The 248,186-nt window shown below is 41.1% G+C and overlaps 12 protein-coding genes, 1 long non-coding RNA gene and 2 other non-coding genes across 20 annotated transcripts in view; 10 read left to right on the forward strand and 5 right to left on the reverse strand.

Annotated features, from left to right (window-relative positions):
- The first annotated feature begins 12,502 nt into the window (after positions 1-12,502).
- Positions 12,503-19,210, forward strand: LOC132980389 (protein NipSnap homolog 2-like). The gene is made up of 10 exons (XM_061046525.1): positions 12,503-12,646; positions 13,271-13,410; positions 13,515-13,560; positions 13,982-14,076; positions 14,572-14,642; positions 14,761-14,901; positions 15,699-15,730; positions 16,908-17,002; positions 17,856-17,939; positions 18,150-19,210. The coding sequence occupies exons 1-10, from the start codon at positions 12,555-12,557 to the stop codon at positions 18,212-18,214; spliced, it is 861 nt and encodes a 286-aa protein (XP_060902508.1). The 5' UTR covers positions 12,503-12,554; the 3' UTR covers positions 18,215-19,210.
- psph (phosphoserine phosphatase) lies at positions 18,649-21,834 on the reverse strand. Of its 2 annotated transcripts, none has more exons than XM_061046526.1 (6): positions 21,668-21,834; positions 20,736-20,879; positions 20,476-20,610; positions 20,141-20,286; positions 19,882-20,030; positions 18,649-19,742 (listed from the first exon to the last, which is right to left on the reverse strand). In XM_061046526.1, the coding sequence occupies exons 1-6, from the start codon at positions 21,817-21,819 to the stop codon at positions 19,632-19,634; spliced, it is 837 nt and encodes a 278-aa protein (XP_060902509.1). In that variant the 5' UTR covers positions 21,820-21,834; the 3' UTR covers positions 18,649-19,631. The 2 variants fall into 2 exon arrangements, with proteins under 2 accessions (XP_060902509.1, XP_060902510.1); XM_061046527.1 differs by lacking the exon at positions 21,668-21,834 and adding an exon at positions 21,506-21,596.
- A 2,064-nt stretch (positions 21,835-23,898) lies between these two features.
- LOC132980391 (uncharacterized) lies at positions 23,899-25,460 on the forward strand. The gene is made up of 3 exons (XR_009674165.1): positions 23,899-24,487; positions 24,961-25,022; positions 25,310-25,460. It is a non-coding gene; the product is annotated as an uncharacterized LOC132980391 (long non-coding RNA).
- On the forward strand, positions 24,586-24,661 carry LOC132981326 (small nucleolar RNA SNORA15). Its single transcript, XR_009674550.1, has one exon. It is a non-coding gene; the product is annotated as a small nucleolar RNA SNORA15 (small nucleolar RNA).
- Positions 25,090-25,226, forward strand: LOC132981325 (small nucleolar RNA SNORA15). The gene has a single exon (XR_009674549.1). It is a non-coding gene; the product is annotated as a small nucleolar RNA SNORA15 (small nucleolar RNA).
- Positions 25,461-25,817: 357 nt separating the features above from the next.
- On the reverse strand, positions 25,818-35,501 carry phkg1a (phosphorylase kinase, gamma 1a (muscle)). Its single transcript, XM_061046528.1, has 10 exons — positions 35,229-35,501; positions 31,313-31,469; positions 29,253-29,431; positions 29,088-29,142; positions 28,942-29,007; positions 28,503-28,666; positions 27,555-27,645; positions 27,262-27,415; positions 26,933-27,058; positions 25,818-26,432 (listed from the first exon to the last, which is right to left on the reverse strand). Exons 2-10 carry the CDS (start codon positions 31,393-31,395, stop codon positions 26,166-26,168), a joined length of 1,185 nt encoding a protein of 394 aa, XP_060902511.1. The 5' UTR covers positions 31,396-31,469; positions 35,229-35,501; the 3' UTR covers positions 25,818-26,165.
- A 187-nt stretch (positions 35,502-35,688) lies between these two features.
- Positions 35,689-39,546, reverse strand: chchd2 (coiled-coil-helix-coiled-coil-helix domain containing 2). Its single transcript, XM_061046529.1, has 4 exons — positions 39,382-39,546; positions 38,039-38,291; positions 36,349-36,559; positions 35,689-36,077 (listed from the first exon to the last, which is right to left on the reverse strand). Exons 1-4 carry the CDS (start codon positions 39,429-39,431, stop codon positions 36,067-36,069), a joined length of 525 nt encoding a protein of 174 aa, XP_060902512.1. The 5' UTR covers positions 39,432-39,546; the 3' UTR covers positions 35,689-36,066.
- Positions 39,547-41,006: 1,460 nt separating this feature from the next.
- Positions 41,007-44,580, reverse strand: im:7138535 (uncharacterized protein LOC797998 homolog). 2 transcript variants are annotated; one of them, XM_061046531.1, is made up of 8 exons: positions 44,416-44,580; positions 44,086-44,192; positions 43,200-43,325; positions 42,829-43,064; positions 42,657-42,737; positions 42,442-42,558; positions 41,532-41,675; positions 41,007-41,430 (listed from the first exon to the last, which is right to left on the reverse strand). In XM_061046531.1, exons 1-8 carry the CDS (start codon positions 44,475-44,477, stop codon positions 41,257-41,259), a joined length of 1,047 nt encoding a protein of 348 aa, XP_060902514.1. In that variant the 5' UTR covers positions 44,478-44,580; the 3' UTR covers positions 41,007-41,256. The 2 variants fall into 2 exon arrangements, with proteins under 2 accessions (XP_060902514.1, XP_060902513.1); XM_061046530.1 differs by having other exon boundaries at positions 41,532-41,678; positions 44,416-44,578.
- A 3,365-nt stretch (positions 44,581-47,945) lies between these two features.
- Positions 47,946-63,257, forward strand: si:ch211-235m3.5 (BICD family-like cargo adapter 1). Its single transcript, XM_061046532.1, has 10 exons — positions 47,946-48,377; positions 49,979-50,194; positions 55,634-55,753; positions 56,661-56,807; positions 57,333-57,515; positions 59,444-59,602; positions 60,476-60,553; positions 61,035-61,147; positions 61,367-61,487; positions 62,386-63,257. Exons 1-10 carry the CDS (start codon positions 48,132-48,134, stop codon positions 62,623-62,625), a joined length of 1,623 nt encoding a protein of 540 aa, XP_060902515.1. The 5' UTR covers positions 47,946-48,131; the 3' UTR covers positions 62,626-63,257.
- A 1,089-nt stretch (positions 63,258-64,346) lies between these two features.
- On the forward strand, positions 64,347-76,428 carry ube4a (ubiquitination factor E4A (UFD2 homolog, yeast)). The gene is made up of 20 exons (XM_061046533.1): positions 64,347-64,369; positions 65,978-66,144; positions 66,364-66,540; positions 67,799-67,911; positions 68,111-68,263; positions 68,386-68,545; positions 68,678-68,880; positions 69,108-69,299; positions 69,431-69,761; positions 69,970-70,096; positions 70,242-70,549; positions 70,880-71,012; positions 72,025-72,215; positions 72,324-72,424; positions 73,046-73,159; positions 73,498-73,672; positions 73,775-73,955; positions 74,057-74,204; positions 74,342-74,499; positions 74,594-76,428. The coding sequence occupies exons 2-20, from the start codon at positions 66,018-66,020 to the stop codon at positions 74,727-74,729; spliced, it is 3,228 nt and encodes a 1,075-aa protein (XP_060902516.1). The 5' UTR covers positions 64,347-64,369; positions 65,978-66,017; the 3' UTR covers positions 74,730-76,428.
- Positions 76,429-79,799: 3,371 nt separating this feature from the next.
- Positions 79,800-120,468, forward strand: kmt2a (lysine (K)-specific methyltransferase 2A). 3 transcript variants are annotated; one of them, XM_061046536.1, is made up of 34 exons: positions 79,800-80,045; positions 90,676-90,748; positions 90,869-94,218; positions 95,198-95,375; positions 96,028-96,256; positions 96,378-97,105; positions 98,081-98,154; positions 98,276-98,512; positions 98,609-98,755; positions 100,352-100,450; positions 100,631-100,751; positions 100,923-101,036; positions 101,276-101,460; positions 101,645-101,821; positions 102,256-102,366; positions 103,248-103,321; positions 105,332-105,546; positions 105,652-105,746; positions 105,829-105,966; positions 106,059-106,217; positions 106,387-106,498; positions 106,596-106,674; positions 106,819-106,976; positions 107,092-107,238; positions 107,379-110,016; positions 110,123-112,756; positions 113,416-113,487; positions 113,564-113,790; positions 114,087-114,161; positions 114,250-114,424; positions 114,891-114,995; positions 115,117-115,197; positions 115,367-115,496; positions 115,784-120,468. In XM_061046536.1, the coding sequence occupies exons 1-34, from the start codon at positions 79,800-79,802 to the stop codon at positions 116,057-116,059; spliced, it is 13,659 nt and encodes a 4,552-aa protein (XP_060902519.1). In that variant the 3' UTR covers positions 116,060-120,468. The 3 variants fall into 3 exon arrangements, with proteins under 3 accessions (XP_060902519.1, XP_060902517.1, XP_060902518.1); XM_061046534.1 differs by having other exon boundaries at positions 113,419-113,487; positions 114,888-114,995; XM_061046535.1 differs by having other exon boundaries at positions 105,335-105,546; positions 114,888-114,995.
- Positions 120,469-121,754: 1,286 nt separating this feature from the next.
- Positions 121,755-130,963, forward strand: rab4b (RAB4B, member RAS oncogene family). The gene is made up of 8 exons (XM_061046537.1): positions 121,755-121,894; positions 124,763-124,843; positions 125,751-125,865; positions 126,620-126,682; positions 128,428-128,582; positions 128,716-128,811; positions 128,931-129,109; positions 129,222-130,963. The coding sequence occupies exons 1-7, from the start codon at positions 121,879-121,881 to the stop codon at positions 129,044-129,046; spliced, it is 642 nt and encodes a 213-aa protein (XP_060902520.1). The 5' UTR covers positions 121,755-121,878; the 3' UTR covers positions 129,047-129,109; positions 129,222-130,963.
- A 1,175-nt stretch (positions 130,964-132,138) lies between these two features.
- On the reverse strand, positions 132,139-140,216 carry ap2s1 (adaptor related protein complex 2 subunit sigma 1). The gene is made up of 5 exons (XM_061046538.1): positions 140,056-140,216; positions 139,465-139,614; positions 138,379-138,492; positions 135,644-135,703; positions 132,139-134,027 (listed from the first exon to the last, which is right to left on the reverse strand). Exons 1-5 carry the CDS (start codon positions 140,056-140,058, stop codon positions 133,926-133,928), a joined length of 429 nt encoding a protein of 142 aa, XP_060902521.1. The 5' UTR covers positions 140,059-140,216; the 3' UTR covers positions 132,139-133,925.
- A 3,820-nt stretch (positions 140,217-144,036) lies between these two features.
- On the forward strand, positions 144,037-202,760 carry arhgap35a (Rho GTPase activating protein 35a). Of its 2 annotated transcripts, none has more exons than XM_061046539.1 (7): positions 144,037-144,351; positions 179,513-183,356; positions 188,161-188,302; positions 194,262-194,339; positions 195,898-196,029; positions 197,700-197,805; positions 198,659-202,760. In XM_061046539.1, exons 2-7 carry the CDS (start codon positions 179,628-179,630, stop codon positions 199,140-199,142), a joined length of 4,671 nt encoding a protein of 1,556 aa, XP_060902522.1. In that variant the 5' UTR covers positions 144,037-144,351; positions 179,513-179,627; the 3' UTR covers positions 199,143-202,760. The 2 variants fall into 2 exon arrangements, with proteins under 2 accessions (XP_060902522.1, XP_060902523.1); XM_061046540.1 differs by having other exon boundaries at positions 144,037-144,228.
- A 27,270-nt stretch (positions 202,761-230,030) lies between these two features.
- npas1 (neuronal PAS domain protein 1) overlaps positions 230,031-248,186 on the forward strand; it is a 39,460-nt gene continuing 21,304 nt past the window's right edge. The window contains exons 1-3 of the mRNA XM_061046541.1: positions 230,031-230,779; positions 240,240-240,401; positions 241,901-242,136. Of these exons, the coding sequence (XP_060902524.1) occupies positions 240,307-240,401; positions 241,901-242,136 (331 nt within the window). The 5' untranslated portion in view covers positions 230,031-230,779; positions 240,240-240,306. The remainder of the gene's footprint in view (positions 230,780-240,239; positions 240,402-241,900; positions 242,137-248,186) is intronic.

The raw sequence follows: 248,186 nt of genomic DNA on the forward strand, positions 1-248,186 counted from the left end.
CATAGATCATGAGGAGCTTCATCAATTCAAAACTCCCCGAACTGCATGAGAAAGGTATCTGAACTCTGTTTAACCTATTTATTTATTTTGTTTACATACAGCAGTTGGAGAGTCCATCTTTAAGTATTTGATAGACTCACCCAAATCCAAAAATGAAATCAAAACGAGTCATGTGAAATGAGTGTAGAATGATGCTTTTTCGCGTGGGCAGAAAATAACTTTCTGTGAGCAATCTTGAAGGTACAATAAAGTAATCAAACTACAGCACTAAATGCAATTCACTGTCTGTGTTTTGACTTTGCTTTGAATACATTTCAACGATGAAAAGGGGCAAAGGTGGATTAAGCACATGAAAAAACTCAAATTAAACAAATTCCTAAATCATCTCTCTGTTTACAGTACACTGATCAGATGAATAAATAGCAGCATGTTTCCTGGACAAAACTAAATGTGATGTTAAATAAATGTTGAAACCAATACCATTACTTGATCTAACCTGAATTGCAGCCACACACACCCCAAAAAAACATTAATCATGTTTATGACAAAACAGACAAACACACTCATGTCAAACCGAGTTTTCTAGTAAATTCTAAAGGCAAAGGTTGCACAGAAATGATTCACATCTGGATAGCAGCAAAATCCAATACTGAATCAATCCTCCCTGATTTCAAGGTCATGTTGGCCCCAAGTGCACCAAACGATTACATCTTTTTGAGTGTTTGGCGCAAGAGATGCTGAAGCTTTCATTGGAGACATCAAAGTCAGGTTGGCAGAGTCTAATGCCCAATGCACGGTCACATAACATCCAGCAACAGTAACGCTAAATGAACGCCCTGTGTTGACAAACCAGACTTCAACATTGGGATCATGATTGCAGCTGTAGAAAGACTTGGTGGGGTTACAGACAGAAAGTATGAATACACCACCACTAATGCCCTTTTGGCTGTTTTGATGACCGCTACGTGATAACAGAATGGTTCAACTAGCTGGTGTCAGTTTCTTGACAACAACTCAGGTCAGAGCAGAGTTTCAAGACATGTAAGGATCAAATGGCTTTAATGTAAAAGAGGAGACAATTTTCACATTTTGAGATTTAAAGACTTACAGAGCCACAGCATTTTAGAGTCACAACAGGTCAAGGTGTCAGTCAAAGTGTTACAAGGACTTAAGTGGATAACTGTAAATGGGAAAAGAGCTTGGTCGGCCAAGCCGCATCACACTTTGGGAATATGAACAACCCATGAAGACAAAACACAGTGCTAACCTTTTGATATAACCTTCCTTCCAACAAATTTGAATTTTGGAAACAAATATTATAAATTACATGCAGCTTCCAGGACTAAGATCTAGAGGGATCTTTTCACTAACTATAGCCATGAAGAGCTTAAATCCCACTTCACTCACCTCTTCCAAGTATTAGCGCTGTTGATTTATGATGCAGGCCAAAAGGTGGAGCAATTTCACACATGCTGCACATCATCACCAATGTTTCAACTTTCCCATAATACACTGAAATTAAACTCTTATTTAGTATTTTTAGAAGAAAAAAAAGAACAACACTGCAATTATTGTGACTGTAGAATTGTAAATTCCCAGACACATTACAGTTTAACCATTATTCTGTTGTAATAACGTAAAATGCAAGGACAGACTAGGGCAGTACCAAAGAGTAAGATAGCCACATGAAACAATTTTCTGTTTCTGACAAAATTTAACAAAATCAGTAGTATGTTTTAAATAGAAATGATGTTCTTTCATAGCGTTTGTCTTTCCTACTTGAAATCTAAGTTTGACATAGATCTGTTAATACAGCCTTGAGAAGTAAAGGACATCACGATTCATTTACTTTTTAGGGTGTTTCTACTTTCTGATGATGTTTACTTTACACATAAGGCAGATAATTACTCTCATGTGGAGGCAATGTTTGCCACATTCTGTCAAATTATCTTTCAATGATCTTGACAACATCATCTCTTTTGGAGAGATTCCTATAATCTTACTCGAACACTCGGCCTTATGGAGATGCGTGTATCTGCATAATCAACAATAGCCACAATGAGAATATTATCGAATAAGCAAAAGCCAAAGCAAAACAAACCCTACAGGATTTCCCTTCAAGTAAAACCATCTGCTGTTGTGTTCTACAATGAATGCAACCTCCGACAACAACCCTTGAATCCAGTGAGTCAGTGGCATGTTTTGCAATTCAACATCATTTGAAAAAAAATAAATTCATGCGCCAATATAACCAAAAGGTTCAGTTATATACATTTGTGATATCTCTTTAATTTTGGTTGTGTGAATCAAATTTTACACTTTAAAACAGCCAATAAACACATCTACCTTGCTTTGGTTATAACTTTAACTTTGCATACACGCTATCCCTATACATCTTAATTTCATTCACGGAAACAGTTTTCCATGATAATACATTTCAGATGTGCAATCTGGCTCAATGTTTTTGAAAAGCCTACTGCATGTGACCTAATACAGCAAACATTTGGCAGAGTTAAAGGTAACGATGTGTCTTATAAATGTTCAAATGGTTATGCCTTGAAAAATAAGGAACCTACAACTAGTTATTATGCATCCCAATGTTTCCTGGCCTTTCTTTATAAACTATCAAATAAAAAGCAGGGCAAAGTATTGGTGCTAAATGTCTACAGTCTACTACAGCTGTAGCTCTAAAGAGCATCTGCATATCACATTACTAGAAAAAAATGTATAACATATTAGGTCATGATATCCTTGACAATTCACATTTATAGTGCAGCAATATTTGCTATGAAGTGGCAAAGTATAACTTCTTTAAGAGACTGATTGATTGTCATGCTGATTTTAAATATCAAGGTAATGCACAGCTGAATTCTACCTCACCAACTGATGCTGGATTGACCAATTGAAAGGGAGGTTCAGGGATAGATGTTAGGTTTCTCCTTTTTATGGCAATCACTTCATGAGCTACCTGTTAATGTCATTCATGACCATATTTGGTAGGTCCTCTCAAGAGACGCTGGTGCAATGCTATGAAGCATGGAATTCTCTGAACTATTCAACGTTTGTGCAGCTGTATTATTACAAATTATTTGAATATTGATTGACCTAATTTCCAGTCCTTAGCTTTAATGTCTCAGATTTAATCAGTGACTTTTAACAGAGGATCGGTCCAGTCAAAACTGAGTGCATTACTAGTAAATTGTTTTCCTTCATGCTTACCATTATCTCCTGCTCCTTCCCGCCCTTGGGATCACTGGAATTTTTTTCGGACATCTGGCAGTTTACATATCTGCAGAAAATTAGAATGGCAACAACACATTGATTATTTTCCCCACTAACAATAAGATTTCAATGTACCTGGGCTTTAATTGCAAAGATGAATAATTGCAACTACAATAATCACATTTTGTGAATATTTTTATGACATCTAATATTTTTTTCCTGGAGGCTTCGTGAAAGGAACAAAATGCAACATGAATAGTAACAGTAGACATACATGGCTTTTCCAAAAGACTGCATCTTTTTGTACCAAACCTCAATTCTATTACATTCACAATGAATTTGTGTCTATTTCTGGAGGACTCTGTGGACGAAAGCAGTTAAAAGTGCATTTCTTTTGCAAGCAAGTTGAAGACAGAAGCCATTTCCTAGACACCTTTTTAAGTTTGCAGTATGCATATGTGATGAGAAAATGTGTATGTATTTGTAGCTATTTAAATTTAATTAATGGAAATACTGAAACTCTCTAAACTTACTTCTAGCATTGTTTGTTCACCATTCAGCACTTCTCAGTTGTGAGTAACAACTGACCTTTCCAATGGATCTGTAAAAGTATTTAGACAGTTACATTATTGGCCAGTCATTTTAAAATTATATTAACAGTGACCTTTATGGTATTTTTAAAATAGCTTTCTTAATAGCCTTATTTTCCAAAAACCTTTCAAACACATAGAATGCTACCTTTTCCTTTACTTTACTTGTAGCACTCTTCCATGCGTCCAACTTGCTCCACTCAGGTTTCTGCTGCTTGCAAGTCTTTAGAGGGCCATGTTTTTTTTTCCTTCGTTGGTAGCCTGACAAGGGAAAAAAACATTCCTTACTTTCCTATGCTGACTCTAATCCAAAACTAAATCCCAGAAATATTGTTAAAGATTGAGTCAGTAGCTTTTTCCTAAAAAATGAAATATAGACTTACACAATGGTAATGTCTCTCAATCCTCACTCATGGGCCTCCTTACATGTGTGGTGGTGAATGTCTGCAGATACCCTATCCTCTGCCATTATTTTGATGTTTTGAATGACTCGGGACATCCGGGGTAGGGAGTTTGTGTGTTTCCCTCAGCAATGAAATCATTGCAGGTAAGTTTGGGGGCTGATACAATACACCATTTGGACTGACAGGATTCAAATCAGTGAATATAGTGGACATGGATATAATGGCAAAGAAAAGAAAATAGAAACAAAGTGAGGCTTAAAGCAACGCTGGTAAACCTTGTTCCAAAACGAGGGTGAACCTTGAGTTGGCTTTTACCTGCGGATGCAGAATTGACCTACATTCTGCTGGACAGCTACATGCCAAACACCGCCAGTTAGCTTGTGCTAGCTTGGTAAATTATCAGGTTTTCCATTACATTAAATGAGATATTCTCAGGGAATTTGCAGTGTAGGGACTAGCAGAAAACGTACTAAACCTGCAGTGGGCACTTCTGGTGTCGATGAGCCCAGGAGGAGGGGTCAAATTTGAATGTTGTGTTCGCAAGCTGCAATGAACATTGCTACTGACTCTTTTAGGACACATAATGTGATATTTTATCTCATAAGTAACTGCCAAAGCCATCCATATGGCGAGCTGATACTTCTTGTCTTTGATGCCATTCTAAATTGTAGTGATGCAATATTTTGGTAGATGACCCAGACAATTATCTACTTTTGAATTCAAGTTTTACCACTGTCTTCACAAAGCCTAATCTTTAGCAATGGATAAAAAGCCAGCCAAATTAACTTTAATTATTGCACCCATGTGTTTTATTATGAAACAACTCACATGTATCTATACTATAGTTAAACAAAATTCCTACAGTTAATATCATATTTACACAGAAACGCAAAAATCACTATACGCATTCAAACATTCAGAACAAAAGGGAGTGCTGGCTACAGTTATAGTCTGTAACGCAATTTTAGATTCAACCTACATTAGACTCAGTAAATTATGAGAAGAGCTTATGAAATGAAACAAAATAAGAAAACTATGACGCACAGTCCTTGTACATTCAACTGTCACAGTGGTAGCCTACATAGCATCATAATTACAGCAAAACTGTGGAAAACAGGCACAGAATAATACAGTTTTATTATCGAACTATGTAAGTTTATAGAGCTTTCTAACCTATCTATTCAGTTATGAAGAGCCAAACAAACATAAAGTAGGGCCTAAATATAATCACTAGCTTCCCTCTACCGTTCACGTTAGCCTGGGGAGGCAAGCATTTCTCGGTATAGCACCGTCATTACATCACATCTGCCAATGTGTCCCCTGGCTCAGTCCTGACTGAGCTGAAATATTTTACACTGCAGGGTTATACATTTTATCACAAAATAACGCGTTAATCAGACAGACAAACTCGTTGCTATTTTGGAGACATTTAAAAATCCTCTGCAGTCCAACTAGTTGCTTTAGATGTCAGCCGCACAAGTTCAACCGCTGAGCCATAATGGCAGCCGGAAGTTATGACTTTCTGTTCTGCTTGTTGAATGACACCCTGTAAAATAAATGTAACTTTTCTTAAGTTAATTTTTTTTGCATGAAAATGATGATAAAGTACTTTGAACTTTCCTACAAAACAAAAAATGGGAGTTTTCTTAGATTGTAAAAATGTTGCAAGAAAATGTGTATAGGCTATATTGAATGTCTTACTGAAAACAGAATTTTCAACACAACTGAATACAAGAGTCTTTGGTGAGGAAGTATTCCATACAACTTCCTTTCATAAAGATAATAACACTTAACACTGGAGAAGACAAATTATTGTTTTTAAATCAGTTTGTCAATAACATCACAGCCTTTAAAAATACGTTTTATCTACATATCGAATATTTCTTTGGCCAAGATTATCCCTGTGAAGACATAGAAACACACAAAATCACTGTAGATGTGACTTAGTCCATCAAATAAAATGTTGGCAGTAGAAGTGGTTGTAAGCAGCAGGATTAAATGATCAAAAGAGCACAATATCACATCATGAGTATAGTCCATATGCATAACCAACCTTTCAGGTAGTTTCTTCTTTCAAGATTAATAGAAAGAATTTCCCTCCAAACAAATATTATGTTATTGCAGTCATAACAGTAAAAGCCCTTAGCCCAATTAAATCCTGAAAAGGAGAAAGTAATATATATAAAATGAATAAATAAAGACAGAAATGACAGCAGGTATATCTGCTAATCAGTAGAAAATGTTTCTGTGAGGTTAGAAATCTGGGATGCTAAACTGAAAACCTTTTTAAAGTATCACTGTAGTTGATTATAGGCAACCATGTCAGACTTGGGGGAAAGGGGGATTGAGTATACACAGGGCCCTTATATGAGAAAGGCCCACAAAGACAATATAATAAATACCCCTAACTCAAGGAGGGGTGCAGTGAGGATAATTATGTGTAAGACCCAGCATTTTGTGCACCCCTGGATATAGTCCATTCATAATCAGGAGTAAAGGCCCCTGCGTGCCTTTATTTTAATGCGCACCATTAAAATATGCCTAAGCAGACACTAGTTCAGTTGTTCCAACTGCAACAGGCCTGATGATATAGTGATTGATTTAATTATGGTAAAATGTCTCCCCATACAAAAAAGATATTTATGAGAAAACATGTGGTTTGAAATACCAGCATCTTTGATCAGAACAAAGAGGTAAATTATGCAGGCCTCCCATTCGTCCATCAAATCTCAAGAGTATAGATTCTCATACATGAGTAGAGGAAAGACAGCCTAAGTTCTTTTTGGCCTTTAAAAAAAATTAAATAAGTAGAGCAACATTTGGGCTTGTGATGAGAAAAAACAACTACTTTAATCTTCAGATACCTCTGTGTGTGTCTAATGAGGTGAGTAAAGGCTAAATTGCTTCCAGACAAATATCACATAGGTGAAAGCAGACCTGGCTCCAGAAGGTTATTTCCACCCTTTCAAAAAATCATATTTTTGGCCTTGAGCACTGGCCACTTAATTTTTCATTCACACCCTTGACCTTGAACTGTATAGAGAAACATTGCAATCGTGAAACACTTGAGACAGAAAGAATAGAAACAGTCCAACATCATGGAATACCAAAGTTAAGTACAAAGGATTCCTTTATTTCCCAGGACTCAAATATGACCATTTCAAAGGCTGACAGAAGGATTATTTAAGGTGGAAAATATCACACAAGCCAGACATTATAATCAAACGAGACCATCCACACAGGGGAGACTTCACTGTCAAATACAAAGGTTAAACCTCAGATGTACCCTTTTATATTGGCCAAGATTAATACATATACAATAAATCTAATTTAAAAAATGGAGAGGTTAAATTAAACAGCAGCATTGTTAACATTACATGGTTCACACTGAAAAAGGCAATTTAGCATAAAATAGTAGCTTTCAACCTCTGAAGCAATTTATCTAATTTTCCACCTCTTTAATATTTCACACTGTAATTTTGTGTGACAGTATTTTACATTTGACTGACCTTAGTTTGCTGTACCCGAGTTTTCACTTGTGTCATCCCCTCTACCTTCATTATTAATGACTCTTTTCTTCATTTAGTAGGTTGTGTAATTGGTCTTTCAGTAAGTTGTGTTGCTGTGAAAACATGTTAAATCTAAGTGTGGGAATGTGTTTAGCTAGCTTACAGAGCAGTAGCACTAAAGCCTAAAAATGCTGCTGGGAATCTAGGTCAACGAGATTTTAAAAAATATAAATAAAACATTAAGTAGAAAGTCACGATATAAAAAGGTAAATAGCTTTATTGTCCAAAATGGGATATACATAATCACGGATTGAGAATCGGATATGTTCCAAACATTACTGCACAAAGCATCAATCTCACATCAGCAGCACAAGGTGTTAAATTACAAAAATCATTTGAAATGTGTTACTAAATTTTGTGCCATTTTAGGTAACCATTCGTCAGTATTTCAAATGATACGACTTTAAAACGTTATTCCTCTAAGATTCTTATAAAAAGAAACAGTCTCACTACTGCGCTGCCTTTGATATAGATAAAGTTAGATTCTGTATAAGACTCCTACTTCTAATGTATTTTACATAATAATATCTATACTGGGGTGCTGGTGGCGCAGTGGTTAGAGCACGCGCCCCATGTATGGAGGCTGTAGTCCTCCAAGTGGGCGGCCCAGGCTCAAATCCGGCCTGTGGCTCCTTTCCCGCATGTCATTACCCACTCTCTCTCTCTCCCTGATTTCTGACTCTATCCACTGTCCTACCTCTCCAATAAAGGCACAAAATGCCCAGAAATAAATCTTTAAAAAAAACAAATGTCTATACTTGTATAAATCTGGTTAAGTTCTCACCATCGTCATAAATGTAATCATTACTAAAGGGAGAGGCATCTTATGTAGAGCTGAGTCCTTGGGGTGTCAAGAGTTCCATTTTCCCTTTCAGTAAGTTTTTATAATGACTCATTGAACAGGGTTTCTTTCAAATTACAGACACTAAAATATACAACTTTGTATGTATGAGTTGCCTGTCCATGTTTGTATAAAGTCTGAGTACCAGTGGTCTGTCAACAACCAATATATCCCTCCGGAATATTGGTAATTCTTGGCAGGTGTCTTTTTCTTATCTATATCGAAGTATTTAAATAAAAACACAGACATATTCCAAGATAGGAATAAGCTCACATTGTACATTATAAATGTTTGAATGCCACTGTGTGTAGTAGTGCTTGAGTCATTCGTTGCTGTGCCCAGATATGATAAGGAGTGATGACTGTAAACAAAATGTCTAAAGTATTTTCTCACAAGTCCAATAGCATTTCTTGGAGAGCTTTTAACAGCAAGCATGTTGGTTTCAAAGCCAAAAATAATAAGAGGAGGGAGAGGCAAAGTGCAAAGACAGCCGGTTAGATAATTTAGCTTTGAGATATTGTATTTGCCAGAGATCCACCAGGACATCTTGTAAACAATAGGTTGCTGAGGGGAATTTAGAAGTGCGGGTTTAAGAGAGCTAAACAGAGACCCTTTTCTAATATTTCTAAACTCTCTGATGAATAGCATCCATGGTTTTCTGGTGCATTAGTGAAGGATTCATATCAGCTGTTTTCACAGCTGTTGTTCTTGAGGCCTTGGTTTAGAGGGTATTATGGAATCTAAAATAAAAAATTGATTATATTAAGATTAAAGCTGCACCAAGCACCAAAACCAGAACCAGCATGACCTTGTACCATAGAAATGAAGTCTTAACAAAGTTCTGTTTAAAATGCACAAGCCACATGATCGGGAAACATGTCATTCCAACATATAAAGATATTTAGATGTTTCTGTTTGTAAGACATTTGTAATCCTATGTGATTTCTTCCAGGCAGGATGTTCCAGAGTCAAAGGATTAAGTGTAGTAATTGTACCTTCATTATTATTGACTCATCTTTATGCAGAGCTTTGAACCATGTGAAAACGCTTAAAGTTGCTTTGTTTCAAAATGTCTGCAAACCTGTTAACAACTTGTAATTGGATCCTGGTTCAAGAGCTGTATCCAAGTCAGGGATATGATACTGAGTTTGCATGTCAAAAGTCCTGCTATAAATGTTAATAAGTTGTTCTATACGTTAATTTTTTTGTGGAAATCGATATAAAAAGATGTTGACTCATGAAGCCAGGATTATTGGGCTTAGTATTTTACTGTTACAGTTTTACCTAGGTGTACTATTTAGAAGGTTGAGATATTTAGTGTGAGAAAGCTGAAGTTAAGAAAGTAAAATAAAAATTACTAGGTTATAATGGTTAGTGGTATTTTACAGTGTAAATGCTAATGCTAAGGAAAGCACAAAAGTAAAAAAGATAAGTTCCTAGAAATGATCCCTGTTGGATCCCTGGCAGGCACATATGACAGAAAATAAAATGTAAAAATCTGATACACTGACTCTAAGACTGTTAATTCCTTAAAATACTACAAAATAATACCAGATCTAGTCAAATTGTTCTCATTTCATTAGGGATTAGAATTTGGAGATTACAAACAGTATCAGAAGCTTTCCCAATGTTGTGGTTAGACCACACAGAATTTATTTGACCATATTATCACTGATGATATCACCTCCTCAATTAATGAATAAATATTCTCTTTCTGAAAGGCCCTATATTCAAAGTCAAACTCAGTTTACTTTAATCAGTTAAATTCACTATAATACTAATCAATTAAAACATCAAAATGTTGGAATTTGGATTAATTCAAAATGAAGCAAATATTTCCACAACCATCTTGAAATATTTCTTACAAAAGAAAGAGCAAAATATTGGTAGATTCAATCATAATTTAAATTCCCAGACATCTCCACATTTTTTCTTTTGTTATTCAAAAATGTTTCACTGGGAAATAACTCCCTTATGATTCATGTTTTTGAACTTAAAACAAATCCTTCCATAGTTTCTGAATTCCATTGGTGGTAAGTAGTCTTTCTCTTAAAGCCAAGCAGGCTTTAGCAATATGGTCCCTGTTAGCATCACAGTCACTCTGTCAGAGAATAAATCAATCACAACTGGTACTGGATTCCTCCATGGCTGCAAACCCATCAGCCTCTCCATCAACTCTGAGCAACTGGATCCTACAATTCTGACATGTTCTTCCGTAACGCCAACAAAAAAATTCTATTCATCCAGGACCTTAATATCCACAGAACATAACAAAAAAAAATCACCATCACTATCTTTTTGTATGAGCCTTACAAAAATATTGAAAAGGTCATAACCATGCAAACCTGAAACAGCAGAAGAGAGGAGACATGTTTGTTAAATGACGATACTTTCATCTATCTGCAGGTCTGGTGCTCAATGAGGTGAGATGAATTGTTATAGAAAAAGCATTTCACAGTGAAGTGCTTTTATTCCATCAAAAAGGGATCATTCTAGAGTTTAAGTCAGGTTTGCGCATGTCCACTATTTTGATGGTGTCCGGACTCTTATTTTAACTAGCAGTTACCTTAGTATTTGAAATAGCTGTTTATAGGTACAGATTGAACTGTAGCGCCCCCACCTGTTCAATTAGCGTAGTTGGTTTTGGGAAGAATTTGACCAACATGTAAAACAAAATTCCGTATTCCGTGCGTATAACAAATAGAAAATGAAACATTTTCTTTTGATATAACCTTTTGTAAGAAAATTATTAAAAAACGACTCTCAATCAAATTTACAACTCCCTTTTTTTGGTGATCATTTATGTATCATGTATGTATTATTTATTCTACTGAGAATAAAACAACAAACTTTTGTTTAGCAAAGCATGAAATATTATTTACTGTTATATTTAACAATAATTTGTTACAAGGGCTACTAAGGAGAGAGATTTCTAGACTCACATTGGTTTCCAGGGGCACCAGGTGAAAATCATTTATTTATACATGAGGTAGAACTAAATTTAGAGTCAACATCATACCCTGTCAACAGTGAGCTTTTCAAGGTTCCTTTGAGTCATCTGTGTGCAGTTTAGTTGTGAATTCAAACGATCTCTGAATGTGATTACATGCACACCTGGTGGCCTTGTATCCATAAACATTCTGCAGGTTTTTATCAACTTGTTATATCTTTATATCTCTTTCACCTTGAACATCTTAGTCACATACTGCGCTGCATGAGTCACCGCAGTTTCTTAAGTATAGACAAGACTAGTTAGATAAACTGCATAAAACAAGGGTTACTTGTCTAATCACTGGAGACGGAACGGTTGTTCACTCTAACCTACAGGTAACTTGATTTGATGACACATGCACACATGCCAGAGAATAATAGTTTTTCCAGGAACATATTAATACACATTAAACTGATATGAAACACAGTTAGGATCTCCAGATTTTCATGTGTAAGACAGAACCAGAACACTTTAAAAACCTGATCAAAACCTGATCAAAACAAGGATATCAGTATGCACAGCCACAACCGTGAGATTTTCACAGTTTACACTTGGACACGTAATTATAATCCAAACACATGTTTGCTTTTGTCAAAGTGCATGTTGTGAAAAGTGCTTTTAAGAAGTAGCCTACAAGGGCCAATTTCCTATTTTTTCCCTTTGTTTTATATAATTTACATTATATCTTCCAAAAAAATATATATTTCTCTCTCTTACAAATATCTACAATATAATATAATATAATATAATATATATAATACTAAAGTAATTCTAAGTGACAGAAAAAGATAGATAGGTTGATAGAAAAAAAACTTCCCTGTTCTCCTTCTTTGGTCCTTTTGCTGACTGTGCGCCCTGATCGCTGTTACAAGTCAGCGCTGCCACCTGCTGGTCACATGCGGTAACAGCGCCTGTTGTCATTTAGCACCATTGAAGATGGCGACTGGAGTCCTTCACAGAGTCAGCGGTGGTCTGGGTCGGGCTAAAAGCAGGGCCCAGTCGGCCGGACAGCTCGTCTTATGGAGCAGGTGGGGCAGACATCACCATGTATGCACTGTGCTCATGTCTGTAGGGTTTGTAGTTTGCTGCTGGTTAATTTGTTTCGCTGTGTTTCTGAAGTGGCGACGATGAGCTCGGGCGAGCTAGCCCGTTCACTGCTAGCCAGTCCTCAGTGGCCTTCAGGTTGTACTCACATTAAAGCAAGCTACACATTAACTCTGTAAATCAAGGAATATAACAGGTTAATGCTGTGTGTATCTAAAGGCGAAGGGGGAGGAATGCAGGTTTCTCTCGTTTTTGTAATTCAGCATCTTAAATGTTCAAGGTCAATTTGATATTTCACTGAGAAATGTGTGAATATCTTCATGACTTCAATAGGAGGTGGTTCTGGTAGATAACCCTGTTGTATTCCATAAGCTTTGTCATGACAATGTGCACATTAAAGGTGCTGACATGTCTAACCCAGTCGGTATTTTGAATCAAGTACTCTTGCAGTCCTCTTCAAAAGAAAAAGCTGCAAACCTGACTGATTATTTTCTCGAATGAAATGTCTTCTCATGTAAAAGATACCTGTCTTATATGAGCGCAATCTTAACATGCATTAGGATATAAGATTAGGACAGGGTTTAATTGAGATTATTCCGTGTTTGCAGGGGGTTTGCCACATCAAGCAGCAACAACAGACAGGACAGCTGGTTCAAGTCACTGTTTGTGAGGAAAGTTGATCCCAGGAAAGATGCACACTCCACTCTACTGACCAAAAATGAGGAAAGCAATCTGTACAAAATTCAGTGTAAGTTTACCTCACAATATTATTGCATTGAATTTAACCATTTGACCTGAAGATATAATGAGATTGTCATTTGTTTAATTTGTTATATCTGCCTTTCCTTTCAGTCCATAATGTCAAGCCAGAGTGCCTGGATGCTTACAACAAACTCAAGTGAGTTACTGTGCGAACTGTTTTAACTTGTATGTATACAGTTATATGTCAGCAGTGGTAGCATGAGGCCAGCACCATATAACATACTTTTGTGCAGTGTTGGATAAAAATAAATCAGTGTAGTCTATTCCTGTGAAGTGATTGATGTGCTGGCATGACTTTGGTCCTTCACGGGGCGAACCTAGCTCATGCCTAAAATGAGTGCTCGTAGTGAGGCGCTAAATTGAGACTTGCGACATTGCAGAGACGACACATGGCCAGAAAACGTAATTGTTATTTACATTTGAAAGACGATCGCTATTTACATTTTGGCATTTGACTGTAAATTTGAGCAGAAGGACATTTGATTGTATCAGATGTGCCAGTAGTGACGCTGTGTTTCAGCATTTGTTTGAGCTTGGTGTTCCTCATTCATTCACAGTGAAGATCTTTTGCCCTCCATCCATGCTGATAAGTACTACCCCTGTGAGCTGGTGGGCACCTGGAATACCTGGTATGGAGAACAAGACCAGGCTGGTAGGGTTACTAAACTAGATTTAAGATGTCTAAATACTGTAGAGAAAACGTGCTATCATGTCATTGTCATTATTGTATCAGTGCTATCATCTTCATATGTGATCATTTCTGTTTGTAAAGGTCTCTTCTTTTTTATTCTTCTTTATTTCACAAATACATTATGTTGCATTTTTTTTGTTGTCCAGTATAGAATTATTGGCTCTAAATTACATCAGCTAATATACTCAACCATTGAGTCTGATATAAACAGTAAATACTTAGGATCAGTTCCTCTGAATTTCACAAGCCTTACCTGCTTACGGTCATCAATAAAAGGGCGGGGCTTGTTAACTTTTTAGTTTTTAAATTGACCTCACTTTGACCAAAGTCCAACCCTCCCTAAAAAGGTGTAAGAGTTGTGTAATGGTTAAATAGTTTGTCTCAACATTTAATTACCCTGATTTCTATTAATTTAGCTTAATGCAGTTTGCCTGATCAACGATATATTCTTCACAGTTCATCTTTGGCGCTACAGAGGTGGATACCCAGCTCTTACAGAAGTGATGAACAAGCTCAAGCAGAACCAGGTAGAGACCATTTCAGATGCGTCGTCTTGTTTGTACAACATCAGTTTAAGTGTGCTAATAACCGAGTTCATCCATCTGTCGAAGCAAAGCGTATCGATTGGTGTCCGTCTGTTGGCAGGAATTCACAGAGTACAGGAAGGAGCGCAGTAAGATGCTGATGTCTCGCAGGAATCAGCTCCTGCTGGAGTTCAGCTTCTGGAACGAGCCCGTACCTCGAGAGGGTCCCAACATCTACGAACTCAGGTCCTACCAGCTCAGGGTGAGTCGTGCAGCAGAGCTTGTAACAATGAGCCATCAGTGCTGCTGTAGATTTCTGAAGGTGTGAAAATGATCGAATCTAATGCCCGACATGGCCTTTACGTTTTCAAACTTAAACAACACTTTTACCAACAATGTAAGCATGTTTTTAACGTCAGCTAAAAATCACTTTTGTATAAACACTAAAATGTATAAATAACTTTATAGTCTGTACAGAATGTAACACGCAACTTGCAGTCACATGTTTTGAATCTGTGACCTTTAAATGACCTCAAAGAGGTTGTCTACATAGACATGTAATGTGATGAGAGTCCTGCTCAGTCATGTTTGTGCTATATTTTCTCATCACTATGCAAACAGTCTGGATCTTTTTTTTTGGACTTAATTGGAAATCCAGGGTTGTCTGATTTCATCAGGATCAGTAGTTAAATTGAAAGCTCTACATCCTCAATACACATCAGCTCCTGCAGGTTAAAGTTGTCTTTCTAATCTGAGAGAGGAAACTGTCTGTGGATCAGTGTTTCCTGTGATGAATGCAGGCTATTATCCTTCACCACAGACTGAGATACAAACAGGAGGCAATTTGTTGTTTTAAGCACCAGAAAATGATAGAAGAAGCTTCGGATGTAGCTCTTATTGCAGCTTATCTCCTTAACGACAGAATACCTGCGCTGCATCTTTACCATTTATTTTGTTTTAAAGTGTTTGCCTTGGATAGAACGTGTGATATAAATCTGTAGTGAAGAATGTTATAGGTGCTTGACTGTAATAAAGGTGTTTCTCTTTTCTTTCTTCTAGCCAGGGACCATGATCGAGTGGGGTAATTACTGGTAAGGCAGCCTGCAGTCATTTGATTCACTGAACAGTACTTACAGAATTGTTGAACTACATGAAACCTCATCGGGCCTTTGTTAATAAGAGCTATTCCTCAGAGAGGCTCTACTTCAGAGCTGCACTGTCACACTCTCAAGTCAAGACTCAAATTCATCAGGAATATTAAGCACACTACAGATGTGTGCACTTAATAGTTGATAGTGAAAAAAGAGGACAGAGCCAACAGGTCAAAGTGTATCAGTTTGTGGAATGCAGTTGATTGCAATTGATTTAAAGGGAAAAGTTTTGTTTTTTTCAATGATCTGTGTCTGTACTTGTCTGACTAGTTTACATTATTTTCTTGTTGCTAAATCCACCAGATTACATTCCACAATAAGTCTTGAACCCTACACTCAGATGAAGGCAGATGAAGAAATGTTGTTACAATGTCTGCTCGTTCAGTCAGTCGTTCCTGCCACTGCTGCATGATTTTATATGTAGATACAACTCAAAACACTTATATTCCATCCACGTCTAATTTGAAGATTTCACAGCGTTCTAATAAAGCCGACTTGACATCTGAAGCCAAAAACACATTGGATTTTAAGTTTGCTCTAGGTCAAAGTAAATATTCCTTTAACTACTCTTCTTTCTTACGTTTCCATCTTATGTTTGCTAAACAGCCTTTGACTGAGCAAAAGTCATCCAGATAATACCAGCCAAGCAATTTTAAGGCGATTTCATACAATTATTGAAGGCCGAAGACAAAAAATATCTTCTTCAAGTAACAAAAACATGAAGAATTGAAACCTTTGAGTTTAGTTTCCATACAGTGAATATGCTCTGGATGGGTTTATGTTTTCTTTTGGGGAAAACGTGACAGATTGAAAGCATTAAACTCACACAAGTCCAATCCTTTCACAATAATGTGGCTAGTGTTAGATGTGATGCTGCAGTAAAGTATTCAGATAGTCATCTACTCTAGACAACATCACAAGAACAGACTGATTCCATCAAAAAAAACAACAGTCAGGATTAAATTACAAATATTCAAATCAAGTCAAAGATTATGTTGAAATCCTTATTTGAACTCTGATCAAGTGTCTTGCCTGTGCATGCCTGGTCTTGTTTTTCCAGATGAAGCCTTGGTGTTCTTTGGCCTGCGTTGTGACTGAAGTTTTTTCTTGTCCACAGGGCTCGGGCCATCGGGTACCGGCAGCACAACAGAGAAGCAGTGGGAGGGTTTTTCTCGCAGATCGGCAACCTCTATATGGTTCATCACCTCTGGGGTACGCTCACATGCTAGGCAAATAACATGCTGACTGTGTCACTATGTAGATAACTGTAATAGTGCACAAATCAGTTGTTCCTCAAAGAAAATCAATCAAAGGCTTGATAATTATTTCTTCAGTCTTTTGCAATGCAAACATTGCTGACTCCACTATCTAAAAACTTGTGGGTTTGTTATCAGAGTGTTCAACTTCTGTTACCTATTAAAGTCTTCCCCTTAATCTAGGCAATTACAACAGGCATATTCCTGTAGTTTTATGGACTGAATGCTGCACTTATTGATATTTGTATACAAATGATCAAGTTGCTCTGTACATCAAAAGTGTACTTTTAACATGGAGCTTTACTTGCAGTAAAGAACCCTGTCAAAGTAATCACCTACATGTTCCTCTTAGCTCTACAGAGCATTTAACTTAGTTTTTTGTTGCCAGTTTCACTGCTCTCATCTACATTTTTAGCAGCTACTACTATAGCTGTAACTGAATACCGTTCCAGTTGACAAAGTTGTTTAGGATGTTGTTTAATGACAAGCCGGTGAACATGAGGAGACTGGGACACAACACATTTCATTTTGGTTCATACCTGCTTCGATTGTTCGTATGTCAGATTGTGCTTTAAAATGAATCATTACCATTTTTCAAAGGTGATCTCACCTCAAATACTCTCCAGGAGCTATCACACACATTGTATGCTGTGGCAGTTCTTAGAACTTCATTATTCTGTTGTTTTTTTTTTTTTTTTAAAGAAACCAGATTAATTCAACATAAAATTTGATAATGACAAGCAGCCACCAGCTCATGGTGCAGTGACTTCATCTTTTAAAAGTAATGCTTTATGTTTGATTACCTGCAGCTTACAAAGACCTTCAGTCTAGAGAAGACACGAGGAACGGAGCCTGGCAGCAGGAAGGCTGGGACGAGGTGGTGTATTACACAGGTAAGCAAAGAGAACGCTTTTGGTCATTAAACTTCTCTGCTCTCAAAAAGGTCAACTTTTTAAAGGCTTTTCTGCCAATGTTATTCCTTTTTTTTTTTTTTTTTTTTTTTTTTTTTTTTTTTAAAGGAATGTTTAGCTTTAAGTCACCTTGGGAGCTCTGTATCAACAGGTGTAAAAGCAGCTCTAAAATTTGTATTCCCTTCTCTACAGTTCCCCTCATTCAGCACATGGACTCTAGGATCATGATCCCCACAAAAGCTTCTCCACTGCAGTAAAAGGAAGAAGTCCGCAGGCATCATAATGGATGTTACATACATCAAGAGCGTCACTATCATGGTTTCAGCCTCCTTTCAGTGCTGACAACAAACATCAGTTCTCTGTTCTTGTTTTTGTTTTATGACTTCAAGATGCCACTAAGACAAGAGGCTTCTATTTCTACCATAAAGATATATATATAAGATTTAAAAAAACTCCACGCAACTGAAGACACAGCTTCTTTTATTATCCTGGTTCTGGAGCAGGATGAGTTAATTTGGCCAAATGAAACCTCCTGATGGTTGTTACTTCTGACGTCTCGTGCCACATTAAAATTTGGCCTTCAAAAGCTCCCCTAAGTTCATAATCAACCAAAGTTACTTGAAAAGACGAGCAGCTGAGTGGCGTGAGGAAAGAATTACTGAGGTTCACTGCACAGTGCATGAGCTATTTATTTATGTCAATTTGGAGGAAAAAAAAGTTAAACGTGTACTGAGTTTCACAACTAAAAGAAAAGCCATGTTAGTTCAGAGTGATGAGAGAAAGCCTCTATATATAATAAAACTATTATTAAGTCTGAAATGGTGTGGAATGTAAATCTCGAAATTTCAGATTTGATTCTGATAGATCTTTCCTTTTTTTGTTGCAAACTACACCTTTCAGTTGTGGGGTTTTTTTTCTGGCTCTTCCTCTGTGTCCTGTTCGATAATGTTGATGTTTCATGGTGCTGTGTTCATGTCTATGGCTTCTACTTTTAGTCTTGTGAAGACGACATGCCTGATTTTAAAGACGGTTTTTATTCAACATGTTTTAAAAGGAGTATGACCATTGCTTCAGAAGCTCTGGAAATGTTGTCTACGAGTGGCTGAGTGAGTCTAGCACCAACTTGTGCTGCTGTATATTGAATAATCAGAGTTGTCAAAAGGAAGCATGTATATCTTTTTTTCCCCTCAGTTCATGGAGTACAGTGAGGGAAGGACAAGAAAGTTACAACCAATTAAAAGAGTTCAAACAGCGACTTGGATAACATGTTATTTTTATTCTGATGTTCTTAACACACTCATTGACATGTCTGGTTACAGCTCTTAGCATTCATACTGAATTAGAACATCTCGATCACTCATTGCACTTGCCGTAACATTAAGGAATCGTGTAAGTTTGTCTAAAGACTTAGAAAGTGCAGAAACATCAAAAATAATATTTCTTAATCCCCACACAGACATTGTGTGTGGTGTTTTGTTTAGTGTCTTCTACTATAAAAATCAACAGTTAACATCCCCATGAAGGTAAAATGTGTCTGGCTAGAGTTGACATTTTGAGTCATTGTAGAAATCTATGCAGAGTGAAAAGGAAAAAAGTGCACCAAGTTAAACCCAGAGGCACACCCTCTGGTGCAATAATAGTAAAAAAGGGTTAGGAAAACACTATTGTAGCATCTTAGATCTTCTCAAGCTCCTTTAGCAGCTCCCCAAAACTTGTGACGTACCACAAAGACCTCTCTTTAACTTGCGGCCTGATGACGTTTCCTCCAAATCCAATGAATGCACTCTGAGGGACGGAAAGATCACACCGTTATCACACTATAGCACCAAATATGAGTGACAGTGTTTTCAATAATCCATTTGAACGAACTTTCCAACAAGCACACATTCAGCTCCATTATAAGACACCTTGTGTTAACACTCACCGCAGGAGGACAGGCCTCTAGATCAGTGGCTCCGTCTCCAATCATCACTACGGTCTTCAAGCCGTATTGCTCCTTCAGCATGCTGATGACCCTCCCTTTTCCGCCACTCTCAGCTGTGGGCTGACTCTCATCAAAACCAGCATACTCTCCTGAAAATAATACACCAATATAAATCTAATTAAAGATTAGGATGAAGGTACGATTTGATGCTCCCGCTTGTGAAAGCAGAGAGAAGTCACAAACGGCCTCCAGCACTTACCGTTGAAGTAGAACTTGAGCCGGTTGGCGTAGACGTGATGTAGAGGAATGTTTAGCTGAGTGGCCACATGTTCAACGATGCAGCGGAAGCCGCCTGAGATGAGAAACACCTTTATGTTGCGCTGGTGTAGACGGTCCACGAGCTCCCTGGATGAAGATAAACACACGTTTAAAACACTTGCTTTTAATGGGTGAAGTTTTTTGTATGTTTATGTTTGTATTCTTAAATGGCTTTAATTCAAAAGCATATATCCGTATCAGATGGCTGTGTACCATTTGCATGCCATTCCTCCCATATTGAGGCTGATTTGGGGACACTTGTTGAACATCACTCACCTAATACCTGGAGTCAGCTGAGGTGGGTGGTCTGTAATAAGTTTGTTCACTTGTTCTCTGGAGCATCGGATGATGGAGAGACGCTCCGTAAGCGCAGTTTTAAACGTCATGGAGCCACCCATGGCTTTGCGTGTCCTGAAATGTGAAAGCAAAACAAATATTTTTGATTGATATTTTATGAAGGACCGAGTATGAATAGTTAAAGTTGACAGATTTATGTGTCTTAATATTTAGACATATTTGTTCTTTAATACACGCACATTTCAGTGACTGCATCCCCCACACCACAAAATTTGGCAAGTTCATCTATGCCTTCTTCTTTGATAACTGTGCTGTCCACATCGAAGCAGACAGCATCTGCTCTCCTGAAGAGTTCCTTTGTCTGTGAAAGTGAAGACATCGTGCTGCAAAGACAAAAAATAAACTTTTTTTATGAGACTGTTAAGAAGTATTTCCCTGTGAATTACAAGTGTGATAGAAAACTTTTTCACTCTCACGGGATTGTAATTTGTTTAGAAAGTCAACCGAGGATAAATCTAATGCTGTATGTGCTGCTTAAATGTGAGGTGTGTGATTTTGCCCAGCAGCTGCATGACACCATTGTGCCACTAAGCCCTGTATGCAGTGGATGTCTTCTATCCAGTGAAGCAGCAAATAGATCCGTTGAATGAAAGACCTATGTGCAAATATTTCTGCATCAACCGGGCGCTTCTCAAATAAACACGTGTCCCCGGGCATAGACTGTCCCGGGCCGCTCGGAAGACACAAAAGCGTTGCGTAAGTCTAACATATAGCCTACTGTAAGAGGCCCATACAGACATGCTCTGCACGTATTGCGTCACCCGGCAGCAGGCACACTACAGAGAGCAGAGGATGGCGAGGAAGAGTGAAAACATACATGAAGACAAACGAGCCGCTTCCCGTTCGCTCTCTGTGTCTCACGATGGCAAGCGACAGTGTAAATAAAAAAATGTTACACCACGTTAGAAATAATCGTCAAAGAGGATGTTATTTTATATTTATTATTTACCTGTCCTTTTCGGTTCAAATTCGCATGAATCAAGCGCTTCTGGAGCCTCTGTTTAACTTCGACCGTGAGGGATTAATTCATCGGCGGAAAGAAACTGAAAAACTAATGCCGTTTGTAAAAAAACAAACAATAAAAAGGTACAAGTTAAGCTTTGGTACTTACTGGTGTGTGCAGCGTTGATAAGGCACTACTAGCAGCTTCAGCATTAGCCGACCACTCAATGGGTTCACTAAAGAGAAGAAGCACTGGGTGATGGACCAATCAGAGCGAAGCAGTTTTGAAGGACCGCCCACTACCCGCTGGCTCGATTCCATGACGACATGAACTGTCAGCGAATGGCTAATAGCGATCTACACTGAGAGCGCTGCAGAGTGTTCATAAGATTCATTTATTTCCTCCTTATGTTTCTGTATAGAAAAAAGGGACATTGAAGGAGAAGTTTAATCTCTAATTAATGGTGTTGACTTTTCATACAGTTGATCCAGACTTGACTTTAAAAGAGTTAGTTGAGACGGACCTCTAAGTTTTTAGAAAGAAAATGTGAAACACTGCAGCTGACTTTGACTTTGCTTTTAGGTTGCAAAATATACCTACATACTGTTGGAAAAAAAGCTATTAAAAAAAGCATATTGTGTGCACACATAGGCCTACATAAATACATCGGCTATTATAACTGCTAGGCCTATATATAGAGAGAGAGGTAGAGAGACATTGATTAAATATTATTCCACAGGGATTGTTTTTCTGACCCTGACAATGGCCCTTTTGGTGAAGTAGTGGGTGTTGGAGGAACTGGCTCATGCTGCTGAGTGGTTTGAATGTCAGCTTACGAAACTATACAGTAATACACATCCAGGGTGAATAAATCTGCAGATTGTTGGGGATGGTTCATTTCAGGTGCTGGTGGTCCTGCAGGCTTTTCCAAAAATGGTTGTTGCTTTTCAGCCTTTATTTGGTGTAGCTTCTTTTGCTTTGCTGGTTCTTGGTTAAGAGAGTGTCTAGCCGAGTTGTACAAGAGTCTGTCCTAAATTCTTTATCTCCTCCTTTCCTCATCAGAGCTGAGGCAGGACATAACAGTGTAAGCGAGTAAATACAGTTCTGTAGCACAATGGTTGGTAGCTGCAGCCTCTAAAACACTTAATCACTTGACCTTTACACGTTGCGATTCTGCAACAGCCCTGTAATGAAGTTCCCCCTTCACTGCACTTACCGTATCGTAAAAACAATCCTGGCTGCTAGCATATCTCCTGAGAATTGAGAATTAGTCGATTTTTCTTTCTAAATGTACATTTTGAGGTTGTCAGAGTTCAAAGGCTGCACAGAAATGGAGAGATGGGTGTTCCGTGTCTAGTTTGTTATTTCCCACGCAATGCAGTTAGTATTTTGGCAGTTGAGGCAACAATGAGCAGGGTGTGTAGGTTTTAGTGCTCTGTGGGAGTTATTTGGTCAGCCAGTCAAAACAGGCCTGATGTTGGATGTAAACAATGACAAGAATGAAGGAAGAAAAGTCACATGATTAATATAATACTTTGCAGTTAATTATAGTTACTAAGTATAAGCATTAGTACTTGGTTTCTTATTTTATGATCCACAAGTAAAGCTTACTCGTGGCACTCCGCTGTTCATCTCCTTACACTGGCTCCCAGTTACTGCTCGCATCTCCTCTGTCGCCCCCCGGTTGTGGAATGAACTTCCAAACTCCATTAGATCTGCAGAGTCCCTCTGCACCTTTAAGAAAAAGCTAAAGACCCAGCTCTTTCATGAATACCTACTAACTTAATGATGATGGTCTCGATATCATTGCTGATGATGATGGTAAAGACGATGGTTTTTGTTTGATAACGATGACTTATAAGATGGTTTCTATACTGATTAGAGCTCTCAAGAACTGCTGTCAATGTTGTGCTTTGCCTCTGGTCACTTCCTGACAGCACCTGTGTGTCCAATCGGACTCAAAGCTGATCGTTTGCTCTTACTGACATTGTTCCCTTTTTTTCTAGATCCTTGCTTGTGTTGTTCTTACTCTCTGATGAACGTCGCTTTGGATAAAAAGCGTCTGCTCAGTGAATTGTAGAATTGTACTCATATGAGTGTAGGGCCAATTGGAGCCCCAGGACTGCCATTTTTTTTTATCCTGTGCATGCAACCGTGGTCACTAATAGTGTATTTTAGATGCAGCATTGCACAGCTTGCTTTTGTAAAAACTCAATAAAAAAATGTTTTATTCGAATGATTCAAATGCCAAAAAATCAAAACTGAAAAAAGGCACCCTACAAAGAATTACACTCTGAATAATTCTTTAAGTCGTGCAGTGTACACTCCAGACCAGAGGGTGGTGGCAATGCACGCAAACCTGAACACAAAAAAGGAGACGGAGAAGAACGCGGAATGCGGAAGTGTTGTAATTAGTTAAAAAAACCCTGCAAATTAGGGTTGCTCCACATTCAAGTCGGCGGAGAGTTTTAACGTTTACATTGACCTTTTTGAAAAGTAAATGTCGTACTTGCTCGTCCAGCTGCAGGCAATGAAGGCAACAACTAATGACAGGTAATAGCTAGCTGGAATGACTCTAACTGTACACACCTTTTGTGGGTCAGGTTTTTTTTTTTTTTTGTAGGCCTGTGAGGATATTGAAGACATGTGCTGCACGTGGAGGAGGCCACGCCTGAAGTCGACGTGTGTTAAAATGAGTTATTTTGGTTTGTAAAATGTACCTGAAATAATTGTTTTTTTTCTTACATTTTGTGATTTGTGCAAGTTGTTTTAGTTTGATATTAAGCTCAAATAGTTAGTAGTTGTATGCTAAGTTGTTGGAAGTGTTGCTCAGGTTGATTTAAAAAGAAATGGATTGTGTTCACAGTGATGTTGACTTGTATTTTCTGTTGTGTTTTGAGATTGTTTTAGTGGATAAATAGCAGGAGAAGAGCTGACTGAATGGAGACTCCGCCACCCTGAAACACATGGGGCTACCATGCGGTGGAGGTAAGGAGAACAGCTTCTCTCATTTTTGCATCGGAAGTCATCGATAACACAAGGGACGTTTTCACATCATGCCCAGTCAGAAATGTATTCTTTTGAATGCATGGCAGAATTCTGTTTTACTCTTGAAGTGGTAAATGCAGTCAGACACCATGCTACATAATAGATAATACACACTGACTCAACAACAGGATGAGAGCGCTAGTGATGTGCCTCATCCTTAAGTCTAAGTGAATACAGAAACATGTCTAACTTTGAATGTGACTGCAGCCCTTTTTTTTTTTTTTTTTTTTTTTTAAAGTAAATCAGCAATTCTGTTCAGGTTTTTTCACATGTGAAGCTTTGCTAAACTTCGATACTACTGATGCTGGTCTGTCCCATTCACAAAATTCTTGAAGTTCCACATCTCAACAACATATTACACCTGTACAATAATTAATCTCATGGCCTCTTTCGTGTTGTTTTTGTTGTTGCAGCATCTGTCATGCTTCCAGCTGCAACAAATCACCTCCAGCATGTGGAGAAAGGCTGATGGATGGTATGTTTGTACACACTCAATAATCTTTTTTTTTTTTTACCTGGCACTAAAATAAATAACCACCAGGGCATGGACGAATTCTGTTCCAGCTGGTCTGTGATGGATACAGTCAGACACCATGCAAAAGCATCGTCTCACTTCTGCTTAATGACTGGATGAGTGCTTCCCTCAGCCTCATCAGACTGTGTAGAAATGAGTACAAAGATACATTTTTAAAATGCTGCTCTTGTGCTCTGCCTCTTTTTGTTCTTTGTATTGATTCCCCTCCTGTTTCTTAAATCCTGCAGGACAACCACAAACATGAGAAAGTGAGTCCTTCATGAGTGGTAAGGTTGACAATAATGCATCTGAAATATATAAGACTGTATCTGTGAAATTTTGCTTAAAAAAACCTGTCTGTTTTTTTTTTTGTTTTGTTTTGTTTTATGGATGATTGTAAAATAAAGTGCAACTTTGTTAACAATGGGTCTTGTGAATTTGTTTCCTATACCAGAATTAAGGTTTTGAACAAAGATGCAAAAGGACACCAAAAGTTGAAACAGTATCATGAGAAGACTTTGATTTTTAACTTAAATGTTTTAATAAATAAACCATGGCCAACATTTTAAAGTGCTATCATCCTAAAATTTTCCCTGGGGTTCAGTTGAGTCCATGCTGCATAATGATCAAAGAGTCACACAGTACACGTGTGTAAATCAATGCAGTTCAAGTACACAGGTTCCATGTCTCACATTCCTGGAATCTAAAATTTGACAAACAAGTTTTGCTTCGGGTGCAAAGCAACTTTAACGACATGCGTTTGGGTCAACATGTTGTTGTTCTATTCAATTGAAATTAAAGACTAAGTGCCCGGGGACATGTGCAAATGTATTCTCTGAAATGTTATTCAACTAGTTATTTAAATCTTCATTTGGCACAGTAAGCCTGTAGTGTAGAACAACAGCAGTATTGCTATCCACACTCCTATAATCTTTAGGACAAATCAATCCCAGTCTAACAGCCAATGCTGCATTTCAACAGTTTTGAGCAACAAATGCTCACACTATTGAACAACAGACTGGAAGGTCTTGTAGCAGTAGGTTATTTTTAACCAGTTCAAAGTCCTGACGCTGCAACAGATGTGTCCTGAGTATTAAATGCTCTTTACCAGATGTGGTGTATGGGTTCATCTGCCTCGGCGGCCATCGACAGCAGGATGGCTTTGGGAGTGTTCTCAAAAAGTGCTGCTCTGTTCTGAGTTTGTCCCTTCTTGACCCAGTGGCCATAGATCTTGAACGCACACGCGTCGATGAGCTTGCGGATGGGCTTGACGGCGTACGGGTCACTCTTGATCACCTCCTTGGTGACGGGCTTCGCTCGACGATAGTTGCAGTAGATTCTCATTGTGGCGAGCACAGTCATGCAGATGACCTGATGGAGGAAAGTTGGGGAAAACGTTACTGGTGTGGCAGAGAAATAAGGGAATATGTGACACTGATGAAAGGCTAGGGCCCAAATGGTCACGTGGTGCTTCCTTGAATTCAATGTGATTTGTAGCAGCTTCGGGTGTGTGGACTCTAACACACGTGTTTTTACTTTAAGTCGTATTTAACAAAGATATAATAACTAAAACTGAGTAATACATAAGTAAATATAATTAAGTTAATATAGGAAAATAAAGTCTAAATATCATGATTTGTACGTCTGGCATGTTGAAGGTTTATAATTTAAGAGAAATTTCCTCCTGACATTTGGGTGCCGTCTCTCAGTAAAATGTAACTTGTATTTATCTGTCCTAATGACATTTTTTAACAGACACATTGAGAGATAGGAATACAAATAAAATATTAATGGTAAGCTGTGTGCATTTCTATATACAGTCACTGAGAATCAAAGGTATTTAGTCTCTGAAAAAGGCTTTAATGTCTCACCTTGAAGCGCCTGTATGGAGTGAACTGTCGCACTTCATCCACCACATACTGCGAGAAGAACGAGTGGTTGAGAACGTCGGTGGCTGTGTATCGCTGCCTCGGGTCCACCTCCAGCATCCGAGAGATCTGAGGAAAAACTCAAGTTTAGTTCATCGTTGTGTAATTAAAACCTGCAACCTCACATGTTGTACTTGTTGATACAAGCGATTTTAAAACTTTATCAATACATTGTTGGCAGGGACAAGCTCTGTGAGCATTCAAATATTTAGATTCCCATAACCCAATCAGATTATTGCTTCAGTTTAAAAAAAAAAAAAAAAAAAGCCCACCAAATCTTTCACAGTGTCCGAGCGGTCCTCCCACTCTGGAGAAGAGAAGTCATACTTCCCGGCCAGGATCATCCGCAGCATCAGCATCTGTTTCCTGTGCCAGAAGGGCGGAGAGCCTGCAAGTAGCGTGTACATGATCACCCCTGAGCTCCATCTGCAGGCACCAAGCAGAAGAAAATAGACTTACCAAGTGTGCCGACAATATCTACACCAACTATCCTGATCATAAACTTTGGAGTATTTAGATAACACATGATTACATGAATTATACATCATTAACTCTGCACACTCACATATCTACAGCAGTGCCGTATCCTTGGTGCCCTCCATCCATGGAGCACTCAATGATCTCAGGAGCGAGGTAACCTGGAGTCCCGCACACTTCTGCATTACACACAACAAACTTATGACTCAAAGTACCCACATTTACAATACTTCATGTTTCACCAATTGTTGTCTAGTAGAAACATGCCGAAATTGTAAAACACAAAGGCTTTCTAATGTTTGTCTAAAGAGGATGAGGCAATCATGAGATATAAATACATAAAAAATTATATTGCATAAGGTAAGGATTTTCTGTCATTCTAATAAAAGCTAAAGTCCTATAGCAAATTATTAAAACCAAAACATGATTTTAAATGGAAGGGTTGGACCAAGTCCATGTTTTTCATAAATTCCAAAAAGTTTTATGAAACATGTCAGCTTGTCAATTATCCTGATTGCAGACAAACCAAGGACGCAGAAAACATGACCTCCTTAACTGAGACAATCAAACATTTATCTCCCTTGAACACTAGAACTGTAGTACTTGTGCAACTTATATCTATATAGAGTGTCAATAATACCATTTACCTAGTGATTTAAATAACCTTGTCAAACAGTATTATGAGTACACATTCTGACAAACATTCGCAGTGCCAGTTCCTTATGCTAATAATATGATGCTTTTTGAGAAGTCTACTTGAAAGGTCAGTGTCCTCCGCGTTTCTGCGACTGCAGCAAATAGATCAGAGTCTCCTGTTGCACCGTAACCTTTCTTAGAAGCCTCTGCTCACCAGCAGCTGCTGTAGCAGCTTCACATCAGGTTGTAAACATAGTTCACGTTTTGAGGACAGGACACTTCATGTTTCCGGTGCATTCATGTCAGTAAATCTCTGGTTAAAATGAACTGCCACGTGGGTCACGTTCAGATCATCATTATATGAAATTCCCTTAAACACTGTAATGATGTTTTCACAGACCTTTCAGCTTCTGTCCTGGCTTGATTTGCACAGCGAAACCAAAGTCGGTGAGTTTAATGTTCATGTCGTCGTCTAAGAGGATGTTCTCAGGCTTCAGGTCCCGATGGACGATGTTCTGGCCGTGAAGAAACTGGACCACCTCCAGCAGTGCTCGCATGATCTTTCTTAAACCAACACAGATATTCAGATACAGATATTCACCTAAAAATTCAGATTATTCAGTCTCTTTTACGTTATAATCTTTTTTCGGGTTCATATATATGTATGGGAGGGGGGCGTCGGTTTTGTGGTTTAATTTGTAACAAATGTTTCATGTCATGTACGTCTTTGTAACCTGCTACTGGATGCTTTGAATTTCCCTCGGGATCAATAAAGTATCTATCTATCTATCTCCATCTTATAGCAAATATTTAAAACGTGAAATAAAACGCTCACTAACCTGGTTTCCTTCTCACTCAGAGTCACTTTCTCTGTGAGATAGTCGAAAAGTTCACCCCTCCTCATCCTGGATGAAGGTAAATGACACAAATATAATTTTTCTATCAACAATATTAAAAACGGAGAAACTTGTGATTTGACACTTACAGGTCGAAAATGAGGAAGTAGAAGGCTTTGGACTCGTAGCAGTCTTTGAGCTGTACTGGAGAAGAGAGAGAAATTTGAGTTTATTTATAATATTATCAGACTTGAAAAGTGGATCACTTGAGAGCAGACACAAACATTTGTCATCAGCCTCTGTCGATTGCTTACTGATGTTGTCCTGTCCACACACTTTCTTTAGGATGTCGATCTCCTTCACCGTCGCCTCTCTGATCTCCTCGATCTCCTGCGACGTCATCTTATCTGACGGGGTGATGTCGATGATCTTCACTGCATACTCCTGAGACGTCTGCTTGTGGACGCAGCGGCGCACCACACTGCTTACTCCCCTTAGGAAGAGAAACACAGCAGATTTGTTATCTACAGCTTTGTCAGTTTACTTATTTCCTCAGGTTTGTGTTTGCATAGCTGGGTTCAAAGAAAACATGTTTGTGTGCGTCGGTCTGGCATTTCAACAACAAGCAGAGTTTGTGATCAACTTTATTGAAAACTACTCAGCAGTTGAAGTTTGTAATCAGTCATCCATTTAAAAGTATGCCACACAGTTTCTCTGTCCACTGTTTGTGAGGCTGGCCACACCATGTACTACATCAGCTAAGCACATTGTCCACATCCGGTGACCTCATGACCTGCATGTGAGAAAGGGAGTGAAGTTACATAATACTAACAGTGTGCCGTCCAATCCCGGGCAGCTCCTAACACTAAACTTTTGTCCAAAACACGCTGGAGTTAATGAGCGTGAACTCTTCGGACACTATGTGCTTACATAACAGCTCCACCATGGGACGCATGGTGGGGAATAATAATGAGAAAATAGTTCTTCTGGGGGCTTTTTGGAAAATTCAGGGAAACCAGTCTGCTTGCTTTTTACAGTATGCACTCAGAATACATTTTTAAAATGATCAAAACTACATCTAATGTGTTCTGCTGTTCAATAAAATCTTGTCTTTCTGGGTCATACATTGAAAAAGATGTGTTTTTTAGTCACCTGGGCAAGAGGTACGGTACATGTACGACTCCTCCTGAGAGGGACAGTGTACTGTCTTGAAGAGAGTTAAGATAATAAAAATGTCTCCTCTGACATGTCTGTCTGTTGAATATGAAGCTGCAGTCTATTGGCTCAGCACAAGCACTGTAGACACTAGACACAGGAGAACTAGCCTGATTTTGTCTAAATGAAACAAATTAACCAACTTTGTTTTAGTTTTATTTTTTACTTTGGGGTTCTATGGCATTATTTGAGAGGACAGTGGAGTAGGGAAGGAAAGATTGCCTTGCTGGTGAGGAGCCAGTGGGTGGAAGACAAACTAGGTGTCCCACATGGGGCGCACAACCTAAAAGGCTAAGCCAACCGATGCCCCAAATTTTTGTCCTCTGATGGACAAGCAAAACCAATCGACTTTGGTCTGAGACTATCCGTTTCCCCTGTTTCCAGTCTTTATGCTATGCTACGCTAAACACTTCCTTACTGTACTATCATATTTGAAGTGAAGAAGAATGACATCACTCTGACATCAAAATCTGAGCAAGAAAGAGAATAAGTGTGTTTTCAAAAAATTTGGAAATACTCCAGAAAAAAAAGCAACAACATTTTCCTCTCATTATTGTGAGCGACACATTTCTACCAGGTGTTTCTACCAAAGCTCTTGTAAGGGTTTTTTTTTTTTTTTTTAATTTAAGATTTATTTTTTGGCTTTTTGTGCCCTTATTCGAGAGACAGGACAGTGGATAGAGTTGGAAATCAGGGAGGGAGAGAGAGAGAGAGAGAGAGAGAGGAGAGAGAGGCTGCCAGCTTGGAGGACTACAGCCTCTATACATGGGGCACACGCACTAACCACTGAGCCACCAGCACCCCCTGTAAGGAGTTTTAAACTGGTTATGAAACAAACTGAAATCAAGTATAAATGAAAAAGACCATCAGCATAAAGATTGATCAATTCTTTGTAGTTATTCTTAATGCCTAACACTGCTGCTGTGGGATAGGTATCACACCAAGTGAACCAAACTGCATCCTGCAGAAACATGTTGGGGTTTTTTTGGTATGTTTCGTTTTTACATTTTCCTATCAGAAAATGAGAAAGACTGATGCATCTGACTGTTTAAAGAAAGCAGGAGGAGTTTTTTTTTTTATTATCAGACAAGATCAATAAATAAATAAGAGCTACAACTTTGTATACATGAACCCCCACTGTAGACCATTTTATACATACCTTCCCAGAATCTCCTTGGGCTCATACTTGTCATAAAATTCCTTGGCTCCCACCCAGTCAGGGATTTCCTCCTCTTTGGTCATGATGGATGGTCGTGATGCTGCTTCACCTCCGAGGCTGCTCAACACTTCTCCGCTCACAGCTCACAACAGAATATCTGACAGGAACAGTTCACCAGTATGTTTATATGATGTGCTTAACCATCATTGCTGCTGCATTCACTTGTAAAGAAGCAACACAATATTGTGGCAGGTGAAGCTCAACTATTGAGATGATATAATATGACCGTTGAGATAAACTAATTCAAGATAATCTGCAACTATGGTGATGAGTGATTAAATCACATTTAATGTTTAATATTTAAAGGCATTCCAAATAAACTCCTCAAAAAAAGTTTGGAAATGTTAATTTGGTCACTTATTTCGCCTCTTTAATAATACTAATTGGTGTTGTATTTTATATCGTTGGAAAGCGCCCAAAAGAAATATGCCGAAACAGGAGTGAATACCAACAGAAGAACTTTGCAGGAGATTTTGGCAAATTTGTTTTGGGCACTACCCACACGTTTAGCTGTGTTGCTCATTCCACAAATGCAAGATCCTTACAAGCTATACCTCCTTATAAAGGTGACTAATCAGGCTTTCCAACCATATAAAATACACGTGAGAAGATATGCTGCTTTTCTCATACTTGTATTATTGTTAATGTTATATTGTTTTGCTTTGTTTTTTTAACTACTGCATGGACAAGTAGTTAAACCTTTGGAAACCTTTGGAATGAACAAATTCATATTCTGTTGATTAATCTATAACAGTACATCAAGTTTTATAAACATAATTTGTCAAACTCAACGCAACAGTTATTTCTTCTAAATTAGATATAAAAATATGTTCAGTAAAAGAACATTATCCTCTGTAATAAGTAGTGAAGTAGACTTATGTAGAAAGACTGCAGTCAAGTGAGCCGTCTTTTGCAAAACCCCAGTCAAGCCAGCCGCCGCTTGAAAAATGATGCATGTCCATACTGGGGGTTTATGGTACAGGTGCTTGGAGTGCCCAAAAAGAATGAATGCGGCCGCTTATTTCAGCAAAGATACCATCAACATACCATGTTAAGACAAGAAACTTTCACTGAATTATTGTTCCTCATGTCCTTTGCTGTGGCCCTAAGATTTTGGCAGATTTTACAGTATAGTTTTTGAGATAATTAAAGGTAAAGTCTGCTCAAATTGCATTGCCGATAACATTTTAAAAACATTTGAAAACATTTTGCAATAACATTCCGAAAACGTTCGGCGATAACGTTCTGAAGACATTTGTCGATAACGTTCTGAAAACATTTGTCAATAACGTTCTTAATACGTTTGCCGATAACGTTCTAAATACGTTTGGCGATAACGTTCTGAAAATGTTTGGCAGTATCCTTCTGAAAACATTCGGCGAAAACGTGCCGAAAACATTTGGGGATAACCTTCTCAAAACGTTTGGGGATAACCTTCTGAAAACGTTTGGGGATAACGTTCTGAAAACGTTTGGCGGTAACCTTCTGAAAACGTTTGGGGATAACGTTCGGAAAACGCTTTGCGATAACATTAAGATTAAGATTAAGATTTACTTTATTGATCCCGCAAGGGGAAATTCTGTTCATACACTCTGTAAGTCATGCAACACACACATAGGCTGAAATATACAAACACATGCACAAACAGGATCCTATGGACATGCACTAATGGAGGGATGTCAGAGTGACGGAGCCCCCCCCCGGCCACTCCTGAGCTGATGGTGGGTGGGGGGTTTGGTGCCTTGCTCAAGGGCACCTCGGCAGTGCTCAGGAAGCGATCTGGCACCTCTCCAGCTACCAGACCAACTTCCATATTTGGTCCGAACCGGGACTTGAACCGGCGACCCTCCGGTTCCCAACCCAAGTCCCTACAGACTACTGCTGCCCCACATTTTGCAATAACGTTCTTAAAACGTTTGGCGATAAAGTTCTGAAAATGTTTGGAGATAACGTTCTGAAAACGTTTGGCAGTAACATTCTGAAAACGTTTGGCAATAAAGTTCTGAAAATGTTTGGAGATAACGTTCTGAAAACGTTTGGCGGTAACATTCTGAAAACGTTTGGCAGTATCCTTCTGAAAACATTTGGCGAAAACGTTCTGAAAACGTTTGGGGATAAAGTTCTGAAAACGTTTGGCGATAACATTCTGAAGACATTAGTTGATAACGTTCTGAAAACATTTGGCGATAATTTTCTTAATATGTTTGGTGATAACGTTCTAAATACGTTTGGCGTTAACGTTCTGAAAACGTTTGGCGATAAAGTTCTGAAAATGTTTGGAGATAACGTTCTGAAAACGTTTGGCGGTAACATTCTGAAAACGTTTAGCGATGAAGTTCTGAAAACGTTTGGAGATAACGTTCTGAAAACGTTTGGCGGTAACATTCTGAAAACGTTTGGCAATAAAGTTCTGAAAATGTTTGGAGATAACGTTCTGAAAACGTTTGGCGGTAACATTCTGAAAACGTTTGGCAGTATCCTTCTGAAAACATTTGGCGAAAACGTTCTGAAAACGTTTGGGGATAAAGTTCTGAAAACGTTTGGCGATAACATTCTGAAGACATTAGTTGATAACGTTCTGAAAACATTTGGCGATAATTTTCTTAATATGTTTGGTGATAACGTTCTAAATACGTTTGGCGTTAACGTTCTGAAAACGTTTGGCGATAAAGTTCTGAAAATGTTTGGAGATAACGTTCTGAAAACGTTTGGCGGTAACATTCTGAAAACGTTTAGCGATGAAGTTCTGAAAACGTTTGGCGATAACATTCTTTAAATGTTAAGTAGCAACATTGTTAGAACATTATGTATGAATGTTCTTTAAACGTTTTTAGCTGGAAGTTTTCCTTAAGTTCCCAGAATGTTCCAGGAAAGGTTCTTTAAAAACATTTTATAAATGTTTGGTGATAACCTTCTTAAAATATTTTTTTATTTTCTCTAGTTAATATTTTATTTTTCCAAATTGTGATAGGTGACAAGAAACTTTCAATGGATTCTTATTCCCCATGTCCCTGTCTGTATTCCTGTGAATTCTCAGCAGATTTTAGCTTATAGTTTTTTAGATAATTAAAGGTAAAGATATTGATATTTTAGTCATTTTGTTTATTTTATTTTGAAAAATCTGTGACAGGTGACAAGAAAAAAACTACACAGTAAAATCTGCTGAACATTCCCAGGACTAGTCAGGGACATGAGGAACAAGAATCTATTGAAAGTTTTTTTTTTTTTTTTTTTTTTTTTAAATAAAATATTACGTGAAACTTAATTTTCAGAGTGTCTCTTTGCAATTTAAGCAGAATTTTATTTTGTCAAAAACTTTTCAGTAAAACCATCTTGAAATGTAGAGGACTATTACAACTTTTGTAATACATTCTTTATTGTATTTTACATTTCATATTCAGTAACAGGCACATAAAGCAGTAAATCATTTTATAGACGTGCATCATTTTTCAAGCGGCGGGTGACTTGACCCGGGGTTTTGCATTTGTAGAAAGACATTTATACTATTTAGTATTTTAAATTATAAAGTGCTTGTTTTGAACGTGTAGCTACTTGAGTAAATACATCTAAACGGGCTGCATTGATAACTGGAGAGCAACTTCAATCGTGTTTAAGGAATTAAATGTATTTTTATGCATGTTTCAGCTTGTACTTCCAAGTAGACATATCCTTTTTATCCTAAATACCTCATTAGCCTGGTGAAAGACGAGTTCAGTCTTTAGTTTATGTAACATTACTGTTTTGACTTTGAATAATTTAATTATCTCGCTTATCGTCCCAAACATGTCAACTGTTTGACCTTCTCGCGTGCTCACATACAGGAAAGCATTAAAGAAAACAGCGCGTGGTCACTCACCTTGTCTCGTGCTGGTCAGGGCCTGATACGAACGGAGTCCATGATTAAATCTCAGCCTGGACACACCGTGTAGAGACGACGAACAAAGAGTTCTGCTTAGACCCCGGCGCTGTGGCGCTTTCCAGGGGCTGCTGCCATTGCAAAGGGTGAGCTTTAATGTCAAACGCCCAAAATAAATTGTTGCCTCCAGACTAGCACACTCTGAACACGTGTCCACACAAAAACTAGTTCCATGAAATGACACCCTGCAGCAGCTCGGGACACCGACATCAGTCCACATGCAGCTTTCAACCCAGTCATTTCCACTGATGCAGGAGTGACATGACAGGTGCTAGTCCTCGGTGGTGTCTCGGCTTTGCAGCTGTTGTTGAGACACGGCATGTTAAAATATTTCTTGAAGATTACAGCAGTGTAAGCATGAAGTCTGTCTCAAAAGGAAATAAATCATCACACCTTACAGTTTATTGTATGATTCAAGTGCTTTATTGTTTTGAAACTAAGATTTGTTACAGACTTTTAAATCCACAATTGTTGAAACAGTTGTTTTTGCAAGTTATCTTGATCTACAAATGCAGCACATAAATTAATGCACTAAAGCTAATGAAAACCAAAACTAGTATCAACTCAAAGCATGCACAACCAAAATATATAAACATTATTTATAAGACATGAATAACAAGCTCTGCTGCACTATCCTGAGAAAAGACTACAAAGATGTCTGATCATAATCAGCTGTCAAGATAAAACATGTTTATTAATCTCTTGTCATTTCGGTTTTCTTTTCCTGTATGATTGCTTAGGTCAGTTTGTGCGTGCTTCTTGTTCTCCAAAGGTTTTCTCAGGACATACCTGTGAAGAAAATAAATGTTTAATTGGACACTTTTATGTTTACTTTTATCTTTTGTATTATTATTATATCACTTGATTTAGCATTATTGTAAAAATTCCTACAGCATTAGGAAAAACGATGGTTTTATGAAACATTGAAAATGCGACAACCCCACCCCATGGCCAACGTAGGGTATTGTAAAACATTACTTCAGAACCATACGAGCATTAGTACTTAGTACTTATGCAAAGTACCCTTATTTGAAATTAAAACAAAATATGTCACACTCACCATTAGCAAACTTGCATTGTTTAAGCACCTCACTGAAGCCCTCACAGAGCTTGAAGTCGCTCTGGGTTTGGGCACAATCGATAAATTGTTTGAGCTCATAGGAGCAGGCCTGCTGTTGCTGGGGGGCCTCCTGCTGGTACATGGACTGTGGCTGGTACATGGACTGTGGCTGCTGCTGGTACATGGGCTGAGCCTGGCCCTGGTATGGCTCCTAAAACAAACAAGGCAGAGGAAGGGATAATTCATGTGTCAACTGTACACAAGGAATTTCAAGATCAAGTTTATGCAAGTGATGAGAAGTTCCTTTATTTCAATTTATATCAAAAATAACCCAAAGAGTGTGAGGAGGCATGGGTAAGCGTTTTATTATGTGCATTATATAAAGGCTCACTGTTAAAAAAAAGAAGAAGATATTTATAAATAAGGATTTAAGGGCTTTTGTGGCCTTACTTTGACAGAACTGATGTAGAGACAGGAAAAGTTGGGAAATATAGTGGGGGAGGACTTACACTAAACAGGGTCAAGATCGGGACGGAACTGTAGGCTCTGCATGAGGTGCCTGCTCTACCAACTGAGCTAAACCAGCACCCCACATACATGTAGATATCACCCCTATAAATGACTCTACAGTCTATTGCTGCCTATGCATGGTTAGGGTTGGGGTTCCATTTTATGGTGCCTGTGCTGCCTTACCAATTGCCATTCGTTTTTCCCCCCTTCCTCTTCTACTCTTCTACAAACACATGATAACTATGTGGTTATTACTACTATTATTATAATTATCACAATTGTTGTTATTGTTATCACTATTGTAACGATCATTATGATATTTTTATTCATTCTTCTATTTGATTTGTTTAGCTCAATATTTTCTTTGCATTTTCACTCATCAAAACTGTACTGGACAACGCAATGACAGACATCACCCCTTCCAACGCCAAATTTATCAGCATTATTACTTATTCCTCCCTCGAGCATCATTCATTACCTTTTTTTTATTCCATCCGCCCAAATCTCCACTCCTACTGTAGATCAATCCATCCACATCCATTAGTCATCGTAACCTTTATTGTTTATGTCTGTACTATGTCTAAGTGTCTCTTTGTCATTGTCTTTAATGTCACATTTTCTCTGTTATAGCATCACCAAAATTAAAAATAAAATAAAGGTTCTAATCATTACTGTTGTATGTTTGTTGACCATTTTTACTTTTATTGTAGCAGAAATGCTTCCCCACCATGTCATTTCCATCAGAACAAATGTCTAATGTTTCCTTAATACTGATCCTTTCATTTCATTTCCTCTGTGACTGCAAATATTTATACAAGAAAACATTTACTAAAAACCAGACCAAAAGCAAACACCAACACAGGTAAGAAAACTTGAGACGCCCAGACTCCAGTTAAAACAAGATATTCTAGCAAAGTCTTTTACGTTATTGTTCAAGTATTCTCAAAATGTATTGATTTCTGTATTCAGAAACTGAATTGCACGTAAATTTGGTCTTGATATGGAATAAAGCAAGTATGCGTTTCATCAACCTTTTCTCCTCCATTAAGTTCCAAACACTCACACACTTGTTTATTTGTTCACTGAAGTCCTCCCTACAGGTTAGGGTTTCAGACAAACTAATCCCCCCCCCCCTGCAGCTATCTCAGTCTTATGACCGGCTAAACCAACCTTTATTTACCTGATATGTGACGTCGGGCTTGGCAGGCTCAGAGCTTCCTCCACCAAAGCCTCCAGTCATGGCGTGGCCAATGGTGTGTCCAACTGCGGAGCCAACTGCAACTCCAGCGGCTGTAGTTGCCATCTGAGCAAACATACCTGGCTGCCTGGGTGCTGCAGCGGGAGCACCTACAGCGGATGGAGGAGCATGGACTGGTGCAGGGGCATAGGAGGGAGGAGGTGCAGCCCTAGCCATAGGCGGAGGTGGAGCCCGGCTGTAAAGACAGTGTAATATAAAATAAGAAGAAGCCCCAATACAATCAACAACTGATACTCCCCATACCTGCTGCTATAAGTTCATTTTTTTATTGGAGCTGTTTATATTATAAGTGTTTACATAAATCACTTTACCAACATACATCTCAATGCACAGAGTTGAAACAGTGGCAAATAAGACTGTTATAATAAGACAAAGTGACCTGTATGTGAACTGAGGCATGGTGTCACTTAAGGTCACTCTTATGAGACTCTCTGCTCCACTACGTCATCGAGCTACCCAAAATAGGACATTACAATAAAGTCTGACTTTAAGAGTCACAATATGGTGATTACATTTTTTTTATCCCAAGTACAAATGATATATGACGTTAAATTAGAGGGATTGGCTGAATATGTAAAAATGAAAAAAGGGATAACACGTGTAATGACACTATAAATTAAACTTATTGTCTTAATTGTGTTACTTGTGCCTTTGTATTTTATTTGTAATTTGTCTTTCTCTTACCTGCCTAGGGACAACAGATGGAAAGTAGCACTTCTGCTATAATCTGGCATTGTTACAGCTGTTCATTAATATGCACTGTCCCTAACAAATAAATAAATAAATAAAATAAATAAACTACATTGGGACATGTTAAATATTTAATTACTTCAAAGAAGAATAACTCTAATAGCATCATATATGAAATGTCTGTGTGGCTTACTAATGCAAACCCATAAAGACAGTCTTCATTAAGTTGCAGTTAAAATGTAAACAGATCGATCATATTAATAAAATATAATTAAAATGTTTATGTTGAGTCTCCACAATCAGACGGTGATGACGCAGATTAGACCCTGTGACCTTCATTACGTCCCTCACAGTATTTTCAGTAAACGTATTTTCCTGTGCAACAAGGACATATTTAGATGTTAACACAAACTGTTTAAAGTAATTATTCCCTGCGAGTATAAATTCACAACCCTTACCTAACATACCCAACACACATGCTACCTCACCTCGCAGCGATAGAAACCTATCAGATACACAAGCACCACATTTACCTCGACTTTGTAAAGAAAAAGGTTGATAAATATTAAATGTACCTGGCTGGAGGGGCCATTCTGGAGGTCCGGCTTCTGCTTCCTCTTGGCATTTTTAAATCTAAAAGTGTATATTTAGCAGACTGATAAAAAAGAAACACAACTATCGCCTCACTCGCTTAGAAAATTGTCGACCTTTGGCTAATCCGGAACTTTCTACGTGTTACATCATTTGTCTCACGGGTAACTTCCGGTATGACGGAAAGAAAAATGCGCTTACATCAGTAACAGATAGTATTTATTAAAAGACCAGACTACAAGCATAGAAAAATTGCTTGCAGCCCAACATCTATCCACGTTTATTTATTTTTTTAAATAATAGTCAAGCCTCTTCTCTTGCTGACAGAATACCGTAAATCAGGTGACTGATGACACTACACTGGAGAGAGAGACCACAGTCCAGCTGCCATCAAACATTTATAAATAAAATAAAAAGACATGTGAGCTATTACCCTTATCTCAGTGTAAACATACAGTCTAATTTGACATCGCTATAAAATCCCATGTAACATATTACAATAATACAAATGAAGATGTTTATTGCAGCTTGAACTTGATAAAGCTAAAAAGATGAATAAAAAAGGTTCAGTCTATAGCTTCAGAGAGATCTGACTTTAGGATAAAGAACTATATTATAACAAAACAGAAGGTCTATTGATAGGATGCTTTATAAATTTGTTTGGAAAAACAAAACTCGCTATATCAAAAATTCTGGGATAATGAACGCTTTTGACTCTGGAGGTTTAGTCTTTAAGTTAAATCTGAAACTTCATTCAAAACTACATTTTCTCTAAACTTGGTGGTCTATCTTTGGTGCTTAAATTAACTTTAGTATGGGGGGGGGGGGGTCTGTTTCCTCTTGTTCATTAACATTCAATGGCACCACTGTAGTACAAATATGTTTCTTATCTAGTCCTTCAACCAGGAATAAGACGGTGAGATCCCTGTTTAAGGAAGACATTGCCACTGTTCCATATGTGAACCACAACTGGAGAAAAGCTTTCCCAAATATGCAATGGGAAAAACAGCTGATACTTACTTTGTTACCTTTTCCTATATTTTACTTTTTTTTTTTTTTAAATCATCCTGTTCAATAACAATCTGAAAATGAAAATAAATTCATCTTCTCTTGGTTACAAACATCTGTCCTTGAAAAGAAAAAATAATGTGTTTGTGGGCATTGTGCAAAAAATATAAAAAGTGCTTTACTTGTAGAAACCTTATTTACAACTAAATATATGTTATTACTTATCCATGTTTTCTTTTCTAGTAATGTGGGGGGTTCCCTGGTTTAAAACTTACAAATTGCTGTTAAGATTGATTCAGTTTTTCACTGTCAAATTTAATTCAAAATAAATTCGGGTTTCCAAATATGATATTGAAGGATGTCATGTGTCCTGTTTGTGCACATGATCCACTTTGACAATACCTGTCTACAGGACAGGAGTACCCAATTATAAACAATACATTGATCCATCAAAAGGGGAAAAAAAGAAATGCCTCTCTTTGCCCCTGCATTACAAGTAACTGCAGCTAAAAACAGCTAATGCCTTTCATAATGGAACCTAACCTAAACGTTCATTGCTGGGCTGTTGAAAGCATAAATGCATGTCAAACAAAACAATATGTTCCCATGATTCAAAGGTTTATTCCTGAGTAAGCAAACTTATATATGAAATAGCAAAACCACCAATTATCTTTCTTTTTACAAATCAACAAAATGTCTCGTCATATACCTTTTAAGTAAATGCACTTTTTTAAGTATAAAATTATATCAAATGCAGCATCCAACTGCAGCATGTTTTATCTCATACAAAGTATTTAAATAAAGGCAAAATATTACTTAATTATTCAAGTAGAGCCAAAGAAAAAGACGTGCTATTCTTTTTTCCCTTTCTTCTTTTTGTCTGTAAATTTGTGTCGTTGATGGTGTCCACCTCCACCTCTTCTTCCTGCTGCGTTTCCTTTTGCTCTTCTACCTTCCCACGCCGGCATTGGTGGCTCAATTTCCCCTGGTCGTCCTCCTCTGTCTGGTACACTGCCCATCAACGTCTGTTGGAAACCATAGCTAAATTAAATACCATGTGCCAACCGTCTGAGCAACAGATATCTTCATTCAGAATAACAGGTGTGATGACAGTAAACGGTTGTACCTTGTAGACAGAGGTGCTTTTTCCAGCCTTGATCGGCTCAATGATAGACTGATCCTCTCGAGCAGCAATCAGAAGAGACAGAGAGACTCTGGAGGAGCCAGTGAGGGAGGAAAGAGGAGGCACTGAGGCCAGAGCTTCACTCCACTGCTGAAACAAAACAAAAAAAACAGATTTATAGATACGTTTATCGACATCAAGACGAACAGTGATGATTTTGATTCCTCTGAGAATCTGCTGCAGCAAGAAATTCATTTTGACGACAGCTGAAGTGAGTATTGAGCTGTACCAGCAGGGTGGCTTTATGGTGGGAGGTTAAATAAAATGATCTAGAGCATAATTAAAACAAAGGGATGGCTTGCTATTCAATTTTGTACGGACGTCACATTTATGGCCCAAACGGGATGAAGATGACTTTGGTGATCGTCTTGTTTTTTTCTCACGCCCCATCATCAGTTTGATATTTGAGGTGATGAGTTAAATGTCTGACAGCGGAGGGGGGAAAAAATCGATACAGGATAGTATCCCAATATTTTGTGCAGCGATATTATATCGCCTAGCTGATGACAATATTGTTTCTTTACTTAAACTCTTTCTGTGTATTTTTCTAAGGTCAATTAACGTATTCGTACTATTGTGGGAAGTTATGGTGGATCTTTCGATGCTTATTTTTTTATGGCAACAGTAACAGTGTAATCAACATGACAGTCACTCTTAACTAGCTTTTAAATGTTAAATCCAGTTTTTTAGTCTCTCAATTGATTTTCCAGTACCTTTTTTTCATATAATCTAAATGTTATCTATATCCAGAATCAACAATGACAGCATTATGCAACTAAAAGAGCCAAACTAACAACCACGTTAGATTTTCCATGACTTCTCTTAAAGTAATTCAGTGATTTAACGTGCTTACTTTTTGTCTTTCTCCCCATGCAAATGATTCCAGTGTCACTTGAAAACGTTTAGTCATCATCTGCCGCCGACACCAATAGTCCTCTGACAGAACTTCATTGATCCTTTTAACTTGAATCTGAGAAACAAGGAAACAAGAAACAAGGTTGAAAAGCTCACGTCACGTTAGAGTAACATCAGATGTATAATAAAATAAATACAGTTCTGGCAACATACCCACTGCTCTGGGCTGAGGCTGGTGGTGAGAAGCGGGTTTGTCATGTCTCCACATGGAAGACGAGCGAGCCGGGACTCTACCTTCATTAAAAGAACATTAAACATGTCTGTCAGTGCTTCTGAGTTTGTGGTCACAACTTCAACTAAGCTCTCTTTCTTGTATCAAACTCACCTCTGTCATCACATCTGAGTGTGGAGAGGAGGCGTCCATGTCAAGTGCACGCAGCAGTAATATCCATTCTGCCTGCATCTCTGCCTTTGTTCTGCCAGAAACCTCATCGTCCTCATATTCTTGGCAAAACTCAACTCGCTGCTCCTTTTCAGACCCCTCTTCTGCTGTCTCTTCCTCAGCATGCAATTCCTTATACTTGATTATACGAGCTGCTTGCAACTCTGATATAAGGAACTCTAAACAATTGAAAAAGACTTTTAAATTGAGACCCAGTGCATTGAAAAAGTCTGGCTGGAAATCTACAAAAACCTATGACGCTACAGTCATATGTTACCTTGAACTAAAAACAGCACACTTCAATTATATCTCACCAGTGACTGTGTTGAGGATGGACGGCCCAAGCACCTCTGAGTCGAGCACAGTGAGAGGAATGAACATGTCTGACAGTAACTTTCTCAGCTCTCCCACCAGTAAAGCACCACCGGTCCTGTTTGAGTCTGCAAAATGGAAAGACAATCTTTTAAAAATATTTTACTGACAAGCAAACTCAATGTTTTCCATTTAAACATAAATATAAAAACATTTTATAGATCTAATGAAATAATATAAGCAGTGGCAGCACCTTTATGCACTGTATATTTTGTCAACCAGAGCTCATTGACCATTTATTTTTTCAACTTTTAAATGTCCCACTTTGTGCATATTTTACTAAGGGCACAATTAGGTTGTTTTTTTTTCTTTTAAAATTGTTTTATCTAAAAGAAAAAACAAAATGTTGGAATCAGTAAGTCATGCTAAAATGCTGTTTGTAAAGCAAATAACATGTTTAACAAACCCGTGCACACGAGTTGTAAGCGTGAGAATGGGTTTGCAAACAGCAATTATTTATTTTTTCTTACCTCTGCCTTCATCATTAATAATTATATAAAATTATTTTAGAATTTATAAAGAGCAATTTTTAGCATATTTTTTTTTATTGGCTATAAAAACATAAATCCCACATCACCACTTAGTCCTCAGAGAAGACAAGCGAAAAATAAGATTTTAATTACAGACACGTAATATAAAATAAAAAAATGTAAAATTATAAACAATAAAAACTATATATTCTTAAAAGTCTGGACATGAGTCTACCGTAGTTAGGCCTAAAAGTTATAAATCCACCACCGATGACTCAAAGGATTTAAGAGGTCTAAAGTTACTACAAAGTAACCACAACCACATACAACACAACAGGTAATCGTTTCTAACACACACCTCGCAGATCTGGACAGACAGCCTTCAGCTCCGCAGCCAGCCAGGTGAGCAGAGGACAGGGAAGTTCATCACACCCACACCGTGTGAGGCAGGAACCACCCGGGTACCTGAGCACAAAGACGGCAGGTGAAAGTACCACCATGAACTAAAAAGGCCACGCTATTGATACAAAGCATACTAATGTTGCACACAGAGAATCAAGACCTAATAAATCAAAGCAACCTAACTTGTTCCAAACATGAGCTTCCTGAAATGTTGCTTCAAAAACAAATTTTGGCATTCTCTGACTACGCAGCACACAAATGTGAAGTGAATCGATGGGCTACTTACCCTAACGCTTTAATTGCTGAAACTATCCCTAAGCCCCTCTCCATTTTTTCCTGTAATGTCATACAAATAATATGAGTATGTTCAGTTACAGTAGTCAGCTTTACCCATAAACTGTGGCTCTACACCGCTTATTAAAGTTCAACTTATAGTCTGCTTCCTTTTTCTATCTTTGTGCCCATGCCACCACCTGCTGGCCGGAGTATGTACTGGCATTTCTTCTCCTGTAAAACCAACTCTCAAAATGTTCACTATTTTATGTCAAATTTGGTAGCTTTGGATCTTTCTCATGGATCTAAAAAAATGAACTTTATTTATTACGTAACTGATCAGTATCTACAACAGGAGAACAAAAGGACAACACACAGGCTCAGACAGCACACACTCACTCTGCCATCTCTACAACCGTCTCCCCTCAGGCCACAGATACAGATCTCTCACTTTCCGGACTAATCGAGCCATGTCAAGCTTTGCTCCCACATCCATCAGGCTCATGAACAAATTATCTATTTCCTATTTTTTTTTTTTAAGACCACTCATTTAACCGCTCATAACAATTATTCATGACCTATTTATCATGCTTTTAACAGAGCCACTTGTATGTGTGTGTTTCTGCTGTTGTTTTTATGTCTAGCTGTATGCGTACTGATGTTCTTTTACACAAATGAAGTTCCTAACGGATAAATAAAGTTATTTGAATTTGAATTTGTAATGTTACAATTGATTTGTTGACTTTTTTTAAATAATATACAACAATAATAACATAAACAATATTTGCCTCTCCATTATAGTTGATAGACATTTAAATTTGCAAAAAGGGAAACACATAAGTTCGAGTAGGTCAAAAGGGTTCCCCTTTGTTCACTACAAGTTTCAGATTCATGACATTATGATTCAATTTGACGTGCTAATAATAATTAATGAATCATTAGCAGTATACAAGTAACATTTTCTTTACTCCAAACTCTTCTTGGGGGGAAATAAAACAGCCCTAAATACAAGAAATCTTGTTGTTACATTTCTGTCCACTAGGAGCCAGCAGAGCTCTGGGATGGAATAAATTAAGCATGCTATTGAGACTTGTGTGTTTTTTAATTTAAAGTATAGTCAGCCTACTCAAGTACTGTGTTTAGTACAAATTAAAGACTACTTTTATTAAATATTTCCATTTTTTTTCCACGTTCTACTTTGCAAGAGTCTTCCTTAAACCCCATCATATCGATCCCATGCAGTGAAAACCTCATATTTACACATTTGGTGATTGCTCAAAAGAACAATTAAATGTATTGACTAGACAGAAATATGAAGAACCTATAGAACACTGTGCCCTTTTTAAAGTAGTTTGAATTAGCTCAACAAAAGTACAATGCAACAAGCACATTAATGCAGAATTTAATCCAAAGAATAGTTGAAGACTTAAAGTTACATTTACTTCCCAATTTGCACTTTAACTTTTCATTCGTTCCAGATGATACCTGCAAAACTGTACCTTAATAAGGTTTGAAAGCAGGACTAGAGGAATCTTTTTTTGTACAAGTAACTATTCATGTTAAGTATCTGAATATTTGTTCCAACACTGCTGGGAGACAAAATAGTAATCCCAGCAATCACCTTTTACAATTCACATTATCAAGTCAAAGCTGTCCAAGTCTAGAGGCTGACCATGAGCACTGGGGGTGTGATTTAAAAACACTGATATTATGTGTCACTGACCAAGTTTTGCGCAGCTACACTATTCATTTCTATGATCAATATCTGTATCAGTATGTGCCCTTTCCTCCGAGCATTATTTGGCTCACTCAGCACTCTCAACGCCATCATCAGCTGTATGATGTTTGCTTCAGAATATAGGACTCCTGGTACACACAGACAGAACGATGTCATGGACAGCATGCTTGCTCTCAGCTCTTGACCTCAAGTGCTCTCAGCACTTCATATAAAACATCGAACAGGCTTTTATGGTTCTAGTTGGGTAGCCTTGATTCAATTTCCTCACAGATTCTTACTAACCTTACAGCAGGAAACCTTCAACTTAAGTGTTGTCATAAAATGCGGAGTGACATCAGGGGTCTGAATCATCAGAGGGGTGTTTCTTTTTTTTTTTCATTTCTGTGAGTCTTTCCAAAGTCTTAATAAAACTGTCCCTCCCTCTTACACATGACTGCTTAAATGAACACATGAGCTTCATTAGAGTCATCTGAATGTGTTGTTGTGGCTGACAGGTGTTATTGGTCACACTTGCGGCAACAAGCCTCTCTCTTAGCGGCATACAAAATGAACAGAAACAATGAAGACAGTGGGTGTGTACAACTCAGCTTGCTTGATGCCTGCTGCCATGTACAGAAGCTGTGCCTGCCCTCTGACAACAAAACCTCACCACGCGTCAGGATGCCGCGTCTTTTATTCCCCCGACACTGCCGACCCGGCTCCGTCAAACCCTGCGGAGGCTGACCTTTAACCTCTGGCAAGCTGCCAGACAATGCCTCCCCTCTGTTGCACCGCCCTGATCAGGACCTGTTGGAACATTTATTGGAGGGACAGATGATTAAGAGATTGATCAGCTGCAAGTAATAGAGACTGTGCCTCTACATATAGAGTAGGCATAAAAACATTTCCTCCTTCATTTCTGGACTTCAAAAACATTTTGGTCTAATATGCACTGCAAAAACCAAAATGTCTTTAAAACAGATTTATAAAAGCAAAACAAATAATCAAGTATCGTCTTGAAACAGTGACTCTCACCCTCTCATCATTACTTTACCAAACATTAATATCAGGTGGTAAGAAAACACGTTTTTGTTTTATATGCGGCTAGAGAGCAAAAAGACAGGACACATATTAATAAGTCACAGTAAAATGAAGATGTAAAATTAGGTTGGGGATATCAAAATGAACACCGAAATAAAAAATTCATTCTATTTTACTGCAGTGAAATTAAAGTTGAAGAAAAAAAGATGCCAGAAAATAAGTGATGTTTTGATGGTGTAGGGCTGATAAAATACATTAAACAGGGAAATGGTCAATGAACACATATGGAGAATGAAATGAATTGTGAATTAGGTTTGTTATTTCAAATATAGGCTTACACAACAAATAAAGAGAGAGATGCCAAACTTACAGATCACAGGGAGAGGCATATAGATAGTTGAAATTATATGAAAATGCTGAATTTTCAATGTATTTTTTTATATTTTATATTAATTATTTTACAGGTTTGTAAAATGGTTGAATAAAACCTTACATTTTATCTTATTCTTGGTAGTCATCTTGTGTAGAATAAGGCCATGACAACCAGCTTCATTTCTTGACTAAAGTGATAATCATTGCATTTATTCACATTTGACAGGTGTTTCTGTGCTTTGTGGAAGTTTTCCAGGATAAACAGTGAGCCTTAGTGAGACAGGTGAGTGTGTGGGGTTGTTTACGGTGGGATGGTAACAGTTGCTCAGGTGATTTAAAGACACTCCCACCTGCATAGAGACAGTCATCTGTTGGTGACAGCCGGAGCAGCTCGTACTCAGAGAGTGGAGCTCAAACCTTCAGCGTCACTTACACACAGAGACAGAGAGAGAGAGAGAGAGAGAGTAGGAACACGGTGCAGGTGTAATGGATGGACAAGTTGCCCACACATTGATGTTTTTTGTGGATTTGCCTTAAAAGATATATTTTTTCCATCCAAGGATTCAGCGTTTACATTTTTAATACAAACCTCAATACAAATGGATCGACTAGATGAATGGAGCTTTAAGTCCAAGAGTCTGAATCTGGAGGAGGATTTCTACTTCCACTACGGAGCGGAGGAAATAACAGATTATCAAGACCCCAGCGAACTCCTGGCTGCTCTGAAACAAAAGGAGGAAGAGGTTATTTTGGCAGCCCAGCTGGGAAACGCATTGCTCCTGGAAAACCGTCAGTTAAAAGAGCAGGGCGACAAACTTCATGATCACTACGCAGACAAGCTGGAGGTGAGAAGAATCTTCTGTTTTTATCATACGGTGTCTGAAAATGAACACGGGTAAATTAGACGACAAAAGTAACAGCCTGTGGTTTGGAGAGTCTGAACGACGCGCCTGCTGCAAATGTTTGAAGCGGACGATTGGAAAGTAAAAGTAGCCTAGTTTCCGATACAGTCAGGCTAAGGCATTAACGTTTGTTCTATGTATAGGTTCAATCCCCATAAGTGGTAGGCTATAAGACTCTCTATCTACTTTGGGAGCAAAGTTAAACTTAAAGAATAGAATAGAAAATAAACTCATTTATTTTGGAATAGCAGCTAACATACCGAGTTGTCATTTTCTTTTCCAGAAAGGCTACTTATGTTATTATAGCCTATGAAAAATACACCCATGTGGCAATTTCTGTCAAAAAGCTAAATTTCATCTTTGTTATTCGAGAACAATGGGGCACAATGTAAAAAAAAAAAAAAACCTACAAAGGAAGGATTTAAATAATCAAATACAATACAACATCATAAACATCCAATTAGAATTCATCTGTAAAAGAACTCACATTAAAGTGGGCCTACTAAAAGTTTGAAATAGTTGGTGCAGGTCAAATTTCCGCTATTATTAATGTTTGTGCTCCTATTGTACTCTCTTCTTTTGTGTTTTTTTTCTTTTGTGACTTCAAAGCATTTCTAGCTTAAGAAACATATTAGGTATGTTCACAGGCTGTGAGAGAAACCACCAAGCCGCTTACATGTTACACAAGGAGAGAACTGCTAAATGTTGTAAGCTTATGAAATGACTTGGTGTTGTTTCAATGTCTACAAAACAATATATACATCCGACAGAACAGCAGTGTGGGGCATATCACACCAAAACAATGTTCTTAGTCTCTTTCAAGGTGAATGTCAGCGTAGAGTCTCTTTCATCTGTTCAGTGTTAGATGTTTATCAGGTTGTGATATCAGCTGAAACCACACAGTCAGAACAAATCTGAGGCACGGTGTTAATGTGTCAAGCACTTTGCAAAGAGCAATAAAGATTTGGCGAGGACTTATCTGCATGAAGACTGATAGAGTGTACGAAACAGAAAAATTGATAAATACAATATAATGATGCAACAATAATCTTCTTTGTTGAATATGCTCAGGACTTACATAATTTGGTCAATAAAGTGTCAGAACATTGTGATGGGGAGGCCCTCAAGGTAAAGGTTGATACACTAAAAGTCCCAGTGTATCACTTTCAAACAGATTAGGCTGATATTTTATAAGAAATATAAAAACATTTCATTGGAAATAAACAGACTACATTTTCAGATTCATATAGCATTTCCCATGATCCTTTGGGGCTCTGAATACGGTGTGCAGGTGCATTTGATCATTCTAATGCCTTCTCTTTGCAACAAGTGTCTGTCTTTATTTGGATCCATTTTCATTATTATTACAAATCCTTTGTATACATTCACACAGTCCTTGTTGAATTAACATAACGTGCAATCTGTCCACCCCCGTGTGTGTGTGTGTGTGTGTGTGTGTGTGTGTGTGTGTGTGTGTGTGGTGTGTGTGGTGTGTGTGGTGTGTGTGGTGTGTGTGGTGTGTGTGGGTGTGTGTGTGTGTGTAGGAGCTGGAGCAGGGCAGACATGAGCTGCGGCTGAAGCTGGACGGTTGCCAGTCCCAGTGGGAGATCCAGGTGGGGGAACTGGAGCGGGATGTGAGGGAGCTCAGTGCCCAGGTGGAGCGGCTCACTCAGGCCCTCGGTGAGGCCGAGAGGGACAAGAGGCGCGCCGGGCAGGAGCACAGCGAGGAGACGCAGCGGCTCAGGGAGCAGCTCCACACGGTGAGTCCCGCGCATCAATATCTGCATCATATTATCGAAGAAACCCCTTTTGGCTTACGAAAAGGTAACTGAACCCCCGTGAAACAAACACCTGAGATACTGTGCATCCAAAACGCGCAGGTCTTCTGGCTAAACCAGATAAGATGGACTGAAACAAGATCCACACACTGAAACTCGATGTTCTCTGTAAAGCTTTGTGTATCAGTGTATCTCAATCAAATCTGCTCCACACAGCAAGGCCAAACTCTCAGACTATTTATAGAGTCAGAGCAAGGCAAGCACCAAGGGCACACTTATACACGTTTTGATTTCAAAGAGACATTTTTCATCTTAACTGGAGCTGCAGATGTGGCTCTGGTCAGACAGAAGATCTTAAATCAAAGTATCAGTATGTTGGTAGCAACAGGCAAATGATCCGTGCCAGCATGAAGCAGAAGGAAAACAATTTGTAAATGAGATGGGGAGTGAGAGTTAATGCTATGACCTGATGTCAGGTCCAGGACAAAGGGAGGAAAGCATAGAATAGATCTGTTTGTGAATGTGATTTACTGTATGATGAAGATTTTCAAATTCTCTTTTTTAAATCACTGTGAACTGAAAATCTTAAAGTATTTCATTGTTTGTGTAACAATGCAAAATAACTAAAGGTTTCTCCTCGGGCTGAAGTAAACTCTATTGTTTTTTCCTTTAACCAAAATATTGAAGGCAAAAGCTTTAATCTATCAATTAACAAAAAGAGGAGACAAATTGATTGGAGAAATGTCACTTTCCGCAGCCCTACATGAGAATATTATAATCTAATATAGGGTTTAATAAGTAACTTGAGGTTAACTGTGCTTAGCTATTTGTATGATGTAATGGACAAAAAAAACCTGGCAGCAAACAACTGAGTCAAACAATTTATGAGACGTCTCAGGTCGCATATATATGATCGTCAGCGTTTTCTATGAAGGAAACACTGGGAGGAAAATCAAGCCGATGACGTACTTTACAGCCTCTAATCAGTAAGCGTGGAGGAGCTGATAGGTTCACACAGCTGGACAACCTTGAGGACTTTTCCAGCCTGAGAGAGTCAGGAATATTTTGGTAAACATTAAAGGGTTATGTTAAACACAGACATGGTGGAGCAGCTTTTAATGAGCTGCAAACTCGGGCTGGCAAAGTTCAAAATGAATCCTAACAAACAGAATACTCTCTCCTCCCATGAGTCAAGGTCCGCAGAATAAGGAACTAGGAACGTCTTTACCCCCCCCCCCCCCCCCCCCCCCCCCCGAAATTTCAGAGGAAAGCAGACAGGCAGGCTAGAGGTTCAGGAAAAAGTCAATTAAGTAAAAAAAAAAAAAAGGTTGTGTCTAAGTTTGGGCTGTTCAAGGAGAAGGAAGTGAAGAAAACGTTTTATCTGGCTGCCGAGTAGAGGAAGCATGCAGGCAACTCTGGACTCTGTGTGGTGGTAAAAAAGCAAAGGAGAGCGAATGTGGAGTGAAGGGAGAAAGAGAGTGTGAAGACGCTCCATGTGTGACCGGTCTTCTGGTGCCTCAGTTGCACAGCTGTCTGCTTCGGGTGAGTTGTGTTTCTTTGTACATGAGCTATCACAGTTTTGAATGAAACAGGTGACTTTGGTCTCAATCTGGCTCAATCTGGCTCTCTACTCAGACAATGAACCATTTGATTTTATATTAGAATAAGGAGGTTAACTTTTGCTGCGTAAAAAGGCTGAAAATAGTTACAAATAACTCTAAAGGTCTGAGAGTCGCATTCTTAAAATGTCAAAAACGTTTCTAAACCAACAGTAAAACAAAAACAAAAAAATGAAAATGACTTTGCTATAACCTAAGACTATGAAAATATTAAAATATTCACATTTGGGACCAAAGGGCAATAAAGGAACCAGTTAATATAGACCGATGATTGATTTACAAAATGTGTGAGATCAGCGGCTTCAGTAAAGTTTTTGGTGTAGTTTTATATTCGAAACACACTCAAGATAAATTCAGTGTGTTTTTGCCTCTGAGTCTACATAAGGAAGCTCTGGCAGCTTTCAAATACCTTAGAACCTTAATTGTGTTGATGTAGAGCCTGACAGGAATCTGGAGGAGGACATTGGCTTAACTACGAAAGTTAAGATAGAATAAGATCCTCATGTTTACCAGAAACAACAAAGGAAAGCTCCGATGCATGAGGAAAGATCCTCCGTGACCCTTCCTCCTGATACATTTAAGGAAGCGGCTGTATGAAAACAGCGTCGATGTTTGCCAGATGGTCACATGGTTCAGCAGCAGCGACTGTTTGGACAGTGTGTTGAGGTTAAAATAGCAGAGAGTGACGAGTGATGTCAGAGTGTTTTTCTTCTGACCATGTCGCAAATGTTTTCATTCCAGAAACTGAGACTGAGAAAAATAAACGAGTCGGATGGATGTCTTTGTCCACGTTTCAAAATTTCAGCTCAGTAATTGATTAACAAGAAAATAGGCGCAGTCTGATTCTGAGGAAACTGGAGGCTATCTCAGGTATTTACACTGAAGGAGTGAAAATAACATTCACACATTTTCCTGGCTTAGTTTTGAATACTTTGTGCAAGAAAATGTTCCAAGCCTTCAAATTATCGGTGAATTAACATCAGGATAGGAACACATCTACTGGATGAGAAATGCCAGACTGGAAAAAGGAGTATGATTTTGTTTGATAAGCTGGAAATGTTTGTATTTTGGGCAGAGTCATTTAAGTGTAACAGATTAAAAACATGTGCAGGACATTTGTTTGGACATGTGTCAAGTTAAATAAAGTATAACAATTAGTCGTTTTACAAGTTTGTTCATTTAGATATTTGCTGCAGTCAACATTGAATCCAAATATCACAGGTTCTTCAGTTTACAAAAAGTGTTTGTTTTTCTTCACTTTCTATTTGGCTATAGCTTGTTTGAGTAATCCAATGGTTACGTTTGATATCTTAACATTTAGAAGCATGAAACAAGAAACATTTATTGTCATGCAAGTCTTTTTTGCAAACAAATATTGGCTAAGCATTTTCAGTAAGTCATCTGCGTAAGTGTTGTGACTATTATTTTTCAAATTTTAGTTCAATGTGGTTCTTTTGGTGTCTGGTTGACAGGTGTGTGTTACACATAATGCTAACACGTTACCTTTTCACCCCCTGCTCTACATCCAGTGTAACAGGATCCCTGGCCTCCCAGGCAGTGTATCGCAGTGTTTTATTGGCCGGCTGTGGCGAATCACTCACAGTAGATTTCCGTTATTGTAAAATGAGATGCCTGAATTGAGGCGAGCCTCCGTGACCTCTGCCCTCTCTACAAGCATCAGGCAGCTCACAGACAAAAGGGAAAGACAATAAAGAGATGGCAGAGATATAAATCTTTCATTTTCCCCTTTGATATTGCCCAAACATCCCATCATCCCGGGGGAACGACATCTTTTCTGCACGCTCCCCGAGGGGACAGGCTGTAGCGTGGGTAGTCAGCTGTTAGATTCCTCAGTGTTTGGCTCGGTGAGGGGCCTGTGTGAGGGGATCCGGGGGATATCATCTTTGTGTCTCTACCAAATGGAGCGTCCTCCTTCCACTCATGTTTTGGGGATTCTCAGTGGGTCGCTGCCTCCATTGTGGAAGGGGGCCCATGTCGATGGCATGAGACAGCGTTAATGAAGACTCACACTTGTTCAACTTTAAGCCCCTCTCCCCTCATTTCTCCTCTTGTTTTGTTTTTCTCCATCAGTGCCTGTTTAACTCTCGTCACAAACACACATTTACACTAATTTTATCCCTCACACAGGCCTCACATCCTCTGTCCCCTCGGCTTCACCCTCATGATGTCCGTGTTTACCCTCCGCACACATTGATGTCTAAGCGCATGATGATGTCACAGAGCAGTCCAAGATGCCCTCTGCTCCATCTGCCTAAGAGTCCGCCCTTTCATCTTGTATTGTGTGGCGGTAATGGGACGTGACAGGGGTCCGCCAAACTGCTGAGTAAGGGGAGCTGAGGGACTCTGATCAGGCAGGTGGGGGTTCTGAGGAGGGCATTTGGAGGGCGACAGGTTGGGGGCGTTCACTTGGGTTGCCACACTACAAAAAACATCCCCAAAGATTCCTTTTCTTTAATGGTCAAAGTTTGAGAGAGAAGTTTTGAGAAAGTGAATTATACGTATTATGTATTTTCTATATATATATATAGAAAATACATAATACATTTATTAGCATAAATATATATTATAAAATATGTTTTGCAAATGACTAATTTCTTAGATGGATGTATAACTATAGGAGTAAAGTTGTTTCCATGCTGTTTACAAAATGTCTTTAGCGGAGTGGTTAGTTTGTGCGCCCCATGTAACGAGGCTGTTGTCATTGAATCAGGCGGCCCAGGTTCAAGTCCAACCATTGTTTCCTTTCCCGCATGTCATTCCCCTCCGTCTCTCCATGATCTCTGCCTCTATCCACTGTCCTTTCTCTCCAATAAAAGTCTAAAAAAAAAAGCCCCACAAAAAATCTTTAAAAAATAAAAGGTTTTGTTGACCATCAGACTTTCTCACCAAAATGCTGAGTATGTATACTTGTTACCTGACTGACATGGTAAATGCATTTTCTTTCTCTTTCTCATACAATATTGTGAAAACATCTTTCATGTTTGTATTTTGACTACTGCTGTTGACTTTCAACGAGTCATGTTTGTGACATAAACAAAACAAGTACATAAAGAAAACACTGCTCCTCAGCGCTACTGGTGTTCAAAAAGTCCAAAAGGCTCCTTTAAATCCATGTGTGTGGACATGATAGTGAGCAGGTCAAAAATAACTTTATCTCCACACTTAGTTTTATTGCAATGATTTTTAATAACCAAATAGGTTACAATATCTATACTTAACAAAAGATGTGAGAGCTGTTGTAGAAAAGAAAACAATTTCCTTCATATCCCTATGATCATCTTGTGACCCCAAGGATTTGATCCCTGCTGGGGAACATATTGAAACCATAAGCAGTACCTCTATATGCAGTAATGAAAACATCTATTTGTCTTGTGATTCTTGGCCTTAGGCAGAAACCATCCCAAACATATGTTTTCTTTAAGTTAAATAATCCCTTCCTTTGAGGCAAATAACATAAAAACCTATTTACAGGATCTTATCTCCTTCTATATATTTGGTTATTTTTAGATTCAAGATTGTGGCCTTCAATCTGTCAAAGCTCATGCCTCAGGGGGTTCAAGAAGACAGATACAAACGTATGCTTCCACTTTTCTTGGTCATAGTTTGAAGTTTGTCTGAGTCTTTAGATGTCTCCCTGTCAACATTCTGCTCATGTCTTACAGAAAACAAAATTCACAGGGAGGATTATCCTACAAATTAAAAAGCCCAATGTGTCTTTTCTGTTGTCCCAAATTGATCAAATCTCATGCTTTTTCTCTTTGGTGTCATCTTGTGTCAGCAGGCGATAGAGGTGGAGAGAGCCATGTCCAGTGAGCTGCAGGCTCTAAAACAGGAGCTCCAACAAAAAGGAAGCCACAACAAGCTGCAGGATGAGGAGCTGATCAGTGCCATGAGGGAGCAGGTAACTAACCACTGCAAACTTTATGTATTATGTGAAGCCAAGCCTAAGGAAGGCTGGTCGAGTACAATGTTTTAGGACTGAGGGCATCATGTTCTCAAATGAACAGAATGACCAGTAAACACTGTACCAGCCTGTCGGTTGTGATTATCTCTGGTTAAAAGTGTTGACAGCTTCTGGCTCATATTACTCAGACTTTTTTTTTATAGTAAAGTGCCCTGTACTGAGGAAGGTTTTGGCTCGGAGTTTTTTTTTTCATTTGAGCTTTTTAAGTTAATATTTTCATAAAATAAAGAAAAACAAACATAAAACAGTTTGTGGAGCACATGCAGAAAGTCAACAGAAAGAAAATAAGTCCAAAATGCTACAAAGAGTGAAAATCCTTTTCAAGAAAAAAAAAATCACTTTTTCTGTTTAGAATTTGAACAAAAATGATCATTAAAAAATATTTTAATTAAAATACTTCATATTTTTAAAATATGTGAAACTGAGTCCAAACTTCAAAGAACTTCCTTCGATAATCACAAGAAAATCATAATAGGGCATTTTCATCATTCTACACATTCAGGCTTTGTCTGGCTTTTCCCTTCGAGCACTAAAAACGCCTGTTAATGTAGGTCATATTCTTGTTTGGCTACTCATTTGATGTAGAAGGGAAATGTCTCCTTAGTAACACAAAGTCAATACATTTGGACTGACTTTCAGAATAGAGACAACAGAAAATCACACTGTTAAAAAGAAAAAAAAGTGCTGTACTTGTGTCATTTCTTAAAGTCAAAGAAAACCTGAAAACATATCCCAAACCTCTTCTAACACTCACTTAACTTTGCTAGGGACTAGTTAGAGTGTGTCAGAGATTAAATCTATTTTCATTCATGTGAAAGATCTGTGTGTTTGTGTGTGTCTACAGGTGCTGCGCCTCACCCAGAAGGAGCAGGTGCTAGAGGAGCGTTTGGAGTCTGTGTGTCGAGAAAACAATGAACTGAGGGCCAGTCTGGCCTCTTTACACACACGCCTGGCTTTTCACGACCAACTGAACCAGCAGCACAGCCAGCAGGTACACACACACACACACACACACACACACACACACACACACACACACACACACACACACTATGGCAGACAAGGCAACACAAAACAGCTCAGTTGGTGTATGAATGAGAGGCTCAATAACAAAGGGATTTTGTGCACCCTGCCTGGCGGTCTGGGTTTCGGCGGGATTGTGGAAAGAATTTATAAACAATCACCTCATCCCCGTCATTGTAACTTTGACCCGAAAATCTGGATTCCTCTTGTGTTCTTTTGGTTTCATGTTGGACTGCAGGTTGGAATCTGGCAAGTCAGGATTTCTCTTACATGACAGCTTTTAAAAAACAAACAAAGATGGTCGTTGGTTAAAATAATTTTGTGTAATCATCACATCTTCCTCTGTTATGAGAATCATATTTGTGTTTAACTTTTATCTCTATCACTTGTTGTACATGTTGGTAACTTCAGAGGCATATCAGTGCATTCAGGTTTAATCTCTTTGTTTATGTCCGTGTTCAAGTATGTGTCTGCACCTCCTCGTGTTTTTCAGCTAGCCGAGGCGTGGCAGAAAGTGGAGGCAGCGAAGGGTCGTTCACACCAGCTGCAGGCACAGGTGGAAGAGCTTCAGGAGGAAGTGTCCCTGCAGGAAGCCAGGAGCCAAGGAGATGCTTCGTTGCTGTCTGAGCTGGAGAGCAGCCTGGAGACTGCATCGCTTGGAGTCAGCAAAGAAGAGGTATCAAAGAATCAGCAGAAGAGATGATTACAGTCAGAATACTTTTTCTTCAATCACTAAGGGAGAAAGAAATCTGATAGCTATCATTGGTCGGCCTACAGAGACAAAATTGGGAGTTAGAAATAAGTAAACCTGCAGGAACTTTCAAGCCTGCTTCTTGTCTCTGCTGGGGGCTAGCAGTTTAAGGCTAAATTAGGCAAAACACAAGTATGTTATTCTGTGCTGATGAGGCCTGAGTGGCATCGTGGGAAATGTTGGTTTGGACAAAGATATAGAATATGTGAGAAAAAGCAAATGTCTCATTGTCTATTTCGTACTTTTAGCTTGTCCAAAGCGAGTCTCTTCATGTTAAAAAGAGTGCTCTTTGTACTTTCGTGCTTCTTTATTAAGATAAAGGTGGAAGATATCACAACACTTAACATCAAGTGACATAACATTTAAGATTAAACCAACATTTCTGTGTTGTTATTCGAACCAAAAACTTTTTCTCAATTGACTTTTAAGAGGTTCTAATATATATATATATAACATATATCATAAACATATCAATATTCTGATGGTGAGAGATGATAAATCTATGTGAAACACTCTTAGCATTCAATGACAGAGCATGATACCATTTTTTAACACAGAAACTGTGAATTCTTCAGATGAATTGTACATAATGAAAGTGCCCAGAAGTAAGAAAAAAAAAAAGATGATTAGGACCACACATGGCCTGTATGGGGGCTATAAATCAAAGCAGTTGTACATTCTGAGCAGTGTAAGTGATCGAAACACCAGCAGGGTTTAGTTTGGGACAGGCTGCACTGACTTTATCTTGACACTGTGGTTGGTAAGTGTTGCTAGTGGGTTTCTTCTTTTGTGGTTCTGCACAGTGTGATGTTTTTTTCCTGTGATAACTGGAAACAAGCAAACGACGCTGAAAGAAACACATCAGTGGCACCAGTGGATAATCATCTGAAAGATAAATTGAAGGAAACATATAACTGTTGTTATAATGAGAGACGCGCAGACAGAACATAGGTTCGTCAAGACACTGTGACTTGTGTTTGACGCAAAAACACGCTCTAAGAGGAGAAGGTGTGAAGGTTCTGATTTCCAGAATAAAGACATCACAAAGAAACATAAAAGAACACTTGTTAAAGAAGACGTCAAATGACGTTTCTGCGAGAGCAGGAAAACTGACTACCAATGCGTCTGATCCCCCTCTCTTCTGGTTTCTTCTATTATTGTTTTGGTCAGGCAGGAAAGTGTGATATATAACTGTTCTCATGAGTCATCGCTACGTTTCCTGTTTGCCATAGCCACAATGTTGAGTTTCCTTGTTTCAAGGATTTTGGTCCATGTTTTAATCTGTTTCTGAAAACTTATCACAAAATCAGCAGTGGTTTCAAAGTATTTAACTTAATAAAATAGATATGACATTTGAGAATGACCCTGTATAGTCAACAAAAGTTGCTAGCTCAAAGCTTTAGAATTCCTAAGACAGCGAATCATCTGCCATCCTCTTGTTGGGAAATATGTAATAGGCCATTACATTTTTCTCCGAGTCATTATTATACGAGATCAGTATCGTCATGTGATATGACCGACTCAAGGGAAGTTAAATAAAGAGATGAGGTCATGCTGGCCCCTCCCAGTGTGTAAATACTTAACAGTAATGATCAGGTGTAAAGAAAAATAAATGAACAGAACATGAAAGATGTGAGAAGTTTTTCCTTGTTTATTACCCATTTTTTGTTGGTAACTTTTCTTTTAAACAGTTGAAACATTAACTCTTATAATATAGGTCAGATATACTGTTGCAGCCTCCAAGCTTTACCAATTGTACTTTGAGAGTAACTCGACACTTCTCAGCTAAACTGACACTTTAAAGCTCAAGGTCATAACTAACATATATCATCCTCTTCTCTTGTTCTACACAGATAAAGCAAGAAATGGGGTCTATCCTTCAGTTACTGCTCCCACTGACCCAGCCGCTGAGCAGCACAGAGATATCCGAGGATCATCAGGACGATCTGCAGGCGATGCTGCTGCGGCTAAAGGAAGTGGCTCAAACTGTGGCTCATGCGCCCGGCCCTGAGGTAAGGCATTGTCATCAATGAATGAGACAGGAGAGGAAATGCAAAACAAACGACTGACCTTGTTGACAACACACTCATTCAATTCTCTTTTATGTCTTTCTGTTCTATTTTTTTTTTTATATTTCCCATTATAGTGCACATAAAAACGTAATATACTATATGTCCTTTGTGCCAGCATTTCTGGGGCTGATGAATAATCATTCAAACAATCACATTTATTGATGTATAAAAAAGGTTGTCTCATGAAACTTTGAATACTTAATGTTTTAGATGGATTAAAGCAAGAAACGCATACATTTAAAAAAAATATTACCTTTTAAAAAATATGTAATTTTATACATTTGTAGGATAGTTCTGCAGACTGGTGCATTTGAAACACAGCTTTAAAATAAGAATATAATTCTTTAACCCCTATGTTAGCATTTTTTGGTGTTTAACTTTTAGTATGATGGATTTTACCATTTGGAAGAGAACAATGGATAAAGAAAATGCATGAAAGACATTAGACAATAACTTAATTCAAAGTAAGCTGAACTATCACCCTGTGGCCGTTGAAGGCACCAGGCTGAGGAACTGAGTGTCCTTGTTTGTGCAGAAGATGTCAATGAATTGTTGTACTCCAGGTTACATACTCCACTAAGCCTCTATCGGCCACAAGCGAGCAGGTACAATTGTTCACTTGTGTCTCCTGACGTTTGTATCCCATCCAGACCAGTAACAGGCATTTACCACTGTAACTCAATATTCTCGCCCGCCTCTTCCTCATTGGAGCGCCGTGCAAATAGGCCAACGCCACAGAAACTCCTTTCTGGTGTAAATATCTGTGAAATGCTCGGCTGACACCTGATCACTGTGTTAATGTGTCTGTCCCAGGAGCTGAATCATGCCTTTGTTGACGGGACGGGTGATCAGTGTGGGAATCTGAGTGCAGCACAGGAGCTGCGAGATCAGGTAACCATAGAGATGAACAGACGAGTGTATCAGGGAGGAGCAGCGAGCCATTATTATAGAGTTTTGACTGCCAGTTCTGACCTCACTTCTTTTATTTTAAACCATGTCAGTGTCACAGATATACAGTGAGATTCTTTATATGGCATAAATTACTTTAAAAAGTGCATGCATGATGGAGGTCTTGTAATTTAATTTGAAAATGTGTACCACGACAAATTTTGCATCCCTCTTATTGAGATAATCTCCAAATCAAAAATAAGATCACAATTAGTATTCAGTTTAAAAATGACATCACTCTCACTGTTTTTGTATTATCATAATGAGAATTTAAACACATAACATTTCAAGTCCTTAACCATTTTGAAAAGGTTCAGCAAAAGTGCTCAATTTTGTGCTTTAAAAAGATACGGAAACTGATTTACAGTTTTTACAGTAAGTTTGACGTGGTGGTCTAAACATAGATCATTTCTTCTTTCTCCAGAATGTCGTGCTGCAGCAGCAGAACACAGAGCTGAGGCAGAAGCTGCAGAGCGTACAGGAGAACAATGAAGCTGTCCAGCAGGCCATCAAGGACCGAGACGAAGCCATAGCCAAGTGAGAAGAAATACTTATTCGCTGCCTGATAGTATCAAATATATCCAGATGCCTTTGACAGACTATTTTGGGTTTAATATTCAGTGAAATATGAATTATTCTCTCAGAAACAGGAGAGACACAGAGCATTTCTTGCGGCATATGTAAAATGTTTTAATATGCCTTTTTTTTTGTATAATATGATTGTGATTCCGTTGACTTATGTTCATATATTTGCAGGAAAAATCTGATGGAGGTCGAGCTGGTGAGAAGTAAAAATGACATGATGTGCCTGAACAACCAGCTATTAGAAGCTATCCAACGGAAACTGGAGCTGTCACAGGAGCTGGAGGCCTGGCAGGTGGGTTCCTTTTTCTCTATTCAGCTTTTTGTCCATTTAGTCAGGTCTGATGTTTCATAAACCAGCCAACTCCATGCCTCATGCTGTGTCTTAGTCACATTGTCAAAAGACTTGGACTCTCTGAGCAAATCCAGAATAAATACTTGTATTTATACCCTAAAGATAAAGCTCAGTATCCCTTTTAAAGCCATGCTGTCAGCAGTTTCAGTGCTAATTTACCAGGACAGGATGGATGTATCTCAGTTTGTGTCCTCAGTAGGAGGTCAGGGACAGATGCTGTAATCTCTCTCTCCCAGTCCTATCAATTTGGAGGACTATGAGAGGCAAGTGTCTCTTTCTGCTGCACAGTCACTATGCCAAGCTGAGCCATCTGCCGGAAATTAGGATCTTTCATGTTCAAATGGAGATAAAAAAAAATAAAAATATTTGGAGCAAATCACTGAGGGAACTTGAGAAATACAGATCAAAAACAGATAAATGCAGTGATCAGTCCACACAAAGAACACTGACGACCGGCAACTACATGGCTTTCTAAACATTTCAAGAGTCCAGATTCGAGACTTACTGAGATAATGCTTTTGCTGTTTTAGCTCAATGTCATTTCAGTCTTCAGTTCTCTGAATCTGCCTTTGAGCATTCCATGAAGTTATTGTCTTTTAAAACAGTCGTTGAATGAAACAAAAATGGACTCTAAGAGCATGTCTAAATCTATATACTTGTCAAATAATCAGACGAAACAATGTTTTTCCATTTCTGAATACTTAATTTGTAGCTGGGTTCTGTACTCGCCTTCAAGACCTGGGTACTGATGTTTACGACAAATGTCACTCAAAAATACTTGAATTGTGAGATTGTTCGAAATCCTGCTCACATTCTCTTCTTCCTCACCTTCTCTCAGGACGACATTCAGGTCATCATCAACCAGCAGCTCAGGTCACAGCAGCAGTCGGAGCTTCCTCAGAAGAAGTCACCATCCAACGGCATGTCCTTCTTCCGCAGGCCAAGCAGTGTGACCTCCACCTGGACACGACAGCCCTCCTCCTCCTCCACCTGGAATTCAGACTCTAATCAGGACAAAACCAAGTCCCCCTGGAGGGACTGGTTAAGACGGGGGAAAGGGGTGCAGTATGGTAAATAGTGGACATTGAGTGAACCAAAGCTCCAGGAGGTAAAAAAGGAAGTCCAACTGCAGCTTTCTGTACATCAAATATGGTGAAAAGAAGCCATAGAGACACTTTGAATTCAGTACTGAAGCACAGAGCCACTACGAACAAAGACTTATCAAGAACCCTCTTACCTAAAAACATTTCACTGAGGCTGAGCCTTCCTATTACTGTGATGACTCCAGCTAATTTCACAGAATTATGTTCAAAGCTTTGCTTTAGGTTGTAAATAATGTGCCTTATTTTGTCATATTGTAAATGTATGTGTATGTCTTTTTACATAAACAGCAGGTGTAAAGAGTATGTGTTCAAATTATTTAACATCACAAAATCGAAGTGAAAGAGAAGACTGGACAGAAGTTTCATGACTGAACTGTAAAACTCTATTCATGCTGAATTTTGTCTCATACCAAGTTGGAAAAAAGAGAAGCCAGTTTTCTAAACAAAGCTAATCATGTTAAAATGTTGATCGTATACGATACTGTGTATGTCTTCACATAAATGATCACGTTTTTTTTTTGTGTTTTATTTTCTCTGGATGATAACTTGGTATGGTATGTGTTTGTTCTGTGACTCAATGCTCAGTATTAAAGCTGTTTAGATCAAACTTGGTTTTATTTCCTGCCTCACTGATCACATCTGGAGTACTTGTCAAATCATTTCATAACACATCTGTTCAGGTGGAGAAGTTTGATATTGGATACATTGAAATGGTGGGAATTGCGCAGCTGACACAACATATAAACAAAAATGTGCTACGTGGTTTACAGGGAAGCTATACTACCGTTGTAAAAAGGGTTTCCCTGAAATGCAGACCCTCATACCCAAATGTAAACTAAGGAACTCAGTTTAATGAGGGGGGGCGCTCTTGAGTTAACATTAAGAATGATCCAGAATGAAGCCTGCTGCTGCCCTCTGCTGACAGCCAGCATACACATCAGTGAAAAATCATTAATAGACAGGCATAGACTGTAAATATAAAGATGAAAACACTCAAAATCTAACTGAATCTGCTCTATTTTCTATATGTATAATATATGCAAATATAGGCCCTCATAAATATGAATAATCATGCACATATCCTTACTGTATGTGCATGATAAGGCATACTTATTAATTATTTATTTAACAAACTAAGTCAAAGTATCTCTTTAAGTACAGTTTAATATGCAATTTCAATGCTCATTTGCCTTCCTTAAAAGTCACAAATATTATGTTATTTGGGGCATAACTTGTTATATTAATGACTATTACGTTTTCTTCTTCTTCCTGCTCCTGTTTGCTCATGAACAGTGTTTCAGCATTATGAGAAAATATTTTATTTTTATTTTGTTGTGTTTTATTGGTGTTGAAACCATACACTGAATTGAGCAAATAAATAAAATATGAATTATGAAAAATAAATAAATAAATAAATCAAATATGAACTATTTTAAATTATTCCCACAAGTATTATGTTTGAATACAGTTTAAGAAAAGATTGAACTTTTAATAAGGGTTGCATACGTGTACTACCTTTTATAGTGTCCAACGAAATGCTTCTTTTAATCCACAGTGTTTTATTGTTTTCTTAAAGTTACTCAGCAGCAGCAGAGAGACCCCTCGTCTCATTTTGATGACGTTTACAATTTCAATTTACTGAGGATCTGCTTCCACTGGTTTCGCAGAAGCAATTTTTTTTTTCAAACCAAAAAACACACACTTCTTCCCGTCAAGCAGGTACGACAGCACCTCTTTATCGTTTGTACATTTCATTTGGACTGATAATACACGAAACCAAATGTGACAGTGTGTTAAATCTACGCCACAGAGAAGAGAGTCGTGGTGACCCAGTGACAGCTTTAGCTTTCGCTACTACACAAGCTAACCAGCTAACTAGCCCTGTTGCAGGCAGGACGGTCACTGCTACTCGCCAACCCTCCCAGCTAGGTCGCTAATGCTACTACATAACTGCTAGGCTGACAGCTGACATGATTTAAATAACGGGTTAAGAGGAAAGGTAGCTCCACAAAGTAAAGGTGTTAAACTAAACTGATGGGTAACCGTGACAACACACGTAACTTTGATCCGCCGACATGGTGCTGTTTGGTTGTTTGCTGCTCCATTTAAGGAGTAATTGTTTTATTGGTTGATCTCTACAACATGCCTAAAGTTTAATAGTACGTCAGAGGTTGAAGAAATGAAAGCAGGCGTAGGATCAGGAGAAAGAGGATGTTAAGAGTACCTTTTACATTAAGGGAAATATTGTGTTCAGTGTGAAGAGAAACAGTCACACACAGAAATATTGAGACAGGAAATTCTTCACATTTCACAAATTATGAATATCTAGGTCTGATCTGATCTTCTACACTACAGTGAAGAGGTCTGGAAACTCACTCCTGGATGTGATCACAAGAAGATTAAGATGTATGAATGAATGAATGAAACCCTTATTGCCCCTATAGGGGAATTTGCCTTGCACAGAGAGCTAAAAAAAAACACAATACAAACAAAAATTTACAGGACAGCACGTAAGAACACATAAAAACACACTAAAGCATCACATAGGATAGGATAGGATAGTACTTTATTGATCCCCAGAGGGGAAATTTGGGCGTTACAGCAGCACAGACAAGAAAGCTCAAAAATACACATTAAACAGAATAGATAAGATAAATAAAAACAAAAACAGGGGGGATATACAGTACAAAATGAATGATGAAGTTAACTGGGGGGAATTGAGAATTGAGACCGTATTTGCAGAGAATGACAAGATAAAGTGACAGGTGATGATTAAAGTGACTTGGTATGATAAAATAGCAGCAAGTAATGTAAACAGCAGAGAAGAGAGGCAGTGTTGTACCACAGTAATGCAGAGATTCAACATTCACATGATTCAATGAGGGATTTCAGCAAGTTAAATAAAGTGCAGAGTGTCGAGTTCGTCCTGTATAATCAGTTCTTATTAAGCAGCTGAATACTGCGCGGTACAAAGGATGTAATGCCTCTTTTAGTCCTCGTCCTGGGCGTTCTGCACCTGCGCCCTGAATTCAAGAGTTCACACTCGGACCAAAGGGGGTGCAGAGGGTCAGCTGTGATCTTGACGGCTAAATTCACTGTGTAACGGTCTGTCAGGAAATAAATGCTGTACATTTGCTTCCCAGTTATCTTGCTGCCTAGTTTAACAACTTTGTCCAGTTTGTTCTTATTACTGACCTTCATGTGTCTGACTGTAACTGTAAGGCTGACATGGTTATGATAATAGTCAGACAATGATAAAAAAGAAAATACTAACCTGTGTGGATATTGTGCTGCGTCTGTGTTGATGTGTCTGCGTTGCCCTTGAAGGCTGGGATCTTGGATGGAGTGAGTGTTGAGCCCCAATGAGATGACTGACCAGGGCAACAACAACCAGAACATCTCCTGCAACCCCTTCGCCGCCCTCTTCAGCTCACTGGCTGATGCCAAGCAGTTCGCATCAGGCCAGAAACCTCAACAGTCTACCGAACCACCACGTGAGTTATCAGAGCTGCTGCAACCCTCTTGAAAGAAATACATTAAAGGGGGATCATAGTTACGAAACGAAGAGCAGAGAAACAAATCAGATACACACATAATGCCCACATAACTTCAGTGTTAGAGGAGCGTCAGGGTTTTCTCTCTCTTGTCATTTGTTCTGGCTTAGATTAATCCATATCATGAAACCATACCAACCTTTTTTTCCTGTGTGACAGTGGAGGACTCAGGAGAGAGCCAGTCAGAGTCAGAAAACTCTGTGTCAGACAGCGTCGATGAAAATGATGACTCTGTGGCAGAGATCAGCCGCTCCTTCCGGTCCCGTCAGGAGCTCTGTGAACAGCTCAATGTCAATCACATGATCCAGCGAATATTTCTCATCACTCTTGACAACAGTAAGTAAAAGGAGATTAAATATGAGCGATTTGTAACGAGTACCGCTTTTTATACAGAATGTATGCCTGCGTCTTAGTTCTATGAAAATAAACACAAACTCCAGCTCAGCAGAGATTCCAGTCTGCAGTTATGTTGCTAGCAAGTTACTTAATAAACAACAGTAGTCCAGTTTCTGATTTATGACCATGTAAATAGACTAAAGGAGTAGAGAGACAACTGTTGAAAAGGTATATTGAATATCCACCTACTGCATGAACCATACATTCTACTGTATGTCTGTTATATCAACATTGAATGACAAATACCTAGTAGTAACATACAACAGGTAAACAATTGTAGATCCATTTGCTAAACTTGGGTTTTCTGTTTGAACATCTGTAGTAACTGAGCCTGTTATGCTGTTGGGAGCATTTTTATGGGCCCACTTCTCCCCTTAGTGGAAAGGGTCACAATACATTTAAATCAAGTTGTTCTGAGTTGTGACATTTATTCTGTGAGGAACCATTCTCTTTCCTCTTGGGAGTGTTCCCTCCAGGATGACAGTACACACTTCCATAGGGCACGAGGAGTCACTGAATGATTTGATGAGTAGGAGCTTCAAATGTATGAATTCAAAGAGACATGAAATGTGGGGAGGAGAGTGGGAGGTGACATTCAACATAGTGCCAAGGTCAGATTCCAATTAATGTAAGGTGCAAAGTCAGGTTTCTTCTTTACGTTACCAACAAAATAGTCTTCTTTTGCTTCTCTTTGAAAGGACATAAGAGAGACAGACAGACAGATGTCTCTATATGTAGCTGGGTTTTAGCCAAAAAAGTACAGCAGTCTGTTCTGCTATTCTTAGTGGTATTATTGTTTGATGTTGCTGGCTCTCTTGAATGTCAAAATTTAGCTTCCAGTAAGTAATGCAACAAATGACTCACCACCCTTAATGACAATACCAAGACCTTGCACATTGTGAATCTTCAATGTGAGAATGCTGCTCAAGGATGAGTCATGGTGTTCAGGAAATGTTGGCAAAAGCCCCCCCCCCCCTTTTCACATGGAGTCCTACAATGATTTCCTCTACCTTGAAAAATATATACACAGGCGCTTCAATTATCCAGTATTATTTATTCTTGATTTTGAAGTCGGTGTTCATTTCTCGGCTACGATAATCCAGCTATGATGTTTTTTTTTTGTTTAAACGTCACAGCTTTTTATGTACTATAATTTGAGATTTTTGTTTTTATGGAACATGGTTTCATTTCCTTGAAGGTGACCCAAGTATGAGAGGAGGCAATGGGATCCCCCCTCGCTGTGTTTACCTGGAGGAGATGGCTGCAGATCTGGATGGACAGGACTGGCTGGACATGGACAACATAGAACAGGTCAAGAGCATGTTTTTTTTTTGTTTTTTTTTGCTGAGGGATGACTTCAACAGAAGCAGGAAAACTAGACATTAGTTAGACATAGTTTTTTTAGGTGTATTATGCAGGGAATTAATTCAGAAATATAAGGAATAATCAGTCATACAAAGATTGTTTTGTGTGTATGGGTGAGTAATCAGATCAGATCTCTGTCTTCCAGGCTCTGTTTAACCGTCTGCTGCTGCTAGAGCCAGGAAACCAGCTCATCTACATGACATCATGCAGCGCTGTTAACCTGTCAGCTGACCGTGACGCCGGAGAGAAGTGCGCCATGCCTTACCTGTTTGCTTGTTACCAGAGGTCTAAAGAAGAGGTGAGAATGCCTGCAGCTGTTTTCTGCATCTGCTCTCAGAGCTTGCCAGACTACTCTCTGTAATTTGAACATTAAAAATGTCCCATGCTCTTTCATAGTGATTTGATTATTTTTTGCACAAGGTGACAAAGGTACCAGAGAAGTTGCTGTCATTTGCTGTACGCTGTAAGAACCTGACAGTTTCTAACACACGGACAGTTCTGCTCACCCCGGAGATTTACGTCAGCCAGAATATCTACGAACAGCTGCTGGACCTGCTGCTGGAAGGCTTCAATGGATCACGTAGGTTCAGTAGGCCTGACCTGCTGCCTTCCTTTTTGTTTTGGTTATGTGCCTTGCTCTCTCTTTTTACTTTGGTTTTCTTATGTAAAGCTTTGTCTTTAACTTTCTCCTCTCACTTTGTTTCTGTTTCAGAGCCAGAGGAGGTGGTTGAGTTTGTAGAGGAGGTCATTGCGGGACTACTCTCTGACCAGGAAGTGCGTACTTTCGAGGAGGTGATAGTACCAGTGTTTGATATCTTCCATGGACGCGTCAAAGACCTGGACCTTTGCCAGCCTGTCCTCTACTCCTACCTGGATGTTTTGCTCTATTTCAGCCACCATAAAGATATTGCAAAGGTCAGGAGACACACTGAGACATTTGCAAAAAGCATTGTGAATTTGCATCGTTACTTCTAACCAGGTGTTTGACATATACAGAAACACAATCATGATCAGATATACTGTATTGGTATTCATTTGTAATGTTCTACCTTTACCCTTTGAGTTTGTGGTTTCACCCCCCTCAACCCCTCAAGCTTTCACAATTGTCCTAATAGTTCTTTTTTTGTTGTTGGTTTCTGTAGATTTTGATGGAGTATATCCAGCCCAAAGATCCAGCTAATGGTTTACAGTACCAGAAGACCCTTTTAGGGGCAGTGTTAAGCATCTCGTGCCTGTTAAAAACCCCAGGTGTGGTGGAAGGACATGGTTACTTCCTGAACCCTTCCCGCTCCAGTGCCCAGGAGACAAAGGTCCAGGAGGCCAACATCCACCAGGTCAGCAGATTCTCCTATTATGACGTTGACTTCTGATAATGATATTTCCTGAAATGAATGATGAAAGCAAACACTGCTTGTCAAACTACAAATGTCTACGGGTTATAATCTTTACTTCCCTTGTGTTGCAGTTCATGGGCCAGTTTCATGAGAAGCTGCACCAAATCTTTAAGAATTTGCTCCAGCGTTCTGGTGAGACGCGCCACTTGCTGCTCTCGTGGCTAGGCAGCTGTTTGCATGCTAACGCCGGTCGAGCAAAGATATGGGCCAATCAGATGCCCGAGATCTTCCAGATGTACGCGTCGGATGCTTTCTTCTTAAACTTAGGTGCAGCGCTTTTGAAGCTGTGCCAGCCCTTCTGCAGGCCTCGCTCGCCCAAACTGCTCACCTTCAACCCCACCTACTGCGCCTTCAAAGAGCTGAGCGAAGAAGAGAGACGCAATCGCAACGTGCACGCAAGAGGTTAATGTATAAGACAATTTGGGGGAATAAGCCTTTTTCTTTTGTCAATACTTCATTCCATATTTGTTATGTAACAGTAGAAACTGTTTTTTTTTTATTTACAAGTGGGTTTATAGTAGTTTTAAACTCTCAGTTTTGAAGGGCTGCATGTTAATGAAGACTAAACCTGATATTTTATGACTGAATAGTGTTTTATTTCTTTTACCAGGCCTCGAAAAAGAAACCTGTCTAATCCCTGTGCCCCCTCAGCAGCTGGTGGAGTCTGCACAGTCTTACAGTCTACTGACTGAAAACCTCATCCTCACACAACTCACCCTGCATCTTGGCTTCCACAGGTACATTCTTTCAAAAAAGTACAGATGTTACAGAAACGTAGTTTACATTATGTTCTATCATGTTGGCACCATACTACTTTATGACGGCATTAATCTGTGTTGTCTTGCACTGTTTGTGTCAATGGACCATAATGTGTCCATGCAGACTCCACGAGCAGATGGTAAAGATGAACCAGTCTCTCCACCGGCTCCAGGTGACATGGCAGGAGGCCCAGCGATCAGGCAGCCCCATGTCAGAGCAGCTCCTGGAGCAGTTTGAGCGTCTGATGATTGTTTATCTGTCAACCAAAGCCGCCACCACGCAGCCTGCCATGCTGCAATGCTGCCTTAACCTCCAAGCCTCCACCGGTGCTCTGCTAGTGCAGCTTGGTTTGGGAAACCAGGGGCCTGAACATGTAGCACTCAGTTTTCCCCTGCCCTCCCTACAGAATACTATGCTTTGCTTTGTTCCAGGTAGGTCACACCTTCTCCTACAATGCAAATAAAGTGGAGCAGAGCTTTTTTATCCTCCCTAAATTGGAGGATTTTGCAAAAAAATCGAATACATAACCAAATAATATACCGTTGAAATAAACATAATATAAATAACTACATTTTTTATGTGAGGTAAAGACACTGATACAAGGTTTGAGTTAAAACCCAACAGGGTTCAGACTGAGGTCAAGTGAAAAATGAAGCTACCTGATCTCTGGGTTTTCAACAGCAGAACCAAAAAAATGTGGAAATTACATTGATTAACATTCCTTCAAATAATAGTAATTCCTTGTGTCTTTCCTTGGACAGAGTTTTTTGCTGAGAACATAGGAGATTTTTTCATCTTCCTGCGTCGATTTGCGGACGATGCTTTGGAGACCTCCACGGATAGTCTGGAGCAGATTCTTAACTTCATCACTGTCTTCATGGGGAATGTAGAGAGGTACATAACATGCTCTACACTCTCAGAAATAAAGTGCTAATTAGAACCAAAAATAAATGTTCTACCTGTCCCCTTTGGAAAACTGTTTTCGGATCCCTGTAGAACCTTTTTTTTTTTTGGTGGTTCCAAGTGGTAGAATTTCAGAGGGTTGTCTCTAAAGCCCAACATATACCGTATGTACAACTATCTCTGAGAGGTTTCCCCTACATCCTTTTTATGGTGTAATGGTTCAACAAAGAACCTGCACAGGAGGATTTAATCCACCGTCTTAACAAGAAACCTACAGAGGGGATTCCACAGGGATCCCTTTTATATTCCAAGGGTTGGATCTAGAACCCACCCAGAAGGGCTTTTAAAATGTTTTTTTTATTATTTTTATCATGGTACGACTAAGAATGAACACCTTGTCTTTTGGCACATTTAAGAAATAATTAAAACAATAATCAATATATTTCAAATGATGGACAAGGAGGGGAGAAACTCTTAGCATGCAACCTTTTGTCTTCTAAGGACACAACTGAAGTCAGATACATCAAACCGTCCTCATTGGGAAAATTCATGTTATCACCGACAATGTTATATCTGGCATGGCAGAGAGGAAAGAGAGAGTTAGTGGCATCATGCCAAGGTCCAGCTACTACACCAGATTAATCATAAGCCATCTACAAACAACTAAGTAATGCAGAGGTCAGTGAGAGCAGTGGAAGTGTGGGTACATTCAAATGTGGCAGTGGATAAAAGACTGAAAAGGCCCGTCCTCTAACTCCTGTTAATAGAGTAAAATAGTCAAAGAACAAACAACCCTATCCAAAAGAGGTTCCTCTAAAGCAAATGCTTCTTGGTAGTACCTCAGCCCTTTGGAAATAACTTTTTTGGAACACCAAGAGTCTATCTTATCATTGTCTTCATAAGGAAGACTATCAATGGTTATTATCTTGCTTGAATAGTGCAGGTTGCCTTGAAATATGTTTCTCATATTGCTTTAATCCCACCTGTCCCACATATACAACAGGATGAAGAACCCTCATTTAAGAGCAAAGCTGGCCGAGGTCTTGGAGGCGGTGATGCCCCACATGGAGCCGCTCACTCCTGGTGCTGTTCAGCCTATCATGTTCCAGCGAGAGCGAGTCTTCTGCTCTTACAGACATGCACCCCAGCTGGCTGAGGCCCTCATCACTGTGTTTGTAGACATTGAATTTACAGGTGAAGTATGCATATGTCTTAAAATGTTTGACTTCAACAGTACTGGTTGTTTTATAAACAGAATTGAAACATATAACTGTACTTGTCCTCTTGTCTGTACTTTTTCAGGTGATCCTCATCAATTTGAACAGAAATTCAACTACAGAAGACCCATGTACCCCATCCTCAAGTACATGTGGGGCAAAGAGGACTACAGAGAGAGCGTGAAGGTAAGAAGAAATCAAGTGTGCTCAAACAAACTCTTTGAATACTTTTCTTTAAGCATATTCAAAAGAAGCTTTCAAATGTGCCTCCAGAACTAATTTATTACAATGTTGGTATTAGATAGAAATTGGCTGGATGGCAGTACAGGAAAATATAAAAAAAGTTGTATTCATTTGTGGTGGGTGTACATTAAAATCTTAATGGATTTTGACATGTTTTATGAGGTTATTACCAAGCAATTCATTTATAGTAGACATTGATTTTTGGTGAAGAGAGCAGCAAATAAATTCCTTCAAAATGCCTGAATTTGTCCTTGCCCCCTTTATCCCTTTCAAACTGTTGCTAGTGTACGAGTACTTGTGGTAAGGATAGAAATAGCCCCTTAGTGCACTTTTGAACCCCTAATAATGGAAGATAAAATGTCAATGAGGTCCCATTTTGTTGCTCACTTCTCGCTGGGATAGACTTTTGCCCCTTTCAGTCTTCAGTGCCCATAAGTAAGTGTAATGAAGGAATATAAGGGGGGACAAACTGGCATACTTTTACTACCAGGTGGTAAGTGATTAAGGGTGTTGTAGTTTATTATACTGATTGATACAGATTTGTTTTTTCATTTACTTTTTCAGCATTTGGCGCACTATGCATCTGAGAACCTGGAGGCCATGAACCCTCCTTTGTTCCTCAGGTTCCTTAACCTCCTGATGAATGACGCTATCTTCCTCCTGGACGAGGCCATTCAGGTAAGACCGAGTACACCATCAGTCAGACATCCATAGATTTCTACCCGTCCCTATTATGTAGTACAAAGTAAACCACCATCGTGTTTTCATTTCTTCTTGTCTGGTGTTATTTCACTTTTTGTGGTGTCGCCTTAACATTAAAATATGGGTTAAGGTTATCTTCCCACAAATCAAATAGTACTGGTTACCATGAAGATTTTGTCAAAAATGTGAATTGGAAAAGACCCTCATGACTTTTAACTTGCTGGTTGTCTTCAATGTTTTTATCTCTTTTGCAGGCCTTCAGATGTTTTCATTAGCTCGATGGAAGAATAAGACTTTATCTTTGTGTGTTGTAGTACCTGAGTAAAATTAAGGTTCTGCAGCTGGAGCGGGATCGAGGGGAGTGGGAAAGCCTGGCCCCCGATGCCCGAAGAGAGAAGGAGTCCAGCCTGCAGATGTTTGGACAGCTGGGACGCTTCCACAACATCATGTCTAATGAGACCATCGGCACACTGGCCTTCCTCACCTCAGGTCAGGCTGAAAAGATTGTGCCTCTTTATATCGATGCATCCTTTCAAAGTTAGTCTTCATCCACCCCATTGTTTTTTTTTTGATCATTTTCCTCATTTCCAGAGATCAAGGGGATCTTTGTGCATCCCTTCCTGGCTGAGAGGATCATCTCCATGCTGAACTACTTCCTGCAGCATCTGGTGGGTCCTAAAATGGGAGCGCTTAAAGTCAAGGACTTCAGTGAGTTTGACTTCAAGCCCCAGCAGCTTGTTTCTGACATCTGCACCATCTACCTGAACTTGGGGTATGTACAATATCTTATTGTAGAAATGTTAACAGTACAAAATGTTTTCCTCCTTTTGTAATTTGTTTAATACCTTCCCTTTGTCATCCTATAAATGGCAGTGACGAGGAGAATTTCTGTGCCACAGTCCCCAAGGATGGACGATCTTACTCTGCCACCCTCTTCACCCAAACAGTTCGGGTACTGAAGAAGATAAACAAGCCTGGGGACATGATCGTGGCTTTTGGACTTCTCGCTGATAAAATAAAGGTATCATTAGTTGTAGAAGCTGTTTGCCAGAAATAACACAAGCATAAATCTGTGTTTTTCTGAATCTATGCCGTGATCGCTGTGGTGGATTTAGGTAGAAACTCTGAAGGTGTGTTGTCAATGTGTCTTCTTTTCAGCCCCATGCAGACAGACAGCAGCAGGAAGAGGAGACTTACTCGGATGCCCCAGATGAATTCTTGGATCCCATTATGTCCACTCTGATGCTGGATCCTGTGCTTCTCCCTTCTTCCAATGTCACAGTTGACCGCTCCACTATAGCAAGGCATCTCCTCAGGTTAGCTCCTGCAAAGCACCGAAATTCTCGCGAGATGATGGCTGTTTGAGAAATCGGGATGTGTCATTTAATTGTGATTATATCCTTCTTGCAGTGACCAGACAGACCCTTTCAATCGCAGTCCTCTTACCATGGACCAGATCAGGCCAAACGAGGAACTCAAACAGCAGATCTTACAGTGGCTGGATAGGCATAAGCAGGAGAGGCTGCAGATGGGACCCAGCGGCTAGCCCACAATCCCTCACTGTGATAAACAATGACCACATCCTAGCATCCTGGCTCACATCTCCTGCGTGCTCTTCTGCTCTGATCCATGGTGTGCTTGCCCCAGTGGATTTCTTCAGACTCCTCTGGTCCCTCTTACATTGCATTCTCTTCTTCACGTAGCCTTCACGCTCAGTGGATTCTCTATGTGACAGCAAAATGTGGTACTTCAGAAACCCTGCACAGTAGCTGTTTGAGTCCAATGACACCCTGTGGTAACATTAGTGGGTGACAAAACCTCTCTGGTTCCTTTCTCCCTGAATGCTGTGTATTAGCTAGTCATTGTTACAATCAGAACTGTGGCCAGAAGTATCAGTTTCAACAGGACTTGTTGAATGTTCTTTATGAACTCCTGACCTGATTTTCTACAGCAAGGTAAGTATTTTTGGGAACTCTTACACTCGATCATGGATGGAATCATTTATAATTTGACCTTGATGTTATTGTTAATTAAACATTATACACTGCCATTTAAAGTTCTTGAAAGCCCTATATTAAAGCATGTTTGGTTACATATCAAGCAGCATTGTAAATAAGACTAGCAATTAAAAGTAAGGCATACATCAAACAGACTTTGATATGTGACTTTTGTTCAACTGAAAATAACATATATTTACTGTAATGAGCACAAAACCACACTGTGAACTATTAACATTTAAAGGTCCGCAAATATAAATGTGCACCTGTCATTAACCAAGCACTTATTAAAGTCCACAAAAGGATCTGAAAGTTTGCAAATGAAAATGTTGGATATAAGGACTTACACTGTGTTTAAGTTATAACACAACAATAAAGATCATTTAAACCACAGCTTAGGATATAGTACACTCACCTCCGACATAAAACACATCTACTACATATCTAATCTAAATCTTAAAATAAAATACTTTGGTTTGGTCTTGAGCAGCTCTCAGATGACTACAACGGGCTGTGATGGCTCATGGATGATGTCAGAAGCAAAAAAAAAAGTTTACTGTTAAGTTTTAAAAATTATTTGAAAAACGTTATTGCTCCCAATTCCTCAAATAATTTCCCTTTAAAGCTCGGCAAGACATAATACAACTGTTCTCATTGACTGATCCAAAGAAAGACAAAATATTGGGTGTTCAACTTGGTTTAATTGGCAGTGTATATAACAGTCATTAACATCCTTGGAATAAACATTGACCAGATTAATTTATGTATCCTGAACTAGCATTTTCATTTTTATTTTTTTTAAACGTGTGCAAGCGTGGTACATTAACATGTGGGCGAACAGTTGATCAATAGAATCTGTGCCTAAAACCGAGAGCCTTGCAGTGATTTCAGCGAACGAGGATCTAACTGGTTTCATACTCTTACGAGACATAATTATAGGTTTTTTTCTAGGGCATAGAGGGAGCTGAGGGTTTGAATATAAAAGGAAGACAGATCATAAGTTTAAGGATGTTTTTTTTTAGTAACTCTTTGAATGATTTCAATTCAAATCCAGTCTTGTATAAAATGGCAAAATGTGAGAGAAAGATTATGTTGGCATGCCCTCATACTGTAAGTGAACTATTTACCACCTAAATGAATACATGGGATAAATTATAATGCAATATTTTTTGTTTTAATTGTGATTATAAAATGTTTATTTTGGATGTACAGTATGATTAATAAATAAAAGTAATGTGCGTTATATAATACATGGTCATGTTCTCTTTTAAAAAGAAAAAATTAAAGACTAAATAAAATCAATGGTTATTATATAAATAGAGAGGTGCTTTTGCTATCAGGACAGTGCATGATATTTACAAAATGACTGTTATTGAGGTTTATTGCATTTACATTTACATAACAATAAAAGACAAATAGGAAACTTTGAACCAATTCATCCATAGTATCGGTAGATACAGAAATGTATGTGAACATCAGTGGTGAGAGGACAAATCTTAACAAGACACCACGTGAACTGTAAAACAAGTCAAGAAGCAAGCATAAGCATACAAATAAAAATCATTTTAAAAAAACTACAACAACCAAGCATACAGATGACAGCCAAGACCAGGGATAATGAGAAACACACACTTACAAAAAAAGGGTGGCCGTGAAAGGTGGGGATGGGGGTCCAGTTACACATTATGTGTTACGTTAGCTTTGGTAAAATGAATCTGCTGGAGGTTCATCAGTCTAATTGCTACACAAAATAAGTAAAACCATCCCACGTCCTGTGAAAGTTCTGTAGGGCCTCATTAACAGCACATCTGATCTATCTTACCCAGTAAGGTTGGACATAATAAAGAATGAGGTGAGTGTTGGTGGATGGAGCGAGTGTTATGAGTCATGAAAGGGATATTTAAATATAGTCTACTTTCATTGATTATTTACTAATATTTTTGAATGCCACTATAGTTTGAGAAAAATGCTGAGGTTAATTTTCTACTCAAGGATTGACTGTCAAAATATTTAGCATTGTCTTTAACAATATCTGCTGTCTCGGATGTCTTTGTGAACCACTGCACACTTTGTGACTGCTATAAGCCCCGTTCCCACCAAGCAGTCACGTTTGGTTCACTACAGTTTGGTTCAGTTCGGTACAGTAAACCCTGAACTTGCTTGCGTTTCCGCAGCAAACTGTACCCTTATTTGGTAAGCGGAGTGTAAGCCAGATGGAGATAGCCGCGTCAGCTTCGTAATAGTGTGACATCATAGCAGCCCAACACAGTGTAGCCAGCTATTAATTAAGTTAAACCTTCAATAAGAACAGGGACACAGTAAACAAGGGACTCTTTATGGTCGGATCTGTACCCTTGGCACCCCAACAGAAGGGTACCAAAAAAGTAGGACGGTACAGATCCCTTATTTTGGTACCATTCCCAACTTTTGACGGTGGAAACGCCAATAAATGGGTACCGTACCGAACCAAACTGAACCAGACCGCTGTCTCCAAGTCACTCCTACACAGCTTGTATATATTAGTGATGTCTACATGTCAGGCAATTTTAGCAGCTATATGAATTCTTCAGAGCCCGAGCCATCCCATGTTCTGCATGTCCTAACAAATCTCACGTCTTTTAGAGCTCAAAATCATGTTTAGGCCACATTAGTTAACATAAAGGCAGATCGAGTTGCTACTGGATCTAAGATCTAGTTTGCATCCTAATCTTAATTACCTTAATAATTATAAATGTAAAGAAAATCCTGCTTAAGATAGGAACTGCGCGTTTGTTTTTGGATTGTGCAATCTTTATCTGCACTTGGCAAAGTCAAAAAAGAGCAGTTCTTGTTTCTGCCACTGAACCATTCCTTGTACATAAAAGGTTATATATTTTGAAAAATAAACTTCACCACTTTTCGACCACTAATATGTGTCCCTTGTCTGTCTAGACCCCCCCCCCCCAGTTATCAGACAAGTCCATCCTCTCTGTCTTTTACCTGTTCCACTGTTCAGAAAAGATTTGCTCAAACAAGACGTTTGGAGATTTTCCCTTTGTGACATCACAAAGGGCAGTAACTTAACCCCTCCCCCAGGTGGGTGACACTCCCACAGATAGGTGTTAATTCTGCCCTCTGAGTCCGCCTTCTCACCGTAAACAATAGGGCATGGAGTGGGAAAGCCAGAGCCACATCCCCTTCCAGAAGCTCGTGGCAAAACACAGCTCATTTGCATTTAAAGCTACAGACAGAAAAACACAGACATCTGAAATAGAGGGGTTTATAGACATGATACAATATAGGATCAGAGTGGATTTATAACAAGAAACTTCACAGACATGTTTTTGGGAGCTCTGAGACTTATTTAAACTTATTAAGGAGGATAATATGGGACCATTAAGTAACTACTTTGGTTGGCCTGAATATGACTATGACTTTTACTACTGTGCATATGACATTTAATCAAACTTAAGTTTACATTTAAAGTGCATAATATACTTGCCTGGGACTTTGTTGTCATTTGTACCTTGATTAATCTACTTTAGATTTTGTTTAATAAATTGTGATTTTTTTTTTAATCTAAAAGAGTAAAACAAGTACAGTTTCTTAAACTACCTATTTAATTTGTGTGCTGTACTTTGGACATTGCATTGGCAAGGACAACATCTTCGTAAAAGGTAACAAACGAGCATGCTGTGTGCATGCAAATAAAGGCATTGTAGACACAAAAAATTGTCTGAAGCGTTTTCAGGTGGTCATATCACATAGGAGAGTGAGTAGCCTACTGAAATTCTTCATTTGGAAGTTTCTGTGAAATTAAAAAGTGTAAAATGTTGAACTGAGAGGAAGAAATAGCCTAAACATGACGTATTACATCAATCTAATTGATTCTAAAAAGAACAAGTACATTTTTGGGACTATCAATACTGTGGGTATCAAAAGTAATTAATATGCTTCTTATAAGGAATTTTGATGCTGTGTGGTATGTCTCACTTGTATCAGTGAAGCACTTCATATTTACAGTCTGGTGAAGCATGAGGCCAGCTTACCCAAGGTTTGTAATGTTTGCAGACAATTGCCTGGAGGTGGCCATTCTCCAGAGTAAAGAATATATACTTATTTTTCATGAATTTTCACAATTTAAAAAAAAAAATACATTTGAACTTGTAAAAAGTTAGTAAAACATGTGATAGTGAAAGCAACACTGCAGAAGTGGGACACTCTTTCTTGAGAAGTACAACTCACAACAAAGCCCTGCCTCTATGCACACGCAGGTGACTTTTACAACACAGTGACATGTTTTAGTTTTTCTTTCACAACACTTGTTTTCTTTTAAGACTTTTAAGAAACCACACTGAAGAGCTAACGGTCTTGTGCTTTCTCGTGATTCAAGTGCGAGGCTCCTTTCCCGGGTAAAGCCCCTGAACCTGATTTGGATTCAGCCATGCACAGTCTGAATAGGACCGCTGAGAAAAATGCATTGTCGGGGTTTCTTCAATTCCGCCCCGCAACATGCATAGCTGTGTGTCGGCCAGTGAGAGCGCTGCTCTGTTGTAGAGGTTGTTTATGTGGAGTGCTGGGTTAGGGTTCCGCCCACCGAGGTATCTCTGATCGCAGGGCAGACAGGCAGAGAGTGTAAAATGGCGCACAGCTGTCGGTGGCGGTTCCCCGCTCGGCCCGGAGGGAGCAGCAACTCCGGTACCGGGAGGAGAGCGGGCCGAATCCGGGTTACTGCCTCTCTGCAGAACGTCTCCGGAGCCCTCCCTAACGCTGCTGGGCTCGGACCCGGGTTTGATGCTGCATTACAGGTCTCCTCGGTTATCGGGAGCAACCTGCAGAAATTTCGGGATGTTTTGGGTGAATCGAGTGACTCGAGCAGCGGGGAGGTAAGCACAGGACAGGAGCATCAGTGGGACAAGCTTGCACGGTTCACTCAGAGAGCCTTTTCCTTTTTTTTTTACTCACATTCCTGCTGAACAGATAAGAGAGGATACTCTGAGCCCAAAAAATGTTGACCCATCTTTTCCTCCTGACGTTCAAGTGTTGTGAGCAAACTTGTCATTTCAAAGGATGCTCAGTTAACTTTGAGTTGGGTTGTGTGGCCTTAAACTCTCCAGTAAAGCTTTGCAACATGAGTTATAAACACTGCAAACACCAAAAATGGTCTGAATAGTCCTGCTGAAAAGAAAGTTTTCTTTTACCTCAGCGGAGTGACCAGATGCTAACCTTAAATCTACTGAACTAGTGCTAGCCTAAGTCTGCTATTTTGACCAAAAAAACCCAAAGCAAAACATTCCTATTATGTTGCTTATTACAGTATATTAAACACTGAACACACAGCAGACGTGCAGGTACTAACAAACACTTCATACTGTGTAGTTATGTGACATTAGCATGGCGTGGAGCATTCATGGTGCCTTCAAATTCATGCACAACACCGTAAAAGTTATCGCACTATTACAGCTTAAACATTATTTTTCCTTGCTGTTTGGGGAGGATTAAAACATCATGTGTTTTATCATCAGGATCCTTCGTGTTGTAATAGCAGAAGACCTTCAAGGTAGCTTGTTATATGTTTGAAAACAAGGTGTTTAACTTGGGAGGAGGCGAGAGTACATAATTGTGGTTTGTAACTTCGCTGTGTGTCTGTTTGCCTCTTCACCTATCTCCAGGTGTATATAAGGTATTATGTGTTTATTAGCTTGGTGTTTACAACATGTCAAAAAACCCCCCCTCTCCAAACGAGGTTTAGCTGATTGGTTAGCTCGCTAGGCTAGCTACCTGCCCTCTCACAGCTACAACTACACCAACAATACTGCTGCCCGTAATTCATGTTAAAGTTGGCGTGTTTTGTTCCGGAGGTGGTCGCTTTGCATCCGGATATCGCACGCCGCCGTAGCGGCTTAAATAATCGCAGCTAAAGTACACAAAACTAAAAAAAACCATTTCCCCATTTTGCTGCTCCCAAGTGTTAAGCTAGTGCAGCTACCATGCTACGCACTACGCCACGCTAGCCATCGGGGGCTATTGCTGATGCATAGGAAAATGGGAGGTGGACATGTTTTCCCCTTCTCTCTACACAGCCAGTACGTAGATAGTACCACAATAATAGCGGGGTTATAACACACCCGGATGAAGTCTTGAGACACATCAACTCTCTTAAAAATCACTCCAGTCTGTGTTGAAAGTGCCGATAAAAGTATATCTGTAAGACGCGGTGTCTGAATTGAACAGAGAAACTAGACCCTGCTAGTGACAGTATATGCATGCAGGGCTGGCTACAATAACAACGAGCCCCTTCTTGACGGACCGTGTGATGTGGGGGTGTGTTCGTCTTAGCGAACTACCATCTTCCTCCTTCATGATGAGCAGCATGCGTTCATTGCAGTGGGAGTAAAACTGTGTGAGGATGTTTACCGACAGATCCAGTGATCCCAGTCTCACAAAACACCGGATGCTTATTTGGTTGAAGTATTTTCATACACATAGTTAGGCATTTCGCCTAATATGTATATTTTTTTATTACAATGAATTAAAACATGCTTGGATTTTTTTTCTTGCAGAAATACTTCTCAACGATAATTTAGTTTGTCAGACTTTGTAGAATATTAAAATTTTATATTTATGATACTCTATAATAATAATTTACTTGATTTGATTTATTTCTTTGTCAGACTTTGTAGAATATTAAACTATATATTTATGCTACTCTGTAATAATCATTTACTTGATTTATTTATTTCTAAACCCAATTTTTAAAGAAAGAGTGACAATATTAGTCAGTATTTTCTTTTTTAAACTTTCTTTATTGCTTTTACATAAATTTCCACTTAGTAATGTCCATACAGAATGTGTGTTTTTTTTCTTCCCCCCCAACAAGAACAAGATAAACAAACAAATACATACAAACAAATATTAGTCAGTATTTTTTTTTTAACTTTCTTTATTGCTTTTACATAAATTTCCACTTAGTAATGTACATACAGAATGTGTGTTTTTATTTCTCCCCCCAACAAGAACAAGATAAACAAACAAATATTAGTCAGTATTATAGTATTTTGGGTATTTGCAGTCAGACTTAGGTTATACTGTAAATACAACCAAAGCTGGTTGATTTAGTTAGTTCTTATTTGCTTTCAATTCATGCTTAAAGATGTTTTAGGCACACAAAAATACTTGAAATATTCCTTTATGTATAGATGTCTCTCAAGTCTCTTCCACCTGTTTTTTTTAAGACAATGGGTGAGTGCACAACAGTTTTTGGGATGTGTTTCCTCGTAAAATTTATATTTATGAAGGTAACAGATGGGGTTTAGGGATTTTCTTTATTCTCTATTAAAAATGAATTGGATGAATACAAACATATATTTGGAAACATTGTCCTTATAGGCAGAAGTCTCTTGTCGTAAGAAGGGGGCCAGTCTTAAGTGAATGAGCAGTATATGGGTTGTGTTAAGACTGCCTGCGACCTTTAAAATCCCCATTGAACCTGAAGTTGTGGACCCAGCATGGGGATTTCATTGAGAAGCAGCATAGTGCCCGTCTGGCCAGAGCAGGGTAGGATTGTTCAAGCTGACTGCAGCCTGCTGAGCTCACGGGGCAACCCTGAACAGAGCGCCAGCCGGACACTTGGCCACCCCTCCTTCCTCTTTACAGGCAGAAAGACCCATATCCACTTCAGACGCACACAACCACGTCTGAGAGGCAGAGCAACTTTTCTTGTGACAGCTGCCACTTTGGAATGGATTACTAAGCCTATTGGGATGGCTCAAAAGGGTGCTTGTTGGCCGTTGCTAGCCAAATGAAGGCATTTGTTACCTATTGTGTGTCTGGGGAATTCATTTTCTTGATCCAGCCAAATTGCCAATGCTTGTTTTGGTGCCGGGTGCAGTCAATGTTGACTTTTTTGTAAATGTGTGACCTTATCCCCTCCACTGTCTGCCTAAACAGAAGTCACATAATTTTTTAATTTTGTTCTCAGTCCATTTTATCTTATCTTCTTTTATCTTTGTCTACATCCTTCCCACTCACATATCATTACCAATGTTTAATCACTCTTACAAAAGTGCAGCTGAATAGATGTATCAACCCAAATGTCTCTTTGCCTCACTGATTTTAGCAGAAGGGGCTCCAGTCCAGCAGGTGTTTGGCCTTTTTAAATGGAAGGAACACACCCCCTCCAGCTTACCCATCCCCGAGACAGCGTGTGGATTGGAGCAGGAAGCTTTGTGTCTGCTTTTATTCTGGCTCTCACAAAGTGCGGGCGGCTGAAAGAGCACAGGCAGGGATATCAAAGGGTGCAGGGTGATCCCCTCCTTCCTCCCAACGGGACAACAGTGGGAGGAGAATTAGTCACAGACCCTCCCATCCATGGCTTTATTCTACTAGAGCAGAATGCTCTTGGAGTTGCTTGATTGGGAGAAAGGCGGCAATTGTGTTGTCTTTTTTTACTGTGTGTGTGTGTGTGTGTGTGTGTGTGTGTGTGTGTGTTTGTGTTTGTGTGGTGGTAGTTTGGTTAGGTGTGTCCTTTAGACTTTATGCCCCCTATTGCACTCAGGAGTAGGCGTGTCTTCTTTGTCTTTATTTTGATTAAATCCTCAATTCTTTCTGACTGCTTGGTTGGGTAGGAGGGGGGTGTGTGTCTTTTGGTTCCTTCCAGGCTGTTTGTGTGAGTGAGTGAGTGAGTGAGTGTGTGTGAGTTGGTGAGTGTTTGAGAGTGTGAGGGAGACACCTCTCACACGTGCCAATGACTCTTGTTTGTCTTTGTCCATTGCCTGTCTTCCTCGCCTTCAGTGTAGGTGTAGGAAGAGAAGGCATCTCACCCTGGAGAGTGTTTGTTTTGGTCTCTCTCTGTGCTGTCAAGCAAATGTGAAACAGTTGCATTAAGTGTTGGGACACTTGAAAAAACAAATGTCCACCTTTTGCTTGGGGCTGACAGGGGTCACAAAGGGGAATTGCTGTGTAATTCACTCAAGTGGCGGAAACTATTTTCCAGTCAGCAAATAAGTCTGGACCTTTGACTTATATGTCTTTTCATATCAGTCATTAATGTCACTGTGTACTGTTATTAGTAGTTGTTCAGATTTCTCTGTGGCTTTTTTTTTTTTTTTTTAATGGATGTGTCATCAGAGGCGGTCTATGGGAGGATGAACCATCACTAATTTACATTCCAGGAAGGGATGAGGCACTCGTGTCTGCACAGTAAATCTAAGAGAAAAGCTTCCTGAAATGTGTCAAGAAAATTTTGTTTTCAGACTAATGGAGAGAAATGATTCTTATGAGATGTTCTCTATAATCCAACTGCCTATTTGGTACCTGAAAACATACTTATGCCTCAGCCTGATTCAATTCATATCTCCCTCCTGGTAATAATATTTTCGCATTTTAAATGTGTTAACATCTGGCTTGATGCTAAGCTTATTTCTATCTGTACTTTTATGTCAAAAAGGATCTTATATGTTGCAGCTATTACCAGGCTAGTGATGCTATCATATTTACATTTTTACCAAGTTGGGCTTGGAAAGTTGATCTTTGAATTTAAAACATTTGAAATGTGCGTTCTTTGTAAGGGTGCAGTCACAGTGTCTATTGTGGTGTAAATGCTGTTTTTAAAGACAGAACAAGTCCCATCAGTTATCTTAGGGTGCAACATTTGAGTCAAAATGATACCTCAAACCAAATTCACATCCGTCCTGTAACTCGCGGGGAAAGTCCCTTGTGACTCCTGAAAACCAAAATGTTGCTTTAGAAATGAATAATATCAGTTTCTTTCTGTCATCATCACGAGGTGTTTCATATCAAACCATTCCTGCACTGATCAGTTTAGATAAGATGTGACAGAACAGCAGGAAGCGAAACTGCTCGTGTTATCACGGTGAGAGTGACGGCAAACAGTTGTTCAAAAAGATTTTTTGTGCTCTCTTAAACGGAAGAGATGAAATAGAAAGTTAGCAGTAACCTCTGTGTCCCCTGCAGGTTGTAATACAACCCTACCTTTCTAACCTACTACAGTGTTTGTTTACATCGTGTAGTTACTTTCTTGTGCCTGCCCTACTACTGAGCTCATGGAGAGCCTTGTGCTTCACACGCTGCTCTGTGGGCAGGAAGTGAGTGAGCAATGAGTGAGTGACTGAAAATGTGTTTGGTAGCATAGCAGTGAACGGGAATATGGGGCTAAAAAAAAGGAGGGGGGGGGGGGGCTTGTCATATGTGCCTGTTTAGATTGGGATTGTGCAAGCGTCTGCACGGGCATGTTAAAAAAACAAACCCCTTTCATCCTCAATGCTCCCCAGAGACAACTGTGCTCCCTCTGTTCTTGATGGTGCGTGAGGTCAAGATGCTGTGTCCTTTTTTCTCTCCTCTTCACCCTCCTCCCACAGCCCTCCTTCTTCCCTCACCCTTGTTTGCTTGGCTGCCTGGGCTATGCTCCCCTCCCCCGCATCCTCACTCCAATGTTCTACTTGTTTACATCCTTTGAGGAGGGGGTATGTTTTTATTTTTTTATTGATCTCTAAACGTGTGTGTGTGTGTTCGTATGTGTGGCTTACGGTCAGGAGGTACACTTGCACATGTATGAGTGTGCATGAACATGAAACTGTGCGGCCCCCTCTGTGCACTTGCCTCCAGGAAAGCATGTTGTGATGTCATTGACTGTTACTCACACTACAACAGCGAGTCAGAGCTGTCCGTTGGTACTCCGCCCCCCCTTTAGCTCAGCAACAACACCAACCAGGAGCAGCATCTTGCTCAGAGAGAAGAGGATGCTGGTATGATGACTATAAGGGAGAGTGAGTGAATGAATGGAGAAAGCGTATGCAGTGCAAAGACGTGAGGGCTGAAGGATGCTCAAATTAGTATTGCCTGCCAGGATAAACAGCAGTACAGACGGTCTGTTATTGTTGTCTGTTTATATGTAGAACAGATGAGTGTGTCTGTTTTGTAGCACACATTTTGTGTTTTTATTTTCCTTAAGATTGCACTGTGTCGTTTTTCAACACATTTAGAGAGTAGTTATCACCTTTCATTTTTACAACCAAATATTATTCATGAATTTACAACGTCTTTTTTTCCCCACCTCCATCATCAAAGGTTATTCCTCCTTCCTTATTGGACTATAAACATTATCCTTTTGATGGGGTGTCTTTGCAGGTCCCACATCCCGGGACAGAATCCTTCACATGTGTGGTTATGTTTTGTATAGTCAACAAAACATAACCAGCTTCACCCCTCAAGTTCTGTTTAATTTACCTGTAAAACAAATGTGTGAAGCAACTTCCATCTGATGAAGAAGTGCATTCAGAGCCTGTAGGTTCAGGGTAATATCAACCTACACTAATAGATCTTTTGTTCCACATTTCAACTGTACCGGATGTTGTTGGGCACTTCTTCAGAAACCTTTCTCTCAACCGATTAAAAGCATTTACTGAAATAAAGAGCAAACCCAAAAAAACTTCAGAGGGTTTTCCCGCTCAGAGCGGACAGAGCTGATGGATGGGGGTATCCTTGAACTCCTGTGCCGGGAGCTGATGAGAACATATAGTTATCTTTTTTGAGTCTGAAGGCATGTGGCATAACTGTTAGGGCAGCAAGCATTCTGGTTTGTGAGGTTGTCAGAATCGTCTATACTTAACTACTTTTTAATATCATGTTGTACAAATATTCAATCTCTGTTATTTCAACGATCGATACCACAGCATCGAAAAGTGCTGAAGCATCACAAAAGAAACTACAGTTCTTCAGTCATATTCTTCACCCAAAGCTGCTGCGAGGGAAAGATGCACTGCACACATTTGTTCAATTTAGACTATGTGAAGAAGTAATTTGCAACTATGTTATTTTTTTTTTAATTACTGAATATTGGGTGCCTAGGACTTTTGTTGCCTGGAATCAAAATAACTATTGATATCGTTTGTATTTTTCTTGTATTCTACCTATGTTATAATTCTTATACTGGAAGAACTCTTTGTATTCTACAATTCATTTAGCAGACACTTTTATCCAAAGCGACATCAGAGTCTGCTAGTCCTGTCCACTAGCTTTTCAGCAGGATTTGAATGAATACAGGGAAACAATTTGTGTGGAGCGCAAAAGAAGCAGCTGTGAGCTAATCCTTGATCCCATCAGCACTCATTTATTGACAACTGAGTTGTAAATGATGTTGATAATAAGGGAGCTGCATGCTATATACATTTTTAGAAAAAAAAGTCCTAGGCAATGGCAACACCCGAGAGCCAAAAGAGTTGGCCAAAAGACCGTATAAAGATATTAGTGACAAGTCAATGGAAGGGATAACAGTGAATTAAACATTTTTTTATTTACATATGTTTAAATATTCAACCAGCATTGTAACATTGTAAGGCAAGATAGTAAAGATAAACAGGTCCCTTTTAACTCTTAAGTGGTGCAGATCAGCTCCATGTGGCCATGTGCACACAATTGCATGGACTACACTTGGATAGCAGCTGCTTTACAAACTGGGCCAACAAGATCTTGACTGCATCCCCACACGCTGCTATAAATAAACATGATGAAATGACATACTCACCTCCACTCTTAAACACACTCTGATTGGAAGGAGTAGAGCCACAAAGAGAGGATACTGAAGATGTTATTTATACTGAAGTGATTTCTCTAATGCACATCTTAAGGCTTTACTGAGGCACGATGCACTACATTTTATTAGTATTAGGGCTGGGTATTGTCAAGAACCTCACAATTTAATTACATTTTGATTCTTTGGGTCACAATTCGATTTGAATAATAATAATAACAATAATAATAATAATAATAATGCATTATTGGTTTAGAAAAATTTCACTGACGTTGTTTAGTCAATGGGGCCTCTGTACAACACAGATCACAGCATGGCGGCACCCACAGAATTAATTGATTTCAGAATTTTCTGAATCGATATTGAATTGGGAAAAATACATTGCAATTCACTGATTAACATTTTTTTTTTACTCCGCTCTAACATTTAAAGTTACATACATGAAATTGAGTAAAAGATAGAATAACAGGTCCAAATATATTTGCTCACCTTGGGTTGGATAAATGGTGGTTAAGAAAAAAAACTGTAAATCTGCAAGGTTAGGTTTGACACATTGTATGAACCTGGATTTTCTTTTTTTAACATTTGATTTTGGGCTTCTTGCTTTTAATGGACAGGTAAGGGGATAGAGTAGGAAACTAAGGATAGAGTGGGGAAAGGCATGCAGGGAAGCCTGCTAAGTGCTAACGGGCCGCCAGCTTTGAGGCTAGCCTCCAGGGGGCGACCTAACTGGCCATCTATGTCCCTCTGAAAATCTTTTTCGTTCTTGTTGAAATTGAAGTGTATTATCTTGCTGAGCAGTACTAGTAAAAGTATTAAATGTTTTTTTTTATATATTAAGGGGAAGTTGTGTGATGCTGACACAGGCCTTAAGAATAATGTTCATAACCATGCTCCTAAGTTTTTCTGTTACAAAATATTAGAATTGATTCTCCCTTTCCTTAAGTAAAGATCATTAAAAGCAGTAAAACACAGAATGAAGAGGCTTGCTTTACAAAATGCTGTCTCTTTGGCTGACACATGAGGTCCTGGGGGGCTGTGAGCTGAGCTGCTATTTCCATTGAGTCATCTCGTTTCTAGTAGTGTAGGTCGATTTTTGTATGGATTCCCCCTGTGTTCAATGTTAACAAGATTTTTTTTTTCTCCAAAAGCCAAATAATTAGCAGAGGTCTCTCCTCTTCAAAAATACAGACCTGGTGGTTTTACCTGTAATCTCACTAATGAAAGAAATGTGAGTTCAAAAAAATCAGTAACTTCTGTTTTGGATGTTCTTAGTGAGTGGGCTGCTAGCTGAGCTGCAACTAACATTTGGGGGGCGCCCCCCTAATATAATGGCAAGGGAAACACTGACATTAATTTGACGTACATTGTCAGCAGTTTCTTTTGAGGATAACTTGAGTTTATTTTCGCTGTTATTTTTATTGCCCCTTGGTTCCACATTTGTTTCTCTTTTATAGAAGACACACTTTTATTCAACAGCTGTTCAGTAAATTCAATTCAAAAAACTTTATTTGTCCCCGGGGGGCAATTGAAAGGCACACACAGCAGTAAATTAACAACAGTGCAAGTAGACGCAACATTTTAACCTAAATATAAAGTGTCAATTTAAATACAACTTAAAGCTTGAACTTAACTTAAAAAACAAAATATAAAAGAGTAGATATAAGTGGGCAGTGATCGGACTATCAGATGTAAACAGAACTATGTGCAGTAGTGACCAGATGTAAACAGAACTATGTGCAGTAAACAAGAAATAAATATACAGCGCTATGTGCAAGTAGGCAAATACTAAATGATAAGTTATAAGGTGCATGGTGAATAGTGGATCAACAGAACTAACAATATAACTGTAAAGGTAAATATGAGATAAATAAAGTGACCGTAGTGCAATGATGAATAAGATACAACAGGAATAAAGTAACCAGACCTGTATGAATACTGATATAAAATGGATAGAATAAAGTGATGTAGTGCATGAGACCAGATAAAGCAGAGGCTGTTAAGGTGCATGGCAAAAGGAAGGAAGTAAATACAGCAAAGTTCACAGCTAAGAGTCTAATGCTGTGAGGGGGTGTAATGAAAGATACACTTCACCCACAAGGTAAAAGTGGCAGAGTTACCTGGTGGTGTTTCGTCTCTGCTTTATAGGGTTTTTGAACTTATCTTATAAAGCATAAATCTTCAAAGTATATCACTGTCATTTATATCAGCATTCTCCTATGTACTGTACTATGAACCCTATAGTATGTATTTTGATACATTTAGTAAATGCCCCTCTGTTGCATAGAGAATGATTTGTAATGGGTTTTATTTTTACGTAGTTTACACGCAAAACATTTTCTTATTTTTGAAGAACTAAGGAACGAAATCTGTGCAACATGGAAAATATGATCAAATGTGCAAAAGTCCCTAAATGTCTTTTTGAGTTAAGCTGAGACTGTTTGAAAGATGTCTGCTTGTTCATAATGAGCATTATAGCCTCACATGGCTGCTCACTTGGTAATAGACTGTAGACCTCTTTTTCTCTTGTGTTGTCTTTGCTCCATCTTTCCAGCTGATGTATGACCAATAACTTTAGCATTTTGGCAATGTGTTAGTCATCCTCCTAAGATTTGGTTGTCTGCAATGCAAATTGCCTGTTGTGGTTTGAACCTTCTCCAACTGCAGCCGTGTTTATCCCAAAAACTAGAGAAACATGAGAGCATCAGAGTAAGCTGACAGGCGAAAGTGAGATTGAGGACATCATTATAGCCTTGAAGCCTCGGCCTTCATCTGAGTCTGACTTCAAAAATGACTCAAGTGTTGCACATCTAGGCCAACTGACAATTATGTACCACGATGGATGCTGTAAATTTCACCTTTTAACCAGCCATTGCCTCTTCACTGTATGTTAGCATTACAGTTGTAATGTAATTTGCAATTGTGTAGTCACAAAAGGTTTATTAGTGTTCTCTTTTTGTTTGTAGGACGAAGCATTTAGAGGATTTAGAACAGTTACTGAGCAGAAAAGAATACAGAGCCCTTCAACAACCTCTTCAGGTAAAGTGTCTTTAAAATGACTTTCCACTTTACTTTGGTCTTAAAGTCTTGAATTGTAAATATCTAAATCGTCCATGCTTACTAAAGGTCCTCTGTTTTGTTATCTGGTTTTATCTATAGGTCCACCACTGCAGGAGAAGAAACCCAGAGGCCGTCCCCCAAGAGCCTTCACTACCCAGAAAGCTGCTGCATGTCTACCTTCCCCTTCCTCCATTCCTTCCCCCACACAGGCCAAACCTGAGGGTCCTGAAAGGCCAGCTGAGAAGGTGAAAAGGCTGCCTGGGAGGCCACCTGGCACCAGAGAAAAGAGAAGAGGCCGACCCCCGTCCTCAAGTAGCAAAAAGACTTGGACTACAGGCAACCATGCAGCAGGGGAGAGTAATAGACTGGCTGGGTCGGAGCTGGGCATGGACACAGAGGAGGACAATGACAGAAAGGGTGTCAAGAGGACGGCCCCAGGCTCTGCTCAGCCACACAACACTGATGCAAAGCTTCCCAAAGGTGGGCGGGGTGAATCCAAAGTTACCAACTTGAAAAGGCTAAGAGTGACTAAACTGGCCCCTCTCAAGTCACGGCTCAAGACATTGCCTGGTGTACCCCGCCGCAGACGTGGGCGACCTCCCTCAGCCGAACGTCTCAAAGCTGAGGCGGCAGCAGCTGCTGCTGCACAGCTCTCCTCCTCCATTGAATGTGGGGATGGGAAACATAAGGTCTATAGGGCCAGAGGGGGGGATAGAGGCACAGAACCACACACTCCCCAGCCCATGCTGAGGAATGTAGATGGTTCTGAGGACCAGGACTCTGCCAATCCACCTGCTTCCCCGTCCCCCTCCAAGTCTGGCAGAACAGTTGGCCTTCGAAAAAGCCCTCGCCATAGAAAGCCTGTCAGAATTGTCCCCTCATCCAAACATGCAACCATCGCTAAACAGTTGCTGCAGCGTGCAAAGAAAGGAGCGCAGAAGCGGCTGGAGAAGGAGGCTGAAGCCATTGTAGGGAGTGGGTCAGGAACTGTTGAGGCTGGCATCAGGAAGACCCAACTAAAGAACATTAGGCAGTTCATCATGCCAGTCGTAAGCACTGTCTCCCTTCGCATCATCAAAACCCCCAAACGCTTCATTGAAGACGAGGGCAGCTTTGGAACTCCTACACCCCATATGAAGATAGCACGGTTAGAACCAACCCCCTCCTCTGTGTCCACACCTACCCAACCCACATCCACCACCTCTTCTTCCCCTGCCCCTGTACTGGCCTCCTCTACACCCGCTGTTACTAACACTGGCACCACTGCTCCTGTAGACTCCCTCCCCCCTCCTCCACCTCCTGCCCCAACTCCCAGTGCTCCATCAACAGCTGCAAATCTGCTCAACAGCAGCACAAACAATGCTAACGCCAATGGGCGATTTAGCAGCAGCGCGGCATCTTGTGGCTCAAGCGCTGTGTCCCAGCACTCCTCCCAGCTCTCCTCTGCAGAGTCTTCCAGGTCCAGCAGCCCCAGCTTGGATGACTCATCATGCGACTCCCAGGCTTCAGAGGCCACGCAGGCTTTGTCAGAGCCTGAGGATCACTCTCCATCCTCACAGGGAGAGAGGGAGGCCAACCTGTTACACAGCTCACGGCCTCCTACGCCTCCTTCTGAGCCAGAGCAAGAGCATGTGTTGGCAGAATTGAGTTCGCGTGGCCGCAGAGGACAGGGTGTCGGCCGGGGAAATCAGAGGGTTAGAGAAACCGCAGGGGCTAAGAAGCCGATCATTAGCCCGCCAACAGGAGTGCTGTTGTCCTCCTCTGCACTTGTAAATTCCCAGCAAGCTTCATCGACAGCCTCCTCCTCTTCTTCACCTCCACCTCCACCGCTCCTCTCCCCTCCACAGCCTCTACAGTCAGCTTCCTCCAATGCAGCTGCCATCAGTGAACACCACGCTCAGTCACCCTGGATGTCTCATCAGTTCCTCGCTGGACCTTCGGTTCTATCCAGCTTGTCAGACAAACGAAGCCGCTCGATTCTGAGAGAGCCCACTTTTCGCTGGACGTCCCTGTCCCACCCTGGACATCAGTACTTTTCCTCAGCTAAATACGCCAAGGAGGGCCTAATTCGCAAGCCAATATTTGACAACTTCCGTCCTCCCCCTCTCACTGCGGAGGATGTGGGGCTGATGCCACAAGGTGTAGGTGGAGCAGGGGGAGCGTCTCCAGTTTCCTTCCCAGCGCCAGGCGGTGGGGCAGGGACAGGAACTCGTCTTTTTTCCCCTCTTCACAGTCACACCCATCACCAACATCCCTCTTCGTCCCGCTTTGACGCCACACTCCAGAAGCGCAGCCCCTTGCTCCGTGCTCCCCGATTTACACCCAGTGAGGCCCACTCTCGGATATTCGAGTCTGTTACGCTGCATTCATCTTCTGGAAGCAGCCCTGGCTCTCTCTCCCCACACCAGACTTCCTCTAGCTCCAGCAGAGCGCTGCGGCGCAGGAGAAGACTGGCTTCCGTAACATTACGTGGCAATCCACGGTCTCCTTCCCATTCAATGACCAGACGCAGCAGCCAAATAGGAGGTCAGATATCCATAAGGAAAGGGTCTTCTGAGATGTCTGTGCTGACAGGCTCTGTCTCCAATAGTAACTCCAGCTCTTTGCCAGGGGTTTCTGCAAGTCCACTAGCCACTAGTGCCTTAACTCCTGCCTCTTTCAGCACCTTCTCCACTGTTTCCCGGGCTCCGTCCTCACAAGGGACAACTGAGAGCAGGAGGGGGGCGTCTGGAAACCCTCCTCCTTTGTCAACTACATCCTCCTCTTCCTCCCCACTTTTCCCCCTCTTTCCTTCCAGTGCACAGGACACAGGGCGAGGAGCTGGGAAAGGAGGTAAGGATAAATGCCTGTCAGCTACCCAGGAATCTGCACCGAAAGAAAAAGAAAGGGATTCTGAGAAAAACAGAGAGAAAGAGAAGGAGAATAAGAGGGAGGGGAGAAAGGAGTTGGAGAAAAGAAGCAAAGTTTCTACACCTGATGGCTCCCCAAATGCACCTTCTGGACTGTTTTCTGTGGATGGGAGGGACTCAGAAGATACTCTTATAACTCTTGCTCCAAAAAAGACTCCAGGTAGAAAAAAATCCACATCCGTTGACACGGTCTCAGATACCGTGTCCTCAGAGTTGCGCGGAATCCATTCCGCTGTTCCCCTTTCCATTGCTAAAGGGCGTTTAGCTAAGAAGGGTAGACCCTCAGAGAAAGGGGTAGAGGTGGAGGATGGGGAAAAGGAGAAGGAGAAACAAAGTGCTCCTAGCCAGCAGACAGCAAGCCTTCCAGGGCAGCCAGGCAGACAACAGCTCCCTGTCGCCTCTCTTGGACCAGTGTTGGAGCATGCAGAGAAGCAGCCTGTGACAGACAAGCGGGTAGTTGGACTCTTAAAGAAGGCCAAAGCACAGCTCTTCGAGATCAAGAAGAGTAAGCTAAAGCCTGCAGACCAGACCAAGGTTCAGGTCAGTTTTCTGGTCAGATCTTGCTCTCAAAGTTATGACAAAAGCATACCTGTTACTTTTTTTTTTTTTATGTAACCACTATCAATGTCAAAATTATAATTATTTAGATGCCTTTTCAGTTTACCTACTTAAAGCCATGACATCTCTGTTTAATTTACAATTTGTAGCTTACAAAGTATAGAATCTATTTAAAAAGAAAAGGAGATTCACAATTAGATTTTAATTCAAAGCTGCATCTCCAGCATGCGAGATCAGTAATGGAAGAGTGACCTTGAGTGTGAGAGATAGAAGTGTTTAAAAATAATCAAACTGTATTTCCTAAATGCACAAGTGAGCTCACCCACTACTCTGCAGAACCTGCAGGAAGGTACCAGATTCATTATGGATACAAACTAAGGTCCACCTGCATGCATCCCTGTCCTAAATTAGTAAAGTATTGAGGTTTAAAATGACTGGTATCATGACAACCATGGTAGCCAGTGGTAAACGACTTTGACATGATGCTATGAATATTTGCTGAATCTGTGTTTGTACTCAATGTGAAACTTTATAACGGGAAAGTCCCATACAGAGGGTTACTCGAGGGGAATTCTGTTAGCCTCATACATTATGCAGAAAGCAGCACTGGCTGTGCTTTTCAAAGTGTTGTGTTTTGAACAGATGAGCTCCTCTGTTCTTCTGCTCTTAATCTAAAGATTAGATGTTGAAAGGCGTTCATTGAACAATTCCAAGAAAGAAAAAAAAAACTCTGTCTCAGTTGAACTCATCGTAGCATCAGCCACCTAATTAAGCCACCTCATTTACATGTTCCCTTATTATCCTTTCTGTCCTTCTGGGTCAGCGACCAAAAGTTTTTGTGGAAGATGCACAACATAAAATACACCTTCCTAAAAATCTAACAAAATGTTGGCTCCTTTTTTTGTGATGAATATGATTGTCTTCAAATTCTGTATCTTTCTTTATGTTTAATACTGAGCAGGGTCAAGAGAGTGACTCGTCAGAGACCTCAGTCCGCGGTCCACGCATCAAGCATGTATGTCGTCGTGCAGCTGTGGCTCTTGGTCGTAACCGGGCTGTGTTCCCTGACGACATGCCCACACTTAGTGCCTTGCCTTGGGAGGAGAGAGAGAAGATCCTATCTTCCATGGGGAATGATGGTGAGAACTTATTTCACAAGACCTGGGTAAAGGTCTGTAAAGCTGTAAAGGTTTATCAACAAGCACATGTGAAAATGAATAATTAATCACAGGCCAGGCATTAATACATTTTAAAAGTGTTGCCAGATAGTCTAGCTCAGGGGTAATTCAGACAAACATGATCTTGTCTTTTAACTTTACAATTTAGCTGATTGCAAAACAGGAAATATCAAAACCATGAAGACATCCTGATTCCGAGCGGGGACTTGGTTCGCACAGCTTGAATTATATGTAATGGAAGGTTAATGTCTTTACCAAATTCAATGTAAAGAACTGTGATTGACTTGCAGAATAGCCTGGGTTGATTGCTTGATGTTTACGACACAAAATCTGTGCAAGCCCAGGAAAGGTTCTGCAGGATGCAGTAATGACAGACTAATCACAAGAGCAGAGAAATCCAGTCATCAAGGAGTGCACAAGGACACAGTGTAGTGATGAAGGATAAAGCAGAGTTTGGCTTCCCCATTCCTGTCATGTTAGCTGCTATATGACATGTGAGGATGTGGGAGTTATCCAATATCTTCTTTATTGTCAAATAAAATAATGACAAACTGTACTTATTCTTATGTATTATTTATGATGAAATCTATTCATGGTCTATCTCTTCTTCCAGACAAGTCATCAGTAGCAGGCTCCGAGGAGGCAGAGCCTCAGTCCCCTCCCTTAAAGCCACGTGAGACACGGCAAAAGGCTGTTCAAGAAGCTCCTCCCAAGAAGGGTCGTCGGTCGCGACGCTGTGGTCAGTGCTCAGGATGCCAAGTTCCAGAAGACTGTGGGGTCTGCACCAACTGTCTCGACAAGCCTAAATTTGGAGGGCGAAACATTAAAAAGCAATGCTGCAAGTGAGTATTAGTTGATGAGCTGGTGGTCTCAACAGATTATTGATTATAACATTTATAAGAACATTAATTTGAATGGAAGAAATTCAAGCTTTGATTGTGTCTGTTTCTTACTTTCTTACAGGATGAGAAAGTGTCAGAATTTGCAGTGGATGCCCTCAAAGATGTTTCTTCAAAAGCAGGGAAAAGGCAAGAAAGACAAGAAAAAGAACAAGCTGTCCGAGAAGAAAGAGGGTCTCAATTTGGTCAAAGGACCGACCTCAGAGTCTGGACCTAAATCCTCGCCTGCACCACCAAAGGAGGAGCCTCTCCGCAAAAAGAGCGACACACCGCCACTCAAGTTGCCAGAGGATAAGTCAAGACAGCCACAGCCTTCGTCAAAGCAGTCATCGCCAACCCTCGCGTCCTCCCCTGCCCCACTTGAACCCCCTCAGACCCCCAACACAGTCACAGCACCGACCCCGTCTCCAGTCCCGACACCAGACACCAAACAGCCCTCCGTCACAGGCAGTGTCACCAGCAAGAAGGGACACAAAGTACAGCCCTCTGTACCAACATCCTCCTCCTCCTCCTCATCATCATCCTCTTCTTCCTCATCCACTTCTTCATCGTCCTCATCCTCTTCATCTTCCTCCCCCTCGTCTTCAGCACAGAATTCCCCATCCCAGTCTACACAATCTCATCATCAACCGTCACAGCAGCAGCAGCAGCAGCAGCAGCAACGGCCTCTTACGAGTCAGGCACCTTCCAAAAAAGACGCATCACCCAAGATTCCTCTGAGCGAACCCAAGAAGAAGCCCCAGCAGCACTCAGTGCAACAGCAAAGCTCAACTCCTACCACTTCAGACACGGGTGAGAATAACTTTTCTTAAAGTTATAATACACTTATGACAACAACAACAACAAGAATGATAAATGAAATGCTAAGATAGGATTGTAAGTGCTTAACAAAACAGTATTAGATCAAAATAAACAATAACAGTTAGTAAAAAGTGCAATAGCAATAAGTAAATGAAAAACATGCGAACTGAAAGGTAACATTGAAATAGTTTTTAAGAATACAAAGTCACTTTCTGTTCTAAAGAAAAGGTTTTCCTATCATTAAGACAAACAGGTAAGAAGCAACCTCACCACATTTCTTGTTGGACTCTTCAGGGTGTTATCAAAAGAATTATCATCAGCAGTGTTGGTTAATGAAATGAAGACTAGTCAGGGATATATGAATTCCCTCATTAATGCTCAGTTTAAAGACTTTTTCAACAGGACAGAGGTAGCCAGTGTGTTGACGGAAGCATGGGTGCTATGTGTTTATTTTGTATGGGTGAAATTGGTCTAAATTAACTGTAATATTTTATAAGACTTGTTAGGAGTGCAACTAGATGGAGATTTGTCTTAATGTAAGCAGTCTGTTAATAAGAAATATGTCAGCATTTCTTGTCTCACAATGTTCTTAAGCAAGGGAAATAATGTTTTTTTTTTCAAGCTTGTTATGAGAATGGCAAGCAACAAAGATCTCAGTGTGAAGTCATTCACAAAATGAAATGTATGATTAAATGTTCTGGGACAAACTGGCACATGTTTGCTCTTGTCTCTGCTTTTGTAGCTACAAGTGAGATTAAATTTATGTTCTTTTCTTTAACCGAAGGATTGTATCCGTGTGAAAATCAAAACTTCTGAAGAAGTGCAAGTGTCCAGAAGAAAGTAGATTGTGTATTATCTGCATAACAGTATATTTGACATTGTGATGTTGTCCAGAGGGAGCATGAATTTAAAAAAAACGTAATTCCTGTTTAAATGGTAGATCCTTTCCCTTTTTGTTTTTCGCAGCTGAATCAAAACAGTTGAAGAAGCCCGCTTCTCGCTCTGTTCCCCCATCTCCCAAACTGAGAGCAAAAGATAAGGTAAGAAGAAGTCCCTGTGAGACTCTTTCCAGAAGCTTTGATTGTTTAATCCTCATGATTAAATGGGATGTTTTTAATTTCTAAAACTTTCCCTCCTCTGTCGCCCTCCTCGTGTCAGCAGCCACTGACCACTAAACCTCTCAGCAGTAGTACTTTAAACTGGCTGAGCACTCCCTCGACTAGGGGCCAGACCATGTCCAGAGCGCCCTGCGACGGAGTGCATCGTATCAGAGTGGATTTCAAGAGGGACCATGATGTGGAGAAGGTGTGGGAGGCTGGCGGCCTCAGCCTGCTCACCTCTGTGCCTGTCACACCAAGGGTGCTCTGCTTCTTATGCGCGAGCAGTGGAAATGTCGAGGTACAGAAAAGAACAAAAGGTTTAAAGGGGCGTTTGGACTGAAATTCAAAAACAAGTTGACAGTATCCATCCTCTCCTCTTTCTGTCTGCCTGTAGTTCGTCTTCTGCCAGGTGTGCTGTGAACCCTTCCATCTCTTTTGCCTTGGGGAGTCAGAGCGCCCTCTCCAGGAGCAATTTGAGAACTGGTGTTGTAGAAGATGCAGATTCTGCCAGGCCTGTGGACGCCAGCATCAGAAAACTAAAGTACGTCATTCAGTCATTTAAAAGCTGTCCACAGAAGAAGCTTAGCATAGAATGACAGTGTGTTAATGCTGGAGAATCTTCCTTTGAAAGACTGTCACTGTTATGCCTTTAAGCTTAACTATTAAGCACTTCATCAGCTTCTTGGATTCCTCCCATGATTTAATCATTAAACTCAAGTCGTGTTTATCTGAATGGTGTGACGATTGAATGGTTGTCAAGGATTACGCACAAACAATTATATTTTTAAAAACAAATCAAACATCTGTCGGAATTGTTTTGTCTCGTTGGCACATGACGTTTTGCGTGTTGTCTTTATTTGTAAGTAAAAATCAGACAGACTTTGATCTAGAAACAAATCTTTACGCAAAACCACAAAGTCCTGTATTTCATGTACTGGCCTTTATCTTTGACTAAAGAACTTCCTTAACAGCAGCCGGTCTCTGGGACTCTGTGATTCAGATTCTGGCCTTGAAAGCCTGAAATATGAGGTTCTAGTGAGGCTACTGAAATTTTAAACTGCAGCTGATAGATCATATCGTGCACGATCTGAAATCCTGCTTCAAGATGCCTTGTGGTGTTCTCTAGTAAAGCAACAACATTTTTTGTCACACTTTCAGGATCAACCACATTCATTAATTTATCAGGCATATCTGCAGCCAGATGTGCTTGCCTACAAGTCACATTAAAGCCCCTAAAAGCATCCAGGAAAAGCAGCTCATTAAGTTTCAGTTTACCCATAAAGAGAGCAGCAAACTTAAACGCCGTTATTCCCAATTTAATGGACTTCCTTCATCAAAGACTTTCACATGGCAGATTTTTTTCTTAAAGGTTGGAGGCCTGCAGTGCTAGGAGTTTAAAAAATATATATATTTCTGGACTTTTTATGCCTTAAATAGAGATAGGACATTGGACGGAGTCCGTAATCGGGGAGAGAGTGAGAGAGAGAGGGGAGTAGCCACTGGTCAGATTCGAACCCAGTCGAAGCTGACCAGTGGCCAGTGACCAGCCTTTGAGGTTAATTGCCTCTGTACATGAGGTACACAAACTAACCTCTAGGCCACTGGCATCCTGTCTTCTCTTCACTATCAGGCACAGGGTTACCTTTAATGCACTGTGACCAACATAGTATAAAAAAAGGAAATCTCATGAAACAGTCGTTATAATGTCCATGGCCTTTTCTCTTCAGTATTGGAGTGTGGTGTTTGATTTGTAAATGGAAAAAAATGCGTGCATGCGTGTGTGTGTGTGTGTTAAGCTAACAGTGTTGACCCAAAGCCACAGGAAACAACTCCAGCAATTACCACTAAGGTTGCTCCAGAGAGCATTAGAGCAATGCTTGGAAGGTTTTATAGAGCTACAAACCCTTCCAAGAACTGCTCTGAAAGACTCCCCGCATCTTCATGTTTCTCATACTAATGTTCCTACATACATGAGGCCCTCTATGACAAATGTTGTCTTACTTGTTGTAGACAGAACTGAGTTGATTGTTCGGCATGATCTTTGATTTTAAAAATTTTTTTTTACCCTAATTGGATATTTAAATCGCCTTCCTTTTATTTTATATACTAACATCACTTCTGGCCTTTGTTACTGTAGCAGCAGCTGCTAGAGTGTGATAAGTGCCGAAACAGCTATCACCCGGAGTGCCTGGGTCCCAACCACCCCACCAGACCCACCAAGAAGAAGAGAGTCTGGGTACGGACACACTCTGCTCTATTTCTCTCCTTTATGTTACTCTCACAGTTTCACCTGTGTCTGACCAAATGTTAGCATTAGCCACTTCTTGTTTTCCTCTCCCTGTCTTCAAACATCCTTCCTGCTTCTCACCTTTTGGTAACTTGTTTCTGTAACTTCTTTATGTGTTATTTTTTCCAGGTTTGCACCAAATGTGTGCGCTGTAAGAGTTGCGGAGCCACTAAACCTGGGAAGTCCTTAGATGCCCAGTGGTCACATGACTTCTCTATGTGTCATGACTGTGCCAAACTTTTTGCAAAAGGTGAGTGAGGAGCACGAGGAGCTCAGGTATTCTTTATAGCACTAAAGAAGTAGAACTTCTGAAGATATCGACCTGTTTTTTTGTTTGTGTGTTTTTTAGAATTAGGACAGCATCTGTACTCTATGCAATATTTATAACATGAAACGTATGTGTCGCCACACTCTCTCTTAGGAAACTTCTGCCCATTATGCGATAAGTGCTATGATGATGATGACTACGACAGCAAGATGATGGAGTGTGGCCATTGCAACCACTGGGTTCACGCTAAGTGTGAGAATCTGACGGGTAAGTAGGCCTGGAAAAAAGCCAGGTAGAAGGTCATTTTCAGCACATGTTAACTGTAAGTTCTTCTTAAGTAGAGCGCTGTATACAGTAATATCAGCACATGTTATACTCAATCTGTGTTGTCAGCGTCTGTGATGCCGACTGACAGGCTATCCTGTACACACTGTCATGTTGATGAGAGGCAGAAAAACCTAATAATGGGAGCAATAATGACCTGTCATCTCCCGCCTGTCACCCAGATGAAATGTACGAGCTGCTATCAAAGCTGCCAGAGAGCGTTGCCTACACATGTACCAAATGTACCAACCGGCATCCGGCCGAGTGGAGGACAGCGCTGGAGAGGGAGCTTCAGGGCTGCGTTCGCCATGTTCTCACTGCACTGCTCAACTCGCGCACATCGTCACACCTTCTACGCTATAGACAGGTTTGATGCAAAGATGATGCTTCTTCCGTTGTTTCCATTTCATTTGTCATTCATTCTTCCAGCACTTATAAACTCTGCCTTAATGTGGAAGTGCAGTCATGGACACAAGTGGTACAATATGGTTGCTCAGACATATTAAGTTTCAAAGCTGAACCTGGGGTGTAACTCTCTAACTTCGGTGCAGGCGGTGAAGCCTCCAGAGCTGAACCCCGAGACAGAGGAGAGTCTTCCATCCCGTCGTTCCCCGGAGGGCCCAGATCCTCCAGTCCTGACAGAAGTCACTGCCACACCCCCCAGCGACTCCCCTCCAGACCTGGAGTCGGTTGAGAAAAAGATGGATCATGGCCGTTACAATTCAGTGGTAAGTGTGTTATCTTTGGAGTAGCATTTTAGCTGTTCCAACAAACTAGAGCTGGTGTAGTGAGCAGTGTGCCTTCAGTTTGTTTATTAAAGCACTTAATGTGTGTTTTATTTAATGTACATTTATTAATGTTTAGAAGAAGACTGGAGTGATTTATCCATCATTACCATGTGTCAACATTGTATTAACATGAGGAGGTATTTACCTTTCATGATTTGTTGCGTAGCGGTACAATAAGGGGTTAACTCGGAGACTATCATTAGCCCTTGCAAGGCAGTCTATCTTGAACCTGCAGTTATTTCATTACCATAATGGTACATTTAAAGAGACAGCTACTGTGATGATGTATTGTAATGTTTATTTTGTTCATCAGCACTTCATTTTATTTATAACTAATCTTTGAACGTGTGTGCCTCATTTCGTTCGTCCCTCAGCTGGAGTTCAGCGATGATATCGTGCGGATTATTCAGACGGCCATCAACAGTGACGGGGGCCAACCTGAGAGCAGGAAAGCAAACAGCATGGTCAAGTCCTTCTTCATCCGGGTAAGAACTTCTAAGCGGCTCTGGATCTGATGGACCATATCAGTCCTCTCAGCAACACTGAAAATACAGCACAATTACATGTGCCAGCCTCAAACTTTTAAGGCGTTATTCTTTTTTTTAAACATAGATAAATGTTGTTGTTGAGTTTAGACCAGCTTGTTTGCTGGTATTGATCTTGTTTTTAGGGAAAGATTCTTTCACTTTTCAAAATCGAAGAGGTTTTAGCCAACAGCAGCATCATCAACAGAAAGAAAGAAAGAAAGAAAAAAACAGTAAGACAACGAATGAAGCAGTTTAATGTCTTGATGACCTTAAACTGACAAGGGATTTTGGGAAAGGTTGAAAGCTAAGTGATTGCACATTAGCTTACCTTATCTCTCTGATAACTTAATGTGTGGACAGTGTTTCCCCGACTGTTTCTTTGGAGCCCTGAAACCAAGAGAAAAACACTGTTGATATCCGATGATGACAAAAATCCTTCATCCGATAATAAGATATGTGTGAAACATTAAACTTTGAGAATTTTCCAGGCTGGTGACAATTTAATGCCAATCCATTCTCCAAAAGTTCACACTCAAGAAAATCTAAAAATCTAAAACATAAAATTTTAAAAAAGCATTGAATTTTGGGACGTACCTCTTTGGTTGTTGTGATTTTTAACTGACACCATGTTTTAATGTTTGAATCTGTGCTTTCTCACTCGGATAGAAACCATGTAATTGATGTTAGATGATTTGTAAACAGTTAACTCAACTATTGAGAAAAGCTCAAAAACTCTGATGAGCTTCTGTATCTTTAACCATCATTTCTCCCCTAATGAGGGTCTGTATGAGTCTTTTAGTCAACGATTCACTGATGTCATTGAATGTTTTCTGTTTCAGCAAATGGACCGCATCTTTCCATGGTTCAAGGTGAAAGAGTCAAGTTTCTGGGAAAGGCAAAACGTCTCTGCAAAGTGAGTATCTGTGACCGTACATGTAACTGCTCAGTGTATGTGTTAGCCTAAACTTCTCTGATGAACTTTAAGTAAGCAATCATTTAACTCATTCCAGTAGCTTCAAGATGAGTAAGCAGTTATCGTGGTCTTAATATTACTCTGATATGTGTCGTGTGCAGTCATTTTCTAAACTTGCAGTGCGAGTTGTGTTTTGAATTACAGAGAAGATAAATTTCATAATCCTGTAACATGAACCGGACCGTAGAAAGTTCATGCAGTTATAGGGAAAACTCAGAGTCTCTAATTATATCGACAGTAGAGTAAGATGTGGTTTGTCTGGGAGACGTTGTACCATCATCTGAGGGGAAGAGCAAGCAGTGAAATAATATTTATAAAATGTGTGTGCTGATTATCCAAAAAAGCCTCTGAGTAAAAGTAGTAGCCTCTTTTCAGTCCTTTTATCTTCTTGTGTGGTTAATATGTTAGATGTTCTTATTTGGGAATCACAACTCAACCACTTTTTTCGACTATGACTTTTGTGATCAAACAAGACTTCTCTAATAAATGAGAAAATCTGTGAGAAAATCGAGGACAGTTTTAACTGTTCATATGCCTTCACTCACTAGAATACCCTTTGTTAAAGTCATCAGTTAAGCGGTTTTGATATGAATATTATTAAATGTTTTTAACAGTCTCCCTGGTGAAGTGAGGCAACTGCTTAGCAAAGATTTGAGGCCCAAACACTCGGAACATCATCAGCCCTTTTCTCTTAAGCTCAGCCGTCATCACGTCTTTGTACATTCATATTGATTACGCGACATCGCAATATTGGTGTTCGGCGATGCAGAAGCACGGCACAGCGCGAGCTCGACATAGACACACAGTCAGTCATGCACAAACACACAGCGCTGCGCTCCCCCCCCCCCCGCTGGCTCTGCTGAAAACGTCCTGCTTGTGCAACGCCTCTGTTGCTGCCTTCTAAAACGGTACAAAACCGTCCTGTCACAAGGGCGTAAATATCGCAGCTTGAAACAGCAGTCTGAGTAGGGCTATTGACAGGTGGTCTAGATATCCACTAAGTAGTTCATTTTGTCAAAGTGTGTTATCTGAAACATATTTCTTGGGGAACAGCTGATATTGTCCAGTGCACATTATTTTTGCATTAATGCAAAATAATCAAGATTGAGTAATCAATGCTGTTAAGCAGACACAAAGAGTCTATCATTATATTATAAGAAGAATTCTTTGCTCAGGATTATTTTACGTACTTTGTTATTGAACCTTATTGGATACCTGATGAGCATAAAGCTTCTTTTTCCTACTCACACTTTTTTTTTTTTTCTCTCTCTTAGTGACTCGCTCCTTTATATTTACTCTCAGCGTTCCCATACTGTTTAGTCTTAGTCTGCTTTTTCTCTAGGCATTGTGGGAGGCAAACGGTAACAGTGTCACATTTCACATGAAGACTCATCAATACATAATTGTGGTCTAATTGTGGTTTGCTTGTCAGACTGCCCTGTTGCGTTATGTATCAGTGCTCCAGTACAAACAACCGATGATCCATCCTGATGATGGTGTGGTCATCGTTTGCTGGATGCCTGTTAAGAAGTCTCATTCGGCTTGTCTTCAATTGGAAAAACCTATTCTGGCAAAGCTTCTGGACTTGATGGTTTATTACTGACGTCACTGCTCACTTATTACACATGTTTTTGTGTTGAATGGATAAACTTTTGTTTGATAATCACAACTGTCTTTGAACTTTCTCTGTTTGGAAAGAAACACGCCCAGTGCATGTGCGTGCTGTAAAAACAAACATAACCACGCAGACTACACCCTGAATTGTCTTCTTGAGCGCTTTTTTACGTCATGCAGTCTCACTAAAGTTCTAAAATCTAATCAAGACTTGTGTTTTGATTTTAAAGATTTTTGTTGTTAACATTAGGGCATTTTGAAATCATACAATGACAACTTAACATTTTATCCAACCGTTCTCTGTTCTAATATTTTTGCCCCTCTGTTGTTTCCCAGTAGTGGGCTCCTCCCAAATGCTGTGTTGCCTCCGTCCCTAGACCACAACTACGCCCAGTGGCAGGAGACACAGGAGCTCTCTCGTGCAGAGCTACCCCACCTCATGAAAAAGATCATCCCAGCTCCTCAACCCAAGACCCCAGGTGAACCGGATTCTCCGGCCTCCCCTCCTCCGCTCCCTCCATCTCTGCCCCCACCGCCTCCACTCCTACCTGGTAAGGAAGTCTGTAAATATGTGTACACGTGCGCACAGTCTCTGCACATCTTGTCACTGTCTTCTCATAAAATAACATTTATTTCCCCCAATGCCTTTTCTTCAGATCGGGAAGACAGCCCTGAGCTCCCTCCCCCACCAGGCATCAGTGATAACAGACAATGTGTTCTGTGTCTAAAGTATGGAGACGAGAATACTAATGTGAGTCAGAAACCACTAAGCTTCTCTTGAACACATATGAAAAAAGTCTCAGTATCGTGCGTAACATGGCTGTGTGTTTCAGGAGGGAGGCAGGCTGCTGTACATTGGTCAGAACGAGTGGACACATGTGAACTGTGCCCTGTGGTCTGCCGAGGTGTTTGAGGACGACGATGGCTCTCTCAAGAATGTTCACATGGCTGTTCTCAGGGGAAAACAGCTGGTGAGACACTTTGTCCCATCACATGTTCCCACTTTATTTGCAATGTCTATTCTCCAGAGGGACTTTAACAAAGTGTTGTTCTTTGTATTCAGAGCTGTGAGAAGTGTCAGAAGCCAGGGGCCACAGTTGGCTGCTGCCTCACCTCTTGCACCAGCAACTACCACTTCATGTGCGCCCGCCAGTGTCACTGCGTCTTCCTTGAGGACAAGAAAGTCTACTGTCCAAAGCACCGAGACCTCATCAAGGGAGAAGTGAGACAAATCTGTTTTTACTGCTAGGACGTTTTGACAGCAGCCTCAAAACATTTAGTGTAAAAGCTTAGAAAAGTTGTTTATGGGTTAATATCTCTTGTTTAGATAAACAATGCTCGGAACTAGATTTTTCTCCTCATCTTTCCTTGTTTGTGTATTTTTTTTTCAGGTGGTGTCTGGGTTTGAGGTGACCCGCAGGATCCTGGTGGATCTAGAGGGCATTAGTCTCAGGAGGAAGTGGCTGGCAGGCCTGGAGCCTGAAAATGTCCACATGATGATAGGTAGGTCGGTTATTGGCTAACATTCAATGATAAACATTCCTTTCCTTGACTTAGTGTGTGTATCTTCTGAATGTTGACTGAAAAATAATCATTGCAGGCTCCATGACCATTGATTGTTTGGGGATACTGACTGAACTCTCAGACTGCAAAAGCAAACTCTTCCCTGTAGGGTACCAGTAAGTTAAATTTTTAATTCATACTTGCTATTTTAAGTGCCTTTATCTTTTTTTTCTCCACCCCATCTGAGTAGATCTATCTGCTGGAGGAAATGAAAATGTCAATTTAATTAAGTTAACCTTAATGAATTTTCCTCTCTCCAGATGTTCGAGGGTGTACTGGAGTACTTTAGACGCTCGAAAGCGCTGTGTGTATACCTGTAGGATCCTAGTTTGTCACCCTCCAGTGGTAGAGTCTGACCTAAAAAACATGATGGCTCCTGAGGAGAATCGCACTATAGCACACAGTCCTCCCATAGCAGGTAACTTTGGTGACTTTATATATTCAAGCTTTTCATTTGATGATTTATCTTGAGTTATTGGATGTTCTAAACTAAACTGTGTCATTTAAAAAAGTCCTCCTTTTTTATGTTTTAGACTTTCCTGATCCATTTGAATCCCCGAGACGATCTGAAACACTTTCACCTTCCAATACTCCCAAGCTCAGGGTTTACACCAGGAACAGACACCCAAGCTACCCCCCCTGTCAGCGCTCACTAGGCCCCAGGCCCATGCCCTCACCAGGTACAATTATCTATTCCTTATTATGATATTAAAAACTTTTAAAGAATGTTGCTTTGGAACTGATAATTCAGACATTTTGTGTTCCAAGCTTTTCTTTGGGAAGTCTTCATTTAAATGTGTTGTCCTTCTTTTTTTTGTAGGAGGTAACTCTCAGCCCCAAAGCCATGAGATTGTCACTGTAGGAGACTCCCTGGTGAACTCCACCATGCGCAACATTGACTCATGTCGCCACAGCTCCATTTCTCTCTCTCTGACTTCCCACCAGCTGAACAGACAAAGAGGGGCAACCTCCCTCCTCCAGATTTCATCACGTCCGCTTACCTCACCCCCGCCCCTCATCCCCTCTCCTGCCAGAGACCCTGAAAGGTCCAAACACCTCAGCAAAGACTCTGCGAAGAGTCCAGTCCAGAAAGAGGAAGAAAGAGGCAGACCATTCTCCACTGACAGAAACAGATCACAACCATCCAGGGACCAGGGGCCGAGAGATGCAGACAAGGGAAGGGTGTTGGGTCAGGACCAAGCCTCCAAGGTTTCTGACAAGTATAAATCTTCCAGGGAACTTGGGCAGAAAGACTCTGACAAAGACATAATACCAACCAAAGAGCAAGAGAAGAGGAAACTGTCTAGTAAAGACTCAGGTCAGAAAGAATCTGTACGAGGAAGATCTCTCAGTAGAGATCTTTTGAAGGATTCCGAAAGGGGGAGACAAGCAAACAGAGACTCTGAGAAGTGGAGACAGGCGAGCAGAGAGTCAAGTAATCGAGACACGGACAAGAACAAGTCAACGTCCAAGGATTTTGAAAAATCTCGATCTCTCAGTCGAGACACAAGTGTGAGGGAGTCTGAGAAGCATAAACAATATAGCAGGGAAGCAGGAAAAGACTCAGGTCAAAGTAAAGACAGACTGTCCAGCAGAGACTCTGACAAGAGTAAACCTTCCTCTAGAGATTCCAGTTATAGAAGCACAGAGAAAAACAAAGACTCTGGCTCAGGGAAAGATAACAACCCTGGCAGCCAGTCCAAACAGGCTGGAGGTGAGAGTAAATCCATCAGACTGGCACCTGCAGGATCAGGTCAGTCCTCCCCTCCTGTGGGCACTGCTGTTCTCACAGCTCAGCAGAGAGGTGGAAGCACCAAGCAAGCAGACAAGCAAGGGAAACACGGAGGCAAAGACCAGGGTGTTCCGCAGTCTCGCTACAGGTCCACCCCCACATCTAACATAATTCAGTCTAAGGACAAGCCCAGCTCAGGGAAGGAGAGTAGTAGTGTCACTGGAAATATGTCAGCTTCACTCCATAAGGACTCTGTGGTTGGGAAATCCGTCTCCCCACACTCATCATTTCAGAAGTCAAATGCAGGTAAATCAATTGATTACTCGTCAGGTGCAGCTACAGCAGCAACCATGAAGCCTGTGTGGCCGTCAAGGACACCCGCAGAAGATGATGTTGCCAGGCAAGGCTCCTTGCACTTTTCCTCCCAAGCTGCAGCCTCAGCTGCCAAAGACAAACACCCCAAAGCAAAGATGGCAGGCAGCAAAGAGGCGTCCAAAGACCGCGACAGAGATAGGAGTCTCCAGAACAGCAACAGTTCCTACAAAATCCCTCTTCTTAATAATAACACAAAAGCTTCCGGCAGCTCCAACATATACGCTCCAAACCCCAACTCACACAACAGCAGCAACAGCAAAGCTCCGGTGCTCGGCAACAGCACCAAAGGCCACGGGAAGGCTCCGGGGGAGAAGCAGGAGAACCAGGTAGGAGACAGGTCATCCTTTAAGAGCAGAGAAAACTACTCCTGTCCTGAGAGGAAGAACAGCTCGAGTCTGGACAACTTACAGCAGCTGCAGCAGGGCGGTCTTTCAAAGGAGAAAGAAGCAAAGACCTCCTCCGTTTCTCACACCAATCCAACAAGTAACCAGCTCCCTAAAGAGAAAAAGAGATCAGGTAAACCTCCTGCTGTAACTTCAATTAAGACTGATATCAAGACTGACCCTAATGGGACCAGCACTGTTGGCGGTATTTCTTCCTCCTGCCCCACCACCACAACCACGATATCCACCGTCTCTCCTGCTGGCCAGGGGACCTGTCGCTCTACCTGCTCCACTCTCTTTTCCTCACCCTCCGCCAGCAGCAGCGACAGCTCTGAATCCGACACTCAGACTCACACAGAGGAAGATGATTTGCACAAAGAGCGCTCACCCAGTGAGCTCCGAGATCGCCACAGCCTTCCCGCTCAAGGCACAGAGGACGAGGGGGATGGTCCAGATGACGACCACGGCAGAGGAATGGACGTTAAAAGCCATGAAGATGACAGTGATGGTTCAGGATCCACCAAGCGGCGTTACCCTCGACGCAGTGCCCGCGCACGCTCCAACATGTTTTTTGGCTTAACGCCTTTGTATGCTGTTCGCTCGTACGGTGAGGAGGACCTACCCTTCTACAGCAGCGGCGATGCAGCTGGAGCAGTGGTTAAGAGGAGGACTGGTGGTCGGAAGAAGTCGGCTGAGGGGCAGGTGGATGGAGCGGATGATATGAGCACCTCCTCTTCTTCAGTTGACAGTGGAGAGGAAGAAGACAGTGGAATGAAACAACGAGGTAAAGACCCTTACTACTACAACTTCACCCGAACAATAATTAACCCTGGCGAGGGTCTACCCTCTATAGAAGGGATAGACCAGTGTCTAGGAAGAGGTTCCCAGCTTCAGCGCTTCCTAAAAGACGAGGAGCAACAACAACAGAGAGCTCAAGGAAAAGCTGAAGAGGACTTGCTGAGTGCTTTGTAAGTAAACAATAATTAAGTTCCTAAAAGAAATCTTAAATACATAGATGTGGCTTTTTTGTGATCCCTTTATAATACAACATTTTGTTTTTGTTGTGTTCAACAGGACCTTAGGCAAGCAGCATATCGGACAGCTGGATGGTGTCGATGACGGCTCGGAGAGCGATACAAGCATCTGCACCACCAGCACCACAACCACTACAGCCACCTCCTCCGCCACCCCACACAAGAGCACGCCGAGGCGAAGGGGCAGAGAGAGGCACACAGAGAAACCGGACTCCCATGACACAAGCAAGGATGCTGACAATGGTGCAGGAGCAGTGAGCGGGAACACGCGAGAGGGCAGAAAGAACCAGAAAGAAAACTGTCTTCCTTTAGGAGGCGGGGTCAAGTCCCAGCCTCAGGGGCAGGGGCAGGACCCTCTCGAAGCTCAGCTGTCCCTCAGCACAGACCTGCTTAAATCTGATTCAGACAACAACAACAGTGATGACTGTGGCAACATTTTGCCGTCTGACATCATGGAGTTCGTCCTCAACACACCATCTATGTCGATGCAGGCTCTGGGTCAGCAGTCTGAGCCCTCGTCCTCGGAGTTGCTCCTGGATGAGGGCTACGTTGGAGTGGATGTAAATCGGCCTAAAGACATTCTGTTTGATGACTTTTCTCAGCCGCTGCCCAGCACTGAGAGCGGAGGTGTAGTGGAGAGCAGTGTGAACAGCTCCATATCTGTAGAGGAACCGTATCTTCCGCTGGAGCTGCCCTCTGACCTCTCTGTCTTGACCACACGCAGCCCGACTGTCAGCTCCAGTCAGAACCACACTGCTGCTGGGAGCCTTATCTCTGATACCTCAGACCGCACCATGCTGGGCTTGACCTCAGACGCCGACACAATCAGTGGGGAGAAGAGCGGGGAAAAGAAAAGGGCAGTTCCGGTTGTGTCACCTTCAGAAAACCAGCACGAGGCTCCTACTTTGGGAAAAACAGATACACAGGTCACAGAAGGTCCCATGACCCCAGAGCAGTTCATTCCCAGCCCTGCAATCGGCCAGGTGGTTGAATCTCCAGGTAACCAGGATGTCCCAAGAAGTTCTGCCGCCCATGGTTTGCCAAGTTCTCCTTCCCTGCCCCTCCAGGGTCAGAAATACCTCCAAGCATCAGCTGCAGTTGCAGGCAGCCCCAGTCCTGTTCCTGGCCTAGGACCATCCCAGGCCCAGGTTTCCAGTCCAGCAGTCATCAAACCGGGCCCTGATAAGCTCATTGTTGTCAATCAGCAGTTCCAGCCTCTCTATGTTCTGCAGACAGTCCCTAATGGTGTCACCCAAAAAATCAGTGCTGCAGGAGTGATGGAAGCTGGCTCTCCAGCTGTGCTGAGTTCCATGACGCTCACCACAGGCTTGACTACAGGTTTATCCATGGCTCAGCCGATATTTTCCACTGGTGGTAAAGTCCTGGGCACCATGTCTCACCCCTCCCAGATTCACACCTTCACAGGAGCCACAAGAGCAGGCTTCCAGACAGGAATCCCCAGCACCACCTCAGGGCTTCTCATTGGGTTGCCCTCTCAGCCCCACGACCAGTCCCAGATTCTGGTCTCAGAAGCTGGTCGTCCACATGAGCTGGGTCACAATGTTGCAATAGTGTCTAGTCCCTCCACCCTCACCTCCACTCAGACCATTCTCGCATCTGCTCACGGAAAGAAGAGGCCCATCTCTCGTCTTCAGCCTAGAAAAAGCAAAAAGTTGGCCCGCTCCCGTAGCCAGCCCACCTTGGCCCCGTCTGAAGTGGGTCCCCCAAACATGACCCTTATTAACCTGTCGTCCCCTCAAATTACCGCCAGCATCCCCGGCCAACCTGGCAGCCTGGTCGAATTAAGCACCCTCTCCACTTCTCAGCGCAAGGTGCCAAATATTATCAAGAGACCTAAATCAGGAGGGGTCATGTACTTAGAACCAACTACTCTCCTTCAGCAGAGGATTTCTGGTACAGCCCAGTCCGGTATCCTGGGTCATGATTCCTCCACTCACCTCATACCTTGCACCGTCTCTGGTCTCAACCCCAGTCAGTCTGTGTTGAATGTGGTGTCGGTGCCACCTAGTGGTGCTGCAGGGCCTATTGCACCAGGATCAGTGTCTCTGTCCACCCCCGTCCTCAGCTCTGCAGATATCACAGGGCCGATTAGTAACCTCCTGTTTAAACCCAGTACACATGGCCTGGGCCTGTCTGATCAGCCAATGGTCCTTCAGTCAGCGGGGGGAGGCACTCTAATGTCACAGCTCAGCTCCACCATGCAGACGTCCATAGCCAGCAGCATCTGCGTCCTGCCGACCCAGCAGACCATAAACATGGCTGTCAACCAGCACGGAGAAACAGAGGGCAGCAATGTCCACTTACATCATCAGTCTCATTCTGTAAACAGAGCCCAGGCAATGGACTCCTCTCCAAACACCACTGGTACTTTAGCCCACACATCATTGAGCCCTGCCAAGGGACGTGTTGTCGGAGTGTTCACCCAAGCCTCTGCACACTCCCAAAGCAGTAGAACAACTCCCATTTCCACGTCATCGCAACAGATGCCACCTAACTCTGTTCCATCAGTCAAAGTTCTAGGATCAGAAAAAGGCAAGCAGAAAACAAAAAGAAGCAGGCAGACCTCAGACACAGCCAGCGGAAAGAAGCTCAAGGCCTCTCAGTCAGAGGAGCATCACAGCAACCCTGCAGGACCACTACACTCAAACACAAGGTGAGCTACTTACCATGTATTTATATTGGGCTTTTTCTATTTATTTCTATTTACCTTTGTGTGTAATGATACATGATCAAAAAAAATCTCAGATTGGTTCTGCATCATTATTGTGACTTATTAGCATAATGAGTGTTTGTTTTAGAAATGCCTTCTTAACATTCAAAGGAAAGATAGCATTGCTAGCACCACCAGCCTTCGCTCGTCCTTACAGGTTAACGTCCACATGCCTGTGCTAAATGTGGTTGCACCTTGCTCTGGTCGAGTAGCTGTATACCATCTTGCCTGCGATGCTCTTACAGGATGCCATCCATCCACTGTGCTGGTTCTCATCCAGGAAGTAGAGCTGGGAAAGCAGGCCCATTAACTGGAGCTACAGCCCCGGCTAGTGGCAGATGGCTACATTACAGCTTAGACGCAAAACTTAACCAGCAATGCTGACCAATATTAATAAAAAATATTGATAATTACCAGTAATTCTGGTGCCAATTGTGCCTGCCACAGTGGGCTTAAGAGTGTATTCTTTTTCCTTGAGATGCATTTTTGCATTTAGTTCAAGTACCAGCAGGTGAAATATCTCACTTTGACTGAATCTATTACTACCTATATTTGCACTGAACTTATTTTCCATTCTTAACCTCTCTCTTCTTCTTCACAAGCAGTTCCAAAGAGCTGAGCTCCCCTGAACCCATGGACACTGGAAAGCCAGCAGACAAGGCAGCAAACAAGAGGTATGACATTGTTCATGTGGAATACCCATTTTAATACCAATGAAAGACTTCTTATCTTTTCTTGTAATCTTTTCAGTATGATTGGTAAGAAGAAGACAGCTGAAGGTCCAGTTGTACCAGGGAAAGTAGTTGGAAGAGATAAACCATCTGCAGCAAGGGGAGCGGGGTCTCTTGCTGTGGCTTTACCACCTGACCAGGACGGCAACAGCAGAGATACCGCCTTGGATAGCAAACCCAAGAAGGGCATCATCTTTGAAATCTGCAGCGAGGACGGGTTTCACATCCGCTGTGAGAGTATTGAGGGTGAGAGAAAATGACCAGTTTTCCAAAGTGGTTGCATTTATAATAATATACCGACAGTTCATTTGATAAAGATCACATAATGTGTTGTACAATTATAGCTGCAATGATTGCCTTGTTGTATGAAGTATAGTGCACACATGGCTGCTAACTTCACAGAGAATCCTTGTTTTTACATACAGCTTATTTTTCTTGACTTTGGCATGCATGTAAGGGTGAAAGGATTATAATAAAAGCTTTAAAGCGCTTATTCAGTGTTTGGAAAATGCTCTCTTTCCTAACTGCCTCTTTCTTTACAGAGGCTTGGAAATCCCTGACTGATAAGGTGCAGGAAGCTCGCTCCCATGCACAACTTAAAGAGCTTTCTTTTGAAGGTGAGGCGTTGACTAACAAAGGCAAAGATGTGTGTCTAATATAACATTGATTGGTAAATAAAAATGTTTTTTTCTCCTCGCCAACCAGGCGTGAACGGATTGAAGATGCTGGGTGTTGTTCATGAGGCTGTGGTCTTCCTACTCGAGCAGCTGTACGGCTCCAGGCACTGTCGGAGTTACCGTTTCCGCTTCCACAAACCAGAGGAGACCGATGAACCTCCCATCAACCCCCATGGGTCGGCTAGAGCAGAGATCATCCACAGGTGAGGAAGAGACTTTAACACAGGCCTACACATAGTGTCCACAAAGGCTGATCTTCCATCACAGGCCTGATTTCATCGACAGCCGAGTGTATTTTGGCCTGCAAATAAATAATGAATGACTTTGTGTACTTGGTTTGTATCTCAAGAATTTAGACTTTGATGATGTTATGCAGTTGGTCCTTCACAATTTATTACTTCTACTTCTACCACTTTTCTTACTCTGTTGTATTTATGCACTGTAAATGATACCTAGTGCTAATAAACATGGCGGGACAAATCATAGACTGTATTAAAAAAAAACATAACGTAGTCTCAGTAACGCCACCCATTGAAGGTGGTCGCCATGTTGGAAATGCTATCTCAACCTAACTTTGAACCAAACCTAGAAACAGACAAAGAGGTGGAGCTGATAATCCTGTGTGTTTGTGTTCTGACTGCTGTCTGCTATCTGTTTGTCTTTCAGAAGGTCTGTATTTGACATGTTCAATTTCTTGGCCTCAAAACACCGCCAGCCTCCTGAGTACAGGCCACAGGAAGAAGATGATGATGAAGGTCACCTAAGGACGGCCAGGTCAGCTGCAGTGCTCACAAAAAAAACAAAAAAAACAGTCCTTTGTCTGCTGAGGAACCTGAATCAGTATCTTATCATTATTGAGAAACCATCAACATGTCTTTGCATGCTTGTCTTGCAGGCGTGCCACCATGGAGCTCCCACTGACTGTGAGATTCAAACAGCTCAAGACCACTTCTAAGGAAACAGTTGGAGTCTTTCGGTTAGAACAACTGAGCTTTACTGTCCATTCTTTCCAAAACATATATTCAGATAGTCTTTGTTCATTTCAAGATCCTCAATAACTTTTAGGACAGTTTTGATTAACTTGAAGATGTTAAAAAGTGGGTTGGCCATCACAAACAATCTTATATCACATTACCTTTCTGCAGGTCTCCCATCCATGGCCGAGGTCTGTTCTGCAAGAAAACCATCGATGCGGGGGAGATGGTCATTGAATACTCTGGAAATGTCATACGGTCTGTGCTCACTGACAAACGGGAGAAATATTATGATGGAAAGGTGAGGTCTTTTCAATGATTATGCTTTTCAGGCAGAGTCCATGTGGACTACATTATAGAGAGAGATGATGTGTTATGCTTGTGTGCTGGGAAACCGCTGCACAAGCATATATCACTACCACAGCGACACATGCAGATAGATTGGACATATCAGTTCTGATCACATGCAAGTAAATGTGCAGACAGTTAGTTTAAGAGACCTGATTTAAAGAAGACGTCTGATTTTCCTGCAGTGTGAACAAAAGCAATGAAGTGTTAGGCGAGTACTGATTGTTCACTTTCTCAAAGGGGATTGGCTGTTACATGTTTCGCATCGATGACTACGAGGTGGTGGACGCCACAGTGCACGGCAACGCTGCCCGCTTCATCAACCACTCCTGCGAGCCCAACTGCTACTCCCGGGTCATCACCGTGGACGGCCAGAAGCATATCGTCATCTTTGCCTCTCGCCGCATCTACTGCGGAGAGGAGCTCACCTACGACTACAAGTTCCCAATAGAGGACGCCAGCAACAAGCTGCCCTGCAACTGCGGCGCAAAGAGGTGTCGCAAGTTCCTCAACTGACACTGGTTTTACATTTTCTTAATTTAAAGATGACTGAGGACGTTCTGAAGGGGCTCCATAGAGGAGTTTACTGTGGCTTCATGCTGATCCACACAGGATCATACTTTCCAACAGGGCCTGAGCTCTGTCAGCTTTTCTGCTGTTGTTAGCAGAACACAGCAGACACAGCTATGTACTATGTATACAGGGCAGGCCATTTTGGAGGAGGGGCCATTTGTAGAAATTCCAACATATTGTGCCTCCTTTTCTCTCATTTACATTTGGCATGGGAAGTTCCACCTTCAGAGGTGTGTAATGAAACGGTTTGAGCCTTCACATCATTGCAATATTGATTCTAATTTACATGTGGGTGATTAAGTAACCCCTTCATTATGTTTTTTTTACATTGGCCCATCCTCCTTAATTTCCTAGAATACGTTATGGTCCACTATTGCTGAGATGTGAACAAAAAAACAAAAAAATCAAAGAACATGGATCCGTTTTTACACCAAAGTGCAATTTGTTGAAGGGATTTGGAAGAGTAATTTTACAAGAAAGAAAAATTAGAACCATGTTAGAAATCCTTTTTTCTTTTTTTTAAAGTCGCAGTGTCAGCTGTTATTGATGCGCATCTTCTTGTCTGAATGTGCCCTGATGCCTTCAGAGCCAATGTTAACTGGTGGAAGCCTCCCCTAAAGGTGGCAACACTGTAAAGGTTCAAGCTGTTAAAGCAGCCTGATGTGTACAGGTGGAAGCACTAGAGGGAGCAGTGGCCACAGAGACAGGGAAAAAAAGAGACAAGAGGGGGAGGAAATGAAGATTTGTTTGAAGAAATAAAAAGAAAGGAGGTTAGGTTGACATTATGGTTAATATCTAAGGGTGATTCCAGACGTCGTAGTACAACAATGGATGTGTACTATGACAGCTTGGTAGCTATGTAGAAATGTTATTGATGGGATTAAGCCTCTGGCCTGAGAGAGCGAGGCAGCTAGAGACTCTGGTGGACTGACAGCCGAGGGACCGGAGAACCCTGCTGATGTGCTTTAGTAGATATATTTGTAATTTTTTCTTTTTTGTTTTTTCTTTAAGCTGTGATCCTGATACAGCCAATGGATCTGACAGAAACATAGAAGGGTTTGTGCATGCTGTTGTTCTCGTCAAAACTTGTTATTGGTATAAGCTTGGACTCTTGAGTCACGTTCCAAATTACAGCAGCAAACAGAACCAAACATCTCGCCCTTGAATTGAATTTCACAAAGCTTGTTTTCTTCTTGGCCTATTGTGATAACTATTAATATGTAAAATGTGTTGTTTTTTTTTATTTGTATTAAGTCTTTTAAAGTCTGTTATCTGTCTTTTTATTATGGACAGGGAAATATCATGCATTGCTTTTAAAAAAACATGTAAATAATGTATATTTTTCTACAAAAAGACTTAAAAAGCACTCACTAGTGAATAGCACTTAATGATGGTATTTATATTTTTAAAAAATCCTATTTATTTTGTTGCCATTTTTGTAGGAAATAGAGGTTTACAAACACTAATGCTTTGTCTCTATGTTTTGTATTCCGCTGCCTTTTTACAATTCTTCTTTTGTTTTGTTTCAGTTTTGTTTCTTGTTGGGTTTCTTTTTTTATTTCGTAGCCTGAATGTTTTCTTTGATTCCAAAGACTGACACTGGTCTGTGGCTTGGTCCCCTCTTTAGTTCAGTCCACCAGTAGCTCTTTTATCTATCCCAGGCCATTGGGTCAGAGCTGACAGGTTCTTTAAAAATTGTTCTAGTTCTAGCTGGCAGTACGGCTGTTTATGTGAACTATTATTATGCACTTGAGAGAGTTTAGATTGTTGATCCAGAGCTGACATCTCCTCTCTCCAGCCTTATCCTCTCCACACCGCATCGAGCCAAGAAGCAAGTCCACTCAACAGAAAGTCATTTCAAAATGACTCGGTTTTTCTTGTCATTAATCGATCATTGATTGACAGGCGTTCAGCCGATCTGCACACAAGTCAAATTAAACAAGAGTCCCTTTGGTTGTTAAGAGTTTGTCCCTTTGAAGACTCAGTTTATAACAAAGAGTTGCCTTTATTTTAATGCTACCGACACCATCTATCATACCTCCATTAAGCCAACCTGTTAATGAGGAAAACAACATGTATTCCTGCTCAGAACTCCTCCGTTTCTGACCAGCAGTTTGAAGTCACTATTATTTTGGTCTTCTTTACGATGCCTTTTTGGACTGACTGGTTCCACTTTCCATAGTTCCTTTTTCAATGATGTTATTGTTGTCTGTGGTTCATGCTGACCTCGTCCTGCAGGCCGTCCGCCATCACTTCCACACTGCTCCTTGTTGTGAACTGAAACCACACATGGTTTGCACTTCTGCGGTGACACAGGCACTGAATAGATGTAGGAAAAAAAAAACTCAGCTCTTCTCTTAACAGACAGATGCAACTCCAATGCTGAAAACACAAGCACACATAGTCACTGAGAAAGTTTGTGCATGAGGCACCGATGTAAAAAAAAAAAAAACTGAGTTCAGTCAACTGGGATTGGTCTACAATAATCCAGAACGTGGCAAATGAGGCTCTCTAAAAGTGCACTTGACTCTTTCTTTATCTGCAACAAAGTGAAGGCAGGGACCACACCAGCAGTCCTATCCTTCCTGAAGGGGCAGTGTGTACAAACCCTCTGCTGTGCTTTTCCATTTAGGGCCCTAGACCAGGTGTTGTAGGCCCCTTTTGTCATCTGACAGGCCAGCGGCGTGGTTGTACGGCTGCACCTTCATCTGACTCGCTGGGTTCTGCTGCTAAGGTCAACAATGAATGTATATTCCTCCTCCGCATCATCAGACATGTGATGATGCGGAGTCTTTGTCAGCCACATTTTGTTTTCAGTTCTTGTGTCAACTAGTACATATGACCTCAAGCTGGGCAGCAGCAACAGAATAATACACATAAGTGTGAACAGCAGTGGGATACATGTCTGTAAGACGCCTGGTTTGTCCTGGGTACGCTCACAACTCAATGCTAGCATCGGTAATAACACTTTTACTGATGCAAAGGGCTCTGTCTATGACTTTCACTTCTCGAGATCTACTTCTGAAGGTCAGAGGGTTCAGTGATCAATAAGTCATTTATTTCTGATATACAATAAGGGAATGGTCTCTGTCGTTTCTTTGGACTTCATTTTACCATGCCACACCAGTGGCCCTTCTCCATCACTCTCTGTAATTATAGTATAAATACATAATATTATACGGAAACATGCATAGCAATTTCTTGTACTTTAGTATCTATACAATATATGGAATGGACAGACAAACTTAGTTACAGTAGCAAAACAGCAGATTTATAATGGTTAATAGCAATGTTTCAATGTACTCTATAATGGTTTTTGTGTTGCAGTATCAGCTGAAACTAACGTGCATCATTCTTTTGTATATTAATATCCAGTTCCAATTTTGCCGTGCCTGTGAGCGCTCCTTCCTCAGCAAGAAGCGCTGCAGTTTAGCTTTCTCTTTTCTTTCTGGAAACAAACGGTTTTTATGTGATCAGAAATGTAATTGTATTAATGTGGTTGTGAACTTTCTTGGGGTCAGCCTTTTTCTTTTCTCCCCCCCCCCCCTCTGGTTGTTGTAGTGAACGTTTTTTCTGTTTATTTCTTTGTACGTTTTAACAGGGACTTTTTAGACGGCTTACTTGATGTGCTATAAATGAAGAGTTTGGTTTATGGAGACTGAACAGAAAGATCCCACCAAAATGTGGTTTGTCATTTTGGGAAACCTCTCATGTCTCCCAGATCATCTCTTTCTCTCTCTCTCCCTCCCTCCCTCCCTCCCTCCCCTCTGAAGCTTTTGTTGTACTTATCATGTACTGTTTTTATAGAAAGTCAGAATTCTGAAATAATGCCGATGTTGAAAACATTTTATTTATTTATTTTGTGCAACATCCACCCTGAATTGTTATTTTTACAAGTCAAGGTTTGGGAGAGCTAGGAAGAGTACGTAAAGTGTTTGTAATTTTTCAATTGTTTCTTGTGTATAGAAGTTATCAGCCGAGGATGGGATGTCATGTCACGGAGGGAGCCGGTGGTAGGAAGAACAAAAAAAAAAAAAAAAAAGGAATCATGGATTATGAACAGGCTTGTTTCTTATGCCTTGAATATACCTTTGTCTTATCAATATTCCTCCTGCTTTGTAATAACTGTCAACAGTCATTTTTTCTCCCGTTATAACAGTGTTATTTCAATACACAATAACAAAATGAAGGAAAACCACAACCGTGAAAATGAACCACAAACTACTTGGTTGAATGTATAATTAGGAAACAAAGTTGTACATAAGTGTAAAAAGAAAAGTTTCTAATCATGTTTATTTTCTATGCACTTTTTTATTTAAGTGATAGTTTAAATAATAAACATGTCTCCTTTACTGTTGTGTGTCTCTTGCGTTGTTCACTGTAGGCCTAAGCAGCTACTGATTTTATAGAAGTGTCCTGTCACTAAAGGGGACCAGCAGTTAAGAATACAATCTCAGAACAATAAATTGTATAATAGCTCTGCTGCCATCATGTGCAGGGCTCAGGTTAAAAAAATAATGCCAGCTTTAACACTCCCTTAGATAAAACCAGATACTAGATAACTAGATACATCAGGAGAAAACCATAGACTGTAAATATTAAAACTCGTGTCTCATAAGGGTCTTGTTTTTGTTTTGGGGCGTGGCAGAGTTTCCCCCTCATCTTTATTTTTCAACGAAACAAATACAATGACAACGTTCACAAAGATTGCTAAAATGTGATTTTAAAAAGTGACTTAGAAAAAGTCACAGCATTTTTAATAAATGTTGGTTAGATGTGGAAAAATGTTGCTGTGCTGTTTTTTTGCGTGTGCAACTTTACACTAGGCGTCCCAATGAGATAATGCCTTCAAGAACCATCGGAAATATGACAACTAGACGTGGAGAAAACCAGATCCAAAGGTAGAACAAAATGTATGAGTTCTATTATGATTATAAAAATGGAAGCGACTGTGTACATTACACACTATGGAAAAATGCCAATAAAACCCATGGGAATGAAAATATACTTAAGTAGGCTATATACAATATTTGAATATATAATTTGTTGTTCTTCAAAAACTGTGATCAAAAGTTGTGTTTTCACCATAGACTGTAAATATTGGTGTTTTCACACAAACATAACTCCTGACCCAGATAACACAGTCCGACCTGAATGGTTTCTGCCACTTTCAATTACACAGAAAAAAAACGGACTGTTGAAATTTGACCTTGATTCAAGCACATTTTTTGGTATTGAAAATAAATGAATTTCGACAAAATTTAGTAGTGTGTATGGAAGCCCATTTCGGCCAGTAAAAAAAATAAAAATGAAAATAATAAAGTCTCATAATTTCGACTTTATATCTCATTATTTTGACTTTTTATCTCATTATTTTGATTTATCTCATTATTTTGACTTTTTATCTCATTATTTTGACTTATTATATCTCATTATTATGACTTTATTATTTTTATTTTTTGGAAATGGGCTTCCATAAGTGTGCCATATTTAATCTTGTAAAAAAAACCTTCATGGCCAACAGCACGGAAAGGCAACACCAAACGACGTATGACGTAGCACGCAGCTGCCGTGTTTGGTTGTGTTCGAAGTAAAAAAAAAAAAAAAAAAAAAAAAATATCTAGGAAGGGATCAAGGAAACCTCTAGCATCGAAGATAAACACCCCTACGAGGTGTGAACCCAGCTGTCACAGTAACAACAGGACTGTAAAAAAAAAAAAAAAAAAAGGCACGAAGGAGTCGTTGATACAGCGAGGGTCAACATGTCCGAGACATACGGTATGTTAGTGTTCGACGGCAGACTGTAATGTAATGCTAGCTGTTAGATACACACTGATACTCTGTGCTGAGATGATACTCACTGGCTCTTAGCAACGCTGCTAGTTAGCTCAGTTTAGCTGCCAACTCACCATGTCTGCGATTTGAGATTATGATAACTAACATTCGCCTCTTACATGTGATTCAAAGTAACCTGTATTCTTTAAATGCCTCGCCTGTTGTTTACGGACACCTCTGTCCTACGATGGTCGGAGTTACGTTGCTTAACACTAAAGACACTGTGTGATTCAGTTTCAGGTGTAAGTTGGACAAACTTGAGGCACAAAGTTACAGTATCATGTCGATACATGAAGTGTGTGTGTGTGTGTGTGTTTGCAGACATGAGAGGGATCCTGAGCTGAGCAGTCAGGCAGATTGAGTGACCTTGCAAGCTGCAATAATGTTTAAATTCAGTCCTAGGTTTTTGTGTGTTTGTACCCTAAGAGGTAGCTGTGGCTGAAAGGGGCCTATATGAGGAAGTTAGCTGAGTGTGGCAGATACCAGGTGATTCAGTGCTATACACCACATCTGTTCCCAGACTTAAGTAGACTCTTGTTTGCACTTCACTATCTCTATTACAAGTTACTGATGATACCAGACACCTGTCTGCGTGCATGGACATGATGACCAGCAACCAGGAAGTTCAAAGTATTGTGGACACATTTACTTAACATGACTCTGCCTGATAGTATCATTGACAGAACAGGCCTGACGATGTAGATCAAGTTGTTTGAAATTGTTGTACTGTTCCACTTGATCTCTTTCTCTCTCTCTCTCACACACACACACACACACACACACACACACACACACACACACAGACACACACAAGCACTTACAAATATGCACTCACTCTCCATCTCTCTCCACTCGTACCCTGTCTCCCTCGTCCTTGTGTGGAACGTGCCAGTGCGAATGGTAGCAGTAATGGTCCTTGTATTGATTACTGCCTCAGTCTCCTGGAGGGCCTCTAGTGAAACTGGCAAAAAGCAATATGAATTCAATAAGCACATGGATAGGTTCAAAGGTGGCATATGAAATTCAATTCATTTGGTCATTGGTGAGTATAGGAAAGAATGTGGTTTATGTAATTGAATTTGAGTTGGTAGTGGTTTTTCACAGTTGCTTTTGAAACACAAATAATCAATCAATAAGCTCATCAATTTCCGTAAACAGTGTCTCATAATAACTAAAATCTCCGTCTCCATCTCCATATTTATATATTTTTAATTCAAACATCTCCTGTAACAGTGCATCAATGCTCTGTGGCGTTTATACGTAGATCTGAAGACAGGTCAGACATGGGCCTGAGGTCATCTGGGCCCCGAGTGTGTTAAATGTTGTCACAATGTGAGTGAATGCAGATTACAGTGTCAGCCTGCTCCCGTGGGTTATTTAATATTGATGTGTAAGGAATACAAACGCCTGAAAGGCTGTTGTTGGGAGGAAAAGCAGTGCATTCCTCTCTCTCCCTGATGCTCTGACATATTGACTGCTTGATCTTTGTATGCAGGTCTCACATGGGAATATGCTGGAAAGCTGAGGCAAGCTTTTAAAAAAAAAAAAAAGGAGGAGGTTAGCTAAGCTTGTGAGTTTGTCACTTCGTGCTGTCACGACCATTGATAACACATGGTTGAGCTGTAGTGCTGGACACTGTAAGTGCTCCTGGGCTCCCTTTGCGTCTGCTGTTCTGACACCGTGAATTTGACCCCTAGCATGTGTTGCCTGAGAAAACACAGACTTCAACGAACAAATGTGCACCATTTACTCCCTGTCTGTGCGTTTGTGTTTTGACAGTTGAACGTGACTCCAGGAGCACTGGAACAAGTCATTTTAAATGTCACACAGGAACAATCCAACCTGTACCCTGTTTCCTTTTTAAACGACTGTTTCTGTTGACCTTGTGAAGAGCTGAACACTCACAGAATGCTAACCTTAAAAACGTTTGTGACCAATCATTAGCCAGGCTAGAACGTTTGACTGCAGAGCATGTGCTTAAGCTTTAACTGAGATTGCACACTCACTGTCTTCAAATTCTAACTGAGGCAGGTTCTCTGCAGGAAAGTTGCTGTTTGCAGTTATTACACATGCTCACTCAGGCGACTGTCAGGTTTCCTGTTATTCTTTTACAACTTCTCTGGGCGTAACACACACACACACACAGACACACAGACACACACAGACACACACACACACACACACACACACACACACACACAGACACAGACACAGACACAGACACACACACAGACACAGACACAGACACAGACACACACACACACACACTTTTAATTTAGTTGAATTAAAACAAACTCTACATATGTAAATGCCTCCTGTACTTATGTTTTAGTCTCTGCTCACTCAACGCTGCCTGCACTATGGCTGTAATTGAATGTCAAGAGTCATTCGAGTTGTGGACCATGTGCGTGGGCTGGCTTGTTCTCTCCGGAGCGAGGGCCCACTCTCCACAACAACAACATCTGCACAAGCAGCTGGCTGTGGTTATTCAACCCTGCACTAGACAGCTAACCTAATCCATGTTCAATAACTCTTAAGCTTTGGCTTAGCTCTGATGACATGTGTTATTAAGTGCCGGTGTTGGTGTCATGTTTTACCTCAGAAAAACAAGCATATTTAATAGGAATTATAAGTAGCAGGTAATGGTAACAGGTTGTGATTAGGAGGCTAATTTGAGACTGTTGGGTGCTGTGAAAGTAGGTGCTAAACAGGATTAAGAGGAACTTTTGAGGATTGTCCCTGGGGGAGCAGGTTCAGATTCTCCTCCTTGCGTCAGTGTTGCATTAATCTCAGCCTCCGCTCTGCTTTCAGACTTCCTGTTTAAGTTCCTGGTGATTGGCAGCGCTGGGACGGGGAAATCCTGCCTCCTCCACCAGTTCATTGAGAACAAGTGTAAGTGTTCCCTCATTGGAGCCCATTAGTCACAGCAGGTTTGCAGAAGAGTGAAAACATAATTGTATTATTACACAGACAGATATTGAAACGGTCATGGAATTAGAGTGGGTTTCCTGAGCTGCATTACAGTAAACTCTATAAATAAACCATCTCACTCAGCTGTAAGGTAACATAGAAACAATGGGATGTATTATGCCTCTGTCCAGATTCCTAACCAACAAAAAAAGGATATTATCCTACTTTTCTTTAGCCGAGACCTAAAAATCCATACTAAACATTCAAAAGAATGACTCCTTTTTATGGTGAAAATCTATACGGTACCTAAAATAAAGTAAAGTGCTCATAAAATTACATTAAACTCAATTTATCTGTATAGTGCAATCCAATCAAACAACCCAATTGCTTCTAAGTTCAATCGAAACGGTCTGCTTAACCTGTTATATTGGCTGGTACAGGTTTGAAAAAAAATCCACAGTTTGTTCTTTGAGTGAGTAATCTTAAAACTATTAAAAAAAAAACCAAGAGCACAGTATACATTCCCTCACACGCTTGTATTTGATTAAAGTGGTGTTTGGTCTCTGTGCTGTCCCTGTAGAATAAAAGGGGGGCGAGTGTCTCATCTAGACTCCGTCAACTCTCTCATGTGGTTATGAGATGTATGAAGATAACAACTTGGGTATTTAAATAAAGCAGAACACACCTACACATTATAGAGTAGCAGTCTAGGGAAAATGTTACAAGTCTTTTCTCCATTATAGCAGTGCACACCAGTTGGTTGAATAGAAAGGTTTAATTTTGCTTTGAAAAAGTTCATGCCAAGATAAGTTCTTTTTTTTTTTTTTGTCTGTGCTGTTTCTGTCTCACTCTCTTGTTTCACTCTCTTTCTTCTGCGTCTCTGTTGCAGTTAAACAAGACTCCAACCACACTATCGGCGTTGAGTTTGGGTCCAGAGTGGTCAATGTTGGTGGGAAGACGGTGAAGCTGCAGATCTGGGACACTGCTGGGCAGGAGCGTTTTCGGTAAAAGGGCTTACAACATTTCCTGCGAAGGTTTAGGTAAACGTTTCAGAGAAAGAGGGTCAACATGAAACACTGAGCACACTTGTAGGGCTTTCGCACACTAGCAGGAAAACTCCTGATATTTGCCGGAGGAGCTGCACGTGCGAACGCCAACAGCCACGTTTTTCGTCCGGACTTCACCCAGAATTTTCCCTGCCAGACCCCTAATATTTTTTCCCGCAGCAAGTCCCAGTGAGCTGATGTGAGAATGCAGCAGGATATTCTCCGGAGAATTCAGCACGAGCCAATAAGGAGTGGGAGTGACGTTTATATACTGTTACTGCTGCACGGTGCATAGAGTGTATGCACGCGACCACTACGATCTCTGTGCGCGTCATTTTTAAAGGCTGCATTATGTTTTCTGTTCTGTTGTTTTCCACTCTTTAGTTGATATTGTGATTGCGTTGCACTACACGTAGCATTGATACAAAGGCAAATATTCTCATTATAGCATTGTATAGCGGACTCTGTTGCTTCGTCTTACTACATCCTGTGTGGGTGCAGGGCAGTGAAACATCCAGCTTGAAACATTAACCCACAATGGTCTGTGGAGATGCTACACAGTGAAAGAGGTTTTTTTGCTATCCGAGCCTGAGGATAATATCTAAACACGAGGGACAGATTTTCTTTCTCCCTCTCCTGCTGAATCTTACCAGCTGATGTCGGCATGATTAATGTATTATTTAACCAATTTTTTCCGCATTTTTCCTTACAGTTCAGTGACACGCAGTTATTACAGAGGAGCAGCTGGAGCCCTGCTTGTCTATGATATCACCAGGTAAAGCATTCACTGCACTCACTGTCCCTGTACCTTCCAACAAATGGTCCCTTTAATTTTACAGAATGAACATTTCAGAAAGGCTCTTCATTGTGTGGGATAAACAGACAATTAGTTACATAGTATTATCAGTGTAGGAAAGTTCATTTGTTAACTGACAAAATAATCATTAAAAACAACTCTTGGTAAGGGGAGCACACTACGAGACGTCCACCACAGCTACATTTTGAACTTGGACCCGAGTGGACATGAAATTTAAATGTACTGATTCATGAGTATTTACTGTAGATGGTTTTCGGTTTACTCTGTCTTTATTTTTTTGAGCACCTACATTTTTCAGTCAGTGTAAAAAAACAAAAAAAGCAATTATGTGCCCACCTCCACAAATTGTGCAATTTATCGAGACCAGACCAAAACAGTGCGATTTGAATACCAGAGCCCACTCACAGGCCTGTATTTCATCCGCTGTGGGTTGTGAAATCAAGATGGAGTGCACGCAGTAATGCAGAGGGACAGGGATGTAATACAGTTTGTGTTGGTGAGAATGTATGGGCTTTTGTGGAGTGTAGAGTGACAGTAGCTGTAATGGAGAGGCAGACAGCAGCAGTCAGGAAAGCTGAAGTCCATCACAGAAAGCGTCACCTGGAGGGAAACAAACGGGGAGAGTGGAGGGAGAACGCTGCAGGGGGATAGAGAATGGGAGGGAGGAGATGGAAAACAAGAGGGTGAGTAGGAAGATGGAGGCATTTATCACTTTTCACAGGTGAAAAGGCTAGCAGGGAGAGCGTGAGGAACAGATTGCAGCGAAACTGCTTGGTCCCATCAAAAAAGTGGATGGGGAATGACGTCATCCTTTGGCTGTGTGTCTAAGCAGCCGTTAAACATTATTCAGCTGACCTCACACCTGTCTGCTCACCACACTTGTGCTGCTATGGACACAAGGATCTTGTGACTCCTGTCTCCACGGTGAACCAGATTTAGGCCCAGAGGAGTTTGCTAGAAGGCTAACACACGATAAGTCATTTCATACTTTGTGACTCTATTGTCCTGATACAAAGTTTGTCTTAAACTCTCTTTTACACATATATCAGTTCATCTTTGTTCCCTACCAACCAAAAATGAATAATATGCTTGTTTTGATCATTCTAAAGTAAGACAAACAGTATTACTTCAGTCAAAATAAAGCTGGGCTCACATAAAGGTAGCGGGGTGTGGCTTTCAAAAACAAATAAAAAGGCTGGATCCAAATACTGCAGAGGAAAAATATGAGCAGGTAAACTACAGGTGTTTGTTGTGCATGTTAATAAACTGAATTCAACGTCATTGATATGCATTTCATTCTTCAGTTAATCAGATACTGCGATGTTATCATTACATGAATAGTCTTGCTATATGTCAGTTATAGCAGAATCATTGTATCCCGATTTTAACAGTAGGGGGCCATGTGTTGTGTATTGTATGTAACACAAATCAGCTTCAAATAAAGGCATGAGGCCTACTGCAAATATGGTAAATGACATAATTACAGAAACACGTGTCTGTTTATGTTACACTGGATGTCTGTTTGGAAAGACAGGAGCATTCACAGTCCTCACAGACATGTTCAGATGATACAATTTGCATATCTTTCAGACTCTGGAGGCTATGCAAAAACACTGAGCTGAGTTAAACATGAATTTGAGTCTCCCAACTACAGTCTAACCATTTTCCCCATTTTGTCTCACCTGTCCTGTGCTGTCTTTCAGTCGGGAAACATATAACACCCTAACCAACTGGCTGACAGATGCACGGACTCTGGCCAGCCCTAATATTGTTATTATCCTGTGTGGCAACAAGAAAGACCTGGATGCAGACCGAGAGGTGACCTTCCTGGAAGCCTCACGCTTTGCTCAGGAGAACGGTAAATGATGATAAACCTGCATCATCCCATATTTTCTTAAATCCATGGTCTCTATGATTCTGTATGCTTCTTTTAGTTCTCTTTAAGTCTTTCTTAATAATTTTTTTTTTTTTGCCTTTTTAAACTCATGTAGAGCTGATGTTTATGGAGACAAGTGCTCTGACGGGGGAGAATGTGGAGGAGGGTTTCCTCAAGTGTGCTCGCACCATCCTCAACAAGATAGAGTCAGGTACGCTTCTTGTCTGATCTGGGCGTTTCTTGGAGTGTGTACAAACATTTGCATGTATTTACCCATGATCCCTTGGGGGTTTGCCTTTAATTGTCTACGCTGCTACCTCCTTTTAAAAGGTGAGTTGGACCCGGAGAGGATGGGATCAGGTATACAGTATGGAGATGCTTCGTTGAGGCAGCTGCGACAGCCGAGGGGCACCACCACACAGAATAAGCAGCAGTGTAATTGCTAGGGATTGAGGGGCCACACCCTCACCTCAGCCAACAGGCCCACACAGACAGGACGCCCCCTTCAGGTCGGTAGCATTACACCTGGATAGGTTTGACTGTATGTCAAATCTGTGCCGGTGTCATCAAGAGCATGTCAGTGATCACCTTTCTCTCTCCGTTTCTCCTCCCACATCTCAGCTCCAGGTGTTTTTTGGTGTGTGGGACCCTTCTCTCTGCAGTCTCACAGACCTCTGATCACCTGGAGGAGTGATCCCGGAGATCACCACAACCCTGTTGCCCTTGCGTTTGGGCAGGGAAGCCCCTCAGTGCAAACATGCTGGGATCGATTAAGAAGAGGGATGTTCTTCTTTTAAAAAAAAAAAAAAATGCTTTCTCAGTTATTTACCAGACAAGGAGGGTTGTGTGTATGGGCTGTCCTGCTGTTTTGTTTTTATTTCTGTGCTTTTTCATTCTGATTTTAGTTACCCTGACATGCTTTCTTCATTTGCACATCAATGTTTTTAAATTATTTTTGCACTTACTCATCATTTAAGTACTCAAGGGGTCCCCTTAAAACAAAGACAACCGTCGCAATCTTTGGTTTTAAACTGTTGTACATATATTGTGAGCCTGATTCAATGCAAGTCTTTGCAAATATTTCTCAAGCTATTCAATCCAAATGGAATCAGTTAATCTGATATTTAAAGTATACTTAAAACTCTGAAAGTTCCACAAGCCTAAATCTAGAGCCCCGTTCTTTTCCTCACTCAGAAATGTGTGTTATATTGAGTCATTTGACTTTTTGGTGAGCATTTAATTGCACTATTCAGACATAGGCTGTTGGCCTTAGTAATATACTTAATTATGTGGATTTACAGTATATTATTCCAAGTTACCGTGTGTCTATACTGTCTAATCACTCCATTTAACACCTACATATACGTATTAGCCTGTGGGCCCAGTTGAAAGCACAAAAAAATGAGATAAAGCTCTTTTATATAACTCCAAAGTTCCACAGTCTGTAGATTCATGTTCTCAGATTCAGTTCTCAGTGTCTCCGGTCCTGCCTCAGTGAAAGGTTAAGAAATGCCCATCAATGTTTGCAAACCTAAAATGCCTGTGACTCCTCCTGCTGGGCTTTTTCTCCATATTCTCGACCTCCCCTTGAATTCATGCCACACATTCTGTATGAGGGATGTCACAGGAAACCACAGCTGATTTTGCCTCAGAGCCAAGTTTGGGAAACTTTCATTCAGCCCACCATGTTCCCTCAAAGAGTCTTTACACTGTTTGATCATGCAAGATTGTAAAAGCACCTTGATCTATTTGTAGAGAACAGAATGTCTGCACGGCTAAACTGTCACTGAGTTTCCCCAGATGTTTTCTCCTTAGAACAGAACCCTGTGTTTGCCCCAAGAGAGAAACAGGGAATTTCCAATGAAACATGGTTTCCACTTTCCGTGTTACACCGACAGCATGGTTTGTGGTGCCTCTGGAGGAGAGAGCTGATGGCTTTCAAAACATCCCGAAACTCTCCTGCTTTCCGAACTGCTGAGTGCAGGACGTGCTGACCCAGTCGGGAGGAGATAAAAAAATAAAAAAACTACCGGCAACGCTTCCTTCATACAGTATATCTTCAATTCAAGTGTTCACATATGTCCTCCCAGAGAAACTGTGCGTTTTAAGCCAGCAAATGTTTGGGGGAAAAACATGTTGAGTTGTGCAAGCATGAGAAAAGTGCAGGATACCAAGAGACGGATGGTCAAAAAAAAAAAAAAGTAGTTTTCATTCAATATTGGCATCGTATGATAATTTGTCTCCTTCTGCAAGTGCACTTTTACTTTTGGATTTTCATGTTTTGTTTGTTTATATGCTGCAACTATAGAATTGTACATTTTATTTTACTTGAACAGTATACTGTAATAAAGATTTTAATTGTAGATTGTTATCATTTCTTACTAAAGAACAACTGAGATGCTTAATTGAATTTCCTTGTTTGTGCTGCCACGAGGCAGGGCTGCTGTAGTGGTGATAACCTCCTGCTGTCTGAACTTTCATCTGTTTATGACCCACTGCTGTGGTGGAGGTAGCGATGAAAGGATGTCGACTTCCTGAGCGGTGCGGGAGGCCGTTTGAAGTGCTTATATACTGTGGATTAAGAGCTTCTTCAGTTGGTTTTCATTCACCTGTAGTGTTTTTATTGTACAGTTCAAAATAGCCATATGATGCACAATATTTTCTCACTTCCAGTCTTATTCAATCATTTAATGAAGGAAATATAACTCAGCTGTTGCTTAGTAACTGTTAAATAATCAACCTAAAGTCTACTGTACATCTTAAGCAACCTATACTGTAAATAAGTTTTGTCTATTGAGGTTGAATGTTGCTCATTGATTTGAATAATTATGCAATTCCCAGTAAACTGCTTGTATTTTCATTTAAACATATTTGTTTGGTCTCTAAGCTTCTATAGGGCATGTACATTATTTCCTGAATGTAGGTTAACCTCACATTTCCTCCTCATGTCAGCAGCAAAGCACATCTGGGTTTTTTTAGGGTTTTTTTTACAGGCAACAGACTGAAATTTCACAACAGACTCCATGAACGTGATTCATTTGCCTCATCGTCCATTCTTTAGTCATATCATTCCTCTTGCAGGCAGGCGGTCAGGGTTAGGTTAGGATTTCAGTGGACTTGGATGATGAAGAGTAAATGCCCTCCGTGTCCAATTGTCTGGATTTATGTTCTTGGGTCGATGGAGCAATGGCTAGAGTGGTTTAATGTAGCTGAAGTGGATATATTGACTGATTTATTAATCTTACACCGGCTGTCAAGATGACCTCATAACCAATAGGAAGAGTCCATGTCTAACCACAAGGTGGTGCTATAATATTAGCCAATCAAATCCATTTTCTGTATAGAACCCAATTTCACATACCAGTAACATATTTTTTACAAGTGAGTCAGTTGTTTTCTTTCAGTGTAAAAGTCAACAAGTACATTAATGAATAATCAATGGAATAATTGTGTCAACAAAATAAATAATGAAGACCTGAGATCTTAACAAGATGTCCTTTTTTACAGATGATTAATCATGAATTTGAAGCAGACAGTCTTTGTATTCATCCGTTTGTTTTTATTTACATATAATGGGACGTATTGATGTGGGTAGCTGAATCAGACAGTAATACATACAATCACATCATTCATCAAAAAACTCACACAGGGGGACAATAAGGAATGCAGTTCATATTTCACAAATGCCAAATCATTAGAAAAGAAAAATACAAAAGTTGAACAACAGTAACATTTGAAACCACCTTTGACACCCTTATGACTGGCTAGAGGAAGTAGGGTATGACAGATAATTAAAGTCAATCATTAAAGTCCAGCAAACAGATATGAATAAAAGGGGATTGTGTTGGCCAAAGTTCATGAAACGTGTTTAAAAGCAAATTTATTTTATGGATCTTCAACAACAAATACTGCTCAGACGACATAATGAGCAGAACCACTCTTTGAGAAATGGATCTGTTCATTTCACAATATTCAACAAGATACACTGTATGTCCACACACACACATCATACAAAGCAAACTTCACAGCACTACTTCAGGTCAAATGTACTTTGTGTCCAGATCTTTTTCTATCCAAGTGCGCTCTGCTCTGTTGTTTTAAACACCATTTAATGTAGTAAGTTGCACAAGATGATGTAGATAATTAGCATTAAAAACAATTACAGCACCCAGAGAGTAGCCATCTGCACTCGCATAACCTACACTGTTTATTCTCATCAGCTGTGAGGACGTCCGACACGGCACAGCTTGGCATAGCACACCATCAGAATGGCACTCAACCTGAGTACACTCCATTCAATTATGAACCTGCTGTGCTGGGTCAATTGCTCCAAAGGGCTTTCTAGATGTAGTTTGCTTGTACTGTGATCCAGATATTAAATGAGCACAAGGCGTGACAACAAGTCTAATACCCCATCACAGGCAAGGTCATGGATTTATAGAGATGGCTGCACGGCCATAGTAAGTGCTCAGTGCTCGTGGATCATTATAGGCGGCCTCTCTTTATACAGGGTGCTTGCTAGTTAAAGTAGTGCTGTTATATGAAAGTTGGAGGATATTAAAGGGAGGAGAGGACGAGGGCAGGAGAACGCAGAGTCACTGTGGTGATTCTGAACAGCACAGATGTGAATGCAAAGACCAACTGGTTACCACTTGAATTGTTCCGCAGCCTCTGGGGAATGTTAATTGTAACGTAGGTGGTCTATACAGATCCCCAAGCAGACAAGCATCCACACATTTAAATCTACTCATTTTTTTTGTTCCATGGTAACGAGTAATTTCCAGATGTTTTCTTTGTCGAGATCTTGACTTCTTCATCTCGTCGTCTCCAGATAACAACCCTGGGTTTTCAAATATAAGTTTATTTCCCAAGATCTTGAGAAAATGAACTTGTAATCACCAGTGCTGTTATCCAGAGTTAATGAGATAAAAGAGTTACCATCTAAGGAAAACAGCTGATATTTACTCGTCATCATCGAATACCAAGTACAATTAAATGGAAGGATGCTTGTCCTCTTAGGTGTTCTGTATATGAAATGTTAACATGTTGAAATGTATAGATTTATAAGGGGTATCTTCATTAGCAGTACAACAGTTATATACAGACTGCTATAACAAACAGGTTCAATGAACCTCCATCTACGTATGCATAATGTAAACAATATTTCTATTTCTAAAAACATGCCTCCTGAAGTTGTGTCTTGAGTGAGGTCTGCTGAGTAGAGAAGGGGCGCCTTTTACAGAGACACCGGCACGATGAGTAGGTGGGTTTGGGTGCCAGGGCAGCAGTAAGGTAGGCAGGTAGGAAGGATGGTTCTCCGTTTTTCTACTCAAGCGACTGGAGCATGAGGAGCTGCTTGAGGACCTTGGTCTGGCTGGTCTCCCTGATCTCTCCCGCGAGAAACATCTCATCCACCACCGTGTACACCTTCAAGACGAGACACAGAAATTAGAACAGCGGTTCTCAAACTTTTTAAATACGAGTTTATTTTGTAATAAATGTACAGCCTAGCACCACTTGATCATTACATTTATTTTTTATAGAAACAATAAGCCCGTTCAAAGAGGTACAATAGAGAACAGTGTGTCTGAGTAACTCAACTTTGTGACTGGAAAACACTTACGGTCAGCTGGCTTAATACAGCCGCAAGTTAATATCTCTCTGCTATAGAACAAATTAAAATGTAGTGTTTTTTCTGGGGCGCCTGAAGCCTAGTGGTTGAGTGCACATCCCACAAACGGAGGCTGTAGCCCTCCAAGCGTGCGGCCCATCCAACCTGCGGCCGCATGTCATTCACCCCTCTCTCTGTCCCTGATTTACTACTCTATCCACTGTCCTATCTCGACAATAAAGGCCGACACTCGTTATCTGTAATGTTATCTGTATTTCTTCGACACTGAAAGCATTTTAAAGGCACTGTTTTCATCTTTATTTTCCCATCTGTTTTCAGCTCTAGCCCTGCTAGGGTTCAACCACAAATCTATTTTCTTGACCATCATTCAACATCGACACTGGCTTTGAGTAAACATAGACATGACAATCAAAGTGCTAGATCATGTTGCTTGTGTTGCAAACGTTGACTGGAGACAGCAGTCAACCATTGCAGGGAAACAAGAGATATCATCAAATTTGATCCTTTGAAACTTACATTTAATTTTTTGGTTTTAATTACTTTTTTTTTTTTTAGGAACTATCCATGACTGACATTTTTTAATTAACTTTTAGAAAACTCCATTCCAAAAAAAGCCTCTGCAGTTCCTTAAAAACGGGGTTTTTTGGTCTGCTGTTTTAGAAACACTGTATTTGAGGCCAGACATGTCCTGACCTCGTGATGAAAGGAAATTAGAGGATTAAGGCAAGTTAGGGCTCAAATGAAGTACAAATACCACAAAGCAAAGTGACCATATCTTCTTCCATGCACATGAAAGGGTTAAGTTTCCTGTTCAACTATACAACACAATGAGAAGTCATGTGGTCTGTGGTCAGCGTTACTCATTTCTTCCACCCGTCTGTGTCATCAAGGTGTAAAAACAAGTGATGAGCAGATAACAAGTGCTAACTTTAGCACCATTTAATAAACATCACAGACAAGGAATGAATCAGTGGTTCTTGACACACATCTGAGAATTGGGTAACTGAGCTTGTGAAATAGTATTGGCCTGAGAGCAGCAGTACATTATGATGGATTAGAAAAGGAGGGCGGCTGTGATGAAACTGGAAATTCCTCACATAGTCGAAAAAAATGCTCGTTTCAATTATTTACGACACATCAAACATGGGAGGGGTTCTGTTGGAGTCCGTCTGGACTGATGTTCAGACATCTTGGAAATGTGTAAAGGCACTAGATACAGTAAAAGGGAGGTGTTCCTGAAGTGATTTTGATGAGTCGCTATAAATGAAATTTGTATCAGTTGCCAAGGCATTGTAATGATAGAATATCTTATTTTCCTTTTGTACTTCTCTGCCTCTTCTGTCTGATTACGGTGTTTATATAATGATAGGAAACTCTCTTGAGGTAAAAAATATTCTAGCGGCGTCCTTACCTTGTAGAAATTGAACACAAGGTCCAACTCACACACGTTGTGGAAATACTCATTCAGCACCTGAAAAGAATAAGGAACAGTGAGACATTCAAGCCTTTAATGCACTCACATATCAGCCAGCAGATGACCTTATACAGCCATGTGAAGAAGCACAAAGAATGTATATTCATTTTATGTCTTGATGTGGAGCACTACAGCAGAAATACACTGGTTCTGAAGCAGCTGCTGAATCTACTTAACATCCATGTAATAAGCTGATTTCCACTACAAGGACATCCATCTAAGATGTGCCGAATTAAAAACGTGGTTCTCGTCTCATCTTGTTTCCACAGGACATAATTTATAGCAGCGGCATAGTGACATTTACAATGGCAGAATTACCGACCCCTTGTTAAGAATTTGCTACAGTGCATATTAAAACACGCCGCATGAGGACCTGCTGTGGGCTGACATGCAATTCATCTTAGTGCAAACTAACATGAGTAATATAACAAGAATCCAAAAAGAAATTAATGCTGTATTAATTTAAAAACAGATCATTTCTTCATTTTTAACAAGCAGCTAACAGCATTCCCTCATGGTCCACCATTACATTAAGTGAGCTTCACTGCTGAGGGAAATGCTCTTGTTATTCTCTGCACAAACAAACAGTAGATTTCATCTTAAACCCACAGTATTGGCTCAAACTATCGGATATAAAAAGAATATGATCAGAAAAAGCTTTTGACACACACGTTAACTGCCAAATGCGTCCACATATTCACCTACATTTAAAAACACTGAATGCAATGCGGATTAAGTCATCAATATACTGTAATAAATGACAAATTCACAATTCAACAAGTATGACTACTTTACCACAATGAGCTCGAAATTACACTCTTTTTTTTTTTACAACACATTTAATCAATAAATGAGAACTATTTAACTTTTTATATTAAATACACTTAAATTATTTTTTACACAAAGGTTATGATCAGACCCATGAAAATCAGTGTTAGCCCAGCAAAATCTACTACTTGTCAAATAAAATACACAGCAACCTGAGCTGTGTGGCTTAAATATTATAAAGAAAATGTATTCTTAAAGCATAAAGCTTCTTCATGATAAGTATGTGTGTGTCTGTGTAGTTGCTGCGTGTTGTTGCAGTAGCTGTTATCCGATTCTGTTTGTAATTTGTGATCAATTTGTTTAATTATTAATTAAGGGTTGTTTCCAGCGTCATTTGACCCAGCATTATCTTAGAGTGATAAAAGTCAATAATAACACACCCTGAACTAAAGGATGGAGAATGACTCAGATTCTGCAGAAACAACATGCGTGTGTTTTGGATCTGTACTGAACTAGACAGTCATGCTCCATTGTTCAACTATGGTTCATTTGTTTACTTTGCAATAATCAGACGAACCATATTGTAACCTGATATTTGTCTTTATGATTAAGAAAACTATGCGAAATCATATATATGGAGCTTAAAATATCTTATATATCATATTTGTGTCAGGCGTCATAATCATTCGAGTGGTATGAAAGATGACCTCACCACCACATAAAGGCTGCTAGTGATTGGGAGGAAACTTTTCTCCAGGAAATAATTCACATAAACCTGAGGCCTGACATAGTTTTGTGATGTGGTGTCAGCGGACAGTTAATTCTATCGAATTGACAAGACCCTGGGAGGACTCAGCTGAGGAAGCATTTGGAGGAAATAGCTTGGATATGCAGATTTAGCTGCAGAAGCTGAACAGCTAGGATGGAAAGTTAGGGTTTGTCTGATAAAGGTGGGGTGGAGAGAGGGTTCATAGAATCATCAACCATCTCATTACTGGGAGAACTGGGAGAGCAGGGACATAGTTTGCGAAAGACGTCTCAGAAGATGCCAGATGAGGCAGTTCAAATATTGATTGAGGAGAAATAGTGCCAGTTTGGGGGCAAAAAACATAAATTAAATCCAGGTATGTCCTTTTTTAAGGCTAGCCTGACAGGCTTGTCACCCTTGCTCTGCCTTCCTTGTCCCATTTCTCACATCTGTCTACAGACTCTTCTTGCTGTTTTTGTAATTTTAGCACCAGGGAAGAGGGCGGCTCTGGGATACCGGAGCCAACTGTCCAGCCTTCCCAAGGTGTCATGGGCTCAACCTGACAAAACACCAGTGAAGGGAGGCGCCCACTCGATGAACCCCAGTGTGTTGACTCATGCTACCCATTTAGCTTCACTGTTGGGTTGTGGGGGGGCATTAGGGGCCATGTGATAGGGTAGACAGTTTTGGCATTGTGAATACATCGAGCTTGCATGTACAGAGCCTGGGTCTGTTGATGTTGGCAGTGCTGTTTGGGTTGTGATGGTCGCTAAGGGTGATAGGATTAGGTAAGTTATCAGTGGGGCAAAACAATTAGGAGGTCATAATGGGTGTTTGTGTCTGGGAGGGGGGGGGGTCTCTTTAAGTGCTCATTCTTCTTATTAGGTCACAAGTATCTTGTGTTTATTTTAAATAAAATATTGATTTCTTCCACTGAATATCCGCTGGCTGCAATCTTTACTTTTCACATAAATGCAGTTTCACGCTCTGGAGTTGAAAAACAGGAGAGGGGAGAAAGGGAGCATTTTTGAAGGAAATAATTTACAGACATTCCTACAAACAATTAGACCTTGAAAAGTAATTCATCATAGTTCACTTGCTGCGTCCATATATCATGTGCTGTGTGTGTGTGTGTGTGTGTGTGTGTGTCAGTTACCTCTACAAAGTTGTGAATTCCCTCTAGGTATGCCAAGTTGTTATCAGTCACGTCCACACAAATACAGAAGTACAGTCCAGCATAACGCCGGTAAATGATCTTGAAGTTCCTGAACTGTGAGAACAAACACAAATAAAGGCTCTCAATGACTTTCCATGTTATAGCAATGGCACCAAAGGTAAAATAAATCCATTACATTTCTAATATATTTGGAACAAACATACATAGAAAACAAGATTAACAGAGCAGGATTTGGTTTCTGTTGGCAGTGTTTGTTGGTTTTTTAACAAATGCCTCCTACAGGGTTTCTTTTTTTTTTAATTTACTTTGAATTTTGAATTATGGCTTGTTAACGTAACTTGTGGAAAATGTTTCTAATGTGGGACACATGAGTCAGCCAATTATTTGTACAGTATGGTTTTTGTCATTCTGCTAGAGACTGCAGATGTAATTCATCTCTAAGCTAATTCTGGGACAAATATCATAACACGCAACATTGATGTTTGATATTATGCATGATCCCATTAGAAACAGATAGAATTAAAAGTTCTAGAACAACCCCCCCCCCCAGCTCCCCACTGGATTGTTGATGGACAGCTTGCCTCCCCACAACCCCCTTGCTCCCTATCCCTCTTCCTGCATCTTATCCCATCTCTCCCCCTATCCCTTTCCAAGCCTGGCGCAGTCTAGGCCTGTGAAGGCTGTTTCATCATGAGCTGGGGATCCGCCCGAAGATTTCTGCCTTTTAATAAGGCAGTTTTTTCTTACCACTGTAACTTTTGCTGCTTTGCTAAAGTGCTCATGATGGATAGTCTTTGTAACATAGCAATAAGTAAGGTCTTTTACCTGCTTTTTGTAATGTTAAAAGACAATGAGTAAGGTCTTTTACCTGCTTTTTGTAATGTTAAAAGACAAAGAGTAAGGTCTTTTACCTGCTTTTTGTAAAGTGTCTCGAGATAACACTTGTTATGAGTTGACTCTATACAAATAAAAATTGATTGATTGATTGATGGTTCAAGGGAACATAACAGCATGATGGTTAAAGTCAGAAAACACTCGTGAATGTGTTAAAAACGAATCCTGTACCTCCACAAAGTTGGTGTGCTTGGCATCCCTGACAGTTACCACAGCATGCACTTCTTCAATCAACTTCTGCTTCTCATCATCATCAAACTGCATGTACCACTTGGCCAGTCGCGTCTTCCCTGCTCGGTTCTGGATGAGGATGAAGCGGATCTATGGAGGGGGGGGGGGGGGGGGAGGGATGAGTGCTGTGTTATACCCAATACTAAATATACTGGAGTCATGCTACTTGTCCTGTCAAAGATTTCTAAATGAGACATGACAACCAACAACGCCGCTTTGCTGTCTATCAGATGTAGATAAAATCAGTCAATGAATACTTCTCAGTAACTAACAGTATGTCTAACTAAACTCCACCCGTCAGTTTGATAACACAACTGTGCATGACATTTTGTTAAAAGTCACATTTATTGTCGTTCAATCTGCCCGATGTGAATGTTTTTATTGTATCTGTGGTAATAAATGGTGATAACATATGTGTGGCCTAGTCTGCTATAACAGCTAAGCTAACGTCACCAACAGACTGAATGAGAAGGTTGACTGAAAAGCCAGACATAAAAACCGAATATTGTTAATTTTTTTTAACATATTTACCATTGTCGTCTCCTAAATATGACCCTTAGAAGCTCCAGAATAGCACGTCCCTCGACAATTATGCCACGATTTTACATAAAAAACATCAGTGATTTCTTCGACCGCTTGTCCGCTACCCACAGCTAGCTTACAGGAAGTGCCAGACCAGTCGTGGTTCCTTTGCAACGTGGTAAATGTAGTTTTTATCACCATGTTCAAAACCGATGGAACGCAGTGTTACACTACAAAAACCAGCATTCTCCGGAAATGCCTCGTACTTTGGATCACATGAGGAGATAAAGGGCAGTTTCTTATATTTTTCTATACCTAAAACATTGTTAAAACGCGTTAAAAAAAAAAACCACAGAAGATAAATGATAATAATTAAATAAAGTTAACGACAACCGAAACATTTTTTTATCAACCTCTTTCCAACAATCTGTCTGACATATCACATAAGTTTTATTAAAACTGATAGTCTAGGTATGATTAGGATATTAAATTAGAAATACTGCATAATTGTGCACCGGAGACATCATCAAGATTACGTTTATTATATAAAGTTGAGTATTCTCTATTACAGTAGGCTAAGTTTAAAATAACATGCCATGTAGGCCGATAAAATAATTAAGCCAATTTTCACAACTGTGTTTTTTTTTGTGGTTTGCGTGAATGCTTATGCTCACGTTTGTGACACACCTTGGAAAGACTTGCATATGCAGTAGATAAAAAAAAAAAAAAAAAAAGATTAGCCATGACCTACCGGTAGACATGGGCTATATATTTCCACCCTTTCCAGGCACTTGTGGGTTTATTTCTGCAGAGTCAGGACTCAGAGTTTGTTTACTGGTCTGATTGTGCGGCCAGTTTACCACAGCACATTTGTAGGGACGGATTGGACAGCCTCTCTTTCTTTGAGCTTTCAGGGTGTTTGGGGAGTGAGAGGGGGATGGGGGACTGTGATTGTCAGGGATTGCACAACAGTGAAACAAGGAATGTTGCCCTCTGGAACCAAAAATATTTCAGCTGCAAATACAGAGTGGGCTGAGGTGGGAATGGGGAAAGAAATACAAAGAAAGCAAAGAGTAAACATTTAATTCTAAGTTTTACCTTTGCCGCTGTGTTTTGATACTGATGTGTCTCTGGAAAGAAAAGCAAAACCAATAGAGTATCATAAATAGCAAAAGTAACCTTGTGCGTCATAATTGTATAGTCAAATGATCAAATTATATGATAGGGCTCCATCGTGACAGTGACAAGAGAATGGGATCTAAACCACAGGTAGATCAGACATCCAAAACTTTGACCCCTGCTAATCTTGCTCTGTGTGATTGGGGTCATGCAAATATTGCTGAGAACGCAGAAACTATAACGTGATTGGACAGAAGCTTGTTGACTTATTTAAACAGTGGACAGTGCACCTTGAACCCTGCCAGACTGTGTGTTTAATGATGGGTCACATTTCAAACTGTTAAGCACACACATGGCCTTTATACATTATAATTTGTAGAACTCATGTAGGGATAACCTAGCTTTTAAGTTGACTGTAAAAAGCATTTAACATGGTGCCTATAAGTGTTTGTTTGACATCACACAGAGTTTAGGTTACCGGATTGGAGTCGCATGTTTGGGGAGGGAAGTTCAACGAAGGACTGACGGGGAGAGAGAGGAGAATTCCAGGAGAAGCTCCCAGTTTAAGACACTAAACATCTGTTTGAGCTGCCAGCACAGGCAGATATTTCTCAAAGAAGTTGAATGTTGTTCAATATCTTTAAAAAAAAATAAAAAATCTGCCTTTGGGTCTTTATTTTTTATTATAAGAAATAATTTTAAAAAAACAGACATCCTCATGGCATCTTTTTTTTTTACCAAGCATATGACAAAGAGTACAACAAAAATAATCAGGACTAACCTTTGGAATGATACGTTTTATTTCACTCTATAAGGTCTATAAGGTTTTTGAAAGAATCCATTTTGAAAGAATCCATTGTAACACCAATTTATTATCCCTTATGAGGCCACACAACATCACATCTTGAGGATGACCTTCTTTTTTTTAGTTTGGGAGAATGTGGATCAGTTGTGAAAGGAAGTGGAGTTTGAGGCATGGGGCCAAGAGGGCAAATTGACCAGAATAAAGTCAATAAATTACAATCATGATGACAGTACCATGCTACTGTTTTTTTCCTGGAAACAGTGATGCAATAGATCGGACTGGAATAGACAAGAATTGTCTCTAATGTGTGATGTGGTGGAAAGAAAATAAACTCAGATCTCCAGTGTTTATCATCACTTAAACAAATAGATAAAACACGTGAAAGGAATGAACAGACTGGCGTAACCAACACTAATCTAATAGTTATTTATACATTCTTAAATATTTTAAGTGTATGTTAAATTTCATTTGAATGTGGCTATATAAATGTAGAACATTTGATGCCCTTTCATGGGTGTTCTTCGTGTTAGTACAAAGTGCTGAAAGAATTGGCCTTCCACTTTAATGTAAAGTATTCTTTGAAAATACATATCCTTATTTCTTTCACTTACGGGAAAATATAGATACATTCATGGAAACCTAAAAAACTACTCTCCTATTTCTGACGGGTTTAGCCTATTATTGCGTTATTAGTATTATAAGCAGCATTTCTCTGTTGTAGCAGGTCAGGATGAAGCTTTAAATGTATACTACTGACAAAGTTAATTATATGATAGCCTATACCTCCTTGTTTTGTAAAGAGAGATAAACAAATGATAGACTTCCTTTAAAAGGCTGAAATGTGATGGTGCGTGACAATATTCTTTCTGATTAAGACTTGTGAAAATGTATTATAGAGGAAGAGAACAGTGACGTGGAAAGAAGACTAAGATATGATGATATATAAACACTTCATAGATTGAACAAAATGGAAACAATGCATACAAACAATAATGAATGAATGAAGTGTTCTGTTTTGTTTTAATTAATGTTTTGTGAAAGAGGGGCAGACATTATAAGATTAATCTTCTTTCTGCTCCTTTTCATTCAAAGTTTGAGATTTTATGTTTGTTTGTTTTTCTTAACTTTATTGTTTCTTTGAATGAAATAAAATTGACAAATAAAAAAAAAACATTGTTGCTGTAGAGTGCACTAATAACTTCATATTACACATAATCATCATCTAAATCTAATTTTTTTTTTTACAAATACTCATTCTTATAAATAGCTTTGTGTTTAGGCAGTTAGCTGGTCCAATCATTGTAATGTACATGTATTATATTTTTCAGTGTTTTCATTAGTCCACTTCTACGTAAAATCCTCAACTTTAGGTCTAAATAAATATATGAATCAAATCTTTTTTTTTTTTACACAAAAAATGCTAGGCCTTAATGTTGCCTATTTTCTATGTAGCCTTTATCTCTTGATTTCATGACGTTTATAAAAAAAAAAAGCCTTAAATGGGTGTTTTTCCCTGTAATAGTCATCGTTTAAATGTTGAATAGTGATAATCGGCGTCACTAAGCAATAGTTTTCAGTGATAGTGTGCGTGTGTTGTAATTGTGTCTCTGAACCACTGGGCGAGTCTCTGTCTCTGTCTCTCTCTCTCTCTCTCTCTCTCTCTCTCTCTCCCTCTCTCTCTCTCTCTGTGAATAGGAGGGGAGATGCTGGATTCGGGAGTAGGTCCGCCATTATTGGGAAGCTGAAAAAAAATAGACTTAAACACACCGTCACACATTAAGCTCGTACGGGGCTTTACAGTAGAAAGAAAAACACAGCGGGGTTTGACACGCTGTTGGACACTAAACAGCGACGCTTAACCCAATGATGGCAGAGGCTGTTTATCGCGTTTGAAACGGGACTCTTTTATTTTTGACACAACAAAGGAAATAATATTGGTCAAAACAACGTGGTGGCTGAACCAAGAAGGGAAAAACACACCGAAACAGCGCTTTCCGACGCCCCCCCCCCCTTTTCTCCTCTCGCCCTGCCGTGGTGAAAGCTGGAGTTTGAACAACATTTTTTCTTTTTTTTTCTCCTGACGACAATTTGGTTGCTTTTTTGCCCCCTCTCTCTCTCTCTCATCTCATCAGACAGAGAAAGAGCGATATGAACCTCGTTTTCTGAAAACTTCAGACTGGTGGAAGCGAACACGTACTGTTGGGAGCAGTGTGCGCAGAGCCTGTTTTTGCTGAAACAAAAGCGGAAAAATAATCGATGTGAGAGTGCTGGTGGGAAGTGTTTTCGTCTGTTTTAAAAAAAAAAAAAGTCTTTCACCGGCTGTGAGTCGCAGAGAGAAAGAAAGGAGTGGACGAAAGCTGGGGACACAGAGGAATGCTATGGTATGTAGCATTAACTCTTCTTTTACAACACATTGTACAAGTGAATGGACATTTTTAATAGGCTAAACAAGGCAGAGAGGACATGGCAGTAAGGGCTATTTTAATGCGTCAGCTTCTTCCTTTGGGCTAATTTGAAGTGCTGTGAATATGAAGAAACTGGGAGTCAACCTCAGCCCCCTGAGTGCTGCTCTGGTTAAAAGCCTTTATTGTAAAAAAAATAATAATAATTATCTTTCCAGTGAGTATGGTTGGGTGTTTAGAAAATAAAGCCGGTTCCTATATGCAGGGTTGCTTTAATTGCCCTGTGCAATTTTAAATGGGAAGTTTGCAGAGAGAAAAAAAAAGGAGGTCATAATGGATATTGTCCAGACATTTAAACTGTTTAGCCTACATCAACACCTGGAAAACATTTGTCATTGAGAAACTCCTTGAATGTAAGTAGTTTAAAAGGCTTGCAGTGTTTGGGGTTGGACTGAAGCTACAGTTTGATGCCGCGTCTGCATGTTTTGTTCTTTAATCAATGTGCGGATAAAACTCCTGTAAAAATGACAAAATTACAGCTTAGCAGGCATTTTTATGTTGTCTGATTTGGGCAGCTTCACAGGTAGTAAAGTATCTCTAACATTTGAGTTGTCCAGAACAGATTTAGGTCATAACATCAAAAACAACTTTAGTGAGGAGTAATTATTTCGCCTCTCATTAAATGTCCCACTAACATCAAAGCTGCATGTACAGGGCTTCCTGGTGGCACAGTCAGCTAATGCGCCTCACGCCCTGCCGGGAGGTGACAGGATGTGCAGTGAATGTCTCGCCATTTTTCCACCAATTAGATATCTCAGGTGGAGATATTTAACTCGCCTCTCTGGATGCTACACCTCTACCACCTCCGTGTTGTAAGATTCAATTCAGAGGATGATTTTTTAAGGGTGATAATTCTACAAGTAACTCTCCTACCAGTGTGTTTCTGTGCTAGAATAGTCACTGGTGTGTCACGGCTTACTGCCACTGCAAAGTGGTCATCATCACCCTGCCAGCCACTCCCTTTCTGTCAGAGTCCTCACACTGGACTTAAGTTCTTTCATTTTAAAAGTACATTTTTTTTCCCTCTCCTACCTCTGGATTATGATGGTAACATACTTCACTTCAGAGCGAGATAAGTGTGTGAATGTCTGCGCGGGGTTGTAATAGGGCCATAACACAGTGGGCTTTGACAGAGTGATTCTGATTGTGGTTATCCAATACCAGCGCAGATATTGGTTTCCGACACAGCCTATATTGCAGTAATCTGTATCGGCAAGTGCACCAGTCAATGCACCTAAACAATACCGTAATTTATTATATAAGCCTCACTTATTTGGGGTTCGTTATTGTGATGCAATAATAGACAATTGCTTGGAATTGTTGGGAGTGTGTGATGTTACTCTATGCAAGCAAAATGCCATGAATCTGTGTTTTTCTGCCATTCGTTTTTTTTGCATTGTCATTTGAGGAGTACTCAGTATAGGCCAAAACTCAAGTCTAAATATCTGAATCTGTATCAGGAATGAAAACATAGAATTCATCAACTCTTCTTTTTAATGCAGTTATCTTCCTTTGATCAGAATCAGCCTTATTTTATAGACCTTTCTATGGATGACAGACACGACACGCACACACACACACACACACACACACACACACACACACACACACACACACTTTCCTGAGTAAGACGGTCTCTTTGGCTCTCAGGTAAAAGCATTAGCAGCTGTCAGCACTTCTGTTCTCTGCTTGATTGGGCCCTTTGCTGTGCAGTCACACCTCTTCAGGAAGCCTCCTTCTCCCCTTAATAGCTGTGCCATTTGCCCATGCAGGCTACCAGCATACCCACTCACCCCTGTCTGTCTGTCTGTCTGCCTGCCTGCCTGCCTGCTAACCCGTCTGTTTGCCTGTCTGTGGTTGCAGAGCTCGTTGTGAGTTCCTGGGCTAGAACATGTTCCTGGGATTAGAGGAGGGCAGGCTTTGTTCATCAGGATGTAGGCCAGAGATGCGGATACATGCTTTGATGAGGGCACTGTAACAGAGATTCTGTCCCATATTATGTGGACAGATAAACACAGGGTTTGGCACACGTCCTAACGGAAATGGTGGAGGGGGATATCTACTTCTCACATCGTGTCTAATGATAGAAGTAAGCACTTGACTTCCCAGTAATCAAATGAGAGAGCTTATTGAAAGTACCTGAGCTGTACCTGTCTTTAAAATGCTTAAAACATTTGGACAATCAGTGAGTAGGTTATTTTGATATTGAACAATGTAACACGACAATTTAAAACCCTGCAGCATACCATTATATTTTAATGTCAACTCAAGGTTTTACTTCAACAAGCCACTGTTCCACTGAATTAAACGGTGGCCTCTCACCGTCTCGTTTTCACCACTAGGTTACATGTCAAGGTAGGGCGACTGAAAATGTGCCCATTGCTAAATCTCTCCTCTCTCCTGTATTACAGGAGAGGTTTGCTTGGGAGTCAGTGTGTAGCCTGTGTTTGATGGAGAAAGGAGCTAATTATAGCGGGCAGCTTTGGAGTTTGGTGGACCAGATTACAGTCACTTTCGTCTCAATGGCGGCCTTGTTCTAGTGGCCGATTATTAGGCAGAGAGAAGTGCATTCTGGGATGATTGTATCTGAATTTCCATTAGAAAGTGTGCCTGCCTCAGTTGAACTGAGGTTCCCTTCTCTCCCCACTGTTCCAGCTCTCTCGCTCATTACAGCGTTGCAGATGGAGACAGCCTGATATAAAGGCCTCTGTAGTGTGGCCTGTTCTGTTTTTGAGCCAGTGTCCTGAATAGATGAATTATGTTTGAGGGAATTAAACACAAGTCAGAAATGGTGGCTTTGCCTGATTTTGATTTAAGTGGATTTTATGTTGAAAGATATACTTCTAGTATTCCTGTGAATGAGGCCTTTATAACGAATGGTTCACCCAACAATTATCATTAAAATCAATCAATTCAAAAGATTGCATTTGCTCCATATTCCAATACAATGCTATTATGGTATTGCTTTTCAAATGCTGATGCACTCTTAGTGTATAATACTAGGGGAGAGTAAGGGCTTGAATAGTGGTCATAGGGCTCTGATGAGATAGTTCTAACTAGACTTCATGTTTCTCTGCACACAAAAAGACTGACACTGTTTGGAAGCCTGGTGGCCACGGAGATGAAGGACTAGGATTTAAGCCACAGAGGAATGGTGACCTCTGTACGTGAGCGGCCCTGTTATGCTTTTCCAGCTCCAATTATACAACAAGGGAGACGAGGGTAATGGGGCTGTGGTAATTTGAAAAGGCTGTATAGAGGGAACATGAGGGGAGAACCAGAGAGAGAGAGTGACACAACAAAGTTGGTAGTCAGTTGGAGAAGAGAAAAAACGGTGCAGGAACTGGAGAGAGTAAAGCGCAAGCAAACGGCTGCCAGTTTGTGCTTCAGGCTGTGTTCCTGGTATGTGCCCTTTCAGCTTTGTGCTCAGGGATCAACCAATCAATGACAGCCATAAGTAACCCTTCTGCTTGGCTATTGGCCACAGCCGAATTCCATGACTCAGCATGTCCGTAGATAAGATGTTATGATTGAGTCACTGCCAGCGAAATTAGGCCACTGCCTGGAGTTCAATAGGTTGGACTTTGGTTGGACTTTAGTTGCACACAAAAAAAAGCTTGCACCACCTTCATACAAAGCCAAAATGTTTTTAAAACATTTTTTAATGGAAAAGCCTAAAAAGAGATGTTTGTCATGCATGAATACAAACTCCATCAAATTATCATGTTAAAGGTATAATAGGCGCTAACAGTTTTCCAGTGAGTCAGTGTTTACGCTGTCTGGGGTTTTAAAAAGCTGTAGACACTGGATGATTCTTAAACAAAGATGGACTGCCCTGAAATCCACCTACACACGTATTAAAGGATAACTTTGAGCATGTTTGGGCTCTGTGGACACATTTCCCACATTAACTCAAGACTTTAGTTTTCATTTTTGTCCAAACCTGTTCGCTATGACCGTCATTAATCCCATTCCCCAATATCCACGCTTTATTACCTAAATTGGAACCGGAGTCAGGAGGAGAAGTCCTTGTGTGTCATTGTTTGACTTTTTCTCTGGAGATTCTCCAGTGTGGTGCCCCTGGGTTTCCTGTTGGAAGTCTACCTATGATGGGTGGTTGGCTGGGAGAGGTGGATAGGAAAGAGTAGAAGAGGAGAGCTGTGGGTGAATGATGGTGGAGGTCTGCAACAGTGGCTCCTTTTTATTCTAACGGATATAAAAATGATAAACCAACCAGCCACTTTTGCTAGAAACAGTTCCTTTATGCAGATTACAGTAAGTAATGTGTATGCTCTCTCCTATTCAGACCCCACTTGTTGGATGAGTAGAACACATAGTTTGGACTATTATCTTTAAAGAAAACAGGCTGTATGTTGAAGCTGCACCTGTTGTGTGCAGTAATGCAACAAAAACATCCTTCCTCACCTGCAGCTTCTCAGTTTCAGTCAAACTGTTCTTTAAAATCTGTATTTGAAAGAATACGGCAGATAACTTATTAAAGGCTTTATATGCGATTATTTTTCACACTTAAATGTAATATAAATCAAGTATATCCTCTGAAAATAACTCTGTGAGTAATGACTGTCTACAATGGGTGTAACACCCGAGTCCCACAGTCTGTGATGTTTTCCGAGTTTTCCGAGTCCTATCTTCACTTTGTTTACATCGCCCAGACGGCGGCTGACTCCTCCCCTCGCGAATAAAAGTTGTTTAATTGAGGGACTAGAGAAAAGAAGAATAACATACTGTACTCACTGCTTAACTGTGTTTCTAGATCACGCTCATTTCGGGTAAATTTACATGCAGTGTGAAGATACGAGCATAATAAAGATCGCTAGCATTAGCATGCTAACACAACAATGCACCGCGAGTTGTTTTGGTTTCATGCTGGTGCTCAAGGGCGACATCTGCTGAATCAAAAAGCATATAAAGCCTTTAAGTAGCTGGATTTTTCGCTTCATTTTTTAAACACTAGAAATAATTAGATCACGTGTCTAGAAGGCTTGCTTTGTTCCTTTGTGTTAGTTGTTTTAATACAATGTTCAGGTTTACACAATTTAAAAATAAGTGCTATGATTTAATTGCTGAAATGGAGTTGACACAGAGTCATGTAAACATAATTTAATCATCAAGTTGTTGCAAATTTATGCACCAGTTCGAACTAGTATTTCTGTATATACTAGTTTTCCAACACAGCAAAGTGTGCATATATTCATATATTAATGCTCATGTTAGTGCATTTTGATGCTGTTGAAACCAGATGTTTAGTTTGTGTTTATTGTGTTCATCATGATGTCTCTAACATGCTGTTGCTGTCCAGTGTTCTGACAACTTTATTGGAAGTGTCCTCCTGCACCTGCAGGCTTCGAGAGAGTTGGAAAGTGGAAAGCGGAAAGGTGTTCTTCTTCTAATGTATATTCTAATTAAAGCTGGCAGGTTTAATCACAGACTGACAAGCATCAGAGGAGAAAGAGGGGGACGGATGTATAGAGGAGAGAGAAGAGGGAGGGGAAAAGGCCTGTAGAACCAAACAACTGGAGCTCTTTGGAAGTACCTCACATTTTCTGACTTTTCTCAAACTCTTCCTGAGCTCAAATCGATCGCTCTTGTTTCCTCTTTGCGTCTTCTTTTCTTTCTTCACATTGTTGCTGAGTATTTCTGTTCCCATGGCCCCTTTAGATCCCTAAAATCCTCTGCCCTCACAGCACAGTGCAATATTATTGTCAGCTGTGGTTAAGGACACAGGAAGGGCACCACCTTGTCAGTAGATGTTTGTCTCAGATGCCACTTCAGGGGGATCTGGCCACCACTGTGGCAGCCTTTGGCGTCTCCCCAGTGAACGTTTGCTGACACTGTCTTTCCTACACATACAAGGACACACAGAACCCTGTACAAGTTACTTTTTTTTTTTTTTTTTTTTTTTTTACAATGTTTGATTAGGTATTCTTAACTTGGAGCACGCCCCAGGCATTTCAACTTTTGCAAATGATTATATGGTTGCTATTGTTTCGTATTCATGGATGAAGCAACTTAACTTTCAAAGTTTGGAAGTTGGTATTGTAAACGACTGACTGTTGATGTTGGTCATAAGAATGTACTGTTAATGCACTGCTCTAACCTGGGAGAAAGTGTTGCACGCAAACTAACCACTAGGCCACCGCTGCCCGGATTTGCTTATTTTTAGGTGCACTGTTTTTCGCAGTAGTGAAATCTCTCAGCGGTGGTAATACTCATAGAAGTTCAATACCTATAGATAGATAGACTTTATTTGGCATGGACATTACAGATACATTGGACGAACCAGATGCATTGTTTAAGAATTTCAGTATACTAAATCAGCACTAAAGTGTCACGATCAAATCATGAGATGGGCGAATCGCCCCAGCTGTGCTGTACACAGACTTAAACTGTATGTGACTGACTGACCTGTCCTCAACCTTATAACACACCATCGGAATGGTTTAGGCCACTGGGCAGCTGTGTGACAGTGGACATCATATCCTATGTAAGGTGAGAAGATAAGGTGGCTTTTCATGACCATTTGTTATCACAGGCAGCGAGTCCCTGACACCTCCACATCCCTCATCTGGCCCAGTTCCAGTTTCTGGCCCAGGCCTGTGGTCATACAGGCCCAGGGCTGATGAGTAAGTACTGCTCAGCCTGCTGATGGTCGGGCCTGCTGTTATCGATCGCAGCGCCACCACCTGTCATCCAGCCACCACTTAGCTAATGATGTCCATAGCATTGTCTCACAGCTGGGAAAACAGCCATAAAATTAGAGAATGGCGACTAACGGATCAGAGGGGAAGACGGATTCTACCTTTAGAGCATGCAGACCCAAAGCAGTCTGAGCCAAGTCATACTGTATGCTATCTAGGAATGGTAGAACTGCCTTACTTGTAGTTCTCTGTGTGTGTCCCCCCCCCCCCCCCCCGGTCTGCAATAAAGAAAGACAGACCACGATTTCTGACAGGCTGCCAGTGTCTGGTTCAGCCTGGTTCTGACCTTGTTACTCTGATTACTGTTCCTGTTGTTGTGTGAACAGCACATTTGATTATGATGACTAAATAATCTCAGTGATGAATCACCTTGAGAGAAGCCAGCTATGAAACCTGTAAAGATATATGTCCACTGTGCTGTTATTGAGAATTGTAAATACATTTAGCTCTGGGTTAGGGTTACAGGGGGGTGACATAGGTCATTTCTCTTCTCAGTGCCATAATTTCCCAGGATGCAGTGGGGGCCCCAAGGTCCATAGCTCTTACGTCAGAGTTCATTTCCTGTTGCAGTGCTTGAGCAGCTCCTGAGGATCCACCATTTTGTTACGTTTCTGATGAGGACTGGAGAAATGTGTCTCAGTCCACCAACCTTTATTTAGAAGTGTGGCTTTTAGCTCTTCTAGCTCATTGGATTTTATAGTTGTGTATAATAGTGGTGGATCAGCTGACTAAATCCAGAATAAAGTAAATCACACACTGTAAAAACATAAAATGCCTCACAAAAGTTTTCGCTAATGTCTCTAGTCTGAATAATATTTATAATTCATCATTTTTGGTTGTGAATAAGAAACCGCAAACCTGACTCTACATAAATTATTTTGTTGCTGTGCTGACTCCCATGTAAGTTTTACGTTGTAATCATAAAAGTAAGGAAAACAAGGGTGACGAATGTAAATATCTCTGAGTTGTTTTTGGTTTTAAGGGTTGTTCAGACAGAGGAGGCTCGTATTAGTCACAGTCATTGGAGAGGAGAGAATGCGGACCATTTTGCCCCAACGAGGGAAAAGGTCGTAGGGAATGCAGTTTGTCAGGGCGGGATGAACTGGGCCTGTTTGTAGCTTAAATTCATGTGACTGCCAGAAAGAAGAAGAGGGGGAGAGAGGAGATCCTCAACTGGACATAATTTTAGGCTGAACGTGAATTTCAGGCCACAACAGGTTTATGTGTATGTTGTTGATGTCTAAATAAGTAACTTTCTGGATGTGTTTGGGATTAGTTTCTCTCTTCAGGCAGTGTTAGATTTCAACAGACCTTTTATTTCCTAATGACAAATTTAACCCTTTAAACATTAACTTTCCTAAATTACCTTTTAAAGTTATGATAAAATGCTTCACATCAATAAAGTTATAAAATTAACTTTTTGTTTCTAGTAGAGGACAACCTCAAAGAATACTCAATCCTACATTTCCCATAATACAATTTAGTTCTGTAAAAAGCCCTTTGAGTAACTTTCTTAGCTCACAATGCATAAGCAGAGCTACAATGGTAAAGGTTTGGTAGTCTTCACTATAACATTTACTTTTTCGTCAAAATGTTTGGTAATCACCTTTCAAATCATTTCAGGTTTATCAAAACATTATTACAGGTTATTCACCATTTATCACACACTAAAACTGAAACTTAAGATCTATGAAGAAAATCAAATCTCTAGATTTTCCTGTTGAATTAAAACAAAAATCAGTAAAACATGAACTATATATTATATAATAACTGATAATATTTCCCAGCCAACATAGAGACTGTCCCTCATATTAGTCAGGAGCTAATGGTGCTCTCTGTCACTGTTCGGACATGCCTGTTGTTCTGTTCAGGTCATGCAGTAAGTCCTCAAAGACGGAGGTAGTTAATCACCACCGACCCAGGATGATTTATGACATAATCATCCTGCAGTGATTGTGGTAAATGCTGATTAAGAATCTCTTTTGTTCCTAGTTGTTCATCATATCTGGTCAGTGACAAAGACTATAACTCACAAATATCTCAATCATTACAGACATGAAACAAGCTCAGAGACATCGTGGTTTTGTGTTTGGACTTGTCCTGTAACCTAGATCTCATGAATCAAACATTATGAGACCTTTGTCTCTCTCTCTCTACATAGTATAATCCGAGGTAACTTTTATACGTGAGGGGATGAGCCGTCCGGCCGTCCCGGCGATGTAAACAAACTGAAGATAGGACTCGGAAAACTCAGAAAGCATCACAGACAGTGGGACTCGGGTGTTACACCCATTGTAGACAGTCATGACTCAGAGTTATTTTCAGAGGATATACTTGATTTCTATTACATGTAAGTGTGAAAAATCGCATATAAAGCCTTTTAACGTTGGATGTAAGGTTATTGGAGGTTCATTAACGTGTGTATGTTTTCCAGGAAATTGGAAAACTGGAATAGTTTTATGACAACCTAATAATGACTTAACAGGCCAGTTACTAGTGTGTAGGCAACCGTCAGCACAAGATGTACGCAATTAAAGACGTGAACATGAATTTAATGTTACGGGAGGCTCAAAAGATTTAACATCGTTGTAAAAGGAACCGGATCTTACAGCTTTTACTGAGCGTTTTACATTTTACAGCGTGTGCTTTCCAATCTAATAATATGCATTCATGATTTACATACCTTGAAAAATGTGACCCAACATAGTAAATTACACAATGTTGGAGGAAGTAGCTTTTAAAATAATGATTTAAAACAAAGCATCAATGATTCAGGTCATTTCTCAGACACAATGTTGATCGGAGTTTTCCACAATGAGTGAAGCTTGGAAATTATTCTTATAAAATCACTCTGATAGTAGTGACTGGTGATTACTTTATTAGTGTTTAGAGAGTCTAATGCAATTATTATCACTGCCACCTGCTGTGTATATATTGTGATAATGTGTATGTGTGTGCAAAGGAAATCATCCAGGAGTCAAGACATCGACACACTTTCAGACTGAAAAGAAAGAAACAGGAAGAGAAGAAATGTTAGAGAAAATAGTCCATCAAGGCCATCAGCTTAGGTGTTGCCACAAACATGTCAGCTCATTTGAGTCATGCTGGTGTGATTGTAGGGTGCCAACTTGTTTGTGTGCTGTTCGTTAGAACCAACCAAACAAGTGTTACAGACTAGTTTAACCTGCCTTTGAAACGCAGCCTGAGGAACTATGCATCAGCATACTTTTTGTTAAACCTCAAGCAAACTCTGTATAAACATACTAGAGTCCCACATGCACATTGTTTCTGTATTCACGTCAAAACTACGTATGACACCATGTATGTATGCATGCATATCCTCTCCTTGTGTCCATGATCTCTCAGTGTTTGGCAATAATAGATTAGATTCTACAAAATTGTGCAACACTGAAATTTTCCACGTCCAGCGTTTTGAGCTCCACTGAGCAGAGCTTACATCTCTGGCCTTGCCTTTTCCCTCTCTCCCCTTCCCTGCTCCCTCAAGAGAGGTCAGAGTTGACAGGAGACATGGGTGGGTGATGTCAGTCCCCCTTGGTTTTTTTTGGGGGGGGGGGGGGGTGTTAGTCCTCAGGGGTCCAGTGAGGTTAGCAGCAGGAAGCGGTGGTGGCAGAGAGAGGGAAGGAAAAGCTCGCTGTTGTTGTATTCTGTTTTCTCACACGTCATTGCCGAAGAGGGAGACACCGGATGTGAAAGGTTTTTTATTTTTGCTAAGAAGAGCGTGTGTATAACTTTAATCTACTTTAACATTTGGTGTGCCAGAAGGTTGATGGATTAAAACGTAAAGAACTTTGCTTGTTTTCTCATCCGGTATTTCCTTGCCTTTTCTACATAGTCATTATGAACTAAATGGGTTAGGATTTGATCATTTTTTTCAAGTTTGGGTGCATGCTAGGTTGTTGATTTGTTCATAGAGTCTATAATGTTGACCATCTTGTACCAAAGGTTGGTGAGAGCTGTGTGAGTCTGTTGTGCTGTGCTCCTGGAGCTCCCTGATGATGTACAGCGGTAAACAGCCTCCACTGCTTGTGCAGCTGGGGCACACTTCATGGACCTCTGCAGTGAATGTAGAGAGGGAGGTAGAGAAAGAGAGAGAGAGAGAGAGATGGGGTAGAAGGCAGACAAAGAGAGAGGGGAGGGGGGTGGCTGGACCGATACAACAGAGGAATGCTGTGCGGGCCTTCAGGGCAGGATGCAAACTGCAAAAAAAGTAAAAGCAAGTGCAGAGGAAGAGCAGAACAAACTGATTATAGATGACAAATCCCCAGCTCCTGAAACAAAACTGTGTTAGCTGCTGTATCCTGAGGGTGGGAAAAGGCAACATAAATGACTCTGAACCGATCTGCCGTATGTATTTTGTGCACATGTGTGTTGACTCTTTGCGGCCTCTCTTAAATTCAGCAGACAGAAACAGGAAATTTTTGCCCCTCCCTCCCCTGTCCTCCCTTCATCCTCTGCCCCGTGCTTGCAGACGGGCTCTGATTGGCTCTGAGAGAAAGCGAGGGATGAGGTTTTGTCATCTAATCTGGCAGCAGATCGCCACTGATGGGCCTCTGTAGAATGGCTTTAGTAAATTACTGTTCCAGGGAAGGGCAAATCCCTTCTATCTGATAGCAGCTCTCTCTTCATCTCTCCCTCAATCCCAAGGCCTGCACTCTCTGTCTCTACACAACATCAGTCAGGCTTTATGTCTTCATCACTACCTTCATCTCCTCTTCTACCTCTTTGTGTCTTCATTTTCCTTTGTTTCCCCTTTTTTGGTTTAATACCTCATGTGGTGTAACTATTTGTGTGTGCAGCAGACCTGAATTTCTCTGCCCAGGGGCCTTGCACCTGGAGTGAATGAGATGGGTCGTGTCAGAGTAAGAGAGACACTCTGTGGATTTTGCTCCAAGGCTACTCATTGACATCAACGTTTTATAGTTTGTGTGTGTGTGTGTGTGTGTGTGTGTGTGTGTGTGTGTGTGTGTGTGTGTGTGTGTGTGTGTGTGTGTGTGTGTGTGTGTGTGTGTGTGTGTGTGTGTGTGTGTGTGTGTGTGTGTCTGTGTGAACGAACAGTCTACTCTATTCTCTGGTGTGTTTGTGCAGATTAACAGGATGGACCAGTTTTGAGGGCAGCCATGTTGCCTTGCCCATTCTGAAACCACACCAAGATTTAATACTGTACCTCTTTCCTCAGTGCCAGGAAGACGATATTCAGGGATTAGAGGGGATTGTTTTTAGTTTTGCATACCTGTGTCATATAAGAAGATAAGAACATTTCAGAGTGAGAGATACTGCAGAGAAGGGAGTGTTTTTGTTTACCTGTGACTAAGTGTATGTTTTTTTGTGTTGTGTGTGTGTGTGTGTGTGTGTGCGTGTGTGTGTGTGTGTGTGATGTTACAACCAGATTCCATACCTGTTTACAATATTATGATATGGGCCTGTTGCATAGATTTCTCTTTTGGTTTCTAAAATGTGTTGATATCAAACCATTCTATACAGACTTATAATGTAGAACTGTCTGCAGCTGCATGAAGCAGATGTCAAATAAGTGGGTGACAGTGTATAAATGTTGTATAATTCTTGAATCCATGCAGCCTGAGTACCTTTTCAGTTATATCTTTACTAGATCTGTTCAAAATCAACATCAGATAGATCTTATATTAACGCCAGCTCAGAAATTCAACTGCCTTATCGATATCTGTATCATCACCAGTCTGCAGAAGACATTAATAGACATAATAACTTGTGTGCATGTTACCCTCTTAAAAAAATTCATGAAACCTCTTCAACCCATTCAGCGGTTCCTTTAAGCACCTTTAATTATTGATAATTATCTGTCTAAGACCTTGCTGCTCTTAGTATGCTGGATTGTTCTGCTGCAACGTTACAATGTCGGATAATGAGCAGACTGTAGAGTCTGTTTCTGGCCTGTGTACCAATACTGATTAGAATGACTGGAGGACTCGTGTTTGGTGAGCTCCACCCTTCTTTATCGACTCTCTCCCCAGCTCTCTGAAAGGAAGCATCTGCCTGCCCCTCTGCCTCCCCGCCGATAACCACACATGCTCTCTCCCTCTCTCTCCACAGCCCACACTGCCAACGCTTGCGTCTGCTAGCTTTCCAGCTCGAGGTGATGTCAGAGCTTCTAATCTCTCTTGCATAAAGGCCATGCGAAGGGAATTTATGTTAGTCTGCCACAGGAAGAAAAGGCGAAGCGGAGAATCGTTTGAGCAGGTTGACAGATAAGGCTCTTGTGCTTTCTGTGTGGTGCTTTTTAAGCCATGTTAAGCTGCTTAATTAGACATAATCTACAGACCCCAGACTGAGGCGGAACTAATGAAGTTAAAAGACTCAAATCCCATCCTACCATCACACTCTCCTCCACTCTCCACACCATCACTTGCGCCTCGCTGTCTGATCACTATGCTGTCCTCTCAGCTGCCTACCGTCACACTCTCTCCTCCTCCTCCTCGTGGAACACACTGCCCCTCCTCCTTACATCCAACTCTTTACATTTCAACACCATCAGTGCCTCTCATCACATCCAGCCATCAAACCCTTTGCTTTAAACAATCATTGCTACATAGTCATCAGCTTTTATAATTGCTACAGTTCAGATTCTGAATTTACTTTATAGCTGGTTCATATAAGCAGAGGAAGTTCTTGCTTTGCTCCAGCATATCCTCAGAACAAGTGGAAATGTAGCTCCCCAGAAGTGGAAGTACTTTGTTTTTACATCAGTAAAACCTAGGTGCAGTAAATATTACAGTTTTGTTTTTTACTAAACACATTGATCTTTACCGGTATATGTTTTGATTAGTTGTCTACCTCTAATGTAGGTGTTGATGAGTGTTTAGTGGCTTATTAGTCCCATCGCAATAAAAGACAAAATGATGGAAGAAATTAAAGGAGTCAGAAGGCTCAAGCTCTTAAAAGTTGTACTATATGGTGTTGAATATGAATGATTAAGAATCCTATGTATGATATCAGTGATCAATTGTGCATGTTAAAGTCATTTTTGGAAAGGAACCCCTTCTTGCCTGGTCCATGCTTGTTAAGCCCTAAAGAGAAGCAATCCAGCAGCACATCTAAGCTTACAGCTCTGTGATAAAGTTCCTCGAGAACAAGGCACATAAAACAAAAACAACATAATGAGGCCTTTCTGAGGTTGTACACCAATAGTCGCTGCTGTGATCAAAATTCAAAAGGTTGAAGCCAGACTGAGAGCCCAAGGGAAGTGGTGAGTGTTATAACATGTAACTTGGCAGAGTCTGCTCTGTTTTAGCACATTTCCTTCTCTGCAGCCGCTCTGCTTCCACCCAGTTCCCCTGCCCTTGTTCCTAAGCCTTCTCTCTTCCTCATGGAGTAAGAAAAAATGTGTTTCTCATGTCAGTAACACACTTAAACTCTCCTTGTCCCACCATTGAGAAATCTGTGCCATGGCCATGCAAGCACATTTTACCTGCAGGTGGCTGTTTTATTCAAACTTCTAGGGTACAATACTCTTTGTTTATGCACCAGCTCTTGATATGCCCCCCTGTTGTAGCTTTGGCATGTTTACATATCCCTTTTATCTCTTGGATCTTGTAGGATCGGCTTCTCAGTCTTGTTTTGAGTTATCCCTGAAGCTGAACAGAAGCTATTTTCCTTCAACAGTGGAGCGGAGGGCATGCCAGCAAGTAAATGCTCATACTCCGTCCAGCTGGAGATTGCAGCTGACCATTGTTGGGTTTCATCATGCTCATGAATGCACTGCCTCACTGGTGATGGCCTGTCAGAGAATCTTTTCACCCCATTATTCCTCTGTCTCTAATTCATGCCCTCATTTAGCACCCCCTTCCCGACCCGTTTTACCTGAAGTGCTAACAGCCTTTTTAGCTGTCAAACGTATGCTTTTCGGCTTATCTTGCGTGTACTAGTGCATATTAAAATATATTCAGATGGGGGAAATATGAAAAAAGACCAAATCTTTGCTATCAAAACCTTTTAAGCAATTTTATCCTTTTCATATTTGTACTCTCCAACATCTTTTCTTTGTTCCCTTTTAGCCTCCTTTCATCAAAAACCTCTTCCCCACCTTTGCTGCCCAGTGTCATGGTGCTGTTGAGTCGATCTTAGGGCTGCTGAATTCTGGTCTTGCTTGATTAGCCAGTGTGTGATGCTGCAGGCAGCTTTGTTTTGTTGCTGAATGGGCTGTTCTACTGAGAGCACACAGGAGCCGACAAGGAGCAGGGGAGGAAGGAGGCGATGGAGAGGAGAAGGGTGGAGGGGGGGAAAGGAAAAGCCAGAGAGTGCTGGAAAAGCTAAGGGGGAAGGATATAAAAGGAGAGGAGGGCACAGTGGATAAATGAAAGAGAAGAAAAGGCTAGAGCAGAAATGAGAAAAAGGAGTGGACGGTGTGGCGGAGGAGAAAGGGGGGGAAAAAAAGAAATGACCTCTCCTCCTGTGGAGAAGGAAGATAACTGCGAGTGTTTAGAAATGCTGAGGTGGACAGAAGCCATATCTTCCTCCAACACAGCACCTGCTAGTCTGCCGGCCCCCTCCCATTCATTGACCGACTTTCCATTGTGGATGCGGCTGTGCTTATGTGTGTCTTTTCTGCCTTTAGACATGTTTTTGTGTACATGTGCGTACACATCATTATGCATACAGTTAGTGTACCATTTTCTTTGTTTCAGCCTAGAAAGCAGCCTGAGATGTTTTGCTTGAAACATGGTAATACTCAGACATGCCAAATCCCTGAATCCCTGCACTGCACCACTTTAATACATGCATGCTATTATAGCTTTTCCTCTTTAATATGAAAGGAGGTTGGTGTGGTAGTTTCTCTACATTCCTGCACATACAGTCAGGGTTGTACACCAATTACAACTATAAGCCAGAGACTGGGATAACATTGCTTTGACAGGTCCACTTGGTTGTGGGTGTGGCTGCTGAAGAGGCACATAAACAAACAGCAGTGATGATGTATAGGGATAAAATATATTGTGATATGGTATTTATCATTTTAAGAAGTTCCTCTGCATTAAGGCCTGTAATTGTGGTGTTACATTACACATTTTAAAAATGCCATTTCAAAAGTGCACTCTATCAGTTTGTGAAGTAATCACAAGTTCTACAAATCATCCCTCTCTAGGATATTGTCCTTTAATGTCCCTGCATAAAGTTGAAAGGCTTTGGACCTCTTTCCTGTGCACATGTTAATACAGATACAAGGAATCCCTCTAGCACTCTAATATTGCCTCAAACACAAATCCTTACCCTCTCCTAAATTAGCTCATCCCATCCTCTGTCTGCTGCCCAGCTGATGATGAGACTGTATTTACCCGGGCGTGGACAGATGGAGGATGACGAGGGAGCCTACAAAAAATGGGTTGGTTTTTCTTTTTTATTCCAATAAGAGAAAGAGTGCTTTGGTGCTGTTTAGGCCGTTCTTTCAGAGGGATTTCTGTGTGAGTGTATGTGTGTTATTCTGTGCCAATGTGAAACATTTGTGAAAGCAGCCTGAGTCGTAGATGGAATAAAGCCCACTGTGAGTGTTGACAGTATTGGCTTGTTATTGCTGATGGGGTGGATGGAGGCCTAGTACTGTGGGCTTGAATGGAAAGGCAGATCTGCAGTTCTTGTACCACCTGTGTTTGAATTCTGCAAATCTCTCTTGATAAATTCAAGGTTGTACACTAAAATGAAAATATGACAACGATAAGCGCTCTTGAGCTCCTCCTCTACAATCCCTGAGCCTCACTTCCTCTTTCATTGCCTTTCTGCTCGCTATCTCTCCAATATGCAATTCCTCTTTTCTACCTCCTTACTACTTCCCCTTATTGGTGTCTCTATATGTTTCCATTCCTCCCTTTAACAAATGGTCTATTTGATAGACGATGGGGAGAACACACACTTGCCTGCATTCATTCACACACAAGCCAAAGACTGAAATAAAGAAGCCCCTTATCTCTCCTACCAGAGACACTTGGTTCATGTGCTAGCATGCAGATGAATAATATATGTGGATACAAGCGCGTGCTCTCACACACCAACACACACACCCACAAAATCTTGATTGGTGGTGGTAATACTGACATGGGCCGTTGTACACTGTGTTTGTGCTCTTTGTACACATCTGCATGTATGTGTGTGTTTGCCGTCATTGTGGACGGATGCAGAGTCTCGGGGACCTGGGGAAGAATGGGGGGTTGTCTTAGTCAGGTCCAGCTGCCTTTGTGTGTCTTTATGCTGCGTGCTCTCCTATTATATCACAAACAGTGCGTTCAGCGTGGCTGATGAAGAGTGAACGTGGGTGGGTTTGGTGTTAATGTGGCTTCAATGAACCGTTTCTTTAAGGTGTTCTTTGGTTGATGTGATGTTAATGTGTGACCAAGGTTTTAACATGCAGAACATTTCAGCCATTTATGTAGTATGTGTATAAATAGCTGTGTTTCTCTTGATTTGCATGGACCATTATGAAAGCATTTATGTGTGTCTTTTGCTTGTTGTAAGTGAGAGTCTCTCCTGTGCCAGCATGTAGATAATGTCAGCATTTGAGCAGTGGGCTCTGAGAAAACGCTGTCAAAGCACACGCTGAATAATTTGCCTTCAGACACATTCGCGATACGTGACGCTTGCGCATAAATTTGCCTTCCAGTGGACTGGCTGTGTGGTTTTCACATAGTGTATGATATCACGTTAACTCACTTTTAGGTATTGAGGTCTTTGGTTTCTACTACACACTGATAAAGGGCCCACTGGGACCCCGTTTAGAAGACAAGGAGAGTATACTTCACACACATACCACATTACACACACTTTTGTGTAGAGAGTTTATGCCTAAAGCGGAAAGCTTTATGAATCAGGTTATGATTTGTGTTCAGTGGATGTGGGAGCGCGTAGATCTTGCATGTACTGTAAAAAGTTGATATAGTGCCTTATGGGACTGTTGTGGCCCCATTTTAGAGTGGACAGGATGGCAGGTGTGACTTAAAGTGTGTGCTATGTCCAATTTTACAACACTCGTATGTGCTCAAATAATGTAAAAACTCATGGTGTTCTTTAAAAGAGAAACTCACTACAATACTGTGCAAAGAGTCAATTTAATGTTGAATTGTTGGCTGTATGCAATTTGTCTATATGATGTCTGAACTAATAGGAACATTTGTTCATTGTTAATACCAGTGTGGCCTCTGAAAACTGCAAAAAAACACAGTCTTAACAATTGTTATTTTGAACACCAGTTTTTTTCTGTCCAACAGTCAGACTTCCTAAACCTGTTGGTTAAGTTTGACTGACTGACATACTGTATTTTGTTTCACTGGACACAGTTCATAAGAAACAGCTTCTGACCATGTTAGAACATTTGTAATATTCTCTGGTATCTGGGAGGAAGAATTGAGAGTATGACACGACTGTTCATAAATGAATGTTTAGGGGCAGTGCTTGGTAGGTTTGAATTTTGCTTTCCAGAGAAGCTCAGTTCAGTCAAACGACTGATCAATGAACTTATTGGATAGTTTCACTTCATGAAAAATATGTGGAAATAACTCAAGTATGTGGCTAAATACATGTATGTGACCAAGTTGTGAATGACTTCATTTAACCAGTGACAAATATATTTGAACTATTTTTTATCTTTTGCTGTAAAACCAGCCTTGCTAATCTGACTTTGCTGGATTTTTTGTCCAAGCATGAAAACATCATCCATTGCACTTAGTTAAAGAATCTGTTTGATTAATCTGCTCAAATTTAAGGTATAGATTTTTTTTACCGAAAAAAGCAGGGAAAATGATGATCCCCGATTGCTGACACCAGTACATGCTTTTTGCCACTTAATGGCTGTAACTGCAGTGACTCCTGCCATTAGTAATGTCACATGCTTACCCTATATTCAAACACCACTTTGAAAGCATTTACTCTGTATTTTTATGAGATTTTCACACTGCAGATAACCTTGTTGGTGATGCAGAGAAAAAATACTGAAATGTTCACTTTACTGACTATCAGCACTACTAAACAATAGGATAGAATAGAATAGAATGTGCTAATACCATACAGTGCACTTTATTACATGTTGAGTAGATAAGATATGTTATGATAGGATACAGTATGAGTAATTCTTGTGTATTATTCCCAAAACAAAAATATCTAAAATCAAACAAAACAAACGGTAAAAAAAACATTAAGATAGTAACACATGTCAATTAAAACCACAAAATACACATATTGCAAATGATCAATATTGCACGTGTTCTACCAAATACACAACAATGAGAAATAGTGTGAATGCTATTGTACAACCTCTACAGCCTGAGGAAACAATGTTTAACATTTGAATTGAGGAAGGCACAAATGGGTTTTTAAAACAGATGAGTTTACATTGGATCATTCTATAACGTCTGCCAGAGGGTAGAGACTCTCTGGATTGGAGATTACAAGACGGGTTAAACACATTTTTTTCTGTCATGAGAGCAGCCTGATCATTCATTGGCTGAAGGAACAGCAGAGATGATGTGAAGACTTTGAACTACACATCACATACAATCAAAAAACACAAAATACCAAGTTTTTACCACACTACTTTTTCACACTTGAATGTAATAGAAATCAAGTATATCCTCTGAAAATAACTCTGTGAGTAATGACTGTCTACAATGGGTTTAACGCCCGAGTCCCACTGTCTGTGATGTTTTCCGAGTTTTCCGAGTCCTATCTTCAGTTTGTTTTGTTTTTTTAAATAATTATTTTGGGGCTTTTGTGCCTTTAATGGAGAGATAGGACAGTGGATAGTTGGAAATCAGGGAGAGAGAGAGAGAGGGGAATGACATGCGGGAAAGGAGCCACAGGCTGGATTCGAACCTGGGCCGCCCGCTTTGAGGACTATAGCCTCCATACATGGATCACTGCGCCACCAGCGCCCCCTATCTTCACTTTGTTTACATCGCCGGGACGACCGGCCGGTTCATCCCCTCGCTTATAAAAGTTGTTTAATTGAGGGACTAGAGAAAAGAAGAATAACATACTGTACTCACTGCTTAATTGAATGTCACGTAAGCGTTTCTAGATCACGCTCATTTGATCGCTAGCATTAGCATGCTAACACAACAATGCAGCGCGAGTGGTTTTAGTTTCATGCTGGTGCTCAAGGGCGACATCTGCTGGATCCAGAAATCGCATATAAAGCCTTTAACTCTGCACTATGTTTATATTCAAGGATGACACTGGTTTGAAACACAAGTCAGGGAAAAACATATTCCACTGCTGATTTTTGCAAAGCATTTAGCGACACATGCAATTAGAACAAAAAATGCAGTATGGCTTAATGTTAGTTTTGGACTCACAGACACACCCTCACCCCTCTGTGCTTCTTCAGCGATCTAAATGGAAATCTGACTGGAGGTAAACATGACATTGTGTAGTGCTGCCCAGCAGACAGACAGCCTGACAGGCTGCTTAATGGAGAGATGAAGGGATAGAGTTTAATAGGCAGCAAAGAAATAATAGTAGATTTATTTAAACAGGGCAATATTTACCAGTCTGGAGTGTGTCACATTGTGTTTAAATTGCCCTTGCTGTGTCATTTATCTCTGAACTATTCGTATTTAATTCTGCTCCTTCATTATCATACTCCCCTGATGCTGCCAAGAGTTTGATTTAGCGCCCGCTGTGAGTTGTTTCTACTGAGGCAAGAGCCTCACTTGAAAACCTTAACATCAGAGTGGATTGTGAGATTAGAGCCAGGAGCAGTCTACTGCTTTTTCCATGCACCACCGCTATATTAAAAGGTTATTAGATGCTAGGAACATATGTATTGTTTAAAATCAGATTGGTTTCTATATTGAAAATTTTGTGAAATGTTCCTGGCTGCTGGTGTGTAGACTTTTCTAAAATCTTTTCCTTGCTATAAAGTTGTGAATAGCTTTTGAAGCTGGTTGAAGTGAGTGACTCAGCTTGCCACATTCTCTTTCTTTCACTTCCGAGGGCCTACTAAAGCTTCCTCTCTCCCTTTCACTCAGCCATGGTAGCAACTCTCCAGAGTGCAATGAGAACAAGGCTTTATCTGGCTTAATTTGTTTATTCCTTTCTTTCCGGCCGTGCCCCCCTTCTGGTAGATTTTTATCATGTTTTGATGTTCTGTTTTATCCCCCCCCCCCCCCCCCCCCGTTGCCTGGCTTTATGAATGTGCCCCCTCAAGGTCACTTGGTCACTGTGTCTGTTGAGGCTGTTTGCGCGCAACTCAGGCACACTTCCTTTATCTCTTGATATGAAGAAAAAACTCTTGTTGACTGGCTCACACCTCCCTCCCTCCCCCTCTTACCTCTTTCTCGCTCTCTACTCAAATCCCCATGGAGACTGGAGAGAAAGGAAAAGAAGCAAAAGTGAGCCCGAGAGATTGTTGGAGAAGGAGAGAGATAAAGACAAAAGGGAGAACCTTAGGTCCCCTAATGTGCCCTGAGTGGACGCAAGCAAAAATAATCCCTCTTTACCTTCACACGACAGCCTCCGTAGTGATCTTAGGCTGCACTCATCAGTAGACAGCCTCACATCTTCAGTGGGACGGAGACGGAGACAGGGGGGGGGGGGGGACAGGACAGGTGGGGGCTTGTGAGACGGTGTGTGCCTGTGTGAGCATCCCCTCCTTTGTCTGAGATCAAGGATTAGAGAGGCTTAAAGATGGTACGCCTTGCTGTCTGTGCGCACTTGTGTGTCTTTGTGAGGTTTGAGTGATCTGAGCTGACGTCAACACTGTTGCATCTGTAACTCTCTAAAATGGTTATGTTAAAATGAGTTTGTAAAGCACTTTTCTAGTCAGACTACTCAAAGCCCATTTACACTGCAGGTCACACCTACACATTCACACCCATTTACACACTGAGGCAGAGGTTGCTATGTAAAGTTTCCATCATTATTAACTGATACCATTCATACACATTCATATGCAGCCGATGAACCAGCAGGAGTAACTCAGGGTTAAGTTTCTTGCAAAAGGACATATCGGACAGGTGGCTGCAGGAGCTCGGGATCGAACCCCTGACCTTCCAGTAAAGAGATGACCAACTCTACCACTGAGGCACAACCACTCAAAAAGAACGTACAGCTGTAATATTTGTACTTTTTGGTTTTATTTCTACGAAGTCAAGATTGTCGCATATCAAAGCAGGATAGCTTCCTTTAATGTACTTTAATTCAGTTGACAGTACATATAAAGACACATACAGGTTTATGAAGAAACCAGTAGCTGTCATCATATCTAAAGATGATCACACACAAAAACCAGTACACCCCCAAAGATGACTTATATATTTAATATGTCACATTTACATTCTTATAAAACATGAATTGCACACCTATTCATCCCAAGCTAAAAGTCTTTGTTGTATCTTTCTCAAGACCAGGAATGTCAGTTTGGAAAGCTAACCTGATTGGTCAGTGGGCTCATACACTAAACCTGGGATATGAGGAAGTGAGGAAGAATTTTGCTAATCAGAGCAGAGATAGGAAGAGAATTGTAGAAATTTTGAAGAAGAATTTTATATTGCGTGTGTGCTTTCATTGGTGGGAGGGAGGGGGTTAACACTTGGATTCGAGCCAGGAGAACTGGTTTAAAATGCAACCTGGTTAGATTCCTGTTTCAGCAGAGAGAATGGTCTTACTCTTGACCCCTGCTGTTTCCTCAGACGTACTCTTCCTCCGGGCCTGGAGAGGGAACAGGTCAGACATGGCTGAGAAACTAGTTTGTAAAATGATAAATAATATAGTACCAATGCAACTTTTAAAAATGAGGAGGAGGAAGAGGCCAGCAAAGGTCAAGATCGATTTTTTCTTTTCCTATGGTTGAATATGTGTTTGCGGTCCACTATTATATGTAACACATACTAACAATCTACAGCATTTTATGTTCCGATTTGCCCCACAACCAGATCCATACTTATAGTTCTAAATATTGTTATGACTGCTGATGGCTTGCAGCTGCTCGTCTTGAAACACACAGAATTTTACGGAAGGAGACAGATCCTCTTGCTTAGGAAGAAGTAACTGTTAAATAAGGCATACATGAAATTATTATGGTATTTTCAGAATCCTTCATATCGGGTGAAGAGTTAAACATTTTGGGGAACGACTCTTATCCCCTTCTATAACCTAGAGTTGAAGCTCTCATAGCTGTGCAAAAACTACATGCACAGTTAGAGAAGAATACATTCACTGGCAAATTTACTAACCAGAGTCTTGCTTGTCAGGCTCCTCCTGTTTCTGTTCTTCATGCTAAGCTGAAGGTGATAGGAGTGTTGAAATTAATCGTTTTTAGGTGCCTCGACATGGACATTTCTGCATCGATGCAGTGACGGAACGTCTTACTTATTCTTACTGACGTTGCTTGTAGGCTGGACTTATATGTGTGAGCATACCTGGCCAATAAAGCTGATTCTGATATAATTTATTCCTTTTAGTTTATGTTAATACATTTTTGTTGACAATGATTTCTAAAGCACTATCTAAATAATAAAAAAAATGAAGTTTATATATAGTATAGCTAACTGCTGGTTTTCATTGATGAAAAAGTGTCCATGTGCAGTAATAAAGAAAATTGAGGATACATCGTGATATCGAATGAGAATCGAAAAGTGGTAATGTTGCACAGCTCCATCAGGTACACTATCTCCATCAGTGATTAAACGCTTTACTTAATGGCAATCCGGTTCCTTGAATAAGTAGTCAGTCGGGAGTCTCTCAACCAGAAGGTCGGGGGTTTGATCCATAGCTCCTGCAGCCACATGTTGAAGCGTACTTGGGCAAAACACTGAACCTGGAATTGCTCCCAATTGTATATCCAGTGGTGTGTAAATGCATAAGAATGTGATTAGTTAAAACTGATGGGAACTCAGCAGCTTTGAGAAGTCTAGGAAACTACAAAAGCACTACACAAGTCCAAGTCCATTCACCATGTATGATTTAACTGATATAAGACCTTTGAAATAACATCAATGCTTTGACTGTTTAATTTTTTGCACATAATGATTGACCATACCATGTATGGTCTAGTAAACAAAATGAAATAGCAAAAAGGGCATTAAAGAAGCTCTTTGGTTGTTCTATATCACTATGGTAAAGTGGCGAGGTTACATTCCTGTGACTGGGATGTAGACGGGACTAGCTGAGCAGTGGGCTCCACTAAAGGGAGCCTCGGCAGGCAGAGCTCAGCCTTGGGCACTGTTACTGCTGCAGCTGCAGGCAGATCAGCAAACTTTTGAGCTGTAATGGCTCCTCCAGTGAGTGTCTGGAGACTGATTTAAAATGGATGACCAAGCAATAACCCCTCTAACCTCTGGAGAAGCTGCCCCAGAGCCTGTCAGCTTCCTCCGCTCAGACTGCACAAGAAGCTCAGAGGTGACACTAAGATGAGTTGCTTCTAAGAGGTGGAATAGTGACATATGCCTACATGTTAAAACTTAGAAGGCATCAGGACAAATGCATTTATGTATTGTGTACATATGCCAACTCACCCATTTACCAACTCTTTCATTCTACTCTTAAATGCTTCATTTCTAATCATAGAGGAGACACAGGTCATTAAAAAGCGGGTTATGAAAATGTTGTTTATTTGTTTGTTTGTGTTGCCTCTTGCATGAATGACACTTTGGGAGAGCTCGCGGTAGGGCAAAGAGGGAGAATGTAGTTGTTGGAAAAGTGATAGAGGGGGAAGGGAGGAGCAGGAACATTATGGGGAGAAAGAAGCCTCTGTAGCTGTCATCCTTTGTGCCAACAGTTTGTTACTGGGGCAACCAGTAAAAAGTCATTATCTTTAATTTACACTGTGGCAGGTTCAGGTGTTTTCAATTGTATCATTAGCTTTTTTTTTATCTCTCTCTGCAGTGACTCACCCATCTTTGGCAGCACTCCTCCACATTATTCTAGTGCTTTTCTTCAGTCCTGTGTCAGCCCTCTTTAAGTGTGCCGTGTACTTTTCTTATAACTACCTCAGAGTATCATTTGAGGTGTGTATGTGTATCTCAGCAGTTGGCTTCCCCTGTAAGGTTATTCAGCTCCAAGGGAAGCTTGGTGCCACTGTACCAAGGAGTATTGGCAAGGAGTATTGATGGATGGCACAATGACAGATAGAGCAGAAAGGACAATATAAAAAGGGAAATGACAGGCACATAAATATTGAACAGCAACAAAGACCACAGAAGAGAAGATGGAGGGCAAAGAAGTAGAGAAAGTGTTTCTTTATCCCTTTTTAAAAGGGGCTTATTTCTTTCATGTTGAGGCTTGTCAGGACTGCAGCAGCATGAAGTGCAGATGAGCGATCGTAGTAGTCCTGTCTGTGTACCATTAGCCAACCACAAGTGCTAAGCACTTACCAGAAGCCACTCGTGTTAACCTCCTCCTCTCATCCTCCTGACACTCCCTCTCCATTCTCTTCCCTTCTCAAACCTCACTTTGCTGGAAACTCCTTTTGTTCTCTTAATATTTTTCATTGCCTCATTTATGATTTCAGACTCTCGCTTCCACCTAAAAAAATACATCTACACCCAACAAACTTCAGTTCTCTTCTTTGGCTCATTTAATCTCTATTTTATGGAGTGGGACACCCAAGTGTTTTTGAGGCTGCACATCCTGGCTGAAAAATCATTTATTTGTCTTTGGACCTTTCAAAAGGAAAAAAATCAATTTTGGTTCATTGTCTTTAAACAATACAAGCCTTCAAAAACAATTTTTATTTCTTACATTCTCAATAACAAGCTGCTACCCCACTCATCACTATCGTCTTGACGATCAGCTTGTGGGTACAAAAGGGTCCAATTTAATGAAAACGTATTCACACAAACAAAACCAGTGTTGGGATGTTGTGTGTACACCTGTTGTGTGAATCTGGGTTGCGCCTCAAACGGTTGGAGCGCCTGTCAGAAGCAGTTGGCAGAGCAAACTGTGTCCAGCAGGCATAGTTTTTTTTATTACTGCTAGCTGCTTTATTAGCCTTCCACAGAGCAGGGAAGGAGTGAGGGGATTGACTGGAGATGTGAGTGGAAGTGGCACCTATTGACTAGTTTGTCTTGTTGTGATACTGGCACGATGCGATGATTCTATAAGGATACTGCCTATTAGCACCTCCACTGATGAGAGCATGATAAGAGCAGACCACAGGCAGCATGGAATTCATGGCCTTGCAGTGTTGTACCATCACTACTGGCAGAGGAAGTTTCTGGGTGTACAGATATTTAAATGATCTCCCATTCCCCTCTTTGCCAGGCCTTCATTTTTTTTTGTCATACTTGGACTTACTTGGTCTGGGATTCAGCAGTGAACATTTCTCTAATTGGGGAGGAAGAAAAACTGTTTTTTTTTTTTTTTTTTTTTTTTTACAGCAGTTTATTAGAAAAGGTTGTTATTGTGGAAGAGAGCAGGCCAGTTAATGGCCATGTTACTGTGTGAGAATCAAACGTGCCGCATCTATGTTGCGGCATATGGTGTAAGTGTGAGGCGGTTGCTTATTGTGTGTGTTTGTGATGACCATCTGTCACCCGGTAACAGTTTGTGTGATCTTTGGTTGATGTAAGATTTCCCTGTAGGGATCATAACACCTCATTATTTACAAAGCCCGCAGGTTTCAAGACCAGATGGGAAAGCTTAAGCAACATTATCCCAAAAATCTGAGAGCTGATCAGAAGGTAAATTACTGTGGCTGTGACTTTAGAATAAATACTATTTTAAGATGTAGCCTAATGCAGCAATTATTACACAAGTTTAGGTCATCGGTGTATTAAATCTGGGAGTGTGAGTTTCAACAGGTGCCTCACTTAATGTAACCTTGATTCTAATGCTAGGGCGCGTATTTTGCCTCTTAAAGTAAGTCAATAAGCTAGATAGGGAACTTTTCTAGTTACTGAGTTACCAATATATTTTTCAAGAAGTGCAAATATTATATAGTCATGCATATTTTGTAACTGATTAATGAGTCAAATCTTCCAGAACTAGCCATCTCTTTTAGCCTTCCCTGCCACTCTAAAACATAGTAAGGGATGCAAAACACACAGGTAAGGCGGCCCATATGATGCTCAATGGAAACATGTTGCCATATTGAGGATAACAAAAGAATCTGTTTTTCTGCAATCAAGCAATTTGTTGCAATCAAGACTTTGTTCTGTGAGTTTAGTCTGGATATCACAATCATTACTGCAGTAGATGAAGTGATTTAAAAAAAACTGAATTCTGGCGGCAACAGAATCAGTCTGCGAGTGTGTGCGCAGCTTTCTCATCTAGGCCACCATCTGGAAAACACACCCAGCACATCTATTAGACACCCACTCTAGCTATAAGGATGAGCGCTCTGCTGAAAACAGGTTAATAATGACAATTAAATCGAAGGTAATGTCAGCTGTCGATCCATTGCTCACAAAAACGGGTTTTATGCAGACAAGCTTTCCAGCCTGGGAGTGAAACTGTATTTTTGAATAACTGAGTCACTGAGACGAATTATTGAAAATCCAAGTAAGGTAAATTCCTGATTTCTGTTTAACATAGACTATAGTAGCTATTTACTACTTGAAGCCTTTTCACCTAGAGGTCAAAGTGCTGAAATTGAAGATCTAAAGTGAAATAATGATGTCATTTATGGCCACAAAACATTTGTGTTTGGCATGTTTGTCAAATATGCAATTAATATGCTCCATGTTTGTCTGTGTCACTGCTGTTTGTTTGTGCTGCAGCATTGAGTTTGGCAGTGAGGACAGGACAGCTGTATTGGATGTCTGAATGTGTGTATACAGTTGTGCTGATGCTGACAAGCCTTCTAGCAGGGGAGCAGCGATCAGATGTATGCTAACATCACCGGCAGACAGTCTGCTAGTCTGACAAACTAGAAGACTGGGCCCCGAGGTGAGGGTACTATTGCAGGAGAGGGGTGAGCTGAGTGAGAAGCTGATAATATAGGGACAGGGAATATAGTGAGAGTAAGACAAAGGGGGGGGGGGAGAAATAAGGAGTAAGGCCGTTCATGCCTGATAGAGGGAATTAAGAGGGGGGGGGGGGGGGGAGAAAAGGCCTACAGATGAGCTTTTGTGCCCAAGGAAAACACAGGCTTGTCTGTGTTTCTGAGCGTGCATGTAAAGCATGAGCTGCTGCTGTTGTTGTTAATGTTGTGTAGCCTGTTGCACTGAGCATCACTGGAGCAAAATGCTTCTGAACAGTCTACAGCGCTGGGTTTTTTGTTCTACAAAATCCCCTTTCAGTAAAGCCTCAGCAATTTATTACTCACTATTGAGTATTCTATTATTTCTTTAATTGCTTGCTCTTGCAAAGCCAAAGATGTTCAATAAATAATTAAACAAAACCCCGAAGAAAAGCAAAGCTTGCATTTGAGAAGCTGAAATGTTCAGCCCTTGTAGTTTTGCTTCATAAGTGAATTGAACAGTTAATTTATTTTCCTGAATTTTTCTGTCAATCAACAGTACAAAATTTCAGCACTGTCAGCTAAATTTAGAAATGTATCTTTGTCTCTGAAAGTGAAAAAATAGAAGATCATGTTAGGTTAAGGGACTGGATACAAAGATAATTTAACAGCAAGGTCAAAAAACACATGTTGCAGTCAGTCGAGTAGTCTGCAGAAACACTGCGGCCTCTCTTCACTAGCTTGCTGCCAGCTACGAGAGAAATGACCTTATCATCGAAGAAGTGACCACGCTGTGACCACTTGTGCATGCATGTGTTCATAAGGGCGGGTTTATGTGGTCCTAGTTCGAATTTATGGCTGTCATTGTTCATGTTTCCAGCACATTATTTTTAGCTGTGCTATCAGTGAGGCCTTCTGGTGCAGTTAAAGAGGTTAAACCACAGTGACACACTCCTTCTCTGCCCTTCTCGCTCTCTCCTTCCCCTCTCTAAATAGGCTGTCCACTCGTTCAAGAGCCGTTCTTTATCGGACTTAAACTTTACTCTCTCCTCGGTGTCAGCTCCTGCTCGGTTATAGTCCTGAATTTCAGATTAGGGATGTGAATTCGGTCTTCTCTGACCTCTTCCTTCTGTCTTATTCCTGATATCCTGCATTCCTAGTTGTTTTTGACTGTTTGTGTACGCCCTCTCTTTGTCCCTCTTATTCTTTTTTCTGCCCTTATCCTGCATCCTTCCTCCTTCTGTCTGTCTGTCCCCCTCTCTCCTCAGGGGGTCTAGCAGTAACTGACTTTCTATCTGCAGTGCCAGGGCCAAAGGGAGGAAATGGAAGTGAACTGAATGCTGAGAGGCAGATGGCAGTCGTACTTTAAGTAACTCAAAGCTATAATACAGCGATAGCACAGGACATATAACAGATAGGGGTGAAATGGATATCATATACAGCATACTGTGGAAAATCCTAATGCTCATATGTGTGTTTCTATGTTAGTACATCTGAGTGCCCATGTGCAGCAATACGTGGATTTGCCACATCTCTGGTCTTTCTTCATGCGTATATCACCATGTGAGCGGATCATGCTAATGCACAGACAGCGCGACTTGTGATCCTGCAGATGGAAAGATGCAAAAAGCTGTAGCTAATCCATACAGTCCACAATCCCAGCCACAACTGACCCCCCCCCCCCCCCCCCCCTCCTGGATCAGGACCTGGATATGTAACGGCTATATGGCTGGGGCATTAGAAAACACATGTTTGTGTGCAGATATGTATTTTGTTTAAGGTAACTGTAGGTTGATAGATTCTGGTCATGCTAAGGCTTTTATGATTTTGGGAATAATGTATGGCTGTTGGATTTGCTTTGTGGTTTTGTTGTGCGCCTGGCCACGTGAAATGCATTAGCAATGGTGCTGTCACAGTGTTTATGTTTTCTGCACACATACAGTAGATGGAAAAGAGTGAGGAAATCTGTTTGCTGAGTGAAAGATGGATGTGTAGCATTTACGGAAGAGACATATGACTTCTGTTTGTGAGGATACATTAAATTTGCTACACCACAGAACACTCATTTAAAGTGGTGTGTGGTGTGTACAGATTTCTATACATTAGTAATTGTTCAACACTCATATCTGCAATTACATCATGGTTTTATATTTACTGTTTGTTGGGCCTGTGCTAATAATAATATTTTTTTCCGTACAGAAAAAGGTACGCTATTCTACAATCTGTTTTTATAACCTAACCAGGAAGTACAATCATTGTAGGAACAACACCCTCCCTCCCACAGCACCATGCCCTGCCCACAGCCCACAATTTCTGACTAATGGACAAAAGCCTCCAGAGAGGAGGAGAAGACGGGGGATGAAGAGTGTGGGTGAGAGTGATGGAGACAGAGTAGAGCAGTGTCTGTAAAGAAAAAAAGCTGGCCCTTGTACAAATGTAGTTGATGACCCCTGGAGTGGAGTAAGATTGGGAGAAAAACTTGACATATAAGGAGACCTAAAATCAGTATGATGAGGATAATGTGGGTGACAGCACAGGATGCAGAGAAATAATAAGGGTGAGGGGAGCACATGTCAAACTGGTTGCAGACTTACATCATGCAGAGGGACTTAAAAAGAGAGGGAAAACATTTTTTGGACTGAGGCAAAGGGATGGTCAGCCGTGTAGAGAGCTAGGGAGAGAGAGAGAGGGTAAGAGAGTTTTTCCCTGCTGCCTCTCTGTCATCATCATCACCATCACAGCACTTCATGACTATTTCATGACCTTTGTTTCTGTCAACTCCCAGCCTTCCTGAGTGTATAATACTGTACAACCAGAGGGCTTACTGGAAAACCTTACAAGTGGGCCTACTCATTTATCTGCATTGAGCAGTTTTACAAGTCACCTGTAGGAAGCATTGTATGTGCAAGGGACTCATTTGGTGAAGATTATTTTATGTCGAAGCAGCCCCACATATTTACAAAAAAATGCATCTCTCATATTAAATTATAAAAATCTATCCTTCACTTTTCAGCACACAATACATATCACTAAAACCTTAACTTTGACCCTTCCATATTTCACTTCCACAAAAAAAAAAAATCTAGTTGTTATAAGTTTTCTTAACTTGGAATTTCCTAAAATCTGGCTTGAATTAGCATGGTTATCTTAGAGTGGTTTCACATAGGGACTAGGATTCATGTGTACTCGAGTATGGTCTGCGTGAACACAACCATGCTCAAACAAGGAAGTGGAGCGCTATGTGACGTTATTGTAAATGTGTCTGATATGTCCTTAAGTCTTGTTTCTCATTCTATGTAACAGCAGCCCTTGTATTATTTTTTAACTTTGTAAATGTTAATGAGCGAAAAAGGACAAATATCAGATCACTTATCATGTAATGACAGTAAACCACATCACTGCACTGCTAGTGGAAAGTGTAACTTAAGCAGAATTTAGGAAACCAACGTTTTCCCGTCACACATTTTAGGGTTGATTTTTTTTAAGTAAAGATAATAAAAAGAGGTGAAACAACAAATCAAGCAGTTAAAAAAAAAACCTGTCTTTCTCTGACTTTAGGAGGGCCGGCGAGCAAAGCTGCCTCTAACTTAGATTACCTTGACTTGTTTCTAGGTGCACAGCTTATTTAGGTAAGGATTACTGCAGTGTACTGAGCAAAGCCAAACAGCAAAGATTGCAGCACTATTACATCTATACAAGGGAAGAAGTATAGTCTAAAGCTTATCACATTGGTATCCAGGCGGTATTTGTTTTGTCCAATACTTACGTCCAGGTTTTGGAATTCACAACAGACAGAAACAAATTGAATTGGAACATCTCTAATTTTCTCGTGTGTAAAAACAGGCCTGACTGACAGTATCTTAAACTCTTGGGCAATAGTCACCAGCCTACTCTTCTCCTTCTTTGCTCAGTTATGAAAGGAATGTAGCCGTCCCGTGAAGGTTACATGCTCTCTTCTCATGGGCAGTGAACTCTGCCTCTTCCCTGCTGCCCTTTGTAGCACGTGTTATGATGAACTTCACGCCCTGCCGCCCTAGCATTAGCTCCAGGCTGCACTCCAATACCCTACATATGCATCCTATCTTCCCTTGCCTTGTTCTGTCCTTGATAAAGCCAGTGACCTAGAAAGGGCCGGTTCCGTCAAGGCGAGATTGTTGCCTTGAGTTTGTTTTGACTGTTTTAATCCAATAGATTTGTAAATGCTTGGAAATGTAAGACAAAGGAAGCAGAGCAAGCAAAGAGGAAATAGAGAAGTGGTATTTGGGCACGTCCTGCTGGTAATTCTGTTTGTGATTAGCAATGTGATGGTTCAGACTCTGACCCTGAGCTCATCCAGGCCTCACCACGCCCTGCTCCTCTAGCCTGAGGGGATTAATATGTGCAGCTCACATGACCCAGGCCACTGACCCCGCTCCCCTCTTTCCCATTCTTCTTCCCCATCCTTCCAATGTGAACCAACTTCCCAGCCTCTGTTTCCCCCCCTCCTCCAATGCCACTCCTTCCCTCATATCTTCCCCCCATCTTTTTTTTTTCTCCCTCATCTTTTCTGCTTACCCTCATGTTTTAGGGTCAGGGGCAGATGCAACACAGGCCCTAACGTATCTCTGCCTCAGCCCTAAACAGGCCTCGAGACAGTGGTATGTGGCTGAACATGCGCGCCAGTCCTCAGGGTGAACATGGAGACTTGCTGAATGACTGTTCTACTACTGGATTACTGCTTACGCAAGTTTAGCTCAGGCACTGTTTTCCTTATAGGTCTGCAGAAAGAGAAAGAGTAGAGCATTATGTAGGAAGTGTAGCATTTGGTCTGCCAGAAGACAGGCTTTTGAAACAAGTTGAATTTTGCAGTTGTAATGTCAAATAAATTCTATGTTTCTGTCACTCTGCCTTGGGCACGACAGTCAGTCTTATGCAGCATTTTCTTCCAGTATAAACTGCCACTGTGTTCTAAACCGCTGCATCCCCACATCAGTTAAGAAGGAATTCTGAGCTGTTTGCTTGAGTCTCACATTGGCGTTTCACTTGGACGGTTCAGGGGAAAAAAAGAAAACTGCATTCAGTGTTCTCTCTTTTTGTCAAGGCAAAAGTTCTTTGTCACTAGAACACCCCAAATCCCCACTCTCTTCTCCTGGGAACATTTTACAAGACACACTATTTTTGTTTTTATGTAGGTGAGGATACACATTGCTGCACATACTGTAGCAACAATCTTTTAAAAAAGGTAGGTGGGGTTAGTGTAGCAGATGTTAGTTATGTATCTGTGAGATAGTTAAGCCTGGAGTTTCCTTTCAGAGTGCTTGACTTTATACATGTATTTCTATAAGTAAAGTACATATAGGGTATCATTGTTAATGTACCACCCTGTGTAAGATCAGGGGATGTGTAGTACCAGTATGTCAAATATGAATATTAACATGCTGGATACATGTTTTCTTTGGCTGCTGAACAACATCTAGAGGCAGTTGGTCATGTTGTGTGCGCCCGATGGTTGCTGAGGCTGTCTGCTCTGTAATGTGAATATGATTAAGTCAGGACACAGGTTGGCTTCATATGCTGTCTATACCGCACTGTCTTAAGCTGGTTGGGTTCACAGACTTCAAAAGACTTATGGGAGCTAGGGATAAATATCCCATACAAATCAATACGCTGTACACACATTTACCATTATTCCAATCTTATATATTTGTGTGAGCGTATATACTGACATACTGACAGTCAAACCTCACTTGACTGTTGCATAGACAGAAACCCATTTTCACACATCTCCTCCATTTTGAGGAAATCTCCTCAAAAACTCAGGAGATTTGGCTACCCGGAGGGGCTTTAGGCTATGTGTGAATGCAAACAGCCGCATTTTTTGCGCAGACTTTACCCGGAGTTTCTTCGGCCAGACCCCTAGTATTTTTTCCGCAGAAAGTCCGAGTGAGCTGATGTCTGAACGAAAGAGAATGACGTTTATATACAGTGACCGGCTAAAGTGTCTGCATGCGACCACTACGATCTCCGTGCACGTAATTAAACGGCAGCATTATGTTTTCTGTTCATCAGTATGTTGTTCTCCACTCTTTTGGGGATGTTGTCATTCCATTGGATTACACATAGCATTGATATAAAGGCAAATATTCTCATTATAACGTCGTGTAGCGGACTCTGCCGCTGCCAGCTTCCAAATAAAGCTCAGTTATGTACAGAATATGTTGTAGTCCATACATGGCAGGTGTGAGGTTGCCTTAAGTTTAATTTGCAGTGTGTTTCGCTGGACTCCTACCATTTCCTTTTCACTGTCTACCCTTCTGTTGTAGCACTGTTCGTCTTTGAAGTTCATCTTTGTGCATCCACAGTTCGCTGTTGTCTGACAAATTCAATTCAGCAGCAATGAAGTCTTTGTCTGCTGTTGTGCTCACTGTCAAAAGAGCTATTCATGATTAATAGTGGCTTTAATGTCTGTTTTACTGCATTAACATCGAAGTTGTGACATGAAGGAGGTGGTCTTACACTTCAAGTCTGTGCTAGCTGTCTTGAAAGTTCCATACAAATTGTTTAGTCATTCCATAAAGAGCATCCCTGGTTCCTCATCCTTGCTCTCGTTAATCTCAGCAACCTAGCATCGTCAATTTTAGCCTGAGCTACTGGTGGAATAAATTGTACTCTGATTGGCCAAAGGACCAATACTCTATGTTCTGGGTTGTATGAATTTAATGCATCTACCATAGGTAAATATGTTGAGACATTTGTGATGGTGCACCAGCCATCTCTGATCTGTTTGCAGAGGGCTGTTTTGTTCAAGACATAGGAAAACATGTTTTTGATGGAGGCGAGTCAGCCAACAGGCAGTGCAGCCTTTTAAAATGCAGATGGCTTTCCCTAGTTGGCCAATTAGTAATTTTAGCTCTGCAACACTTATCTACTTTCATCTTCTTGTGTGTGTCTTTCATTTGGGGTGAAGGGAGCTTAGTGTGCCTGTTTTCACAAGTGTGTAGCTGTGAGTGTATGCCTGTGTGTGTGTGTGTGTACATTCATTTGCCGATATTCTGTGACATTCAAAACCCCACATAACTTTGTACCACTGCTGTTGGCAGTGAGGCGACCAACTACACTGTCAGATGTGTGATAACAAGCCCAAACACATATGAACATAGGAATGAAATGTGGAAGGCACCGCTGCTAGCAGGGCAATCTAGGCATTATAAAAATTTAATGAGTTAAATGGGGAAATATTGCCTTTTACTGAAATACAGCTGGGTTAAGTAATGTGCTGCATTCCTGCAGCTTTGCAACTGACCTCAATCTTTTTAGGAAACATTGGGTGGAGAAATTGGATTAGAGATTAAACATTATTAATATCACATCGGCCCACAGTAGGAATTACGTTGAAAGTCACAAAAGTTCCCCTTATAATAAAGCCTGTCATTAGAATGTTTTTTCTGTATTCCTCCAGATCAATTGTAACTCACCACTCTTTCTCTCTTTTGTCATCTTGCAGGTCCAGACCCAAGCCCTGTAAGATTCTCTTGCATGGAAACTCTTCTTCCTTGGCAACCTTCTCCTCTCCCTAGAGCCACCATCCAGCATGGCAGGATGAGCCTCTGCCAGCGATAATGATGGCGAAAAAGCAAGATGTCCGGGCACCCACCTACAATCTGGTCGTGGTTGGGCTGTCCGGCACGGAAAAGGAAAAAGGCCAATGTGGTGTGGGCAAGTCCTGCATATGTAACCGCTTTGTCAGGCCAAGTGCTGATGACTTCTACCTGGACCATACTTCTGTTCTCAGCACCAGTGACTTTGGAGGCCGAGTGGTGAACAATGATCACTTCCTTTTCTGGGGAGAGGCTGGGCGGGTGATGGAGGAGGGGCCAGAATGCCGTATGAATGTGGTGGAGCAGACAGAGTTCATAGATGATCAGACGTTCCAGCCTCACCGAAGCACGGCCCTCCAACCTTACATCAAGAGAGCGGCTTCCTCCAAGCTGGCTTCTGCTGAAAAGCTGATGTACTTTTGCACAGATCAACTGGGGCTTGAGCAAGACTTTGAGCAGAAACAGATGCCCGAAGGCAAGATTATGGTTGATGGCTTCTTACTCTGTGTGGATGTCAGCAGGGGCATGAACCGTAGCTTTGAGGACCAGATGAAGTTTGTTACCAACCTGTACAACCAGCTAGCCAAAACGAAGAAACCTGTGGTACTGGTTCTTACCAAATGTGATGAAGGAGTTGAGCGCTATATTAAAGACTCTCACACCTTTGCCCTGGCCAAGAAGAACCTACAGGTGGTAGAAACATCAGCAAGGTCTAATGTGAATGTTGATCTAGCTTTTCTTACACTGGTTCAGCTTATAGACAAGAGTAGGGGGAAACCCAAAATTATCCCTTACTTTGAGGCACTGAAACAGCAGAGTCAACAGATTGCCTCAGCCAAAGACCGCTATGAGTGGCTGGTCAACCGAATTGTTAAGAACCACAATGAGTCATGGCCCAATGTCAGTCGTCGCATGCAGTCTGCCCCTGAGTACAAGGAATATGTTTTCCTTGAGGGGACGGCTAAAGCCAAGAAGCTCTTCCAGCAGCATGTGCATAGACTTAAACAAGATCATATAGAAAAACGAAGGAAGGCTTACTTAAGTACACTACCACAAGCCCTGTCTGTGATGTTACCAGAGTTGGATGAGATAGACCACCTGAGCTGGTCTGGAGTTCAGAAAGTCCTGGAGACAAAGAGAGATTTCTCTCAGTGGTTTGTAGTGCTAGATGACACCCCTTGGGAAACCACACCACACATTGACAACATGGAGGATGATCGAATTCCCCAGGACCTCCTGGAGACATCCGCAGCTGAAGCTATCTATGAGACCCATCTGGAGCAGCTGAGAAATGAGCGCAAACGGGCTGAGATGAGATGGGAGTTCAAGGAAAAGCTTAGTGTTTCTCCTTTCATCACACCAGGAAAACCCTGGGAGGAGGCCCGGAGCTTCATCATGAATGAAGACTTCTACCAGTGGCTTGATGAGGCTGAATATCTGGATATTTACAACAAACACCAGAAAGAAATCATTGACCGAGCCAAAGAGGACTTTCAAGAACTACTTCTTGAATACTCTGAGCTCTTTTATGAGCTGGAAGTGGATGCAAAGCCAAGTAAAGAAAAAATGGGTGCCATTCAGGAGGTGTTGGGTGAGGAGCAAAGGTTCAAAGCCCTGCAGAAGCTACAGGCAGAAAGGGATGCTCTGGTATTGAAACATATCCACTTTGTCTACCACCCAACAAAGGATACTTGTCCCAATAGCCCTCACTGTGTGGACAGCAAGATAGAGCAAATACTTGCCTCCAGATTCCCTACCCGCTATGCATCGTCAGACAGTTCAAGGCTTGAAGGGGGAAGGGCAGAACGAATAAATCTTGTCATCCTAGGGAAAGATGGACTAGCTCGAGAGATGGCAAATGAGATAAGAGCTTTGTGCAGCAGTGATGATAGATATGTTTTAGATGGCAAGATGTATGAGCTAGCCCTTCGTCCTATTGAAGGTAATGTACGTCTGCCAGTCAATTCATTCCATACACCAACCTTTACACCCCATGGTTGCCTGTGTTTATACAACTCAAAGGAATCCCTCTCTTATGTTGCTGAGAGTTTAGAAAAACTTAGGGAGTCAACAATAAGCAGAAGGGAAAGGGAAAACAGCTTAGCCCAACTCCCGCTATCCCTCCTTCTGGTAACCAAACGTGGGGTGGGCTCCATAGGGGATATTGGGGGGGAGACAGCTCAGACTCTTATCCATCAAGGGCAACAGGTGGCTGGAAAGCTGCAGTGTGCTTACCTAGACCCTGCCTCTCCAGGCGTGGGCTATGGGCGCAATGTCAATGAGAGGCAGATCAACCAATTGCTGAAGGGCATCTTAGAATCAAGGAGAAGCATAGGTAGCAGCTCCCCTCCCTTACCTCCTCCATCGTCTGCCTTCAGAGACTCTCAGTCCCAACCATCACTAGAGGCAGACCTTAGGATAGTCATGTGCCTGATGTGTGGAGACACATATGACCTAGACCAGCTACTTGCCCCCTTCCTGTTGCCCCAGCATTGTCGGCCGGCCTCCAGCCTCAGCAGCGGCACCACTGTTTTACTAGATTTCAATGTAGGAGGTCAGAGGCAGAATATTGAGCTGTCACTGCTGTCCTTCCATTCCTCATTTTCCCTCCGCAAGACTAGGCTAGTCCACGGCTACATTGCCGTTTACTCTGCTCGCCGCAAGGCCTCTATGGAGACATTATGCGCTTTCCTGTGTGAGGTCCAAGACATCATCCCAGTCCAGTTGCTAGCAGTAGGGGAGAGCCAGATGGAGCTGTCAGACTCAGAGTCAGCTAAAGAGCAGATCAGCCAGGGAGAGGAACTGGCTCATGAAATAGAGGCGAGGTTTAACACAGTAATATGTGGACATGGTGGAGTGGTAGGGGGACTTCATAAAATAGACCTTTTCCAACCCTTCCTCAAAGAGGTGGTAGAGAAGCGCACTATTGTAGAGGCCACTCACATGTATGATAATATTGCTGAGGCTTGTACCAGTGAGAGCATCAGCCCTCGCTGTGGCTCTCCTAGTCCAGTTAACATTCTTATGGACTCAGAGGACGATATCGATCCATCCCCACCTTACCCTACCCTGCGGGAAGATGGTAGTCTGAGTTCTCACCTGGGAAGCTTCAAATTACCAGATCTGGATTCAAGTGATACCTTCTCTGTTATTTCTGAGCTTAGCACCTTTGAGAGCAAGCTTAACAACAAGGTTCCTCCTCAAGTGAAGCCCAAGCCCGTCCGTAAGGTCAACCTTGGCCCCTACATGGACCAGCAGGGTGGCACCAACCGCCGCTCTCAAGCTGTCACCTGGGCTCCAGGCAGCGATGGTGGATATGACCCCTCGGACTATGCTGAACCTATGGATGCTGTGAGCAAACCTCGGCCCACAGAAGAGGAAAATATTTACTCTGTACCTCATGACAGCACACAGGGCAAGATTATCACCATTCGCAACGCCAACAAAGGTCATTCCAATGGTAGTGCAGGCGGGAATGGGTCAGACAGCGAGGCTGATAGCAGCTCACTGGAGCGCAGGAGAAAATTGTCAGCCATTGGGGTAAAGCCTAAACTTTACAGAGACCGATCCAAACGGCTTGGGAAGTTCAGCAGTTTTAGGACAAGCTTCTCTATAGGCAGTGATGACGAGATGGGTGGTCCCCCCAAGGCAAGCCAAGATGATGGAGGAGCCCAAAAGGAAAACTCAATTGAAGAGACTGAGGACCCCAAAAGGAGAAATATTCTCAAGAGCCTTCGAAGAAATGCAAAGGTTAGTGTTTTGGTTGAATATATTGGCATATTGGGTGGTTCATGCAATAATGCTGAAAAATATTACTTGACCAACTAAGTCTAACGTCTTAAATTAGTTTAAATTACTATTTCAGAAGATAAGTTCATCTCCAAAATCTTACATAGCCTATTTATTTTCTAACTTACACATTTTTTGAAAAATGCAATTTTTGAGCAAAACCCCTACTTTCTTTTGAATTAATAACTTTGCTGTAGACGACGTAGTTCACTATGGGACAGAGGTTGCTTCACTCTTCCTCGCTATCTGTCATTTTGACGGAAAGGGTCGTTTTAAAAATCTGTCATATCGTGTTATTTCCAATCATTTTCTTAATTCCTCTAATTATTAAAAATGTAAGGGCAGCTTCAGCCCCCCTGTAACAGACCCGTAGTGGTCACCAATGTGCTCCAAGGCCTCCAGTCCATAGCTCTTCAATGCACTGCCAGCATTCAGATAGACTGAAAAAAATGGAGAAGCCTGGCTTTCCTTGGCTTCCAGGATAAAATGCCACTGCTGCCAGACAGGCTTTCTTTGCTTCCCTTTGGATTTTTTTAAGCTTACACAAGAATCTCCTGCTTCAAAGTTTCTACCTCTAACTTCCCCTCTCCTGTTAATTTCTCTGCTTTTCTCCTAGATGTATTTTGCCGATACTTTTGACCTTAACACTGGTAGGCTTATCAGCCTGGTATGCTGCTGTGCATTTACACACATGGTGTGGTACAGAGGTGCTAGCTGAACAGGAGTTACAGCTACTTATGTTGTGTCTGTGTGTGTGTCTTTGATAACTGCCATGGCTGTCAGTGGGATGGAACAGGAGGGGAATGATTAATGTTTTCACACACTCAGCTGTGATGTTCAAGAACGTGTGTGAAGGCTGCCTTCTCAGATAGCTCCAAACTGCCTTGGATAAATTATTTTCTTCATACACCAACTGACTTTGAAGCTTGCGTTTCAGTGCACTTGCAATAATTAGAAATATAAAGAACACTATTTATGATGATTTATGAAGGTTGAATGAGGGCTGTATGGGTTGTATTTAGGCAGTTGTCAATAGTAAGTGTATGAGCCACAGGAGGTGCCGGTCAGGTCAGCCCCTTTATATATTATATAGAAATTATATAGAAACTAGTCAGAATGCCAGCACGGAGGCTCGGCTACACAGTACACCTCTGGAGACGGGGCTCTTTGAACCTAAATGTTCAAAGAGCTAAATGTTATTTAGCTACTTCAAAGGAAAAACCAATGACTATGTGGGTTATTGGACAGAAATGGCAAATGTATGCTATTTTGGCATCTGTGATTGAGCCAACCCCGTCAAAATAAATATGGCCACGCCCCTTTTTAGATGGGAAGGGGGATCAATAGGGTATCAGTGACTCAGGACTACGGTAGATGCAGCAGTCGTTCTCAGGTTAAACACAAATTCCGATTTTGTTTTGTTTTTGAGGTGAAGGTTTGGCTTTATGCTGTGTAAACACTTTTTTAGACAGAACCTTAGGAGCAGTTTCTACCATTTTGAGTCAACCCAGGTTGGACAGAATAATTGAAACTAGACTCTGAGTCTGTTTTAAGAGCTCCTTTACCTCAGGCAACGGCAGACAGTGTCTCGGTCCTGCCCGCTCTCCCTCAACGAGAGGCCGGAAACATTTCTCTCTCTCTCTCTCTCTCTCTCTCTCTCTCTCTCTCTCTCTCTCTCTCTCTCTCTCTCTCTCTCTCTCTCTATTTCTCTTTCTCTGTGCTACAGCTTTTTTGCAAAACTTCTCATTCAGTGAGAGGAATGCTTCAAATTCCTCAGTCACCTAGTTCCAGTCTCATGTCGTCAAACAAAATTAGAAGTGATGGGGACAATAAAAGGGAAAGAGAGTGAAAGAATATCAGGAGCTGTAGAGAAAGAAGAGGGTTTTTTTTTTTCAGTGTTCTGTATATGTAAACCCTCAGTAGGGTGTCTGTATGTTATTATTAAGGATGTGTTTTGTTTGTCTTCTGTGGTAGAGGTCTGTTTTGTCTTCTCAGCGCTGGCAACATATCCTGTCTCAGTCAGCAACTAAAAGGAGTGGCCATAAGGCAAAACTGCAGGGGGAGAAGACAGTGAGAAGGAAAAGGAACAGCATTTAGACAGTATGCTAAACTGAGCTAGGTTACAGATATTCATCACAGTGAGTGAAATAGGACACAAATAAATTATGAGCTGCTACTTGGAGCCACAAAATTTACTTGGCAGTAAATTATGACAGCACTGCTCTCCGCTATCACAGAGGATGTTGTGTTGTAGCATCTTGTCTTTTTATTACTACTTCTTTAAATAAATGAAAGCCTCATGTGAGTGGTTTTGTGCTCCCATGAAGACACGCTTCAATTTTAGATGTGCAGATGTTTGGTTAATGGCCACAAGTGTAAGGATCTCTGTATGTAGATTGTCACAGAGGGATCAAACGAGGCAGCAGGGAACGTAGCTGGGAGAGATAAGTGAAGGCATTCCAGGAAGGAATCGGCTCATGTGGGGCTTATAACAGAAAGATAGCTGGACTAGATATTTGTTGGGGAAGTCTGGAGTCCTTGAAGCTCGATGTTTTCCTGCGGAGAGCTTTCTTCAACATCTCAGGGGCTTTGTTGAATAGAGTACAATCTCCTCCAGTAAGTCAGCCAGCGAAACAGAGCTAGCTTTATGACATTATACGTCCTGACACTTGAGCACTCTGTTGACTATGATGAAGTCGTGACTGTATTGTTTTTGCCAGTTTACTTACAGATAAACTCCTCAGATTCAAGAGCATAATTATTCTAGGTCTTAAAGGCTAATAGAAATAAAAACAACTTGAGAGAGCAGCTTAACAATATAAATTAACCACATTTCTTAACTTGTTGACATGAACATTAAAAAAAAGAAGAAAATGTCTGGGTAACGATAGTTTGCAGTTAGAGCTGCAGTGATAGGTCAACTGATAAAATAATTGAAAAGTGTTATGATGATAGAGGAAATCATTTGCCTGTACCAGCAATTTCAAGAACACTCAAGATTAATTGTAATAAAGAGAATTGCTAGTTGCATCTCTGTTTGACGTGAAAGAATAAGACAACTTACTTTAAGCAGAACATAACAGTAAATTTAAAACCGTGAAAATGACATAATGAAAGTTAATGTGAATATGAACTTTTAAGGATAAAAAAAACAAACTCTAATAGAATTAGGCGTAGTAAAATTGAAGATAGACTTTATGGTAGTGAGCTGCCATTAAATGATTGTCATGATTTTTTGCAGTTTACTTGGTCTATCATTTCAAAAAATATTTTCCAACAAACTGGTAATGATTTATCTGTATTAAAAACGTTTTGGTCATTAATAATAATAATAATAATAATATTGGTGTGCAGAATAGACTGTAAATATTAATGGGTGAAGCCTGAGTGATGCCATCTGTTAAGGTAGGGGGCTCAGGAGGCTCATCGGCAGCAGCCGCCATGCTGGGAATGCCGTCTCAGACTACACGTATTGTTTATAAAATCAAAACCGAGATGTTTAAAAAAATTCACGCCCCATACAATGTGTGCCCATGATGACAAAAACTAATCAGTAATTTCATTTTTTTGTATCAAGCTGTAAACATGTCTATTTATGCTGTAAAAACAGGCTTTTCTTTGGCTGTGGTGTGTATGTGACTTCAAGCAGACACTCGACGAACTGAATCATTTTGCACTTCTGCCTTGGCTTCATTTTTCAAGACCGGAGGTTGCTGCTCGGAGTGCAGATGTATTTGTTCTGGCTCCTCTAAATGAAATCCTAATTAAGGGTGATACCTTAGCACCATCTAGCCTGCAGATACTATAGCTAAGACTAACAACAAAGACATTGCTATTGGAAGTTCACAAATCAGGCAGTGCAGTGAATTTCTAGGTGAGATTTTGAGTCTTAATTAGTGGTTCCTGTGAGTTAGCTGTGAGCTACTTTGTATATGTGGTATCTAAATGTTTGGAGTGCAGTGAGGCCAGTATGTGGAGCAGAGGGCACGCAGAGCTCCTTCTCTCTAATGAGCACTCCTCTGCTCTGTTTCCTGTGTCTGTCTGTCAGGCCTGTACTACTCCCTCTGTCTGTGTGACTAGCCAACCATGCAGCCCTGCCTCACCACCCTGCCTGCCGGGGTGCAGCCTGTCGGGGCGCAGCCCACCGGGGCCTGACAGACTTACTAGAGATCCAGGCCTCATGGGCCTTCAAAACATTCCCACTGAACTCCATTAAAGTGCAATACAATAACTGATGCCGCAGCAATATGCAGGCAGGCTGGATATGTCGCAGAAGTGTGTTAGAGGTCTTTTAACAGGAGAGTTATGTGAGATACACAATAAATAAGATTATATAATTGATTATATGGGAATTGCAGAGAGGTGAAACACAGAATGCCAGAGGAAGGAGGGCAAGAATGAATAGTCCAGAGTGATGAAGGATCTGATGTTTATCTCACTTTGCACAGAACAGGGCTCAAGACTGGAATTTGTGATAACTTATCAGTTTAAGGTTTATAGGAATGTGCTGGATGAGTGTGCACGTGTGCTTCTTCACATTTTTAGCTCATCCAAACACGGAAACGCATTGTCTTATTAAAATAAGGTCATGATTTATTCTAAATAAATTAAGTCATTTTATTTCAAGAGCAACGCCTCTGGGCTGAGCGTCAGTTTGGGAAATGTTTTCCTACGTCAGCAGTGACGATGTCAGTCAGTCTCAATTTATGTTGAATTGTTTTCATCAAATAACCTGCTCTTTCTTCTCAACTTTTTTATTTTCCAGAAACCAAGATCCAAACCCAGGCATTCAATCTCCAAACCCATCGAAAGCAACTACTTTGGCATGCCATTGACCAGCGTGGTCAGTCTGGAGAGGCCCATCCCTGTCTTCATTGAAAAGTGCATCCGTTTCATTGAAACAACAGGTGAGAATCTGTTTGACTTCACGTTAAAAAAAGAGCTAAATGACAGCAAGCCAGACAAGCTTGTTTTAGGTTTTTTCTCTTACAATCTCAATAAGGATATCAAAGCATCCACTCTTCTTTCAGTATGCTATACCTTTCTCATTTGATCTCTCTTTTTTCCTTCTTTTGCCTCAACTTAATCCTCCTCCCTGGTGGGATTGTTACCTACAATGGTCTGCCCGAGTGTGATTTTACAGTCCTCTTTTTTTTCATAACAGCCTTTGTGTCTTCTTTTATGTCTCCCTTATTCTTTGTTCCGGTTAAAAAAAAAAAGGGAGCGCTTGGCAAAGCTTTGGGCTTTATGATGAGCACCTCCATGGACCTGAATTTACTTTAACTTTTTGAAAAGCTAGAGACCTGTTAAAAAGGCAAAATGGAGTGTGTTATCCAACAGTTAGTTCTGACTGAATTATTTTGAAGGTTGTGTTGGCTTTCAGTAAAAAAACTAACAAAGATTTGTCAGAGGCTCAGTGAAAACAGATGACGAGGAAATATATCTCCTCCTCTCTCCTCTCCTCTCCTCTGACAGATGTGCTTAGATAGCTTCCTCTAACCTTGTTACCCTGTTGCCCAGATGCCAACCCCCCTGCTAGGCTGTCCTGGTGCCCCACTGCCCTCAGTCTGCCACCAGCTGTTCCTCCAGAGCCGTCTCACTGCAGCACTGATGTGTATTTAAAGATATCAGAACTTGTCTCTCTGTTGGCTCTCTTGGCTGGACTTTCACCAGGATTTAAGATGCTTAAGCCATCGTCTGTGTCCAACACCTCCACTCCCAGACATCGAGATTTTTCTATCTAATCATTAATTTATTCGCAAGCTATTACATTTCATTGAAAGTTTAATTTAAATGCAGTACAAGTGATCATAAAATATTCTTTATTATCTCAGCATAGCAAGTTTAAGTCGTTCTTCAAGAACTGTGCAAGAAACTTATGCCTATTATTTATCTGAACTCAGTGAAAGAGTTAATTCTGTATTTTTCAACAAGAAACTTCACACAGAGATACAGTATAAAAAATGACGGGCCAATAAAATAATGTGTTCCCTTTTTTTTCCCCCCTTTTTTCCATAAGTAAATGCAATCTCAGAGCTCTACAAATGTTGGTGAAGTTGTACTTAAATAGCAGAATCAGCCTAACATAAGTGTTAGTGTAAAAAGCTTTCCTTAAATGTTCTAAATTAAACACCGAGGTCATGACAATAACAGTTCCTCTCCTAAATTGGATGTTTGTCTTACTGTAAAGCACCTTAATGTAGTTCAGGAAAGTCTATCATCAACCTAAAGGTAAACACAAATGTGCACTTTCATTGCTTAGAATTGTCTTTTTTGTCACCTTTTCATAAAGTGAGTCACATCAGAGCAAGTGAGATTTTCAAAACATGGCTGTGCTGGCTGACGTGCCAAATCATTCAACTGTAATCTCTGTCCCGATTAGAGACTCTGTATTTGTGGATTACTGTGACCTTACAAAACATCCAGTGCCTTCCTTCTGTGTAGGAGTTGATGGGCAAAAACCCTGGATAAAGAGGCATCGCGTTGGATTTTACCTCACGCTATTTGGATGTAAACTTTAACAGTCACAGCACACGCATCTTGATAAAGAAGAAAACCAGTTTGAATATACGTTTATATACATAGAGGCTTCAGATGTCGGGATGAGTACACAGCTCCTCGAGAGGTGTTTACCACCTCTTACACACACTCACTCTTTTGCCTAACCCTCTGCTTCCTCTTTCTACTTTCTTCTCCTGATCCAGTCATCTTTCCTCCCCTGTTGCTCCGAGTACCTTCACTTGTCACATTTGATATCTTTCATCTTTATTCCTAACCTATATTTCTTTTTTCTCCCCCTGTCCTGTCGCCTCTCACAATTCACTGCATTTCTCTCCTCCTCCATCTCTTTTCTCCCTTCTTCATTGCCCTCTCTTTCCTCTTGTCAGCTTTCTTTGTGTGTGCTAGTTTTTGTGAGGTGGTGTGTATTTTAGCCTGGGGTTGCCAGGTAATGTTCTTCCACATTGCTCCCCCTATCCGGTCAATATCACAACATGGGAAATTGGAAGAATGTTTGGGCTCAGCTTTTTTCTCTGTGTTTCAGCCTATGTCTGTTATACTGTATATGTGTGTGTACATACATTGCGCAGATATTTTTACTTTACACGTGTAGTACACAATGATTCACACACACACACACACACACACACACACACACACACACACACACACACACACACACACACACACACACACACACACACACACAGAATGACTTCATCTGGAAGGGGAAATGAGTTACAATGTGTTTCTTTTTTTTAATGTACTCGCTCTAAGAAGTCAGGCTCTACTTATCCTGTATCTGTGTCTTCAATCTGGGAGTATAATGGCACTCAGGAAATGAGCACACGGCGCTGACACTATATGTTTGTCACTATAGTGTGAGCTGATAATGAGTGAAGTTGTGAGACTGACCCTTGGCCTGCTGCTCTGACCTACATCCTTCCCGTTTTCCCTGTTTCTTAAGCAAAAATAGTTACAGCCAACTTAAACCTTACCTTAGAATTTCTGCGTTTATTCCTATATGCTATAAATGTTACTTAGTCTAGTATGTTAATCCTATATTTGGAAAAGAGTGACACCTTTTGCCAAGATGATATCCCTCAGACAAATTTTCATTTTTTGTATTTGCTAGTCAGAAAACTTCAAATTATGGGGAAAAAAGTTGTTTTTTTTTGAGACAAAAATCCCACTTTATTTTTTTCTCTTTGATTTTTCTATTCAATTGTTGTTTTTTTTCTTTGTTGCTTGTCCTAATTTTACTTCAATGCTCCCTCTTTTGTCCTTGGGAATAATAGAAGTGCTTTTCTGTGTTATTTTCTTGCACTCTTGCAGGAAAAACAGCTGTATAAAATCAATCCATAGTGACTGCTTTTATCTGTCCTCTGCTCTGCTGAGTTTTGTCTCAGTGCGGGAGCTGCAGTTTGTTGTTCTGTTCATGGGTAGCCAGGTGATGAATGTGTGTTAGTGTGTTGCAGCATACCTGCTTGCTGTAAGGGACTCCATAGAGACATAAAGGGCAGCACCCAGTGACTGAACTCTATATCAGGCTCCTGGCAGTCGCTGTGGTTCTGGGCTGATTTGGGATCAGCTGTAGGTTTGTCAGACAGTTACATGCTGCAGGAGTATTTATCATACTCTACTCTGTGTTATTGCAGGTTCACAGTTATATTTTTGTTCACATGAATACTATTTGAAGCGGTCACTACTGTATGTGGTTGTATTCTTTGGCTTCAGGTCCTATTTGTGTGTGTACTGAATGAGGGTATATGAAGTGAGAGACTCTCTTCACTCTCTGACTGTGCAATTGTGAGAGACACACACTAAACTGTTTGTTGACTTTTGCAATAAACCAGCTTTAGTCCAACTTCATCGACGAGTACTGCCCTATCGGAGGGAGGAATTTACTGATCGTCAGACAAGGAGTTAAACTCACTTTACAGTCTTGGACACTGGACTTAGAGATTTAGGAGATAATTATTTTTTAATATGAACAGATCACTTAATGACAGCACATGTAAATGATTGAAAGTAAATGGACTTGAACTTGTACATCATGTTGTGATATGAGATGTTTAAAGGTTTTCTTGTAGCTTAGAAGATTGTTAACAGTGAGACAGAGGAATAGGATCCTTTATGCTTCTATGTTTGAGCGTTCACCTTTCCACACTCTCGTTACAAACCTATTTCTTTCACCACCATCATCCTCTGACTTTGACCCCCCTCCCTCTGCCTTGTGCACCCCTCCTGTCTCATGTGGACCTCCATCTTTTATGTGTTTTGTTGTTTCGAACACATTTCGCATCCCCCTATATATCCCTCCTTATCTTAATCCCTTCATTTTTTCGCTTTCTCTTTGTCATCAGTCTGAATCTCTCCTCTGTGTCTTCACACTCCCCCACTATCTTCCTCAAACTTGGGTGCTTGTCCTATTTTGCCCCTATCTCTCTCACTCTCTCTCTCCTCACAGCTGCTACACTACTCTCCCTCTCTCTATCTCTCCACCCATCCCTGATTTCCCAGTGTCTGGCTAGAAAAGCCTTTGTGGATAATTGATTGGTAGAAGGAGCAGATCGATGCTGTATGCCCTGACTGAGAGCTCTCTCATTTCCTCCCAGCCTCTCTCTATCTCGCCTTCTTTTTTCTGCCACTCCCTATCTCCCTCGCTCCCTCTGGATTGCTCTTTGTCTCCCTGAATCACCGGCAAAGTGTGAACGAAGAGAGAATATCAAGGGTGGGAGATGAAAGCTTATTTTTATATGAACTGCAAGAATAATTAATGAGAGAAAATGAAGTGAGCTCTCTCACTCCAGATGTGTCTTTGCTGTCGTCAGACTCGTCACTGTCCTCATTGGACTTGTTTGATTGTGTTTTCTATTCCAGAGTACAAGGGTGTGTTGCTTAAAAACTAGATTTAAAGTGATATTTACTTCAACTAAGAAGATATTTACTTAAACTACAAATTGAATTGATACAATATGCTACATGAGATCTGATGCAGGACTGTTTTAAGCCATGTTTCATGAATGTCTGGAAAACAGCAAAGCTTAAATAAGTCACTTTCTGGTGTTGGTGTAAATTTGTCCGGTAAGACAAAAGTTGTCCAACATGGGAGGAAGTAATAGATTATTTATTCGGTCGTCCTTGTATCAACTTAAAGATCAGCGATTAAATAAAAGTGCCTCCAGAAGCTATGAAAAATCAATGTCAGAGATTTTAGGTAGTTGATAAAACTCTGACAGTCTTTTCAATCACATAGTTTATTGAAGAATAGATTTTGCTGTACATAGAAAATAACAACCAACAGGCTTCTTAAATAATTATTATACTGACTCCTTCCATCATATTGCACCAGACTCCACCTGCTGAAAGCCATTAAAGCATGAAAAACACACATTCAAGAAAAAGGGACAAGGACCGATAGACATAATTGTATGAAAAATAGCAGGCTGTTGTATTCCTACTCTATCAAGTTGTTTTGTTGCAGTGATGAATGGGGAGCTCCAGTTAAAGTCGACTTCTGTATCTACCTACTTTTTTTTTTTTTTTTACTACCGCAGCTAAAGTGTTTGTCTTCAAAATGATTGGGCTGAATGTTCCCTCTATTTGTGTTCAACACATTCTGGCACAGAGGTGACAACAGGTTTCACCAGACAAAGCATTTTAGACACAATTTTGATATATTGTACCTCTGAACAGAAAATGAAGTAGCTTTTCCTTCCTTTTTTTAAGCATGAAGCCCTGGCTCTACATTCCCTGTTCTCTTTCCAAAATCTTTCTGCAGACACTCAGTCTTTCTGTTTTCCCATTTCTTCTTTCATGGTTGGGATGGGGGGGGGGGGGGGGGGGTTCCCTTCACTGGTCGCTTGTCCTTTGATTTGGCACCTTGTGTTTATTTCAAATACCTGTTTATTTGCCTAACTATTGGTTTTATTATTTGTCAATTTGTGTATTTATTTGTATTCTTGGTAAAGCTCTTGGCTTTGAAAAGTGCTATATAAATGAAGTTGTTTTTATTATTATTTATCACTTCCCTTTCTGAAAATTGTGGATGCACTAAAATATCCTCCCAATATTCACTTTTGTGTCAGAGACATCGGCATTCTCTCATTTAAAATTGTGTGGCACTGCGTTAGTGGGCTCTCAGTTGGCCAGCAGGAGTTATTTACGAGATTTAAAAGTAGTGCTAATAGTGTGTTTAAATTGAAGTGAACATATGTAGAGACCATTAAACCAGCCTGTTGTAGTTTTACTTTGTGCTCCTATACCTAACGTAACGATGTATCTAACCATAATTGATCTGCAACAATTAACGCTTTAAACATGAAACTGTGATGTAACAATATTCCTCTTATCTTCCTGTGCTAGGATTATTGACGGAGGGCATCTACAGGGTGAGCGGCAACAAGGCAGAGATGGAGAGCATGCAGCGGCAATTTGACCAAGGTTTGTTATTTCCTGCTTACTGTTCTCCCACATACATGAGGACGCCTGCTCATTCTTGCTTCAGCTGTTCATATATAGGACTAAGAAACTAAGAAAAGGCCATTAAAGTGCTGGTGGGTTTGTCTGAGTTTATCTATAACACGCCTGGATCCCCTTAATTAACCAGTGAGCAGCATTGTACCTAGGGAATTGGCCTCGGCTTCCTTGTAGAGTGTTGAGCTGCCTCCTTAATCTTCTACCTGCTACCTGTGCGCGTGTGCATGTTGACACATGTGCTGGTTCAAGGTTTTTCCCAATGTGAGACTCCGAGCATGTGTCTGTCTAGTGTGGGCAGTTAATTACCCCCAGATTGGTTTGGTTAATGAAGCATGTCGCTACAGAGATGGATTGCAGGTCAAGATGGCGATTGTGTGTGTTTGTGTGTGTTTGTGTGTGTGTGTGTGTGTGTGTGTGTGTTTGTGTGTGTGTGTGTGCGTGCGTGCGTGCGTGTGTGTCTGCTTCAGGTTAAATCCAACCCAGGTAATCAGAGTTGAAGCCCCTCATTGAAACATGGTGAGCCTGTGGGACAGTGGAACAAGACAATTACAGCATAGGTGTCTCATGGCTCGGCAGACGATGGCCCTTCATCAGCTACCTCAAGATCCAGATAGTCATTACAGGAGGAAGCAGCATCACAAGCACAGCACTTTAATAACTCTCAAAAATGGGAGCTTCTCTCAGTCTGGTTTAGAACTTGCTAACCCATCTACTTTCTTCTTACCGTTCTTTCTTTGACACACACTACCTTTTGTAGAGTCAAAACTTATCAGAAAATGGCTTTTTTAATTAAGTCTCTTGTGTACCCCGTCTCTGGAGCTCCACTGTAGTGTCTGGATCTCTGGATTTTCTCAAACCTTCTTTCTAATTGTCCAAGGTTCTGCTTTTTATTAAAGTCCATCATACATCAAAATGAAACTGTGGTAAATTTGTATATCATGGTAAATTGAGAAGTTAAAACAGAGGTGATGGTGTTGGTTTGTCTACAAATTATGTGAACAATCAAATTAGTAAGTTACAATTAGTACACACTAAAGTAAGTTATAAGTAAGGAGGAAGTAATATCTGTGTCTTATGAACCCTATGAATTAAAATTCTTCCATCACATCAATGCAAAACTCATTTTAAAGGTCAATTAATTCCATTTATTAACTTTTGTTCATTGTTTGGTCAAGCCAAACTCGTGCTGCCTTCCCTGAAAATGCACGGACATATTGTTGTAATTATTATGACTAACATGTGATAAGATAAACCAGCTGTAGTGAAATCCTTAACACAATAAGTGTTATTAATAATTTAAAAATGAGGACCAGTTTCAAAAGAAGACAAATCTCTGACTGTTGACATATTTAAATTGTCAACTAATGGGCGGTTGCCAGATTCATTACAGTATTTTTCAGTATCTTTATATAGATTTTATTTGAATTTTTTTTTTTTTTTAGCTCCTCTCTTATTAACTATATGCAAATACAATTGTGATATGTGCTTAAAAACATCTTTCTATTTCCATTTTTCTCCCTAGACCACAGCCTGGACCTGGTGGAGAAAGACTTTTCCATCAACACAGTAGCAGGAGCCATGAAGGCCTTCTTCTCCGAGTTACCTGACCCTCTGGTGCCCTACAGCATGCAGGGAGAGCTGGTGGAGGCCTTCAGTAAGTCCCGGGCTGCGTGGTGGGAGGGGGGACATGGGGTCTGAGGATGTGGGGGGAACTTCTCCACTTAAAAAATCCGAGGTGTATTGGATTTTTGCCTAAATCCTTCGCTGTTCATTGTGATTTTTCTTTAACCTAACAAGCACAACTCTGGCAATCCAAATCCATCCGTGGGGAGAATCGGATTTGCCCTGCTGGTTGGAGGAAAAAGGGATTGAGGAGAGAATATTTAAAGCTTCAGGAGGATGTGCGGATGATTGCATATAACGCAGTGATGCAGCAGCACTATGGATGAAGTCATAAGAAAACAGTTATATCTTAGATAAATGAGGCTCTACACTGCTTCTCTTTCTCCTTTTCTGTCCCCTAATCTGTTCCAATGGAGATTTAAGGCGTAGCTTAGTTTTGCATCGCACCAGAGAGATTTACCCCCGGGCCGCAAGGCTGCTGTCACTCACCAAGCTCTGTGTGTGTGTGTGTGTGTGTGTGTGTGTGTGTGTGTGTGTGTGTGTGTGTGTGTGTGTGTGTGTGTGTGTGTGTGTGTGTGTGTGTGTGTGTGTGTGTGTGTGTGTGTGTGTGTGTGTGTGTGTGTGTGTGTGTGTGTGTGTGTGTGTGTGTGTGTGTGTGTGTGTGTGTGTGTGTGTGTGTGTGTGTGTGTGTGTGTGTGTGTGTGTGTGTGTGTGTGTGTGTGTGTGTGTGTGTGTGTGTGTGTGTGTGTGTGTGTGTGTGTGTGTGTGTGTGTGTGTGTGTGTGTGTGTGTGTGTGTGTGTGTGTGTGTGTGTGTGTGTGTGTGTGTGTGTTTTCACGGCCCCAGTGAGACCCTTCAGCCGTGACAGAGACCTGATAAAGCTGCTGCAGTCTGTGCCACAATAGAGCAAAAGGAGAAGAGAGAGGTGGAGTTGGAGACATGAAAAGCACACAATTGTGCTTGGCATTTTCCAAATTTGAGTTATTTGACTGTGAGTTTCAGCAAAAAGAGAGATGAAGAAAAGCAGGGCGGGCGGATTTTAGTGCATATTGTCATGGTGACGTTTCTTAAAATTAGCTGTAGGATGTCAAGTTTTGATTACAGATGGAAAGCGGGAGGAACTGTGTAAAGTCAGTACGCCTAAAAATCCGCTTTTGATCCCTGCTGACCTCATTGGGGGAATATAAAGTCAAATTCTCTGATTGTAAATCATGTTTGTGATGAGGAGGAGAACATCTGCTGGTCCCACTGCTGCTCTCTGTTGCTCTCTGCCTCGCTCGCATACACACAGAATGGACTGTGTTAGCCAGTGACGTCAGCTGTTCTGAGTCACTCCTCGCTGTCAGGCTTAACACACCCAGTCCATGTATGTGTGTGAGTGTGTTTGTGTGCAATCTGTAGGACATTGTAATGGGTGTATGCGGTATGTTTCTCCTCTGGGATGTGTTTGTTCTTTGTTTCATGATCTTTTTTTTTATTTTAAATTTGCAAGGCTATAGGATGAAATCACTTTGTATTGCACAGATTTTCTTCAAACTGAATCCAATTGCTTTGACTATGCTCCGAACTCTCCTTTTCTACATTGCACCCCCCCCCCCCCCTCCCCTTTCTGCTTTCTCACACCCCTGACATATTTTCCCCTTAATCTTTTCATTCAGCCTCCCTTCTCTAACCTCTCTCTTCTGTCTCTGCCTCTATCCAGAGCTCAACGATAGGGAACAGCGCTTCCAGACGATGAAGGACATTCTGCGCCGCTTCCCCAGGGAGAATTATGAAGTCTTCAAATATGTCATCAGCCACTTGAACAAGTGAGTGAGTGACGGGGTCAGAGATGGTCTCTGACAGTCGTGCTGACTACACCGCCGGTCACACGGACGAGTGACCTCGCTGTGACATCACCGAAACTAGCACATTGACAGAATAGGGGCTTTACTCAGGTTAAAAGACCAGCTATGTTATTGCAGTGATGATTTCATCTCTATTTGGGTGTAGATGGCATAACAAAGAGGATGAAAAGCATGCTACACTGTGAGCATGTTAGCATTAGCATTGAGCTTACAGTAACATAGTAGTAGATGTAGATTCTGCTCCAACCTTCTCAGCGTATGATCTGTACATTCACCATTTCCAATGGGTCAACAAGTAGGGCTTGTTTTAATTTCATAGATTCTGGTTCTGCTTATTGTTTCTGGTTTCATTTCATTTCCAGTTTTGATTCCATATTAGTAAGATAAAGAGCCCGAATGTTTAGGTTGGCGTTTACTGAACAATCAGTGAAGGTTTAAAATATATAGCCAATTAGCCATTGTTTTCAATACTACAGGGTAATTATGTGTGGGAAATTACGTTTCCCCCCCAATTTTTTTCTCATTTTGAACCTAGTTTCATTTCCCCACCCTAAAACGAGCCCCCTGCATTCTGATGTTTCTTTATTAAGGTAGAAGACATAATTAATGTGAGTGGCGGTGTATGACTGGGTTAGTGTTGTACTTACTCTCTGATGTATGTCGCTTTGGATAAAAGCGTCTGCTAAGTGAATTGAATTGCAATAGCAGCAAATCAACTGAAGTATCCCTTTTAAATTTTCTTCTAAAATTAGCAATTGAAATTTGGCCAGTTGATTTCCAATTCACACTTTTGTTGTTGTTTTTTTCCCCCCAGGGTGGGCCAGAACTACAAGCAGAACCTGATGACTAGTGAGAACCTCTCCATCTGTTTCTGGCCGACTCTGATGAGACCAGACTTCACTACCATGGACGCCCTGACAGCCACACGCACCTACCAGACAATCATCGAAGGCTTCATCCACCAGTGCGCATACTTCTTCTACAATCAGCCGCTGGCTGACGGCCTCCCAGGGTCCCCCACCTCCACGCTCTCCTCCTCCTCTTCTTCAGCTTACTCCTGCATGGCCGGTGGCTACTCATCCTCTCCAACTCCGTCGCCAACTCCCTACGTCTTCCCCGCCACCCCTCCTGTCATCCCACACTATGGCCCCCCTATCCACCACCACCACCTTCACCACCACCATCAACATCAGTCCCCGCCCCACTCCCCACCTCCTACTCCTCAGTCTCCGCTACCAGCCCTGTTGCCACCCTCTCTGCACCCCCATCACCCCCCTACGGAACAACACACACTGTGAACCAGGGATCAAGGGAATAATAGAATAAAAAAAAACAAAGACAGAAAACAAGATTTAAGGATTTAAGGATAAGAGATTTTTGGTGAGAAAATTGAAGTAGATGAATTGAAATGAGAACAGGAAGTGGGATGAGAGGTTGGGAGATATTTAGTGAGATGCAGTATGTACAGGGAGAAATCTACATGTTTGGGAGAAGGAGAAGAAATAGAAGAAGAAGAAGAAGAAGATGGGCTGTTTGACCCTCTTGCTTTTAGAAAAACTGGACAGACACACAAGGCAGAAAAGGGGAAATCACTGAACTGGCAGTATCTTCCTCTCTCCTCACAACTTCATCCTTTTGTCTCACTCCATCTAGACGTGCCCTCCTTGCCTTATAGAGAACCTTCACACAAACACACTATAGATGAGTGAGACTATGGCAGAAACTGTTAAAGGGACTTAGGGAGGGACTCAGGAGTAATGTGCAAGAGGATTTGAACTATGTTATGTTGAGATTTCGTCACTACACACACAAACAAAACACCCAGTGGCCAGTGTGCCTCCGACAACCATTCTCCTCAATCCCTTCGCCTCGAACTTTGCTGGGAATTAAGATGGGCTGCACGTGTTATTTTTGCAAACGTATCCACCTGCTATAACGACCTGGAGGCCACAACTGGGAAGGATTCAAGCAGAGAGCGAGTCCTTGAACACATCTTAGTTTATTTTGCCACTGCACATGAGGACTTAAGCAAGAGACACGTGTTGCTACTCACCCGACAGGATGTTCTGTCCTCCTCATCTCACACATTCCTATCTATCAACCCCACACGCAGCAACACACACACAGATACATTTGAGTTTCAATTGTGGCAGTATGCCAAGCACAGAGGAAAAAAAAAAAATCCAAACTGACTGGATCTGCTAGGAAGCAAATTGGAGCCTGGGATTATGGGGGCTCTTACACCTCAGGCATTCTGGGAAGGCTCCACCTGGTGTCCTGTTTGCTCTTTCTCTCATGGCTTGAACTTCGACCTCCTGGCTAACACACAAAAAAAGCTTAAAAAGGGGAATTTTAAAACAGTTAAAATCTTGTTTCTTAATTTGCATTTATTTTATTTCATTAGACAAAATCTTGGGAAAATTGGCCATCACTCAACGAGTGGCCTTGTGTGTAAGTGTCTGTGCAGCTGTCTTACCTGTCTGTGAGCATATCCATGCCTTTTAGTTGTGCCCATATTTCCTGCTGTAGGCAGATGCTGGGAATTATTTCAGTGTTGGACCCTCACCTGTCATGTTGCTTCTTTAAAGCTGTGGTGTTTTTTTTAGAGTGAGTCAGCGCTGCAGTTGTCACAGTAAGGACCTTGTTCAAAAAAAGCACTTCCCTGAGCACTTTGAAGGCACATTTTAAATTGGAGCTGACATGAATGACATGACAGCCACAGTTCACTTTATTGACAGTCCACCCTGCTCTTTCTTTCTCTGGGAGCACACCACTGACATCTAGAGGAAGAACTGGGTACTGCAGCCATAACCTCACCTCACCATTGCTGCATGGGTGTAGCATCATTTTCCTACCATGGTTTTTGTAAGGTCAGATTGTAAGGTCAGATTCTCTTAAGAGGTTCAATTGTTAGGATTTTTCATCATTGTATTTCAAGTAACTTTAACGTTAGAGCTCATGTAGTGTAAACGTGTGAATAAAATAAGAACAGCCATTATAAATCTGGTACACACAAATTGAGATTAAGTAGATTCAGGATTTGTAGCCACGTGCGTGCATTTAATCAGAGATGATAAAAAATTCTTTTTTTACACAGCTAAAAAACTTGCATGCCACTTCTGCTGTATATTTGTGGCAGGGCATGAAGATTTAGGAGATTGGGGCGCAATGTAGCATTTAAGGCCCAAGCAAGAGCTGTAAACCAAGCTCACGCTTTTGACTGGACGGAGGCTTTTTATTGTTGAACATAATTGGAAACAACTGTTCCAGGCCTCAGCATGTTGCCCTTTTAGGATACAGCATCACACCTTTAGAAAGGAGACTCCAGCCTGCTCTCGATTGACTTCAATAGGTATTTTGCACAAGTGTAACCACTACACCAGACTCCCGCTGTTGTCCCCGTTATGCAACCACATTACCCCAGTCATTCCCAGTCCAACAGAGACAGTCCGGGTTTGGGAGAGACAGCAGATAGAACAGACAGTCCATTCATCCGTCTGCATGACTGGAATGGAGCATCACAGAATTCCTCAGCCCCAGCCTGCTGTTACCGTAGAAACCAGCGCGGTAGTGCTCGTTGAGAGTTGCTGAGCTTTTATCTGGAAGCTTGTGTATGTGTGCAAACATTTACGTCTCTGTTTGTTTGAGCTCCAGAAAGGGTGTGCGCATATGAACTCACTGTATGCCTGTTAATGTTAAACAGATGCTCACCAAGGTCAATTAATTCTGTTTGACACTGAATTGCATCTCTGCATGTCTCCCCAGACTATCCTCTTTGTCCAAAAGGAGAAAAAAAACGTTCAACCAATCACTGAATTCTTAAGGGAGATTTTATCAGTCTACACTACCTATTTACCTTGTATGTGTCTGTTTGTGTGTGTGTGTGTGAGAGTGTGATCAAGGATAGCAGAATCAAGAGTTTGTGTTTGGGTTGGTGGGTTTGAGCTAACATCCTAGCAAGCTGTGCTTGGCAGATGGCCAGACACCAGCCTGATCCAAACTAAGGATAGGAGAGGAATGTAGTTCTTCTTGCGATCATTACCCTGTAACCCTGTTAGCCCGTCCAGATTACACACACTGATCCTTAAAGAAAGTGTGAAGGGAGTGGGGGAGGAAGAGGAGAGATTTGGGGAGGAGGACAGATGGCAAACAGGTGAACAGGATCATTATTTGGGAGACAGAGGTAGGAAATAGGGGTGACCACTGGTACTTGAGTGTGAACGCTGGCCAGTGGCGTTACCTGTGTATATCAATGCGTTAATACTGAACTGACTGTGAGGCAGCCAAAGACTGTGGAAATAAAGGGTTGAGGGAGAGAGGGGAAGCAAAGTGACAGTTTAGAAGAACAATTGAATTAAAAAATGTGACTTTGGTTCAGTGATATGTGGCTGCATTGCTTTTCTTTTTTGTTTATTTTTTCAACAATGTTGACAGATGTCTGTTAAGTTAAAATCAGAAACAAGCAAACTATATTCAAATGGTTGTTTATTGGTATGTCAGGGGGTCTAACATTTTTCCCTTTAGTCAGTGGTGATAGAAATAAAAGTTTCTTTTTTATGTTTTATTTTAATTATTAAAAAATACAAAACATTTTTTAAACGATTTCTTTGTGAACACTTGAGAGACCAGCCCAGTATAGTGCATGATTTCTTCCTGACCGAGGAAGAGGGCTCCACCACTCTCACTATTTAAGAGATGATAAAAAAAAATATTAAGAAATTATGGGGGGATGGGGGTGAGGGTGGGATAACAAAATAATAAATAAATGAAGTACTGTAAAGTAAAAAGATAACATCAAACTTTAAAAACTTTCATTATTTGCTGAGTATGGTAATTTGTCTCAATGGGAATGATGTATACAGCAAGGCCTTATGTGATCTGTACCATAGTTAATAAATCAAATCTTGTAAAACTTCTGCTTCTTGTGTTGTTGTTCTTTACACAAAAGTAACCTTTGGATAATCCGGGTCAAGTTCGAGAAGGTAGGTAAATTATATGTGACTAATTTTACATTAAACAAAAGAAAGCTCGAGAATAGAATTTCCTCTGGAGCGTGCAGCAGCATCTAGCAGCGAAGTTGCAGAGTACAGGACCTGATGTCAGAAATAGCTGAAAAGTAGGCAAAAAATCATTAGGGTGATATCAGGGTGACAAGGTTGAATGGGATAGTATAGGATTTATTTCCAAACCTAATAAATGAAAATAAAATGTTTTTTCTGAGCCCTAGCTGTATTACTACATGCAAAATAACGTGCCCTAATTGTAGTGACATCACGAAGGCCTAGGTGAGCGAGGCAAACATCAGACGGAAAAAAAACCAGACAGGAAGTTGACCCTGTAGCCTACTACACCTGCACAAGGTCAATGCGGGAGGTGAGCACGATTACATAGAGGCTTTAGCTAGTTTTCAATTTAAGGTCATTAAATTGTCAAAGCTACTAATTTGGAAAAATCTTAAATTCTTCTCCGACTACATCAATAACAAAGTGTTTATAATGGGTTGTTTTTTTTATGTTGTGCCACCCAGCACAACATGGTTTTGGGTGATATTGGGACAATAACCTTGCAATTAAACAGTTTTTAAGCTCTGTATGCTCTAGATTAGTGGCTACCAGCCTCCCTAATCAACCACAAAAAAATGTCATGACGACAACACCTCAAAAAGCCAGTTCATATACAATTGTCCAGTAACAATTCCGTTCATTGTTGATTAAAAGCATTTTGTTTTGCCTTAATTTACTCATAATGTACAAAGAAATGTCCCTACTATCCAAAATCAATAATAAGATGTGCTCTCCCAATCACCCAAATGTTACCAGAAAAAAAAGGTTTTGGATCAGTTTAAACATAAAATGGTGTGCCTCCTTGGAAATGATGAAACATTCGTTTATCCTCAAATGGATAGACATACATGTAATTGTTGAATTTCCTTTTAAAATTAATTCAAGAAAGTTAACACAAGACAGGAATTTAAAACATGTCCCAATATACCTGAATTCACCCTACATAAAATACAGAATATTACATTACTAGAATATGAGTTTGTTGACTAGATAGTAGATTGTATGTTGCGGTCATGGGCAGGAATGTCACATATTATTTAACACAAAGAGTTTGAGCTTATTGGGGCACTTAAACTTGCACATGCAGGGACGCCTGTTGACAGGGGGAATCTTGTAAGTCTATAACCTTTCCAATTATGGAGGATCTAGCTAAAGAGATACCGCTGCTATTCCGTATTCAAACACACTTTAACAGAAACAGTTTGAGTTAGTGCCTGAAGAGTAGAGTAACATTATTTTCCTTCTGTAGCCTTATACTCCTATTCAGCATTTAAACATTTAAATGTTTATCTTTTGTAAGTTATATTTAATAGAAATCAATTCGCTACATTCATTTCAAACCTATAGGCCTACTCTAAAAATTGATATTCAAATTGCTCCTCTTTTCGTTCTGTATCTCCTACTGTTATTAGATATGCTGGAGCCAGAGGAGACCCAGAGGAGGTCAGAGGGGGGGGCCCAGTGGACCCCCTGGCTGTTGTGGGAGCAGCCCCTCAGGGTCCTGCCTTGCCATTTCAGGGTGATGCAAGGACTCGTCCCTGTGAGGGCGATGTGAAGGCCTTGCTGCCATTTCATGGTGCCCTCATCTGACCTTTTCATTGAGTCAAACCAAAGGAAATCCATGTCCATGACCTTTGTGGTGCATCTCTCCATTCTGGCACAGGAATTAAAGAGAGTTAGAGAGAGCAGCTGATTGGGAATGAAAAGGGCAGGTCTGTGTGCACACAGGACACAGGACCCCTGAACTCTAACCTTTAACAAGTGTCATGAGGGAGAGAGCAGTGTGAGATATGATTGGAAGGCAAATATGGGGATCGTCAACATTACTTAGCTGGCCAATTTGGGAAGCTGTCAAATAGCTCAATACTTTGTCAGTTAGTAATTTCCCCTTTTACTATTTAATGTTTAATTTCTCCACTGGGCATTTTCGCTTCATTTCCTTAGTTGTACGTACGCGAGCGCACCACTAGGCGGCCGACTTGTCCCACACTACGACCAATAGTTTGCTGTATCTGGTTAAGAGGAGGCAAACGCAGAGCAAGGACCTAATTGATTGGGTCAAGGTTTGGTTGTCAACAGTGAGACGACGTTTTAATCCCGCGCTGACAGAGAGATGGGCGCGTGAGAAGCGGCATCTGAAGGCTTTTGATGTCGAGCTTCCGCTCCCCCCTCTCACGGTTTGAAGTTGTAGGAGGGGGAAAAAGGTTTGACTAAACTCCAGAGAGTGTGCGGGGAGGGGGAGGGGGAGGGGGAGGTGAGGAGTGTGGAAAGTAAGCCGCGGAATACAGACAAAGAAGTTAATTTGAAGTCATTGTTGCTCTGTATTAGAGGCGCGAGGTAGCTTACCTCTTTAGCGCGAGGCATGAGTAAAAAAAAAAAAAAAAAAAGTTCAGACGTAGACAGAGGAGGGGGGGGGGGGGGGACATATATGGAGAAAAAGAGACTGGTCTTATGATGAGTCGAGGCACGTATCTCCGCTCAACCGTGTCTTTCTGGGCTCGTAGCTCGCAGCTGCGGCGGCGGGTATTGAATTCAGATGCGGCCTGTCTCTCCGCTCCAGCCGCTACAGGTGGAAATGCTCTTATCAATACGGACTGTCCGAGCCGGACTGCGGCCCGATCCGTCTCATTGATGATTTTTCGTTGCCCCTGCCCTCCTTCTCCTCCCCGAGGAACCCATTGATTAATGTCTGGGTCACACTGGTATTTCCATATTGATACCTCGATTGATGACGGCGCTCCAGGAACAAGCCGTATTGACCAACTGGAAAGTGATACGATTGAAACTGTAAGGCGGATGTAGCCTATTTATGCATAATGAGAATAATGAGGGTTAGATAGGTGGAGGTACAGGTGATGTAGGTAAAACAAAAGATTCAACACTGCTCTGTACATGTGAAAAGAATACATCAATATTTCTTCAATAACAACAACTTGTTATAAAGGCGACACCTAAAGACTAATATCACTATTCCCACATCATATAAACAATGCATCACATTAAAATGATTGTTCAATCATTTTTTGGAAATGAATTAAGGGCGTTAAGAAACTATAACAGCAGCATGTATCAGATAAGTGGTTATTTGTAGTAGGCCTATAGAACAAGATAAAGACACAACAAATAGGCTAATACATTTTAGCATGAAAGATGTGTCTTTGAAAACTTTAATAGAGTATGCAATGTCTTTACAGGATTAACTTAAATGCTTTCTCTAAAAAGACACCTTGACTCTAAGGTCCACCTTGGAATGGGATCCTCTGGAGTCTAACCAGATGAATCTGACACAAAATAATTCTTGTTCTTACTATTTTGGATAATAAAGTTTTAATTAAAAAAACAATAAAAAAAAACATTGAAACTTCAGCAAAGTTGACCAAAATGTGTACATTGTAAAGGTCACATAACCAGTGTGTGTACGCAAGTCAGAATTTTATTTTGAAACAACAAAACAAAGAACTAAATTGGTTTATACAAAATTAACCTGCCGACAATATCTTTTTTGGATAATAAATTCGTTTTTAATTGAACATGAGAAAGCCAATAGAGCTTCAGTATAGTTGGATCATCTGTGCAGGACTGGCAGGAGTAAAGTAAGAAAGTGATCACACATGATTTAATAAAAAAAAACAGTAGTGGGATAGCAATGTTTGTCAGTGGCATGCAGCCTAAAGTTATCTTTGTTGGCGAGTTTACGACGTGGATTTTGGTAGATATGATAGTTTTTTGAATAGGCATGTACATTTTTTTCCCCAGCTCCTTACTGATGTGTGAATATATTTTTGTGATAATTTCATCCTAGAAACTTGTAAAATGTGTCTAGTTTTTTCTTCACGAGGTCAAGTGCACACACTGCATAATGCAGAACAATTCTGCAGAGAGCCCAGACTTGTGAACCCAATTTTGCAGACACCCTAATTTAAAGGACAGGGAGACAACAACATGATTCTAAGGGACTTGTTCTGCTTGTTGTGGAGATTACTTTGGAGGCAAAGGGCACGGCGTGAAGAGGAGAGTCAGTGAGGAAAAAAAATTAAGCGCAGAGCAAAATTGATACCACTTTGCTCTTTCGGGGTCAGTGGTCGAAATGGGTGCTCGGCCTTTCAGGTCCCTGTGACACGGATCAGGAGCCCCGATGTATATCTGCTGATTACATCTCCTGGAGTGGAAAACATGCAAATAATAAATGTATGAGCAACGTGCTTGTATTTTTGCTTGATTAATTATGCCGTTTAATTCCAGATCCACCACGCCGCTCCACCGTATAATTTCCCTGTGGTCTTGGCTGTTTCTTCTCTCACATGCGCTCTCTCCTTCTTTTTTTTTTTCCTCATTGCAAAATGAATCATGGATCCAACCGTCTGTACCCGGGGGAGAGCGGCGAGCTGGCGAATGCGCTGACCAATCATGAGCATCAGAGGCAGACATACAGACGGAGGGGGGCTTTTGTTGTCCGCTGCACTCGTCAAGTTAGAAGACAACTACCAATTTGGCCTGAAGGAAATTAAAATATGGAGTGTAAGGAGACAAAATAACTAACTTCATCTGTATTAATCGGTTTTCGCTCTCTTGTTACAGTAAATCTTCTCTTTGCTCTGCAGTTATCTAATCACAGCGGCCAGTGTGTGTTTGTCTGAGTGGGTGGCAGACTTTCAGCACCATTCATAATGTCAAGTGGGACCATGACTGCTCTTCTATTCCCAGCCTGGCCAACCCTGGTTCAGCCTCCTGACAGTTCCAGGTTAGCTCTCTCTTTCCCCCGGCCCTCCTCTTCTCTTCCCTCCAGCCTTCCTCTGCAGCTCTCCCATGGGCCCAACTGAGAATACTGCTCAGATCCAGGCCTCTGAGCCCCAAAGCCAGCCCTAATCCTTTGCATCGATCGCCCTGAGAATTTCCTCCCCAGCACAGCAGGCCCGGCTCCCCGGCGCTCACACTCCTCGACCCTGAACAGGCAGCACTTCTCAGCGAGAGAGACGGAGAAAATAGGGTCAGGCACATTACCTGTGTCTTCTCAACAGAGGGATCTGGTTGATGTGATGTGTGTTATATCTTCACGGCCTTTTTCGAACACAAGGAGCAAAAGGGAAAGAAGTTTAGATTCTATTTCCCTTTTTTTCCCTTTACTAACCAGTGGTCATTGTACAATTTTGCAGTTGCCAGGGTTAGAAAGGATACGCAGTAGTTTTCAGTAGCTCAATGTGAAGATCCAGAGTTGGTGAAAACTGGTTAGGGTGGCTGCGGCTCAGTGGTCGAGTAGATTGTCTCTCAGTGAAAGGTCCGGGGTTTGTTCAATCCCCAGCTCTTGCAGGCACATGTCGATGTGTCCTTGTCCTTGCAAGACACTTAACCCCAAATTTCTCCTGCTGTTACATCAGCGGCGTGTGAATGTGTATGAATTGATGAGTTAGATACTCTGTCATCAGTGGGTGAATGGGTGGGTGTGACCGTTTGGGAAACACTTTTGAGTAGTCAGAAGACGAGAGAAAAGCGCTATACATGCTCAAGTCATTTAAACAGTTCCCTTACAGTGATGGGTAAATGGTTGAAAGAGTAAGCTCAATGACTGTAAACAAGTTAAATGAAAGCTAAAAGTAATAGCTTAGGTTTTGTTCTGAACTAGAGTGTTTGAAAAAGATAAGAGTGGATAAATCTTCTTTTTTTTTTTGGCTTAAAGTATAGAGGAGTAGACAAAATTTTTGGCTCAAGGGGGCATCTTTAAATTGTTAGACGAAAAAAAAAAGAAGTGGTTTAAAGGTTAGCTAAAAGTAAGCTGATGAAAAATAGTTGAAATGATAAGATAGATAGAAAACCACATTTTGTAAAGAAGTAATCTATATTTGGTTGATAAATGGTTACAAAAAAAAGTGTTCAAATATGCTGCTTTCACTCTTTCGCATTGGGACACCAATAATACACCGTTACGGATGCAATATGTAAGCACAAGAGCGTAATGGTGGCGGAACTTTGTTACGGTGCTGTCTCAGGACCGCAGTCTGTAAGCAGTAATAGTTAGCTAATGGTAAATGAAAAAGTCAACTTAAAGATAACCGATCAAAATAGGTTTTCTTTTTTGATTATATAAATAGCCTTAAGTCATTGATAAACACCTGAAATAGTTATCCAGAAATAATAAATATACTGTATGGTTAAATATCGTTAATATCATCACGGGTCTTCCAATCTAGATGATAATAGTATGCAAACTAGAACAAAGTGACCTAAGTATAGACAATGTAAATGCATGGAGAGTGGTTAAGATATCAGTGTTAATGATAATGAGCATCCCGTTTTAAATCTGCTCTTTCTGGTGGTATCGATAAAGGGAAAGTTAGGTGAGCCAGTCAGGGCGGTGGGACCACTGCTCTGCTATGAAGAACACTAGATTGGATTGTTGCGAACAGCTACTCTCTAAGAAATCTAAACCGCAGATCTCCTGGTAACAGGATAGGCTGTATCTCCGTCCTACATGCTGTTAAGATGGAGTAATAGAAGGTGGTGTAGCTAGCTATACAACTCTGCTACAACATGAGAACGCATCATTACTGGATCTCTCCTGGGAAAGCTCCCAACCAACAGTCTATCCAGCGAAACATACTCGTTCATAATTTATTTACACGGCAAGCTTCCCCTGGACTCTGCTGTGTGTTTTAAAGCGAGTGTGGAGGTATTTGAGAGGTATCTTCCTCTATCCCGTCTTCTAGCTAGTGAACAACACTAGCAAAGCTCTGCATCTTGTTCAATAGTTGATGGTCAAACTTCAGACTTTATCAACACATTTGCTGTGTGGTTGGCATGCTAAGTTCATCCTAATGATGAATGTGAGGAGAGAAATCTGTAACATTTGGCCCCGTCAAACTGCTGCTCTGTGGACCAGCTAGAGCATCCCTGCCTATACTGGCATTAACAGCCAGTACAGATGGTAATGTATCAATTCTTCGGTATAAATGGGGCTCGGAGCCACGTTCCTAAATCAGCCCCAGAGATATGTTTTGCAAAATCTGTTCCTGGCCCTTCTTGGGTAAATTCACCATTTCTGAATAACTGGTTTGGTGCGTTGTCATAATATTCTGCAGATGCTTCTTGTGTCCACATATGGATTCTATAGCTGGGGATGAATTACAATTTTTATTTACATTTTAGTCTCTCTTCCCATCTCCTTCAGCCTCTCCTTACTTTTCATTTGTGAGCTTTTTTCTACCTTGGCTGACCGCATACCCTTAGCCTTAACACACACAAACACACACACGCACACACAGACACAATTTTTTATTTTTTTTCCCCCTCCATCTCCTCGCTCCCAGCCTTCCATACTTCACTGCGTCGATCTTTTCCTCTCATACCTCTCCTTTCCTGCCCTTTACTCACTCGGGCCTCTTTCCTTCCTTCGCTCCCTCTTCCCTTTTTACCCTTGCTTCGCCTGCTCCCCTCTTGTCCGCTCCCTCCCTCCCTCCTTCTCTCCTCTCCTCTGCTCTCTCCCCCTTTCTCTTTATTAATTTATTGGGTTGTTATTCTCCTTGCCTGGCTCTGCTAATGAAGGCAGGATGCAGATGAGGGCGAAGGTCGTCTCCGTAGCGATCGACCTCCCCGCCCTGCAGCATGGCACTCTGACTGGCACAGGTCAGTGGCAGCTGTCAGTCAAAACGCGCGTGCACGTACACACATGCACTCACACACACACTCAAATAAATTCATTCACAAAGATATGGGCAGGTTTTTTTTATTAACAATTTGTAAGCCATACAAATTATGCTTTGTGGTATAAATTTCCATGTTCCTCATAATGATTGTCCTGAACCTTTATGCTCTATAAAGCCTCACAATGAAGTGAGTAGAAAGAACATTAGACCCCTCACTATAGTTCATGCATCTTTTCTGAGGATTTTCAGCCACAATCATTTTTCTTCAGACACTTTTTTTAGAGGGTTGAGGATGTATAAACGTTGCACATTTCCAGAGCAAAAAGGAAATAAAAGAGAAAGTCTTAAAAAAACAAACTCAAGTTTAACTTGCAGACATAAACTCCAGCATTACTAGTTTATTAGGTCACCTTACAGTAGTTAACCACTTCGATATAAATTGTTTGAACAGTGAGGTCATGTTTTGTGAAATACATTGGATAAACAATAAATTGGCATCACTTCATACAATTCAACAACACCATAAACAACAGCCTGCGAAATGACCATAAAGATGAATGGTGACACCTCTTGAACATTAAACCCTTCATAAAGGTCGGATTTATTAGAGGGATGCTGTATTAGACTGCATTGGTTTAACTCATAAAACAGTTACTGAAGGTTTCTTTTCTCGTCTTTGTCAGCTTGTTTGGAGATCAGCCTGCATCATTGATCCGCACTCTAGTTGCTCACTAACTACCGGATGGACTATTATTACAATTTGTACACACAGGCATGGTGCCAAGATGATGTTAAGACTGCTGATTGCTTGACTTTCTTTCAGGCTTAACCATGAAGTTGATGTGTTTGATTTTGTCTAGAGACTGGTGGATATGATGGGATTTTTGAGACCAATACATATTTAAGATAGAATAGAATATATTGATTGCTAATGAGGGTTACTGATTCTGAGTGAATTTCATCAAATAACTTTCTTATAGAGTATTTAAAGAACCTTGCTTTCTGAATTAAATGTTCTGGAAGGAACGTTTTCATATCAGAACAAATCAGAAATACATGTAAACCAATTATGATAAACCTTTGGTTGATTCATATCAGTTTGATTACGTCAGCCAACCAGTATATTGGTCAAGCTTGAGTTTGGAGTAAATGCCTTTACAACTATTGCATGAATGCCATGGTGTTGTATTCACATCCTCAGGATTGAACATTAACACTTGTTGGAACGTAAAAGAAAGATTGTAAACATGATACATGCTTCACTTCAGCATGTTTAACGTTCAGTGTGAGCACGTTTGCATTAGTATTAAGCTCACGTCATGTCTCTGCCAAACACCTTACCTGTTCTGTCTTTTCCATCATAGTGGAACCCAACCACTGCTATACAGAAAATCAAATGTACCCAGAAGGCATTACCCCGACACATATACGTACAAATACACTCACAGTCTTTCATCTAACACAGCGCATATGTTCTGTGTCCACAGGTGAGAATGTTACAGTAAAGTGTATGACCCATGACACGTCATTCATTGGCCTCAACATATTGAGGACCTCTAAATTGCTCCTCCCTGCATCTTGTTACTCAGTGCTTGTAGCATTAACAACCTCTGCTCTTCATCACAGCATGTCAGGAGATTGTGTGTCAGTGTGTTTCTGTAGATGCACTCTGCGTCAGTCCCGGACTCCAGACGTTGTTCCATATTGATTTTGTTCATGGTTATTGTTTTGGTTTGAATTGGGTGCTCAACCATGTTCTTGAGTGTGCTCGCCTACCTGCATCTTAGTGTTTCTGAATGTGCATGAGCAAATAGCAGCACCACACACAAACACACACACACACACACACACACACACACACACACACACACACACACACACACACACATCTCTATTAGCAGTATAGTAGTGTTAACAGTGTTATGCCATGCATGAACCTCCCCACCTTTCCCTCATATCTATGCAAAGCTGGGGTCCTGTCAATCAGTCACCTTGGTGACACAGAGCCCCACCTCCCCAATTAGAGCTGACAGGGCAGGATTAGGAGGGGGGCGGGCCCCCGCCGACCTGCCTACGTGTCAATCACGCGCCGGGCATCCACACGCCTGTTTACTGTCAGATCCCATCTCCGTCTGTCAGACTGCACGGCAACCGTCGCCCAGGGAGGAGAGGAGGAGGGTGGGGGAAGGCGGAGAGGGGGGAGGAGGAGATCTGATCGGAATTAACTATGCTTCTCCCCACAGACCGGCCGTGCTTTTAATTCATGAAAGGGATGAGAGGAAAGTGGGAAGAGAGAGGGAGTGATAGAGGGAGGAGAGCATTTAAAACCCAGAGCAGGGCCTTCTTTAGAAGTTTTCAGAGTGATGTTTCTTCTCTCCCTGACAATCACTTTTCTTCTCGGGCTCACCCTCCCTCCTGTCTTTCTCTCTCTCTTTCAGAGGTGTGTTTCATGCCAACTTGCAGCTGCTGCGATTTATCAACAACCCTCCTTTCTCTGAAGTTATTTGACCCTTGCTTTTTTCGCACGGATATCTATTAGTGATTTTTCATGAGAGATTTAAGGTCAGTTTATGTAGTCCAGCACATGCTCATGCAATTGTGTCTCTGTTTCAGTTTGTGTCTAGGGATGAGGGTCCAGCCTACACACACCTACATTATGTGAATACATAATGCTGTCATGCTCCTCAGTCTGCTGCGTCGTAAAAGCAGTGTCATGGGTGCAGAGTTTACACAATGCTAATGTGGGTGTGTTTGCGTGTGTATTCCATTCTCTGTGCTCCCTGGTGTGTGTACATTTCGTCTTTTCCGGGGTCTCTGGTGGTGGCCTCACTTTGACCCCGGTGCCCTCACTCTAATCCTTCAGCAAATGAGGGCTGTGAGGTCTGAAGGGGGTGTTTGGGGACTGCGCGAAGCCACAGTTTTAGGATTAAGAGGGCCAGAGTGAAGGTCCTGGGGTTAGACGGGATGAAGAAGAGGAAAACAATAGGTTGTAATGGAGGACAAGAGAAGAAGAATTTCGGACTTTCTGGCCGCCAATGGTTCCCTACACCATGTTTTCCATCTTAACAGTTAGTTCAGTTTGGATGATAAAAAGGTGACGATAACTCTCCTACGTGATCATTTATAATCAAAAGTGACTCATCATTGTAAATTTCCCCGTTGTGGGCTAAATAAAGGATTATCTTATCTTATCTTCTACACAAAGTTCAGACTATTATAATTGGGTGATGTTAAAAAAAAAAAAAGGATAATTTTTTATTTCATATTTAATGTATTCTAAATTGTGGTCAGATTGTTTTGGATTTGACCTACAAACTAACAGCTGTGAATGTGCTGTGGATACCACATCATGATAAAATGTGAACGTATCGTTCCCTTGAGAAACTGGAAGACTGTACGTCATTACAGCTTTATGAGACACTAAAGGGACCCATACTTTTTATCAGCCTTATCTTACTTTGAATAAACTATCCCTCTACCAAACTCTAATATTCCCTCATAGAATTAATATATAAAAAACATGTTAGCAAACAGTGTCACCTCCAGCCGTCACACAGCAACGACATCATTAAGTTTGATCTGTTTTGGTCTCCACCAACTCCTGAAAGAAGTATCAAGCTCTTTATCTGTTAAAAGCTTCACTGTATTAACCAGATAACTACACACAGTGACTGTTTCCTGCTTGGTGCTGTGAGGGAAGTTTATTCAGGGTGTTTTTGGACCTTTTTTTTTCTTTTTTTTTTAAATCTGAAAAACCAAATTGAAGCGAGAGAAGTGAGAGTGAACCAACGTAATGAAGTTGTAGACTTCAGAATGAGCTGGAATTCACTCTCAAACCATATATGTTAAACATGTCATTTGAAACACCCATATGGTTAAAAATGGTTTCCACTGTTTCAAAGACAGACATTTATCAGACTATCATGTTTCCTTCTGATCCACATGAACATTAAAAACCTCTTCACATTTTCTTTTTATTGAAATAAATTATTTAGAAGTCTTGGTGGAGGTGTGAGCTCCCCTAGTTTCTAGTTATCTTTATTTCTGGCTATGCTGTCTCATAAATATTTCTTTTACATTTCGTCTGCACGCTCGTCAAGGTGAATTAATATTAGACAGTTTACTTTGAAAGTGCTGTTTGTCAGCTCTACTGCAAACTGCCTCTGACAGCTATACATGTGCTCTGTCGTTTCTGCTGATAGTTGTATGTTCTGTAGTTGTTGGTACCAGACGTATGTGGGTTGAACATGTTTGTGTGTGTGTGTGTGTGATTGTGTATTTGCATTAGACATGCGTTCATTGCTTGTGTCTGAGACGCAGCTCAGGTGTCTGTTGGTGTCTGCTGAACGACCTCGCTGCAGGGAACAGGCTATCAGGCTGAGAGGGAGGCTATCATGTTAATTACTTTACACACACCCCGCCAGCCAAGCGTGCAACACAACTGCTGAGCTCACACACGCAAACACACTCACACATGCGCACACACTATAAGCACATGCACGTACACACGAAATCACCCGTCTTTCTTTCATTTTGTCGTTTTTCTGTCTTCCAGCTCGCGTTGTTTGAAGGCCTTAGACATCAATTCCCTTTTGCTTTCAAGAAAGATTGTTTTATATTCTAATCAATTCAACTCCGTCCTGTGAAATTAATTGACATTCATTCAATGATTTTTAAATTCCTCCGAGGCTGTTCTTTTGTTTCAGCCTGTCAGTGAGCTGCGAGTGAGATCAGGCTAAATGTTTTGTCATCTCACACTCCAGGGTAAGCTAGCTCCAAAGCGTGAAGCCTGAGGTCAGCTTAACCTCTGCACAATCTCCTCTCTCGTCGTCTATAGCGCTCCTGAAAGAGTCGGGAAACAATACAGATTGACGATCACAAACCTTGGAAGCTCATTCTTTTTTTTTTTGGTTTGTGGCAGCCTTCATATGTCTCCTCTGGAGGCTTTTTTCAGAATCGCGTCGAGTGAGGTTTGAACGGTGTGGTCCGGCTCTCTCAGGCCAGGGAAACAGAAAAGTGCTATTGGCTGGGGCAGGCTTATGGCTTTAGTTAAATGATGCTGGCAAGCAGAGGGATTGCTTTGGGTAGTTGTCATCCATCATGATTTTAGAATGACTCAAAAGCAGCACTCTGCTTTTGGGGTTATGGTCTGGCATTCATGATTGATGTGAAGTGGATGTGTGTTGGAGGGAGGAGAGACAGAGAAACGATGTATTTGTGTGCTAGACATGAATTAAAAAAGGAAGTTGGGAAGGATTTTCACTTTTTTTTGTTTTATTAAGGGAGTGAGTGGTAGTTCCTCTGATTAAAGAGACTCTAAATCAGATACTAATGATCAAGGTAACATTTTGTGGATCCTACCATGTGGCAAAACGTCTATACCTGTTTGTCTTTGATGGTAGCTTTGTTTCCTCGCACATCTTTTCCCCATTTGAGCACCCGAGCATGCGCCTGGATGCACCCCCGTGTGTACGTTATCGTATTTCTTTAAGCTGAAGCATTTTGTCTCTTTGCCTATCTCTCTTTTCCCTTTTCCCAGGTTCAAGTCTCACCTAAGTTAATTCTTCAATTAGCGTGATCCCGATATTCAGGAGATATCATGGAGAGGGCCCCTGCCAATCGATGTCCGATTAGCAAGGCTCAGGAGCCCGGAGAACAAGGGGGGGGCGGGGGGCGGTGAGTGGGTGCTGCGGTCATTTTAGAGAGCAAGAGGTTGGGGTCCGGGGTCTTTAGTTGGAGGTGGAGGTTTAGAGGAGAGAAAATTAAAAGGGAAGGAGGGAGGAGAGGAAGATGAGAAGTGGCTAAGAAGAAAGCATTAGGGGCTTGTAAGTGGGTGGAGGTGAGGAGGGAGCACCGGGCGGTTGAGGAGGTGGGGGTGTGGATGTTAGATGCTCAATCAAGCTGTGTGAGGACAGTGTAATTAATCCATTGAAGATGTCTGATTGCAGATGACTTTGGGAATACCAGAGTGGTGGCTGCATGGGCCTGGGGGGGTCGAAAAGGGAGGAGGAGGGCAGGAGCAAGATGGATGCAAGGATGCAGGGAGTGGAAAAGCGGAAGGGCAAACAGAGGGAGCGAGTGAGATTAATTGAGACACGGGAGATACAGTACCTTTTAAATGAGAAGGATGAGTTTCTGTGACAATGTAGAAAAAGGGAAAAAAAGGAAAAAAAAACAAAGAATTGATCGTGTCAGGGTGAGGTCGGACCATCACTCATTGCACTGTAGAGATTAAGACCTCCACCAGATGTCACATGTATGTAAAGAAAAGAACCACGCAGCTACCAACTCATCCCTTGTGTTTCTCACTGCTGAAACACTCTTCTCAGACAAATGAGGGTCTATCCTGTTCTAATGCTAATATGCTTTTAAGGCACTATTAGCCGGCAGAGTTTTTGCTTGTATTTAATGGACTATTAATTTGTTCAAATGCATTTTGTCTGTGCGGCAGAAGCACAGAGCCGGCCTGGCTTTAGCTCCCGAATGCTCCATGATTTACTTACCCACAGCTATTTGGAAGATAAGCCTTTATAATCGAATTGAATTTGATAAAGAAGAGTGATCATCAGAGTATAAGGGCGAGTACTCATCATACTGATACGGTGAATTTGTTCTGTCATGAATGAAGATTTTTTTTCCCCCCCACTCGTATCTAAATATGTTTTATGCTGCACTCACTTTTTTTTTATTATTTTATTATTTTACAAAGAAAATCCGTCTTTTATCAGAAAAAACTGACAGTATATTCTGGCAGATATTCTCAAGGTGTTGCTGTCCCCTCATGCAGGTGGAAAACGCTGACTAAAGTTGAATCCTCTAAATGTTTTTGACTTCTTTTGTGACGGTGGAAAACAGACTGGATTTTGACAAGTTTGAGAGACACTTTTGCTGTCTTGACTTTTCAAGTGCAATGGTTTCACACTGCTGTTCAAACAGTGCCGTCTGTAACTTTCAGGACAGTGACTTGTTTTGGCTCTGTTGTTTTTAAACATTTGTTTATGTTTCATTCATATCTCGTGTCGTGGTTCTATGGCTTTGGATTGATCTACTAATAAGAAATCTTGGTATTTTGCCTCTTCAACACAGGCCCTTTATTAAACCTATTTAATGCAACAAATTGGATTTAAAAGAAGCAATTACTCTCTCATTAAACCTGCTTTTAACTGTCATTTGAGTGTTTACCTTCACCTCAAACAAATTAAAAAAAACAAAAAACACATGTTAACATTTTTGCTGCCTAATCCTTAACAGTCAATCTTTCAGCGTGTACAGCTCATAGACCTCAACTTACACTGTACTGTAGTTGGGGGCAGCTTCACATTGTGTTGCTTTCAGGGATTGTTGCTTTCTGTCAAGTCTTCAGCTAGTGATTATAACACATCATCAATTGGATTACAGCTAGAACAGAAAACTTCTAAACTTCCCTCCCCTCTAGGTATTATTTTTTGCTCCATTGCCACATCGACAGCTTGATATATCATACTTCTGTATTGTGATGTTTTGATATAGTTAGGACCACTTTTCTATCTGAGATACAGTTTGAAGCAGACTTGCTGGAAGTCTAAAAGCAGCAGGTCAGCACTTGAGCCCAATTTGTGATATCATTTGTTTAGTAAAAAAGCGTAATATAGTCATTATTTACATGCTACGTGTTGAAACATTATACCGTCTCCTTGCCGATGTCGTCTGATAACGATAAGGTAGCATAAGAAAATACATTTCTCAGCCTGTTTGGAGAAGCTCATGCAAACCAAAAGAGTACATGTCGTCGCCTTCTCTCTCTTTCCTTCTTATATTCAATTAAAGAAGGAATTTCATTCAATAATTCATGTAAAAAATGCAACGTCTAATACATTCAATGAATAATTGAAAGTGAACATGATACTATTTAATGGGACGCTTTTTATGTATCTGCATGGTCAAGGCTTGTGTTTATTAAAATCGTCATGGCAACAGAGAGGGAGCTGGCTTTTACACCTACTTGGCAACCTCTGACCTGTTTGCCCATATCTCTACATGTACATCTTTAAAACGCTGCCATTTAATTTAATTTATAATTAACCTCTAATTGGTCCACATGACATTATAATGTGAGGTGATTCTAACAGAATAATGGTGAATCAGTGTCAGTGCAAATACCTGTCAGTCATTTGTTCAACATGAAATGCTTGTTTGTGAGAATGTATGTTTTTATTTGTTTTCTTCTGTCATTTATAATAGACGGCTCTGTTCTTTTCTTAAAGACATATAAGCTTTACAAACCCGTCAACACCGTAATGGTGTAGCTGTTATGTATGACTTAAGACTTTCTGATTTCAAAGTGAGACTGGTGGTGAGGCTCATGGGGTGTCTGATTTAAATAAGGAGAAAGGAAAGGGGGCAACGTAGAAATTAGTAAACAGAAAGATGACAGACTGCGATAGAGTGATTGGCTGCAAAGGAAATCGTCCAGAGTGAATAAAAAACGGTGACAGGTTTTGGCCGTGTAGAGGGAGAAACGTACCAGACAGACTCGCGGTGAGAGCGAGAGACAGGCAGAGACAGACAGGGCGAGAGATAGACAGTGACAGAGGGAGAGATAGACGAGCTGTGTGAGGATGCAGAGAGTGTCCCCCTCTCTCGGCTGCTGCCAGAGGCAAACAGACAGCCTCTTTGCTGGTGGAATGCTAATGCAACAAGCTGCTCCTCTCTTGTCTTCTCTCCCGTCTTTACCTTTCTTCTTCTTTAACTCTCCTCTGTGCACCAAGTTTAGAGACTATAGACACAAGACTTTGATAATGGAGAGCCTGACGCTTTTATATTATTTGCACTTTGCATATCAGGCGCAGTCAGTGTGTCACTTTTTGAAAATGATGACTTTAATGGGGTATAAGATGTGTGTGTGAGTGTGTCTGCGTTGAGGTGAATCTTAGATGAGTTATTATTTGACCTCTTTCCTCAACCTCACCCCCTCGCAGAGTCTTACACCAACATCATGTTTGTCTGCAGCTCAGTAGCCATGGCTACTGCCGGGGCCCGTGGGGGGTCGCCGTGTCAGGGGGCCAATCACAGGTCAGTCAGGTGACCTTTCTCTGTCTGTGTCACAGTCGGCTGACCTCTGACCCCCCCCCCCCCCCCCCCCCCGCCCGATAGAGAGACAAAGCAGTTGTTCGGGGACGATAAATGCGTCCTGGCTTTATCGTCTGGGCAGGTTGTTAACTTCCATCATTTAAGACATTCACGGCACATCACACAGAGAAATGCCCTGCGACGAGAAGGGGATGCTTATTTTTCCTGCTGTGGCGACAGTCATCAGTTCTCAACTTCAGGCAGGACGTAACCTTGAGTGGAGCAGGCCAACTGAGCGCCCCCCCCCTCCCACTTCCCCATCCCCATCCCCGTCCCCACCCTCCACGCACACACACACACACGCATTTACACACCCATACGCCCAGTCTGTCTGCGATCCTGTCTATCGGCACAGAGATGGCAGCTTCTGAGAAATGGTGGCACACTCTGAAGTCTGATCCATTTAGATAGAGGCAAGGTTCTCTCCCTGTGTGCACACACACACACGAGCACACTCGTGCTTAACACACACCAAGCGACAAACAAACACACTAACCTGAGTGTGCACGGACAAAAAGAAACTGAAACAGATCTCTCCTCCCTTCCACACACACTCGGCAGTCTCTTGACATGCACTTGCTTGGTTGACAAGTCATCTCAGATAAGCATGAGTGACAGGTCGGGAGTGTTGACTTCTAGTCTGTAGAACACTCGAGTAGATATCGCCACCTTATGATTATTGTGTAGTATTTACTTATTGAGATTGCTATTATTGTCTTCTAAAATAACAGCAATCCATTTCTAACAGATGTGGCCCAGATGCATTTTTTTCTGTCCTGCTCTTCCTGTAAGGTTCATCTTGTATCAGGAATTACTTTTGAAAGACTCCTTGTCTTTTCATTCGTGTTGTTAATTTTCCTGCCACCTTTTCTATCTCTGTTCAAACATATTGCACTTGCTCCGTCATCTAGAGAGAATCTTGTCAGTTTTTTGGCAGCAGATGTATGTTCAAACTATATTTTCCAGGCTGTGTATATGTGCTCGTTTACACTCCCTCCCTCAGCTCCCTCTATGCCCGGGCCTCCCCGTGCTCCATTCCTCTATTTTCTTATCTTCTTTCTTCTCCTTCTTGCTCCTTTATGTCATTGCCAGATCTCTCCTGTCTGCTCCTCTCTGTCTTCTCCTCCTCCCTCCCTTCTCCCTCTCCCTGTTTCTTTTCACACACCCTCTTCTCTCTCTATCAGTCTCTCTATTCTGTGACTGCTCTGGCTGGTCCCCCTGTGGCACACCGTGTCGTGTCCCTAATTTATTTATAATTAGTGCTCTTTGTCGGGATGCGCGGGGAATGTTAAAGTACACGCCACCTCGCTCTGGGTACAAATGGGAGCCGGTGTTCCTCCATCCTTCCCCTCCCGCCCCTGACTGCCCAGCAGACACGGCCGCTGGGATGGACAGACTTTACATCCTGAAAACCTGGACGCCACAGACTCTAAAAAATTATAACGACTCCACAGAGGAGAGAACGTCTCCATCTTATCAAGCCATTTGGTTCTTTAACTGAGCCCTAAAGCGAGTATTTTGTCTGAACAAGTTAGTGCAGATCACTTTGTAATTAGTCTCCTAACAATTTTTCCAGAAGTCAGTGTCTGTATTAAAAGCAAAGAAGGCACTGTTCTATACGAAAACAAATTAGAAAATCAACTTGAGTTTGAAAAGAATACTAATAAAAAGTGGTTAAACGTTGTTCCTCTTGCAGATTTTTCCATCTGTTTTAAGTAAAGCTGTTTAGGCATGACATATAAAGAAGAAGTGGCAGACAAAGTTACCTGAGACCAACGCTGTACAGACAATTTTTGCCTTTATTTCAATGCTACATGTAGTCCCACTCATTCTCAGTATCAACAAAAGATCGGAGAAGATCTTAGTGGTGAACAGAAAACATCATGAAGCAATCTCGTTATGTTGCATGGAGATCCCACCAGTCTCATCCATGGTTGTGCGCCGGTCGATATAGATTTCACCACCCCCTCCTGCTCCCTCGTGCTGAATTTTCCTAAACAATTTCAGCTGCGTCCTCCCATCAGCTCACCCTGATTTCATTCAATAGCGGGCTGGAAAACGAAAAAGCTTAGGGTAAAGTCGCAGTGAAAGATTCAGCTGTCTGCGTTCACATACGCAGCTCACCCCGAACATTTCAGGAGTGAAAGCACTTACTTTAAGAACAAAATGACTTGATAATATTGAGAGTCTGAGCCTTGAGTGACACCTGCTGGGATTCGGATACACATTGTCAGCGTGCTCACCTGTGCAACGCCTGAATGCAAAGCAGAACAACAAGACAGGACAACATGTAATCTGAAAGTGTAATTTATTTAACATCCTGTTGAATTTTAATGGCCATCACTTGTAAAGTTGAGTTGTTTTGGGGGTTTGGGCTGCAGAAAAAAATGATATTTATTTATCACATTGCATTAATGTCAACTCTGTCTTTACACATGACGTACATGACCAGGGATGACGGCGCTGACAGGCCACGCTGCGTGTGTGTGTGTGTGTGTGTGTGTGTGTGTGATCAGCTAGGAAGAGCTTTTGTCCTTGGGCTGAGAGGGCACCTGGCTCCTCTTCCCGTCCTTGTGATCTCTCTGTTCCCTCTCTCTCGTGCCGCTCTATCCCCTCTCTATCTGTCTCTTCCTCTCTTCTCTCAGCCCCGATCCCTTCATCCCCCCTTCCCGCGCGCTCTCCCTCTCCTCCGCCGAAGGCGATGCCGTCCTGCAGGCTTTGATCAGGGGGCCAGGGAGGAGAGAGGAAGTGGGTCAGAAAGTTGTGCTGGAGAGACTGCAGGAGAACAAGGCTGGAATATCGAGTAGGTGAGGATGGGAGAGAGAGGGGGGGGGGGGGGGGGAGATGGGGTAATCTAGTGAGAAGTGATAGAGTGAGAAAGGGGGAGATAGTGTGGGGAAAAAGATGAGGGAGGGAGTTGGTAAAGAAGAAAAAACGGGAAAGGGAGGAGGGGGGTGAAATGGGGCAACTGTGAGAGGTAGAGGGAGGGGAGGGGTGCCTGAACTAAACGAGTAGAAGGAGATAAAAAGAAAATGAAGAGAGCAACAGGAGGAGATAGAGGAGAAGGACGTGGGAAAGGAGAGGTGTCTTCAACATACTGAGAGGAAAAAAAGACAACACATTTGTCTTGAACGTGATGCTCAGCATTTTAACAGCAGGTTGGAGGATAAGGCCCTGTTTTAACTAATCTACCCAGTGCAGGACAGATACTCCAGCCTACTGAACTACTGTGTGTGTGTGTGTTTGCGTAGGCCTTTCTGTGTACGTGTGTGCCTTTGTATCCTGGCTATACAGCGCTTGACTGTGGCTCTTTGTGTTTTTTTTTTTTAAAGGATCATTAAGATGCATGGTTTATTAATATTCAGATCAAACCATTAATATTCGCCAAGTGTTTCAGCTCTCCTTGTGTCGTCAGCTCACCTGGGACTGGGGAGGGCAGAGGGGGAAGAATGGTGGGGGAGGATGTGGAGGAGGAGGGGGGGGGGGGGGGGGGCAAAAAAAATTAGGAATGATTTAGAGGGACTTGTGGAGAGGAGGGGAGCAGAAGGTACAGTGGAGGTGGTGGAGGTCCTGTGAGGGGTCGGGTGTATTGTGATAGACAATCTGGCCATGAGGGGCTCATGGGGCAGGGAGGGGGTGGTTGTGGAAGGTTGTGGGACCACCAGTGGGACTGTGAGGTGAGAGGGGTGAGGGATTTTAGTGGGAAGCAGTGGAGCAGAGGGGTTTGGTTCTGGAGTAATTGGGCCAATGGGAGAGTAACCATAAACACACACACACACACACACACACACACACACACACACACACACACACACACACACACTCACACACTCACACACATGTAAAAATAAACTCCTATGTACATATGCACATGCACACAGTTTGTGCACATGCACAGTCAAACAAGAAAAAAAACATACATATTACAAACTTTAACTTAATTATTAACATAAATCAAATGTAGTCATGTTAGCTGCTATATATATATAATTAAGTGGCTTACTAAATAACAAAATGTATTGGATTAATGTGAGCACAAATATCTGACACTTATTTTATGTTTGATAACTGACTTGTACATTAATCAGTTATTCAAAATTAAATGTTTCATGTTTTCTGTCGCCCTAACAAATCAGTGACTCAGTCTTTCAGTTCTTTTGACAACCATAAAAATACATGCACATCATTGCTTCCTGTGTGCATACATAACCCCCCCCCCCCCCCCCCCCCCCCCCACCTCACACACACAAACACACACACACTGAAATCCACACACACACACACAGCAAGCACTCAAGTCAGCCACAGATACACTCAGGCATGCACAAAAGCGGACAGCAAATTAAAGTGGTAATTACTTTTAAGCCCAGAAAGGTGAAGGATTGTATGGCAGGGAGCAATGGGTCACTGTTGAATAGAGAATAGCGGAGCAGGCAGACACTGCGAAAGGCAGATATGCATCTCAATGAAATATGGAGGAGCACACTCAACAAAAGGCGGAATGGCTCCTTAATGGCCACATGCCCTCAAAGAATTTATTGTGTGATAGATTTGGAATATTATCTACTCGATGGCAGTTATCTTTAACACCCTTTTATACTTATCTACTGTGTGAGCTGCTGGGGGGGGGGGGGTTGTGTGTGTGTGTGTGTGTGTGTGTGTGTGTGTGTGTGTGTGTGTGTGTGTGTGTGTGTGGGGGTGTGTGTGTGTGTGTGGGGGGGGGGTGTTGCATTCTGTTCTGTGGTGCTTAATTTTTGAACCTGGAGAAGTTTTCTGTTTATTCATTGTGTTGACTCTCATCAATGGTATTCATATTATTTTAAATCATTTAAACAGATCCTGATCAAGGTGAGGGTTCTGCCTGATTTGAAGTTTTTTTTATTTTTTTTATCCAACTTTACGTCCTAGTACAAAATAAACTAAAACAATACTGGGTCCTAAATAAAGAGTTGGAATAAACCATTTTACTTAATTTGGTGAGGGCTGATGGGTTCCCTTGCCTCAAACTTAATGGGGAATTTGTTAGATATCTGGATTGATCTGAGGTTAGTTAATAGTTTGTTTAGTTCATTTATGTCCATAAATATCCCACTTGTTGACTTTGAAGATTATACATGTCTAAAAAAGATTGTTTGCTAACATAGATAAAGAGAGGAGAAGAGAGTCTCTGATTTGCAACAGTGAAGATGTTTTTCTTACAGCCTCACCTTGGCTTTTAACTTTTGCACCAAGGCTTCAAAAGTCATTCAATTCATGGCTATTGTGGGAAATAATTTTTCTGGACAAAACATGTCAGTATTGTAAACTTTTATCAAATCAAATCAAATCAAGTTTATTTGTATAGCACATTTAAAAACAGCTTCATCTGACCAAAGTGCTTTACAGGCAATGCGTAAAAGCAAGAAATAAAAAAAAGAATCTATACATATGCACATACATACATATATACACATAATACACACACACAAACATATATATATATATGCATATACATATATACATGCAGCATACATACATATCACAAACACATACATACCCTCATACCTACATGTACATACATACATACAGATACATACCTAAGCTAAATATATGGGGTCTGTTTCAACTTGTTTTAAATGCCAGGGAAAAGAGTTGAGTTTTGAGTTTTGATTTGAATGGATTTAAGTTGATTTGTCTGATGGAGGGAGGCAGTTGATTCCACTGACGGGGGCCAGCCACTGAGAAGGCACGGTCGCCTCTGAGTTTTCGTTGAGCTCGAGGGACTACAAGGAGCGACTGTTCCGAGGACCTAAGTGGGCGTGATGGGGTGTAGGGGGTTACAAGTTCTGTTAAATACGGGGGGGGGCTAGACCATGCAGTGACTTAAAAACAAGTAATACAATTTTAAAATGGACTCTAAGATCTACAGGGAGCCAGTGAAGGGAGGCGAGTACAGGGGTGATGTGCTCTTGCTTGCGTGTACCTGTTAAAAATCTTGCAGCGGCGTTCTGGACGTACTGTAGCCGTGAGACGGAGGACTGACTGACTCCCATATAGAGGGAGTTGCAGGAATAAGCTTTTCTGATTATTATGATCCATGATACATGTTGTGAAATGTTTATATTTAGTGTAGTTTATTTTATTGGGACTATTCCATACATGCAACTTAATTGTCATTCACCTCACAGACACGGTCTCTTTTAGCCTCAAAGGTTCTGCCAGTTTGATCTGTGTTTACCTGCTGCTGAAACAGAAAGAAGTCTGCTGTAGTTCAGGAGGCAAAAAGTAAACATAAAACTGCCACATGACTGGAGTTCAATGTGTTGCTTAAAGTTCTCAGTTTTTTAGTCATTGGACACAAATGACCCCCCCCCTCCCCCACCCCAAATAAAAAAAAAACATACTAGCTGTAAACCATATTTCATGGTCTGTCTGTGTTGTCACCTGTGCCTCTCTGTGTCATTCTCACAGTGAAACACAAGATCATTAAATCAAACTTTACAATTAAAGTCTTGTTAGTAAATCATCTACGTCAGAGTATGCACATTTTGCACGTAAAATCTTCATGATTGGCTTGACCCTACCTGAGAATCATTGTTTCTTATTCAGATATGAACATTATGCTCAACCACAATAATCCGTGCATGGTTCAAACCAAACAAGGATTCACCATTCATCCTTTAGAGCAGGGGTTCCCAAACTTTTCAGGTCGTGACCCTCAAAATAAGGGTGACAGAAACTGGGGACCCCACACTGGTCTTTAAGGTGGTTAGTTAGGTATATAACGTAGCCACGCACACACTAATAAACCTATCCAAAAACTAGGAACACAAAATAACACAACAGCCTAAAAGAATTAAAAATGTAATTTCCATTTCACTTAATGATACTGTCTTATGTGACATTGGACTACTTTTTGTATATTTACAAAAATGGTAAAAAGATACATTTATGCACTTTTAATTTTTTTATGGAAGGCATCTCACGACCCCCCTCTTGGTGGCTGGCGACCCACCTTGGGGTCCTGACCCCCACTTTGGGAACCACTGCTTTAGAGCATAGTTTCATTAGACGCCAACTTTAAGTCGCATGAAAGATACTTGTACTTCAGTAAATTCTTTCATGCTACTTTATATACTTTATTCCACTATTTTCACGAGTAAATATGAAAGTACATTTTCCCCAATTACTAATATAATAAAGTTGAATTCTGCTGCTGACGTTACCTTTAAGTTTCATTCAGATTTCAATTAAAGGTCTTTCATATTATTAATATGTTTTGTGTTGTCATGTACCTTGTTTAACAAGAGGATGTGAATGGTTCTTGGCCTGTTTAAACAGCTTTTCTGAAAAAAAAGAAAAGAAAAAAAAAAGCAGTGTTCTGTCACATCCTCGAACTGACCACAGCCGATAGCGTGTGTAGACAGGCGGAGAAACAAGGCCAGACACATGGGTGTGACTGTCTCGCTGACTGCAACAGCAGTCACATGCTATTCCACATGCAAGTGCACAAACACGGGCGCTCGCAAACAAACACTTTTATCTACGCACTAGATTCGATTACGTTTCTCATTCATCAGTTTGTGTTAATTCTGCAGCCTGAGGTTGAAGATTTGTCACTTCCAGGAGCACCCTGATTTGTGAAGGGAACACCTGTAATGCTGCTCCGCGAGGCAAGCCTCCGGTCCTAAACTCAGCCTGTGAGGGCTCTAACACTCACTGACACACACACACACACACACACACACACACACACACACACACACACACACACACACACACACACAGAGTCAGATATTCCCTGCCAGTCTCCTTCAAGGACGCCTGGGGAAGACTTGGAGGACAAAATCACACACTCCCTCTCCCAGTGTCTCAGTTGCACTGCACTTCTAATGCAGACAGAAAGCCTCCTCCAAAGAGAATACAGGCTCACACAACGTCTCTCCTGCACACACACACACACACACACACACTTACACTTACACACACTTAAACACACAAACATCCTAAAAGGCTCTTCCACCTTCACGTCCATGTGAGAAAGCAGGACATTTTCAGTCTATGTTGTGTCTCTTATTGTCCCTTTCTCTCCTGCTCTCAGCTGTTTAGAACTATTGAGTGTGTGTGTGTGTGTTGATGTGTGTGTGTCTGAAGTAGAGAGGGGGGCTCACTGGGACTCTTTGACGACCTCATTCACTCCCCTTTCCCCCCCCCCCCCCCCACTTGGACCCGCCATGGCTGACATATCCAACAATGAGGCGGGAGGGTGGGAGTTAGACAAAAAAACACACTGAATGCGTCTTCATTTGCCTGAACTTTTCACACGTCTTTTTCTCTTTTGTTGCCGGCCGCCCGTTCTCTACAGTCCTACGAGCCGCTCGGCCAGTTTCCGCTGGCAAAAGAGCCAACCAACACTTTTCCTCCCCGCTCCACCCCACCTTCTCCTCTGTCACCCCCCCCTTCCCCTCCCCTCTCCACCATGTTAAGCCCATTTTTAGCTTGACATAATCTGAAATGGTACTTAAGTGAATTTATGTCTACCTCAGTGCATTAACTTCTGCTATTTCCTCCTTTATGTTGCTGTTTTTTTTTTTTTTTGTGGCGGGTGCAACGACGAGGAGCAGGCGTAAGGGAGGGAGGGAGTGAAGAGATTTGAAACTCAGACCACGGAGTAGACAGCCTATCAGTATTCAGTAGAGAAAGTGAGTGATGGAGGGAGAGAGAGAGACAGAGAGAGAGAGAGAGAGAGAGAGAAAAAGGAGGAGGGGGTGATGTATCAATATTCTGAGTAGTGTTTGAGGGCATGGGGAACGAACAGAGGAGGGGGGGGGGTCTGTGGGGGAGAGAGAGTACTTGAGTGAGTCTCTGAGTGTGATTATTTGTTCACATTTACGCTGGCATGTGTGTGCGTATGTGTTGTTTGCCTCTGTGGTAGTGGTTGTGTGTCTTATCACATGTTGGCATACAGTCAGAGGAGGAATGTCTGTTACTGTGTTTACAAGAATCTGAACTAACGTGTCATTTTGAGATACTTTTAATTGAATAGAGTATTTAATGCTACATAACAGAGTCTGGACGCAGCCGGCCCAGACAGGTTTACTTTATCCGTGTTAGATGTGTCAGTCCATTTATTTGATAACGGCCAATCAGGCTCATTTAAGGCCCCCATCTGCAGGAGTTTAGGACCTGTAAAAAAAAATCTTCAACAATGTAAGATGGCTCTTTTAATACCCTGTTTGATAAAAAGCTTTTGAAGAGTAGCAACTCAGCCCGTAGAATTATCATTTTAGTTTCAGTTTTAAAGGTGAACTGTGAATCTTTTTGTCAACAACAAAAGTTATGCTGACACCGCTGTTATTGATCAGAACACATTGTGCCCTTTAAATCTGACACACTTTGATTCATCTCATTCCCTTATTAATGAAAATGTGCAAAGCAGATTTTTTAAATATTTGTAATACTAATAATAGTAGCCCTTTATGTGCCCTTTATGTGCTTTAATGGTTATGGGTGGAATGTTTTATTAAATATATCTGCAATTTGTACTAAAGAACACCCTAAAACTAAAACTTCAAGATTAGTGAACATATCAAATAAGTACATAAACAAGATGCCACCAGTCACATTGTTTGTTCTAACTGCAGTATTAGTTTAGTTATTAGATTTGTTTTCTCTAAACGTTGATGTCAGCTTACCGGTAGGTTAATTTGGACGGGATAAAAGTAGATTTACACTTTTTCTTTTTTTTTTTTTTACAAATGAAGGAAATAAACGATGAAAAGAAGAGAAGTATTATCGCCTAATCATTTTTGTAAAAGTTTGGAAAGACCACCTGACAATCAGACTCAGGCCTCCTTTGTAATGTCGGGGGGGGGGGGTTAAAAAGCACTGATACTGTTAGTGTCAATTTAGAGGTCAATGTGAAATGTGTCGGGGTTTTCAAATTGTTGGACACAATTTTTTTTCTCGCAAAGTGAAATACAAAATTCAATGTTGCAACGAGGTTTCACTTACGGTTAGGTTTAAGTCAGTCTGCAGGAATTAATATTCGTCAGTTTGATGTCATAAACAAGCAAGTGATTGTTTGTACATGTGTGTGTTTGCACGGGACAAGAGTCACAGTTTACAAGCCATGTGGATGTGATGGAATCTCCCTCTTGTTTCAGTCATCCCTTCCCTCACTCTCTCCCTCTCTCTCTCTTTTACTCCGGCTGCTAATCAGCATTTGAAAGGCAGCTTTGACACTGAGAAAGAAAGTGGTGTGTCGAGGGGGGTAGAGGGGGTGTTGAGGCGAGGTGGGGGTAAACGCAAGCATGAGACACCGCGAGTTAGGGAGGGAGAGCTGGAGAGAGAATGAGGCGAAGGGGCTGTACAAGCATGCCTTTTATATTTACTAGTGACTGAGAGAGAGAGAAGGAGAGAGAGAGAGAGGAAGCAGCTGAAGGCAGAGACAACTGGTGTGCACGGCTTTCCCAAGAGGAAATGAAAAGAAAAAAGCACAGCGAGGAGAGTGAATGAGTGAGCGGGAGAGAGGAAGGGTGGGAGGGAGCATGCCGGCTGAAGAGAGAGAGAGAGAAATAGAGAGAGAGCAGGACGGAGAGAAAGAGAGAGAGCGAGAAAGAGATTCTCACACTGGCTGTGTCCTAATCCGAGTCCATCTCCAAGAAGCAACAGAGCAGAGTGTTGCTGAAGTGAGTCTGAGAGCCAGGGAGAGCTACATCAGCTAGCGCGCACACACAACACGCACACACACTCTCTCTCTCTCTCTCTCTGTCTCTCTCCCCCTCTCTTACTCTGTCTCTCTCTTTCACACACACTCTCTTTTTTTTGCAAACGGGAGTCCACACGATGTGTCCGGCTGCACTGCCACAGCTTTTGTGAAAGTGAGGGGACCGACGCTGCCCCCCCATCCCATCCTCCCTTTGGCTCACACACACAGTGTTTGTTTGCTGTGTTTAAGCCCGAGGTGCTGCTGGTGGAGTTGGTGGTGGTGGGGAGGGGGCACTGCCAGGGCAGAGCAAGGGGCTCCGGAGTAGAAGAGGCGGAGGAGAGGAAGAGAAAGAGGAGAGGAAGAAGAAGAAGAAGAAGAAGAGAGACAAAGTGGATCAGATCAACAGCAGCAGACTGATCGCTGGAAATGCCCGTCAGGTGAGTTGATAATGGATCTAACAACTTACACACACACATGCACGAGTATACACTCACTTTCCCACACACATGCTTCATTTCCACGCACACACACAGTTGTAAAGTTCTAAAGTCAGATTTTGTCTGATTTCTGCATGTAGTTTTAAATTGATGGTTTCTGATAGGTCAGTGATATCTTTTTAAATCTTTTTTATTAATGCGTGAAAGAGGACTTTTTAACTTTACACCCGAGGTGTCTTCTTTTTTCTCTGATATTTAATATCAGCATTTGAGCATCAACGATTAACTTTAGGATGTGATAGATTACACAATTTAAATTATGAGCCCTTACGCAAATAGCAGAAGGTTGTAGAATTTATTTAGTAAAAGAGTCAAATCAGTGAACGGCAGAAAAAGAATGAAAAGTTTTATATTTAAATGAACCTTTCTTTTGCTTTCCTGATGTCATCTTTTACTGTGTGAAAGCTTGTTTGAATGAACAATTGATAACAGAACATGTAAATATAAGTGTGCATATATGAGCACCAAATGCACAGTTTTGTAATTGAATTTAAAACAGTTTATATTAACAATTCATTCAATCAGATGTCTAGACTAAATGTTGAAAGACTCAAAGGGCTTTTTGCATTTCATCAATTTATTGTAACTGATGGACTAATTCACTGCGGATTATTTCAATCCTTGCTTTTACGATTATCCAAATAATTGTCTGTTTATGTTCTGTGCTGAATGGCTGCAATAATAATTACCAAAACACTTTCTGATAAAAATGTGTGTGTGCTTAAGTTTGAGCTACAGAAGCAAGTGTGAGAGAGAGCGAGAGCGCGGCTGCATGTCCGTCTCAACCTGCAAAGGCAGAATTGGTCACAGTTTACTGGCTTTGCAACATTCACTGCCTTCAGGGTGTTTGCAGCAGGTGGTCCAAAAATTGGGAGAATGAGTGTGACAAACGCACAGTGTTCACTGCTGCTGTGCGGTAAATAATAACATCAACCATCACGAACTGATTTCTGATTTTTTTTTTTTTTGTGATGAAAGGCAGTTTTTTTTTTTGATAGTTAGAGTCTCTTACTTTCTGTAAAAGTCAGACTCTTAAAGAAGCCGAGCACTGATTTAACATTTTTTTTATATGCATGGGTGTGCAAAAATGTGTGTCTAGATTCCTGCAAGATTCCCTTTTTGTGTTTGCACATGTGTCTGTCCATATGCCCATATTTGTGCTTTTGTCATACCCTCCTTGAATATTTATCCAGAATCTGAGTTGTTTGTTTTGTATAAATACTGCTGTGTTTGGTACCCGGCCCAGCAGCATCATTTGCACACACACCTGCAGAGAAAGCAGGTGCTCGAGATAAATTCAAAGCAAATAACTACCTGCAGCACAGATTCACTCTTTCAGGTGTCAGGACGAGGTGTCAAAGTGGTGCGATAAGTAAAAAAGAGTAATGTGCTCTTATGTGATCTGACATTCACTGCAAAAAAAAGCAGTATTTTGTTTCACTTTTTCAGGATTTAACATTTTTATAGAAGCGATATATCTACTTTTCAGTCGGTATTCCTGCTTTGGAGATTGAAAACAGCAGCAATAAATGTATGTAGAAGCGCTGACACGAAACAGCTTGAGACCGTGTCATCACACGTACGTGGTACAGTTTATACCCCGGACCACTGAGCCTCTAAGCTACTCCATCCGTTTCAGCTCTGGCATGTGCAGGGCTCTTTGGTCGTGACCTCGCTTCAGGCCTTTTATATTAGACCCAGATGCAAGATTCTTCTTTGGCTTTTGGGTTTAAGGAGCTGCGGTTCATACCAGCGGGCGACTGTGTGACAGACTCTGAATTGGATGACTTTGTGCAAGTGAAATTGTTGGCAAGAAAGTGCTCTGTTTGAAGACGGCAGACAAAAAGTAAAGCTAAAAAAATGTTTAATATAAGGTAGCTGTTTTTTTTTCTCAAGGGCAGGCAGATGAACCTGTTTTTATATTTTCGGTGCAGGTGTGTATTTCTGATGATCTTGCACGGTAACATCTGGTTTTCTTCGCAAGTTAAGAGTTCTTTTACATAAACACTACTCTCACACGAACAGATAGAGGTGATATCAGTCATTTTCAAGTTATTTCAGTTGGAAGACTGAATCACTTTTCGTGCCTCTCTGATATCGTCGCAGGTAGACAGCTACCTGACCACTTCCGCTACCTTTGCTTCTCTTGATATTTTCTATCTCTTTCTATTGCTCCCTTACACACACACACACACACACACACACACACACACACACACACACACACACACACACACACACACACACACACACACACACACACACACACACACACACACTAAGGTGGTCAGTGTCTGCTGTGTTGACAGACAGCAGCTCACACACGCCTTGCTCTCTCTGGCTGTGCCTGCCTGAGTGTGTGTGTGTGTGTGTGTGTGTGTGTGTGTGTGTGTGTGTGTCTGTGTATGTGAGGAGCATTGACAGACAGTGTGTGGGTCTGTGACAGAGGGTGTCAGCGTGGTGTCAGGGAGATGTGTTTAGTGTCACACTCTGCTGACCTGATCTCCGCTCGGACTGTCCGCTCCGGCCCCGCTGTGGCTCCTTACATAACCCCTGCTGTCATTCACACACCGGCCTAAAGGGATCCTCACACTCACACTCATACACACACACACAGTAACTTAGTGACGTGCACAAGATGTGAAGGCATCCAAAGTCACAGTCTAATGCAAGATCAGGTGCTAAACTCTCATCATCATCTCTTTCGTTAACTTATTTATGCCACGACGAAAAGGAAAAGTTAACACTAAATGTGAAAATATTTAAACAAAGCACGGAGCTTCCAGCAGTGTGTGGGAATCCAGTCCGAGGCCTGCGGGGATCAGGGTGTCCCCATGGTGCAGCGAGACACCTACACAACTTGTGCAACGCTTATGAAGAGTTTGACTGTGCTCTGAACTCTGACTTTTGCACCCTGCTAATTGATGTGTCTGTATTAGCATGTGGACATCGCTGTGCAGAATGAGTTTACTTTCAAGTCCAAGCACACACTTGCATCTGTGTGTGTGTGTGTGTGTGTTGGAGAGAGTGAGTGACCCTGTGTACTGTGCTTTGGCCTGTGGTTATTTGGAGGTCAGGGCTGATGTGGTCTCTGCCTGCAGGAGTGGATTTACCATCTTTTGCCTTATAGAGAGAAACCTGCATCCACTTAGCCGACTCTTTCACACTCGGAGAGAGAACTTTCCATTTATTTATATTTTTACCTTTTTCTGTTTGTTCAACACAAATAACTTTATAAAATTTGAAAAAAAAAAAAAACATTTGAAAAGTAACGTGACTATTTTGAGAATCCTCCCTGAGAAGCGTTTTTGATTGACCTCCCCGTTTGATCCTCTTCCCTCCTTTAGCCTTGTCTGACTTAGAGGTCGGAGTATTTAACCTCAGAGTTTACAGCAGCTGTTGAACTTGTTCTGTTTTGTTGGCTCAGGGTTTTGTCTTTTAGGCATAGATATCATCAAGGTCAGGGATGGTTCATGACGGACTTAACATTTGTATTATTTATTTCTATTATTGCTGTTTTGATTCTTCAAATGTTCTACTTCAGATATTATTTCACTCGAACTTAAAGTTTATATTTTGGTTGTTTTGGTGAGTTATTTTACTGATGAACTCTTTAAATTACAGGACACATTTGATCCATATCATGCTATCATATCGTCTCAGTGTCCAGTTTTACTTGTCAGTGCTGGCACCAGGTAAAGTGGTTCTTTGTCAAATCATCTAAGTTGTCTAGTAATTTGGGTAACACATTGTTTCTTTTATTTTTGATGATTCTAATTGGTTGCCACAGAAGTTGTCACTCTTTTAATTCATACCACTTTGTAGGATAAAGTTTGCAACCTTATTTTACTTCTTATGCTGCTTGAATTTTTTCCACAAAATGAGGAATGACATTCTTTTTTTCAAAAATCCACTTGACTAATGCTCCATTCTCTATTTTTCAGGCTAATGTTGTAAATACAGCACACTGTTTGCGTAGCTACTTTGAACTTTCATATTTAATACAGTGAAGGTGAAGGGGAGTGAATAGTTTGTGTGTACTGGGGCCGAGGTGGATGGTAATTATGACAGGCATGGATTGTATCTTGCGTAGCTCCAAGCCCGTGAGGAGTGGACATCAAAGCTCATTCACCAAAGCACTCTGTAATAAAAGAAGAGGAGGGGAGAGATATTGATTACCATGGGTGAACATTAGCAAATCTCTTTCTCTCTCCTTTTTTTCATATACGTCTTCATCCGTCCATCACTCCTCTCCCGCTCACTCTCTTTCTCTTACTGTCTGATTTACCTCTCTCCACCTCAACTTATGCTTCCTTCATCCCCCATCCGCTCTCCAATCCCCCCTCTCTTATCATTTATTAATCACTGATCTCTTTATTCTGTATTCTTCCCGTGAAGGGACGGTCCACACAGTGACTGTACACTGCTGGTTGTTATCATCATTCCTTTACACCCTTCCCGAACCCTCCTCTTCCTCTCCATCAACGTGGAGATACCTGAGGGCAGGCGGGGTCACTCTGGTCCAATCTAACGTCGTATTGATTCCATTAGATAATTAATGACCCAGGCAGGGGCCAGGGAGGAGCAAAGAGGGGGTTAGGAGAGGGGATGTGGGGCTGAGGATGATGGGAGAGGCGGAGGGACTGGAGGAAGGGGAGCAAGGGGTGGGGGGACGCCAAGGCCCTTGAGAGTTTGAGAGAAACCTTTGGTTTGGAATGATCCAGAGTCGTCAAGGTCAACCGCAGCCGGTGCTCGGATACGAAAGCAGAATGCAGAGCAAGTTGGAATACTGATAGATATGGGGGGGGGGGGGGCTTCATGTCCAGCAGCTGTCGATTGATCAGCGGCTGAAAAATTGTACATTAAAAAGTCTTTTGACTTCCAAATCTTGAGGTCCAACCAGGGCCGTAATGCATGATAAGTAGTTTTCAGCCCTCCAACCAGAATACCAAACTTCATCTCCCCGGACGCTTCAGACGCTCATTTACAACTACTCAACAACATGAAAGGCAAGATAGAAAACTAGCTACATCAAATATTCTGTGCGTGTTATTTCCAACCGTGTTTGCTACATCTTCCATGATATTGAGCGTTCCCTCTGATAAATTATTATTCCCCGGAATATCTACATCGCTGTGGTACGTGAACTTCACTTCGACCTTAAGTTGAAGATAATTAGAGAGAGAGGGTTGGAAAAGAGCTGTAAGAGAGTCTGAAGATACTAATGCTCTAGTATTTTCAGACAATCGATAGATGACAGAAAACCAGAAAGGGAAGACAGAGATGAGGTGTAGTGGGGTTAACATGCCAAAGCCAGACCAGCCTATCCTGAGCATTTTTCTCAAAGGGCTGTAAATGGCAAACTGCAGATAAATCAGCTGTTCAATGCTCCTGTCAGCTCATCCATGGGGTGCAAAAGAAACTAGTCAAAATGTCCCAGTACAGATATCAACAAAAGTTTAAGTTTGAATATTGCAGATTTGGTAAAACAGACTCCAGGGATGCTATTTTAGCAAGGTGCTGAAAGGCTAATCTCCACCAAAACTAGATCTAAAAAAAAAAAAGACGCAAGCTTCAAGACTTGAAAAGACTCCTGTGTGTTTTTTCACTTTATCTGAAATGAAAAAAATATTGTAGGTTATCCCTAAACCCTTTTTATAACTTCCTTGGATAGTAAACTCCTCAGAATTTGACAGAAATCATAAAAAAGCTTCAGAGCTCAAACTATTATCCTCCCCCTTTCCCTACAGCTTGATCCTACTCGTCACCTTTGCACGATGGCACCGTGCATGTGGTCTCTGTTGAGCTATGAAACCTCCTCTGCCTCCACATTCACAGTCTTGGCCAGCCTCTATATTGGGCCCCAGGGGTTGAGGAGATGAGGCATAAAACAACCATGTCTCTACCTAGGGGAGCTGGTGGCACGGCACTGGGGCTATTGTCTGTCTGCGTGCTGTTTGACTTAAATGTGTTCATTTGCCTGATGCCCCTAGCTCCCTGCGGGGAGGGGCAACGCGGGGAGAGGAGGGGCAGGCTAACGAACCACTGACAGCTGGAGGCCCTAATTAAACGTCCCCGCTGAAAATAAACAGAGCGGGAGCCAAGCGAGCAGCCAGAGAGGGAACGCACGGCAAACAGCGGCTGTGTACGCTCGCCGCAGTGCCCTCCGCTCTGTTGCTGTTGAGGCCGTGCCAAAAGTGCATGGCTCTATAGGGCAGGGGTCTCAAACACACACTCACATAAACTACACTGATGAATATGGAGCACTGCAGCAACACATCGTGAACACCTGCGCTCACACTTGATACAGGTTGATCTCTACAGCTGTGGGCGCCGTATATTTTTACACTCAGTGCTCTCAGAAGTCACACTTTTCCTTTTCCATATATTTCCCACTGAGCCGTTACAGAATAAGTCGACTCAGCGGATTGTTTCACACTCTGCGTCCAGATGACACTTCTGACATTCAGCCTGTTGTTGCTGCCTGCTAGCTAGCCAGAGCATTAGCAGTCAAAGTGGCGGGGTCCATTTGGGTGAGTGCATTAATGGGCCGCCCAACCTGCGACAAGGTTATGAGGCTGATTGAATAATTACTGTGGAGGCCCCTGTCCATTACGCCCCTGTGTCTGCTCCGATAGAGGGAGAGATGGAGAGATAGCTCGAGACAGAACGATGGAGGGAGAGATTAGATAAGCACAGATAGGGTCAATTAAGAGATAAACATACAGGTATGGGATGGAAAAAGGCCATGCATGTGTATATGTGTGGGTGAAAATGTGAGGGTAAATTGTTTCCGTCCTCTGTCTCCTTTTTTAATCCCCCCATCCTACTGTATGCAGCTGAAATTGGCATGTAGCACATTTAACCAGGTGAGATAGAGAAGGTGACAAAGGTGAAGTTGTTAGACAGAGGTGTGCTGCCCTCAGCTCGACCCTGTCTTCTCTTCAGCAGACTCTTTGTGAAAAAGCACTGTCAATGTCTCAGTGTGCAAGCTTTAGACAAGCAGATATAGGTTTCCTATATTTGAGTGAAGCCTCAGCCTTAAACATTAGCCAGGGACAAACTATTCTGTCAATGTAAGCACCCTGCGTAAAGGGTTAAATCTTGTGTCGGACAATTCCCCTTGATTGATCAAATTAGCATCTTTACCACTCTCTTAGTGACTTAAATCAACTTGTGGGGCAATCCATTTTAAGTGATCAGAATCTGATATAACCAAAGTCAAGCTGACAGTTCGCTCCCAAAGTCAAGAAAGTTTATCGTAATTAATCATGCGTTAAAATGTAAAAAATGTATTTACCACATTGTGTCTGCATTACGTTTTTAGCTGTTCTGTATTGCTTTTAATTTTCTTCAGCAGTTTTGTCAATACCCAAAAAAATCTGAAACACTAATGAATTCATCAGCCTCAACTGCACTTGAAGTTCACTGTTATTTAGCAAACGATAACATGCTAAGCTCAAACAGTGAGTCTGGTAGACTAAACTGCTCCACGTTAGCATTGTCCTTTTGATCATGTGATCATGCTGACTTTAGCATTCTCTCTTAAGTCTGCTCAGGTTAAAGCTACTGTGAGGTTAGTGTGATACGTTATCTCTCTACTGATATGATCTTTTACATGCTAAGTAGTGTTTTCAGACAAAAACCTCATCCTGCTTGGTTTCAAGTGTTGCACTACCACTCACTGTGAATCCACGGAACATGTGTCCAATGGCAATACCGGTCTGCACGCTGTAGATGGCTCTGTCTGACACAGACTGGACGTTGGCAATGACAGGCATTGACAGTAACTACATGGAAATAATCAGTCTAATTACAGATAGTCTGGTATGCTTTAGCTGTAGTCTTGTTGGTCGTTATCAGTGTTTGATGATTTTACCTCTAGGCTCCTGAAGAGAGACAGGACATTTTGGGAGGAGAGAGTAGGGAATGACATGCAGCAATGGGACGAGGTCGGATTAGAATCCACGGCAGCTGCGACGTGGTCTATAGTCTCTCTACATGGGGCGTGCGACATAACCGCTGGCCTATCCGGCACCCCAAGCAATAACCATTTGTTCAGTTTCTACTGAGGCCACTCTTTTTCACACTGGCCAAGACTGTTAGCAGTAGAAAGAATACTTTTCTGCTTTTTTATTTCAGCCTTTAACTACTAAAGGTATATGACCCGACCTCCCCTTTTACCATCTTTTCTCTGGGGTGAGTCCAACGTTGACTCCTCTGCCTTTGAAATTGGTCCAAGAAGTTTTCCTGCATACATTTTTACATTGGCTGTTTAAGCCTAGATTTGTGAAATGATATCTGCCAAACCTGCCCGGCTTCTGCTGACCCCTCTTAACCAAGGTCAACATAGCAATGCTCAAGCTGGAGACATAATCCATTTTCCTCCGCCCCGGCAAAGCTCTACTGAGTTGATTGTGCTGACCCAGCCGGGCCAAATAGTGAGAGAGATAGAGAGTGAGAGGAAGTAAGAAAGAGAGAGAGGGCATCTCAGGCCCAAGGGCATGACATGGGTGTGCTCGGGGCCACACCAGCCCTTTAAATGTCAACACAGCAATGAGGGGAGGGTGACTGGTGAGGAGCAGGGCTCTCTTTGAGGACATTTGAAGAATATTGGCAACTTTGACCACGGGAGAAGGTGTCGGAGACTGGAAAAATGCATCAATAGATGTGGAGGAGTGGGCAACGGACGGGATGTGCCTCATCTTTGGAGATGTTTGTTTCAAAGTCCAGTCGCGAACAAGTTTGCGTATCCTCTCAGTGAGAGGGGAGGCAATTTGGACATCTGGGATTTTCAGCTTAATTTTGGCTTCAAAGGTGGCTTAGTGTTTTGTTTTATGTCTTTTACCTTGGGAACAGTCCCTGACCTTTAAGTGGGGAAGTACGTACAGTACATAATTGCTCTCTGTCAACCTAACATCCTTCTTTCTTTCTTTCTTTCTTTCCCCCTCTTTGTAGAATATGGCTGCTAGTCTCAACAAGCATATTTAGTAAACCAATTTTTCAGATAGATTAGGTAAGAAATTGTAAGTTGAGTTTACATCCAAGCATGTTAACATACATGATATTCTCAAAAATAAAATTCCTTCAATACAAAAGTGCAAGTGGAGATGTCACAAATGTCCTTAATTGAGAAAAGGCTTCATGCTCGCTTAAGCCTTAAAAAGTATTTTATTCAATGAAATAAACTGTTAAGCAACATAATATAATACAATATAGTATAAATATAACTGTTAATGAATACAAGGATTCAAAAAACCTTTTAAATGGAACATCCCAAAAATGCTCGAAGTTGTATCGGACATGATTATTTTATAGCTTTAAGTTGTGAATTTACTTACATTACTCAAAACTCTAACTTATTTTCCTCTTTCCTCTGCTGTCTGTCATTGAACTCAAGGTCTGAGTCCGTCACACCCTCAGCCAATCAGAGCCTTCGTTAACGCCGACGTCGGCACGCGATTGGGATGGCGACCATGCCGTTTGTCAGCGAGGGGAAGTGTGTAAGTGTGGAGTGGGATTTCCTGCAAGGACTACTGGCCAAGCCTCCCACCCTGCCCTGGTGAGACACAACACACACACACAGACACACACACACAGACACACACACACACACACACACACACACACACACACACACACACACACACACACACACACACGCTGATACTGTATAAGCCTGAATGCATGTCCATGAATTAATTTCTGCAAGGTGAAATCCATGCCTTAGCACCCTTGCACACAGTGACAGCCTGAAGAAGAATTTCTTATCAATGAAACACAACCTAGAAGACATAAGTCTGATCTTGTTGCCGCTTCATTTAACTGGTATTGTTGCCCACCTGCCAATCCTGTCAGAGCCATGAATCCCCCTCCCCTTAGCAGGAGATTAAGTAAATTTGGCCGGAATTATTAATGGGCAGTCATTTACAGGCGGATATAAAAACTAAGCAGAATCAATGTGTGCGTATTGATTGTTCTCTGTGGCCGGGGTCGAGGCGGTATAATAATGAGATGTTACAGAGGCTGGCAGCATGAGTCCACACACACACACACACACACACACACACACAAAGCCACACACACAGTGCGCCCTTAATAGAGAATAGCAGGGAGAAATACAACATCTGTGTCAGCTGATTAATATACAAACATATGTACAAACATAATACACAGCCCTTTTCTGTGTTCTTTCCCTTCTTTGCTCACATGCACACCCCCCACTAGTGGTCTTTCATGGGAGGAGAATCAACAACACAGACACGAGGGAGACAGGCTGGTCCGTCCTGCTCCTCTGGCTCTCTTTCTCACACACACACACAAACACACACACACACACACACACACTTTATTCCAGCGCAGCACCAACACAAATTGTGAAGTGGCTGTGACAACATAATTCCACCACTCAAGCCCCATTGAGGAGAGTCAATACCCAATCAGAGAGACAGGCTACCTGAGCCCCGGCCCCCCTCTGTCACTCTGCCCCTCCCTCTCCTATTGATCCCTCAATCACGGTTTCAGCTCACCAGCCCGGGTCCAGATGAGAGAGAGAGAGAGAGAGAGGGAGAGAGGAAAGGGGGGGTGGGGGGAGAGAGAGAGGGAATCAAGTGGAGGAAAGTGTGAGATAGTCAGCGAGAGATTGTATGTGTGTGTTCACATATTGGATTTTGGAGCAAATGGCATTATTAGGACTCTGCTGTGAAATACAGAGGGATAGAGTTTGTCTGTAATTACGAAGGCAATCTGTAGAAGGGCAGGATGGAGATTGTTTCAAAAGACTTGCAGGAGCTATTAATATCATGTGTATTTATGGAATGAGTTTCTCAACGGAGCTCAGGTCATTTATACAGAGCAAGAATCAATCTACAGGTGGTCAGTACAAGGCCATTATGTGATACCCTTTACTGGGTCAGAATATTTCTCTGCCCTTTTCCTGTTAATTCTCCTCCCTTTGTTTATCTGTTTCTGCCAATTACCACTTTCTTTCCGTCCACACCCCTTCACACTTCGTCTTTTTCACTCGTAAAAACACCCAACCCCCTTTCTGCCCCTCCGCAGTCTTCAGAACCTGCGTAAAGAGAAGTCTCGCAATGCAGCTCGGTCGCGGCGGGGGAAGGAGAACTTTGAGTTCTTCGAGCTGGCCAAGATGCTGCCTCTGCCTGGCGCCATCACCAGCCAGTTGGACAAGGCCTCGGTGATACGGCTGACCATCAGCTACCTGCACATGCGCACCTTTGCCAGCCAGGGAGACCCGCCCTGGAGCCCACTGATGGAGGGAGACAGCAACTGCAAAGGTAAGCAAAAGGGACACACCTAAAAACAAGATTAACAGTCAGGTTCTCTATATGAAGGACATTCAGATCACATATTGAAATTCTCATAATGTTTCATTTGCTTACATTTGACTGCTGATCCATTGTTGTATTTGCCCCTCAGAGGCAATATACCTTAACAATACAGCAGCCATTGCAATATAGCATCTTATTGTACGTTATCTGCACTTTTAATAATCACTTAATTACACCCTCTGGTTATGTACAATTTTATGATTCAAGTTACATTTTCCACCAGTGCTGAGGTGTACACATGTCAATGCAAGCTACCCAGGAGACACTTGACGAATTATTAATTTATTTCAGTCTGTTTCACAACCTGCTAAAACTCCTGATTAGAGCTTAAATTGTGCTTTCATGTCATGTCTCAGATCAGGATTCATGCAGCTCATCCTACAAGGAAAAGGCACAGCACAGATCTTTAGTGTAGCCAACAGACACAAACCAATCAAAACCTGTGTTTCAACTCACATGTCCCTCCTCAATCAAAAGTGATCAGCAGCAGTCTGCCCATTTACTCCCACCCACAGAGAAACCCTGTGCCAAAAAAATATGTTGAGGACCAGGACAATTATCCGGTCCTCTATTAGTGACCATAATTACTTATGCTGCCCAAGCACATGTTCATTCACAGGCCTGTAAACCTACATGTTTCTATAATCATACAAAGACTCTCCATAGGCTGGTGGGAGTGGGATTTATGTATTGATTGGAAGTGTGAAAGTGTGTGTTTTTATGTGTGTAAGAAGGAGTTTGATGATACGCATAGAGGGAGAGAACTATTGGTGCGATTTGTAATTACAGAAATTAACTATATAACGAGGACAGTGTAATTATAAAGCCTGTCTAATTGCTACTATTACTGAGGGGAAACGATGCTGCTACAATTAGAGGTGTGTGTTTATGTGTGTATTTTTGTGTTCGTGCCTGTTCTTGACCGATTTGTGGAAACGTGTGCAAAAAATGTGTGTCATGTTGAAGCCATGCTGGTGTGTGAGTGTGTAGGCTCGTTATACCGCCATATAAACCCTGATGCCTGTTCACATGTTGATTTATAAAGATGAGAAAGTGGTGCTAATGCACAACCCAAATATTATTATAAATACCAAATCAATACTTTTATCAAGATCATTTAAGTTGTGATTTGAACAACAATATTTTTTATTGGAAATGCCTTTTAATAACCAACATGTCTTCATCCTGAAATAACAAAAAAGGCTGATTACAAATTTATCCAAATTACATAACTATGTAAGTGAACTAAGTGATCTCATGGGTTGGGGTAGCATTTCATGACTTTTGGAGATGCTGGTAAAAAATGTGAGTCAGATTAACTTTGTTGTCATTGTTGCAATTGACAAATTACTTTTGTTTTTGAAAAGTAGAGGAGGGGGTGATCCCCAAAAAGGGCCCCAGAAAACACTCATATATTTAGAATGTTCCTAAATCTTAATGGCCGTTTGAAAAGCCTCGTTCACAGCAGACATTTTGACTTGCCATCGCAGGAAAAGCACAGATGTGAAACTCTGTGTCTTTGTCGCTCCAGAAGTAAGAGGGTCTTGTAGCTGCTGCTGCTTTGTTTGATTTGTTGATGTGCTGCCTGTCTGCGCAGGTACTCAGCAGCTTGGAGAAACTGGGGTAAGGCGAATTAATCAGAATCAGAATCAGAAATACTTTAATCCCAGAGGGAAATTCGGTGCCATGTGCCATGGTTTCCCATTTTCTTTTAGGGTGAGGTCACACTGGCCATACGTACCGTGCCGTTGTCAAGCACGATTGGCCCCCCTCTGCGCCATTCCCGGCCAGCGGTCACACTGGCCAGGACTAACCGAGCCTAAGTATGTTTACCTCTTGTATATAACGTCGTAATACAACACATGCATGCTTTACGTTATTATGAAGCGTGTTTACAAACAGACGGACTCGAGAGAGAGGAACAAAAAAGGGATGCGCAGTCGAGTCCGCGTCTGCACATCGGAGAACAACACAGCATGACAGCTACTTTACTGACTTTGCGGCTTATTTTAAGCCATTTTAATCAGACACAGCCATAAATAAATAAAAAAATAATATAAATGCACGGCCAAGTCCGCGGCTGCACATCAGAGAACAACACAGAGAACATGACAGCTACTTTGTAGCTTATATTGAGTCATTTTAGTCAAATACAGCCATGAAACTCTGGATTTCTCCATAATGAAGGCTGTCAGCGTTGCTTGTGCTCGTGCTCGTGCATGAAGTGTACCGTGGCGAAGAACACCTCTCCAAAGTGTGCCAAAGCCAAGGAAGTGTACCATACCTGAACACGGCACGGAGCGGTCACACTGGCCAAACGAACTTTGACTTTAGGGTTGAAGCATGCTTGGGCATGGTACAGATGGCCAGTGTGACCGCACCCTTAGAGTTCTCCAGCTCGCAAAATCTGGATCGGGTCTTATCCCTGTTTCTGAAATCAGGATATGATGTTTACACAAACACAAAAAGAGGATACTTAAAAAAAGATCAAAACCGGGATAGTCCATGTAAACCCACTCAATGTCCACTTCAGGATACATTGCATACCACAAAAGTCAGGACATTTTTAAAGTAAGAAAATTAGTGTCAAAAAAGCACAGGTATAAATCATTTCACTAATGATAACTGAGTTCTGATTGGCTGGCTCGGATTCAGGGTGATGGTATTGTGCATGCTGGCTCACTATCACATTATTGTCATGGGGAAACAGAGCATTTGTTAATGTAATTACTAACACCATCTTTCCCTGCTATGGCATGACATGCACAACCACAACAGGATACTTAATAAAGTCTGTAACACTAACGTCCATGTAAACGCACTCATTGATATTTAATGCTTATTGCGACAGCTACACAGGATATCATGACTTTACGTTTAAAAGGCACACACAGAGTATTTACAGACAGTAATTAGAAACAATTGAAGTTCAATACAAAGCAGTAATAATAATTATCTGAATTTCATACTATTAACCAAAAGTATCCCACTGAAATATCTTATATTCTATAAAACATGCACAGCCCTTTTCTAAAGAGAACGTACATTATCAAGGGTGAATCCAAAGGGATCCATCGATATCTAATCAGGCATGCAGCGTTGCACAATCTGAATGTCTGAGTGATATCCATACGTACTCATAGTCATAGTCACATACTCACACATAGTCATGGCTTTCACTGAGCTTCACACGTAGCGAATTGTTTTGCTTTTCTTGGCCTTGACAGACTAAAAAAAAAAATGCTGTTTAGAAAAGTTGGTGTGCAGGTAGCCTTGCTGTCCCATGCATAAGCTGAAAGTGAAGTAGAAAGACAAATGTGAGTTGTGCTGCTTACACTACAATGAGAAGCTCGGTACAAATGTAAACCATAGCTGTAAATAAAGAATCCTGCAGCAGCTACACGAAGGTCACAGATATTGTGAGGCATTTAAAAGCACACTGAATTGCAGCGTGTTCTACCTGCAAATGACATTAGAGTCTGAACTGTTTCGGGCATTTCTTCTACTGATATCTTGAGTCATTTATTAAATGCTTGGAGATTTCTACAAGCTGGTCATACAGCCTCAGCGGGGCCAAGGCTGAAAATGCAATGCTAATTTGGACATCAGTTTGAACAAGTCTACCCACAATGCATTGGCAGGGTTTTTAAGTGTGATGCATGACTTTAATTCTGTTAGTGGAATGTGGTCAGAGTTCCAGCTGAAAAGGAGAGGAGGGGAAGGGACCGATGTAGAAGGAATAAAGATGAGAGGATGAAGAGGAGTCTGAGGAAAGGAGGAGGGGGAGGTTGCATTCCTTCACTCGCTCCCTCATGTCCGAGGGTTTTTGGACGGGCGAGGGCCAGTGGAGAGCGGAGAGGAAGGTGGAGGATGGAGGAAAGGAGAGGAGAGGAGAGGAGAAGAGAGGGATGTAGGGAGGGAAGGGGAGGGGCCGGTGTGGCTTTTGTCTGCTTCCCACGTTTCAAAGCCAGTCTTGAAAAATGAATAGACAGAGGAAAATCAATTGCATGACCTTCACAGAGAGAGGGAGGGAGAGAGAGAAGGAGGAGAGAGACAGATTATGGAAGGAGGGAGCAAACGAAAAAGGAAAGGAAGGAGAGTAAAATGACCCATGATATTCATTCCATTCACTGTGTGTTAGTGTGTGCGTTCTTGTATGTATTCACAGAGCACATCAAAGGACTCAACCCTTTTATTTGAGATCATTTATATTTCAAAACCTCTACGTATTGAGTCAATTCTGCTTTAGGGGACAGTTGTTTTTGTTCTATTTCCCTCCTTGTTTAAATGTCCAGATAAAAGATCATTCTGGTTTATCTTTACCTAAGTTAAGTTTTATCTTTGTAGCTTTGACTTCATCATTTCTATCAGTCATGTATCCAACACACTTATGGCTGAGAAAAAGGTTCATCAACAATACAATATTGTATATTTAACAATTTTAACCAATTAATCATTAATTGGAATTAAAACCAAACACTGAATAAGACAACAGCTGCTCACTACTACACTAAGTTCGGTAGATTTTAGATTCAAAAAGCCTTCTGGTCTTGAAAGTTTGAAGCGTGTTTCACCTCTAACTCATTGACTGTGATTAAGAGATGGATGTTGCTGACCAAGATCTGACCATTATTTGTTGACTAATGTTTTTAATCCTCTCATTTGGCACCATTGTTGTTGCCATGTTGTTTATTTTAGTCAAAACTGACCATATTGGAGATTTGGGAGTTTGTGTTCAGTGACTGAAATTAGCACCCATCAGGCAGCCAATTCCACCCGCCTGTAACTCAACCTATCTAACCCCCTTATCATTTATAAAGCCTCCTATGTTTCTTTAAATCCTGACCTAATTTGAACCAGTGAGTTTAATAAAAATTCAACTCCTAAACAGTTTTCATGAACGCAAAAATCATGTTGTGACACCCAATACCCCACCCAACAGTAATTGTTGCCAAACATTGATTTTTAACAAATTCACAACATTAACAAATGCCCCTAGATATGTAAAGACGTCATTTTTTCGTCCAAAGAACAAATTGTTTTCAGAAATGTCCTGTATTGCAATCATAGACTGTATAATAAATGAAAAGCAAAAGTAAAGCCCAATGATTTAGAGCTCTCCCTGCTGACTGGCTGGTCATCCATGTAAACTGCTGCAAACTTTAATTAATTAACAAGTAAAAAATACATTTTTCTCATGTACATGGTGTCTGACATTATAATGAGTTCATATCATGCTGGTTTATGTGAGAAGTTTATGGTGTGTTTTCGTCAATTCAGTAGCTCCACCAGCTAGATTCCCTTCTGCACATTTCTTGGCTCTAAATTATATCACCAGCACAATATGGCTGCGCTCGACTAGGCAATGTTTTGGCTTCAATTTTGTGTAATGGAAGGAGCCTTATTTATACACAGTCTATGATTGCAATGTACTGTATCTTAATTCAGGTCAGGTTATTATAGAAGAAAATAGTGACATTTCCATAGAAGTACATTTTGTAGTTGATTTAATACTTGGAACACAAACTACTCAGACTTTATTGAGCAAGTGCAACAGAGTAGCTGGAGATCCCCTCAGTGTTTTACAAGGTACAGTACAATGACAGCTCACAGCAGCAACAGGGCCAGCTCAAGTGTTTTACTGTCTCTGTTAGTGAGGTCAAACACACCTCTATCCTCCCCAGCCATGGTGACATTGACTTTCATTCCCTCTCCCTTCTCTCTCACCCTTGTCTCCTTTCTTTCATTGCCTCTGTCTCCCTCGCCCCTCGTCTCCCTTCTGTCTCCCCCACCTCTTCTTTCTCCCTGTGTCTGCCTCCCCTCTAATTCACGGCGTTTAAAGCAGCCAGGGCTTTTAAGGGAAGTTAATTGCACTCAAATTATGTTCGACCGCGAAAAGAAGCAAGGGAGGAGAGACAGAGATAGAGATAGAGGAGAGATAGAAGGAGGGAGGGATGGATGTCAGGGAGAGAAGATAATTGCGACAGAGGGACACC

Source organism: Labrus mixtus, chromosome 9, assembly GCF_963584025.1.
Source record: "Labrus mixtus chromosome 9, fLabMix1.1, whole genome shotgun sequence".
NCBI lineage: Eukaryota > Metazoa > Chordata > Actinopteri > Labriformes > Labridae > Labrus > Labrus mixtus.

Bases quoted from the DNA above. Each gene is read 5' to 3' on its own strand.
- LOC132980389 (XM_061046525.1), top strand. From the start codon at position 12,555: ATGGCGACTGGAGTCCTTCACAGAGTCAGCGGTGGTCTGGGTCGGGCT. The intron at 13,561-13,981 runs GTGAGTTACTGT...ATTCATTCACAG, and splicing joins GATGCTTACAACAAACTCAA to TGAAGATCTTTTGCCCTCCA. The intron at 17,940-18,149 runs GTAAGCAAAGAG...CCTTCTCTACAG, and splicing joins CGAGGTGGTGTATTACACAG to TTCCCCTCATTCAGCACATG.
- psph (XM_061046526.1), bottom strand. From the start codon at position 21,819: ATGGAATCGAGCCAGCGGGTAGTGGGCGGTCCTTCAAAACTGCTTCGC. The intron at 20,611-20,735 runs GTGCGTGTATTA...TTCACATTTCAG, and splicing joins GGGGATGCAGTCACTGAAAT to GACACGCAAAGCCATGGGTG. The intron at 20,031-20,140 runs GTAAGTGCTGGA...TATTATTTTCAG, and splicing joins GCTCAAGTTCTACTTCAACG to GAGAGTATGCTGGTTTTGAT.
- phkg1a (XM_061046528.1), bottom strand. From the start codon at position 31,395: ATGACCAAAGAGGAGGAAATCCCTGACTGGGTGGGAGCCAAGGAATTT. The intron at 28,667-28,941 runs GTTAGTGAGCGT...TGTTGGTTTAAG, and splicing joins CTGAGTGAGAAGGAAACCAG to AAAGATCATGCGAGCACTGC. The intron at 26,433-26,932 runs GTGAGACATTAA...TTCCTCCATCAG, and splicing joins CTCCATACAGGCGCTTCAAG to GTCATCTGCATGACTGTGCT.
- chchd2 (XM_061046529.1), bottom strand. From the start codon at position 39,431: ATGCCAAGAGGAAGCAGAAGCCGGACCTCCAGAATGGCCCCTCCAGCC. The intron at 38,292-39,381 runs GTACATTTAATA...CTGTCTTTACAG, and splicing joins AGAATGGCCCCTCCAGCCAG to CCGGGCTCCACCTCCGCCTA. The intron at 36,560-38,038 runs GTAAATAAAGGT...TGTTTGTTTTAG, and splicing joins AGCCCGACGTCACATATCAG to GAGCCATACCAGGGCCAGGC.
- im:7138535 (XM_061046530.1), bottom strand. From the start codon at position 44,477: ATGACATTACAGGAAAAAATGGAGAGGGGCTTAGGGATAGTTTCAGCA. The intron at 43,326-44,085 runs GTGTGTGTTAGA...TCCATTTTGCAG, and splicing joins TGTCTGTCCAGATCTGCGAG to ACTCAAACAGGACCGGTGGT. The intron at 42,559-42,656 runs GTATGTTGCCAG...CTTGTTTCTCAG, and splicing joins GCCTCAGCCCAGAGCAGTGG to ATTCAAGTTAAAAGGATCAA.
- si:ch211-235m3.5 (XM_061046532.1), top strand. From the start codon at position 48,132: ATGGATCGACTAGATGAATGGAGCTTTAAGTCCAAGAGTCTGAATCTG. The intron at 48,378-49,978 runs GTGAGAAGAATC...GTGTGTGTGTAG, and splicing joins ACTACGCAGACAAGCTGGAG to GAGCTGGAGCAGGGCAGACA. The intron at 50,195-55,633 runs GTGAGTCCCGCG...TTGTGTCAGCAG, and splicing joins TCAGGGAGCAGCTCCACACG to GCGATAGAGGTGGAGAGAGC.
- ube4a (XM_061046533.1), top strand. From the start codon at position 66,018: ATGACTGACCAGGGCAACAACAACCAGAACATCTCCTGCAACCCCTTC. The intron at 68,881-69,107 runs GTCAGGAGACAC...TGGTTTCTGTAG, and splicing joins ACCATAAAGATATTGCAAAG to ATTTTGATGGAGTATATCCA. The intron at 69,300-69,430 runs GTCAGCAGATTC...CTTGTGTTGCAG, and splicing joins AGGAGGCCAACATCCACCAG to TTCATGGGCCAGTTTCATGA.
- kmt2a (XM_061046536.1), top strand. From the start codon at position 79,800: ATGGCGCACAGCTGTCGGTGGCGGTTCCCCGCTCGGCCCGGAGGGAGC. The intron at 101,037-101,275 runs GTAAGTAGGCCT...CCTGTCACCCAG, and splicing joins TAAGTGTGAGAATCTGACGG to ATGAAATGTACGAGCTGCTA. The intron at 107,239-107,378 runs GTACAATTATCT...TTTTTTTTGTAG, and splicing joins CAGGCCCATGCCCTCACCAG to GAGGTAACTCTCAGCCCCAA.
- rab4b (XM_061046537.1), top strand. The intron at 126,683-128,427 runs GTAAAGCATTCA...GCTGTCTTTCAG, and splicing joins CTTGTCTATGATATCACCAG to TCGGGAAACATATAACACCC. The intron at 128,812-128,930 runs GTACGCTTCTTG...TCCTTTTAAAAG, and splicing joins CCTCAACAAGATAGAGTCAG to GTGAGTTGGACCCGGAGAGG.
- ap2s1 (XM_061046538.1), bottom strand. The intron at 138,493-139,464 runs GTACAGGATTCG...TTGTTCTCACAG, and splicing joins AGCACACCAACTTTGTGGAG to TTCAGGAACTTCAAGATCAT. The intron at 134,028-135,643 runs GTAAGGACGCCG...CTCGTCTTGAAG, and splicing joins TTGTGTTCAATTTCTACAAG to GTGTACACGGTGGTGGATGA.
- arhgap35a (XM_061046539.1), top strand. From the start codon at position 179,628: ATGATGGCGAAAAAGCAAGATGTCCGGGCACCCACCTACAATCTGGTC. The intron at 188,303-194,261 runs GTGAGAATCTGT...TTCCTGTGCTAG, and splicing joins CCGTTTCATTGAAACAACAG to GATTATTGACGGAGGGCATC. The intron at 197,806-198,658 runs GTGAGTGAGTGA...TTTTCCCCCCAG, and splicing joins GTCATCAGCCACTTGAACAA to GGTGGGCCAGAACTACAAGC.